Raw genomic sequence first — 280,997 nt, forward strand, 5'->3', positions numbered from 1 at the left:
AGGAGAGATGATCGGAGCCAGGAGGGAGCTCCTGGAACCATACGGTCCAGTCACGGTATAAAAGAGGTCGGGGGTTCTGTCCAAGGTCACAGAAGCAACTCCAGTGGCAGCCCAGGCGGTGAGTGGGATTGAGGGGCTTGGAAGTCAGGTGCCTGGACAGGCACCGCAGCTGCATCCTGACCCCACGTGCTCTTCTGGAGGCTACCCAACTTCACCTTGGGAGTTTTCTCACCAGTAAGCGGGGCAGCGACAGCATCTACCTCTTCGATATGACAGCATCTGTAAAGCCTCGGGTGCAGGGCCTCCAGAGCCTCTAGCCTGTCAGCTATTTCCTCTGCCACCACGTCCCCTCGTTGACAGCGGCACTGGTTGAAAGGGAGAGAGCACGGGCCCAGCGGACAGGCAGAGGGAAAGCCCAGCCTGAGGCCGGATGGGCTGGAGGAGAACAGGCCACCTGGGCTGGCCTTCCAGTTATTTCTCCAGATGAGTCGACCCGAGTGCACCGAGGTTAAGCGGCAGCCGAGGCCACACACACCCGGGGCCGGGAGGTGGCTTGCAGGGAGGGGATGCTATCTCAGGGCTCCATCACCTGCTCCGGCCTGGCCCAGCTTCCCAGCCCACCGGGGAGAGCAGTCTGTAGTTGTGAACCCTGAAACTGCTGGGGGAGCAGGGAGCGTCCGGCCACGGGGTGTGGGGCTGGGGGCTGGCGTGGTCCTCAAGCCCCCCCTGGCCCCAGGTCCCCAGACTTCAAAGCTGCCTGTACTCCTGCTCAGCGGGCCCTGCCCAGGCTGGGGTGGCGCCCAGGCCTGCAGACCCGTGCGTGGGTGTGTGTGCACGTGTGCGTGTGTGCACGTGTGCAGTGTACAGCATCTTCCCTCCACACCCAAGGTCCCTGGAGAGCCTGGTAGTCCCCACAGACTCACTGCAGCCCCCCGAGGAGAAGTAAGGAGACCCGCCCACCTGGCCTGAGAGGCAGGCTAGGCAGCCCCCATCCGGCAGGCACAGGGGCTCGGGCGGTCACAGCCTCAGCCGGTGTGACAGCTGGGGCGGCCCGGAGAAAGCCTGGGCTCAGCTCTGCGTGAGCCTCCTGCTGGCGCCCAGCGCTGCCCCACCCACTCGCGGGAACCCAGAGGACGCGGAGGGCAGGAACTGGGGCTGCCGCCCGCCCGGGGCCCACCTCTCCTCCCAAAGCCACCCTTCCCGGCAGCGGCTGGGCCGACCCAGCTGCCTCTACGGGCCTCGTGGCTGCCACCTCTGGCCAGGTGCCACCCTTCTCCCCCTGCCCTGCCAGGCGAGCCCTGGGAAAGGAAGGAGACCAGGGAGGACACGCTCCCACACCCGCCGCCAGAGACACCACACCGCCGCCCCCAGGCGCGCAGGCTGGGCGACGACGCAGTGATTCTGTGAGGAGGGCTCCAGCCGAGCCCTGGCCACCACAGGGGCTTCTCCCTTCACAAACCGAGGGGCTACGGCTCCCCTCTTCCCCGCCAGAAAGCCGACAACACACGGAACCACCAGAAACAGCTTCTTTATTCAAGCCCGAATATGTAGCCGCCCCACCTCTCCAGCACGCCAGGCCCTCCCTCCACCCCCAGCTTCACCCTGTGCCCCCGTGCATCACCCTCCCCCGCCCCGTGCCCCCGCCCAGAAACGGCCCTCCTCCAGCGGGCTCTGCCTGGGCTCAGGGACCTCGGGCCCGGACGTCTGTTTCAGTTTCTGAACTTGCCCACCAGTGGTTTCGAGGGCCAGGCCCCCAGGCCCTGCTGGTCCAGGAGGAGAGACAGCTGCTGGCGAGCCTCCTGGTAGGGCCCAGCCTAGGGCGGGAGATGAGACGGTAGAGAGAGGATGCCTGCTGGGGGTGCAGGAGAAAGGGGGGCTGCGGGGCAGGGAAGCGGCTGACCTTGGCTGCCTCATAGGTCTTCAAGGCCAGGAGGTGGGACTTCCCGAGAGCACGGGCAGTCTGGCGGAAGGCCCGGAGAAAGGCAGCCTTGCAGAGGCGGGACGGAGGCCCCAGGGCAGCGCTGGGGATGGAGAGAAAGGGACCGAAGTTCGGGGGAGGGCAAGGAAGGACAAAACTAACAGGCCCGCTCCACGCCCCTCACACCACCTCCACGCCGTGACAATCCGGGGGGGTCACGGGGTGGGTCACATTACCGGTAAGAGGCTGGCGGCTAGATGCTCCCTCTTTCCCCACGGGCAGGGGGCCGGGGACCCCCACCGCCAGGCGCCCCTCCCGCCGCCCCCGGGCCCCGCTCACTCGGCCTTCACACGCCCGGTGGCCACATCCACCACCTCGACGTCAGGGTCCCCCAGGCTCCAGTTGAGGCTCAGGCCCTGGCAGGTGTTGGAGGGGGGGTCGGAGGGGGCCACTGAGGGCCCCTCAAACAGGTGCAGCGTGGTCCGGGTGTAGGGGGGCGGCAGGCACGGCCCCAAGGCCCTGTCGAGGCCGGGCCGGGCGTGGATGACCCTGCCCAGAGCCGGGGTGTTCTGGCAGGGGTCGGCTGTGGGGGCAGAAGGCCCAGGACGAGGCCTGAGTCTCCGCCACGCTCCCCGCCCTGCCCCAGCCTGCCTCAGCCCTCCCGCCCTCGGGCCTCACCCAGGACCAGGCTGCTGGCGTAGACGGGGGGCAGGAAGTGGGCCAGCAGCGCACCGCCCAGCCCCAGTACGGCCCAGCGTGCCAGCTTGTCGCTGGCCGAGAGGCAGCCCACGTGGGTGTCGCGGAGCGCAGGGGCCACGTAGCAGACGGGCTTCAGCCGCCCCTGGATGTGGGCCTGCAGGCGGAGCAGGCGGCTGTGCGGGAGGCCGCCCTCCGAGGCTGGCGGGAGGCTGCAGAGGACGTGGGGCTCAGGGCTGCTCTCCCCACCCGCGCCCACACGGCCCTCCCTGGGCGCGCCACGTACCAGATGTCGTGGGCAGCTCCCTTGGGGGTGTTGCTGACGTACAGGTGCAGGAAGATCCGGGGCTTGAGGGCGAAGGGGGGCCCGGACCCCGGCTGGGCGACCACCACAGACCGCTCCTTGCCCTTGGGGCCCCCCTGCGTGGCCAGCAGGAGCTGCCGGAACAGGAACCTGGGGGCGGAGGGAGCGGCAGCTGGGGCGGCCCGGCCCGCCCGGGGCGGCCGCAGAGGGTGCCCCCGACCCCTCACCTCAGCAGGGCCCGGCGGGCCACCACCAGCCCGTGGCAGTCGTGGAGCTGTCGGCCCGAGAAGTCCAGCCACCTGGCACAGCTGCCACCGCCGGTGCCCAGCGCCACCAGCTGGTAGATCTCTTTGGCGTGGCCCTGGGCGCCCGGGACCTCTGCGGGGAAGGGGGCAGAGATGACTAGACTGAAGCGAGAGGCCCAGGGGCCTTCCGAGGTGAGGGGCAGGGCCAGCCCTACCTCTCTCCAGGATGACTGCGGCCACAGTCCCCTTGCAGGCCCAGTACTGCGAGCTCGCGTCCACCAGGCGGTCAAAGCCGGCGCTGACCACGGCTGCGCAGCGCTGCTCGTGGGTCAGGATGTTCTCTGCGGGTGAGGGAGAGGGCGGAGGTGGGGGGCCCACAGGCCACGCCCCTCCCGTGCCAGGGGTCAGGTCAATGGGGGCCCACCTACCGATGCTCAGGGGGGCGAGTGGAGGCCGGCTGGCGGTCTTTGGGGTCTCTGGAAGACAGACAAGGGGCGGGCTGCCGTAGGTGCTGGGGTCTGCCCTCCTGTCCTGTGCCCTTCAGGAATCCAAGAAGTCCCACTGGCAAGCGGTGTATGTGTGTGTGTGGGGGCGTCATCCTCCAGAAGCCGAAAGTTCCTGGGCTGCCCCCAGCAGTCCCTGTCCCCAGGGACTGCTAACGTCCTTCAAAGGACGTTAGGGCCGGGGTCAGCTCACACGGCCCCCCCCCCAGCTCCCTGCGGGCCGGGTCCTGATGCCCAGATGGTCTCCGCAGCGACTCACCCCTCCCCACACACATGCACCCGCCCCCGCCGGGGCTCAGGGCCCTGGGTCACCTGCCCCTGTACCTGGGCTCTCCAGCCGACGCTGGATGTAGTGGAGGGCAGACAGAGCTGCCTGCTGCTTGGCCTCTGGCTTATTGTAGGCGGTGCCCGCAGGGCAGACCACCCCATCCAGCTCCACGGACACAGAGAAGGGCAAGCAGGGGTCTGGGGAAGGAGGGGCTGAGAAGTAGCACCATGCACCTTATCCTCATCATGGGCCCTTTCTAGAAGAGCCATGACACCTGCCAGTGAGGATGACAAGGAGACAGGCCTGCTGACCTCCACCCAGGCCATGCCCACTCACAATCCTCACTAGCCCCTCTGAAATAGGTCCCTATGACCCCACTTTACAGAGGGAGCACACAAAGGGCAGGTAGTGTGCCCATGTGGTGCCAGGACCCACATCCAGGGCTACACTGTTCCCAGGATGAAGGTCCCCTGTCTTTCCCCAAACACATAGCTCTATTTGTTTTCTACATTTGAAAGGGTCATCTTCCAAACACTACCACTTCAGGTGTTACTTATGACACAACAGAGACAGATGAAAATCCTAGAACTGGGATCACTTGGTCAAAGGGCATAAATTTATTTCCGTTCGCGGTATTTACTGGCACCTGCTGCTAAACTGGTTGCCCAAAGGTCTCCCTTTTAGAAGAGAACCCACATTTCAGTACCCCTCCCTAGCACGGAGATTCACCTACTTTAAAAGGGCATCAAAAATGCCAACTAGTAGATGCAGAAGGAAGGCTAGCATCAGGAATCCACGGCAGCCAGCGGGGTGACAATTAAATCTGGCAACAATCATCAAAGGATGCTAGAACCACGAGGGGACGGTGTTCTGGGGAACAGGATAGTCACACCACCTGGAGATGCCCCCCTCGGATGACTGATGACGCACCCAGGGGGAAGTGAAGACACCTGGCAGACGCCACCCTAGTCAGGCCCTCCCAGCTGACATCCCAGGGGCAGGACAAACAGATCTCAGGTCTGCTGGTGGGATGCACAGCCAGGGGCACAAGGTTTCTACAGGCGCTCCTGCTGGTTACGCATCACCTGAACCCAATCCTGAGGAAACAGACCCAAGTGAATGGAATTTCTACAGAACAACCGGCCCTTACTTTTCAAAGACATCAATGTCCTGAAGCCAGAGACACTCCGAGGAATTGTTTCAGATGAAAGGAGATTAAAGAGGTGTAAGAGCTAATGTGATAGGTCATGCTGGCTTGGGAAAGAATGCCCATTATTGTGACCAGTGGCAAAATTTGAATGTGAATGGTAATTAGCTAATAGGATCATACCAATGTTCAACTTCCAGAATTCGATCATTGTACTGCAATTATATAAGCCGATGTCCTTGTTCTTAGGAAATACATACTGAAGTGTTTAAGGAGCAGTAAATCAGTGTTCAGATTGTGCACGACAAATTAATGTGGATATTTATATATAAATATATACAAGGGAGGGAGAGAGAGAGACGTACACAAAGTAAGTGTGGCAAATGTGAACTGCAGAATCTGGGTGAAGAGTTTAGGGGAGCTCTTTTATACTATTCTTTGAAATTTTACCAAAATAAAAAATAAAAATGACTGAAAATATGCCTACGCATGTAAACAGTGGAAAGGGGGACCTTAGGCAGAAGGGAGGGGCAATATTACCCAGTGGTTCAGCACAGGCTCTGAAAGCAGACTGCCCCCTCTCGGCTACGGCCTCTCTGGCCTCAGTCTCCCCATGTGTGAAGTGGTGGTAACGGTATTGTGCTCCCTCGAGGAATACTTGTGAGGACTCGATGAGTTACTGTCTGAAGGCCTTCAAACAACACCTGGCCCATCATCCAGAACTCATGAATGTTAGCTAGCATCATTGCTGTTGAATCGATTGCCTTATTTCTGTATTCCTGATGCTCTGGCATTTGGGGATTTGATCCTGGAGAGACCGACCCTCCCAGGGCTAGCTAATTCCTCGACATAGCAAATGAGTCCCCTGCAAGCACGCCCTTTCATATAGAAACCAATGAATCCAGAGCTCACACCCCAACCACCAAACTCTCACACAAGCCAATGCTCCCCATACCCTAAATCACCCCCCAGGTCAGGTACTAGACAACTAGAAACCAACCCCTAACCCCTAAACTTACTGTCTTGCCTTCCTCAGTTCTAAACTTACTCTGCATTCCTACCCTGCCTCAACCATTCTGTCCCAAGAAAACCCCAATAAAGGCTCTGGGTTGTGCTCTCCCCTCTCCTCTACCTCCTGACCACCCCCATCCTTTCCCACATGGTCCGGCATGGCAAGCCGTGCCTCCTGTTTCTAGGGATCTGTACTTTTTCCTTCACGGCAATCATTCTCACGTCTGCTGTCTTACCATACCTGATTAAAACAAATCCCGGGTAGATTTTTAATACATTATCTCTTTTTGAGCTGTTCTGTTGGGGTTCTCCTAGGAGGTTTTACAAATGCTCCCAAAAGCTTAAGGGATGATTCTCTTGCTGCCTCATGAGAAGCAGGGAATGTGCTGGCTTAAAGTTGGGAACCTGAATTTAGGACCTGGTGTATTGCTCTTGGGGAGGGCAGGGGGAGGATTGTAATGATTACATCTCTTTGCAGTGTTGCCATCATCAAGCTGTGTTTGATAATGTCTTTGACTTTGGGGCTGGCCCTCACTCAGGTATCTCCTCTCCAGTGCTGGCATGGCAACTCTAACTGTATGTAACTGGCCCTCAAAAAAGCCTGCTGAAAGGCTGGGGTAGCTTGAGGCAGGTCCTTTAACCAACCCAAGCTTCAGATGTGGCCATGACCTGCCAGTTAGAAATCTGATATACCTGGTGCTCCTGGCACCACGCTGCTCACAGCAGGGCCTACCCTCGGGCACCAGGCTCAGGCCCAACTCACAGATCTCCTGCTTCATTTGGGGTCGGCCCAGGGCACACAGCCCGTCCCAGCCTCCTGGGCCTCACCTGCTGTTTGGTCCTCTCGGAAGATCAGGGACACTCCCAGACTGGCCGCGCACTGAGTAAGCAAGGCCACAGCCTGGCCCGGTGGCGGGTCTTTGAGCTGCAGGCCCAGCTGTCTGGCCGCCGTCGGGAATTCCCCGGCGGGCCCTGCGGACGGAAAGGAGACCTTCGGGGACCCCCCCATCCTTCCCCTCGAGTCTTCCCGTGCCCGGGCTGCCCCCAGTTCCCGGGCATGGGCCCCCACCCCAGGCCCACCATGCCCCGTCGCCGAGGCCTGGAGCTGCCCGCCCTGCTCGGCGTCGTCCAAGTTGGGAGCGGGCGCGGTCTCCCAGGGGTCTTGGCCCAGGCTGGCCGAAGGCCTCCTGGGGCTGGGCCCGGGGCTGATCTGCAATGACGCCGCCAGGCGGGGCTTCCTGCGGGCACCGGTGTCCGCGCCCAGGGCTGCGCTGGCCTGTGAAGCCATGGCCGGATGCGAGGACCCGAGAGGACAGTGGGCACGTTCTCACGCCACCCGCGCCCTTTTACACGCGAGAGCGAGCTCGCGCGTGGGGAGCACGTGGCATGACAGACAGCGCATGGAGAGCTCCGCCTCCTACCTCGCTCCTAGCCAATGAGAGCCCATAAAGCTGTGGCCGACAGTGTGCCCAGCCAATGGGAAGGCCAGTCTCCCAGACCGTTGGATGTGGACTGAGTGGCCACCTGGCCAACATCCTACCTCCGGGGGGCGGGGCTTCAGGTGTGAGGTGGGGATCGGGCACTGGGCACTCCCATTAGCTTCTTCTCTGCCCTTGCCTGGTATTGGGGAGGCAGAGACCAGGGGAGGGGTCTGGGGACCCAAGTCGAGCACCTCACCCCTGCTCCCATCCTAGGATGCCTCCCAAATCACGCCACGTCATGCCAGGGTGCCCCCAGCTGCTTAATTGAGCTGGGCGGGGGCGGAGGGGCAGGGGGAGGCGGAAAGTCGGTCCTCTTTCGATAAATGAAGGTGTTTGCAATTGCAGCAGCCCCACAGAATCTTTAGGACCTACATTTAAAAACTGTTCGCCGTAGGCCTTCCTGAAACCAACTGTAAGTGCTCCATGTGTGTTCTAGCTAAAATTACTCATTTGGTACTGTCCACCCATCCACCCCCCCCCCCGATTTTTTTTTTTTTTTTCCAGAAGGGATTTTGGATTGGTTCCTAAAAATATCGCAAGACAACAATTCGTTAAGATGAGGGACTAGGGATGAAGGAGAGAAAACAAAAATAAAATGAAGTTAGGGATGAAGACAAGTTACACATGGCCTGCTACGATGCAACACAGTTGCTTGAAGGGGTTGGAAATTTTAACAGTCTTGGAGCCAGTGAATGGGAAAACGTGACCAATTATTCAGTTTACTGTCTGTAAGCTTTGTCACTCTTTCTGCTGCTGCTGGTTGCTACCTTTGGGTCTGAGAACACTAGCCAGGATTGGGGCAGTGTGAATACGGAGGCATAGGAGGAGCAGTTGGTAGAACCAGTAACATTTGACTTGGGAAGAGCAGCTGCGGGGAGCGGCATAGATTCAAACTCCCAAACGTTTCAAGAATTGGCATCAGGAATTATGGGGGTTTTTTCCTGTGTAGCCCAGAGAGCAGAATTATACCTAGTAGAGGGACAGCATAGCAGGTGTTCAGTAGTGGAATGATGGCTACACAAATCCACAAAGACTTCACCAGAGTCACCGAACCCAGAAACGTCACCAGCAGGAAACTGCACAAACAAATGGTGATATATTCAGACAATAGACTATTACTCAGTAATAATTTTTTTTTTTAAATAAACAAGCTACTTTTGTGCTCACAATCACATATGTGTGTTGAGTGAAAGAAGCCAGACTAAAAAGACTATCTTTCACATGATGCTATTTATATAAAGTTCTGGAGCTGGCAAAATTAATCTGTGGTGATGAGTCAGAATCATGGTAATTTCTTCAAGGAGGTATTGACTGGCAAGTGGCACCAGGGAATTTTCTGGAGTGATGGAAATGTTCTCTGTCTTGATCTGGGTGGTGGTTATGTGGGTTTATATGTATGTAAGAACTTGATGAGTCTACACTTAAGACTTGTACACTTTACTGCATGTTAAGTATATATCAGTAACAAGAGGAAAACTGACAGCTTGTTTATAGAAAGGAAAGAAGGAAGGAGGAAATGGAATTGGCCTCCCCGAGCAGAAGCTGGATGGGTGATGTAAATAGTGATGTGGGAGGCAAAGTAATGGTACCCCCAAGATGTCCACATCCTGATCGCCTCAGCCTATGACTATGTTACATCATATGGCAAGGGGAAATTACGGTTGCAGATGGAATTAAGGCTTCTAATCAGCTGAGTTTAAGAGAGGGAGATTATCTTGGATTATCTGGGTGGGCCCAATGTAATCACAAGGGTCCTTAAACCAGAAAGAGACCGAAGAGTCAAAATCAGGGAGATGGCCTTGTGAGAAAGATTCAACTGGCCATTGCTGCCTTTGAAGACGGAAGGGGGCCATGAGCCAAGGTATGTAGGCAGCTTTCAGAGCTGAAAAAGGCAAAAAAAAAAGTCTCCCCCCAGCCTTCAGAAAGAAACACGGCCCTACTGACACCCTGATTTTAGCCCAATGAGACCCACTTCAGGCTTCTTACCTCCAGAACTGTATGATGTTTTGTTGTCTAAAGCCACTAAGTTTGTGGTAATTTGTTACAACAGCAATAGGAAACTAGTATGAAAGGCCTTCAATTTTTTTGGCATACATACCCCTAAAATAATTTTGAAAGACTATGTATCCCCCAATTATTTAGTCACACGGAGTTACGAAAGGTGCAATTTCTAGTTTATTATATATTGTAATCATCTTTCCAATATGTTTTCACCAAAACCATGGAGATGCAGACTTAGCTTATTCCATTTATGAAAAACACTCTCCAAATGATTTAATCGTCAAAGCTTACTCTCATAGACAAAGCACTCAGCTAAAATGGAATTACTTCTCATCAGAAACAGTCTGACTTAGCTTTTTCTTTTTTTTAAAATAAATTTATTTATTTTATTTATTTACTTTTGGCTGCATTGGGTCTTTATTGCTGCACACGGGCCCTCCCCAGCTGCGGCAAGCGGGGGCCACCCCTCGCCGCGGCGTGCGGGCTTCTCACTGCGGTGGCCTCTCCAGTTGCGGAGCACAGGCTCCAGGCGCATGGGCTTCAGTAGCTGTGGCACGCGGGCTCAGCAGTTGTACTCACGGGCTCTAGAGCGCAGGCTCAGCAGCTGTAGCAACGGGCTTAGTTGCTCCGTGGCATGTGGGATCTTCCCGGACCAGGGCTCGAACCCTTGTCCCCTGAATTGGCAGACGGATTCTCAACCACTGCGCCACCAGGGAAGTCCTAGCTTTTTCAATTTAAGTAAATGTATTGATACTTTCGCAGAAGAGCCATCTCATTCATGCCCTCTTCCATTGATTCAAATATGCATGAAGCATCTTCTAGCTGTTTGGGATACATCAGTGACCAACACAGACAGAAGAATCCCTGCCCTCATAGATGGACTTCTGGATTCTGTTTCTAAGGTAGCTGAGAAGGCTGACCTAGAGGTTGAAGTCTCAGTAACATCAGGTGTCACAGCCAGCAGTTTTCTTCCTTTTTCCTTTTCTTTTTTAAAAAACTTCTTTACTGAAGTATAACATACACGCAGAAAAGTGCACAGACCATTCAGTGAATTTTCACACATGGCACAGAGCCATGTAACCAGCACTCAGATGAACAAACATAATACTGTCAGCCCCTGGGACTTCCCCCGCGGTCCAGTGGTGAAGACTCCGCTTCTACTACAGGAGGCATGGGTTCGATCCCTGGTTGGGGAACTAAGATCCCGCATGCCACGCAGCCAAAAATAATAATAACAATAATAAAAATAATAAAGAATTGAAAAAATATAATATATACACGGCCCCTCTCCTGAACTCTTCCATCACTACTTCTTACTGAGCCTGCTTTTCTTAGTCTTTCAGGAACTTTCTCCTGCAGGGACTCTGCTTTTTGGAATAGCCCCCTTGTTCAGCACTCATCTCAGTCAACACTCCACAGAGGAGAAAAAAGCTGGAACCGTCCGAAGCCAAGCACCTCCCAGATAAAATCTATATGGATGGAAGCCAAGAATTTGGAAATTGACTGTTTAAAGTAGTGGTTCTCAAAGTGTGGTGCCCGGACCAGCAGAATCAGCCTCACTGGAAACTCATTAGAAATGCAAATTTTGGGGGGGGGAGGGTGGGACGAATTGGGAGATTAGGTTTGACATAAATACACTACCATGTGTAAAACAGATAGCTAGTGGGAACCTGCTGTATAGCACGGGGAGCGCAGGTCGGTGCTCTGTGACGACCTAGATGGGTGGGATGGGGGTGGGGGTGGGAGGGAGGTCCAAGAGGGAGAGGATATAGGTACACATATAGCTGATTCACTTCACTGTACAGGAGAAACTAACACAATATTGTAAAGCAATTTTACTCCAATTAAAAAAAAATTAAAATAAGTAATATGTGGAATTCTAAAAAAAAAAAGAAGCAGCATAAAGTTTGTAAGGAGAAAGTTTTTTTCTGGGACTAAATTCTAAGAGGAATTCATTTAAATTAATAAAAAGTTGAATAAAAAAAAAAGAAATGCAAATTCTTGGATCACATCCCAGACCTACTGAACCAGAAAACGCTGGGGGTGTGGTCCAGCAAATGCTTATAACAAGCCCTCCAGGGGATTCTGATGCACGCTCAGGTCTGAAAACTACTGGGCTGGATAAGGGTAATGTTTATGATCGCACAGTAGGTCTTAAAGCTTGGCCCCCAGACAAGCAGTATCAGCGTCACCTGGGAACTCAGGAATACAAATTATCAGGTCCCACCCCGGACTCACTGAATCAGAAACTCTGTTTTAACACACCCTCCAGTTGATGCTGATGCATGCTAGAATTTGGGAACCAGTGCCTAAAGCTGTATTTGCCTGACTACTGGGAAAGCCTCATGCATTCCCAGCAGTACCTGTACTCCTATTTGGAAAGCCTGCTTCACAGGATATAAAGACAGTCAGTAGGATTCCTACTGACTAATAAAGTGCCTGGCTTATAGTAGGTGCTCAGTGTTTGTTGAGTGAATTAATGCAACAATCCTGTAAAGTAGGAAGTTAGTTAAGCAGAGGTGAGGTTCGCACGCCCGTCAACCTGGACTTCACTATTGGGATTTGAAGGCATTTGATTTCTACTGCCCACAGCGCCGCCTGCACTCGCATTCCCCCTCCGCCCGGGAGGCGGCGCTCTGGAGCGCCCGTGAGGCCAGGCTGCGAGGCGGGACTTCCTGCTTTCCAGGGAGCACTTCCGGCCCAGCCCAAGAGACGGGTGAACGCCGTTGTGGGGCGGTCCTGTCGAGGGCGACGGAGCTAGGTTGCCACTCTCGGGCTACCTCGTGGCACGAGGGTCAGGCGAGCGTCACGCGGAGGTTCGTTTCCCAGACGAGCACGGCACGGCCGGGGCCACGTAAGTGCGCGCGCCGCCCGGACGGGACAGAGGCAGGTCCCTCTGCTCAAGTCCACGGGCCCCAAGCTTTGTGGCTTTGGGACAAGTCGCCCAGGCTTTACAAAGTGGGTTATTGGCAGCCGCTGGCTCATGGAGTGGGGAGCGTCCCACCGATGTAAAGCGTGGTAGCAACAGCTGTCTGGCACACGGCGCTTGATGCGAGACCTCTGCTGTTGTTGTTGGGTTGAAATTCTGGGGCCTGGAGGTGGAGTGGGAAGAGGTGGATAGGGAGGGAGTGGGCGAGTAGATGTCTGAGGGGAAGGGCCGCCCGGATCCCCTCTCCCATCCCATTGCAGGCGCACTTTTTGTCGTGCCCGGCCTGGCATGAATGCAGACCCGACTGACTCTGCAGGCTTGGCGGTCTAAACGGGCCGGGAGAGCCCAGGGCGAGGGCGGGAAGTCGAGACTGTCTTGTCTCAGGGCTTCTCTGAGGTCGTGGGCTCCACCAGCGCCTTCAGCCTGCCTGCGTTTGTTTGAGGCTGTTTGGTTCCTTTTTCCTCTCCTTCATTCATTCTTGGATTTGTTCCTTCAGTTTTTGTTTTTTTAAAAAATTTTAAATTTATTCATTTATTTAATTTTTGGTTGCGTTGGGTCTTCGCTGCTGCGCGCGGGATTTTCTCTAGTTGTGGCGAGCGGGGGCTGCTCTTCGTTGCGGTGCGTGGGCTTCTCATTGCGGTGGCTTCTCTTGCTGCGGAGCACGGGCTCTAGGCGCGCGGGTTTCAGTAGTTGTGGCGCACGGGCTTCAGTAGTTGTGGCTCACGGGCTCTAGAGCACGGGCTCAGTAGTTGTGGCCCACGGGCTTAGTTACTCCATGGCATGTGGGATCTTCCTGGACCAGGGCTCGAACCCGTGTCCCCTGCATTGGCAGGCGGACGCTTAACCACTGCGCCACCAGGGAAGCCCTGTTCCTTCAGTTTTTATGTACTGATTGTTACCACGTAGTAAGTACCAAGGCACTGGGGATAAAGTCTCTTCCCCATGGGGACTCTTAGAGCAGTTTGGAATTAAATAGCTTTACCTTTAAATGTCTAATCACACATTGCAATGTGTGCTCTGGAGGAGGGATGCAGGGTGTTGTGGGATAGGATTGGGAGAACTGGGAGAGGCTTCCTGACTGAAAATCTGAAGGATGAGGAGGATTTTGTAGGTGGGTAGGAAGGGCAATGGTGTTCCTTTTAAGTGGAGAGATAGTGTGAAAGGGTCCTGCAGTGAAAAGATGCATTCCCGCCACTGTCCTCTCCTGCTACGGAAGAGAATGACAGCAACAGCCAGATGCCAGGAACTCAGAAATGAATCAGATACAGTTCCTGCCCCTGGAGAGCAGTCTCGAAGAAGAAATAAGGCTGTACCCATAAACCACAATTAGAATGAGGCTGACACGTGCCCTAAGAAACACACATTCATTCAGTTGGCAAGTATTTACCGGCATTTACTGTGTGGTGGGCACTTTGCCAGGTGCCGAGGGTACATGGATGTCCGGAGGTTACAAACTGAATGGATACAATGCAGCTGCAGTTCCGAGGGGGAAGGTTTTTGCTTATTGAGACTCTAAGGCTGGTGTTTGCTTCTGGATGCATGGGAGAGTAGTGGTTCAGAACTTGGATTTTGAATCAGGGCAGGGATCAGGCTGTTGGCCTCCGACAAGTTGCTCTTTCCCGAGCCTCAGTTTCCTGAACTCCATAATTGGGGCAGAAGAATAAAACACGTAGTGCCGTGTCTGGCAGATGCTGGCGTTCAGTAAGTGAGCACTGCTCTTATTTTTGCAGGTAATAAAAAAGAGGGATGATATGGCTGTTTATTCTTCTGGAGCACTTTGTACTTACCAAAGCCCTTTGACATAAGTTTATTATTATTCAACACACAGTCAGTTCCTTTTTTTGGAAGGTACTGTACTTGACAGTGGGAAGGCAGACAGATAAGACTCGTCTCTGGCTTTGGGGAACTTGAGTTTGTCTTGGGAGCGCAGCGTAGAGTGTGGGGTGTGTAGTCTATGAACGTGTAATTATAATGTAATACATAAGAGCATGCTGGAAGCAGACCCCTCGCCACCTGTCTGACTTCGGCCCGTCACTCACCTCCTAGTTCGTTCCATGGCTGCCCAGTTGTTTCTCCCACACTTCCTGCCCCAGAACTTCTGCACTTGCTGTACCCTCTTCCCAGCGGCCTTGTCATTAGCTCAGGGTATGCTGAGCGCCACCTTCTTACCGATGCTAAGACCACACCCCTCGGCCACCGCCGTCCCCTCCCTCCTGGCTGGTTGGTTGGTTTTAACGTAGCACTTATTACTGTCAGGCATTAGGCGACATAGTCATTTGTTCTTTGTTATCTGCTTCCCCAAAGAAATTGTTCTCCTCTTAGGGCACTCTTCACCCTCCCAGGAACCCTGGAAGTGGCTGTCAGGTTCAGGTCTCTGAGCAAGGCCAGGGTGGCTCCTGTTTTCCAGGATGGACTTCCCCAGCTCCCTCCCACCCTCGTTGTTTACGACTGGCCCCCTTGGTCTGAGCGATGTCCCTGACGTGTCCTTCATGTGCAGCTGGAGAGACGCGCTGACCCTGCCGGAGTCCCTGCCCCAAGGTCCTGAGGTGAGGATGGCAGGGAGAGCCTTGGTGGCTGCAGGGTGGGTGCCCTCCCTTGGCCCCCCTATCCTAGCATTTACACCAGTTGGCAGGAGTGCAGGGTGGGATGGCATTGGCACAAATCTGCTAAGACACAGGCTGAGCCAGAATCCCCTCCTTTGGGGACCTGGGATGCCCTGCCAACCGCAGAGGATTTACTGAGTGGGAGCTGTTGGCCCCCGTCTTTCCTTCCTCTATTTGTTCAACAGATACTCACTGAACAGCCCCTACTATGTGCCAGGTGCCTTACCAGGCCCTGGGAATCCAGAGTGAGTAAGTCAGATGCGCTCCCTGCCCCATGGAACAGAGTTAGGTTGAGTGAGAATAGACAGTGAATAGACCAAAGGATAAAATCATTACAAAGTGAGAACAGCTCTGAGCGAAACCGAAAGGATGCCGAAACCGTACAGTAGGGGTGAGGTGCGGAGGGGAGGGGAGATCTCCTGGGACACGAAGGACGCCGGCTCTTTCCCCGGAAGCCTAAGACATCTGGCTGCCACTTGGAGACAGGCTGGCTAAGGATTACGCCAGGCAGAGGCAAGTGGGCGAGAAATTTAAAAGAGACACTGGCGTTGGGCGGGAGGGGCTCCCTTGACAAGGAAGGGCTTACATCAGACCCGCCCCTTCGGGAGCCTCGCTCCTTCGTCCCCAGGTGTGGAGCTGAGCTGTCTCAGGCCAGCCCCGCAGTGGGATGGAGCAGCCTGTGGGCGTCCCAAGTAAGTGACCACAAGGTCTCCTGAGTGTAAGTGAGGCTCAAAGGCCAGGGGCTCCTGCGAGAGTCTGTGCAGCCTGGAGGTCGAGAGCACAGACTGAAGTCAGACTGCCTGGGTTCACATCCCAGCCCTTCACTTTAGTGGCTGCTGCCTGGGACAAGGGACGGCCTCGCTGTGCCTCCATTTTCTTCATCGTTAAAGTGACGATGACCGTCGTACCAGTTTGGCCAGTGCCTTGGGAGGATTGAATGAGTTAATAAAAGACAAGAGAGGGTGGCAGCGCCTGGCCCAGTGCACACTCACTGTTCTGTTGTGGCCACGGTTGTGTTTCCTCAGAACGCGGCACCGCACGTGGCCAAGGGCCTGCTCTGGGAGCCGGACACCCCCGGGCCGCTGCCCTTGCTGCCTCCTGGTCCCGGTAAGGATCCCGGCCTTGGGGCCCCCTCCCAAGCTGCTCCCCGCCGCTCCTCTCCCCCAGCTCCCGCGCGAGGCCTTTCCTCTCCCTGCTGATTCTGCCCTACAGGGCCCTTGGCACCTCCAGGCACCTAGGACACCTGGTTCCATTTCCGGGCCCTTCTGCAGCCTCACTCTTCCCTCAGATCCCTGGGACCCCGGCGTGACTGCCCAGGATCTGCTTTTCCGGGGAGGTTACCAGTTCCGTAGACAGCCCCAAGCCGTGCTGGACGTTACTGAGCAGGTAAGCGGCCCCACGGTGGACAGTGCCACGTGGCCGGGGCTGTGCCTAGTGACCTGGCCTCCTTTCCTCCTGCAGCTCAGCCGGTTCTTGTGGGACCATGGGGACATAGCCTTTGCACCCCTGGGGAAGCTGATGCTGGAGAATTTCAAACTGGAGGGAGCACGGGTGAGTAACCCCTGGCCAGCCGGGAGAGGGGGCTCCCCACTTCCCGTCGGGGTAAGCCCTAGGGCGTGTGAGCTTGACGAGGCCTTTCCACACAGGGCCGCTCTAAGAAGAAGACAGTGGTCAGCGTGAAGAGGCTACTCCAGGACCTCGGTGGACACCAGCCCTGGGGGCAAGTGGCTAGTGAGACAGGACAGGATGGGTATGCCTAGCTGGTGGTGGGGCTGTGGAGGGAACCAGGGCCTGGATGCTGGTTTCCATCAGATTGCTTCCACACGCCCCGTGCAGTCATGAGCCACGCTGCCCCATGCAGAACTCCCAGCTGCACTAGCGCGTAAGGGAGAAGAGAGTGGAAGCTCATGCGCTACAGGCACGGCTGCATCCAGGTGTCCGGGTGTTGATAGGGCTCTACCCCTTCATTTTCTCACCCTCTTGCCTCTGCTTGGCTTAATTCCTAGACAGACTGTTTCCAAGTGGCAGCAAGGTGGTTTATGATTCCAGGGAAAGGGCTAGTGTCCTTCCTGAGGCGCCAGCAGAAGTCCCGGGAACGGTGTGGTCGGCTTGGCTGGGCTTGGGTATCATGCCCATCGTGAGCCGATCCCTGTGGCCGGGCGATGGCGGACTCCACGTGGCCAGGCCTGGATCATGTGACTGCAGCACAGGAATAGGGTGGGCTGGTTTCCCAGAGGAAGAAGTTCTAGGGTGATGAAGAATGTGTCTGCTACACCTGGCCTCCCTCGGGATGGGACGCAGCCCTCCTCCCCATCAGCCACAGCCTGACCCTCCTCCTCCCGCCCCCAGCTGTCCCTGGGCTTACCTCAGCCACCGCCAGCGCCGGTTCTCCATCCTTGGGGGCCCGATCCTCAGCACGTCGGTGGCGAGCCTCCTGGGGGAGCTGCTGCATGAGGAGCTGGCCCTGCGGTGGGAGCAGCTGCTCCTGGATGACGCCTTCACTGGGGGTGCGCTGGCCTGGGTGCCCGGCAGGACGCCCAGGGCTGGGCAGCTGGTCTACCCTGCAGGAGGCGCCCTGGACAGGCTGTGTATCCTCCCTCGCTGGGCATGCTCTAGGGACAGGTGGGAAGTTGGGAGCCTTGAGTGGCCATAACGCATGAACTTATCCTTAGCGAGATGCCCAGACTTCCAGAAGGTCAGCCTGACCCCAGGCAGTGAGCCCCGGGTTCTCGGAGGCCCTGGCCATATCCGGCTCCGGGGACCTGTCCGGCAGGTGGTGACCCGCACCGTGCAGGGAGAAGGTAAGGCCCATAGACGCCTCCCCCCTCCACTCACTGACCTGTTGCCTGACTCTGACCCTGACCCTGATCCTCTCCATCCCTCAGCTCTGCTGGCTGTCCGCTCTGACTACCACTGTGCCTTGTGGAAGGTCAGTAAGCAGGGGCAGCCGGCCCCTCTCCAGGTGTTGCAGGTCGAGAAGGGGGCCACAGGGATCAGCCTCAGGTGAGGGGCTCACTGAGGCTGGTCTGTGTGGAGATGGGCATGGGAGAAGGGGGTGGCCTGCATTCATCACGTGTGTGCCCTGTAGCCCTCACCTGCCTGGAGAGCTGGCCATCTGCAGCCGTTCCGGAGCCATCTGTCTGTGGACTCCCCAGGACGGGTAACGCCCCTTCCCCATAAAAACCCTCCACCCCAACCAACGGCTCCCGCAGAACCCGGCCCATGTCCTGGACCCCAGGCCAGGTCACCCCAGTCTCCCCCCATCAGCCGGTCTCCCCACCATGGCTGGCCTGTCTCCCCAAGGCTGCGGCAAATCTACAAGGACCCCGAGACCCTTGTGTTCCGGGACCCCTCTCCCTGGCGTTGGGCAGACTTCACCGCCCACCCTCGAGTGCTGACTGTGGGTGATCGCACCGGAGTGAAGATGGTGGACACTCAGGTGAGGGGGCAGAGCAGGTCCATGGCGGGGATGGGGTGGGGGGCCTCCCCCGAGAGGGCGTGATGAGCTGCAGGGCCAGCGAGCCCCGGGCCAGCTGCAGCAGGTGGCACCACAGATGGCGAACTGTGGGCTGGCTGACCTGGCCGTGTCCCCCAGGGCCCGCCGGGCTGTGGTCTGCTGCTTTTTCGTGGAGGGGCAGAAGCATCGTGCCAGAAAGGGGAGCGGGTCCTGCTCACCCAGTACCTGGGGGAGTGTGGCCCCGAGTGTCTGCACCCCACGCTGCACCTCATCTGCACCCAGGTGAGCGACACCTTCCCCTCCTCTCCGTCCTGCACCGTCTCAGGCGGTCACTGGAGACGGTCCTGGACAGCTGCTGGGGAAGGGGGAAGGGCGTGGGCGTGGGGGGCAGTGGCCAGAGCTGGACAGTCCCCCCGTGTCCGGAAGGGGAGAGGAGGTCTGGCTCCACCCCGCCCCCTCAGGACCCTGGGTGTTAGTGGGTGTGTCTCGGGTGTATGTGCCAGGGTCAGGTGAGGTTGGGGGAGGCTGGGTGAAAGCCTCTCTCAAGAGCCCTTCTCCCAGCAAGGCCATCAGGACAGGGGACGGTGCCACCTGCTCGGGGGTGCCTCCTGTGCGGGGCTGGGCAGCTGAAGCTGGAGAGGCGGTCAGGGCCGGTCCCGGAGTGCTGAGACTTACCCTGAGAGCCACATGGGGCCCCGGAGGGGGCCACCCAGGGGGACCTGTCCCGTCCCTCTCTCCCATGCCTCAGTCACGTCCCCTCTGTTTTCTTCCTGGGCCCCCAGTTCTCGCTGTACCTGGTGGATGAGCGCCTCCCCTTGGTGCCCCTGCTGAAGTGGAACCACGGCCTCCCCTCCGCGCCCCTGCTGGCCCGGCTGCTGCCCCCGCCCCGCACAGGCCTCCCGCGGCCGCTGCTCCTGGCGGGCCAGGGTGGGGAGCTGCAGCTGCTGCACATCGCAGGTGAGGGGCGGTGCGGGCAGGAGGCGGGCAGGAGGGTGGGCGGGGCCGGGCCTGGGCAGGGCCTCAGCTGTCTGTCCCTCCTCCAGGAGAGGGGGCCTCCACGCCCCGGCTGGCAGGGCCGCCCCAGTCTCTCCCTTCCAGGAGCGACTCCCTCTCTGCCTTCCCCCTGCTGGAGCCCAAGAGTCAGTGGCGGCTGCAGGAACGTCTGAAAGCACCAGCCATAGGTGCGCTGGGGCAGGGGAGTGGGTTTGAGGAGCCGCACCTGCACCAGGCTGTGGGGTCACGGTCCTTCCACCTCCAGGTCTGGCCACCGCCATCCCACCCTCCGCTTCCACACCGGTGCTGTCGCTCTTCCAACTTTCGGCGGCTGGAGACGTCTTCCACCAGCACCTCCACCTCCAGGGAGAGGCCGGTCCTGACTCTCCTGCCCCCACGGCTTCCTGGACCCCCCAGGCCACTGCCTCCTGCAGCCGGTGGCTGAAGGCCCTGCTGGAGGTGCCCCTGGCTCCCCCCGTGTGGGCTGCACCCACCTTCTCCCACCGCCGCCTGCTGGGCTGCTTTGAGCCTCAAAAGGCAGAGGGCAAAGCGCCAGAGGGTCTTCGCATGGCCATGGCCAAAGGGCGTCTCCTGCAGCCGAGGGACCTGGGCTTGCTCCCCACGGAAGAGCGGGCCCCCGCCCCCGAGCCAGGCCCCGAGGACGAGCTCAGCGAGCGTTTGGAGGCAGCCTGGGAGGGCCAGGCGGCGGCCTGGTGGGAGAGGCGGCGGGGCAGCGGCTCGGGGCCCGGCAAACAGCCCAAGCGGCACAAGCGCCGGACTCAACTGTCCAGCACCTTCTCCTCACTCAGCGGCCGCTTAGACCTCTCAGACGCCACCAGCCCCCCTCCCAGCCCAGAGCGGACACTCCCCGAAGCCAGGCCTCAGCCCCCAGTGACCCCGCCCTCCCAGGAGTCCACCCAGGAGCTGTGGGCCCGGGGCGTCCCCTCGGAGCGGCAGCAGACCCTCCGGGACTACATGGCTGAGCTGCCGCTCCGAGGGGATGCCCCGGGGGCTGCCTCTGTGCCTTCCTCCCAGACCTCCAGCGTCCGGGCCACCCCCTCCCGGCAGCGGGCAGCCGTCCGCTCCGGCTCTCAGCCACACTGGAAGAAGCCCCGCATGGGCTTCTGACGCCCAGGGAAGCTGCCCCCCACCTCCAGGGAGCCCTTTGTCCTGCATAAGCTGTGCCTTTTGTGGTTGAAACGGGCCAGGGTGCAGACCTTCCTGCTTTCCGAAGGCCTTCGTGACTGCGGGAGACATTCAGAAGCGATTTGAGTCCACGTTGGAGGAAGGAGCACAAGGTAGTCGTTTCTCCTGTAGCTCGTGCTCCCGGGGGCACGTTGAGAAGTCCTGGGAGCCCCGTCCTGAAGGTCAGTGTCGCCGGGATCCCCTCTAGCCGACAGTGTCGTGCCGGAAAGCGGGGGCTCCAGGCGGCCGAGGGCTCCGCCACGCACGGGCCCCCGGGGACGTGGCGGTGACGGTGAAGTGAGCTGCCCAGCCTGCCGGTGCTCCACTGCTGGGTGTTAGGTGTGGGTGTGTGAAGCGGTTTCTAGCACCATCTAACGTTTTGTAGAGGGAGGCACTTTGGACCCACGTTTAGGGGTTGAATAAACTTGTCAGCTGAGCCTGGTTTTGAACGATCAAGTTTCTCAGGCTGGGCTGCGTCCCCTTACTTGGCTTTCGACATTCAGCGCGTCAGGTTCGCGTCCTCCGCAGCTCTGTGGCTCCGGTGAAGAGTCTGCCCTCTTGCAGGGAGAACACCCCCTGGGAATGACACAGGGCCCTGGGGCGGGACCTAGGTTTCTGATCACATGTGAAGAGAGGAATGGTCCTTGTCTCGGGTACCTGATGAAGTGAATCACGTGTGACTCACCGGACATCAAATAATCCAATAACATGGGGACTTGCGTGGGTGCTAGAATGTTTACAGTGCTCAAGGGAGACATTTACAGTTACGTGGTTTATTCTGCAAATAACCAGGGGTTGTGTTAGGCTTTGAGAGCAGGGAGCACAGTGCCATCCATGTCCGGGGCCCTGCACGCCCTCAGTAACTGCAACTCTTTGAAGGGAAGAGGAGCCCAGCCAAGGGGGTGACCTGCCCCTGCTGGGGGGTCAGGCCAGGGCCTGTCCCTGTTAGTCCAAGAGCAGAGGGGCTGCCTTGGGCTCGGTCCCGGCCAAATTCGATGTCGGCCCAGTCTTCTCTGGCCTTGGGCTCCGGGCACTCCTCAGGCTCCGTCTCAGACTGGACTTCATCCTTTTCAGGGCTGTTTCCTAAAGAGCCAGGAAATGGGTAACTCGGTGTTCTTGGGAAGTGCGGCCAGCCCTCATCCCTTCCCGCATGCGGGCCTTGGGGCAGCCACGCAAGCTGGTGTTCAGCAAGAAGCCTGGCTGCCATCCAGTGTGGATTACAGCGGGAGTTGTCTGCGTTCAACAGCTCCCCGAGTTGGATACCCGGAGGCACAAAGCTGAACACAGAGCTACCCCCAGTGCGCTTATGACCAGCAAGCACTAGCCAGCTTCCCCCAAAGTGCCTCTCCCTGGTCATGGGCACAGGCCCCAGCGCCAGGCCGGCGGGCATGTCAGGGTGTGGCTTTACCGGTCCCACCCAGCCGGGCACTGTGGGCGCCGTCCCCGCCTGCTGAAGCTCCCTTCCCGGCCAGCACCATCTCACAGTCATTCATCCTGGTCCTGGGCCTTCATGTGGAAGACCCACACCCTCCAGCCAGCTGTCACCCTCGTTTTGTCCCATATTCCCAGCTGCGGTATCACCGGTCCCCTCCTTCCCTCAGCAGCCTTGGTCTGGAAGGGCCAAGGATGGGGAAGGTCGGGGAGGGGGTCGGTCTGGCAGCTCCTTGGCCCTGGCCGATGACTTAGGAACATGCTGTAGCGATCTCTGTGGTCTCTGGAGAGGTCGTGAGTGACCCCCTCTGAGAACTCGGGTATTCCTAGGGCAAAGGCCCAGGTGGCCACCCACTCTGGGTTTGGGTGGTCCACAGTCCATTTCCCCCTGAGAAGCTTTTGGCCCCTGTAGCCTTGAAAGTTGGGTGACACTACCTGGAGGGGAGGCCAGAAGCAGGTCCCCATCCCTGTCCTCGCTGCACGGGGCTGGCGCGGCTTCCCTTTCGCAGGCTGGGGGCCAGGGTGGTCGCCCTGAAGGCTCATCGTCGTCCAGCTCCTGGATCAGTGGGCGAGGGGCCTTGGTGTCTCTCCTGTGGGTGTCCAAGTCCCTCTCTGCTGCTGCTTTAAATATGCCTGTAAAGGGCGTCTCCGTCTCAGCCTTCCTGGAGGTGTCCTTGGAGACTGCGAATATATTGGAAAGGGTGTCCGTGGATGCGTTTTCCAGCACTGGGAGTGAGGTGTAGTCTAGTTCAGGGTCACTGTCGTCACTTAGGCTCGAGATGGCTGTAATCTTTGGAAAGCACATCTTCTGCTAAAAGAGAAAAGATGTATTTGAACATTTCTGTTTTCACAATAGTCTCTAAAATGCACAATGCTAATTCGGCTTTTTTATTCCATCACACTGTGGGCCCGAGGGAGCACAGCACTCGCTGCTTGAAAATCCGGCCTCAGGATGGACACTCCTTGGCAGCCGTCTGTGAGCCCTGGAGACCACGGTGAGCCCTGCAGCCAGGTCTCCACGCCCTCCGGCCCTCGTCAGGTCTCTGTGTGGCACGGCCCCCGCCCACTCTGTTCCTGCTGCACCAACACCCTCCTGGGCCCCCGAACGGTTCGGCTGAGCCTGGGCTTCTGACGGGCTCCGCCTTCGCCCGGCCACCCAGTCGTGCTTGGCGGTCAGGCCCCCACGGAACTGTGGTCTCCTGTGTCTGTGTCCCTCCTTCGATGACGAGCTCCTGCCCTGAGATTACACCTTAGGCTTCCCTCTCCTTGGGGCCCCCGGGGCTGGCCCACACTGGCTCTCAGTACCGCCAGAGGGAGGAGGGTCGGGTCACCTTGGGAGAGGTCCCCATAGGGTCTTCTATGCCCTCCTCCCTCCCTTCCCCTGCCCGTGTGTCGCTGTGGTACAGACATTCACTAGATGAACATACGGATACATCAAAAGGATAGAAAAAATGTTCAGATAATTATGTACAGAACATGATTATTAAAAATCAGTGATAAAAGATCTGTTCCAAAACACCGAAGCGGCTAGTCGTGAAGCCTCAGCGCGGGGAGCAACAGCAAACAGCCGCATTTCCTTGGGTGGGGCGAGAAGGCTTCAAGCACCAAGCACAAAGGGCATGCAGCTTCCCGAGATACCTGGTCAGTGACGGGGCTGGAAGGGAAGGTGGGACGGGGGGGATGTGTGAGAGGTCACCTTGTGCTGGTCTCCCGGAGATCTGCCCGCATCCACGTCTTCCAAGTCAGGCAGGTCCTGGAAGAGAAAACGACCCCCGTCAGCAGAAGGGCACGCTCCCAACGCCCGGTCCACGGGCCAGACGCGGCCGCACAGCCAGCCAAGCCTGCGCTACGTGCTCCGAGTGTGGGGGGGCCCGCAGAGTGACCCAGGCCACTCAGGCCACGTGCACGCTCGAAACACACGCAGAGGCAACACCAGGTACCTGGATCTGATCGGTGAAAGAGATTTGCAAGGTGTGACATGTTTCAAAAACGTCCACCTCTTTCTCCTCTTCACTTTGGTGTTACTCACCCAGTTCATCTGGGGGGAAACGTACCTCCTACACACAAATTTGTCTTAGGACTCTATGTGGCATAAAACGAGTCTATTTTGGACCTCCCCCAAAGTAGGGGGGCTTTTCTGTTTTGTGCTGTGTTTGGGGGTATCTTCATCTACAGCACCCCGTCCAGCGTGTGAGGCAGGCACAGTGTGTGGTTAGATGCATGGGCTCTGGAGCCACACTGCCTGCGTTGCTACTTCTGCTCCATCGTTGCCTGGCTGTGTAGCCTTGGGCAAGTTGCTTAACCTCTCTGTTTCTCCATTTCCTCATCTGTAAAATGGGGATGACAATGCTACCTATGTCTTAGAGTTATTGGAAGGGTTAAATCAATCGATAACAAGATGTGTTTAAAATAGTGCCGGACAAAGAGGAAGAACAGTCAGTACTAGCTTAGTGTTGGGGTCCTGTATACGGTCAGTTATCAAATGTTAGGGAAGAATTGCCCACTTTTGTTTTGTCATATGTATATGCAGGCCCAGAAAACCAGAAACCCACTCTGAATATTGGCTGTACTCAGTTGAACACTTATTGAGCCACGTGAAATTGTGAGGTTGGGAATGAAACACCCGTGTAGGAGTTTATGGAAGCAGCGGGCGGGGGCAGGCGAAGCTGTGCACACGGCTTGAACGGAAGGAGCTCACTCGTGGGCAGAGAGGCGGGCCGTCCTCCGGGCGAGCAGGGTGTGAGGCTACAGGTGGGGGGCACCGGCCCCCACCCCTCGCCCCACCAAAGCACCGTTCCCGGGGGTCATGGCAAAGTGTGTACGTCCCCGGAGACCCATTCCTGTGGGCACAGCACGTCAGACTGTTATCAGAGCGGAAGGGCTTCAGGGAGGAGGGCCATGCTCCGGGCCGTGATCAGTCCCAAGGTCAGGCGGCCCCTCACTGAACAAGCCCCAGGGGACGGGCCGCTGGACAGTCAGGCCAGGGTGCAGGAGCAGCGAGAAGCCAGGAAGACGGGCAGCTGTCCACAGAGGATGAGGCTCTGACGATCAAGTGCAGCTTTCACAACAGTTCTGTATACGGCCAGCCACACAGAGCTGCTTTCAGTGTAGCTTCTTTGGGGAAAACACGTCAAGAGTTTTGTAGACGTAGTTCAAGGGGACTCATCTGGGCCATCACTTCTCAGTCTTAAAGGTGCACGGGCACGGACCCCCCTGGGGGAGGGCTTATTAACTGCAGGTTCTGAGCAGTGGGTCTGGGATGGGGCCTGGGGTTCTGCCTCCTAAGCAGCCCTCAGGGGAGACCATGCCTGCTGGCCCAAGGGCCACACTCTGGGCAGCGAGGATTTGGAAGTTTTGTGTCTGATCTGATACCGGCTGTACCGCAGGTACTTCTCTGCAGATGCACCAATTACGTACGTCGATGAAGAGCTTCTCCTTCGTCTCCAGTCTGATGGCTTCCAAATCTTCAGCTCCACAGAGCTCTGTACCTGATGCACTTTCAGTGGCCACAGTCTGGGGAGCTGATTCTAAGGAACAACAAAGAGTTATATTAATCTTGGAGTTAGTTTCATACACGGTGGACAGACAGGCAAACCCGAGGTTAAGGCGATTCCAAGAGGAAGGACAAAACCCTCGGGTCTGAAAGCCTCCAGCCCCTGTGACAGGAGCTGCAAGAATCCCAGGTTAGGACAAGATTATGTCTGAAAGGAAAGGGAGACAGCTGCCCCCTTTCTGGAGCTTGGAGATGGAAGCACCAGCCAGGAATCCGTGAAGAATACACAGGAACCTTGGAAAAGGCATGATTGATGGGCCAGGAGATGAAGAAAGAAAGGCCGTGGTGCCAAAGGCCAAGTTTCATAGCCCCTCCTGCTGCACGAGCGTCAGGGAGACCTGTGAAGTCACCGCAGGGTTGCCTGTGGAACGTGGAGTCCAGACAGGGCTTGTCTTCCTCCCCCAGGCCCCTCCTATCCTGCCCTCTGCTACCTCTCCAGTCTCCATGATTAGAGATGAATGGCCCCGCTCTGCTCACAACACGCTGGTCTGCCGTCCACCCTGAGGACTGGCTGTGCCCAGTTTGACTCAAGAGCCACATTGGGGCACCCGTTTAGAATGAAACAAGGAGGACTTCCCTGGTGGCGCAGTGGTTAAGAATCCACCTGCCACTGTAGGGGACATGGGTTCAATCCCTGGTCCGGGAAGATCCCACATGTCGCAGAGCAGCTAAGCCCGTGCGCCACAACTACTGACCCTGCTCTCTAGAGCCTGCGAGCCGCAGCTACTGAGCCTGCGTGCCACAACTACTGAAGCCCGCGCGCCTAGAGCCCGTGCTCTGCAACAAGAGAAGCCACCGCAATGAGAAGCCCACGCACTGCAATGAAGAGTAGCCCTCGCTTGCTGCAACTAGGGAAAGCCCGCGCGCAGCAACAAAGACCCAAAGCAGCCAAAAATAAATAAATAAAATAGGCAAAGTAGATAAATAGATGTTTAAAAAAAGAATGATATAAGGAAGTGGGCAGGGGCTTCCGGGGCTGCTGTGGACGATCCCAGGCCCACCTCCCAGGCCCGGTTTGTCGTGGTCTCTTCCACTTGGCTGTGCCCGTGGCTTTGCAGCTTCTAATTACGACAGCAGTCTGCTTCCCCTCCAACCAGCCCTTCTCCCGGACCCCTGTGTCCTGCTCGTGGCACTGTGGCGTCCAGCTTCCCAGCCAGCAGAAGCTTCTAGTGCAGGCAGCTGCCAAGTCCCTTTGTTTCCTAAAACCTACCTGCTTAGGCTTTGTGTGCCGGGAAAAGGCGAGGCAGGAAAGAGACTACAGTTGTTGGGCGTGTTCCTTACGTTGCCTCATGCGATCCACGGCAGAGACTGTTCCCACTTCGCAGGGGCTGGAACGGGCTCCGAGAGGTTTTGTGGCTTGCCTGAGGTGTCTCCGCTGGTTAAGGGGCTGGACTTGGGTCTGACCTCAGGGTGTCTGTCTAGAAAATTCGCTGCCTCGCCTGTTCACAGAGTGTTTTAGTGAAACGCGTGTGTCATCCTCTGTAATGTTTTGGTGACCACTGGAAGGAAGCTAAGGCTCCTCTAGACAGAGTGTCATCAGATAGAGGTGGGACACGTGTGTCTCCGTGACGGTATGCGCTCACATCACGTTTCCCCTGGTCCTGATATTTAGACTCAACATCGGGATGGGGAGCTATTCAAGCCTCCGAGCCCTGACTCGGTCCCCAGGCAGCCTTCCCTGGTTCCTGACTCCATGATGAGAGAGGATGAGCCCAGGAAACGCAGCAGAGCTGCTCGTACCGTTTATCTCCTAATTTCCTGCATCCTTCACTAGGCCTCGTGACTTGTAAGGAAAGACTGTGCGCCATGCAAGAAAGGTAAATGGAAAAGTGATTTTTTTTAAACAGATGGCTTTTATATTTAGATTTGCTTTTCTTGGGGTTGAGTAACTTGCGTGGAAGAGGGACCTCCCTGTTCTGACAGCCAAGCTCCCCTCTTGGGACTCAGGACACCCAGAGGGTTTAGCTCAGTAGGGAGGGGCCTATGGGGGAGGGGTGGGCAGCAAAGGCCCTGGGGGCTTAAAAGCAGAGAGGATGGCAGTGAATCGAGGTAGAGACCAGCTTAGTCTCTGCAGGCAGATCTGGCTTCAGTTCTGCCCCCACTATCACTTGCTGTGTGACGTGGAGCAGGTTACTTCACCTCTCTGAGCCCCAGTTGCCAACTCAGTAACATGGGTTAATGGTGAGAGCACCTGATCGTGGGATTTTGGGGAGGCTAAGCTGGAAGTCATGGCCTTGGCTGACATGTTCGATAAACATCTGGCTGTGCCTCCCTCTTCCGACCTGCCACAGGTTGCCAGCTCCTTGTTAAATGTGCCCTTCGTTCAGGAAGGCAATTGATGGTTTCACTCACAGAAAACTGCTTCTAGGCTAGATGCGGTTTCAAGGCAAAAAACACTGGAGGGGGAGTGAGGATGCAGGCAAAACCTTGTATCTGGATTTCAGAATACACGTGCCAACACCTGCATCAGTAGTTCAGAGGATGCTCTTTCCCCTGTGTGTTTAATACATGATTAGTGCCCCTTTTAAATAATAAAATCTATAACATCGCCATCTGTGGGAAGCTTGAGGGAAAACGTGACCCTTGTCTAGTAGAAATTCTCTCCCAGAAACCAAGGAGTGACCAGGTCTTGGAGGGTCTACAATCCCATCCAGCAAAGTGGTGCCAGGAGCCATAGAAAGCAGGGCTTCAGTGCCTCCCAAGGGAAATTAAATCGAGACAAGTCATGCTTCTCATAGATGCATTCCAGCCGCACGCAGTCTCACGGCAAAGTCAGAAGAGGAGCTGCGGCAGCCACCTGACAAGTGTGAGTGGGGCATCAGAGGGATGCGCGGGGCATGTCCCCCTCCCCGGGAGCCTATTCTCTCTGTGACTATGGCTGTTTAGATCCCACACACTTTCCTGCTCCTTCCCTGCTCTCCGCCCACTGCTCCTGCCTCACTTGCTGGAACCCCTGGGGACTTCTTGAGCTCCAGCATCCCTGATGGGGGCCAGGGCCATGGATGTCAGCACAGTCACAGGTCACCTCACTCCCTACACCACCCCTCCTTCCTAAGGTGCGTTTCTATTTCCCACAGACATCTTGTTAAAGACTCTAGGCTACAAGATAAATTTTTCAGATGTTACTGAACAAAACGGGGGTGGGTAGTAAATCCCAGTGAATAATGGAGCACTGATTGATTGGGGGTATGGAGTAGCCAGTAAGGTTTTGAAAAGAATAATTAAAATAGAGCTCAGTTGAGTTAATCTTTGAGGATAGTCTGCCCTGCCATTATCTTCAGCTGGAAAGATAATTCACCCATCTCTGGTGCCCTGGGGTGTGGCCTTGGCCCCCTCGGCAGTCTAGAGACTAGGATTACTTGGAGGTCTCTCCCAGACATTGGGGGCCAGACCAGCTGACCTCCCCAGATAGACCTCAAATCCTGCTCAGGCTGGGAACAGAAGGTTCGGGTCTCCCAGGGCTGCACAGACACAGCAGTAATGGGCAGTGTCCAGGGCCGAGTCCTGGGTTTATCTGTTAGTCAGCAGGACCCCAGGAACTTGGGAGAACCTGCCAGTGGGCTTCCCTTCTAGATCAGCATCATCCACTGTGGTAGCTATGGCCGTGTACCTGCAATGTGGCCAGTACTCCTGAGGGGCAGGATTTTAAATTTTATTTAATTGTATCTACTTTTAATTCGTTTCAATTGAAAAAAATGAAGCAACCCAAAACAACGTGCTTCTTTTCATAGAGCTGCATTTCACCTTAACCATTCAAAAGTGAGCATGTGAATTGAGATGTGCTATAAGTGGCATATACAGGCTGGATTTTGAAGACTTAGTGTCAAAAGAGGGAAAGTATCTCATGAATAATTTTATGATGATATAAATTATTATATTTTAGATGTACTGGGTTAGATAAAATACACTGTTAGCGTCTCACCCATTTCTTTGCACCCTGTTGAAGCTGATAACTAGAAATGCAGTCCTGGCTCCCCTTGGGGTTCTAGATAACTCGCAGACTCAGCAGTCAGAAGTGGAAACCCGAGGCCCCCAGATGGGTGCTGGCCCAGCGACACCCCTGTTGTTTGCAACCACCTACCTTCCCAGGCAGCTCCGGGGCTCGGTGGCAGGGCCTCGGCAGGGCGCGCCCCTCCTGGCTCCCTGTCAGCATCCACAGGCAGCTCCTCCGGGAGACTCGACTTTTCTGACTTTTCTGGGAATAGCTCGTCCTTGGCCTCGAAGCTCTCCTTGACAGACAGCTCCGTCTTCTGCCACCTTTCTCTGTCCTCTGCAGGCGCTTCCTCCCCTTCCACACTGGCGCCCAGGTCCCCGGCACTGTCTGGCGTGAGCACCTCCCCTGCGCGGAAGTCCACAGTGAGCTGGGAACGTCCTGGGAGGACAAGGGGGACCTGCGGCGAACTGCCGGGATGGTCATCAGAGCGCTGTTTAGGTGCTAAATACACAGGCTGAAAGTCCACCGGGCGATGCCTAGCGCATGCACTGCCGGCACAGGACACAGCCACCAGAAAGCTGTGCAGGGGGCTCTTAGGAGACGCAGGCTGAGGTATTTGGGGTTAAGGGCCATGATGTCTGCCTTTGCTTTCAAATGGCTCAGCAGAACAGGAAAGACTGTGTGCGTGTGTGCCTGTGTGTGCCAAAATATGAACCACCTTCCGATCTAAACAGACAATTCAGCTGTTCATTTTAGCTATTCTTTAAGCTTTTCTTAAAACTTGAAAAATATCAAAAGTAAAAGTTGGGAAAAGGGAAATAAAACCACGCTACAGGGGAACGTCTATTTTATGGGACTATTATGCTGATTCAAAAGAGTAGGCAAAAAGCAATATAGCTATGCCAGGGGCTTCCCTGGTGGCACAGTGGTTAAGAATCCGCCTGCCAATGCAGGGGACACAGGTTCGAGCCCTGGTCTGGGAAGATCCCACATGCCGCGGAGCAACAAAGCCCGTGCGCCACAGCTACTGAGCCTGCGCTCTAGAGCCTGCGAGCCACAACTCCTGAGCCCACGCACCACAACTACTGAGCCTGCGTGCCTAGAGCCCGTGCTCCACTACAAGAGAAGCCACCGCAACGAGAAGCCAGTGCACTGCAAAGAAGAGTAGCCCCCGCTCACCGCAACTAGAGAAAGCCTGCGTGCAGCAATGAAGACCCAATGTGGCCAAAAATAAATACATTAAATAAATAAATTTATATGTATAAAAAAGAAAGCAATATAGCTATGCCATTTTTTTCTATTAAAAAAAATACATATGTGTTACATGCATGGGGAAAAGCCAGGAAATACCCGCACTGAATATTGAGCGGTTCTTGCTATGATACTGTTATTACTCTTGCCTTTCTATGTTTTCTATGTGTAGCGTATTCATATTTTGTAATTAGGTGAAAAACACTAAATGTCATTTAAAAGCACACATAGAGACTCTGGCTCTTCTACTGGGTGTAAGAGGAAGAAGGGGGTTCCTACTTAATAAGGTGCCCTGAGCACCGTCCTTGCATGAGGTCAAGGGCAGGTGGATCCGCAGGTACATGAATGAATGGTCCCCACCCCCCACCCCCAGTCCCCGAGATGAAAGACTGTGAATTCAACAGCCCAGATTTTTAATCTAAACGGAGCTTGGGGTCCTCCTTGTGTCTCAAGCATGCACCTTGCTCTTGGCTTGCTTTCTGCCGTTTCCTCTCCTCAGCCCGGCGCTTGATTGCGGCTAAGGCCTCAATGCTGTCTGTGATCTTCTTCCGCTCTCTGCTCTCCCACTGCTGTCTCTCCTCCTTCTCAGCTGTGTACCCTCCTCGTGCCCAGGCCTCTGCACAAGCTCTGTTTAGGAGTATTAAAAACAAAAAACAAAGAAACAAGAACACCCCAGAAATCGGGGAGGTTTGAATTGTCACAGGTTCGAAGTAGATCCAAAACATATACTATCTGACCAAACTTGCTCATTTTCCCCAAAATCAAACTAAAGGCACAGGACATATGACTGCAAGGATACATATTAACACATGCACGTTTTAATCTTTAAAGTCTAATGGTTTGCAAAGCCTTCCAGATACGAGGCCAAGAGCACAAGTGACAAAAGAAAAAAATAGAGAAATTGGACTCCACCAAAATTAAAAATGTGTGTCATGCAAAGAATACCATAAATAAAAGACAACCCACAGAATGGGTATGCAAATCATATACCCGATCAGGGGGTTGTATCTAGGATATATAAAGACCTATTGCAACTCATTAATACAAAGATGACTTAAAAATGGGAAGAGGTTAAAAGAATGAGAAGACAAACTGCACTGGGAGAAAATATTTGCAAGAAAGATAACTGAAAAACGGTTTGTATCCAAAACATACAAAGAACTATTAAAACTCAAAAATGAAAAAACACATTTTAAAAAGTGGGCAAAAGAACTGGACACCTCACCAAAGAAGATAGGCAGGTGGCAAACAAGCTCCTCATCACAGGACGTCAGGAAAGTGCAAATTAAACCAATGAGATGCCACTTGACACTCAATAGAACGGCTAAAATCCAGAACACTGACAACACCAAATGCCGGGAAGGATGTGCAGCGACAGGAACGCTCCTTCATTGCTGGTGGGAATGCAAAATGGCGCAGCCCCTTGGAAGACAGCTTGGCAATTACAAAGCAAACATAATCTTACATATAATCCAGCAATCGTGCTCCTAAGTATTTACTCAAATGAGTTGAAAACAAATGTCCACACACAAAACCCTGCACACGAACACTGATAGCATCACTGTTCACGACAGCCAAAAAGTGGAAGCAACCCAAATGTCCATCAACTGACAGATAAAGAAAGTGTGGGCTGAGATAGCCTCATCCACCAGAGGGCGGACAGCAGAAGCAAAAAGAACTACATTTCTGCAGCCTGTGGAATGAAAACCACATTCACAGAAAGATAGACGAGATGAAAAGGCAGAGGGCTATGTACCAGATGAAGGAACAAGATAAAACCCCAGAAAAACAACTAAATGAAGTAGAGATAGGCAACCTTCCAGAAAAAGAATTCAGAAAAATGATAGTGAAGATGATCCAGGACCTCAGAAAAAGAATGGAGGCAAAGATCAAGAAGATGCAAGAAATGTTTAACAAAGACCTAGAAGAATTAAAGAACAAATACCTAGAATAATTAAAGAACAAACAAAGATGAACAATACAATAACTGAAATGAAAAATAGAGTAGAAGGAATGAATAGCAGAATAACTGAGGCAGAAGAACGGATAAGTGACCTGGAAGACAGAATGGTGGAATTCACTGTCACAGAACACAATAAAGAAAAAAGAATGAAATGAAGACAGCCTAAGAGACCTCTGGGACAACATTAAACACACCAACATTCACATTATAGGGGTCCCAGAAGGAGAAGAGAGAGAGAAAGGACCCAAGAAAATATCTGAAGAGATTATAGTGGAAAACATCCCTAACATGGGAAAGGAAATAGCCACCCAAGTCCAGGAAGTACAGAGTCCCAGGCAGGATAAACCCAAGGAGAAACATAATGAGACACACAGTAATCAAACTGACAAAAATTAAAGATAAAGAAAAATTATTAAAAGCAACAAGGGAAAAATGACAATTAACATACAAGGGAACTCCCATAAGGTTAACAGCTGATTTCTCAGCAGAAACTCTACAAGCCAGAAGGGAGTGGCATGATATACTTAAAGTGATGAAAGGGAAGAACGTACAACCAAGATTACTCTACCCAGCAAGGATCTCATTCAGATTCAATGGTGAAATCAAAAGCTTTACAGACAAGCAAAAGCTAAGAGAATTCAGCCCCACCGAACCAGCTCTACAACAAATGCTAAAGGAACTTCTCTAAGTGGGAAACACAAGAGGAGAAAAGGACCTACAAAAACAAACCCAAAACAATTAAGAAAATGGGAATAGGAACATACATATCGATAATTACCTTAAACGTGAATGGATTACATGCTCCAACCAAAAGACACAGGCTTGCTGAATGGATACAAAAACAAGACCCATCTATATGCTGTCTACAAGAGACCCACTTTAGACCTAGGGACACATACAGACTGAAAGTGAGGGGATGGAAAAAGATATTCCATGCAAATGGAAATCAAAAGAAGGCTGGAGTAGCAATACTCATTTCAGATAAAATAGACTTTAAAATAAAGAATGTTACAAGAGACAAGGCAGGACACTATATAGTGATCAAGGGATCAACGCAAGAAGAAGATATAACAATTATAAATATATATGCACCCAACATAGGAGCACCTCAATACATAAGGCAACTGCTAACAGCTTTAAAAGAGGAAATCGACATTAACACACTAATAGTGGGGGACTTTAACACCTCACTTACACCAATGGACAGATCATCCTGACAGAAAATTAATAAGGAAACACAAGCTTTAAAAGACACAATAGACCAGATAGGTTTAATTGACATTTACAGGACATTCCATTGGGAAACAGCAGATTACACTTTCTTCTCAAATGCACACGGAACATTCTCCAGGATAGATCAAACCTTGGGTCACAAATCAAGCCTCAGTAAATTTAAGAAAATTGAAATCATATCAAGCATCTTTTCTGACCACAATGCTATGAGATTAGAAATGAATCACAGGGAAAAAAATGTAAAAAACGCAAACACATAGAGGCTAAACAATACGTTACTAAATAACCAAGAGACCACTGAAGAAATCAAAGAGGAAATCAAAAATACCTACAAACAAATGACAATGAAAACACGATGATCCAAAACCTATGGGATGCAGCAAAAGCAGTTCTAAGAGGGAAGTTTATAGCTATACAAGCCTACCTCAAGAAACAAGAAAAATCTCATATAAACAATCTAACCTTACACCTAAAGGAACTAGAGAAAGAAGAACAAACAAAACCCATAGTTACTAGAAGGAAAGAAATCATAAAGATCAGAGCAGAAATAAATGAAATAGAAACAAAGAAAACAATAGCAGGGAGGGAGGGGCAAGATGGCGGAAGAGTAAGACGCGGAGATCACCTTCCTCCCCACAGATACATGAGAAATACATCTACACGTGGAACTGCTCCTACAGAACACCCACTGAACGCTGGCAGAAGACGTCAGACCTCCCAAAAGGCAAGAAAATCCCCACGTACTTGGGTAGGGCAAAAGAAAAAAGAAATAACAGAGACAAAAGAATAGGGACGGGACCTGCACCAGTGGGAGGGAGCTGTGAAGGAGGAAAGGTTTCCACACACTAGGAAGCCCCTTCGTGGGCAGAGACTGCGGGTAGCAGAGGGGGGAAGCTTCGGAGCCACGGAGGAGAGCGCACCCACATTGGTGCGGAGGGCAAAGCGGAGATTCCCGCACAGAGGAGCGGTGCCGACCAGCACTCACCAGCCCGAGAGGCTTGTCTGCTCAGCCGCCGGGGCGGGCGGGGCCTGGGAGCTGGGGCTCGGGCTTCGGTGCTAGCCGGGAGGGAGTCCGGGAAGAAGACTGCAGCTGCCAAAGAGGCAAGAGAATTTTTCTTGCCTCTTTGTTTCGCGGCGCGCAAGGAGAGGGGATTCAGAGCGCCGCCTAAACGAGCTCCAGAGACGGGCGCGAGCCGCGGCTATCAGCGCGGATCCCACAGCAACAGGGACGCAGAGGGAAAAACGGAGAGATTCCCGCACAGAGGCTCGGCGCCGAGCAGCACTCACCAGCCCGAGAGGCTTGTCTGCTCACCCGCCGGGGCGGGCGGGGGCTGGGAGCTGAGGCGCGGGCTTCGGTCGGATCCCAGGGAGAGGACTGGGGTTGGCTGCGTGAACACAGCCTGAAGGGTCTAGCGCACCACAACTAGCCGGGAGGGTGCACGAGAAAAGGTCTGCAGCTGCCGAAGAGGCAGGAGACTTTTTCTTGCCTCTTTGTTTCGCGGCGTGCAAGGAGAGGGGATTCAGAGCGCCACTTAAACGAACTCCAGAGACGGGCGCGAGCCGCGGCTATCAGCGCGGACCCCAGAGACGGGCATGAGACGCTAAGGCTGCTGCTGCCGCCACCAAACAGCCTGTGGGCGAGCACAGGTCATTCTCCACACCGCCCCTCCCGGGAGCCTGTGCAGCCCGCCACGGCCAGGCTCCCGTAATCCGGGGACAACTTCCCCGGGAGAGCGCACGGCGCGCCTCAGGCTGCTGCAACGTCACGCCGGCTTCTGCCGCCGCAGGCTCGCCCCGCCTCCTCCGTACCGCTCCCTCCCCCCGGCCTGACTGAGCCAGAGCCCCCGAATCAGCTGCTCCTTTAACCCCGTTCTGTCTGGGCGGGGAACAGACGCCCTCAGGGGACCAACATGCAGAGGCGGGTCCAAATCCAAAGCTGAACCCCGGGAGCTGTACGAACAAAGAAGAGAAAGGGAAATCTCTCCCAGCAGCCTCAGAAGCAGCGGATTAAAGCTCCACAAACAACTTGATGTGCCTGCATCTGTTGAATACCTGAATAGACAACGAATCATCCTAAATTTAGGAGATGGACTTTAGGAGCAGGATATATTAACTTTTCCCCTTTTCCTTTTTTTTGTGAGTGTAGATGTGTATGCTTCTGGGTGAGATTTTGTCTGTATAGCTTTGCTCTCACCGTTAGTCCTAGGGTTAGGTCCGTCCGTTTTTTTTTTTTTTTTTTGGCTTAAAAAATTTTTTTTTCCCTAATAAATGTTTTCTTAATAATTTTTTCCTTATTTTCTATTTTTAAAAAAATTTTTAATAAGTTTTTTCATATTTTTTATTTTAAAAAATTAAAAAATTTTTTTTCTTAATAAATTTTTTCTAAATAATTTTTTTCTTATTTTTAGTATAAAAAATTAATAAATCTATTTTTAAAAATTAAAAAAATTTTTTTTTCTTAATAAATTTACTCTTAATAATTTTTTTTCTTATTTTTTATTATAATTGCTTTATTTTATTTTATTTTATCCTCTTTTTTTCTTTCTTTCCATTTTTTCTCCCTTTTATTCTGAGCCGTGTGGATGAAAGGCTCTTGGTGCTCCAGCCAGGCATCAGGGCTGTGCCTCTGAGGTGGGAGAGCCAACTTCAGGACACTGGTCCACAAGAGACCTCCCAGCTTCACTCAACGACCAGCAAGCTACAGTGCTGGACACCCTATGCCAAACAACTAGCAAGAGAGGAACACAGCCCCATCCATTAACAGAGAGGCTGCCTAAAATCATAATAAGGCCACAGACACCCCAAAACACACCACCAAACGTGGACGAACCCACCAGAAAGACAACATCCAGCCTCATCCACCAGAACACAGGCACTAGTTCCCTCCACCAGGAAACCTACGCAACCCACTGAACCAACCTTAGCCACTGGGGACAGATACCAAAAACAACAGGAACTACGAACCTGCAGCCTGTGAAAAGGAGACCCCAAACACAGTAAGATAAGCAAAATGAGAAGACAGAAAAACACACAGCAGATGAAGGAGCAGGGTCAAAACACACCAGACCTAACAAATGAAGAGGAAATAGGTAGTCTACCTGAAAAAGAATTCAGAATAATGATAGTAAGGATGATCCAAAGTCTTGGAAATAGAATAGACAAAATGCAAGAAACATTTAACAAGGACGTAGAAGAACTAAAGAGGAATCAAGAAACGATGACAAGCACAATAAATGAAATTAAAAATACTCTAGATGGGATCAATAGCAGAATAACTGAGGCAGAAGAACGGATAAGTGACCTGGAAGATAAAATGGTGGAAATAACTACTGCAGACCAGAATAAAGAAAAAAGAATGAAAAGAACTGAGGACAGTCTCAGAGACCTCTGGGACAACATTAAACGCACCAACATTCGAATTATAGGGGTCCCAGAAGAAGAAGAGAAAAAGAAAGGGACTGAGAAAATATTTGAAGAGATTATAGTTGAAAACTTCCCTAATATGGGAAAGGAAATAGTTAATCAAGTCCTGGAAGCACAGAGAGTCCCATACAGGATAAATCCAAGGAGAAACACACCAAGACACATATTAATCAAACTATCAAAAATTAAATATAAAGAAAACATATTAAAAGCAACAAGGGAAAAACAACAGATAACACACAAGGGCATCCCCATAAGGTTAACAGCTGATCTTTCAGCAGAAACGCTGCAAGCCAGAAGGGAGTGGCAGGATATACTTAAAGTGATGAAGGAGAAAAACCTACAACCAAGATTACTCTACCCAGCAAGGATCTCATTCAGATTTGATGGAGAAATTAAAACCTTTACAGACAAGCAAAAGCTGAGAGAGTTCAGCACCACCAAACCAGCTTTACAACAAATGCTAAAGGAACTTCTCTAGGCAAGAAACACAAGAGAAGGAAAACACCTACAATAACAAACCCAAAACATTTAAGAAAATGGGAATAGGAACATACATATCGATAATTACCTTAAATGTAAATGGATTAAATGCTCCCACCAAAAGACACAGACTGGCTGAATGGATACAAAAACAAGACCCATATATATGCTGTCTACAAGAGACCCACTTCAGACCTAGAGACACATACAGACTGAAAGTGAGGGGATGGAAAAAGATATTCCATGCAAATGGAAATCAAAAGAAAGCTGGAGTAGCAATTCTCATATCAGACAAAATAGACTTTAAAATAAAGACAATTACAAGAGACAAAGACGGACACTATATAATGATCAAGGGATCGATCCAAGAGGAAGGTATAACAATTGTAAATATTTATGCACCCAACATAGGAGCACCTCAATACATAAGGCAAATACTAACAGCCATAAAAGGGGAAATCGACAGTAACACAATCATAGTAGGGGACTTTAACACCCCACTTTCACCAATGGACAGATCATCCAAAATGAAAATAAATAAGGAAACACAAGCTTTAAATGATACATTAAACAAGAGGGACTTAATTGATATTTATAGGACATTCCACCCAAAAACAACAGAATACACATTTTTCTCAAGTGCTCATGGAACATTCTCCAGGATAGATCATATCTTGGGTCACAAATCAAGCCTTGGTAAATTTAAAAAAATTGAAATCGTATCAAGTATCTTTTCCGACCACAACGCTATGAGACTAGATATCAATTACAGGAAAAGATCTGTAAAAAATACAAACACATGGAGGCTACACAATACACTACTTAATAACGAAGTGATCACTGAAGAAATCAAAGGGGAAATCAAAAAATACCTAGAAACAAATGACAATGGAGACACGACGATCCAAAACCTATGGGATGCAGCAAAAGCAGTTCTAAGAGGGAAGTTTATAGCAATACAAGCCTACATCAAGAAACAGGAAACATCTCGAATAAACAACCTAACCTTGCACCTAAAGCAATTAGAGAAAGAAGAACAAAAAAACCCCAAAGCTAGCAGAAGGAAAGAAATCATAAAGATCAGATCAGAAATAAATGAAAAAGAAATGAAGGAAACAATAGCAAAAATCAATGAAACTAAAAGCTGGTTCTTTGAGAAGATAAACAAAATTGATAAACCATTAGCCAGACTCATCAAGAGAAAAAAGGAGAAGACTCAAATTAATAGAATTAGAAATGAAAAAGGAGAAGTAACCACTGACACTGCAGAAATACAAACGATCATAAGAGATTACTACAAGCAACTCTATGCTAATAAAATGGACAACCTGGAAGAAATGGACAGATTCTTAGAAATGCACAACCTGCCGAGACTGAACCAGGAAGAAATAGAAAATATGAACAGACCAATCACAAGCACTGAAATTGAAACTGTGATTAAAAATCTTCCAACACACAAAAGCCCAGGACCAGATGGCTTCACAGGCGAATTCTATCAAACATTTAGAGAAGAGCTAACACCTATCCTTCTCAAACTCTTCCAAAATATTGCAGAGGGAGGAACACTCCCCAACTCATTCTACGAGGCCACCATCACCCTGATACCAAAACCAGGCAAAGATGTCACAAAGAAAGAAAACTACAGGCCAATATCACTGATGAACATAGATGCAAAAATCCTCAACAAAATACTAGCAAACAGAATCCAACAGCACATTAAAAGGATCATACACCATGATCAAGTGGGGTTTATTCCAGGAATGCAAGGATTCTTCAATATACGCAAATCAATCAACGTGATACATCATATTAACAAATTGAAGGAGAAAAACCATATGATCATCTCAATAGATGCAGAGAAAGCTTTCGACAAAATTCAACACCCATTTATGATAAAAGTCCTGCAGAAAGTAGGCATAGAGGGAACTTTCCTCAACATAATAAAGGCCGTATATGACAAACCCACAGCCAACATTGTCCTCAATGGTGAAAAACTGAAACCATTTCCACTAAGATCAGGAACAAGACAAGGTTGCCCACTCTCACCACTATTATTCAACATAGTTTTGGAAGTGTTAGCCACAGCAATCAGAGACGAAAAAGAAATAAAAGGAATCCAAATCGGAAAAGAAGAAGTAAAGCTGTCACTGTTTGCAGATGACATGATACTATACATAGAGAATCCTAAAGATGCTACCAGAAAACTACTAGAGCTAATCAATGAATTTGGTAAAGTAGCAGGATACAAAATTAATGCACAGAAATCTCTTGCATTCCTGTATACTAATGATGAAAAATCTGAAAGTGAAATTAAGAAAACACTCCCGTTTACCATTGCAACAAAAAGAATAAAATACCTAGGAATAAACCTACCTAAGGAGACAAAAGACCTGTATGCAGAAAATTATAGGACACTGATGAAAGAAATTAAAGATGATACAAACAGATGGAGAGATATACCATGTTCTTGGATTGGAAGAATAAACATTGTGAAAATGACTCTGCTACCCAAAGCAATCTACAGATTCAATGCAATCCCTATCAAACTACCACTGGCATTTTTCACAGAACTAGAACAAAAAATTTCACAATTTGTATGGAAACACAAAAGACCCCGAATAGCCAAAGCAATCTTGAGAACGAAAAATGGAGCTGGAGGAATCAGGCTCCCTGACTTCAGACTATATTACAAAGCTACAGTAATCAAGACAGTTTGGTACTGGCACAAAAACAGAAATATAGATCAATGGAACAGGATAGAAAGCCCAGAGATAAGCCCACACACATATGGTCACCTTATCTTTGATAAAGGAGGCAAGCATATACAGTGGAGAAAAGACAGCCTCTTCAATAAGTGGTGCTGGGAAAATTGGACAGGTACATGTAAAAGTATGAAATTAGAACACTCCCTAACACCATACACAAAAATAAACTCAAAATGGATTAAAGACCTAAGTGTAAGGCCAGACACTATCAAACTCTTAGAGGAAAACATAGGCAGAACACTGTATGACATAAGTCACAGCAAGATCCTTTTTGACCCAGGTCCTAGAGAAATGGAAATAAAAACACAAATAAACAAATGGGACCTAATGAAACTTAAAAGCTTTTGCACAGCAAAGGAAACCATAAACAAGACCAAAAGACAACCCTCAGAATGGGAGAAAATATTTGCAAATGAAGCAACGGACAAAGGATTAATCTCCAAGATTTACAAGCAGCTCATGCAGCTCAATAACAAAAAAACAAACAACCCAATCCAAAAATGGGCAGAAGACCTAAATAGACATTTCTCCAAAGAAGAGATACAGATTGCCAACAGACACATGAAAGAATGCTCAACATCATTAATCATTAGAGAAATGCAAATCAAAACTACAATGAGGTATCATCTCACACCGGTCAGAATGGCCATCATCAAAAAATCTAGAAACAATAAATGCTGGAGAGGGTGTGGAGAAAAGGGAACACTCTTGCACTGTTGGTGGGAATGTAAATTGATACAGCCACTATGGAGAACAGTATGGAGGTTCCTTAAAAAACTAAAAATAGAACTACCATATGACCCAGCAATCCCACTACTGGGCATATACCCTGAGAAAACCATAATTCAGAAAGAGTCATGTACCAAAATATTCATTGCAGCTCTGTTTACAATAGCCAGGACATGGAAGCAACCTAGGTGTCCATCATCGGATGAATGGATAAAGAAGATGTGGCACATATATACAATGGAATATTACTCAGCCATAAAAAGAAATGAAATGGAGGTGTTTGTAATGAGGTGGATGGAGTTAGAGTCTGTCATACAGAGTGAAGTAAGTCAGAAAGAGAAAAACAAATACAGTATGCTAACACATATATATGGAATCTAAGGGAAAAAAAAAAAAAAAAAAAAGAGGTCATGAAGAACCTAGTGGCAAGATGGGAATAAAGACACAGACCTACTAGAGAATGGACTTGAGGATATGGGGAGGGGGAGGGGTGAGATGTGACAGGGTGAGAGAGTGTCATGGACATATATACACTACCAAATGTAAAATAGATAACTAGTGGGAAGCAGCCGCATAGCACAGGGAGATCAGCTCGGTGCTTTGTGACCACCTAGAGGGGTGGGATAGGGAGGGTGGGAGGGAGGGAGATGCAAGAGGGAAGAGATATGGCAACATATGTATATGTGTAACTGATTCACTTTGTTGTAAAGCAGAAGCTAGCACACCATTGTAAAGCAATTATACTTCAATAAAGATGTTTAAAAAAAAATAAAAAATAAAAAAAATAAAAAAAATAAAAAAAATAAAAAAAAAAGAAAACAATAGCAAAGATCAATGAAACTAAAAGCTGGTTCTTTGAGAAGATAAACAAAATTGATAAACCATTAGCCAGACTCATCAGGAAAAAGGAGAGGACTCAAATCAATAAAATCAGAAATGAAAAAGGAGAAGTTACAACAGACACCACAGAAATACAAAGCATCCTAAGAGACTACTACAAGCAACTGTATGCCAATAAAATGGACAACCTGGAAGAAATGGACAAATTCTTAGAAAGGTATAACCTTCCAAGACTGAACCAGGAAGAAATAGAAAATATGAACAGACCAATCACAAGTAATGAAATTGAAACTGTGATTAAAAATCTTCCAGCAAACAAAAGTCCAGGACCAGATGGCTTCACAGGTGAATTCTATCAAACATTTAGAGAAGAGCTAACACCCATCCTTCTCAAACTCTTCCAAAAAATTGCAGAGGAAGGAACACTCCCAAACTCATTCTATGAGGCCACCATCACCCTGATACCAAAACCAGACAAAGATACTACAAAAAAAGAAAATTGCAGACCAATATCACTGATGAATATAGATGCAAAAATCCTCAACAAAATACTAGCAAACAGAATCCAACAACACATTAAAAGGATCACACACCACGATCAAGTGGGATTTATCCCAGGGATGCAAGGATTCTTCAGTATATGCAAATCAATCAATGTGATACACCATATTAACAAATTGAAGAAGAAAAACCATATGATCATCTCAATAGATGCAGAAAAAGCTTTTGACAAAATTCAACACCCATTTATGATAAAAACTCTCCAGAAAGTGGGCACAGAGGGAACCTACCTCAACATAATAAAGGCCATATACGACAAACCCACAGCAAACATCATTCTCAATGGTGAAAAACAAAGCATTTCCTCTAAGATCAGGAAGAAGACAAGGATGTCCACTCTCACCACTATTATTCAACATAGTTTTGGAAGTCCTAGCCACGGCAATCAGAGAAGAAAAAGAAAAGGAATACAAATTGGAAAAGAAGTAAAACTGTCACTGTTTTCAGATGACATGATACTATACATAGAGAATCCTAAAGATGCCACCAGAAAACTACTAGAGCTAATCAATGAATTTGGTAAAGTTGCAGGATACAAAATTAATGCACAGAAATCTCTTGCATTCCTGTACACTAATGATGAAAAATCTGAAAGAGAAACTAAGGAAACACTCCCATTTACCACTGCAACAAAAAGAATAAAATACCTAGGAATAAACCTACCTAGGGAGACCAAAGCCCTGTATGCAGAAAACTATAAGACACTGATGAAAGAAATTAAAGATGATACCAACAGATGGAGAGATATACCATGTTCTTGGATTGGAAGAATCAATATTGTGAAAATGACTATACTACCCAAAGCAATCTACAGATTGAATGAAATCCCTATCAAATTACCAATGGCATTTTTTACAGAACTACAACAAAAAATCTTAAAATTTGTATGGAGACACAAAAGACCCCAAATAGCCAAAGCAGTCGTGAGGGAAAAAAACGGAGCTGGAGGAATCAGACTCCCTGACTTCAGACTATACTACAAAGCTACAGTAATCAAGACGATATGGTACTGGCACAAAAACAGAAACACAGATCAATGGAACAAGATAGAAAGCCCAGAGATAAACCCACGCACCTATGGTCAACTAATCTATGAAAAAGGAGGCAAGGATATACAATGGAGAAAAGACAGTCTCTTCAATAAGTGGTGCTGAGAAAACTGGACAGCTACATGCAAAAGAATGAAATTAGAACACTCCCTAACACCATACACAAAAATAAACTCAAAATGGATTCGAGACCTAAATGTAAGATTGGACACTGTAAAACTCTTAGAGGAAAACATAGGAAGAACACTCTTTGACATAAATCAAAGCAAGATCTTTTTTGATCCACCTCCTAGAGTAATGGAAATAAAAACAAAAATAAACAAATGGGACCTAATGAAACTTAAAAGCTTATGCACAGCAAAGGAAACCATAAACAAGATGAAAAGACAACCCTCAGAATGGGAGAAAACATTTGCAAACGAATCAACGGACAAAGGATTAATCTCCAAAATATATAAGCAGCTCATGCAGCTCAATATTAAAAAAACAAACCACCCAATCCAAAAATGGGCAGAAGACCTTAATAGACATTTCTCCAAAGAAGACATACAGATGGCCAAGAAGCACATGAAAAGCTGCTCAACATCACTACTTATTAGAGAAATGCAAATCAAAACTACAATGAGGTATCACCTCACACCAGTTAGAATGGGCTTCATCAGAAAATCTACAAGCAACAAATGCTGGAGAGGGTGTGGAGAAAAGGGAACCCTCTTGCACTGTTGGTGGGAATGTAAACTGATACAGCCACTATGGAGAACAGTATGGAGTTTCCTTAAAAAACTAAAAATAGAATTACCATATGATCCAGCAATCCCACTACTGGGCATATACCCAGAGAAAACCACAATTCAAAAAGACACATGCACCCCAATGTTCATTGCAGCACTATTTACAATAGCCAGGTTATGGAAGCAACCTAAATGCCCATTGACAGATGAATGGATAAAGAAGTTGTGGTACATATATACAGTGGAATATGACTCAGCCATAAAAAGGAACGAAATTGGGTCATTTGTTGAGACGTGGATGGAGCTAGAGGCTGTCATACGGAGTGAAGTCAGTCAGAAAGAGAAAAACAAATATCGTGTATTAATGCATATATGTGGAATCTAGAAAAACGGTACAGATGAACCGGTTTGCAAGGCAGAAATAGAGACACAGATGTAGAGAACAAACATATGGACACCAAGGGGGGAAAGCCAGGGGGTGGTGGTGGTGTGATGAATTGGGAGATTGGGATTGACATATACACACTAATATGTATAAAATGGATAACTAATAAGAGCCTGCTGTATAAAAAAACAAAAACAAAAAAAAATGTGGGCTTTCCAAATGGAATATTATTTCACAGCATTATTTTGGAAGTATTTACTGACACAGGCTGCAATGTGGGTGAACCTTTAAAATATGCTCAGTGAAAGAAGCCATTCACAAAAGACCACATATCGTATGATTCCATTTATAGGAAATGCCCAGAATAGGCAAATCCAGAGAGATAGAAAGTAGATTTGTGGTTGCCAGGGGCTGGCAGAGTGGGGTTGGGGAGTGACTGCTAATAAGTAAGGGTTACTTTTTGGGGTGATAAAAATATTCTAAAATTGATTGTGGGGTGTGGTTGGACAACTCTATGAACATACTAAAAAACCACTGAATTGTACACTTGAAATGGGTGAACTGTTCTAGGGGCTGGGGATACAGCAGGTAACATAAGAGATGACATCGCTTGGTCTGTTAGAGCTGCCCTTTTATGGGGAAACAAGTATGTCAGAGGCAGATATGTCTTGAGAAATCAGGCTGAAGAGACAGCAGGTGGAAGTGGCAAAGGTGCTACTTAGATAGGTGGTCAGTCATGGAGATCTTCAGAAGATGACAGGTGAGCAGACACCTGCAGACACCTGTGAAGAGCATCCCAGGTGGAGAGAACGTCAAGGGCCCAGTGTGGAACAGCTAGAGAGTGCTGGAATGAGGCTTCAAGCCCAGGTGAACCCAACTCCTGAAGAGAAGTCATGCTGCACCGTCCAGGGCGGGGGTCTCCCTGCTGAGGGCCCAGCTCAGGTCCCTGTTTACACTTTCCTGCTGGGCGGCACTGCCGCAGTGTGGGGACTCACAATCCTCTGGGACAGCCGCTCCCGCTGGTTCCCTCCTCCTACCAGCTGGTACCTGCTTAAGTCCCACGTGATACTAACAGATACTCACAAGGACCCCACGGTCGGTATTGTCCCCACTTTCCGGATGAGGAACCTGAAGCTGGGGAGGTTGGCGCTCAGCCACGGGCACAGGACCCGCAGCTGCAGAGCTGGGCTTGGAGGTCCACCCGCAGGCCCTGCCCGCCCGCCGTCCCCCTGAACACCCAGGGCTCGGTGCTGGGGAAACGGATGCGTCTCGGCCCGACTGCCCAGAAGCAGGGATCCCGGTTCTCTTACCTGGTCCAAGTGGAGGCTCCCCCTTCCGATTGAAATCTGTGTTAGTTTGACTAAAATTTGTGAGTTCAAAAACATACTACCAGCTACATTTCTTTTTAAGTGTTGGAAAATTCAGATTTGCACTTCCCTTCAGGCCATCCCAGTTACTGAGGTTTTATTCTAAGCTGGAATGAATGAATAGTGGCCTCAATCAAAAAGTAAATTAAGGGAATTTCCTGGAAGTCCAGTGGTTAGGACTCTGTGCTTTCACTGCCGAGGGCGAGGGTTTGATCTCTGGTCGGGGAACTAAGATCCCACAAGCCACGAGGTGCGGCCAAAAAGAAAAAAAAGGTAAATTAAAAACCCAGATAAAAGCAGTGATGATACACATGGCAGTCCCGGGTTCAATATTCTTGATATGCAAAGAGCTCTTATGAATCAGTAAGAAAAAGCATCCCCACAAAAGGAAACTGGGAAGAAATCATGAATGCAATACTCATAGAGAAGGAAACATAAATGCCCGACAAAGGTAGTAAAAATGACCAACTTCATCAGTTACCCAAAAATGCAAATTTAAAACGAGGTACTGGGACTTCCCTGGTGGCGCAGTGGTTAAGAATCTGCCTGCCAATGCAGGGGACACGGGTTCGAGCCCTGGACCGGGAAGATCCCACGTGCCGCGGAGCAAGTAAGCCCACGCGCCGCAACTACTGAGCCTGCGCTCTAGAGCCCGCGAGCCACAACTACTGAGCCCATATGCCACAACTACTGAAGCCCTTGTGCCCTAGAGCCCGTGCTCTGTAACAAGAGAAGACACTGCAATGAGAAGCCCGCACATCACAATGAAGAGTAGCCCCTGCTCACCGCAACTAGAGAAAGCCTGCGCGCAGCAACAAAGACCCAATGCAGCCAAAAAATAAATAAATAAATGAATAAAAATTAAATAAATAAAATGAGGTACCACCTTCACTCATCAATTGGCCTGGCAAAGGTTTTTGTTTTTTTTTTTTTTTTTTACATGGCTGTGTCTGGGGAAGTTATAAGTTGATACAAACATTCTAGAAAACAATTAGAAAATATTTAAAAACACCTTTTAAAAGTCTCAAACCACAGTCTTTAATCCAATAATACAACTCAGGGTTCCATCCTAAGGAAATAACCGGCCACGAGATCAGAGACTTATATAGAAGGATAATTATCAAAGGATTATGAAAAATCTATGAATAAGTGCTCAGAAACAGGGAATTTCCTATTATAAACAATCATGTAAGCCATTAAACCTATTTCACTGGAATATTTAATGATGTGTGGAAATGCTCAAAAATCAGAAATTTTTAAAAGTTTAATATGGAGCATGCTCAACTATTACCTATTAAGTATGATCAAAAGGCTTTTCGTTTCCTTACCTGTCCTTTGGAAAAACTGGTCTATCATCCAGGTATGTTAAACGTTTTAGTCGAACAGTGACTGTCCTTCGATAATTAGGGATGTTCCTAATCACTGGGTTTCCCATCAAATTCAGTACACGCTGGAAGCACACAGGCAGAACCACATTAATTACTGAAAAATGGATGCGATTAAAACAGTTAATATGTGCAGTGTTCTGAAAATAAATAAACAGGGAGTGTTGACATCAAATCATGAAGACGGTATCAGAGAAGGCAGAGGCTTTCTTTGTTTCTGTGCCACCAGAACTGTCCCGAGAATTGGGCAGCCCTTTCTTCTATTACACTTGAACTTCAGATCCTAACTCTCATCGTCCTTCCAGAACAATACTGGAAAACACTTCCTGAGGCCTTTACCCAAGGGCAGTGACTGCATTCGTTTTGCTCGCCCAATCTCTTTTACTGAAATTAATCTCCGGTTGATCATTTTCTGTCCTTCCCAGCCAGGACCCATTTTAAGAAAATGTACACAGCAGCTAGACAGATAAGAAGTGGTGACTGAGGGGATAGGATGCAAAGTGCCTGCTTATCTACTGCCAGGCTTACAGGTCTCCTGGACGTCAAGTTGGGACCAGGAAAGGGAAAGTGACACAGCAGTGCCAGTGCGCCGTCCCCCCCCTCCTCTTTAGATACTGTCACCTCCCCTCCTGCCGATGAAACTCAAGAAGGTGAATGGTCAAGGTGACATGTGGGTGAAACATTTAACATCGGTTTCCCTGAACTGGTGAAATGTTTTTCATATCTAAAGTGATTTTTCTTGTTCAGGAAAATAAATATACTGGTTCAAGTGACCTGTTCTGTGGGGCTGAGTGGGGGGAGCAATGTGCCCCAGGGGCAGGGACTAAAGGGCCGCGTGTGTATGGAGAATGTAAAAGCCATCACAAAACAACCATGAGGCAGACTGTTCTTGTTATGGGTTGAACTGCGTCCCCCCAGCAAACTCATATGCTGAAGTCCTAACCCCCAGCGCCTCAGAATGTGACTGTATTTGGAGACAGGGTCTTTGAAGAGGTGATGAAGATTAAATGATGTCATTAGGGTGGGGCATGATCCAATAGGTCCTTGTAAGAAGAGGAGATTAGGACACAGACACACACACCGAGAAGGCCATATGAGGACCCAGGGAGAAGACAGCTGTCTACATGCCAAGGAGAGAGGCCTCAGGAGACATCAACCCTGCTGACACCTTGATCTCGGACTTCTAGCCTCCAGAATCATGAGAAAATAAATTTCTGTTGTTTAAGCCACTCAGTCTGGTACTTTGTTATGGCAGCCAGGCCAAAAAAAGGTATTATAATACAGCTTTATATTATCACCATATACTGGTGATAATATAAATTCTAAATTAGTCTTTGGTGACAGTCTCCTCTACAGATTGTTCTTGAACTATGATTTGCTTACTGTTTTTCTTTAAATGGACTCACTTTTTCCTTCTTATCCATACCCTAAGCAGTAAACAGTGAACTCATGTTTTTTGTGTGCTATTTGGAATATTTTTTCCTAGTTCACATGACAACACATATACACTAAAAAGCAAGGAAATCGTCAAAGGCTGCTGGAGTTGAGTCCAAAGGACACAGGAGCTGCCTGGAGGGGTTGCCACAGGCCAGAAGATGGGACCATTCAATCACCCCAAATTAAAATGACAGCAAGGGTTAAGTCATATCAAATACTCTATCTGTAAATCTTTGTGTTCACGATGATAACGTGAACCTTTAGAGGTTCAACCTCATTGTCACCTTTAGAGGTTCCTACGTTCTTGACTCATTTCTCTGAAAAGGAATACATAAAAAGAAAAAAAACCAACAAGCATTTATCCTAGCTTTTTCTTTCTTTTTTAAAAAATATTTATTTATTTATTTGGTTGCACTGGGTCTTAGTTGTGGCAGGTGGGCTCCTTAGCTGCGGCTCACGGGCTCCTTAGTTGCAGCTCACTGACCCCTTAGCTGTGGCATGTGAACTCTTAGTTGCGGCATGCATGTGGGATCCAGTTCCCTGACCAGGGATCGAACCCAGGCCCCCTGCATTGGGAGCGTGGCGTCTTACCCACGGCGCCACCAGGGAAGTCCCTATCCTAGCCTTTTCTATATGCACTTTATATTAGGGAGGCATGAATTGATGAGCAAAACTGCTCTTTGTGGAAGCATTCTAGCTAATAGGTGCAGAAGGAATAAGAGACTTAGAATATGGTCACTGTGTGACCCCTAATGAAATCACACATGGAGGCAACGTGCATCGGGAGCTGCGGAAATGATCAGGGGAAGGGTTGACGAGGGACTTCATGAAGGCTGGATCTGATTGACAGCAGCCAAACCCACGAATCAAGCTTAAAGTTACAAAAAGAGAGGCAACCAGACTTACAGGTGCCCTGACTGATGCAACAGCAAACCTCAAAGTTATATTCTGAGCCTGGATGTGATCAGGTCTCTGGCTCCACCATCATTTTACAAGAGATACTGGGGACAGCAGAACATGTTAAACCACACCATGAGGATGCAGTCAACTGAATCCAGGATGTGGCTGACAACCAGAGGAGGAACCCAGTTTCCTCAACAGATTTATGGTGGGGGTGGTGTGTGTGTGGGAAAACAGCCAAGGGGAGACTGTGATAGATCAAGAGATTTGAGAGATGCATAATCCAAATACGATGTGTGGATCTGGTTTGGATTTGCAAAACCCAACAGTCAAAGCACATTTTTGAGACAAATGGGGAACACTGAATATGGACTGGTTATTAACTGTCATTCTGATAATATTTTAGATATAATAATAATATTGTGATGATGCTTTTAAAAAGTCCTTATCTGTCAAGAATACACACTGAAATATTTGTGGGTGAAACGATACGGCAGCTGGCATTTAAAACACTGCAGCTAAAAATACAGAGAGGGAAAAAAAAGTGTGATGGGTGTTAAGAAAGCAGGGAGAAAGGAAGGGGGAAGGGAGGGAGGGGAAAGAGAAAAGAGATTTGCTGTCTACAGAACACAAGATAACGCAAGCTGTGTGCGTGTGTGTGTTTTACCAAGTCGGGCATGCTCTCGAGAATGCTCAGGATCTCTGGGTCACTCAGCTTGTTGTGGGAAAGGTCAAGGACACAGAGTTTCAAACACTCCTTGAGATGCTGAACGTCTTCCACGGTCTCTAAGTGGTTGTGGGCCATCTGGAGCGTGTTGAGGACGGGCAGGCAGGCTGGAAGGGGAGGTCGGCAGAAGTAAGCGACACGGGTGGAAAAGAATGTTACGAACCTCCGCTAGGAAACGGTGGTGGACGCGGGGGCCTAGAGAACGCCCCCCCCAACCCCGCCCCGCCACGGCAGGCCTTCTTACAGAGGTTTTCAACGGTCTTGATGTAATTGTTGCTGATATTGAGAGCATCCAGTTTCTGCAGAGGTTCTAGGTTCTCGATCTTATGGAGCAAGTTCACTTGCAAGAAGAGGCATCGCAGTTCCGTTTGGGCCTCTAGGTTCTCGATTTTCTGTATTCCATTGCACTCCAGCCAGAGACAACGCAGCCCTGTGTACTCTTCCAAGTTCTCGATGCGGTCAAAGCCTAGTGGGGAGGAAGGGGGAGTTGGTTAAGCTTCTACACACTCAGAGGCACAGGGGTCACCCTCTTTTTTGCCTATCTGCCCAGCATCCACACGTCCTTCCTCAGTTACACCACTGCCTCTTTGGAGGGACATCCCTGCCCTGATACTACCCCATGGCTCTCTGCAGGGAGCTGGTCACGCTTAGCCGAGTGGAGCCAACCTTCATGAATCCTGGGGAGCTTTGCTGGCTCCATTGGGAAGCGGTAACTTTCTGCTAGAATTGCCAGCCTGGTAGGGCGGAGCCTAACACTGAAGCAGCCACCTTCCCTTCTCGCCTGGGAGTGGGGGGAAGTGAGGGGTGAGCTGTCTGAAATGAATAAGCACAAGGGAAAGCAGGGCCAAGGAAAGGGGAGAAACAGCCTCGTGAAGATACGCGGTGAGCACCAGGGTCCAGCTGTACCTGAAGCCGGTCCAAACTTCGGGTCTGGTTTTACGGTAGTTTTCAGTTTTATGAGCCACATTTAAGGTGAGGAAAACAAACATTTTTGTTTCCTTGAGTGACTCATTATACATTTGTAATTCACAGTGCACCTGCTATTACCAAAACTTTTTCAAAGTCATTTGTTTTGTTGCCTGAAAAGTTTTAACCAAAAGTTTTTATTAAAAAAGGGTAATAGCAACGGTGAGGCAGAACCACCCAGCTAAGTCATTCCCAGATTCCTGACCCTCAGAGACAGTATCAAATAATGATAATTTTTTAAGTTGGTAAGTTTGGGGATAATTTGTTAGGCAGCAGTAGATAATATAGGCATCTCTCTCTCCTAATTCTTCTACCTCTCTGATTCTTTCTACTTGGTCTAACCCACTGGGTCTTCTTCTTCTTCCCACCTCTTAAATATTGGTCCTCTGGGGTCTGCCCTCCTAAGTCATCTTATCACTGTTACACCTAGACATTGGGTGGAGGATTTTGGAGGGGGCAACGTGGAGGTGAGGAGACCAGTTAGGGGTCGTTCCACACCTTTAAAGTAGTTGTGCTGCTGGAGCTCTCCGTGAATCTCCCTGGCACAGCGTGAACCTTCTCACAGTGGCCGCCCTATCCCCCAAGACACCAAAAGCATCTTTACCATATCCGTCTCTGTATCTTCAGCACTTGCCGGGCACACAGAAGGCTCTCAGTAAACATTTACTGAACAAATGAACATAAAGATGGTCTGATGAAGCAGGGTGGCCATCCCAAATTCAGCACAAGGTTGGGAGTTATCACTGCTTCCTCATTGCTAGAATAGCCCTGTCTATGAACCTGAACTTAAGTTTATGTGTGATACTGGACACCGACACAGTCCTTCACAACGTAACCCTCCCAAGCCCGAAGTATTTACAAGTAGCTACTGGTTCGAAAATGTATGAGTCCTTTAGCAAATATAAATAAAAGATACGAATGTGTTTCCCTTGAACCCATATTAACTCCAGTCACGTAAGACATTTTCTTCAACGAAATATTATTGCTTTTCCATGCATCTCCACTAAACTCTGAAATTTCTACTTAAATATAAGTTAAGAACACCAGATGATCCCTGCGAGTAATTCTTAACACCACTAGAGTCTTTCCACCTGACATGAGGTAGCTCCTCCACCAGACCCTTACCTTTATAGTGTAAATACAGCGTATCATTCAGTGCTGGGGTAATATAAAGCTTGTGCTTCTTGCACAGTTTTTGCAGAAAATTTTTAGTCATTCTGTTGAATGAAAATCATGAACAAGAAATTTATTTCAATTTGTCAGCTGTAAAATATATCCCATAAATTCTCTGCCACACCCATTCCGTCCACAAATTCCACAATATTCTATATGCCCGATGACTTTGTTCATAGCTTTCAAGGCCTCATCCAATATTGTGACTTTCAGCCTTCTCAAAAACTGCAAAGTGTGTTCTAATAGGAATACCTTTGTGTCATCAAGAACTACTCGTGTTTCTCTCTCTCCAGGTCCAGCATTAACGTTGTATAGATCGTGGTTAGTTATGCCACAGAGCAACGCCATCCTGACTCTGAGACTAATCCTCAGACATGGGGCCGACTATTTAATCTCTATGAGCCTCAATTTCCTTATCTGGACAAAGGGGTGATTATAACATCCACCTTATTGGGTAAAAGCGTGCTGTGAGTGGCAAGAGCACACCCACATACCTGGGGCCACGACCTTCTTTGTCATCTCTTTGGTGTGCTAAGCGACCATCTGACCAGCTATCACCACTGTGTTTCTGCCCGCTGAGGTAGGAAGTGTCCGGAGGACCCACGCATGTTTCCTTAGGATCATTAATTTCTGTAAAATAAGAGATTGGTTCTATAGAGATCGAGAAATGTATAAAAAAGTCCCCCAATTTCAACTTGATGAATAACTGTCCGCTTTTAGCATGGCACCGGTACTCTTTAAATGTATCACAGTGATTTTTAAAGCACTGATAAGGACTATGAAAATTTCACTTCTAGGCAGATCTTTGATACAACCTCTTGTACAGCTGGACACGGAGACGTGTGCAAAGATATTCACTTCTGCGTTACTTGTAACAGCCAAAACCTATTAACAATGCAAATGTTCATCCATAGGGACTGGTTAAATAAAGCAACAGATTACTATTCTGCCTTGGAATAGAATGCACTGGAGCTATGTCAATCAATATGGATAATTCGCAGAAACACATATGGAGTGAAAAAAGCAAGTTTCGTAATAAGCACAGGATATCATTTACATAAATCAAACCCACACAAACCTATGCTATGCATTGTTTAAGGACACATTTTAGATAGATAGATAGATAGCTAGGGAGAGAGACAGACGAGATTGAAAGAACCCACACAAAATTCTGGAGGCGGGGAGAAGGTAATGGGACTAGGAATAGAGGTGGGGTAGGGCAAAAAACGTCAAACTTATCTGAAATGTTTTATTTCTTTAAAAAAAGACTTCAGGTACATATGATTAAAATGCTAATCATTTTCAATTCTTGGTGGCGATACATGGGTGTTTGTTGTAATGTTCTCTGTTCTTTTTAAAAAGTTCTCAAAAGAGGAGGGAGGACCAAGATAGAGGTAGGGGATTAAGAAATATAAACTACCATCTATAAAATAAGCTACAAGGATGTATTGTACAGCATAGGGAATACAGCCAATATTTTATAGTAACTGTAAATGGAATATAATCTATAAAAATTTTGAATCATTATGTTGTACACCTAAACTAATATAACATTATAAGTCAACTATACTTCAATTTTTAAAAAAGCTCTCAAAAAACACACAAGAAGAAACAAAAATGATGGGAATATCTTTGGTAGAAAGAAGATGAACACGTTCAAATGCACTTATTTTTTTTTAAAGGTCAATCAAAATTGGCTGATTCAAATGCACTTAATCTTAAGGGCTGTTTGCTCCTGCTCTCTGGGTGTCCCTGTGGACTACCGAATGAGATTCAACACTCCGTGTGTGGGACTGTATCTTATAATTTCCCATTTCCCACTGCATACAATGCCCAGCCACAAGAGACACCAGATAAAGGTTTGTGGAAGAAAGACTAGGTGCTCAATATACATAATAATTGATTGGTTATATTAATAACAAGAACTACCATTTATTACTGGCCCAATGTATGCCAGACACTCAAATTACAACTATCTCGCTTGCAAAACAGGAGACTGCCCTATAGAGAGCTTAAGCTCTGGGCAAACAGCCATAAAGCCGGCAAGTTGCAGAGGGGTAGTGTGAACCCCGCAGGAGTGGCTTCAAACCTGTGTCTGTGCACAGAGCAACATGGCTTCCCTACAGCAACTCTTACAGGGCTTGCCTGGACAGTCAATGCTCAAGATATATTTGTTGGCTGGGTTCAAAAAATGAGACACAAATCAAGTAGTTTCTTTACCAGTCCCTAAAAAGTTTCCCTTACAGTCCAAGCCAAGCAGGAGCGGAGGCTGTTTTCTAAGCCCATTCCGGAAAACTTTGGTGAGGAGTCACCTCAGAAGCACCAGCTCGTCATTCACTCTGTCTACCATAGATCAGGCACTGGACCGGCCACTGCCAGTTCAATCAGGATGTCCTGCCCTGACATAGCTTGCCGTCTAGAGGGGGAGAGAGCCTTTGATCTTACATGGTGCCGGCAATAAAGGGAAACATTCAAAACATTAAAAAGTTGGGCGGTGGGGAGAATGGTGTGTTCAGTGAGGGCTTGGGCTCTGGAGTCAGACTGTCCAGGCGTGAGTCTGTTCTGTAGTTGACTGGCTGAGGGTAATCTGTTTGGAGCAAGTTCTATAACCTCTTTAAGTTCCAGGTTCCTCATCTGTATGAAACCGGGAGAGGAGTGCCTACAGCAGAGGGTGTATGGCTCGAAGGCAGTGAGCGCACGGCACGCATCGTTTAGTAAGTGTGGGCCGCCATTATTATTATTATTATTACTGCTGGCTGTGAAGACTAGGTGTGCGGTGCTGGGCGCAGCCCGTCACCCCCCTCGCCTCCCTGGGGCGGCTGTCGGCACCTTCCTTGCGGCCCCCTTGGCCTGCGTTCCTGTGGTCACCCGCCGACTCCTCCACGGCTGGCTCCAAGCCCGGCTCCCGCGCGCAGTCCTGCTCCGTTCCCCCGTCCGCCACGGGCTCCGAGGCCTCGCGGTGCATGTTTATTCCGGAAACACTGAACACCCCGTAGCAGTGGGGAAGCCCGGTTGTGTGGGATCACTACGTCCTCCAGCCCGCCAGGCCACTCTGCGTCTGCGTCTGCGTCTTCGTCGTTGGCAGCCCTACGCTTCCCTGGTCCCCACGGCAACCGCTGCGCACGCGCACTCGGGACGCCGGGGGGCGGGTCCCGTAACGGCCCCGCCCCCAGCGCGTGCGCGGGTCACGTGGGGGCGCGGCCCGCGGTAGCTGCGGCGGCGGTGACGGGGGCGGTGGCCGAGCGTCTTTGGTGGGACCGGCTCCGAGAGACTGCGTCGCCTCTGCAGGTACCGCGCCCCCCACGCCGGGCCCTGGGACCCGGACCCTCCTGGTCTCCCTCGGTGCCCACTGGGACTTTGGCCCGGCCCCTCCTTCTGCGCCCCACCACGCCCCCCTGGACTAGTGCCCTCAGCGCCGAGACATCCAGGCCTCCCGGACCCTTTCGTCCCTCCCTTCCCTCGGACCCCGCCCCCAGCGTCCTTCCTTCCAGAGTGTCCCCCCAGAGCGCCCCTTCCACAGCTCCGTCCCGGCGTTGCACCCACACAGGACTCCCTTTTCTGGGCCCGCCCCTCCCCCAGGACCCGGCTGACCTGGGGCCCCAGCCACCCCGAGCGCGGGCCCCACTCTTTCCCAGACCTGACCCAGGTGCTCCGCACGAGGCTCTGAAGATCACCCCTTTGTGCTTCTTTATTGTCGTTTCCAAAGGACTTGGTCTGAGTGGGATTCGTTGTCGTCGTCTTTGTTCTGAAGTAGAAGTAATTCAGAATAAGGGCGCTCTTGGAGAAAGGGCCCCACCAGTTCCCCAGCGGCGGTCGTTTGTTCGGCCCTGCCCGGTGCTGGAGGGGAAGGGTTCCGGAGACCAGTGAGGCTGTCTCTTGTTCCAAAGGAACGTGCAGCCCAGACACAGACCGGCGCTTGAAGCCAAGCCCAGCGGCCCTCTCGGTGATGCTAGCAGGATGCCTGCCTGGGGGTCTTACAGTGGGCGTCACCAGCCAGGGCTCAGGACTTTGGTAGACCTTGATCTGAATTCCCACAGCCCAATTCTTCACTTTACCTCGGTAAGCCTCAGTTTCTCCGTCTGTAAACTGGGAACGATTAAAACTCTGCCTCGTAAGGTTGATGAGAGGGCAAGTCCGATGATAGGAATAAAGCACTTAGCGGAGTCTTTTGCATAAAGCCAGCTCTCCGTTTTAACCCTGAGCACTGCAAATAGACAGGCGCTAACGTTGAACACTGAATTATAGTGGCTAATAGCCAAGGTTTATGGAGCAGTTATGTTCTGGGCTCTGTTCTGAGTGCTTTTTGCATATGATCTACTTTAATTCTCATTATGATCTTAGGCAGGAACTATTAGCCCCATGTTTACCGGTGATGTAAGGAAAGCTCAGGTGAAGTAATGTCACCTTCACCCAAGACACACAGCTCTTATATGGGGAGAGTGGATTCGAATCCAGGATGTCTATTTTCAGAGTCTGTGGTTATAATCACTACAGTAATGTTCCAGGGGCATAGAGTTCAACAAATTGGTATTTTTTAGCAGATTCTTTCTTTTTGAGATAAAATTCACATAACATAAAATTCACCATTTTAGTCATTTAAACATGTACTGCTCATAGCAGCATATTCACGGTGTACAGTCCTCACCACTATTTAATTCCAGAACATTCTTATCATCCCCCAAAGAAATCCCACCCCATTAGCAGTCGCTCCCCATTTCCCACTCCCCCTGTCCTGTGGCAGCCCTAATCTACTTTCTGTCTCTGGATTTGCCTTTTCTGGACATTTCATATACATAGAATCCTATGATGTGTCGCCTTTTGTGTCTGGCTTCTTTCGCTCAGCATACTGTTCTCAAGGTTTGTCCATGGCGTAGCATGTATCCACACTTCATTCTTTTTATTGCTGAATAATGTTCCATTATGTGGATAGACCACATTTTGTTTATCCATTCCTCTGTTGTTGGACATTTGGGTTGTTTCCACTTTTTAGCTAGTGAATTATGCTGCTATGAACACAACTGTACAAGTTTTTGTGTGAGCCTAAGTCTTCGGTTATCTTGGGTCTATATGTAGGAGTAGATGCTATTATTATTTTAATTCCCACTGCACAAAGGGAGACCTGAAGCTTAGGGTTATCGGATCTTGGATGAGAACTCCCGTGCTCTGCTCTTTCCATGCAATTCAGGGTAGTGGTATACTGCAACTTGGCAAAGGAAGGTAAGGAAATTCCAAAGAGTCATGGTACACCAAAAATAACTTCGTCAAAGTGCTGATGCAAAGTTTGAGAAGCTTCTCAAGTTTTCTCTCCCCGAGAGGGAAGTTTAAACTTTGAACACAAAGCATTATTTTCTTCTATTTACTAAATAAACATCATATACTTAGCACCATGCCAGGTGCTGAGGAGGAATAGTAAAGATGGATGTGATCCCAGCCTCACACCATCACAAGGCTGTGGGAGGATTAAAGAATTAAATCTGAAAAACAAAACTGTAAAAAAAATTTTGGAAAATAATATGGGAAAATATCTTTATGATTTGGGACTAGGATGGAATTTCTGAAATAAAACATGACAAGCCCAAACCATGCAGGGAACAGATAGATAAATTTGACTACATTAATATTAAGACATTCAGTTCATCAAAAGCACTATAAAAAGACAAAGCATACAGAGAACTAGTATGTACAATATGGAAAGAATTCCTATAACTCTGAAAGAAAAAGAAGACAACACGTCAAAAGCTAGGAACAGGCATTTCATAGATGAGAAGACACAAACAGCACATAAACATCCAAAGAGTGCCAGTCAACCTTATTAGTAGTCAGGAAATGCCAATGAAAACCATGGTGAGATCCCATTTCACAGCCAGCCTTTGGCAGGAGGTGAACTGCTGGATGTTGCCAGCCATCGAGAGGAGGCAGCATGAGCTCACACTTGCTGCTGGTGGGCGTGTAAATTGGTGCAGCCGCTTTGGCAGCTTCTCGTTGTACGCGTGGATGCCCTGTGGCCCAGCAGTTCGACTCAGGCCTATCCCTTCGAGAAACTCTTGTACACGTGCCCAGGAGACATGCACGAGAAGGTTCATGGCAGTGCCGTTCATAATTGTAAAGTCAAAACCACCGAGAACAACCCATCAGCAATAGCATGGTTATGTGAATTGTGTGTCTGTACCGTGAGGCAGCGCGGCAGTGAGAGTATATGGCCTACAGCTGCGGAGGCGTGGGTGAGTCTCAAAAACAACGCTGAGTGAAAGAAACAAGTCACCAAAGGATACTTGGAGTTTGTATTCCTTTATGTAAAGGTCAGAACCAGGGAAAACGGAATATTTCAGAATCCATGCTGCAGTAATAGTACAACTGTTAAAAAAAAAAAAAGAAGCAAGGGAATATTACATCAGAATTTAGGAGATTGATTACCCCCCCCACCCCGGGTGGCAGAAGGGGATGTGACCAGGGAGGAAGCATCGGGGCTTCTAAGACTCTGCTTTGTGAAGTAGGGTGTCTGTGTGGGTGTTTTGTTCATTACTCTTTGAACTGTGCATAATAGGTTTTACAACTTTTGTGTACATTTTCCAATTTTCTTAAATTACAGAAAAATTAGTTTTAGATCTGTTTCCTGCCCTCAAGAGGCCTTTGTTCTAGTTGAGGAACCAAGATAGAGTCCAGATACTGCCCTGCTCTGCATTCTGTTTAAGTGTTTAAGTGTCACGTGGGGGAGAGAGACGGAGGGGAACTCATGCTGGTGGGTGTGGAGACCTGGGAAGGGAAGGGAAGAGGGGCGTGGGCCTCCCGTCCATCGGTCCATCCCCAGGGCTGGTGTGTCGTGGTGCTTTGTCAGCGAGTCCTGGGACTGAGCTGGGGAGAAGGGGTGGGACTTGAGCTGGTCTTGTGAGGAGAGACAGGACGGGAGTGCTGAGAGCAAGGGTCTGAGTGAAGTAAGATTTCTATTAAAAAAAAGTTTAAAGTCCTAACCCTGCAGCCTTACTGAAAAGTTGGACAGTGCCGGCTGTTGACAAGGGTGGTGAGGACCACCTCAGCCAGTCGAAGATCTGAGGAGCCTCTGAGGATACTTTCTGGTTCCTGAACACACTGGAAGATTTTGGTTTGAGGGATGTTTCAGGGTTTGCAACTTGTCTCTATACTGTCTTAAAAACTAGACTGACAGTCTGTCTGTCCCTCCATCTTAATTTCCTATGACTGCTGTAACAAATTGCTACAAGCTCAGTGGCTTAAAACAAGACATAGTTATTCTCTTACAGTTCTGGAGGTCAGAAGTCTCATGTCAGTCCCACTGGACTAAAGCCGGGGTGTCAGCACGGTTGTGTCACTTGGGGAGGCCCTGGGGAGAATCCGTATCCTGGCCTTTGCCAGATTCTGGAGGTGCCTGCCTTCCTTGACCTGTGACCCCTCTCTGCATCTTCAATCCAGTAGCCTCTGGTCTTTAAATCTCCCTGGCACTCTGTGACCTCTGCTTCTTGGTCACAGCTCCTTCTCTGACTCTGACCCTTCTGCCTCCGTCTAATAAGGACACGTGTGATCACATTGGACCCACCTGGATAATGCAGGATCATCTCCCCATCTCAAGATCCTTAATCTTCAAAGTCCCCTTGCTACATGAGGTGACATATTTACGAGGTTTGAGGATTAGGATGTGGGCATATTGGAGGGCCATTATCTACCGACCCCACTACCTTTTGTTTGGTGGTGTTTTAATTGTCTTTTTTCCATCATACTTGCTTTATTTTCTTTGAAAACATTTTGGACAATCTGTCTTATGTTCTTGTAGCATCACCCCCAGGTAGCATTCATTTGGATAGCCTGGGGATGCCTGTGTTTCAGCCAAGACACTTCTCCCAGAGCTCTTTGATTCCCGAAGGGTTTTGTATTAGGTCTGATCGTCTTTTTCACGGTGAAGTTGAGTCAGCTAAACTGTAGGTCAGGATAATGTTACAGGCACAGCAGCCATGCTTTGAAGACGTGACTTTGCTTCTTGGAGTCTTGACCATAGTTTTCCCATGATGCCTTCATAGTTGTGATGTTACCTCAAAGGGGTTTTTTTAGGCTTTTTTGGAGCAGTTTTGGGTTTATAATAAAATCGATAGGAAGGTACGGAGACCCCATATGCCGCCTACTCCTGCACGTGCAGAGCCTCCCCTGTATCAGCATCCCTCACCAGAGTGGTGCCGTTTCTACTGAGGGTGAGTCATAATCACTGACACGTCATAATCACTCAAATTCTGTAGTTTACCTAAGGGTCCTTTAGCCCTGATGAATATTGCCCTGGAGAAGTAGAAAATGCCTAGAAGACAGTAGGGAATTGCACTGCTTTTCCTATTTCGGGGACAGTTCTGACTGTTTGCCTCTGTTGTTCGCTGATGTTTTAGTTTCCGTAGAGGCAAGAAAACAAAGCTTTATAATAACTTATACAGGTAGGGTGTAGAGGGACCAGGATTTTACTGTGTTTCAGTGTTGCTTTCTAAGTAATGGATTTCTCTAAGTTTTAGACTAGTACCTATGCACAGAACAATGAACTAGTCAAACCCCCAAAGCAAGTTAAAAGCAGCCTGCTGGGCTTCCCTGGTGGCGCAGTGGTTGAGAATCTGCCTGCCAATGCAGGGGACATGGGTTCGAGCCCTGGTCTGGGAAGATCCCACATGCCGCGGAGCAACTAGGCCCGTGAGCCACAACTACTGAGCCTGCGTGTCTGGAGCCTGCGCTCCGCAACAAGAGAGGCCGCGATAGTGAGAGGCCCGCGCACCGCGATGAAGAGTGGCCCCCGCTTGCTGCAACTAGAGGAAGCCCTCGCACAGCAACGAAGACCCAACACAGCCAAAAATAAATTAAAAAAAAAAAAAAAAAAAAAAAAGCAGCCTGCTATCTGTGCGTACCTTGGTAGCCTTCTCGACCTAAATGTGTAGTAAACCCCTTTAAAACTGCTTCCATGAGCTTTCCTAGAACTGAATGGGGGGGAGTCCTGATTTCTTCTTCCACTAGAAAGACATTATTTTCCATCAGCTACTTACGGATGAGGAGAGGATTAAGAGGATGTCGGGTGTGTAGAATTTCCAATCCTTTGCCATTTATGGTCCATCGAGGTGCGAGCAAATGGGTGAAAATGTCTGACGTGTCTGAGGAGCGGCAGGGAGTCGGTCACAAAGCCGCGTGCTCTCCGTCTGGCTTTACTTCGTCCCCGTCTGGATGGACCAGGGCTCAGGCCGCCTGACTTCCTGCCCGCGAGGCCACTGCCCCTCCACCGCGGCCAGCTGCCTTCTGCGCTAAACCTGATGAGCTCCAGCCTTTGGCCCAACGTTTCTGTGTGGCGTAAAGGCATCTCACAGCCTGGGCTCCCCTCCCGGCCCCGTTTCCACCCCTGGGTGCGCATCCCGCGCTGTGAGCTCGTTGCTGTTGTCACCATTTCCTGGCAGGCCGGGCTGTGCCTCCTCTCTGCCCAGGCACGTCTCGCCCCCGCCCTCCTCCCTGGGGAATCGCTCTGTTGAGAGACCCAGCACGGGTCCTCGGCGTCCGACACTTACTGCTTTCTTCATTGCTGTCCTAGTAGTTTGGCTTTCCACGTAGACTTTCCTACAGCCTAGTGACCGTGTGTGTTTAGGCTTCTTGGCTGCATCGTTTATTATTCATAACTAAATTGGCGTTTTAATTTATCAGTCTTTTGTGAGTTTGGTTGGCGTGAGTCAGGTCTGTCCACGTTGAGCTGCCTCTGGGCAACGATGAGATGCATCTCAGACCTAGAATACCGTCAGCCCTCTGATGATCCGCGATTAAAAAAAAGAATCCAGCAATGATAATCAACGTGTAAGGTAGCTGTCTGTGACGGAATTGCAATTTAAAATATCGTGACGGTCCCCCCGACTGGTGGTGCAGGGGATCCAGTGGGTGGAGTTGAGAAGCGGGGTTGGAGGCCCTGGCACCGCTGATCTCTGCTCCCCTCCGATGCCTGCACATCTCCTGCTGGGCCTGCGCAGGATGGCCCCGGGGGCCTTGCCCACGAGGGGTTTCTTTCTGTAAAGGATCGCAGGTGTTGGTTTGGTGGTCCCCTCCCCGCGGGAGGGGACTGAGAGCTGAGCTAGGCTGGGTGGTGCGATCTCATGCAGCAGCTGATCTGGGAGCTCCTGCTCCGTCCGCGCCAGGGCTTGTGTGAGGCGCTGGAGGAGTGTGTGTGGGGAGATCTGGTCCCCCAGGGAACGCAGCCTTGGGTGGGGGGTTTCAAGACCGAAACAGGCGCCAGGCGGTGTCTAGGGTGGAGGGAGAGGGGAGAGGTGGCCCTGGCATTTCCTTCCACCTCCTCATCCTTAAGCCCCCGGCCCCAGGCAGGCTGGAAGGGGCCATCCCTCCCTGCTGCTGCCGCCAGCCCAGGACCCACGTGCTCAGGTGGGCAGCCCGGATCTGCCGGGAGTGTGGAACAGGTGCTGCGGCCGAGTGGAGGGTCTAGTGCTCTGTGGCTGGAGCGCAGCACAGTGGATTGCAGAGAGAAGGATGAGGCCCGGGGAAGCCCAGCAGATGCCCAGGGCGGGTCGGGGGCAGGGTGTCTGCTCGCCGTCCTGGGTCTCCCTCCAAGCGGTCTGGACAGATTTTGTCCTGTGTGACGAAATGTTCCTTAAGGAACAAGGTGCGGGAGCCGGGATGCCTCCCAGCCCAGCCTTCCACCAGACGGGCACTGGTGGCGCCTGCCTTCTTCCCAGACCAGGTGATGCGTCTCTGCCTGTGCAGGGAATCACGGCACGGGAGTTGTTCCGTTTCCTTAACTTTTTGTTTTTTTTAAATTTTATTTATTTATTTATTTATTTACCCATGGCTGTATTGGGTCTTCGTTTCTTTGCGAGGGCTTTCTCTCTAGTTGTGGCAAGTGGGGGCCACTCTTCATCGCGGTGCGCGGGCCTCTCACCATCGCGGCCTCTCTTGTTGCAGAGCACAGGCTCCAGACGCGCAGGCTCAGCAATTGTGGCTCACGGGCCCAGCTGCTCCGCGGCACGTGGGATCTTCCCAGACCAGGGCTCAAACCCGTGTCCCCTGCATTGGCAGGCAGATTCTCAACCACTGCGCCACCAGGGAAGCCCCTTCCTTAACTTTTAAAACGCTTTGGTCGTAGTTTTATATAAACTTATCCCAGCTGAGCTGTGAAGGAGAGGCATTTGTTTCCTGTTGGTTTTTGTTCACGGCTTGTCCTGAAGAGAAGACAGAGCAGTGTATTCCTGAAGGCCCAGGGCTGGCAGAGGAGGTAAGAGGAAACCACGGGTACTTAATGACTTGAGCAGAAAAATCGGGGAACTCGGTCTCAGTCAGGCTTCTTTTGCTGAAGTTTTTCCTTCTGAGATGTTCAATTCTTGAAAAAAATGGTGTTTGAGAGGGTCGAAGTTCCCTTTACACAGCTTCCCCTTGGGGTGAGGTCATTCCCTGAGGCATACCTGACCTTTTTAGCTGGAACCCTATTACAGACACTCCTGCAATTCATTTTCCCACAAGTATTTCTTTGGCTGTGATCCATTAGTCCTTGATATGTGGTTTTCAATTTTTCATTGAAAACACTGTTTTAACATTTTAGATGTACGCCCACCTGTTATTTTGAAGAATAGATTTAATGTTCCAAGTATCTAGTTTTTTTGGTCATAGTTTTGTTATTTCGAATTTTATCACATTTTGTTTGAAAAGTACTGGTGCATACAAGTATTATGTTTCACATTTGCTTTCTTCATGGCCTAGTATTTGATTAATTATGACAAAAGGCACATGTCCACTTTAAAAAATTACTTCAGGAACTCCTAACTTAGGATGGTTGGACTTGGATTCTCAGTTTTTATGTTCTTCCTTGTAAGAAGCTAATGTTTTGGTTTTTTCTCTGGGAATCTTGAATTGGCACCATTCGGGGACGGCAGCCAATGTGAGCGCTCAGTGCCCGGCAGGGGCCTCTCCAGCCAGCACCTGCCTCCTCAGGATGTGGCTGTGTACTGAGATGGGGCAGCAGGGGGGACCCTTGGAGAGGGTGACACGTCACTGCCTCATCGCTAGCATCCGGAAGCTGTGAGAGGCGCTCACGCGCAGCAGAAAAGGGGTGAACACATTTGAGGTGGATGGCCGTGACTGTGAACGTCTTTCCAGAGGATTTGGAGCAGCGCCCAGAGTGTACTGCCTTAGTGGGGCGGACTGACCCGAAAAAGAAAAGCGTCTTCAGCCCAGACTGCACTGATCTTGATAGTTCATGTTTTAGGGAATCTCAGCCAGTGAGGTCCATGAAGAAGCATTACCCCAGGGGAGCATGTAATTGTTGTTATCTTGTTAAGTAATTGGTTTGTGTGCTTAACAAAGTTTATAATGTTTTCTTTTCTTGACCAATTTTGGCATCCTTATCGTAGGAGGTAAGTTTCTCTGAACAGAACCCCAAAGTGTACAGCACTTTACTTACTGGAAATAAGGTGGCCCCTTCAGTCATTTCCTGTATTGCTATTTGAGAAGGATGTTTCTTTAACTTACTTAGTGCCACACCAGCTTAGAGTTACGGTAGGAGTGGAAATTTTAACGTTTGAGGGGTTATATCCTCATTGTGAGGCATTTAGGAATCCTACTGCCTATTTCTTTCAGTTTTCTGTCGTATTTCTTTAGTATGTTTTGTTGGTTTGTAATTTGGACTGCACACTCGTGTACATACTCAACACACAGATATATATAGATACATACATATTTATATTCAGTAGTTTTTTCGTTATTTTATGTGCCTGTTACCACAGTGTGGTATCATTCTTACAGTGTGTTCCATTCCAGGGGTTAATTTGTTTTCTCCACTACGCAAACCTTGGTTGAGCTCAAACTGCATCGCGGTGGAGCGGGAAGGAATTCACTTATTCTTCCTTAAGCTTATGCCAATTTTTGCTGCTATTGTCGGGGATTTTTCTTAGTTTCAGGATTTAGTTTTTTCCTATTCTAATGCAGTTTCTATGAAAGGGGCCACTTCCAGAAGTTTTACATAAATGTTTGTTTGGCTGAAATCTATTTTCTTTTATTAATATGTAATAAATGCTGTATCCTTGTGTTTGTGCATATCTGAGCTCCCTGTAATTTAATTGTGGTCTGTGCTGATCTTTTGGATGTTTGACCCTCACTGGATAGCACACAGTTGGCTCAGGCCTCAGTGGCTCCCCGGGTCTAGTCCAGGATGAAGTTCATCAGCCTTGGTCGTGCCCGGCCTTTCTCTGCCTTTCTGAGCACAGGCATACAGACACCAGTTCGTATGGCATTTAAAGTTGTTTTGTTAAATGTTCGTCTCTTCTTCTAGGTAGTTATTTACTTCATCTTTGAGTCCTTAGCGTCTGTCACGGTACCTGGCACATAATAGGTGCATCGCGATGCTTGCTGTGTGAATACTTACAAGAATTGAATTGGGCTTTTCTTTCCCCAGACGTTAAGGGGCCAGGCAAAGGTAATGGTGTGCCAGTGACATCAGCAAGATGGAGCATGCTTACGCACTATCATTTGAGAAAACCATTTCTTCAAGTTTGGGGAGTATCTCTTTTTAAATATACATTTATGAATATTATTTATACATAATCTAATTTATGTTTATTTGATGTTAAAGTTTATTAGAGCTTAGTTTTGTCTCAGATGGGTTGTAAGGTCTTTGAGGCCAAGGCCCTGTCTTAATATTGCCTCTGTTTCTTCTACTTTGTCTCTCCAGGGATAGTAGGCCCTCTGCGCTTGCCGGTTTTGAATAAATATAATTTCAGTAAAAGAAAGAAACATACCTCTCAGCTGTTATGTGAATTAAAAGGTCTGTGTCTGTCAGTGTGCTGGACCAGGAGCTTTTTTTGGCATAGGGCATATTGTGTTCATCTCCGTAGCCTGGAGCAGTGCCTGGATCTTAGTAGGAATTTGGTAACTCTTGATAACTATGTTGACTAATCTTCTTGGAGGGAAAGAACTTTATAAGCTACAGATGTTAAATAATGAGATCATAAATTGTCTGGATCCATGGGCTACGTGCATCTGAACAGTTACTGTTATTTGAATGCAAAATTGTTAAGCTCTGATGTCCTCAGATGCCTTTCTTCCCCCGCACTGTGTGTGTTCCTTTAACTTACTAAGCAAAGGCCACCTCTCTCTCGCTGCCCTCCCTTGCAGGCTGCCATGGCTGCCGTCGACAGCTTCTACCTCTTGTACAGGGAAATCGCCAGGTCCTGCAACTGCTACATGGAAGCCCTCGCCTTGGTTGGAGCCTGGTACACGGCCAGAAAAAGCATCACCGTCATCTGTGACTTTTACAGCCTGATCAGGCTGCATTTCATCCCGCGCCTGGTGAGCAGAGCAGACCTGATCAAGCAGTACGGAAGATGGGCAGTCGTGAGTGGTAAGAGATGAGTTTTCAGTTCTTGCCTAATCTAAAAATGAAATCATCTTTCCTGTTTAATCTGTGTTTTAAGTTGGATGCATCATTCCTGGAGTTACTGAATTTGATGTAATGTTTTCATGGGATAAAAAAATAAGACTTACTCTGTTATGATTATGTGCGCATTTCTTACCGCCCTCGTCTTGGAAGAATTTCCCTGTGATTTCTGTGCTGCTTATTCTGCCCCCTCCTGTTGCCAGCCCTGCTCCAGCCCCCCCTTCCTACCCTTTGCTTTTCCTTCTTGCTCTCTGTTTTGAAAGTGTCCTTACAAACTGGTACCACTTTCAGAAACACTTCCCTTATTTTAAATTGCATTTTAATTTACCATTGTTTCCCAGGAAAGTACCTCCTGGCACTCGTTGAAGCCAGATGGGAGCTTGAAAACAGTTTCCCACTGTGTCTCACGGTCAACTTGGTGAATGTAACACAACTCTTCCTCTGCCTGTCAGAGTGTCTGGGCGAGTATTTGACTAGCTTGTGTCCTGGATTTGACCTTGTGCTTGACTGACCACTTGCAGAACTTGGTTTATTTCTAGTGTGTATCCTTCTCTGATTAAACCCGGACACAGGGTATTTAAAGTCCATTTTAAAGGTCACACTGAGAAACGAGTTTGCTCACTTTTCCCGGCTTGTACTGTAGGCGCAACAGATGGGATTGGAAGGGCCTACGCAGAGGAGTTGGCCAGCCGTGGGCTCAGCATCGTCCTGATCAGTCGGAACCAAGAGAAGCTGCAGACGGTCGCTAAAGACATAGCCGACGCCTACCAAGTGGAGACTGACGTCATTGTCGCGGACTTCAGCAACGGCCGCGAGATCTACGGCCTGATTCAGGAAGCCCTGAAGGACAGAGACATTGGCATCCTGGTGAACAACGTGGGCGTGTTCTACCCCTACCCACAGTACTTCACGCAGGTCTCGGAGGACACGCTCTGGGACATCGTCAACGTGAACATTGCCGCCGCCAGTCTGATGGTCCACATAGTGTTACCCGGGATGGTGGAGAGGAAGAAAGGGGCCATCGTCACCATCTCCTCCGGCTCCTGCTGCAAACCAACCCCCCAGCTGGCGGCGTTTTCCGCGTCTAAGGTAATGCGTTCCCAGTTGGAAAGTGAAATCATCATGCAGGAGAACGTTTATCACGATGGTTTGGTCCAGTTTGTTGAGCTCTTTGTCAGCAGCTCATGTATGCTTATGCTGTATATTTTTTCCCTGAAATGACCATTAAGTCTTTTTTTCCTCCTGAATTTCTTCCGAGTTCCTGAAAAATTAAGTCTTTTCCCCTCCTGTTTTAACAGGCTTACTTAGACCACTTCAGCAGAGCATTGCAGTATGAATATGCTTCCAAAGGAATCTTCGTACAGAGTCTAATCCCGTTCTACGTAGCTACCAACGTGTCCACCCCTGGCAGCTTTCTGCACAAGTGCCCGTGGTTGGTGCCTTCGCCACAAGTGTACGCCCATCATGCTGTTTCTACCCTTGGCATTTCAAAAAGGACCACAGGATACTGGTCCCATTCCATCCAGGTAACAGTGTGCGCTCAGCTCTTGTAATTAGGTTAATGCATCCTAAACCTTTTTTGGATGATACACGGGAATCTGATTGAAGAGTGATGCTGAAAGATGAGGATTGTAAATCCTGATTCTCAAACCTTAGAGTGCTCCTGTTTAAGGATCCAGCTCACGTTCTTTGAGTTCTTTTCCATCTTCTGCATTCCCATTTGTTTCTTACCTTTTTAAGTCCCGCCTGTCCCAGTCTCTGGGGAACGCATGGCATTTGTATTTTAAGTGCTGTGCACTTTTCCGACAAGCTGGATGTGTACCCTCGCTGTGGACGTCCTCCCCTCGGCTCATTGTTCCCAAGTCCTACTGAGCCGGGTCCCCGCGGGGGCCACGCTGTGTCACATTGGTCAGGAGAAGGCCTGGACACACGGGTCAGGATCCCCGAAGGCGCCCAGAGCCTTGCAGAACCCAAACGCCCCCCCGGCTTTTCCTCAGTTCCCAGTGCCTGGAGACTTGGCACCCCTTTCCTGTTACTGCTATTATCTCAGCAGGCCGATGAGTCAGCCTCCGGAGTTGATCCGTCAGTACCCAGAGGATGAAATTCTCTTCTTTTCCATTAGCTCTTTCCCTCCCACTGCCCAGGGTACTGAAACCTCCCTGGGACAAGCCAGTGAGTCTCTCCTGCCCCTCCTTAGGAAACGGGCAGAATCTGTCTTGATGCTGGTCCCCCTGTAGTAGGCAAGTGGTCATGAGAGGAGATTTAAAACAAACAGATTTTTAGATGCTGCTTCCATCTCCACTCAGTAAATACTGAAAATAAAATGCCCTTTGGAGGGGGATCCGATTACCTAGCCTATGTCAGGCGCCCCCATGTTTCAATGTGACCCTCCTTACAGAGTCCTCCTAAGGGACCGTATATTGCCTTCTTTCATCTCCTTGGATTTAGAGCCTTCTGCTTTAGGACAGTGGCCCCAAGGAGGAATATTTGGGTATTTTTTCCCATGAAATCCTGACTCTTTAAAGAGGTCCAAAGAGACCTTGGTCATTTTCACAGGTAGTTACTTATGGCTCCAGGCCAAACACGGGACCCCTGTCTCCAAGGTGGCTAAGCTGAAGCTTCCGTGGAACCTGCTGGGAACAGCTGCAACTCTGGGACCCTCACCCCACAGTTCATCGTGCTGGGACCCCCTTCTTGTTCACTGTGGTTCCTGGAATAGCAGAGTGACCTGGGTCTGTTTCTTAAGGAGGATGTGGAGTGACCTGTATTACTACACCTCTGGTCAAGGCTAGAACATCAGCACCTGCCAGGGGCCCGTCCATCTCCCCTCCTTCACACACAAGGTGTTAAACTTTCGCTCAGTCTCGGACAGATCCGTCAGTGTTGCGCAGGGCTTCTCCACCTGGGCACTAATGGCGTAGAGGTTGGCTCATTCCTTGTTGTGGGACCTTCCTGTGCACTGTACGATGTTCACAGCGTCCTGGACCTCTGCCCAGTAGATGCCAGTAGCACCACCACCCCACTTGTGACAGCTAATACTGTTTCTGGACCTTGCCGAATGTCCCCTGGGGGGAACGTGGCCCTGGAGACCCCCTGGAGCAGAGCAGCATCAGTGGACGTCCTCCCTGTGTCCCCGAGCCTTCCTCGTCGCACCTCAAGACGCTCTCTCAGGGTCCTGGTGTTTTGGACTCAGTGCTTTTGTTTAACTTAGCACCACTCTGCCCCTCAATCCCCAGTTTTCTCACGCAGTACTAAGCACGTATGCAGTTTTCTCTTTCACCTGCCTTTTATTCCTGGGCTGATTTGTAATTCTTATCCACATTCCATGCTATTCATGTCACGTTAAGTAAAGATGAAATCGTATCACTGCACGTAGGTCTGTCCCGCCTCATTAGAGAAAGGGGGCGGGTGGGCGGTGATCACATTTCTGTTCCCTAGAGAGTCTAGCATAGGGTCTTATACAGAAGTAGGTGCTCAGTGCAGTAGCACCTAAGGTTTTTTCCTTTTTTGTATTTAATGGGGTTGGTGATGTTTGTTGGTTTAAATGATTGCTGATCTGTGCATTTTGTTGTCGATGACTTTGGGTTCTAACCTTACAATCTTTTTCTCTTTCATTTTTAGTTTCTTTTTGCACAGTATATGCCTGAATGGCTCTGGGTGTGGGGAGCAAATATTCTCAATCGTTCCCTACGTAAGGAGGCCTTATCCTGCAAAGCGTGAAGCTGGCTGATGGTTGGGAAGTGTTGCCAACTTGGGGAACCTGCAGCATTCTACATTTGGAAGAACACATGTAATTTATCTTCTGCATTTTCTTTCATTACCGATCATTTAGCATACTGTTGACTCATCATTTGCAAAACAAACATAACGCTTTTAAGAATGCTGTGGAAAAGCCTCAAGGGCCACTTGGATGGCACAGAGTAAATAACGACCACCACACAAGAACTGATGAGGAAACCTAAATTTTGATGCTTTTTTTTTTTTTAAAGCTGTTCAAAAGTTGTGTGATTTATGTTGTTCTAAGAGCTACTAGCAATCTGATATTGAAATATGATATGACTTGTCAGCTCTTACAATTTCACGTGTTGTTTCTTAAGGGAAATTATTTCAGTAGATGGATTATAGTATTGGTTTTCAAATGTTCATCAGGAAAAACTATTTAAAAGTGTTATTTTCTAGGTAAGATTGCTGGTATAATTAGTGGAAATCTGTATTATATTGTGTAACTCTAGTTGTTTGGCTGTCTGTGTACGAAATGCTGCTCTTCAACTGCTATTTCGTTAGAGAACCATATATGTATGTATGTTGTGTGCATCTAGGCAACTTTATTTATGGGTAAGTTACTTTAAAAAAGATTTCTCGTCAAGATGGCTTAATGTGGAACCTTAAGGGTATTAAAATTCTAGATTTTTCCTTTTCATACTAAACAAGGCTACCCAATTTTGTGCTATAGATTTGCCAAGTATAATATTACTTACGACATTCTGTTTTTTTTAATCTACTAAGGAATTAATTCATTCCTAGATTTGGACATGTAATAATTGACCCTCAGTCATCTTCTGATTTATAATTACTGTGGATAAGTAATGATTTCTCAGCCTATGACCCATTTTATAACAAATTTAGCCCTTTAGAGCTTGTTATACCTCGTTGTCAAACACTTTTCTATGTAACATTATTCCATTCCAGTGGCATTATTGGTGTAAACATCAAATATTTATAGAATAGTAGTTAAAATATGGACAGATTATGTGTGTGTGATATGACATATTGTACCTGTTGAAATAAGTTAGAAGCTCATTCTTGGTTCGTGTAATGGATTTATGCGTTATAGTGAATACATTTATTGGTATGAAGATAATTATGCACAACCCACCACAATATGGGTTTGCACTGAAACCTACTGTGAAGTCTTTTTGGTTCAGGTCCTATAAAGCCAAGCATTTTTGAGAACCACATACGTAGTGCTTTGACAATTGTAAATCACTATACGAATATGACCGTATGTGCAAATTTGAAATTCACAGTTTAATATTGCAACATTGATTCAGAAACCGGTAAATTGAAATCAGGACTTTTATGAAATTGCTTTCTCCTGAGATAATATTCCATTACGAGTAGGCCTAAGCATGCTTTTATGTTATGCCCACAATTTTGTCAGTGACATTGCCTTAGTATTCCCAGATCTGACTTGGACTCAAGATCAGAAGTTAAGTTCAGAGCTCTTCTACTTACAAATCAGGCCTTCATCACATAAGAGGAAGAACTTCAGGTGTGAAAATTTACACACTAGTGATACTACGTAGAACTGACCGTTCTACGATACTACGTAGAACTGACCGTTTTGCTTCCAAGTTGGCTTGGAAGCCTTTATTTTGTCATATTTGGCATTTCCCCACCTGACAATTTATGGTCATTAAGACTAGAGAAAATTTGACGTCATGCCACAGTGACTTGAACTTTAATTGACATATAATAAGAAGCAGCAACTTAATGTAAAAATACCGTATTTATATCTAAGGTGTTATGTGGTACAGCAGTGTCTTATATTTATAGATTAGGTGTTGGGTCATTGTTATATGATGAGACTAAGTAAACCATGTCAGTGATGTTTTAAAGTTCTCTCCTTGGCATGACATATGTAAATATGCTGATTGGTGCAAAGTTCATGAAAGATCAAAACCAAGAATCTTCCTTAGGTTTTACCTTTCCCAGAGTTCATTTGAGAGTCATAATCGGACCACTGTAGATGGGGTTTCTTATTAAGAATGTGGGAAATAAGAACCTTTGAAACAATCTGTGGCCTGGAAACTTAACAATAAAAGCAGTTGCTTCTGCTTCCTTTGGAAGAGGTTTTGCTCCATATGTTTGTAAATTGGTTGTTTGGAAAGAGAGATACATTTTTTTTTCCCCGTAGGAACAATTATTTAAAAGTTACAAAAAATTAATCTCTGAACACCTGTGATAGTAACTCATTAAAAGCTGGTAAGAAAATTGTGCGTAACCACGTGTCTCATAAATCTTTTTTTTTTTTTTTTTTTGTAGCCATGCGTTAGCCACTTTAATATAAAATGTGATCAAAAGTCAAAATACAAGAGTTCAAAAGGCATAGAAAAACCAAGAAGTTTCAATTTTATTACAAGTTTTAAATTCTGGGAATAGTTTTAAAAACAAAAAAACTTATATGCTAATTTCAGCCCAGGGCTAATTTTTTTACAGCCGAACTAAGAATTACTACAAGGGAACATCAATGCAACAAACAAGTAAAATTTGCAAACCCAAGTCACAAACTTGCTAACAAAGTTAATTAATCATGGTAATGGACAGCACCAAAGAGCAACTGATGCCTCAGTTAAATTTGAAAGAAACACTGCCTTCTCAAGGGCAGAGAAACATGCAAACAATTCTGCTTCAAGAAATTTGCATAGAAATAGAAAATGCTAGAGCCTTTACCACAAATGAAATTACGAAGCCTCAACATGTTAAATTCAACCCAAGGAGCACCAAATGTTAAATTGGAGCCAAGGTATGATTCAAAACATTTAATTTCCAGCTATGCAACTAGCAAGATCACAAGAATTTCAGGTGTGGAAAGGCACCCTAGGCAAGCTCTTGAAAGACATGAATTTGATACAACGTAATCTTAAGACAATGCAGATATTCCTGTAAAATTTAACTTTTAGAGGGCACCATAAGGCATCAGGGTCTCTTCTCAAAGTCACTCTTGATATTGTCAGCAACAATCACATCTTTATGATCTCATTAATGACCTTTCACAGATCTCTAGCCTCTACACATAAGGCAGAACCCCCAATATCGTGGGAAGCCCTTTCAGTCTGGCCCTGCTTAATGTGTTTGTAGAATGACTTTTAAGCCCAGCCGTGGCCTAAATGGTGTGAAAGGGACTACTCCCTGGGCATCTCAACACTTCTCTTCACCCTGTCTCCCACGCCCCTCTCTTTCACACCTGCCCCCGTGGTAAGACTCCAGAACTCTGGGATTCTGATCTTGACCCCAGGGAACCTCACCGACACCCACCTTTGGAAGCTCCACTATTCCTCATCTCCAGCTCCCCCTGGTGGGGTTCAAAGTGACAGTTTGGTGCAAAGACTTGTAGAAACAATGATTATTTACAAATTCGTATTTTGTAGACCTTCCTTTCCTTAATTGAACACCTGCGACTTTTACCGTGGCTCTCCAGACCCTTTCCTGAGGGGTAGTAGAATATGCGAAGCAACAGGACATTTTATTTCTGCGGGAAGAAAAAGGATTAACATACATAGTAACCGTGTGCGTCAAGAGTAATTTGTAATCAGAAAATGAAAAGACAAAATGCCCCAGAAGCCTGCATTTTATCGACACTGCCACTTTCCCAAAAAAAGAACCTCAGAAACAAGTCACTGGATCTGCTTTCAGTGAATCAGGAGTTCCCACATTTGTATTCCTCAATCTTTGAGAAAAGTACCAGATGAAACTGACCCACCCCTTTTTGGGTAAAATAGTAACTGACTGAACTCACATCTCCAGCCCTCATTCACCTGTTCAATGTCAAACAGTAGTCAGTTCCCTCGAAGGAGACTTACCCATTTTGGTATTTCTACCAAAAGAATTGAAATTTTCAAGCAGAAAAAAAGTTTAATTACAAGTAAGTGAGTGGCAGCCCAAGTGAAGCCCTTTTACTATGATTTTCAATTTTCTGTTCAATCCACACTGCAGAGATACAAGGAAAGCCACCATTTTGTTTCCTAAATTTTATTTAAGAATTCATACAAAATACTCCAGGTAACTGAGTTTCAATCCTCATCTTCCTCCTCTTCTTCATCTTGATTAATCTGGAAGTAACGTAATTCGTAACTTTCTTTGCTGTTAGCAACTACGCGTAACCAATCACAGAGATGATTCTTCTTCAAATATTTTTTGGTGAGATATTTCAAATATGCCAACAAAGCAATCTTCACAAAGATGTGAAGATCTCAGTTCAATTCTACCCACTTTCCCTTTTGGAAAAAGGCACCTCGGAAGTTACAGTGATCTTGCTTTTGCTTCTTTCGATTGTTACAACACCTCCTCCGAGATTCCCAGCTTTTCCATTCACTTTGATTCTTTCCTGAAGAAACTGCTCAAAATTGGCCGCATCCATGATTCCATCTTCTACAGGATGGGTACAGTCAAGAGTAAACTTCAGGACCTGCTTCTTTTTTTTGCCCCCCTTCACCACAAGCTTTTTCACTGGCGCCATCGCTGCAGCGGAGGCAGAAAAGCTCATAAATCTTTTGAAACTACAGAGTTGATTTCTTGCTCTCATTCTCTTGATAGGTTGAATAAGATGAAAGCTGATTTTGATCACTGACATCGGCGATGTGGAAGTCACTGGTGGTTTTGTCATGATCCATTTTCATCGAGTGGTGGGGATGAAAGTGGTGGGGATGAAAAGTAGTGGGTTCAAGAAAGAGTGGGAAGAAAAAGGGAGTCAGTGAGCAGAGACAGCTCTTTGGAGGAGTCCGTTTTGCTTTAACCTCAGTTACTTAAAATCTTGGCACATTTGGGAACTGGAGGGTTAAGTGGTGTCCTCAGTGTTGACATTGTTTGCCCTCGGAAACTAGTCTTTCTGTGTCTCTGTCTCAGTATTGGCTCAGGCCGTTACTCTTTAAAATAGCACTCAGTGTTAATAAAGATTTACCTTCCCATGGAATTGTGAATGCTTCATTATATACATGAAGGGTTAGTTTAGGAAGTTATTAGAACCTGGAGTGGTGGAAAACCGGTAGACCAGGATTCTGGGGCTCTCAGCCTTCCTTGGTCAATTTCCAGGCCACCTCCAGTCATGCCCCAGGCCACCTCCTGTCATGCCCCAGGCCCCCTGCAGTTTCTAGGATTCTCAGGAGCTGGCAGCAGTCTCTCTTCCCCGGCTTCCGACTTCACTATCATGTGACAAGGATGTTTGCAGTTCATCAGCCTACCTCTGTTCCTAACAGTTGGGCTTTGTATTCAATGGCATAGTGACCTAAAGGGCTGTTAAAAGAACCCTGAGTAGAACAACACAGTTAAGTTTAAGATCAGGTACCTTACGTGGTGGCAGCAGGGAGTGCTTAATTTTGAGGATTTGCAAGAATTCTCTGAAAGTTCCTAACATTGATGCGATCTGGGGCGGGGCAGGGGTGGGGGGAGAACTTAATCAGGTGTGGGTTGATCTAGTGTAACCACCACATTTATTGAATGTGTGTCAAGCTCTGTATGTGTATGTTTCATTTAACCCTCATCCTATTAGGTAGGTATTCATATCTCTTTTTTGGATGAGGAAGGTGAGGTACAAAAGAGCTGAGGTACAACTTGCCGAAGATCACAAAGCCAGTAGGGGATTCTGTATTTAGCCACTATATCAAATCAGTTTGGTTAAATATTCTTAAAGGGAAGATGCAGTGCTGTGGTTTCTAATATTGGGGCCATGCAGTATCTTCATGGTGCCGTGGAAAGTTCAAACAAGATGCAAGCAGTTTTGTCTCACTATATAGCACATCATTTGTCATCAGCATTACGTAAAACAGGCTTTCAGTCCCCCAGTTGTGTCCAATGTCAAGTGTGGACCAGCTCAACATTTAGACACAAAACAGCCCGTGATCTCAATCACCCAGACATTTTGGGGGGGGGGCACTTCTACAGTTCAACACATTAATCCTTGTTTCTTCAAAAGGGGTAGCCGCTTGGCGTCCGTGCTCCAGGCGAGGCCGCGAGGGGTTAGGAGTGGAGCGGACCGGACTTGGGGCAGGGGTCTCGCCGGTCAGGGTGGGAGTCAGGGGAGGACTCGCATCCTCACGCCCTGAGCAAGCACTTCACCCGCCCGCGTCCCAGCTGCCGCGCGGGTAAAACGGGTAGCGGTTTGCAGGGGGCGCGCGCTGAACCCGGCTCTCGCTCCGGACACCTAAAGGCCCCAGGAGGAGAGCGCTGGAGTAGAAGCTTTCAGGGGCCGTTTCGCCACAGCTGTCCTCTGCAGGACCGAGCCCGGCCCGGGCCAGTGCAGGTTCCATGAGCTCCTGCCCTAACTCCCTACGCATCCCTCGCCGGCCCATTCCAACAGTCCTTTCCCCGGACTCCGACCCGGTCCCGCCCCAGGGCCGCAAACTTCGCGAGACCTTCGTCTGTCCTCCCGGCCGGGGCCCCGCGGCCCCCGGCGCCCAGAGCGCGCACGCAGGGCACGCACGGCCGGCGGGGCCGGCGCTCCAGGCCGTCTATCTCCCCGCCCGGATCGCGCAGTATCGCGAGCGTTGGGAGTAAACACCCCGCATGGAGAGCCGAGGCGTGTTCGCCGCGGAGGCGCCGTTATCCCGGGCCGGGCGGACCCGAGCGTGAGGCCGCCGCAGGTACGTCAGGCGGCCCGCTCCCCGGAGCCGCCGCCTCTCCGGACCCGCGCGGCCGCCCGCGCTCTCCGGCGTGCCCGGCGTGCTCGAGGCCCCGAGGGCGGGGGTCTGCGCTGGCGGGGGCGGCGGGCGGTGGCGGGGCCTCGTTGCGACCCGGGAACCGCGGGGCGCCGACTGGGCGGTGCGAGGGCGACGGTGCGGGGCGCGGGGAGGACGGGCGGCTTGACGCTTCGGTGCACTGCATGCCTGCCCGTGGGAGCCTCGCGGTCCCCTCCGCTCGCCCCAGACCGGCCCGGCTCCCGGCTGGTGTCCCCGCCTGGCCCTCTCTGCGTGTTGACACGCTTCGGTAGCTTACTCCATTTCACCGTTTTCTTTATCTGAAATACACTTTAACGGAGTCAAACCATATGCCTGGCCCTGGCCCTGGCCCTGGCCCTCCGCCTCCGAACAGACCGCAATTCTCGGTCTGCTCCCAGAGGGAGCTGGTATCAGATCTTAAGGGACCTCGGTTCTCTGCCCCGTCTCGGTCTGTACGCACTGCTCCACTGATTTTTCAAAAATGCGGGGTAAGAAGCTTGTCGGCAAGTTCGGTCCGGGAGGCTCTGGTTGACTCTCAGAACCAGAATGCCTTTCAGACCTGTAGGATCTTAAAATCTTGCCTTGCCCTGTCCTGAATGTGCTGCCTGAGACTGTTATACACCGTCTACATATGTTCATTAAGATGTGTACCCCTTGGTTGGGTTAGAGCTCCTGAGACTTTTGGCCTGTTTGCCTATGCAGATTAAGTTAAATATTTACAAGTTACTTTAGATTCTGAAGGACACTTCCAAGTGTCCTTTGAGAGTGGCTTAAGATTTGAGTTGAACTGGAGAATTTCGTTTCCTGTGGCCCTTTAGTCTTGATTGTGCTGGTAAGTAGCGCTGTCACTTCAAGGTCTCAGTTTGCCAGAGTATAAAAATGAGGGGTTTGGAGAACAGTGACTCTTCCCAACCTTTAATCTGCAGCACCCATTTTATATATATATTTTTTAACGTGAGAGCTTTGTTAAGGTAAAGTTACATACCATAAAATTCACCTGCTTTAAGTGTACTTATTCAGTATTTGTTGGTAGTTGTTGTTTTAGTAAATTTGCAGAGTTCTGCAACCACCATAACCCAGTTTAAGATGACATCCCCAAAAGATGGCTGGTGCCCATCTGCAGTCACTGGCTATTTCTAACCCCAGCTCCAGGCAACCACTAATCTGTTTTCTGTCTCCTTAGATTTGTCTTTTCTGAATATTTCGTGTATTCAGGTGAGATCGTATGTGGCCATTGTGTCTGGCTTCTTTTGTTTCGCATACTCTTTTCAAAGTTCATGTACATTGTACCCTGTATCAGTAAGTCATTCCTTTTTTTTTAATTGAAGTAGAGTTGATTTACAATGTTGTATTAGTTTCAGGTGCATAGCAGAGTGATTCATTTATACATATATATATTCTTTTTCAGATTCTTTTCCATTACAGGTTATTCCAAGATATTGAATATAGTTCCCTGTGCTATACAATGGGTCCTTGTTTATCTATTTTATATATAGTAGAGTGTATCTGATAATCCTAAACTCCTAGTTTGTGCCTTCCCCCAATACTTCATTCCTTCTTATGGCCCAGTAATATCCCAGTGTATGGATATAACACATTTTGTTTATCCATTCATGCAGGACACTTTTTTTGGGGGTGGGGTGGGGCTGTGTGGCATGTGGGATCTTAGTTCCCCGACCAGGGATCTTACCTGAGCCCCATGCAGTGGAAGCGCGAAGTCTTAACCACTGGATGGCCAGGGCAGTCCCCTGGACACTTTTCTCAAATAAAATGTTACGTTTCCATGTATGATGCAGATGGCCAGAGCCCTTTTTGTTAGAGGTGGCGGCAGGAGTGGCGGGTGGGACCCTTGCCCATAAGCTGTCTCCATTGTGCTCCCGAAGTATCCCTTATATCCCTTATATTATAAGGCTTATAGTTATAATTGATTATAAGGCTTATAATCAAGAGTTGGTTGCGTCTATAAATAAAGAAATTCTAGTTCAGTGCTTGCGGAGCCTTAGAAGCACCTAGGGTCCTATGGGATCAAGCAAGCTCTCTTCTGAAGAGTCAGGGGGTTTTAGCGTTCCCTTCCCATCCACGTGTTGTTTGACTGCATTTTCTGTCGGTCTGGTGGTAGATAGTTCTTGCCCCGCCTGCTGCCTCTTTCATTTGTGTGGCAGCCACAGTAAGTGCTACAGATAATGAGAGGCCGCGGGCCTGGGCAGACTACACATGGCTCCTAGCGTAGTGCTTTAAGTGGAGCTGGGGTGGGCGTGTATTTGCATCTGCCCCCTGACACCAGGGGAGAGTTAAGGTACTGGTTATATTTTGGAAAAACTTGGCAACTCCAGCCCTCGGTGACTTGAAATATTAAGAACGGGAGGCTGGACCTTGGTTTCTCAGTGTTTGGCCTGAGTCAGGTTAGGGAGACTGATTTCCTCCTCCCTGTGGCCTAATCGGTTTTGACACGCTGAGAAATCTGTTAACTTGGTTTATTAATATTGAGAATGTCTTTTTGCTTAAGAAAATGAGTTTAAAGTAAAATGAGGAAAGTACTAGCCTTATATGGGGCTGGCCAGTACTGGATGGCTGAAGGGTCAAGAGAATAAGGAGACAGGAGCCACATCTGAGAAAGAATAGGCAATAAAAACAGTGTAGACCATGGTCCTTAACTTTGGCACTCTTGACTCTTGGGGCTGAATTACTTGTGTTTTTTCCCCCTACAAAACCTGCTAATGGACAGAATGTGCCAGAATGAATGGTTCAGTCAGGCTTAAGAATACACCTTTGTTTTAAGATAGTGTGGTCTGGCATCTCTTAAATGTTAGCCTGCTAAACAATGGTAATACAGTCAAGTATGCAGTTAGTTACGAAAGTGGTATTTTTACAGTCAAATTTTAATTGAACTGAGTGGTATCCTTCCATGGCCTAAAGAGTTCAATTTTCTCTGCATCTGTTTCAGTAAAGGGTCATTAAAAAGCAAGGCACATCTTCATAATTAGATGACTATCAGGTGATACAAGTCATTTCCTCTCATCTGAATTGTGTTCTTTAATTATTTGCGAAGAAATCATTTTGGAGGTACTTTAGCTATACCTAGCATCATAATCCTAGTGATACTCTTTTATAATGCAAAGTAGAAGATTCGCAGAGCTGTAAGGAATGTTAGCTGTCACTTGCCCAAGTAATACATCTCCTCTACCTTGTCTCCCTTTTATACACGTCTCATTAAATATTATTCCTGGCATTGTATTTTTTGAGCTGTTTATTTTACATTTAGTATTTAATGCCAAATATTTTTTGATTGTACCTTTATTGGAGGCATAATTATACTTACTTATGGAAAATCCATAATTTTGTAAATACCATCTTTTAGGGTGTACCTTTGTATGGAAAGATAACCAGGTCTTCTACAGTGAGAATTTATAGAAATTCAATCCGGTAAACACTTAGTGGATCCAGTAACAGCCCTAACCAGGCCCTATGAGTAAGTGATATTACAGATGATAAACCTGTTAGAATGTACTAGCTAAAAGCATAGCCTTAAGCTAGAAGGTAGACACAGAGAGATTTTTGAAAACAATTCCTAGGAAATAGATCCCTTTTAAGCTCTGCTATATGTACAAATAAAATTACATTTTTAACGTATTTTGACTTTGTGCCACTGTCTTACCAGAAAATTGGTTTTTCTATAAAATTTATTTTGAAAGATTTATTAAAGTATTTAAATAATATGTTTTATCTAATTTAAAAGTGTAACATGTGCTCTTTGTGAAAAGGTATGAATAGAATTAAGAAAATTACTACCTGTAATTCATAATATCGAAAGGTAATAGAATCATTGGTACCATTTTGGTGGATATTTTTTCATGTTCTTTTTTCTTTGTGCATATAGATACATATTTAAACATCAAGATTTGGATCACACTGTACATGAACTGTTTTACTTAATATTTCATTAACATTTCCCCCATATTCTTTGGGAAATATATGAGTTTCCTATGGCTGCTGTATCAAATTTCTATAAACTTGGTGGCTTAAAACAACACAGATTTATTCTCTTGCAGTTCTGGAGGTCGGTAGTCTGAAGTCAGTCTCACGGGGCTGAAGTCAAGGTGTCAGCTTCATTCTTTCTGGAAGTTCCAGGGAAGAATGTGTTTCCTTCCCTTTTCCAGCCTCCAGAGGCACCTGCATTCTTTGGCTCCTGACCTCCTCCTATATCACTTCAGCCTCATGTTTCCATCATCAGTTCCCTGCCTCCCTCTTATAAAGACTCTTGTAATTACATTGGACCCACCTGGATCATCCAGGACACTAGACGTCCTTAGTTTAGTTACACCTGCAAAGTCCCTTTGGCCATATAAAGTAACATTTATAGGTTCTGGGGATGAGAATGTGGACATCTTTGGGGGACCATTATTCAGCCTTCCAAAGGAGCATAGTTTGAAATTGCTGCATTGCATTCCATAGTATGGGTGAACTAATTATTTAGCTAGTCCCCTATTGCATTTAGGTGGTCTCTAATTTTTCCCAGTTAAAATCCTTGGACGTAAATTATTGTATGCTTTCAGGTTTATACTTCTGTGGATTTTAGGAAAGCAGGGTAACCTGCCTCTTAAGAGTGTGGCCTCTGGAGCCAGACCACCCAAGTTCCCAGCCCAGCTTCCCCACTTACTGGCGGGGTGACTCCAGGCAAGGTGCTGAGCCACCCTGGGCCTCAGTTTTCTCATCTGAAAATGGGGGGATGGGTAGGAACAGGTTGTCGTGGAACTAAGTGAGTTAACACATGCACACTACTAGGATAACGCCTGCCGCGTGATAAATGCTCAGTAAGTGTTAGTTGTTGTTATTACTGAAGTTATCAGACTAAAAGTTTTTTACGTCCATGTATTGGCAAATTACTCTAAAAGGTCATAAGAGTTTTTTACATTCACTAGCAACCTATGAGAGTACTCATTGTATTGGGTTGAATTCTTAAACATGATTTTATTTTATACTCAATTTTTGTCTCAATTTTTGTCAAAATGTTACTTGATTTTTATAATGTAGATTATAGAGACACGGGGGTTAATTTTAGCAGCTGTTTACTATCTCAATTCCGTAATTCCTTAGAATGAGAAATACTTTTAATTTCTCTTTGACCAGCTCAGTCCATCTCTCGGTGTGTTCAGGTATCATTCTGTGTGACAGGTGATGGGTGTGAACCTAATTGACAAGGTCCATGGTCTGGTTGTGCACACGTGGGTCTGTGCAGACTGAGTCTCACAGAAGAGGCTTAAAGTTGCCCCCACTCCTCCACCACATTTTCTTTTTTTAAATTATTTTATTTATTTATTTATTTATGGCTGTGTTGGGTCTTCGTTGCTGCACGCAGGCTTTCTCTAGTTGCGGCGAGCGGGGGCTACTCTTTGTTGCCGTGCGCGGGCTTCTCATTGCGGTGGCTTCTCTTGTTGCGGAGCATAGGCTCTAGGCGTGCGGGCTTCAGTAGTTGTGGCACGTGGACTTCAGTAGTTGTGGCTCGCGGGCTCTAGAGCGCAGGCTCAGTAGTTGTGGTACTTAGTTGGGCTTAGTTGCTCCGCGGCATGTGGGATCTTCCTAGACCAGGGCTTGAACCCGTGTCCCCTGCATTGGCAGGCGGATTGTTAATCACTGTGCCACCAGGGAAGTCCTCCACCACATTTTCAAATTCATACTCCCACCCTCCTGAGGGCAGCCCTAGCAACTTAGACTAAATGTAGGACCTTTTTTTTTTTTTGCATATTTTGGAAACCATTCAACCTGCCAGAAAGGGTCCAAGAACAATACAAGCCCTTTTTTCCCCTCTGAACCATTTGAAAGTAAGTTGCAGACCTGATGTCCATTATCCCTGGATACTTTAGTGGGCATTTCCTGCAAGCAAGGACCTTTTTATGCAGTCACAGCACAGCCTTCAAAATCCAGAAGTTAGTCTTGATACGCCACTGCTAGCTAATCACAGGTTGGCCCCATTCAGGTTTTGCCAGTTGTTCATTCCAGTAATGTACTTACAGTAAAGGGATCCAGTTCAGAGTCTTGAGTTGCAGTTAGTGGTCACGTCTCTTGAGTCACCTTCAATCTCAGCCATTCCTTGACTTTCATTACCTCAGTACTTATGGAAATTCTATGTGAGTTGTTTTGAAAAATGTCCCTCGATTTGGGTCCTGATGTTTCCTTAGGATCTGATTCAGGTTGTGCGTCTTTGGCAGGAGCCCCTCAGGTGATGCCAGGCTCTTCCAGTGCGTCTGCCTGGCGGACCTGGGTCCATTTGTCCCATCGCTGGTTAACTTGATGAAGTGTCTCCATCAGTAGGGTTACCCTGTTTCCTTTCGTAAATCAGGATTTTGCTGGGAGGCATTCTGAGACCACGTAAATAACTTATTCCTCTTCACAGTTTAAGTTTATTTTACGTGTATATGGTACAGTGGACTCATGTTTTCCTGTTTTATTCAGTGGGTCAGGATCTGTCACTTTCATTATTTACTTTGATGCTCAGATTGTCCCATGCTGGCCTCTGTGTCCCTTTGACACGTGCCCACCATTCTTTGAGCTTTTCCTTACTTTCTGGCACAAGAAGATGTTCCAGACTCATCTCTGTTTACCCTGCCCAGCCTGGAACTAGCTCTCTCTCCAAGGAGCCTGGTTTCTTTTAATGGAGAATAGTTATTTAGAAAACCAGTTCTGGGTTCCCTCCTGTTGGGATATCACTGCCCCCGTGTCCTTTCAGCAGACAGAGCTAGGAAATACATGTATGTGTGTTTGTGTGAATGTATTTTTCTGCATCTGTCTGTATATTGAAAACCTTGAGTTCACACCAGTACTTCGAGTTTTATTCTGACCCTGCATGGTTCATTCCAGTTTTCCCCGTTCATATTTGAGACTTCCTTCTCTGTCAGTGAGAAATCTGCCTCCCATTATCCACAAAATATTTATTTGATCAAATCAGTGTCCCTTTGTCCCTGCCGGCGCCTCACGCAGGCGCTGACACCCCTCGCCAGGGCCTCTCCCCCCGCAGCCTCCATCACTGCACGCCAGGCCGCTGCAGCGCTCCCACCAACGCCTCCTTCTTGTCCTCGGCCCATTCGTTTTATAAGAAGTGTTTTCTTTTCCTGTTGTGTCTGTGCTCACCTTACGCCTGTTGCTGCGTATGTGTTTGCCACTAGATGCTGAGCCTGCCTTGGGGACACACTCTCCAGGTCTGCACTGTGGAGTGAGAGCAGGAGGGCGCCGTTGTGGACACGGTTGAGGGGTGCCTTCAGAGCCCTGTGGAGGAGTCAGGGGAGCCGTAGCTTTAAACAAACAGGCCAAGGGCGCAGAGGTCGGTAGACGGTGGCCGGTCTTCCCTCCCCAGTGCCCACGCCATCACTCACCAGCCTGTAGATCCCCCATGGCGTTTTTCTTTTCCTCAGTGCAAATTTATGTTTTGACGCTCTCTCTTTCTGGGATTGGGAAACCGTAGAAACCTCCATATCTGTTGTCACTCTTTAAAAGGAGTGTCTTCCTAGAACCCAGATTTTAGTTCACCTTTAAAGAACAGAAGCAGGTCAACCAGATCCAGAGAGGGAGTGTCTCCTTGTTCCTGTCCTTCCCAGCCCTCTCGTTCCTCCCCCTCCATGGGAATTTTCCTCGTGAGGGTGTCTTCTTTCCAGCCCCTGTGGTTTGGAGACTTCGCTAGTGTGGCCCTTTGGTGAGAGGTTCAGTGACCTTTCAATTACTAAACCAGTGACTGCTGTGCATTATGGAAATTTTTCCCCTAATTTGGGGGTTTTGACCTCCCTCTTCCCCTCTGCCCTGAGCCGTGGGCCCTCCCAGCTCTCACGCTCACCCGAGAGGACTCAGGTCCTGCCCGTGCTTCCTGAGCCGGCTTTTCCTGCAGCCGCCGCCATCCCGTTTGGGGCAGACGCCCTGGGTGTTGGGCCGGAGGCCTTGGCGCTGTCCTTGCCTCCGCACGTGCACGCCCCACATCTGGTCGTCAGCAGGGTCTGTCCGCTCTGCCTTCACCTCCCCTGCCCCTCCCTGGCCCAAGCCACCCTCTTCACAGGGGCCTTCCAGGGGTCCCCCGCTTCCGCCTGGGTCCGCTCCACGCGGAGGCTGGAGCGAGCCGGCCGGCGAGGCTCCTTGGCTCCGCTCACGCTCTCCCTGCCCGTTCAGCGCTAGGGCACGGGCCTCTCATCTCCCCTTCCGAGGTCCCCTTCCCTGGCCCCTGGCCTCTGGCCTCTGCTTCTCCTGACACACGCCAGGTGTGTCCTTGCTCGGGCTCCTGCCCTCGTCTCCCCAGCGCCCGCGGCACCCTTCCCCAGGTGGCTTGGCGAGTGCCCCGCTTCCATCGGGTCTTCACTCAAAAGTCCCCTTCCAGAAACTTCTGCAGCACTCTCTCTCAGCTTCACCCCTCCCCCTGACTTGTCGCATCCCCCTTCTTTCTTTTTTCTGCTTTCAAAATACAGGATTTATCACCAGCTAAATGCCACATCTTCTCCTCATCGCTTGTGTTACCTGGCTCCCCCTGAAAGGGCCTCTCCGCGAGGCAGAGATTTCGGTTGTCCTGTGCTCACTGCTCTGCGGGGCCGCGGGAGCAGTGCCTGGCTCTGGGGCCCCCGGGGAAAAGGGTCGGACGAGGGAACCGAGCCGCTGGGCCCCCGCCCCCCGGCCCCCGCGGGGTTCTAGTTCCGCACGGCGCTCCGCTGGCTCTGAGCGGCTGTGCTTCCGCTTGTCCGCTGGCCCTGCTGCTCAGCGCCCGCCCTGCCACCCTCTCCAGCCTGGCACCGATGACTGGCCGCTCCTACGCGCACCGTGCATTTCCTCGCGGGGATGTAGCTCTGCTCAGGATGCCCCGCTTCTCCTTCTGTATTGCCACGCTTCCAGCTCTGCCGGGGTAGAGTCGGCCAGAGCCAGCTGCCAGCCACCTCTCCGGAAGGCTCCTCCTTCCGTCCCGCGTCCCCGGCGCTGGCCCTGTGCCTCTCCTTTGCTGTCGTCCTTTCCTGCGCTTGGCTTAGCCGTTGGTGTTTGTGCTTGGCCTCCTTGCAGGATCCCACCTGGAGCGCTGCGTCCCTCACCTACTAACAACACGTGTTTCCTCTGTAACTCCTGGCAATGTCTGCAACTTGGTTAGCACTTCATAAATTTGTATGATGTAGTGAGTAAATTAAGGTAGCCTGTCTTACGGTCGTACAGTGTCCTGTTTTCCAAAGACCTAAGAAGTTTCCTGTTTCTATTTGGAAGAGAACTGATTAGGCATTTTAAAATTTCAGAATCCCTAACCTTTTCTTTCCATTTCTCTTTCTTTTAAAGTCAGGCTCCTGCCTCAGCTGTAAGAGAACATCATCCATCTCCCCCCCAGGCTGATTGTAAGTTCACTGTCTTTACCTGTGTGTGAATTATTTTGGAACAGGTTTAATTGAAGTTGATCTAACCCAACGTGTTAGGTCTAATATTTGCTCACTAGTATGGATCACTAATATTTGTGTTACATCCAGTCCAAATGTGTCATAGATTCTTTAGCATTCTGTTTTTATTTAATTTTTTAAATTGCCTTAATTGAGACCCATTTAAATCTTTTCACTGTAAGTTCATTTCCTATTAACATAAGAGCTCTTATCACCAGTGATTAGCTTTCTCATCTTTGACCCGTAATACTATAATTAGGTCAGCTATATGCTTCAGATAGTTGTATCCTGTGATACTGCTGCAGGTATCAAGTATGAACAAAAACTTGGGCCTCACTCCCAAGCGGCTTGCTATAAAATAGGTTGGAGTGACTGTTGGTGTCCCCTGTTGCTTTTCTTCTGTCTTTCTGTTCTGGTCTTTGTTTTGAATTTCTTTGTTTATATGACTGGCATTCTCATTGTTCTTCATGTTGCTATGGAAATAACTTTTAATATTTCATTTCTATCTGATTAACTCAGTTCCACCAACCTTGGTCTCCAGTTGCAGAGATAGGCCTGCTTTTCAGGATCATTTGTTATTATAACAATTAATGTCCTAATTATTGAACTTCAAAGATTGTTTAGATACTCTTAACCCCTTACTTTTCTTTTCCTTTAATAAATTTATTTATTTTATTTGTTTATTTTTGGCTGCGTTGGCTCTTTGTTGCTGCGCACGGGCTACTCTTCGTTGCGGTGCGCGGGCTTCTCATTGCGGTGGCTTCTCTTGTTGCGGAGCGTGGGCTCTAGGCACGTGGGTTGCAGTGGTTGTGGCACGTGGGCTCAGTCGTTGTGGCTCGCGGGCTCTAGAGCGCAGACTCAGTAGTTGTGGCGAACGGGCTTAGCTGCTCTGCGGCATGTGGGATCTTCCTGGACCAGGGCTTGAACCCGTGTCCCCTGCATTGGCAGGCAGATTCTTAACCACTGCGCCCCCAGGGAAGCCCAAACCCTTACTTTTCTTTATCAGTGCTTTCCTGTTTATAGACGCACACGTGCATAGCTCCAGAAGCCGCAGACTCCTTGTTGCTCTCAGGTAGCAGTTTCTGCCGGAAGAATGGGTTTAACACCTTGACACCCCTCTCTTGAAAGGGGGCTAACTCCTTGTCCTACGTGTTTTCTTTTTAGAAATAAGTAGCGACGGAAGGCCTGTCTGTCTCACTGGTCTGGCTTCCCCCTGCTGGATTATTTATGTTTCTGGTGTGAGCTGTGCAACGGATTTTTCTGGGCGTGCTGCAGCCTGTGTTGTTGTTTTATCACTGCTCTCTTCTTCATTGTGAAGAATTATGATCTTCCTGACCATTCAGATATTTTGAAAGGTATTCGTGCTCACGTGCAGTTTAATACCCAGCAGTTTTCTTTGGCAACAGCTTTTACCTCACAGACTGTCCTCTCATGTCACTTCCAGCGAAGAGGTAATTTGATTTTATGACATATTCAGCAGGTTGAAAATCTTTAAGTTGAGGCTTCAGGTAAAATACACTTAGTGACAATAAAAACTCTTCTGTGCTCTCTTCATAGAATTGGCATAAAGTATTTCAAAACCTGAAGAGGCATAGTTTGAGTAATTTTAGACCATTTATGTCGTCTCTTAAAGAAGGTGGTAAGTACATGACTTGCATGGAAATTAGTTTGCTCTTAGGTGTTAATTCTACAGCAGAAAGTAAGGGTGTATACCAAGCTTTTGCCTGAAAAATTGGTGAAATTTATGGGGAATTAAAGTGCTGACTGGGGAAATGCCCTGGAGATGAAGAGCTGCAAATGATAGGAAAATACGGCATCTGACATAGAGGCGTAGTAAGGACCACAGGCGAAGGGTCATGGCTCCTCCTCCTCCGTGTGCTAGGGTGCTCAGGGCCACTGTGCCTAATATTCCTGGGGTTATTTGTCATCCTCATTTTTCTCATTTATTTTATCCTATTTTATTTTTGAAGCTGTCTTAAAACTTTTTTCCCCCTGGAAGAACTGAGGAGTAACTAAATAAAAGTGAAATAATAAGATGTTCCATGGTTTTATTTTGTCTTGTAGCTGGTGTGTCTTTTTGACCCTCTTATCTAAATTGCAGGGATCACTAACCCTCCCCGGCTCTGTCGGTGCGCTGCTGATGTCTCTGTGCGCTTGCTTTGTTTTGTAGGCTGGCTCACGGAGTGATCACTCATCCCCGTTGGACTTTGGTTCTGTGGTGCAGATGGAGCGTAGGACTCAGGTGTCTGGGCCAGAGTGAGCGAAGCCTGAGGCCCAAGATGGAGAAGAAACGAAGAAAGAAATGAAAGCCTCTTTTCAGGCCAAACCACAAAAGGCCATGAAATTTAACTTCTATTTACCTTGGACAAGACTATAAAATGGCTGATCAGTAATGTTTCAGCTTTTAGCTGAAACAAAAATTAACTTATAATCAAGGAAGAAAAAAGTGCGATTTGAATTTATGCGATTTTATGACCATATTCACTCATGACCATGAAGCTTGTCCACATCTGGCTGCTTCTGCTGGTGGTTTTTCTCTGTGGGAAGAAACATCTGGGTGACAGACTGGAAAAGAAATCTTTTGAAAAGGCCCCATGCCCTGGCTGTTCCCACCTGACCTTGAAGGTGGAGTTCTCCTCAACAGTTGTGGAATATGGTAATGATATTATTTTAAAGGTTAGGGACTTCCTCCCACCCCCAATGCGGTTTTTTTCAGATTTATTGTAAACTTTAGCTTTTGCCAAAAACAATAAATTTCGAATGGGCTGAGTGCGTAGTGTTTGGATGTTAATTCTGCTGAAGTTTGTTTTTCCAGTATAATTAGCTTATATGAAGCAAGGAAATTGACATTCTGAATTATTTCCCTAAAACTGGATTCCATGGAACAGATGTCATTGTAGCTGGTGAGGGTGGGGACTTTGGAGGGGCTGAAAGTTTATGTGACCAGTTGTGGATAACTAAGCAATTAGTCTTATATAATCTGCTCTACATTTTGTTACTGTTTTCAGTCAAACAAAACTGAGCCTTCGCTTCTCTGAATTCCTTCTTCCTGTTTGAAAAACTTGCATGCATTTCTCTGCCATACACTCAAATTTCTGTGAATGTTTGGTTTTTGAAAAATAGCTCAGGTACCTGATTCTAAGTGATGTGTCCTGTGATCAGTGGGGTTCATCCACATCGTTTTAACTCAAAGCTCTGGAAACTGCCATCCAGGGTGTTTAAACTAGTCTGTTTGTTTACTCCTCTTTCTACTAGGTTTTATGATATGTAAGTTTTCTTTTACCAGGGAAGTTTTAGATTAAGTATAATCTTATGTCATAATATAGGTACGTAAAATTCTCACTTTTATTTTGTGGTCATTGATTGCAGAGTATATCGTGGCTTTCAATGGGTACTTTACAGCCAAAGCTAGAAATTCCTTTATTTCAAGCGCCCTGAAGAGCAGTGCAGTCGACAACTGGAGAATTATACCTCGAAACAATCCATCCAGTGACTACCCTAGTGATTTTGAGGTGATTCAGATAAAAGAAAAACAGAAAGCGGGGCTGCTAACACTTGAAGATCATCCAAACATCAAACGGGTAACACCCCAACGGAAAGTCTTTCGCTCCCTCAAGTATACGGAGTGTGAGTACTGTGGCCTTGGGCTGGTCTGTATCCGTTTCTGCTGCGCTGGGAATAGAGGGAGGATGTGCGTATTCACACGTGGCAGAATTTGAAAAGCAGTACAGTGAATATTCCTGTCCCTCCATCCAGTTTCGTCAGTCGTGAACATTTTCCTGGCAGGAATTTAAAAAACCAAAAAGAGACTTCGTGCTTCTGATAGAAACAAATAATGAAAGTTTGCAGTAGAGGGTGATAGTGATCTTTGTCGTGTGGGAAGTGATTTTCACCAGGTTCCTCTCAAAGCGTCCGGGCTTTGAGGCCCTGATGCCCCTTCACACTCTGAAACGAAGACGGTGTCTTTGAGTCTCCTTTTTATTTGCATTTTGCTTCTTTCAGCGCATGTTTTTATTTTTGAAGGCATCTTGCAAAACACCTCTTCCTTGGGTTTCATTTTGCTTTTCTCAGACCCTCGCGACCGCGCACCATCGCGCTTCCGCTGGGCTTGTTTAAGCTGGGAAGCCGGGCAGGTGCAGGGACGGAAGGAATTTGCTGAGTCCCTTTCAGCCCCAGGGCTTACTCTCCTATAGTCCTTACAACTCGGGCCCGTGGAGATAAGTTTATCCTCAGATAACAAGTTGCATATTATTGCATAATATTTTCCAAAGCAAATGTATTACCAAAGGAAAGGGTTTTTTTCCCCCATTTGACAAACTGGGGCAACAAATTGCTAGTTCCATTACCGTTTATTGTCATTTCTTTCATTAGATGGAAAAAGAAATACAATTTTGCTTTTCTTTTTTTGTCTGTCATATACTAGGCCTGAGAGCCTCTGAGGTTTCAAAAAACACCCAGGGGACAAGCCTGACTAATTTGCATGCTGTGACAGCCAGTTCGAGCGTCAGCTGTGGAATTCAGGTGTCTGTCTTTGCAGAGCTCTCTCTGCTAGCCCACGTTTCGTGGTGCTTTTTCTCTTTGAAAAGCAATAACCTCAGAGCAATCCAGGAAGATGAAAGCAAACCAAAACTTGTACAGTTAGCCAAATATGTAAATTGCGCCTTTTTTATTTTTTAATCTTATCTTAAAGAGCTGCAGAATATTTCAGGAAACATGGAAGGGCTGATTTTAGGACAGGAAGCGTAGGGGCTCATGGTTAGGGTTCCCTTCTGTATCCTCTCCACCACGGTTGTCAGACGCTGTGCTCGACAGCCCGTAAGGAAATAGTATGTATCTCCCTCTTGTTATAGCCCTGACCTTCTGTGGTAAGCAACTCAAAGATTCTTTAAGCTTCAGCGCTTCTCATCCAGAAAATGGAGATAATACTACCTACCTCAGAGTTCTTACAAAGGTAAAAGGAAGTAGTGCGTGTGAAGAGAGCTTAGCAGATTTCTTAGGCTGTTGTGAGCAGACATTAAACATTCATTTTTTTGGGAATTCCCTGGCGGTCCAGTGGCTAGGACTCCGTACTTTCACTGCTGGGGCTCGGGTTCAATCCCTGGTCGGGGCACTAAGATCCCGAATACCACGTGGCACAGCCAAAAAAAAAAAAAAAAGTTCATTTTTTCTGTGGCTCTGTTGTTCGAAGGTTTTGCTTTATTTTGGGTTGGAATCTGTCACACTCTGGATCCCATCCCGGGTCTCTCCATGGGCCATAAGACAGAGCTAACCTGAGTTCCACAAGACAGCACTGCAGGGTATTTCAAGGCTATCCTGGTGTCCCCCTTAACAGTTCCTTCTCTCCAGGATAATAAAAATACCCAGTTCCTTCAGGGGTTACTAATACGACCTGGCGTCAAGTCCCCTTCTTCGAACACTTCCTGTTTTCCCTTAACGAGTGAAGCCAGAGTTGAATGCAGTCCTTTGGTTGCAGCCCAGTCTGCTGAAGGGAGAGCACAGCAGACCCGTCCTTTGTTCGAATACTGTCCTTCAATTAGTGCCCAGGCTGTTGACTGAAGGAACAGAATCAACGTGGGAGGTTCAGTATAGAATAATTTCAGTTGCACTGTGCAAATAATTACTTAATGGAATTGACATGACTGTATATTTTTCCCGGTCCCTGTACTTTCATGGGTGTAGCCTGGTGAGACCAGAAGGAAAGCTAAAGTAATTGGCTTTAGAAGCAGAACCTCAGTGGTATTACAGATTTGCCCTTTAGAAATGGATTTGAAATATGGTTTTTTCTTCATTATAGCATGGTTTTTGAAAGGTAAAGGGACAGCCCTTGTGGTATTTCTTCTACTTTTTTCTTCCACTAAAAAAAAAAAAAAAAAAAAAAGTATTTACAGATAGTAAAATCCATGCTTTTTAGTGCACAGTTTGGCAAGTCTTGGTAAAAGTGTGCAGTCAGGTGCCCACCAGCAAAATGAAGATACAAAACAGTTCCATCAGCCCCAGCAATCCCCCGAGTCCTCTGTTTTGCTGTTTGAAGGGTGACGTTCTAGCAGATACGCACGCTGAGGACGTTGAGCGGGTCACAGTAGGAGAAGGCCAGAGCGAGGTGTCCTGGGATCACACGGCTTTTTCCTGCCCCAGGGATCACACTGTAAACGGTGAAGCTTCACCATCGCTTAGTGGACATTTTCTTACGCTCCGCCCTCCCCGCCCAGCACACACACACTTGTGGTTCAGTGGGAATAAGTGGCTGATGAAAAACCAGGCATTTCTTCAGTTTTAGTATCACAGTTGACTTGATTTCTTCAGAAGTGATTATCTTATCAGTCTTTCCCTGCCTTACATTGGTTAGAAAATTCCAGGTAAAGAACTGTTTGGGAATAACGTGATGGCTAAATGATATCCTCTGACTCTAACCGCACGGAGAAGCTCCTTCTAGCAGAGGGGAGAGAATATCGCCCCCCTGCAGAAGGGATTTCAGAAGGGAGTCATTGCACTGGGGGAGTGACTGTTTCCCTGACAGGTACGTGTCCCCTGCCTTTCTGATCTTTCTGTCCCGTGGCTGCAGCTGACCCCGCCGCCGCGCCCTGCAACGAGACCCGCTGGAGCCAGAAGTGGCAGTCGTCCCGCCCCCTGCGCAGGGCCAGCCTCTCCCTGGGCTCGGGTTTCTGGCACGCCACCGGGAGACACTCGAGTAGACGGCTGCTCAGGGCCATCCCGCGCCAGGTCGCCCAGACGCTGCAGGCCGACGTGCTGTGGCAGATGGGCTACACAGGTGGGCCTTTCAGCCCGGGGCGGCCTCCCCTCCAGGGCCTCACGGGTCTGTCCTTCTGCGGGTTGAGCTGGACACCCCTCGTCTCTGGCTCCTGTTGTGCTGGGCATCTGTTTCTGTGGCTTTTCTAATTCTTCAGTCCTGTTCACTTTTTGTGTCTTATTTTCCTGTACTGTTTCTGAGGTTACAAGGAGTAGATTGTGGAGTGTTTCTTTCCTGTTGACACATGTGAACAGACACGGCACTGCCCCTGCCAGAGCTGACTGGCAGTCCAGCAGAGTTCTGTAATTTCCCAGGCAACGAGGTCAAATCCAGAGATAGTTACCTTGATTTGGGCAGTCTCGTGAAATAGAGCATATCCCTCCTGTGTGGTGCCCTGTGTGCAGCATGGCTAAGTGATTGACTGTCGAGGTTGTTACCTTTTGTTTCGGAACAGGAAACAATAGTAACGACCACATCCTGGGAAATACAACTCACAACCCGTCAGATTTTTTTTCTTGCTGATACATCATGGCAGAAAATTCCTGTTTTAACTAATGTGGAGGTTTGGACCCTAGGTATCAGCCCATGTCTCTGGCTCCTCATACATCACAGTTTGTCTCAGTGTCTTTCCATTTCTCCTTGCCTTAGAGACCCTTACCTTAGAGAACCAAAGACCTTCCCTTACCGTGCCTCAGACTTAACACCCGGGGGGCTGACATTTTATTAAATTATTGTCTCTTCTTGGTTTATCTTTTTAGGGGGAAAACGTCACAAAACAGAAATTCTCTAATCATCAGAAAAGCATTTTTCATTCCCCCCAAACCAGCTGGTTTCCAGTATTGTGTCTGCATTTTTAAAAAGTAAACAATACACTTTGTTGGTTATCTCAGTGTAATTGATTATTTAACGTAGTATTGATACATAAATACAACCCTTATACCAAAAAGACATTACCTTTGTTACTTCTGTTAGCCTTTCAGTGAGTATCTTGTATTTTTTTCTACGTGTTTTCTAGAATTCCCTTATCTCACAGCATGAGTCATGTTTCCCATCGGAATAGATGGCTTTTGGCCAGTATCTGAAGTAGACTTGTTATCATAGAAAAGTGTGTAATCCAGTGGTTTTCCTTAGAGTGTGGTTTTCCCTGCGTGTGGTGGGCAGCCCCTCTCTGCAGAGTCGCTGTCGTTAGCGGCACTGAGTCCTTGTCGGGAGTAGAAACGGCCCCGCCCTCCCGTAAGTGAGTGCTTTGTGGTGCCCTTCGCCCCACGGGCCTCTCTAAGGAGATGAGGAGATGGAGACTTGGAGAAAATGGCCCAGAGGGGAAAATCAGTCATTGGTGGAGGATCGGGAGAGGTGGTTCCACCCCTGAGAGCTGGTGACGTTGAGGGGCGTCCAGAGGGACTTTCTGTGTGGCCTCAGGTCTTATTAGTGGCAGGTGATGGTACTCCCCTGCTGTCCCCTCCTCTCCTTAGCACCTGGCCTGCTGTGTGCCCTCTGGGCAGGCTTTGGCCCTGGATCACCTGTCATTCTCTCTGGGTCCCAAAGAGGGATGTATTTCATAAACGGTGATTTCTCAAACACGATTGTGCTTTCTTTTTGGAATAAGGTGCTAACGTAAGGGTTGCCGTTTTTGACACCGGGCTGAGTGAGAAGCATCCCCACTTCAAAAACGTGAAGGAGAGAACCAACTGGACCAACGAGCGAACCCTGGACGACGGTGGGTGGCCGATGTCCTGAGAGCCTGAGGGGGTGTTTTCTGGTCACAGGCGGGCCTTGCATCACTCCCATCCTCCGTTTTGTCAGCTGAGAGGGTATTTTTCTGTGTAAATGCTTAAACAGTCCGTGTACAACAGCTATTCAGACAGACCCAAGTTGTTTTGTGCCTGTTGGCAGAAGCTTTTCAGAGTAGGTCGGGAGGTGAGTGAGGAGAGAGGGACGCCTGGTGGAGGGAAGCCTCCTTGTTGGGGGGAGAGCCGGAGCGGCTGGACCCAGAGGTGGGGCTGGCGAGGCCTGGGCTCTGAGTGGAGGCACCGGAGAGGTGCTGGGGAGTCTGTGTCTCGGGCTCGGACAATGAGCTCGTTTGAAATGCTGCATCTTGGCACACGTTGTACCAGCTGTGTTTCGTGCCTTTCTCCTTTTGGACAACAGGGCTGGGCCACGGCACGTTCGTGGCAGGTGTGATAGCCAGCATGCGGGAATGCCAGGGATTTGCTCCAGATGCGGAACTTCATATTTTCAGGGTCTTTACCAACAACCAGGTAGGTGTTTTGAGGACCCCTGAAACGTAAAGGGTTGATATTAAAATGTGAAAAGTCAGAACTCTAGAAAACGTGCTGGTTGAAGAGCAGCACACGTCTGCGGCTGGCGTCCCCCGTGTGCCGTGCTGTCCCTCGCGTCCCTCCGCGGGGCGGCTTTGCCCTGCTCCCAGCGCCCCCTCCGTCGGCCTCACTGGAACCCCGAGGACCCTGCTCCAAGGGGATGCCTCGACCTCCCGTTTCTCCTGTCCCGCGGCCGGCCCAGGGTTCCTGCCCACCACGTCTCGCCACACTTCTTGTGCTTGAGAGAACAGCCCCGTGTTTGCGTGTTTGCTGCCCCTGCTGGACGGACCGCCTTGAGGGCAGCCTCTGTGCCCAGCACCCAGTGTCGTGTTGGGTAACGTGGATTTAGAAGCTTGTTCCCTCGCTCTGCATTTGGAAATGTTACTGAAAAGAGGGAGGGTCCTAGTATTTATTAACTGTTAAAATTTAATTTTTGCATGGGTAATACATAGTTCAAAAACATCAAAAGGCAGCACAGGGATACTTATCCCAACCCTGTCCCCGTCCGACAGGTTCTCACCTTACTTCCCCGTGTTCCCTATGTGATAGTTTCTTTTTTTCTCATACCCACTCCTCCTCCTAGAATTTCTTTTGCATATTCAAGCAAATATAAATATATTGTTTTATTTTTAAAACCCTTTAAAAAACATAATTCTTAATCATTATGTGGATTCTTTTTCCACTGTAAGTTTTTTTTTTTTAACATTTTGTATTTATTCACATATTTTCAATTTCCAGTGCTCTTTATTTCTACCTGTAGATCTAAGTTTCCATACCACGTAATTTCCTTTCAGCATGAAGAGATGCTTTTAGTATTGCTTGTAATGCAGTCTAGTAGCTATGATTTCTCCCAGCTTTAGTTATCTGAAAATATCTTTATTTCATCTTTATTCTCAAAAAACTATTTTCACTGAATATAGAATTCTGGATTGAAAGTCTTTTCATTCCCTCCAGTGCTTATTTTATTGTTTTCTGTCTATTGTTTTCTACTCTAAGTTTAATTTTGTATCTTATAAAACACGTGAATGGCGATATGCAAAGTAATTTAACTTTTGTAAGGAAACTATGAGAGAAATAATAACTATCAGAAATAATTCTGTGAAATAACTTTCATTGATACCATTTATTCTTCAGTCTATTTAGGAATAAAGAATATTAGACAAATACATCAAACTATTTAGAAACACTTAACTGAATAGATGTGTCTTAGCACAAGTCCTTTTATAAGAGGGGCAGCTAGAAGTTTGAGGTCTTCCCTGGGCAGGCAGGCTGTAAGGTCAGGAAGGCGCTGGACGTGAGACCGGGCGGGACAGGACCCTGGGAACCTTGCCTCTCCCCAGAGTCCAGCCCCAAGGATTGGAAGCTCTGGGTGTAGTAGTTTACATCGCAGAGCATTTGTTGTTCTTGGGATCTGTTTCTGAAGTTCAAGTGAATACTTCATGCTGCTGAGAATCTAGCATTTGGAGACTTCCACTGAAACACCTAAAGGACTGTTTTAAAAATGGGCCAGGTCTCCTACACGTCCTGGTTCCTGGACGCTTTCAACTACGCCATCCTGAAGAAGATCGACGTGCTGAACCTGAGCATCGGGGGCCCCGACTTCATGGACCACCCGTTCGTCGACAAGGTTGGTCCTGCCACTGTGCGGAGGACGAGGCGTTTGGTGACGACTCCTGCTCTGCCTCGCGCCCCGCGTTGCTTCGTGTCTAGTGTGCTGGTGGCTAGTCACCCACATGGTGACCGCTCTGTGAGGACGTGAGCCGTGGTGACTTGTGTGGGAAGCAGCACAGGGCGCTGTGTTGCTTTCTCTCACCTGAGCACACGGCCCGTCTTTTCTGGGCGTGCCTGGAAAGCCCGGGTCTGCTCTGTGCGCGTGGATCTGTGTCCTGGAGTCTGTCGTCTCTGGACATTCTGACTGCCAGCCATACCACGTCTGTACTGGCCTGGTGTTGCGCTTTCAGGGGGATCCCTTCTTTTTTAGTTCTGTTTTTGGAAGTTGTGGTTATTTTTGAACAATTATATGTTGATTGTTTAAAAGTGGTGTACTTTCATAAATAAATGCCTGTTAATTTTGTAGGTGTGGGAATTAACGGCTAACAACGTCATCATGGTTTCTGCTATTGGCAATGATGGGCCTCTTTATGGGTAAGTACCCCTGATAGAATAACCTTAGAGGTATTTTTTTCCTTGAAATAACTGAAAACCTGTTGTTTGTCTCTGTATCTTGCTATACCTGTTTATACCTGTCTAAAACTTTGTATTGTGGATATTTTCAACACATACAAAAAAGACTTTGTAATGAATCTCATGTGCCCACTCACTCCAGCAGTTGCCAACTCAAGGCCGATTTTGTTTTTGTTTAATATTTTTTTTTTTTACCTTTGCTGGAAATAGCAATTTGGAGGCCTAAAGTTTTTATTCCACTCTTTTTACCCCCAAAATCAATCGGGAAAGTAAATCTGTTAGAAATAAATGGATTCTACCGTATTTATTGAGGCCCACTGTGCACAACGCACAGGGGTAAAGAGGTAAGTAAGTTGAGGTGCCTGCCTTTTTAGGAAAAATAAGGTACAGATACAGTGAGACTAATATGAGGAGAAAGTGCAGGGTGGCATAACAGACACAGTGTTTGGGGGACTGAGGAGAAGGATCAGATAGGGAGGGACCAGAGAACAGTGTCACAGAAATGTCCCTTTGTGCCGGGTTATGGTGTATTAAAGTGGCTTGAAATGCGGAACATCAGTCACTGAATCACAGGCAGTAGTAAGCTTTTGTCTGGTTAGTGATCCCAATTTTCTTTCTGCTTACAGCTCCAGATTTTATTTTGTAGATAATATATATAAATAACCTCTCGTGCTGAAACACTTCTGCGGTGGGATGTCTGTCACTCCCCTTTACCAGGCTCCCGGGACGTGTGAGGTTCAGTGCCGTGGCAGAGGGCTTAAAGTAACTGCAGGGGAAGGAGAGAACATACAGAGTCTGCCTCGGCGTGCCCTGATCCAGAAGGAGAGCCGCCTGGCATGGCTGTTTGCTCGTGCCTTCAGGAGCACACGCTCTGTCTTCAGGGACATCCTGGCCGTGCTGCTGGGGCAGAGCAGGCCGTCTTGAGCGCTGACTGAGCTCATCCAGGGTGGGGATTAGGCTGGACTCTGTGAAATTAATGATTCTATAGGTCAAAACCCATACACATTCGCAGTCATGGTTCCAACCTAAGAGCTGTTCTGTCAGCGATCCCATCTCCTTGTAGGGCTCCAAGGTTAGGGATCTGGCTGGGTCCTCAGTTGTGTATGTTGTGACTCACAGGCGTAAGTGGCGTAAACACGTCCCAACTATAGTTCTGCCACGAAAAGCAACAGTTGCTTCGTAATTTCACCCAGTTTCCATGTCTTCTCTTTCTAACGCTTCTCCATTTGTCCCTCCCCACACTTCTGATGTCCCCGCTCCAGGCCAGCCCTCGGCAGCTCAGCATCCCCAGGTTATCTGTCAGTTCCCCAGCCCACCCTCCTGCCTCCAGTCTTCCCCAGCCCAGCTCTCCCTGCACGGGGAACGTGGGGTGGCGGGGAGGGTGCAGGGATGGAGCCAGGCAAGTTTGATCTGCCCTTGGGCTGTGGGGCCTTTGCTTCTCTGAGCCCTGGCCCACTCGCCTGGCTCTGGAGGGCACGAGACCCGCCCGGGTTGGTGGCTATGAGGATGAAATGAGACAGCCAAGGGAAAGCACCACGAACACTGAGCCTCTGCCTCTGTGAGTGGTAGCTGTTCTTTTCTCTTCCTTTTTTCTGTGTTTCTGTTGTTAAAACATAGTCTAGCAGTTTCTTTAACTAAGGATCTACAGTGGATCATTATTGCCTGATCAGATCTAAACTTTTCTCCTTGGTTTTCAAGGTCTTCAGTAGTCTAGCCTGGAGTTGGCAAACGTTTTCTGTAAAAGATCAGATAGTAACTAGTTGAGTCTTTGTGGGCCACATGGTATGTTGCACCTACTCGCCTGCCCTTGTAGTGTGAAGGCAGCATGGACGTGTAGACGAATGGGCGTGGCTGTGTCCCGGTAACACCTTATGTATGAGAACAGGGGGCCTGGTTCTGCAGCCGTAGCCTCATTTCCCACCCCCCGTGCACGTCTTCCTCCAAGCGGGCTCCTCCTCGGGTCTCCCTGGGGAAACCGTGTTTCTCTCGCTCTCCATCACCTGATCCTGCTGCTGACCACCCCCCCCCTCCCCCAAGCTTGCCTTTCTTTCCGTTCACACCAGCTCTTCCACATGCCGTCCTGACTGCTTTGCACACACTGGTCACTCTTCTGAAATCCTGTGACTTCTGTGGGCAGCCACACGTGAGGGCTTCTAATCAAAGAGCTGCTTGTGCTTGGTATGTCAGGGGGATCTCGGGAGAGGAAGCCCCGGTGTCAGACGCGTGTCTGCCCACAGAGCCTCACAGCATCTGGTAGCTGCTGGGTAGGCTGGGGGTGACACGCGGTCACCGTGGCACAGCCTGAACGGGTGTGGCTTACTGCTGGGCCTCGGGTAGGGCTGGTCAGGTGACAGTAATGCACTTGAAGAGCCCGCTTATTTATCGGAGGCGTGGCGCTGCCCGACACGTCCCCACGGGTACCCCTTCTGGGAGCTCTCTGGGGTCCGGCACCCTTGATGCTTAGATTTCATGGTGCCAGGGAGTCTGCAGCTACACTTCCCCCTTTTCAGCACCAACAAAGATTTTCTGATGCTTTCCCCTGATTTTAAGGGTGTAAAGTATAGGGATTGGCAGGTAGAGGCAGGGTGGGAAGGTGGTGTTTTTTGGTTTCAACTTCAGTGGGAAATTCTGCCAGTGACTTCTGTTCTAATCTCTGCTCTTTGAAGTCATAGAAATTTGTAAACTTTTATTGTCAGCCAATTAACAAATCACTCTTGGTGCTTCTGAACAACCAGCTGGTAGCATGGTGGTGGTGGGTAAGCTAAGGAGGTGATGCTAGGGTCGACTCCGTGTGGTTTAAACAGTAGTATCTTGCTGCTAATATCGCTTCAGCTGCTCGGAATCAGTTGTGGTTCAGGAGTTCATTTTGTGGTGGTGGAGCGGAAATAGATAAAGCTTGGAAGTGCAGTTCCATAACTGGTTGTTTTATACTTTCAAATAGTTCATCTTGACTTCCATCTTGACTCTGTAGTTTAAACGTTTGTGTCATTGCGGATCTAGTGCCCTTGAAGTGCTGGGGAGAACCGCATGCTTTTTCACGCGCATCTGTGTCTTCCCGCTGAGGAGCCCAGGGTTACGGAGAGCTGAGTGGTCCCCACGGTTCCCTTGAGGAAGGGGGACACCTGCCCGAGACCAGGGGAGAACTTTCACTTTCTGACGGTGGCAGGTGCACGTGTGTGGCTGCAGTTCCTTCCCAGAGGAGCCGGGGACCGAGCTGGGGGGGCTGCCCTCGCAGCAGTTGGGAGGTGGTGTACAGACGTGTACGCAGGTGACGGTTCTGGTAGTGGTCAGTCTTGGGAAGCTCGGAGGAAGGGGGCTCCTGCACGCCTGGCAGTAGTGAGGGGAGAAGAGAGTGTTGGGCCGGAGGGCGATAAGTTGACAGGAGAGAGGAAGAGCAGGAGAGGGCGTCCCACGTGTGAGGAGACCACTGAGCCGGCAGAGGTGGCAGCGACGGGCCCGCCCCTCACAGCCGCACGTGCCTCGCCACGGAAGAGCCTGCCGCGGTCTCCGACCGTTCTGGGGGTGCTTGCCCTTGTTTGAATCTTTCATTTAGAGTGGTTCCTCTCCCCCGCCTTTTGTGTCTTTTTCTTGCCTCGATGCAGCACTCTGAATAACCCTGCTGACCAGATGGATGTGATCGGAGTGGGCGGCATTGACTTTGAGGACAACATCGCGCGCTTCTCGTCGCGGGGAATGACCACCTGGGTAGGCGCTGCTCCTTTAGTCCGGCGTGCCCGCGGGAGCCGCGTGTGCGGGCCTCGGGGCTGCCCGTGAGCACGGAGAGAAAAGCAGCCTGGAGGCAGCCGCCACGAGGACGCGCTCTGGCGCCTTCCGTGTCTGCCGTGTCCCCGTGGCCCGACGGGCAGCTGCCGGTTCTCACTGTGTTTCCCGGCTCCACTTCTTTTTAACTTGTTTCTGAGGAACTCGTCATTTAGGTCAGCTGGATTCATGTGCACTGGTCCTGACTGGTAGGGGGAGGGCCGGCAGTCCTCCGTGCTGGGTGGGGTGATTTTTTTTGGCCTTGGGAAGCAGGAGAAGCCAGTGAGCACGGCTTAATTTCAGCTCCGCTGACATGGGAATGATTGCATTTAGCTGGACAAAATTGAAATGACTCTGGCAAGGTAATTAGTTCAGCTGCGTGAGCTTTAATTATGCGGCCGACTCCTCCTCCCGTCTGAGCGGAGCTGGGGTCGCCGGTGCTCCCTCGGGCGGCACCTGGGGACCCTAACCTGCCCTCGGCGTCCCCCTGCTGCTCCAGGCCCCCCGCCATGTCCTTGGCCTTTATCGAGGCCTGTGTTTTGACGGCATTTTGAGAAGCGTTCCTGACTAATGTGTGGAGCTGCAGTGAAGACGCCTTTGCTCAGCGTCCCACACGGGAGGATCCAGGGTCCATTTATGCTCGATTGCCGGGAAGGATTTTTGCACTTCAAATTGGTGTACTTCTTTGTTACAGAATATAACTCCTGTTGTAATTCTCAGTTTGCCCCAGTTTCTGGGAAGCTTAAGAGAGTTCTCAGTTAAACTCTTATCCCAGGTTACTTGTACGGTTATGTACTCACTGTTCTAAGTCATTCTTTCCCCTCTGGTGACAGATTGAAATATCCAGTCATACCACGTACTTTTTCCTTGTAAAGGAAAATGTTTCTTTTTTTCCCCTAATTTTTAATTTTAATTTTCTGATTTTTCTAGCATATTTTTAATTTTTAAATTATCTAGAAATAGTTTCCAGTTTTCAGCCTTGCATGTTAGCAAAATTTAAAATATTCACTTTTAAAATGCTTTATGGCATTACTGTCATGCTGGTCATTACAAAACGCACCAAAAATAATTTTATTTTGTATACTGTCATTTAAGCTTCTTCTGAACTGCAGTGAATTTCAGATGAAAACCAGCATCGTACTAAGGTTACAGTGTGTTTAGCTGACTCACGTTTCTCTTCTGGTTTTATTCACTCATAACTGCACGTGGCCGTGTGCCAGTGTGTGTGCCGTGGTAGAGACCACACTGGTTTTGCTTACAGGAGCTGCCAGGAGGCTATGGCCGCATGAAGCCTGACATTGTCACCTACGGCGCTGGAGTGAGGGGCTCCGGCGTGAAAGGCGGGTGCCGGGCGCTCTCGGGGACCAGCGTGGCTTCCCCAGTGGTGGCGGGCGCTGTCACCTTGCTGGTGAGGTGAGTGTGGCTCGGCTGGGAGGAGGTGGCGTCAGGGGACCAGGAGCTGAGTCTCGCTTGTCACCAGCTTGGCTGGATGTAGAGCACATCCCGGGGCCTCACCCCGTATCTACAGAAGAGGCAGGAGTCCGTTCTTTCTTAGATGGTTCTTGTGGGCGTTAATGAGCCCGTCAAGCCTCCTGCTGTCAGAGGAGTGAAGAGGGGGGGCCGTTGTGTCTTCCGTGCCCAGCCCAGCGGCTTCTCTACGTACAGGTGTTTTCAGTGGGGAGGAAGCCTTTGCTTTCCTCATCTCCCTGCAGCAGGTAAAATGCCTCTGTGGTGGGTCAGGAGTGCTTTCATGGTGTGAGAAGGAGCTCATAACAGATGCCGAGCGGCAGAGAAGCACTTCTTCGTTTCCAGCCTCAGAGCCCAGCGAGGAGCCAGAGCCTGCGCCTGGTCTTGCGCTGTCGGCGGGAGGGGGGTTGTCAATCTGTGGCTGAGCTGTGAGCAATTCTTTTTTTCTGCCAGTAAGACTTGATGCCGCTTTCCTCCTCTCACTTCTCCTTAAGTCAGATTTCCCATCTAGACCTATTAGAAAAGGTCCAGCTACACTCCACGACCACCCGTCATCGTAGAAAAATATTTAGCAGCTTAGTAGAGTCAGTTTTTCCTTACTGTTTACTGGATTTTCTCCCCTGCATTTAGGGGCTTAAAATTTACTTGTACTTATAATACGTAGATACACAAAAATGCGTGTTTTAATGCTGGTGTTCTAAAGCAAGTGAGAATGTCTGGGCGCCGCTGCCCGAGTCCAGCTGCGTTCCGATGATGAACCCTCTACCAGGCCTGACCCACCAGGGTGACGCGTCACACACAGGCCTCCAAACAAAACAAGCACATGGACGCAGCGGGCCTCGCTCCGAGGCCGGGCCTCTTGGCCACGCTGCATCGAGTCCCCGCAGGACCCACCTCCATCCTTCCCTTCTCCCGGCCGGGCTGCATCCATGTGTCCGGAGCCTGTAACTCCTAGCTGTTCTTGTCTCCTGCAACCTCCGAGGTCGACCGTTAAGTTAGTGGAAGATGTGTTTTCCTGGTCGATTTAGTAAAAACGGGCGCTAGCCCAAGAGTCCATGTCCTCACAAGCCACGCGGAACGCCGATGAGTGGTCAGTCCCTAGGCAGGTGCAGAGACGAGCACGTTCGTTCGCATCTTGCATGAGTTTTACCGAGGAAGCTCCTGTTAGATACAGATCGAGATGGGAGGTCACATGACTGCGCACGTACAGGGTAGGGATAGTCTGGTTTTCATTCTGTTGCTGAGAGAAAATGAGCAAATATGGTATTTGCCCCCAGCACAGTCCAGAGACGGGAGCTGGTGAATCCGGCCAGCATGAAGCAGGCCCTGATTGCAGCAGCCCGGAGGCTGCCCGGCGTGAATATGTTTGAACAAGGCCACGGCAAGCTGGACCTCCTCAGAGCCTACCAGGTCCTCAGCAGCTACAAGCCACAGGCCAGGTCGGTGTGCTTTCCTCTTGAACAGGCCTTTCTTCTCTGCACTGGGCTCCTCGGCACAGAGTAGTAGCCTCCAGATGGAACCAGCCCCCATCACACCGTGCTCGGGGGCCTCAGGGAGAGCTCTGCGGTGCTGCTTCTGGGGCGCTGCCGACGGGATTGCTCCCCACTTCCTCATGTTCTGCTGTTTGTAACGTCAGGAGTCTAAGGTAGTGATTTCCTATTTCTTTTTCTTTGTAAAACTTTCCTTTGAAATAATCTTAGGTTTACAGACATCTGCAGAAATGGTATGGACATTCTCATATACCCTCTCCTCGGCTTCGCCTCAGGCCAGCACCTCGGTAGTCCGTGAGTCCTCTGCTAGAGCTGACAGGTGCACCCTGATGCTGTGCTGGGGTTAGTCTGCAGACGGATGCGCAGTGGCCGGCTCCCCTCGTGTTCCTTGGTCCAGGGTCCAGGCCCCGCGTTGCGTGCAGTTGCCATGTCTCCCTGGTCTCCCCGGACCCCTGACAGTTCATCTGTCTTGTCATTCATGACTCTCAGTCCTCTGATGCTTTCTCGTGATTAGTGAGGTTCTGTATTTTTGGCAAGAATTCTTTTTCACTTTTTATTTTGAAATGATTTTAGATTTACAACAAAGTTTTAAAAATTGGTGCACGAGGACTCACAAACCCTTCACTAGCTTTCCCTGACGTTAGCAACTTACATAACCATAGTAGAAGTCTCAGGGCCTGGAAGTTGACACTGATACGTTACCATCTACTAACCTGCAGACTGTATTTGGATTTCACCCAGATTTTTCCCACCCCTGTCCTTGGCCTGGTCCAGGATCCAGGCCAGCATCCGCGTTGCATTCAGTCGTCGCGTGTCCTTGGTCTCCTCCAGTTGGGACAGTTGGCTCAGTGTCCTTCCTTTTATTCTGGGTGGTGCTCACCTGCATCATGAAGTTTAGGTGATGTGTCAGGCTGGACCCTCCAGGAAGCAGATGCCAACGTGGACTTAGACGGCCAAGAGACCTCCTGGGGGAGGGGGCCTATGAAGGATGAAGGGGGCGAGGAGGGAGGAGTGGGAGGAGGACCCTCACACCCAGCACAGGTCTGAAACCTTTCCACATCACGGAGATTCCCTGAGCCACAATCGCCTGTTAGAGGCACCTGTGTCCCGCAGGGCGGGGCCTACCCTGGTGCCCTCTGCGCTCAGTCCTTGGCACAGATGTAGTGGAGGGTCCACCGGTGTCCGTCAGCTGGGCTCCGCAGCAGGAGATCTGGTGCTGGGGGTGGCTCTGCCAGGCGTCCACTGCAGTGACTGTCCCTTTGTGACTGCGAAGTGTCTTGTGGGGACGCCCTTGAAGATGATCTTGTTTCTTATAGCACAGGGAGCTCTACTCAGTGCTCTGTGGTGACCTAAATGGGAAGGAAATCCAAAAAAGGGGGGATGTATGTATACGTATAGCTGATTCACTTTGCTGTGCAGTAGAAACTAACACAACATTGTAAAGCAGCTATGCTCCAATAAAAATTAAAAAAAAAAACAGATGATCTTGTTTCTTAACATACTTTCCATCACTAAGTTTAGCGTCCTTTGATGGTTTCTCCCTGTAACAGTTCTTACTGTAGAGGTTGTCCCATGGTGACTTTCTGTTTCTCTCATTCCCTTCTGCATTTATTGAATGAAATTCTGCTGTAAGGAAGAGCTGTCCTCCTCTCTTATTTATTCAGTTATATCAGCGTGGACACATAGGTACCTGTTTTACTCTGTGGGTTATAATCCATTCGTGTCGTCGTTTATTTTATTGCTCATGTTGTCCCAGGTTTGGCTCTCTAGGGCTCCCGCTGGTTGGCTCCCGTGTCTTTTCAGCATGTCTCCATCAGTTGGGGGGCACTTTCTCACTTCTTGGCAGCATTTCCGTGCCCAGTGTCGGTATCAGTTCTTTGCCCGAGCAGCCCTGGTCCTTTAATTGGAGAGTGGGTTTAGAAACGGACACCTGGGCACCAGGTGTGCGCTTGGCAGCTGTGCTCATAGTGGTTTCTAGGCCCTTTCAGCAGACAGAGCTGGAGAGTGTCTGTACACACACACACCTGTACCTGTTTCTGTGTCTGTCCGTGCAGTCATCTGTCTCCTGATCCCAGCTAACACCACGGCCCTCATCTGGAGTCTTCCTTCTTGCTGGTCATCCTTCTCCAGCAGCCGGAAACCTGGCTGCCACTCGCCGCGACGTGCATCTGTTCAGTCCTAGCGCACCTGTGGACAAGTTGTAGAACTGCTAGCTCGAACCATGCTGAAAACAGGTGTACTGACTAGAGGACTGTGTTTGTGTGTAGTTCTTTCTATCTGTAGCTTTATAGCGTGTAGTCTGCTGCTTGCCAAAGTGATTTAGGTTAATACCTTCCTCCCCACCACACCCCTTTCAGTCTGGTTTTGCCATTTATTTTCAATGCAGTTGAGTTCGTTTGTTAGCATTTCTGTTTCTTTTCGGATTCCCCCCACATCCTGGTTGATTTCAACTAGTTACGTATCGGGTTGTGGCTCTAAGGTTGGAGCTGCACACAGAGTGCACCTGGCCACGTGTTGCTCCCATCATCCCTTCTGTGCCACTCCCCCTGCCCTTCCCTCCACCCCCATAGGTAACAACGCCATTAGTTTTTGCCTTATCCTTGCATTTCTTTTTTCACACACGAGCAGATACATACCTACCATCTGATATCCCCTTTCTTACGTGAAGGACAGCATTACTATAAGTATTCTCTTGTACTTTTTTCACTTAACAGTATCCTGGAAATCACTTTGTGTCGGTTCACAGACATCTTTCTCCTCCGTTTTTTTTTACAGCTCCGTAGTGTAGATACCTTTGTTTATGCAAGCACATATCTACATATGGGCATTGAAACTGTTTCCAGTATTTTGTAATTTTAAGCTGCTTGTGCCTGTGCATTTTAGTTTTGTTGGAAGTGTGTCTCCAGGGAAGATTCCTAGAAGTGGGGTTGCTGGGTCCAAGCTGAGAACAGAGGGCGCTCTGCCAGGTCTCTCCCTTCCCCTCCAGGAGGGCTGTGCCGTGGGAGCTTGCCTGTCTGCCCGGAGCCTCACCCGCAGTGTCCGGCCACGCTCTACCTTCTGCCAATCTGACACGTGAGAAGTGCTATCTCAGTGTTGTTCTAATTTGCCTTTCTCAGGTTATGAGTGAGTTTGAACACTTTGTCTAGAGTTAAGAGCTGTTTTTATATCTTTCTTGTGAAGTGTCTGTTCATTTCTTTCACCCATTTTTCTTTTCTGGGGTTTTTGTCCCTCGGTTTTTACGCGTTCTTATGTTAGGGTGAGTAACCCTTCATTGCAAGTATTTCTCCCAGTTTGTTGGTTGCCTTTTGACTTTGTGAAAGTGTTTTTGGCCATGTGGTTTTTTTCTTTTTGAACAGCCATATTTGTTAGTCTGTCGTTGCTGTCGCCCCTGGATTTTGAGGCACAGAAAGACTTTCCCTGCACTGAGGTTAAGGAGTGACTCACCAACGTTTTCTTCTAATGCTTGTTGGCTTTCTTTTATTTACTTGAAAGTATCTGATCCATTTGGAGTTTATTCTTGTGTATGGTCTGAGGTGGGGATCTTAATTTTATCTTTTGCCGAATGGCCACCCATTTGTCCCCTCTCCAGTTATTTAAAAGTCCATTTTTGCCCCAGTGCCTTGAGACTGAGTCCTAGGTCTGCTCTGGGGCTGGTCACATACTCGTTCTCCGCCAGCCGCAGCCACCAGATTCCAGGCTCGCAGAGGGCAGAGGTGATGCCCACGCATCCCGCCGTGCTGCCGGCAAGGCAGGTTGGCCAGGAGGCCTCCCCAGCACAGGGCGTGTTCTGGAGCCAAGTTCCCGGACCTCAGCCGAGGGCAGCCCTGGAGGCAGGCCCTCCCGAGGCTCAGGCCCACCCCGTTGATGCTTTCCAATGCCGTCTACTGTAACACTGGATTTTTTGTTTCAGTTTGAGCCCCAGCTACATCGATCTGACCGAGTGTCCCTACATGTGGCCCTACTGCTCCCAGCCCATCTACTACGGAGGGATGCCGACGATCGTCAACGTCACCATCCTCAACGGCATGGGTGTCACAGGAAGAATCGTAGACAAGGTGAGACTGCCCTCCAGCCAGCGGTGAACTTAGACGTGGCCCAGATTTACTCCTGCAGTTAAAAGGGACAGGTCCTTCTCCTGTCCGGGTGCCGGGGGATTGGAAGTAGTGGTTTGTTCTCCCCTGAGTGCTTTATATATGTCAGGGATATAGTAATGAGGCCAGTTTGCTACTCTTTTACTTTGGCATCTTGAGTTTGACTCTTGAATCAGTTAATTGCATTTGAGTCTTCATTTTTACAGTTTCCTGCCTATAATTAAAGGCTCACTTATAATTATTTTATTGTTTAATGAGGACACACGGGCCTTCATGTTTAGAAGGCATGGTCTTTATTTGAATTTTGTGTTTTTAATTTGTTTTACACTTAGTATATAAACATTGTCACAAAAATAAAGGATCGGGAAAAAGAACAGAAAAACCACTTCAGCCCCACACCCTAATAGAGCCACTATTTGAAAAAAAAGTTCAAATCATATTTTCTAACAAATTACTGTAGTTGTTTAAATAGGTGTATTTAAATTGATTCAATGCCCACCAACACTGACTGTATTCATCCTTGCTTTTTCATTTCCGAGTCCCTCATTTCATCTGTTTCTTGACTGCAGGATTTCACTTTTCATGAAGCTATCACAGAAAGTACATTTCTTATGATTTTGTGAGATTAATAAAGTCAGTTGCCTGAAGGAAAAAAAAGAATCTTTTCCAGCCCTTATCTGAAATAGATATTTTTAGTTATCTTTGTGTGGTAGACAAAAAGTTAGTCTTTTTTTTTTTTTCAGTTCTCACGTTATAAACATTTTTAAATGTTACTATATATAAGCACCGATGTTCTTTCTAATGGTTGTTTAATACTATGTAGAATTGTTGAATCGTAACGTGCTTACTATTTCTTCTTGCTTGAACAGTTAGGTGGTTTTCAACTGTGACCATCTCACTGAATATCTTTGTATATATGGTTTTCTTTTGTTCTGAATTATTTTCTTAACATAAACTCCCTGGATTAGAATCCCAAGTGAGAGGGCATGAACATTATTAATGGCTCTTGGTACGTAATACCAGATTCTTTTCAAAAGAGGTGCATCAGCTCAGATTGCCACCGATGGTGTACAGAGGGGTAGTGTCTCTGCTCTGGTGGTACGTCCTTTTTTTCCCAGTTGCATGAGGTTTTAAAATATTGAGATAAAATTCACATGCCATAAAATGCACCCTTTTGAGTTGTGCAGTTCAGTGGTTATTAGTATATTCACAAGTAGTGATGCAACCATCATACTGGATAATTCCAGAACATTTTCATCACTTGAAGGAGAAACCCCTGTTAACACTTCCCATTCCCCTTCCCCCAGGCCCTGGCATTTCCTAATCCCCTTCTGTCTCCGTGGAGTTACCTTTTCTGGACATTTCCTATAAATGGAGTGGTATGTTACGTGGGCTTCGTGACTGGCCTCTTTCACTGAGCGTAATGTCTTTAAAGAGGCTCATCTGCATTGCAGTGTGTATAGGGCTTCACTCCTTTTCATGGCTGAATAGTGGTTCATTGTATGGATAGACCCCGCTTTGTCAGTCGGTGGACATTTGGTTTGTTTCTCCGTGGTTCATCTTTTAACTTTAAGTCTACAGGGGGGTAGTCGGTACCTTGTTTAATGATTTGTAAGGTGCGTATCTGCATGTTGGTTTACTGATTGTATTTCCTCTTGTGTGCATTCGTGTTTCATTTCCTTGGCCCATTTTTCACTAGAATTTAGGTTGTCCCTATCAATCCGAACAAGATCTTCATTTCATAGAGAGATTAGCCACCGTTGTGTGTCATGCAAAAAGATTGCCCAGATTATTGTTTTCTTGTCTCTTTAATATTAGAGGTGGTTTAAAAACTTGGGCGGTGGTGGGGGGCAGTTCTGTAAAAGTTTCACTTTTTCATGTAGTTGAATTTTCATCTTTTGTGAGTTCTTCTGTTTCAAAAATTAGAAGCTTATCCCTCCAGAAGTATAAGAAAAATCTCAATTTTATTTTCTACTCACTTTCCTCTTATGCTTGTTAAATATTTAATGTTTTCATCTGTGTTGAGTTAGCTTGATATGTGTTACAGGCGACGGATAAAAGTTAATTTTCTGCTCTATTGTTAACCAGTGGTCTGAAAAGCACTTGTTAAAAATCCCGGTCCTTTCTCATTGTTCGTGATGCTATGCCCTACGAATATTTTCCTTCTTTCTCACAGTTCTTTTTAACATGCTGACTCGCCAGGGGGGAGGATGTCGCGCTCTGGCTTGCGAGGGAAGTGAGTGGTTTAGGTTAGCTTGAACCGTTGGTTCGTTGTGAGAGCTGATGTACGTCTCCCGTCTCGTGCTGTGCTTTCGCCTTCCCTCAAGCCTGAGAGGCGGGCGGGCGGTCCCCTTCTCGGCCGGCGCGTCCCCTGGGCGCCGTGCGCACTCCGCCAGCCCCGTCGCTGGCCCAGGCCCTGACTGCTGACAGTGTGCAGCCGTGTCGTTTTATTATTTTATTCCTTTCAAGTCATGTGATTCGTTAAGCGTACAGCCAGTTGAGATCTAACCCCAAACCTGGGACTGTTCTTTTCTGTAAGTTCTCTGCAGATACAAGCTCTCCGTCAAACCGTGTGTGTCCGCACCCCCCGCCTCCTTGTAAGCTTGCGGGAAGCTTGTCTTTAAAGGTGGAGTTGGTCAGCGGCCGTGTCCCTAGGCTCCTCCGGTGGGAGACGGCCTGGCGCTGCCCAGCGGCCTTGGGCACGGGCTGCTTGGTGCCGGCTGAGCGGGGGGTGACCGGGACGGAGCTTCTCACCCGAGCCTCTGCCTCTTTCCTCCCGCAGCCCGAGTGGCAGCCCTACTTACCGCAGAACGGAGACAGCATCGAGGTGGCTTTCTCTTACTCCTCAGTGCTGTGGCCTTGGTCGGGCTACCTGGCCATTTCCATCTCCGTCACCAAGCAGGCCGCCTCCTGGGAAGGCGTCGCGCAGGGGCACGTCACGGTCACCGTGGCTTCCCCGGCAGAGGTGGACGTACGTGCACGCGGGGGGCTCGTGGGGAAGGGGAGGCGGGCCGAGCGCCGGGCGCTGGGGTGTGAGGCGCCGTCCCCGGGGGTGCCGGCCCGGCGAGCAGTGGGGTCCCAGCCCGCTTGGTGAACGGGGCGTGTGGGTGGGCTGCTCTGTGCCACATTTCAGGCTTAAGATGATTGTAAAAAGTAGGGCTAATGCTATGCAGTCTAGTCGTTTTTAGGAACCAGGTGCCTTAAATTTGAATTCTGAAACCCTTAAAAGAAGAATTGGAATGGAATTAATTATGATACACGAATGTCCTCTCCTACCGTTGTTGTGAGAAATTCTTGTGTTCTGTTTGGGTTAAATTGATAAATAGAAGTGAGGTTTCCAACCTGAAAACCTGAAAGTTTCTTCTGAGCCAAAGGGACGTTTCAAATTTCTGTTATTTTTTTCAGTCAAACAGTGGTGCAGAACAGACTTCAACAGTGAAGCTCCCAATTAAGGTGAAGATAATCCCCGCTCCTCCTCGAAGCAAGCGGGTTCTCTGGGACCAGTACCACAACCTGCGCTACCCGCCCGGCTACTTCCCCAGGGACAACCTGAGGATGAAGAACGACCCTTTGGACTGGTGAGTGGCCGCCAGACCTGGCCCGTCCCCGCCACTGCCCCCGTCCTTCCTCGGCGGGGCTGGGACAGGAGGACAGGTGATCAGTGGCAGTGATGTGAGGTCACCCGTGTGTGACCACCCTGGTTCACTCCCAGCATGTCTGCGTCGCCATGCTGAACTTGTCCAGTGCAGGTGGTTGCTGGCCTTTTACGCCCATGCCACCGCTAGAGTGATGCTTCAGTGCCCTTTACGAAACATTTCTTTGGCCACCCCTTCTCGTCATCTTATCTCCTTCGTGCTTGTGCCGCGCAGGTGATTTCCTGTTATCACCCACTTTATATGCAGCCCGGAGAGAGCTGGCCTGAAAGGCTGACTTTCGTGCCAGTGGACTGGCTCCCAGGCCTCTGTGGGCGGTGGAGCTGCTCCTTCAGAAAGGCGCCCTGTGGCCACGTGGCTTTTATTCCGAGTAAGGACTGTTGGTTTTAGTGCCGGGCTTCCTGTGTTTCAGGAATGGCGACCACATCCACACCAACTTCAGGGACATGTACCAGCACTTGAGAAGCATGGGCTACTTCGTCGAAGTCCTCGGCTCCCCCTTCACGTGCTTTGACGCTAATCAGTACGGTGAGGGACACGAGGTGCTGGCCCGGCGGTTCCGCTCAGCTGGGGAAGGGTGGAGGCAGGTTAGGGTCTCCCGCTGCCAGTGGCGGCCAGGACCAGAGAGAGTGGCCCGCGTTCCTGACGTTCAGCTGAAATGAGAAGCTCTCAGAATCACTGGGGACAAGGACATTTGTACACTTCTGTTATATTATTTTTTTTAATTAAAAGAAACTCTAGCACAGAATTTTGCTTCTCTTCGGGTGAGTGAATATCCTTCACACAGAGCACCACCCGTGAAACAGGCCGCAGCTGGCTGGTGTCCGCGTGCTGTTGGGCCCTGATCCTTTCTTTTCACCCCCTTCTAAAGCGGAGCAGGGCACAGACCAGAGTACGAGCAGCCGGTCACCGGAGCTGTCGAGGCCAGCGCAGCGCCGTGTTCCCGCAGCGGCGCGGTCCTGCGGGGCGGCGGCCGTGCTCACCCCGGCGCTCTCTCCCGCAGGAACGTTGCTCATGGTGGATAGCGAGGAGGAGTACTTCCCCGAGGAGGCGGCCAAGCTCCGGAGGGACGTGGACAGCGGCCTCTCGCTCATCGTCTTCGGCGACTGGTACAACACGTCCGTGATGAGGAAGGTCAAGTTTTACGACGAGAACACGAGGTACTGATACGAATTGCTATTTGCATGAGAAATCTGACTTTCTGGGAATTAAATTCCCCCCAGCAAAGACGTAAAGTGATCGTTTGGCCTGTCGGTGGTCTTTTCGGCCGTCCGGTTCCGACGCCTGGTGAGGGCAAGCTCTCTCTTCGTTGGCGGACATGTTCTTGAAAGTTGCTTGTGAAGGAAGTAAACTGCTCATTGACCCAAGTTCTGACTGAAAGGGTTCCTTGTCCTTGTTGATCTTAGATACTTCGGCTTTAAATTTCTGTTAAGTTCTTTTCCGATCTCCCACCTCTCCTTTACCGAATCTGTATACATTTAAATGCACCAAGAAAACAGTTATTTTTAAAGAAACCTTCTAGTAGATTGGATATCGATGAAGAATTCCCAGCGTGTTATGAATATCTCATCCTTATGATGTATGTTCTTTCTTTAGAGTCTGTGGCTTGAACTTCGTAAGCTTCTTTCTTCCTTTACTGATCCTCTCAAGGTCTAGGCTCTCTGTGCAGTGCGTTTATGTTAAATGTGGTGCGTTTCATGAAATAAATTGAGCTTTGATTTATTCTGCACACCGGCAGGAGCGTTTACGTTGTAATGTTAGTCAAGCCCAGGCAGTTAGGCTCGATTTTAGCTGAAACCTAGTGTGGAGGGACTGGACTCCGGTGGGAGAAGTCGGCTTTGTGACAGAAATATCAAGCGTTTGTGGGACGCTTTAATCCTTCATTAAGTCCCTGTCACTTTCACAGGCAGTGGTGGATGCCGGACACCGGAGGAGCCAACATCCCAGCCCTGAATGAGCTGCTGTCGGTCTGGAACATGGGATTCAGCGATGGCCTGTACGAGGGGGACTTTACCTTGGCAAACCATGACAGTAAGGTTTTGTGTTTGTTTTTAGTAGGGCTCATCATTCCCAGAGATAGGCAAGCAGAAGCCGTGCGTCTTTGAAGTCTAAGTTTCAGAGACAGAGAGTGATGTGATATCACCTAAGTAAGCAGGGTCTGTGGAGAGAACTGTTCAGTGTCTTCACAAAGGACACCTGTAACACTGGGTGTTAACCCTAGTTTTTGTCCAGATTTTTAAAATGAAAATACTTCCTGCGAGCATTCCAAACTCTGGTATCACCTATAAGGTTCTTTGTGTCCTGTATGTTCCCAAATAGGTCATACCCCCCAGGCCCCTGATAATGTATAAATTCTGTTTATGAAGTAATTGCATCTCTCATTTAAGAAGTCCCCCCACCCCCTTTCATTTTGGTGGCTAGTTTCTAAAACAATGTCTTGAACGTTATTGTCACTAACTCTGCTCATCCTGACTTAGGTTGTCCCCAAGTCTGACAGCTCCAACTCCTAAAATCTACCCAGAAACCTTAGATTAATAGAATAATTCAGCTTGAATTTTGAGGTAATTCCCTGCAGTTTGTGCGACCAGGCAGTAACAGCAGCTCCTCTCTTAAGCTTAGAAACAGCTTTAGAAAGTACATAATGTCTACAGATTGCATCTGCGGTAAGTGAGTAGCTGCTGATGAAAGCATTCACTGTTTCTAGGTTCTAACTTTGAACGACTGTTTTCTAGTGTATTACGCGTCGGGGTGCAGCATTGCTAAATTTCCAGAAGATGGCATAGTGATAACACAGACATTTAAGGACCAAGGTAAGGAATGCTATTCGTATACTTTCTGGGTTCCCTTTTTCTTTCTTTCAAATTTTTTAATCACAGTTTTATTACATGTAATTCACCTACCATAACATTCACCCTTTTAAAGTGTGCAGGTCAGTGATTTTTAGTGTTTTCACAAGTTGTGCGGTCATCACCACCATCTAATTCCAGAACATTTTCATCACCAGAAAAGAAACCCCGTACCCATTAGCAGTTTGGATTTTTAAAAAATTCTTTGCAGTATGTGTATGGTACTTCAGGTGAGACGTCTTGTGTAATATGTTCTGGGGGATACAAAGAAAGATAAGACAGTCTCTTGCTACTAATTGGAATGTGTGTGTAGTGACCACTGCAAAATAAGTTGACTTTCCTACAGGAGAAGAGGGGCTTTTGAATATTTGTAGGGTTTTTTTTTTAAGACTATCTTCAAAGTTGCTTGAAATTTTTATTACTATCTATGAATTGTTCTGCTCTGTGATTTCCAGATGACTAAAATTTTAGAAAAATGTTGACTGTGCTTTGAACTTCTTAACTGTGTAAACATAAAGAATATTACAGTCATCTCCTAAAATTCCCTGAAGAATTAGAAGGGAAGAAAGGTCTTTACTTTCAGTTTTGCCTTTTTACTACAGACAGCCATCACCTAGGAAGGCAAACGATGCCATGTCCCCTGGCATCAGTACCTGTGACACTGCTGAGCGCGCTGAGCAAACCGGGGTGCGGGAGGAGCGGGGTGCCCCGGGCTGCCTCTGCCCTTCCCGAAGGCGGCAGCCGCCCCCGTCCTGCCCAGGGTGGTCTTCCCCCAGCCCCGCCCTCCAGAGCCAGGGTTCCGCACCATGTGTCCCTCTCACCTGTACGAGGCTGTGAGAGAGTATTCCATGACCAATGTGATGGGCTCACGGAAACTTACAGGCTGGATCCATTTCCTCGTGCAAGTTGATATTTTCTATTTCAGAATGGAAGGCCCCCTTCCTTGTGAAGTTTGTCATTTTCTGTAACTGGAAGTCGGGGACAGTTTCCCTAGTTGAAAATGACAAGAACTCAGGATTTCTCACTCATCGGTTTGTGTCTGCAAGGTAGAATTTACTTCTGTGTTGCCTGGAAGGGGCTCTTTCCTTCCAGTCAGGGCAGAGTCAGTCAGTAAGTAGTTCTGTGTTCATAAGGGTATATTTTAACTTTGAGAACGTAAATGATCCTGTCTTCCCAGTCCCCTGGCACAATTTACCGTGGGTTAGTAATTCTTTCTGAGATCCGTTGCTCACAGGGCAGTGTTGCTTCTGGAAACTCCCCTGGGGTGAAGGCCGGGGTCTCCTTGTCAACTTGTTGCCATCTGGTAGCTCCTTTTTTTTGGGGGGGAGAGGAATCAAAAGTAGGTTTAAGGGTGCATACTTTATTTTGGTGTTCTGCTAGTCTGAAAATAAAAATTAATTACCTGGGAATCCTTTTAAAGGGACTTTTTATTTCCAAACAGGCTTTAAGTTGAGTAATCTTTTGGGTACAAAATAGGAATTTGAAAATCTGGGTTATGCTGGATCAAAAAGGACCCTATTGTCAGAAACAAAACTCTGTCAAACCACGAGGCAATGCTGTGTGCACTTTCCCCACTTCATCTGTTTTACTGCCGTGTCTCTCCCTCCCAACAAAGAAAATCTTGTTTTCCCTTCCACTCAGTTCCTAGTGGGATTATACGTAGAGAGCAGGAAGCGCTGCATTTTTAGAGCCACAGACATTTTAGATGTGACCAGCGCAGTCGATGCCGGATCCTGGTGCAGACGTGTGTCGTCTCCAGTGTGTGGGATGCGTTTGCTTCAGGGGTGGAGACTTTGATTATGTGATGGTGTCACCAGCAGTTGCTGCCTTGGCATCTGTGCACTGTTGGCTTCTTGATGTGGTCAACGTTGTAAATTGTGTTGTCTGGGCAGAGGTGAGAAGTCTCTGCTGTTGGAACGTTTGTACTGTATTTATGAGATTCATGTAACAAATACCTTAAATCTAAACTAAAACTATGTGGGCGTATGTTGTAAAAATTAGTTCTGGTTGTCCTAGCTTTCAGTTATTAAGCATGAGGCCTGGGCACCAGTGTGTATAACTGTGTCCATAGAGGTTCCTGTGTGTTGAGCCGGAGCTGCCCCTGTGTGTGTGTGGTCCGAAGACATAAGCCTCTCAGCATAATAAGAAGAGACAAAAATTTGGGTTTGGCAGATAAAAAGGGAGAAGCAACGCCTCTAGGACTGTGAATACTATGTACCACCATTTCAAGTGAAAATGGAAAAGGAGAGTTACGGGAATATACGTATACACATACGTGAATTTTGCTACAGCCCAAATTAGTGGCACTTTATATGTTGTTTTCTTATCCTAAAAGTTGGCACTGTTGTGATTATTAGATTTTGCTGTGGGTTTTTTTTTGCACGGGGGTCATATAGACTAAATGTCAAGGTAAGGGGCAACTGGAAAATTGTTCATTCCTCCACAGAACTTCTCACTGCTGCTTCTGTTGTGTCGTTTCAGGATTGGAGGTCTTAAAGCAGGAAACAGCGGTTGTTGAAAACGTCCCCATTTTGGGGCTGTATCAGATCCCGGCTGAGGGTGGAGGCCGGATCGTGCTGTACGGAGACTCCAATTGCTTGGATGACAGTCACCGGCAGAAGGGTGAGAAGTGCTGGCGCGGCCGCAGCGGGTGGGCCTTGGTCGCTTTGAGGTTCCTGCCTCTTCTCCCCCTTGTCCCTGGACAGGCACCCATGAGATGCTGGTAAATAGAGGCTGCTCAGGTGAGCCAGGTGCTTGGGATGTTTTGATAGGTATCTCGGGCTGGGCGTGTTTAATAAGCAAAGCAAAAGCGCGCTCGCAGGCTGCGCTGCCTTCCCCTCCACACTCGTGCTGAGGCCAGCGGAGGTCCCCCGTGTTTTGGTGGGGAGGCCAGTTTACCCGGTCTCTGCCCTCCCCGGCATCCCTCTCTGGAGGCTGTGTCCCTGGCACTGCTGTGCAGGCCCCCTCTCAGGTCTGACCCACCCTCTTCCAGCACTTGGCCCTCATCCCAGACTTGGGAGTTTCGGCCCTTGTGAGGGGTGCTTGGTATCATCGCTGGGTGTGAGGTGGGGGCAGAGAGGGGCAGCTGGTCCTTAGCGCCCCTCCTCTTCCTCGGCATCTCTCGATGCACCTTCAGATCTGGGGGTTTGAGCTTGGCCAAAGACTTTCATTTTTCTCATTTTGTAAAGGAGGCATGGACGGGTGCAAGTGTTCCGTCTCTTTGCTGGTGAGATGATGACCAGACCAGGACCAGAACCTAGTCTTTAAGGTCCCTGAGGACGGGGGGCAGGAGGGGCTGGGGGAGTCGTGTCTTCATGTGCAGGCAGTGACCAGGCTTCACAGGAGGGGCCGAGACGGCTTGAGCGTGAGCTGGGCGTCTGCGCTGTGTCCGTCCCCCTCTCTCTCTCCCTCTCTCTTTCTGTGATGTGAAGGTTAAGTGACTACGTTCCTAGCATTTCACATAAATCCATAGAACGATTTTTTTAAAAAAATCAAAAGTGAAGGTTAAAGTCATAGTTGAAAGAAGATTAATGTTTTATTTCTACAGAGATTGTCTTTTAAGACCTGAGATCTCTGGTGAGTCTTTGTTAAAACTGTAAATACCTGAGAGACTGTCCTGGTCCTTACATTTCCCGTGTCCGCCTGGAGGAGCTTTTGGGGCCGGGAGCGCTTGACTGGGTGCTCCGTCGGGAGACAAGTGCGTCCTGCTGTCCCCTCTCTGTGACCCTCATCCCGTCTGCGCTGGTGTTGAGGGGATGCGGGGCGGTGGCAGCTGGTGAGCAGCGATCCCAGGTTTAAAGTCAGTGCAGCTCCTCATCTCCTGATAGGAAGGATCTGTCCGTGTGGCCCTGTGATGGAGGCTGTTGAGTGCAGCCCAGCACCTAGACTCCCTGGGATGACCCCCCCAAAATAACTGACCATTTTCAGCTTTCCTACTTTGTGGTCGGGGCCCACTGACTCAGGGCGGCCCAGACTGCTAGACTTTGTACTTGCGTTGACCTTGAACCCACCTCCCTGTGGCGTGCACCCGGTGGTCCTGGCTCTACCCTCACCTGAAAATCTAGATCCCTCCCCCAGGACAGCCTGCGGGTGTTGGCGGGAGCTTTGGTGCCCGGTTCTCCCCTCCTCTCTCGCGGACCCCTGATCTCCGGGCGGTTCTGCTCTCTGTGGTGGCACGTGGTCCCACCGTCCCTGCAGGAGCCCCTTCCGTCCTTGTCGTGAGGAACCCAGAACCGAGGGGCGCCTGGGGGCTGGGAGTGAGGCCTGCGTGGGCTGCCGATGACCTTGAAGGACGCGAGTGTCCCACGAACAGGGCTGTACTGGGACCCGACCTTCTGCCGTCCCGTTTCCCCCTTGTTCGGGGGCCAGCTTTGATTTTCCTGTAGAGGTCGCTGTAAACAGATCTAGTTGCTAAGCAGCCTGTTGCTGAACCCGCAGACTGCTTCTGGCTCCTGGATGCGCTCCTGCAGTTCACGTCGTACGGGGTGACGCCCCCCAGCCTCAGCCACTCGGGGGCTCGGCAGCGCCCCCCCAGCGGAGCGCACTCGGTGGCTCCGGAGAGGATGGAAGGTGAGTGGCCGCGGGGGTGCCCGCCCCCGCCCGTGTCGTCCCGTGAGACGGGCTCCCACGAGACGGGCTCTTGGGAGGAGCGGCCGGCAGTTCTGAGCGCTCTCTAGGTACCAGGCGCCAGGCCGGGGCTGCTCACAGGGATTACTCTCTAAGCCCTCTCGGGACCCTTGAAAATAGGTACTTCTTTCCGGTTCACAGAAGAGACAGGGCCCCAGGTCGCCTGGCGGGTGACGGCCCCGTGGCCGCGCAGCCCGAGCCCCCTCCTCCCAGGCTGTCCCTGGATGCTCGGTGCGAGCCACGGTGCGGTTCTGAACTTCCCAGTAGCCGCGTTTAAGGACTAAAAAGAAACAGGTTAAGTTCATTGTGATAAAACTCTTTAGCCCCATTCACCAGAGCGCTGTTATTTAAACATGTGACAACCCACCCTCTCAGTCGCTCAGTAGCCGCATGTGGGCAGTGGCTGCAGTAAGGGACGGCACAGATATGAGAAGCAAAAAGAATTTTGAATTTTGAAAATGCAGATTTTCTTTTTGGCCTGAGCATTAAATATTTGAAAAGAGAAAGCTGTTTCCACGAAGTGTATCTACAGGTTAGACTCCTCGAGTATAGCCTCGTGCGTGTAATTACGGTCAGTGAGGCGGCCCGGCCGCTGCCATGTGTACAGCGTGGCCACTTTAGAGGGAACGGCTGTCCTGATCTATTCGCTCACGCTCGGCAGCAGCCAGGCCTCGCCCCTGCGCACCTGGCAGACGGGCGAGAAGCGCGTGTAGTGGGCCTGACGGCCGGGACGCAGACAGACAACTAATGAAGCCTTGTTCTCCCCCTGCATCTTCTTAACAACGATGGCCCGGGTGTCGGCATGGGTGCTGCCCAGGGAACCACCTGCACCGGTACTCCAAGGTCCTTGAGGCCCGGCTGGGAGGCCCTGAGCCCCGGGCGCTGCCGGCCTGTCCGCACCTGTCGTGGGCCAAGCCGCAGCCTTTGAATGAGACGGCTCCCAGGTTGGTGACACTGTGCTTTTCACTCCTTCTGCTGGGTTTATGATTCATTGCCTTTTTTTTTTTTTTTTTTAATAAGAGGGAACGGAATTTTACTGACATCATTATCGAATAATCAAGTCTAGCTTGTCATTTTGTGATGGTTTTTTAAATTAGTGAACTCCCGTATTGACCTTTAGAGTTATGCACCCTGGTGGTATCCTGCATAAAAAGTGCTTTGGGTAATTAGCCTCCTGTTAGGTTTGGTTGGTTCTTGGTTAAAAAGCTTGTGATCTGACAGTGATGTCCCCTTGAAGGGAAGCTCTGGCTCCTTTAGTTCGAGGTTCGGGAGTTGAGCGCTCCCCATGTGTGGTGTTGATTCTGGGATACAGACAGGGTCTTTCTGTGTCCCACCCGGGGGCAGAGACTTCAGGAGTAGATCTGGGTTCTGGCCTGTCGCCGGGCCCGGAGTTGCGTCTGTGCCCTCACCCTGGGCTGAGTGTCGTCCCTGGTAAAGGGACCTCTTACCATGACAGGCGCACACGCTGTTGATCTGCCTGCTTCTCCATCTGTCAAGCTCAACCTCTTCATTTCTGTCGTTTCCTTTCAGAAGCCAAAAATTGAGTGACCCCTGCTGTTTCTCTGTTCGGGCAGAAGAGCCAGCTCAGGCCGCTGGTTCCAGGTTTTCTCTAGATCAGTCCCTCTCCCTGTTTCTCTCCTGGGCATGCCTGGCCCCAGCAGGACAATTTCCTGCTCTGGTGAGGAGATTTGAGGTCCTGGTACGGTGACGCAGGGGCGCGTGTTCTGGGCCTGGCTGTGGGAGCAGTCCCACCCCCTTGGCTCCTGCTCCCCTGAGCGACGCTGCGAGCAGCTGTTTCCCCTCACGGGCAGCACGCCTCACGCACGCGGCAGATTCCCCTCGGGGGGGGGCCCCTGCCTTCTCTCCCCCACCAGCCTGCCCACTTTGTGTGGGTCTCCGTGTGTACAGGTGTCGGGGTGTGTGTGGCAGGGCACGGGGGGCCACTGTCTACATTGTGAGCCACGAAGAGGGGGCTGCCTGCAAGAGGCCCCGAAGCTTCCTGTGCTTTACTGTCGTCTGAACAGAGCACTGAGCGCGCCACTCACTCAGTGAGTGATGAACACGTCATCTTCAGAACATGCTCGATGGGAAGCAGAATTGTAGATTGATCACGCGCTCTACTCGTCGGCACTTCTGGTCCTGAAACTTTAATTACTGAGTACTTTTCCATTTCAGTTGCCATGCCATCGTTTAAAAGTTTCTGATAAGATTCCATTTTTACATCTCATTTATTTATAACCTGTCATCATCCTAGTATTCAAACCAGACTTGAACTCCAGCTGTGGTCGGCAGTTCACGCCCAGTGGGCAGTGGCTGTTGGCAAAGGTCCCTGAAACCCAGTTACTCTCCACAGCGCTGCTCAGGACTCTGAGAACAGATAACAGTATCCTTGGCATCTGCGCTTCCACATCGAACGACGCCTCAAGTCCCAGCCTGGCCCGTCGAGGGTGCTGATGCTGTGCAGCTCCTAGAATTTGACTTTCACTGTCGCTCCCAAGACTTCCTTCTTAATACACCCACCAGGCTTCACCTTTATCTCACACCTCACCTCTTGGTGAAAATTGTTCTCCGTTCTCATCGACCTAGATCTAGATCTAGATTCTGAATCTCTGAAGCGATGCGAGACAGTGTCAGAGAGCCCTGGAAAGACTCAGGGTCCGTCAGCCCAGTGCTGAGTGCAGGCATCCACTCCGTTCCTGAAACCAGGACTCATTTCCCGGTGTCGTTCCTGGGCGTCAGGCATCCGTACCCAGAGCAGTTGCAGGAATGTCAGACCTGTAAGGAGCCCCTGGGTGAGGCTAACCTTCTGTCCTCCCATCGGGACGTTGTGAAATTCTCAGATGATAACGTGGTGCACTGTCACCCCGTCTGCTCAACGAGAAGGGGCCACTGCCAGGTAATTAAATTCCAGAACAGGAAAGGATCGTGAGAAGTAACATACAGCCCCATGTATATTCACCTGCAGGGTTATAAAGCTTAAATGTCATTGATTCTGTAACTTAGCATTGTCAGTTTAATTTTCAGACTGATTAAACCTGAAAAGTAAACTTAAATTATATAAAATAGAACAGGTTATAATACTCGGCGTTTTCCGAGCAGTTGCCCAGTTGGACGGGCAAGATAGCAGCTTATCTGTTTCCTGCCTGGAAAACCTCTTTACAGAGCCAGTGTCTGTCGGCTTCCTGCTGACCTTCATCCTGATTGCTGATAGAACTGAACTCTTTGCTCTCTCTTGGCCAACGTGAGAGATGGGCCAGCAATTTCCAAATGAATGAGAAGTGGAAAAATGGCGAATTCATAATTTGCAAGCATATTTTATTCTTTTCCCTGATTTTAGCCACAGCAGTCTTCAGATTTTCCATTCGCACTCTTTGCTCTAATCTCTGTGTCTTCCCAGGCTGCTCTTGGCAGTATACCAGCCTCTCTTCCTCAGTTACAAGTTGTATTGGCCTGAACAAGTTCTTCTTCAGATCTTAGAATTAGTGATATGAATAACGGTGCCATCGTAGCAAGTCCAGTACATTCTGCAAAGCACATGTGTTTCCTTTCTTCATCATTGTGGCCCTGCAGGCTAGGCAGATGCTCATTCCTTTATTCCCGTGGTTTCTGTCCGCGCCTCAGTTACTTGTGTGTCTGCCTTGTTCTGCCTCCTGAGAGTGGTGTCCTTGAGGACCAAGGTGACGGCTGGCCCCTGGCACCAGGCCTGCCCCCTTTGCCGCCGTGGTTTGCATCCGTCAGAGAGCAGTGCCCACGGCTCTCCTGCCTTGCGGTGGAGACTGCGCACCTTCCAGCCGGGCCGTGTCCACTCGCCTGCATCCGCCGGCTCCTTTCAGAGGTTACGTGTAGTTTTCTCTCCTTCTGCCGGGTGACGTTTCTGGTTTAGGCCAAGGCAAGCTCGAGTTGCTGGTGGTGTAAACCCTCTAGAACTGATCTTGTGTGTACGGACTTTACTTGACGTTCTTGTCTTGGGGCCTGGAAGTGCGCTTCCAGTTGTCCACAGTTGTGTTTAGGTAGACGTAGATGGGACATCATTTCACGATAATGTTTAAATCACTTTCTATTTCTCAGGGATTGGCTCAGCTTCCTTGGGCTGGTACAGTTGCTTATTTGTATTTTGTTTGAATCCGTTTTCCTGAAGTAATCTTTGGAAACACCAGAAGCTACTCTCCATCGACCTGGACAAGGTGGTGGTACCCAGCTTCCGACCAAATCGCCCTCAAGTGAGGCCCTTGTCTCCGGGAGAGAGTGGAGCCTGGGACATTCCTGGAGGTCAGTTCTTCGGCGTTTTACTATTGGGCTGAATCATACTATGGTTTGTTCAAAAGAGCCTCCCTCCGTCTCCCAGGAGGTGGGCCAGGCCGTTCGTGTCTCTGCCTTCCTGGGACCACGGGGGTCCTGGCTTTCTTCGTGGTACAAATCAACAAGGCCAAAAGCAGACCTAAAGGATTAACATGTTGTCGTCTCGTAGAAAATCCTACTTGAATTTTCAAATTAGAATTTCTTTTATGATGTCCGTCTGTCACAGCATGGCCCCTGAACCCTCAACCCAGACGTCTTCACCGATTCTCTGCCCCGGCCCCCCTAGGATGGGACTTCCCTGAGCTGAGATTCTCAGTTAAATGTGGGGTGTCCCTCACCCCAAGTGACATCAAATGGTCCCCCCCACCCGCCAGATAATGGCTTTGGCCTCACCGGACTGTCGGGGACAGGTTGTCCTTTATCTGGGATGATTGGACCAAGTCATTCCAGCAGAGTGTGGGCTCCTCTTCTGTTCCAGAAAGCCCTGTGCTCTTGCACGAGTTTACAGCTCCCCAGGGGCACTTCTCCTGGTGTTAGGAATTGGCCAGGAACTCCAGGGATCAGGAAGGGGTACCCTGGCCCACGTGGTCCAACCCTGGGGAATTTGTGTGCTGATGTCAAGCTCCTGAGGGCCTTGCCTGCAGGTCCCGGGGTGCACTGATGAAGGTTAGTTCTGGAACCCCAGCGTCACTCAGTTACAGAGCCGTGCGACAGCACAAACCCAGGTTCCTCCGATGGCCACTCTCAGTTCCCGACCACGTGTCCCATCTGCGGGAGGCCTTCCCAGCGGCGGGAGCGTGGCCGGCCGTCCTCACCTTCCCGCCAGGCCGCCTCCCTCTTCCCCCCGTCCAGCTAGTGTAACACCAGCGCCTAGACTTGTCTGTCTTCCGTGGTTTTCATGAAAACAGAGATAGGGCGCCCCCGTTGCAGATTATCCACGGCAGCAGAAGGGCCACGCTGGCTTCTGAGGGAGCACAGGTGGGGAGGCAGGGTGGAGACCTCACACCCCACCCCCTGCCCCAGGAAGCCCTCCTCTGAGAGTTTGGACGCACTTCTCTGTCATTCTTTCTCTGGGTCACTACGAGCCCAGCTCGTCTCGTAGGCACAGAGGCCGCAGCCGTGTGGACTGACCGTCCCCCGCTGTCCTCCTGCAGGGATCATGCCTGGCCGCTACAACCAGGAGGTGGGCCAGACCATTCCCGTCTTCGCCTTCCTGGGAGCCATGGTGGTCCTGGCCTTCTTCGTGGTGCAGATCAACAAGGCCAAGAGCAGGCCAAAGCGGAGGAAGCCCAGGGTGAAGCGCCCACAGCTCGTGCAGCAGGTTCACCCGCCAAAGGCCCCCTCGGTGTGACGTCCGCCCGGCTGCCTGTGAGCGCCGGGGAGCGCCTTCGAGGGTGGCCGCGGCGGGCGGGCGGAGCCGTGGGCTCCCGGGGCCCCCTGCTCGAAACGCTCTGAGAGCTTGTGCTGAGCGGGCCTCCCCCCGCGAGGAGCGCAGGCTCGCGGTGTGTCGTGCGGGGCGCGGGGCCGCCGGAGGGCCCCGCAGGGCAGCCTGGAGTCAGACCTCGCCGGCCGCCCGTGCACCAAAGACTCGGACAACTTCTAAAGGCTGTCGGGGAGGAAACGGCTCTGACCAAGCTAGACGTGCTCCATAAAGGCTATTTTCTATATTTATTGTTGGGGAAAAGTCACTTTAAAGACTTGTGCTGTATGGAAGCAAAGCTATTTTTTTTGTCAACGGAACGCAGTTTTTTACTATTACATCATGAGGAATAACACAGATGCCATGATCTCCTTTTTGATGAGAGGACAGACTGAGATTTTGAAAGAAACTTGCACAAATCTGTGAAACATAGCCCTTCGCTTTATTTTTATAAGTATCAACTGCCATCGTGTTTTGTAATTTGGGTCTTGATTTCACCATTGTTGGTGAAGAAAATTTTCAATAAATACGCATTACCTGTATGAAGCTAAAAAGTGTGTAATGGGCTCTTGCCCACCTGTGCATTTCTCTTTGATGACAACCTGGAATGGGTTCTGAGTCAGCCTGTTAAATATTTTTTTGAGGTGTAATTCACGTCCTACAAAATTGTGTTTAAAAGTGTACAGTTCAGTGGTTTTGAGTATATTCCAAGGTTGTGCAACCATCACCACTATAATTCCAGAACATTTTCATCGCCTCCAAAAGAAACCTCCTACCCAGCAGCCAGTCAGCCTCTATTCCCTCCTCCCACAGCCCCAGGCAACCACTGATTTGCTGTCTCTGTGAATTTGCCTAATCTGAACATTTCATAAAAGGGGCGTCGTATAATACATGGCCGTGGCGGACTGGCTGCTCTCACGGAGGGCGTCTTAGTGGTTCATCCGTGTTGTAGCTGTCTCCGTACTTCACTCCTTTCTGGACCTGAATGACACTCTGTCGGATGGATAGGTCTTATTTTGTTTATCCTCACTTGATGGACCACTGAGCTGTTTCCACTTTTTGTCTGTTGTGAATAGTGTTGCTTTGAGCATGCATGTACCATTTCTAATGTGGACATAAGTTTTCATTTCTGTTGGGTTGGCACCGAGGAGTAAAATCCTATAGTTTTATGCTTCACTTTTTGAGGAACCGCCAAACTCTTTTTCCAAAGCTGCTTCACCGTTTTACATTCCCACCAACAGTGTATGAGGGTCCCGGCTTCTCCACATTCTCACCAACAGTTACTGTTACCCATCTTTCTGACGACAGCCCTCTAGTGGGTGTGAAGTGACATCTCATTGTGGTTTGATTTGCATTTCCCTAGAGATAATGATGTTGAGCATCTTTTCATGTGTTCATTGGGCATTTTTATGTCTTCTTTGGAGAAATGTCCATTTCGATCCTTTGCCCATTTTTTAATTGAGTTGTCTTTTTATTGACTTGTAAGAGTTCTTCGATATCTTCCAGATGAAAGTCCCTCATGAGATACATGACTTGCAAATAGTTTCTTTCATTCTGTCTGTTGTCTTTTCACTTTCCTGATGGTATCCTTACAAGCATAAGAGTTTTTCATTTTGATGAAGTCCTTTTTATGTATCAGGGGCCATTTCTGAGAAAGAAACCATTGCCTAACCCAAGGCAGCCTGTTAACTTTTAACCCCTGCCTGTACAGTGTTTTCTGTCCTCCAAGTGGCCAAACATCAGCTTTCAGATCATAGGTGAGGACAGACCGGAAAGGGCGGAGGTCCTGTGGGATCGGGGTGCTGGTGAGGTCCTGGGAAGAGAAAGGCCCAGTCCGAGGGATGAGGGAGGAGCTGCCAACGCCCAACTCTCCCTGCCGCGTGTCACCCTTGGCAGGTCACAGTGGTGACCTGGCAGCTTTTAACCGCATTCCGTGGCTGCTGTTGCTTCGAGGACTTAGAGGAATTGCTGAGGGCCCCGCAGAGCTCTCCCCATCCCCAGCAGCCCTTACAATGTCAGCGTTTACAGGCTCACGGTGGTGTGTTGTCCTCAGAGACGGGCTGTAGACCTAAGCATGGTTTCAACATCTCAGAATGAGGGACTTGTGCCTCTGGTCTTCCTGCCTGCCCTCCACAGGTGTGGACGGCTCACCACCTGCCCCCAGCACTGTGAAAGCTGGGGTCCTGTAGGCCAGTCAGGTCCAGGGAGTGAGGACATGACCCTAGTGAGACAGCAGGTCTCGGGGGGCTGGGACTCACCGCAGCGCTCAGGCCACATCTTGGGGATGGCACATGTTTTGATCTTTAAAGAGAAGCCTACAATCTGGAGAATGAAATCTCCCAGTGTTTCTTTTTTTTTTTCTTCTTTTAAATATCTTTATTGGAGTATAATCACTTTACAATGTTGTGTTAGTTACTGCTGTACAACAAAGTGAGTCAGCTGTACGTATACATATATCCCCATATCCCCTCCCTCTTGAGCCTCCCTCCCACCCTCCCTATCCCACCCCCCTAGGTAATCACAAAGCACTGAGCTGATCTCCCTGTGCTATGCAGCTGCTTCCCACTAGCTAGCTGTTTTACATTTGGTAGTGTATATATCTCCATGCCACTCTCTCACTTCGTCCCAGCTTCCCCTTCCCCCGTGTCCTCAAGTCCATTGTCTACGTCTGCGTCTTTATTCCTGCCCTGTCACTAGGTTCATCAGTACCGTTTTTTTAGATTCCATATATGTGCGTTAGCATACGGTATTTGTTTTTCTCTTTTTGACTTGCTTCACTCTTTATGACAGACTCTAGGTCCGTCCACCTCACTACAGATAACTCAGTTTCGTTCCTTTTTATGGCTGAGTAATATTCCGTTGTATATATGTGCTACATCTTCTTTATCCATTCATCTGTTGATGGACACTTAGGTTGCTTCCTTGTCCTGGCTATTGTAAATAGTGCTGCAGTGAACATTGTGGTACATGTATTTTTTTGAATTATGGTTTTCTCAGGGTATATGTCTAGTAGTGGGATTGCTGGGTCATATGGTAGTTCTATTTTTGGTTTTTTAAGGAACCTCCATACTGTTCTCCATAGTGGCTGTATCAATTTACATTCCCACCAGCAGTACAGGAGGGTTCCCTTTTCTCCACACCCTCACCAGCATTCATTGTTTGTAGATTTTTTGATGATGGCCATTCTGACTGGTGTGAGGTGATACCTTATTGTGGTTTTAATTTGCGTTTGTCTAATGATTAGTGATGTTGAGCATCTTTTCCTGTGTTTGTCGGCCGTCTGTTTGTCTACTTTGGAGAAATGTCTATTTAGGTCTTCAGCCCATTTTTGGATTGGGTTGTTTGTTTTTTTGATATTGAGCTGAATGAGCTGCTTGTATATTTTGGGGATTAATCCTTTGTCAGTTGCTTCTTTTGCACATATTTTCTTCCATTCTGAGGGTTGTCTTTTCGTCTTGTTTATGGTTTCCTTTACCGCGCAAAAGCTTTTGAGTTTCATTATGTCCTATTTGTTTATTTTATTTATTTATTTATTTTTATTTTTTTTAATTGAAGGCAAGCTTTTTTTTTTTTTTTTTTTTAATTTTATTTATTTATGGCTGTGTTGGGTCCTCGTTTCTGTGTGAGGGCTTTCTCTAGTTGTGGCAAGCGGGGGCCACTCTTCATCGCGGTGCACGGGCCTCTCACTATCATGGCCTCTCTTGTTGCGGAGCACAAACTCCAGACGTGCAGGCTCAGTAATTGTGGCTCACAGGCCCAGTTGCTCCGCGGCATGTGGGATCTTCCCAGACCAGGGCTCGAACCCGTGTCCCCTGCATTGGCAGGCAGACTCTCAACCACTGCGCCACCAGGGAAGCCCCTATTTGTTTATTTTTAATTTTATTTCCATTACTCTAGGAGGTGGATCAAAAAGGATCTTGCTGTGATTTATGTCATAGAGTGTTCTGCCTATGTTTTCCTCTAAGAGTTTTATACTGTCAGGCTTTAACATTTAGGCCTTTAATCCATTTTGAGTTTATTTTTGTGTATGGTGTTAGGGAGTGTTCTAATTTCATTCTTTTACATGTAGCTGTCCAGTTTTCCCAGCACCACTTATTGAAGAGGCTGTCTTTTCTCCATTGTATATTCTTGCCTTCTTTATCAAAAATAAGGTGACCATATGTGCGTGGGTTTATCTCTGGGCTTTCTGTCCTGTTCCACTGATCTATATTTCTGTTTTTGTGCCAGTACCGTACTGTCTTGATTACTGTAGCTTTGTAGTATAGTCTGAAGTCAGGGAGCCTGATTCCTCCAGCTCCGGTTTTCTTTCTCAAGATTGCTTTGGCTATTCAGGGTCTTTTGTGTTTCCATACAAATTGTAAAATTTTTTGTTCTAGTTCTGTAAAAAAATGCCATTGGTAATTTGATAGGGATTGCGTTGAATCTGTAGATCGCTTTGAGTAGTATAGTCATTTTCACAATATTGATTCTTCCAATCCAAGAACATGGTATGTCTTCATCTGTTTATATTGTCTTTGATTTTCTTCATCAGTGTCTTATAGTTTTCTGCATACAGGGCTTTTGCCTCCTTAGGTAGGTTTGTTTATTCCTAGGTATTTTATTCTTTTTGTTGCAGTGGTAAATGGGAGTTTCCTTAATTTCTCTTTCTGATTTTTCGTTGTTAGTATATAGGAATGCAAGAGATTTCTGTGCATTAATTTTGTATCTTGCTACTTTACCAAATTCATTGATTAGCTCTCGTAGTTTTCTGGTGGCATCTTTAGGATTTTCTATGTATAGTATCATGTCATCTGCAAATAGTGATGTTTTTACTTCTTCTTTTCCAATTTGGATTCATTTCTTTTTCTTCTCTGATTGCTGTGGCTAAAATTTCCAAAACTATGTTGAATAATAGTGGTGAGAGTGGGCACCCTTGTCTTGTTCCTGATCTTAGAGGAAATGCTTTTAGGTTTTCACCATTGAGAACGATGTTGGCTGTGGGTTTGCCATATATGGCTTTTATTATGTTGAGTTGGGTTCCCTCTATGTCCACTTTCTAGAGAGTTTTTATCATAAATAGGTGTTGAATTTTGTCAAAAGCTTTTTCTGCATCTATTGAGATTATCCTTCAGTTTGTTAATATGGTGTATCACATTGATTGATTTGCGTATATTGAAGAATCCTTGCATTCCTGGAATAAACCCCACTTGATCATGGTGTATGATCCTTTTAATGTGCTGTTGGATTCTGTTTGCTAGTATTTTGTTGAGGATTTTTGCATCTATGTTCATCAGTGATATTGGCCTGTAGTTTTCTTTTTTTGTGACACCTTTGTCTGGTTTTGGTTGCAGGGTGAGGCCTCGTAGAATGAGTTTGGGAGTGTTCCTCCCTCTGCCGTATTTTGGAAGAGTTTGAGAAGGATAGGTGTTAGCTCTTCTCTAAATGTTTGATAGAATTCGCCTGTGAAGCCATCTGGTCCTGGGCTTTTGTTTGTTGGAAGACTTTAAATAACAGTTTCAATTTTAGTGCTTGTGATTGGTCTGTTCATGTTTTCTATTTCTTCCTGGTTCAGTCTTGGGAGGTTGTACTTTGCTAAGAATTTATCCATTTCTTCCAGGTTGTCCATTTTACTGGCATATAGTTGCTTGTAGTAATCTCTCATGATCCTTTGTATTTCTGCAGTGTCAGTTGTTACTTCTTTTTCATTTCTAATTCTGTTGATTTGAGTCTTCTCCCTTTTTTTCCTGATGAGTCTGGCTAATGGTTTATCAATTTTGTTTATCTTCTCAAAGAACCAGCTTTTAGTTTTATTGATTTTTGCTACCCTTTCCTTCATTTCTTTTTCATTTATTTCTGATCTGATCTTTATGACTTCTTTCCTTCTGCTAACCTTGGGGTTTTTTTGTTCTTCTTTCTCTCATTGCTTTAGGTGTAAGATTAGGTTGTTTATTTGAGATTTTTCTTGTTTCTTGAGGTGGGATTGTATTACTATAAACTTCCCTCTTAGAACTGCTTTTGCTGCATCCCATAGGTTTTGGGTCATCGTGTTTTCAGTGTCATTTGTTAGTAGGTATTTTTTCATTTCCTCTTTGATTTCTTCAGTGATCTCTTGCTTGTTTAGTAGCATATTGTATAGCCTCCATGTGTTTGTGTTTTTTACGTTTTTTTCCCTGTAATTGATTTCTAGTCTCATAGCCTTGTGCTTGGAAAAGATGCTTGATAAGAATTCAGTTTTCTTAAATTTACTGAGGCTTGATTTGTGACCCAAGATGTGACCTATCCTAGAGAATGTTCCATGTGTGCTTGAGAAGAAAGTGTATTCTGTTGGTTTTGGATGGAATGTCCTATAAATATCAGTTAAGTCCATCTGGGCTAATGTGTCATTTAAAGCTTGTCTTTCCTTATTTATTTTCTGTTTGGATGATCTGTCCATTGGTGTAAGTGGGGTGTTAAAGTCTCCTACTATTATTGTGTTACTGTCAATTTCCCCTTTTATGGCTGTTAGCATTTGCCTTGTATATTGAGGTGCTCCTATGTTGGGTGCATAGATATTTACAATTGTTATATCTTCTTCTTGGATTGATCCCTTGATCATTATATAATGTCCTTCCTTGTCTCTTGTAGTAGCCTTTATTTTAAAGTCTATTTTATCTGACATGAGTATTGCTACTCCAGGTTTCTTTTGATTTCCATTTGCATGGAATATCTTTCTCCATCCCCTCACTTTCAGTCTGTATGTGTCCCTAGGTCTGAGGTGGGTCTCTTGTAGACAGCATATATATGGGTCTTGTTTTTGTATCCATTCGGTCAGTCTGTGTCTTTTGGTTGGGGCATCTCCCAGTTTTAATGTTGGCAAATGATTGAATTAGAGAAATTGTTTGTCAACCAGAGAGTTTCTCCAGCTCCATCGTAAGGCCATCCTAACGCTGCAGCCGTGTGGTTGTGAAATGAAGTTCTAGACCTCAAAGCATTGAGCTGGGCACCTGGTCTCCACATCTCCACATTGGCTGCAGGCGTTGGGTTCGCCTCTTTGGGGACTTGGATACCTTGTGCCCTAAGGATGGAGCTTGGACCTGGGGTCTCCTGTTCCCACTTGCTGGGAGGATCCCTCGCCCAGCCTTCGAGGTCTGCATCTACACGTGTTACTTGCTTTGGGGACCAGCTCTCCTGCTCCCGTCCCTTCCCCGTGCTGAGGCTGGTCACTGCCCCACTTGTTCTCCAGAGACCAGCTTCCCCTTTAGCTGGTGGAGCCCCTGGCCCAGCCTCGAGTGCTCTTACAGCAGCCTCGGTGCACACGTGTGTCCTCTGGATGTGGGCATTTGTAGGGTCATGTAGTTGGGACAGGACGAGGACAGAGATGGACAAGTATGGACGCCCAGGCCACACGCTGAGGCCAGGTCGACAACACAGGAGAGTTGTTAAGGTACCGAGAGCTGTAGGGCCCTGTGGTTCCTGCCGCTCCAGAGGGAACCCTGCATGGGGGTCATATACAGGTGACGGTCAGCAGCAGCCCAGCGTGAAGGGAGCATCAGAGCAGCACCGAAGGCACAGGACCTGCCTGCCGTGAACAGCTCGGTCACAGATGTGTGGATCCTTTCCTGTCTGCCAGCCAGAATGGTACCATTGGGAGCTGCATGCCTTGGGACAGAGTCAGGGAGGAGGGGGGTGGTGAAGGAGCAGTGAGACTGAGCTTGAGAGAGGGCTTCAGTGAGGCGAGCGTACGCAGAAAGGGCATCAGCTCTCCGGAGGACCAGTCGACGGGGTCTGCTGTGTGCTGCCCTGTCCAAGAAGGGAGGTCTTGTCGGGTGTTGCGGTGGGATACCCAGGTCCACCTGGGGGGAACATTCCAGAGAGGGTGTCACCATCCAGGGCCCTGGCTGTAGACTCAGACCGCCTGGGGTCCATCCAGTTCCCACCTGGCCAGTTGCTGTCCATGGGCCTTCTCTGATATCGTACAGCCCTGGGCCGGATGCAGAGCCAGTGCTCAGTTATGTCACCTGTCCCAGTGGTGGGTCCCTTCGCGGTGACAGATGTGCCTAAGGCCTACTCACTGCTTTGAAGATTCCTTTTCATGCCCTGGCGTGAGCTCTCATTGTTCTAGGGAACAGCTCTATTTCCTTTAAAAACCAAAAACAGGAGGAGCCACCCCAGCACAACCACAGGTAGGCCTGGGAGTCCTCGGGGGCCCTGGGGTCCCCGAGGGGCCAGGCATGGAGGTTGGGCCCCAGGGCTGGTCCCTAACCGTGCTCATCTAGCCAGGCAGCACCCTGACTGCGTGGAGATGGGCCAGAAATAAGGGCAGCAGGGCACCTGCAGCTGCCCACCCTTAGCCCCGCCCTGTGTCGGCAGATGGGTCTAGCTAGGGTCTTCCCTGCACGTGCACTTAGCCCTCCGGTGCCCGGGAGTGAGGACCCTGAGGACCTCCCACCAGAACAGGTCTGTGCTCGGTGAACCTGCCCTGGAACAACCGTGCTACCTCTGCTGGGCGCACCGCTGGCCTGGTGTTGGCAAGGTCTGCGTGCACTGTGGGATCTGGGGGTCTCAGCGGTCCCGTGATGCTCCCACCACCATTTCTCAGATGAGAAAACCGAGGTGGGACCAGCGTTCCAGCCCAGGTCTGGCCTGGGCCTGAGCTCTGAGCCCCCGATGCCAGACTGCTACCCCTTTTCTTATGGTGGGAAGGATGCCCACTTGCTGGTAATAATGGGGGTGCTACTTAGGTTCACTGGCTACAAAATGAAGTGAGTTAAGGACTGTCATATGTAGAGTAAGTAGAAGTTTTCAGAGAAAAAAAACTTCTGATTTTTTTTTTTTTTTTTTTAACGGTGGTGCCGTTAAGAGGATATTAACACGCAGAATGTTGGTTTAATTTGCTGGTGACATGAGGGCAGAGCAGGTGAGTGTCGTAAACATAGATTCCTGGGCCTTGCTGTAGACTTACTAAATCATATGCTCCTTGGGAAGAACCTAGAAACCTGTTTTAGAAGCTCCCCAAGGTAAACAGAATGACCATACAACCCAGCTATTCCACTCCTAGGTGTAGACCCAAAGGAACTGAAAACAGGTGTTCAAACAAAAACTTGTACGTGAAAGTTCATAGCCGCGTTAGTCACAGTAGCCAAAAGGTGGAAACTACCCAAGTGCCCATCAAATGGATGAATGGATGACAGCAGGCGGACCGTCCGGACAGTGGGATGCTAGTCAGCCCTAAAGGGAACAAAGCGCTGATCACGCTGTAGCGTGGAGGGACCTCGCAGACGTTACACTCATGGTGTAGGGTTCCATCTGGGTGAAGTGTCCCGAACAGGCAAATCCAGAGACAGGAGGCAGGTTAGTGTTGCTTCGGGCTGGGGGAGGGGAGCATGGGGAGTGACCGCTAGTGGGGACGTGTTGGGGTGTTGAAAATGTTCTGGAACTAAGCAGTGGTGACAGTTGCACAGCATTGTGAGTGCATGCAATGACACTGAACTGTACACTTTGGCTAAAATGGTGAATTTCATGTAATTTTACCAGAAAACCCCACACAAATCTCCCCAGAGGATTTTTGTGAACAGGCCAGGTGGGAGCCCCCAGCTCGGAGACGGGGAGAGGCTCTCTGGCCCCCCAGACCACACGTCAACATGGATGTGGGGGTCAGGATCCAGGTGACGAAGACCCTGCAGGGCTGGGCGCCCACCCGCTGCCCTGTGACTCAGCCTCCAGTCTGGCCGCTGACGCCTCCCGGGTGCCTCTTCCTTTGGGTGCAGTGGGTGTAGGAGGGTCAGCGTTAAGACTGTTTGAAGATGCTCCCGTTCACTTCCCACTCCAAGGTGCAGCTTTCTTTTCCTTCACCCAGAGTGGGACTCCGGATCATGACTCAGGGCACCAGCCCTTCAAAAGAGGGAGGGGACAGCAAGGCCTGTGCCCTTGGGCTGTGTGTCACCTGGAGGCCCCCAACCTCTGCTCTGCTGCTGAGAAAAGACCCCTGCTGTTGAGCTTGGGGGTCGGGGGTGGGGGACGCCATGGGCCTCCAGCCTCTCAGAGGTGCCTGACCACCAGAACTCGGGATGCTGGGTCTGTCCGTTTCCTGCTGCCACTATAACCAGTTACCAGGAAGCAGTGGCCAGAAACAGCACATTTATTCCCTGCAGTTCTGGAGGTTGGAAGTCCAAAATCAGTCTCGTGGGGCTAAACTCAGGGCTGGTTCCCTCTGGAGGCTCCAGGCAAGAAGTGATTGCCAGGCCTTCTCCAGCTTCTGGAGGCGCCCGCACCCCTTGGCTGGGGGCCCCTCCGCCACCCGCAGTGCACACCCCTCCACCCTCTGCTTCTGTCCGCACGTCTCTGCCCTCTGACCCCGCTGTGTCCCTGTTCTCGGGACGCTGTGATGGTGATGAGGGCTCACCCAGACCACCCAGGATACTCGCCCCGTCTCAAGGTCTGGACGTGCTCTCATCTGCAGAGTCCCTTTGGCCAGGTGACACAGCCGTAAGTTCTGGGACGAGGGTGAGGACATCTTTGGGAGCCGCCAGCCAGCCCACCGACCACACTGGGTTCCTGTCCCCGCGCTGGCGCCGTTTCCCGCAGAGGTTAACTGTCGCCCTGAGAAGTCCACGAGCTCCTGTATCTGCAGACCTGAGGCTTCATTCCTTCAGTGTCTGGTTCACTCCACCTTTCATTTATTAAGCCGCCTTGTGAGGGCCAAGCCAGGGCACAAAGCTGAAGAAAAGACGAAGCAATCCCTGCTTGACCTTGTCCTAGGCAAAACCCCTAAAAGTTCTGAATGTTAACCATGTGTGTCGTTCTGTGCGCCCCCTGAGGGAATATCTTGCAGATTCAGTTAACAGTCTTTGGCCTGTGGCTGCCTTGACAGCTGGCACACAGGTGGTATTTGCTTATTGGGATCAAAATATGAAACTAGAAACAAGAAAATACTCTCAGGAGTGCCAGCTAGTTTCATCCCTCAAGCCCTTGTTGGATCTCCACCCCGTCTCAGCAGGCGGTAGCTGGCGCCGTCCTCTGCTGTGTGCTTCCGGATTCCCGTGCCTATTCCCCATCACCTTTGCCCGCCTCCCCTCCCTGCCCAGGCTGCCCAGGCTGCCCAGGCCTCAGAGCACTGTGCCTCTTCCCTCCTGATCCCACAGATGCCCCGAGGCCCTGGCCTCCGCTGAGGCGGACTTGAGGTTTGCGCACTTGCCCGCCCTCCCAGTCACACGCACACTCCCTTGCTTCTGAGGGCCAAGCCGGGGCCCAAAGCTGCGGCTGAGGGGGGGCTGTGAGCCCAGGCACACAGGGCTGACCTCCTCCTCCTCACGGCACGTGAACACCTCTTGGGGAGCTTTATAGAAAACCTGGTGCCTGGCCCGTCCAGACCAGCTTCATCCGAAGCTCTGAGGGTGGGCCTGGCGCCGGCAGTTTGAAGGGTCCCTCGGGTGTTGTGCAGCCCAGGTTCACAGCATTGTCCTAGAAGCTCAGAAGCAGGCAGAGGTAAAAACGCAGACATATACAGATGATGGGATTTGCCCCGTGCGTATTTCAACAGCAGTAACCCTCTTCTCACTGGGTCCTCCTAAGGGCCCTGCGGGGCAGACAGGGGCTGTTACCACCATTTCGCAGGGGACCCCAGTGAGGCCTGGATCTCAGTCCTAGGCACTCTGGTTGCTGAGACCACCCCACCCCCCGACCCCTGCCCTGGTCTGTCTTCCAGAACTTTCTAAAGGGTGAGACAAAGGTTTGCGGAAATGAGCTGAGGTCACTTTCTCCCTGAAGTTCCCAACCTGACAGGTGACTAGTACTCTGTGGAGGCGGAAAGGAGGGACCCTGGAACATCCCTTGACGGTGCTCCCCTGGGGGGCGACGCGGGGCCGTGTGCGGGGCGCTGGGCTGAGCCCCATGTGCCACCAGGGCTGCCCACCCACACAGATGGGGCCCCAAGGGGCACCTCTCCTCCCCGGGAAAGGTCACACAGCCCTGAGACTGGGCAGAGTGCAAATCAAAGCCCCTCAGAATTAAGAGGTTTTCCCCATTGAGTGGAATTTCACAGCCCAGTGGCCAATTTCTAAGTCATGCACGTTAATGGGCAGCTAATGAGGGACCCAGGCGGGACAGGGGGGTGCCCCGGGCGCCCAGAGCCGAGATTAAGGAGTACAAAGCCAGGCCGCTCTGAGGGCCCTTGATCTCCTTTCTCACTGCCTCGGGGTGGATGTGGGGGGAGAGAGCCATGTGAATTCCGGAGGGGTGCGCCCCAGCCCCTCACATCCTGCCGTCTGCTCACCCATTCATTCCCTCCCTTACGCGTCCGCTCCCATCGGGCACCATCAGGGACCGGGCGGGTGCAGGAGCCAGCGTGACACTGCTGGCTTTGAGATGACACACACGCGGGGCTGATTTCCGGCCCTGGCCCTGGCCAGCGCTCACGTTTTGAGCCTCTTTCCCCACCCGCGGGAGCCCTGCGCTCTACGGACTGCCCTCGGGTGACAGGGTGAGGACACCGAGGGTGACAGCCCTCGGGATTCAGAGTGAGGACGTGGGGAGCACTTGCTGCAAGTCCTGGGTCACGGTGAGCACCGCTCACGTGGTCGCAGCTGAACTGCAGCCCGCGACGCCGTCCAGCTCCGGGAGCCCGCAAAGTATAAACGGAGCCGCTGCAGCGAGGTGGCACGGTCAGGGGCTTGAGACCACACGAGCAAAGCCTTTGGTGCTGATCTCGACGGAGAAGGACTGATTGGGGGAGGCGTTGAACGTGTCTAACTTAACAGCAGCAGTTCTCAGGAAGGGGCCCCGGACCCCCTGAGTCAGAAACGCTGGTGACGGATCCCACACTCGGTGTTTTAACATGATCTCGGGGGGATTTGATCCTGGGCGCCAGGAATAAACAGGTTCACCTCTGAATTCAAGATCCGACCTTCACGGGGCTGCGTTTTCCGGGTTGGGACCGTTTCCAGGATTCTGCCATCCTAGCCGACTGTATCGGGTCGGAGAGGTGGTCTCAAAGTGTGGTCCGGGGACCAGCAGCATTCGCCTCCGCAGAGCTCGTGAGAAACGTGGCATCTCGGCTCCACCCAAGGTGGGACGAATCAGCATCTGCCTGTTAACAAGACCCCAGGTGATTCACGTGCTCGTTCGCCTGGGGAGCCTCTCCAGGAAGCACCTGCTGACGGCCTGGGCCTTTGCATGCGTGAGTCTACAGCCCCCCGAGGAGGGCACACGGACCCCCTTCTGCAGATGGGAAACTAGGCTCGGCGCCCCTAGCAGGTGACAGATGGGGGTAGGGGGCCTGGGAGGCATCCCGGGAGGAGGCGTTGGAGATGGTGAGATGGGCGCAGCCTCCCTGATCTCTCCCAGCTGAGCTCCCTCTAACCCTCGGGGCGGCCGGGAAGGCCCCGCCCCCGGGAGTCTTAAGACTCCCGTGCTCAGGCCAGCAGTCTCAGAAGCTACAAGTTCTTGGGACGGATGGGCCTGACCTCTTGCCCGTGTCCTCCTAGGTTCGGGGACGTGACCCCAGCACGTGCTCTCTAGGGCTCTCATAATTCATGACTCATTTGCCCACCCCGGTGGAGCTAAAGCCTTCCTCCCACCCCTCTGGGTCCTCTGAAGTGAGCCTGAGTCCCCGTCCCTGATGGCCCAGGACTGTCTGTCACCTTGAAGATTGGACTTGGTGGTAAGGACCAGGGGCTGGAGCCCCTTCGCTGTGGAAGTTGGCCTGGAGGTGGGTGGGTGGGTGAGAACAGCCATGGGGAGGAAGGAGTTGGGGATTTGGAAGAGAAACTGGGTGGGAGGGCAAGAGTGCCCATAAACAAGGTTGAAAGTTGGGGAGGCAGCGTTGGTTGAGGGGAAAGGCGTGAGGACCAGAAGTCATGGGGCAGGTGGTTGCATAACGCTTTGGAAAGGGGGAGCAGATGCTCGGGAAGAGGGGTATGGAGGCTGGGGTGGTCGAGACAGACGTCTTGGCTCTGGCTGGATCGAGGAGAGACGCAGCCCAGCTGGAGAAGGATACTGTGAACTGGGAAGACGGTGCCGGGACCACCCCCTCTCTCTGCCCCTCTGCTGCTTCTAGCCATGGAGGGACAGACCCCAGGAGACAGAGGCCTTTCGGAAAAGCCAGTCCCCACGGCCGCCCGCCCCAGTCTGTCCTCACTGGGCGCTGTCTTCATTCTCCTGAAGTCCGCGCTGGGCGCCGGTCTGCTCAACTTCCCATGGGCCTTCCACAAGGCGGGTGGGGTGGCCCCCGCTTTCCTAGTGGAGCTGGTAAGCCCCTGGGGAGCATTTTGGGGTGGGGGGGTTCTCCGGGGGCAGGTAGGAGCTTAATTTTATTTTTCTAGCTAGAGCCCTGGGCATTGCTTTTGCAGAGCTGCCTGTCTCCAAAATTACTCCTGTGGCTTTTGGTTTTCCATCCTGCTCAGCTCACGAAGGGAGAAGGGAATCCCCCTGTAGACCCCGGCGGAGAGCATCCTCTATGCGGCTGAGGGCCCTACAGCCAGGCAGGGTGTAGGGGGAGGGGGAGGTAGAGGCGCGGACCCTGCGGAGCGCTCAACACCTGTAGCCAATGAACCTGGCCTTTCAGCTGGGGAGGCGCTGTGTCCAAGCCACTGATTGACTTCTCTTGCCTCCCGGTCTCGGCTCCACAGCGAAAGCCCAAATCCCGTGGGCAGGTCAGGACGGAGGCCGCTGTGACGCCCCCAACCTGCACGGTGTCAGCGGTGTTTGGCCAGTTCTGCTGGCTGCGTGTGGAGCCTGAACTCTCTCCCTTCCCAGAAAGTTCCAGGGCCTGACCGTCCTCAGCGGAAAAAGAGCTGCTGATTAGCACAGCTTCATTTTATTAGCAGTCTTTTCCTTGAGCTGATAGGAATCAGGCATTTCGTGGTAAGCTCTTTGACGGGCATCATCTCAAATGCTTTTTTCTGGCAGCTGGCTGATAATGGCCCCATTGGTGGGCCCACGGGGCCTTTCTTGTCCTTCTGGAAGCTGCCAGATGCTGCCCTGTGCAGTGTCCGGTGTAACCCGTGCCACCCCCGTGCTGGCTGAGCGCCTGTCTGGCGCCGGGTGGCTGAGACAGTGTGGTCTCCGTCCTTGTGAAGCTTGTTCTAATAGGGAACTCAGACAAGATTCAAGAAGTCGAATGAGACAGTGTCAGATGGTGGGCAGCGTGACGAGTGGGATGACATCTATGGGAGCGGGAGGGGGGCAGAGAAGCCCCCTCCAAGGCGGCGCTGAGCCCCAGCTCGTTCAGGTGCACGTGACGGGCAACAGAGCGGTGTTGGGATGTGTGCGGCAGAGAGGCCGCGCTTTCGGAACAGGGAGCCCGACCTCTAGCCACAAAGGGTCAGCGATAGAGCGGATGGGGCCCGCGTGGGGGTCCGTGGTCAGGCACAGACGGACCAGTCCGAGGACGCCAGGCAGGGCTGAGGCAGGGACGTGGCGCGCCGCTCCCCAGGCTCCGTGCGGGGTCTCCCGGCACCTTTCGGGAGTACGGATGCTGACTGCCCAGGTTTGGGTGGGCCTGAGATCGTGCATCTCTGACAGGCTCCCGGGTAGCACGGATGCTGCTGGGGTGGCTTGTTGTTAGCACAGGATGGTCTAAAGATCCCATCTTGAGCAGGCAGACAGGCTTCAGGAGAGAGGACCCCAAATATGAATAAATGGAAACTCCCGACAAGGGAAGAAGTCAGTCTGGTAATCAGCAACTCCCCCATCATTTCCTGACTCTCCCCTCGTCTTAGCCAGTGAGACTTCTGCCCTGTCCCCAGTTACAAGGCCTCCCCTCGGACGGGAGGAATGTTTGAACATCCCTGCTACTGGGAGGTCAGTGGTGTGAGGTTTTAGGTCTCTAATGGCCCCATGAGCACTGGAGGGTTAATGAAATTAACGAACCTGCACCCTCCTTGGCTCCAAAGAGAGGCGTGCCTGGCGAGGGGCTGTAAGGGCTTTTTGCTGACTGGATGCTAAGAGGCTCAGGGACCGTCTTGAGGGTCAGCCACTCCTGCGTGGACAGCTCACTGTGTTAGCAGAGATGCACCTTCACTGGCAGAGGCTCAGCCTGACCCCCCACCCGCCTTCCCTTCCTTTCATCCCCAAATACCTACGAAGCACCTGCTATGTTCTGGGTGCTTTTCTGGGGCTAAATGGTAAGCAAAAAAGACACGATCCCAGTGTCCATGGAGCTCAGAGTCTGGTGGATGAGAGAGGCAAGGATCCTCACGCTGTATGCACAGTTGTGAGTATGTAGCCTCAGGCCCCTGGACCCGAGGACCACAACCTGGGCAGCGTAAAACAACAGAAGTGTATTCTCTCCCAGTCCTGGAGACCGCAAGTCCGAATCGAGGTGTCGGCAGGGTCCTTCCCGCCTCTCCAGCTCCTGGGGGCTCCAGGCATTCCTTGGCTTGTGGCCACGTCACTCCAATCTCTGCCCCATCGCCACATGGTTTTCTCTGTGTCTCCTCGTCTTCTGTCTCTTATTAGGACACTTATCATTGGATTTAAGGCCCACTTGGCTCATCCAGAATGACCTCATCTCAAGATCCTTAATTTCACCTGCAAAGACCCTTTTTCATTTAATTACGTGTTCATTATTTGCATCTGCAAAGATGGCTGCCAGTAAGTCCCTTTCACAGGTTCTGGAGATTGGGATGTAGACAAACCTTTTGGGGGATTCGACCCACCACGGGGAAAAAAGTGGGCCCACGAAAGGTGTGGTTCTGGCAGAAACGGAGGGTTGAGCCCACCTTGGGGGTGAAGTGTGGGGAGGCTTCCTGGAGGAGGTGACCTTGGAGAGGAGGGGGGAAGAGTAGGGGCTCCCCAGGTGAGGGACAGTGGTGGAGGTGGGGTGGTGGTGGTCCAGGCAGAGGAACCGGCACGGGCAGAGGTCGAGGGGCTGGAGGGAGCGTGCATGTTCCTCCAGTTAGATGTTCCCTTCAGCAGCCCTAGTTTTGGCTGCTGGCGTAAGAACGAGTCTGCTGTTCAGGGGCACGAACTGTGTCTGAAGACGGACGGCCATGCTGGCTCTCCCCGGGCTTCTTGGCTGAGCACCTCACAGCTCCTGCATTGTTCTCTTCCATAGAAATGTGGGAGGGGAGTTTCGCCGTGGAGACCAGGTCCAGCTTAGGCACAGGTAGCCGTCCATCCTGGAGAGGCTCAAAAACATTTAACTACGTGGGGCAAGTGGGTCTGAAATGCATCAGTTGAGGCGGGGCGGGGGGAAGGGGGGGTTGTCGAGTGGCGCAGATGATTCGGAAAGCAGTTTGTAAGAAATTGCCAGAGTTGAGCACACATCTCCCCTGACACCCAGGAATTCCACTCCTAGGTGTGTGTCCAGGAGAAGGAAACGTGGGTCCTCAGAATGACTTATTCTAGAATGCTCAGCTCTTCCTTCATAGTAGCCCAAAACGAAGAACAGCCCAGATGTCTGGCAACAGGGGACTGGATCAACCAATTGTGATTCTATCCACACAGTGAAATAGCACTTGGCAAAAATAGGAATAAATTTTACCGATGTGCCCGATAGGGCTGGCCCTCACAAACGTTACCACTCAGTGGAAAGCCAGATAAGAAAATGGATAAAAGCAGAAAAATTTTAGAGTGTTTTTTTTCTGGGCACGGGGACAGAAAGTGACTGGGAAGGGACAGGAGGGAACTTCGGGGACGTGGTAACATTTTGTGTCTTGGTAGGGGTTTAGGTTGCACATGTACGTTGGTTATACCCCTTCCAATGATATACTGATATACACTTAAGACTTTGTGCGTTTCACTGTGTAAATTTTATCTTACAAGGGAGAAGGACTGTAAACAAATATCAAGCTCTAATTAACGATATGCACACCCAAATCTTTAGGGGGAAGTATGCTAATTAATATCCACAACTTGCCTTGAAATGTACCCCCAAGTTTAGATGGACACATGGACGCATGGTAGAGGTGTGATAAAATAAGCAAAGTGACCTGCTCCTAGTAGAATCTAGGTAGTGGGTACATGGCGTTCATTGTAAAATTCTTCCAACTTTCCTAGATGTTTGAAAATTTTTCAGTGTTGGAAAAAATTCCAACAGAGCACTGGAGAGGGAGTCTGGAGAATAAGAATGACCATCATTTCTTGAGCAGTTACCACGTGCCAGGCACTGAGCTGAGTGAGTTACGTGCTTTGTTTAAAGCAAATGCATCACAACCCTCCAGTAAGGTAGATGGTATCATCCCCATTTCACAGATGGGAAAACAGAGGTTGATGGTGGGCCTCATGCCACAGAGCAGGTGAGTGGCAGAGTTGGAATTGAACCCAAGTATGCCTGCTTCCTAACCACCATGCTTTACGGCTCTTCACCTGCAACGCATGTGACCTTAGGAAAGTAATTTAAACTCTGGGTTTCTGATACCTCATTTGTCCAACTGGTGTGGAGTGGTGGGAACCCCAGATTCACAGACGTAGAGCCAGCGCGGCCTCTAGAATCCACCTGCTTTGCAGCTCTGGTTTCAAGGGAGGGGGCTGGTGGCTTGTCAGGTAGAGGCCCTAGGCTGTAGGCAGCCGTGGCCTCTGCAGGTGAGACCGGGAGGGAGTGGTATCAGCATCCTGGGGGGCGGTTGTGGGCACGCCTGGCCCCATGGTCCTGTTCTGCAGGTCTCCCTGGTCTTCCTGATCAGTGGGCTGGTCATCCTGGGCTATGCCGCCTCCGTCAGCGGCCAGGCCACCTACCAGGGCGTGGTCGGAGGGCTGTGTGGCCCCACCATCAGGAAGCTGTGCGAGGCCTGCTTCATCGTCAACCTGCTCATGATCTCCGTGGCCTTCCTCAGGGTGATCGGGGACCAGCTGGAGAAGTGTAAGTACCTGCCCTGGAGTCAGGGGCGACCCCGGGTGTGGAGCTCAGGTCTCCCGAGCTCCTGGTGGATGAACAGGATGTGGACGTCGGGCTCGGGCCCTTGGCAAGCAGCGGAGGCCGAGACCACTCCCAGCTCCTAACGTCGTGGCGAAGGGAGATGTAGGGTTAGTAATTACCACCACGGTGAGAGTCAAGGAGCTGGAGGGAGCTGTGCTGGGGTGTCCAGTGGGGACTCATTTTACAGACAGGGAGGTGGCACCAACTGCAAGGACACCCCTGTGAGAGAGAAGCAGTAACACCTTGAATTTGGGGACGTCGAAGACGCTCAGCCCCATGCTGCCTTGGCCTCTAGTCCCCCCACTAACAATTTCCCTCTAAGCACTTCTTTGGCTGCATCTGACCGATTTTGATATGTTCTGATTTCACTTTTATTCCGTTCAATCCTTTGCTAATTTTTGGTATGATTTCTTATTTGACTCATGGGATGTTTAGAATTGTGTGATTCAATTTCCAAGTATTTGGGAGTTTTCTAGATGCCTTTTTGGTTTCTTTTTAAAATTTTTTTATACAGCAGGTTCTTATTAGTCATCCATTTTATACACATCAGTGGACACATGTCAATCCCAACCTCCCAATTCATCCCACCACCACCACCACCCCCCGCCACTTTCCCCCCTTGGTGTCCATACGTTTGTTCTCTACATCTGTGTCTCTGTTTCTGCCCTGCAAACTGGTTCATCTGTACCATTTTTCTAGGTTCCACATATATGCGTTAGTATACGATATTTGTTTTTCTCTTTCTGACTTACTTCACTCTGTATGACAGTCTCTAGATCCATCCATGTCTCTACGTATGACCCAGTTTCGTTCCTTTTTATGGCTGAGTAATACTCCATTGTATATATGTGCCACATCTTCTTTATCCATTCGTCTGTCGATGGGCATTTAGGTTGCTTCCATGACCTGGTTATTGTAAATAGTGCTGCAATGAACATTGGGGTGCATGTGTCTTTTTGAATTATGGTTTTCCGTGGGTATACGCCCAGTAGTGGGATTGCTGGGTCATATGGTAATTCTATTTTTAGTTTTTTAAGGAACCTTCATACTGTTCTCCATAGTGGCTGTATCAATTTACATTCCCACCAACAGTGCAAGAGGGTTCCCTTTTCTCCACACCCTCTCCAGCATTTGTTGCTTGTAGATTTTCTGATGATACCCATTCTAACCAGTGTAAGGTGATACCTCATTGTAGTTTTGATTTGCATTTCTCTAATAATTAGTGATGTTGAGCAGCTTTTCATGTGCTTCTCGGCCATCCGTATGTCCTCTTTGGAGAAATGTCTATTTAGGTCTTCTGCCCATTTTTTGATTGGGTTGCTTGTTTTTTTGGTTTTGTTTTTTGTTTTTGTTTTTTTCATTTTGAATATGACTTTTATTCTCTTTCAGCAGGTACAAAACAAAGCAATAAAAATGATTATAAAAATAACTGATGAAGATAACTCAAAGGATAGGTATTATACACTTAGGCCATATTTGGTGGTTCTGAGAAGCTAGATGTCTAAATATTTATCAAACTAACTTCAAATGATTTTGAAGAGGTATTAGTTCAGAATTAATCTAAATCCTACTATTAGCTTTGGGCTTTGTTTGAACAAAATGAATATGAAATAATCAATTTGTTTAACATATAAAAGTGGTGTAAAAGGTAGACATTCTTCTCCAGTCATAAGCATAGGGCCATAGTTTTAGCTCTAGAGAACAGGATGGAAGTGGAGGAATTTACCTCTGTTCGAAGAAGTGAAATGTAACACCAAAAATTTCATGCGAAAATTCAAAAGGGAAAACATTAACTGATAATGTCATACATAATCATCAAGGTCCCTAGTACTTGGAGCATTAGGAATGCACCCACTCTTGTTTCAGGTGCTACCAGATTACTCATGTCTTAATTTTTCTCACTCTCTCACCTTCTTTCTCAGGTTGTCTCTACAGCAGGGAATTCCCTAAAATAGAGGGAAAAGTTTCCAAAAATTAAAACCTAGTCACCTATTGCTTTTGATTCTATTTATTGTGGTCATTGAGATACACACAACTGAATTACAAAAAGGCCTTTCAAAAATGTGTTGCTTATGCTTTAACTCAGCATTCAGCACCTCCAAAACCACTGAACAAAATAAACCACTGGGCAAAATATTTTTGTATGGCCCCTCTGTCTCTACGTATCCATTCCTGCTTACTTATCATTCCTGGAAGGAGCCATGTGTAAATTTTATTTCCTGACGTCTTTGGTCATGCCATTATCAGACTGCAATACCCTTTGAATTTCTCCCTCTCCTTGAGTCCTGTCCTCAACCAATATTGCTGTCAGTACAACGTTTTTAGCAATGGAAATAGTATTCACACCTCAAGACCAAGCACAAAAGATTGATTTCTCTCGAGTCTTCCTCAACCCATCCTACCTAATACCAAATTAATTGCTCCTTATCAATGCTTCCACTCCATTTTCTCATTTTATGAGATTTGTTTTATCTATATTTTAGTTTGGCCTCTTTGTTCTTGCCTTTCCTACCCAACGGTCAGGGCCTTGAAAGTAGTAGAACATTGTCATAGCTAAAAGCACAGACTCAATGGGTACATGCACTTCACTGAACACCTTTTATCTTACAAACTAAGGCATCTGGTGAGTTGTTTAACCTTTTTCGCCACCTTTATATTCTTGCGTGAATAATAGCCTCACAAAATAGTATTATGAGAATTAGATTAAATGACATATTACATTTAAGTATGATGCCCAAAAGAAATGTCCGAAAAAAATTTGCTAAAGTAAATGCTAGAAAAAATTTTAATTAGCTGAAAGTAATGGCCATATAACGAGTACATACTCATTTTGTGACTCGTTCATAAAACCCAGCATAGTGTCGTGCACATAATTCCACATCTGAGCCCCTATTAAATTGATATCTGTAACTGGTTTCTCTAAATTCTGAAAGCCAAGAGCAAATATCTTTCAACGACTATAGTACTCAGGAATTCTGAGGTTCAAAATTTTCTTGGGTTGATACACTTCTGTAAGTTACCTGCATGATTTTACGTTTCAGTTGCATAAACCGTGGTCTCTGCATAATATTGTTTTTTATGGATAAGTGAGTGAAACCCAGAGCATAAAGTCCCAGGTAGATAATAAAAGCAAGGGCTACACAGGAAAAATACATAAGAGTTTAATATTACATATCTCTCATTCTCCTTTGGTGCTAAGAGCACCTCTAATTTAAAGCTACCAGAAACAGAGAGTCTTTACAAACCACCTGGGTGTGAGAGACACAGTGAACCTGCACCCTGTGAAGGAGAGAATTTCGCCACATGTTCTCCGGGCTGCACAGAACCAGCTGCTTAGACCGGTGGATAATTTCACTGTAGCTGATTTGGCATGAATGCAAGGAAAACAAACTTCTTTAGTGGACTTGACTCTCAGGCTCATATCAATCTTGCAATAGTAAATTCTGATAATTTTACATTACTGTGTTGTAGTGAAGAACATGATTTATATATATATTAAGCACTGAAACCACCCTTTAGAAGAAAATCCTTTAAGATCTGAAGAGACCTGTGTAGGTTTTAATCTTGTGAGTTCTACTAACAAAGCAGTCAGAATTTTCCTTTTGTATATATTTTTATATTTATTCTCCTAGTCAACTCCAACTATTTTCTCTACATTCTTCTAAAATTAATGGTAATAGTAATAATAGTTAAGTACATTTTGGAGGACTACTATTTTCTCAGTGAAGGTTTAAGTATTGAGATTGAGGAGAAGCAGCTTGAATCACAGACAAGCGGAAAGTTTGAGCATCACAGAAAGACCCTAGAAATATCTTTTGAAATGTTTTCTGTAACAATTCCCGTCAAGCCAGGAGGGCTGGTGCTCTGTTACTAAGTGAACTGAGACGTGGGGACATTGGTGTCAAATTCGTTCTTTACCAAAGCTTTTTTTTAAATTAATTAATTTATTTTTGGTTGCATTGGGTCTTCGTTGCTGCGCGGGCTTCCTCTAGTTGCAGTGTGCAGGGGCTACTCTTCGTTGCAGTGTGCAGCCTTCTCATTGTGGTGGCTTCTCTTGTTGCGGAGCATGGGCTCTCGGCGTGCAGGCTTCAGTAGTTGTGGCATGCGGGCTCAGTAGTTGCGGCATGCGGGCTCAGTAGTTGTGGCATGCGGGCTCAGTAGCTGTGGCACACAGGCTTAGTTGCTCTGCGGCATGTGGGATCTTCCTGGGCCAGGGATTGAACCATGTCCCCTGCATTGGCAGGCGGATTCTTAACCACTGCGCCACCAGGGAAGTCCAGTGATACACCTCTAGTAGCAATCTTAATGCTTCATCTAGAATAAATATCACACGAGAGGAATATCCAGACGTTATTTTTATCTCCTTTCTCTAATTTAGATGATCGCTGCATTCAAGTCTTGCTGCGGTCGCCAGGCGCGGAGCCCGAGCCAGGAGCGTGGCTGGGGGCGGTGGGGCGGGGGCGCAGGGCGCCGCCAGGCACTCGGTCCGGAAAACTTGGGCAGAGCCTCCGCCACGGTCTCCGCCAGCGGCGCAAACAACACGTCCAGTTTGAACTTTCCAGCTCCAGGCCCGGCCGCTTGTTTTTTTTTTAATATTAAGCTGCATGAGCTGTTTATATATTTTGGAGATTAATCCTTTGTCCATTGATTCGTTTGCAAATATTTTTTCCCATTCTGAGGGTTGTCTTTTCGTCTTGTTTGTAGTTTCCTTTGCTTTGCAAAAGCTTTTAAGTTTCATTAGGTCCCATTTGTTTATTTTTGTTTTTATTTCCATTACTCTAGGAGGTGGATCAAAAAAGATCTTGCTGTGATTTGTGTCAAAGAGTGTTCTTCCTATGTTTTCCTCTAAGAGTTTTATAGTGTCCAGTCTTACATTTAGGTCTCGAATCCATTTTGAGTTTATTTTTGTGTATGGTGTTAGGGAGTGTTCTAATTTCATTCTTTTACATGTAGCTGTCCAGTTTTCCCAGCACCACTTATTGAAGAGACTGTCTTTTCTCCATTGTATATCCTTGCCTCCTTTGTCATAGATTAGTTGACCATAGGTGCGTGGGTTTATCTCTGGACTTTCTATCCTGTTCCATTGATCTACATCTCTGTTTTTGTGCCAGTACCATATTGTCTTGATTACTGTAGCTTTGTAGTATGGTCTGAAGTCAGGGAGTCTGATTCCTCCAGCTCCGTTTTTTTCCGTCAAGACTGCTTTAGCTATTCGGGGTCTTTTGTGTCTCCATACAAATTTTAAGATTTTTTGTTCTAGTTCCGTAAAAAATGCCATTGGTAATTTGATAGGGATTTCATTCAATCTGTAGATTGCTTTGGGTAGTATAGTCATTTTCACAATGTTGATTCTTCCAATCCAAGAACATGGTATATCTCTCCATCTGTTTGTATCATCTTTAATTTCTTTCATCAGTGTCTTATAGTTTTCTGCATACAGGGCTTTGGTCTCCCTAGGTAGGTTTATTCCTAGGTATTTTATTCTTTTTGTTGCAATGGTAAATGGGAGTGTTTCCTTAGTTTCTCTTTCAGATTTTTCATCATTAGTGTACAGGAATGCTAGAGATTTCTGTGCATTAATTTTGTATCCTGCAACTTTACCAAATTCATTGATTAGCTCTCGTAGTTTTCTGGTGGCATCTTTAGGATTCTCTATGTATAGTATCATGTCATCTGCAAACAGTGACAGTTTTACTTCTTCTTTTCCAATTTGTATTCCTTTTATTTCTTTTTCTTCTCTGATTGCCGTGGCTAGGACTTCCAAAACTAGGTTGAATAATAGTGGTGAGAGTGGACATCCTTGTCTTGTTCCTGATCTTAGAGGAAATGCTTTCAGTTTTTCACCATTGAGAATGGTGTTTGCTGTGGGTTTGTCATATATGGCCTTTATTATGTTGAGGTAGGTTCCCTCTATGCCCACTTTCTGGAGAGTTTTTATCATAAATGGGTGTTTAATTTTCTCAAAAGCTTTTTCTGCATCTATTGAAATGATCATATGGTTTTTCTTCTTCACTTTGTTAATATGGTGTATCACATTGATTGATTTGCGTATATTGAAGAATCCTTGCATCCCTGGGATAAATCCCACTTGATCATGGTGTATGATCCTTTTAATGTGTTGTTGGATTCTGTTTGCTAGTATTTTGTTGAGGATTTTTGCATCTATATTCATCAGTGATATTGGTCTGTAATTTTCTTTTTTTGTAGTATCTTTGTCTGGTTTTGGTATCAGGGTGATGGTGGCCTCATAGAATGAGTTTGGGAGTGTTCCTTCCTCTGCAGTTTTTTGGAAGAGTTTGAGAAGGATGGGTGTTAGCTCTTCTCTAAATGTTTGATAGAATTCACCTGTGAAGCCATCTGGTCCTGGACTTTTGTTTGTTGGAAGATTTTTAATCACAGTTTCAATTTCATGACTTGTGATTGGTCTGTTCATATTTTCTATTTCTTCCTGGTTCAGTCTTGGAAGGTTATACCTTTCGAAGAAATTTGTCCATTTCTTCCAGGTTGTCCATTTTATTGGCATAGAGTTGCTTGTAGTAGTCTCTTAGGATGCTTTGTATTTCTGTGGTGTCTGTTGTAACTTCTCCTTTTTCATTTCTAATTTTATTGATTTGCGTCCTCTCCCTCTTTATTGATGAGTCTGGCTAATGGTTTATCAATTTTGTTTATCTTCTCAAAGAACCAGCCAGCTTGTAGTTTTATTGATCTGTGCTATTGTTTTCTTTGTTTCCATTTCATTTATTTCTGCTCTGATCTTTATGATTTCTTTCCTTCTGCTAACTTTGGGTTTTGTTTGTTCTTCTTTCTCTAGTTCCTTCAGATGTAAGGTTAGATTGTTTATATGAGATATTTCTTGTTTCTTGAGGTAGGCTTGTATAGCTATAAAATTCCCTCTTAGAACTGCTTTTGCTGCATCCCATAGGTTTTGGATCGTCGTGTTTTCATTATCATTTGTCTCTAGGTATTTTTTTATTTCCTCTTTGATTTCTTCAGTGATCTCTCAGTTATTTAGTAACATATTGTTTAGCCTCCATGTGTTTGTGTTTTTTACATTTTTTTCTCTGTAATTGATTTCTAATCTCATAGCATTGTGGTCAGAAAAGATGCTTGATATGATTTCAATTTTCTTAAATTTACTGAGGCTTGATTTGTGACTCCAAGATGTGATCTATCCTGGAGAATGTTCCATGTGCACTTGAGAAGAAAGTGTAATCTGCAGTTTTCGGATGGAATGTCCTATAAATATCAATTAAATCTATCTGGTCCATTGTATCGTTTAAAGCTTGTGTTTCCTTATTAATTTTCTGTTTGGATGATCTGTCCAGTGGTGTAAGTGAGGTGTTAAAGTCCCCCACTATTATTGTGTTACTGTCGATTTCCTCTTTTATAGCTGTTAGCAGTTGCCTTATGTATTGAGGTGCTCCTATGTTGGGTGCATATATATTTATAATTGTTATATCTTTTTCTTGGATTGATCCCTTGATCATTATGTAGTGTCCTTCCTTGTCTCTTGTAACATTCTTTAGTTTAAAGTCTATTTTGTCTGATATGAGTATTGCTACTCCAGCTTTCTTTTGATTTCCATTTGCATGGAATATCTTTTTCCATCCCCTCACTTTCAGTCTGTATGTGTCCCTAGGTCTGAAGTGGGTCTCTTGTAGACAGCATATAGATGGGTCTTGTTTTTGTATCCATTCAGCAAGCCTGTGTCTTTTGGTTGGAGCATTTAATCCATTCATGTTTAAGGTAATTGTCGATATGTATGTTCCTATGACCATTTTCTTAATTGTTTTGGGTTTGTTTTTGTAGGTCCTTTTCTTCTCTTGTGTTTCCCACTTAGAGAAGTTCCTTTAGCATTTGTTGTAGAGCTGGTTCGGTGGGGCTGAATTCTCTTAGCTTTTGCTTGTCTGTAAAGCTTTTGATTTCACCATCGAATCTGAATGAGATCCTTGCTGGGTAGAGTAATCTTGGTTGTACGTTCTTCCCTTTCATCACTTTAAGTATATCATGCCACTCCCTTCTGGCTTGTAGAGTTTCTGCTGAGAAATCAGCTGTTAACCTTATGGGAGTTCCCTTGTATGTTATTTGTCGTTTTTCCCTTGCTGCTTTCAGCAATTTGTCTTTAATTTTTGCCAGTTTGATTACTGTGTGTCTCGGCGTGTTTCTCCTTGGATTTATCCTGCCTGGGACTCTCTGCACTTCCTAGACTTGGGTGGCTATTTCCTTTCCCATGTTAAGGAAGTTTTCGACTATAATCTCTTCAAATATTTTCTCAGGTCCTTTCTCTCTCTCTTCTCCTTCTGGGACCCCTATAATGCGAATGTTGTTGCGTTGAATGTTGTTGTGTTGAATGTTGTCCCAGAGGTCTCTTAGGCTGTCTTCATTTCTTTTCATTCTTTTTTCTTTGTTCTGCAGCAGTGAATTCCACCATTCTGTCTTCCAGGTCACTTATCCGTTCTTCTGCCTCAGTTATTCTGCTATTGATTCCTTCTAGTGTATTTTTCATTTCAGTTATTGTGTTGTTCATCTCTGTTTGCTCGTTCTTTAATTCTTCTAGATCTTTGTTAAACATTTCTTGTATCTTCTCGATCTTTGCCTCCATTCTTTTTCTGAGGTCCTGGATCATCTTCACTATCATTATTCTGAATTCTTTTTCTGGAAGGTTTCCTATCTCCACTTCATTTAGTTGCTTTTCTGGGGTTTTATCTTGTTTCTTCATCTGGTACATAGCCCTCTGCCTTTTCATCTTGTCTGTCTTTCTGTGAATGTCACCTTTTTGGTTTCTGCCTTAAATGCACCATGGTCAGAGAACACACCTGTATAATTTTGGCATTTGAGACTTACTCTGTGGCTCAGCATGTGGTCTGTCTTGGTGAGCTCTTAAAGGGTGTGTATTCTGTGGTTCTTTGATACAGTGTTCTAGAACTCTCCATTAGGTCAAGGTGATCCAGAGCTTTGATCAGATCTTCCATGACCTTGCAGATTTTTGTGGGAGTGGGGCAGTGGCGGAGTCTAGTTATTCTGTCAGGTTATGAGAGAGAGAGTGTTAACATCTCCAATTATGATTGCAGATTTGTCTATTTTTCCCTTTAATTCTATGAATTTTTTGCTGATGGTTTTTGCAGCTCTCTTATTAATAAGCACACACAGTGAATTGCCTTTTTATTATGAAATTTCCCTTTTTGTCTCTGTAATTCTTTGTGAATATACCTGTGAATATAGCCTCTCCAGCGTCCTTAAGATAAGTGTTTGCACAGAATTTCTTTTCCCACTCTTTTACTGTGAACCTTGGAATTTTAAAATGCACTTCTTGTAGACAGCATATGGTCGGGTCTTGCTTTTTTATCATCTTGACAGTCTCGGGTTTTAATTTGGCATATTTAGACTTCTACTTGGAATGTAATAATGACTGATATGGTTGCATCTCGGTCTACCATTTTACTGTTTGTTTTGTCTGTTCTGTCTCTTGAACCATGAAAAAAGGTCCCTGATGCAGGGATATGGAAATTAAAGGCTCCCATGTTGTGGGAAGCACTCTTATCCTCCACAAAAATCATAGTTGGTAGATCTGAACCTCCCGGAGGATAAATTGGCACAAAAATGCCCTGCCTGACGGTGGCAAGTAGAGGTCATGTCAGATTTCAGTTCTGGTCAACTGGTGGTGGTGCTCTGCTGAGATGAATTCTGAAGTGCTGCCATGTTGAGAAGGATTCTGAGGGCCTGACTTATTGGCAAAGATCTGAGGGGCTGCCGTGATGGGAAGGATTTTGATGGGCTGCCCTGTGAGAAGGATTCTAGGGGCTGCCGTGTTGAGGAGAATCTTAGGAGCTGCCTTTTTGAGGAGGATACTAGGGGCTGCCCTGTTGGGAAGCATCTTAGCAGCTACAGTGTTGAGAAGGATTCTGAGGGCCTGCCTTACTGAGAAGGATTCTGAGGGCCTGACTTCTTGGGAAGGATCTGAGGGCCCTCTCGTATTGGGAAGGATTCTGATGGGCTGCCACGAGGGAAGGGTTCTAGGGGCTGCCTTCTTTAGAAGAATCTTAGGGGCTGCCGTGTTGGGAAAGATTCTGAGAGGCTGCTGTATTGAGATGAGTTCTAAGGGCCTCTGTATTGACAAAAATGTTAGCAACTGCCGTTTGGGAAGGATTCTGAGGGGCTGCCATTTTGAGGAGGACTTGAGGGGCCACCGTGTGAGAACGATTCTAGGGGTTGCCACGCTGAGAAGAACTGCAGGAGCTGCCGCGTTGGGAAGTATTCCGAGGGCCTCTGTGTTGAGAAGAACCTTAGGGGCTACCGTGTTTTGGAGGATTCTCGGGCGCTGCTGTGTTGAGAAGGAACTGAGGGGCTGCTGTGTCAGAAAGATTCTGAGGGGCTGCTGTGTTTAGATCTTGAGGGTCTGCCATGTTGATAAGGGTTTCGAGAGGCTGCCGTTTCGTGAAGGATCTCAGATGCTACCATGTTGAGAAGGGTCTAAGGTGCTCTCTGGGTGAGAAGGATTCTGATGGGCTGCCATGTACGGAAGGATTCTGAGGGGCTGCTGTGTTGAGAAGGATCTGAGGCTCTGCAGTGTTCGGAAGGATTATGAGGAACTGTCTTGTTGAGAAGGATCTGAGGGGGCCGTGTTGAGAAGGATTCTGAGGGCTTGCAGTGTTCAGAAGGCTTCTGAAGAGTTGCCGTGTTGAGAGGGTTTCTGAGGTGCTGCCAAGTTGAAAATGCTTTTGAGAGGCTGCCTTGTTGAGAAGGTTCTGAGGAACTGTCTTGTTCAAAAGGAACTGAGGGGTGCCGTGTTAGAAGATTTTGAGCCGCTGCAGTGTTAGAGTGATTCTGAGGGGCTTTCATGTTGGGAAGGATTCTGAGGGCCTGCCGTGTTGAGGAGGATTTTGAGGTGCTGCCTTGTTGAGAAGGATTCTTCGTGGCTGCTGTGTCTGGAAGGACGTTAGGGGCTGCCATGATGAGCATTCTGGGGAGCTGCTGTGTTGAGGAGGACCTGAGGTGTAGCCCTGTTGAGAAATATTCTGAGTGGCTGTCATGTTGAGGCGGCTTTTGAGGGGCTGTCGTGTTGGGGAGCATCTGATGTGCTGCCGCGTTTAGAAGGATTCTGAGTCGTTTCTGTGTTGGAAAGGATCTGAGAGGCTGCCATGTTAGGAGGATTCTGAGGTGTTGATAAGATTCTGAGGGGCTGCCGTGTTGAAACTGATTTTGAGGGCTTCCCTGTTGAGAAGGATTCTGAGGGGGTGTCATGTGAGAAGGATTTTGAGGGCCTCCGTGTTGAGAAAATATGGGCCAGTATGTTGGGAAGAATCCTAGCAGCTGCAGTGTTGGGAAGGATTCTGGGTGGCTGCCATTATGGGGAGGATTTGAAGGGCTGCCGAGTTGCGAATGATACTGAGTTGCTGTCATGTTGCGAAGGATTCTAAGGGGCTTCCATGTTTAGAACAATCTTAGGGGCTGTCGTATTGAGAAGGATCTGAGGGCTGCTGTGCTACGAAGGATTCTGAGGGGCTGCCACCAAGGGCTGCTGGGTTGAGAAGGATTCTGAGGGGCTGCTGTGTTGAGAAGATTTTGGGCTCAGTTAGTGGATCACCTGGAGAGATTAGAGTATTGATTGGAGGCATGCCACCCCAGCTCTGGGTGGACTGACTGGTGGGAAGAGAGCATCGTGTGCGTGTTTCTGGTTAGATATTTAGGGATATGTCTTTCTGAAGGCAAGTCCAGGTTACATGGGCTGAAGGCTAATTGGAGGTTGGGGTTTTTGATGGAGTCGTTACATTCATCGGGTACAAATGACTATAAACGATGGTGCCGAGGACACCAAGGTATGGCCTGGAAAGTGAGGGCTCAGGAAGGAGCTGGGTGGCCCAGGTGGCAGAGGGGGGCTTTCCTGGCTTCAGGAGTCCAGATGGCTAAGAAGGGCTTGCCCCCCATCCCAGGCCACGTGGGGCCTGGGACTCACGGAGATCTCTGTGCACCTTTGGGTACGTGCATTCCCTTGGCCTCTCTGGCCAGGAAAGCCTGCCTTGCCTCCCTCAGGGTAGGTCTCTGTACCCTGAGCTCCATGTGGAGCTGTCCCGTTGCGTCACTCCAGTAGAAGCAAGCCATTGTGGTCAGTCCGTTGATTTCTTTTCATTGCTGGCTTTACGGAGCATGTGGGGAGAACAAGGAAGGGTTATGTTACAGCAGTGCCAGCAACCCTGAGTGGGCCGGGAACCAGCTCTCGGCACCTCCGCCCACGTGCTTCCGGCCTCAAGCCACCTTGCTCTCTCCCCTTGGCTCTCCCCTCTCCCCCATCTGTCTAGCCTCTTCTATCTGATAACTCCAAATTCTCCGTCTTACTGTGGTGGAATCAAAACGGGCCCAGACTTTTAGGTGTTCCTTCTCTTGAGAGGTTGATGGGGTCTGTGTCCCCTCCCCCTGAATCAGCGGGCTCCGTGACGGCTCGGCCTGGCAGAGGATGGCAGCTGGGACACTGCCAGTTCCAGGCCTGACCTTTAAGAGGATGGCACCTTCCGCCTTGGGCTCGGGACGCCCCAGCTGTCATGGACCAGGCCGCTGGACGGTCTGCAGGGAGGGCCCCGCGGAGCCCAGGCATCCCCACCAGGCACCCTGTGTGAGCGCAGCCATCGAGGACCCTCCAGCCCCGCCCCCTGCCAGATACCCCCAAGGGACCCCAGCCTATCTGGTGTTTAGCAGAAGCGGCCAGCTCAGCCCCGCCCTAATTCTCCTCTATCTAACAACGGGGTTGCCCTAGGCTGCTGTTTGGGGGACATGTATTCCAGGCCCCGACTTCACCGCACACACCCTTTGAGCTCTTGAGCAAACAAGGAGGATCTTTTACAAACAGGAGGGCCTGGGTCCCCCAAGGGCAGACCGTTGTGTCGTTTGCTGCCGATTCCAGCACTTAGAGCAGCGCCTGCCGGGCGGAAGGAACTCGGTGAAGGTCTGTTGAATGAATTCCTACCGCGTGTTCCCTCCGTCCTGGTGGCACGTGACAAGGTCCCCATCATGTTTGTCATCCCATCCCTTCAAACTCACGGGGGTGACTCAGTGCCCACGGCGAACCCACCCGAGGACCCGGAGCTGGGAACCCCATGGCCGTGGCTCTGCAGCTGGGGGAGGGCCCCGCGGGGCTCGCTGCCTCTCCTTCCCTCCCTCCCCCTAGTGTGTGACTTCCTCCTGCCCGGCGCCCCGCCAGCCCCGCAGCCCTGGTACGCCGACCAGCACTTCACCCTGACGCTGCTCTCCATGCTGGTCATCCTGCCCCTGTCCGCCCCGCGTGAGATCGGGTTCCAGAAGTACACAAGGTACAGGCTGCGGCCCCTTCCTGGCAGGGCGCTGGCTGGGGCTGGGTCCCCACCTCGGCGCGCGTTTAGTGGGTGGCTTCTGTCCGCCTGGGATAGGGGAGCTGCTAGCACGGGTCTTCCCCTTTGGAGAAGGGGAAAAAATATTTTTAATTACACAAGTCATACATGTGCCTGATAGAAAATACAGATAAACAAAAAAGAAAATTACCCGTAATGACAGGACCTGCAGCTGACATTTTGTTACTTAATGATTGCAGACTTTTTCTGCACACACGTGCGCATATGCTGGCACGGAGAGACACACACACACACACTTTTTTCCATTTTACAGTCTGAGGCTCTCCATGTACTTTTGTAAAAATTAAGTCTGGCAAAAGTCTTCACACAAGTGTGCCACCCGCCTTCCCCTGTCATGTAACGAAATGGAGCAGAGAAAGAGTGGGCAGGACCCCCTTGCCCCCCGGGCACCCCCAGCCCTTGCCAGCCTTGTCCGGGTCCTCCTTCCCCCCGTGCTGTGGCCCAGCGGGCAGTGTCCCGACTTAGATGCTGAATCCCAGCGGCTGTTGTTTGAGAGACGGGGGCGCCCGTAGCGATCACAGCCTCGCAGGTCTGACCTCGCTGGGCCTGAGCGCGGCCCTGTCCTGCCTGCCTGGAATGCACTTCCCGCTGTCCCCAATGTGCAGATAAGGAAATGGAGTCCAGACACTGGCCTGACACCTTGCCTGTGTGGGCAGAGCTGGCATTGAGACCCCGCTCCGTGTGGCTCCCCAGGCCCTGCCTCACCATAGAAGCCCCCTAACGCTGTGCTCCGTCCATGTGTTAGCATCCTAGGCACCCTGGCCGCCTGCTACCTGGCCCTGGTCATCGTGGCACAGTACTACCTCGGGCCCCAAGACCTCGCTCGTGAGCCCCGCCTGGCGTCGAGGTGAGTCTTGGGGGATGGCTTCCTGGGGCTGCTGTGAGGGCCGAGGGACGCTTCTCCCCCCGACCCCGCCCATGGTTTGCACAGAGCCCTGGCTCGTCCCGTGAAATCCTTCAAGTCTCTGATGCCGTAGAACTCAGCAAAACCTCTTTTCCTGGGACTTCCCCGGCGGTCCAGTGGTTAGGACTCTGTGCTTCCACTGCAGGGAGCGCTGGTTCAAGCCCTGGTCGGGGAACTAAGATCCCGCGTGCTGCACGGCGCGGCCAAAAAAAAAAGCTGCTTTCTTTCAGAACGACAGCGCTATCACTAGTGAGGACGGGGGACAGGCTAAGGGACACGGAAGCACTAGACACCCCACCAGCCTGGGGCTCCTAGGCTGTTGCAGACGCGTTCCCCGCAGCTTAGAGGCAGCAGAACCAGCCAGCAAGATGCAGGTGCAGGGGCAGAGGCCAGTGAGGCCCGACGAGCCTGAGCGAGGCCAAGAGTGGGAGTGGGCATAGGGGGGGTGTCCTCTAGGGATGCGGAGCTGCCGTGGGGACTTCAGTTTTGCACGGAAGCCATTGCAGGCTTTTGATCACAGCAGGGGCTTGAAATCAAATCGGCTGGAGGCAGGCCAGCTCCATGAGCCTGTGACCTGTGATGTCACCCGGGTCCTGGGCTCAGAAGGGCCCCGCACTTGGTTTAACGCCCTGCTGTCGCCATCCTGAAATGCTTCCACCGCTGTTGAACAAGGTGCCGGCATGTTCACTTTGCACTGGGTCCTGCAAATCGTGTGGACCCTTCTGGAGGATAGGTTGGAAGTGGAGCGGGAGAGAGAAGGGAGTCCGGGTGACTCTGAGCTTTGGCGATGCCGTTTCCTGGGCTGGATGGGACGGGGAGGGGTCGGGTGGGGATGTGTTAGGTTGGAGACGGCTGTGAGATACTAAATAAAGATGTCAGGGAGCTGGTCAGACTGTGCGCCTGGAGTCCAGAGAGGCCTGGGCTGGAGAGGGGAACGTCAGCCCAGAGATGGCATGTAAGTAAGGCCAGGAGCCCAGGTGAGAGATGTGAGCTGGTGGTCCTCCACCGGGCCCTGGGGGATCAGGGAGAGGGTGGCAAGTTAGGAGCGCGTGTTAGCTTCTTGGGGCTGCTCGTAGTAACAAGTGACCACAAACTGGGTGGCTGAAAGCAGCAGATATTTCTCCCCTGGTTCTGGAAGCTAAAAGTCCAAAATCAAGGTGTGGGCAAGGCTGCGCTCCCTCTGGAGGCTCTGGGGGAGGGTCCTTCCTGCCCCTCCCAGTGTCGGTGTTGCCGGCACTCTTTGGCCTTCCTTGGTCTGCAGATGCTTCGCTCCAGACTCGGCCCCCGTGGTCACACGGCCTCCTCCCTGTGTGTTTCCTCTTCCTGTAAGGACACCAGTTGTTGGGTTAACTCCCAGCCTACTTCATTATGACCTCATCTTCATTTAACCAATTACATCTACAAAGACCCTTTTTCCAAATAAGATTTCATTCTGAGGTTCACAGTGGCTATAAATCTAGGGGGACACTGTGCAACCCAGGACAGAGGATAATAGAATCTGGGTCTCAGAAGCCAGTGAGCAAAATTTCAAGAAGGTTGGGGTGATCGCCACCAAATGCCGCTTCTGGGTCACATGGGGCTGAGCCCTGGCGCCTGACTTGGCCACGGAGGCCGTTCTTGATGTGGCTGAGTTTCGTCAGGGCAGGAGGTGGGGTTGAAGGCCCAGGTGGATTGGGTTCAGGAGAGGAGGAAGGAGCCGGGAAAGAGCTCTTCTGAAGAGGGGAGAAGAGAAATGTGCAGGAGCCGGGGCACAGAGGCCACAGCACGGGTGGCCCACGGCACACCGACGGCATAATCCAGCAGTGAAGGAAAGCCGGTCGGAAGAGGGCCAGATCCACTGCTGATCTGTGGCCTTGAGTCTGCGGAGGGGAGGGTCCTGCTCTCTGGAAATGCAGCCTCCAAGGCTGGAGTTCGGGCAGTCTCCCCCACAGGAACAGGAGAGGACAGCACGTGAGGCCCAGAGGACACGGGCAGGCAGATGGAGCCGTGGGAGCGTGGGCGCTAAGAAGCTGGCCATCGGCTGACTGTGCTGTTGAGGAAAGTCCAGAAAGGCAGGGCTTGGCTGGGAGGCTCCGTGATCTGCGCCCAGAGTTAAGAGTCAGCCGGAGCGCAGCACAGAAGGGAGATACCACCGTGCGACTTTCCCCGTGGCTGCTGTGACACGTTACTGCCAAACGTGGTGACTTAAAACTACACAGATTTATTCTCTTATAGTTCTGATATCAGAAGTCCAGAATAGTTCTCACTGGGCTAAAATCAAGATGTCAGCAGGGCTGTGTTCCTTTTGGAAGCTCTAGATTGGAATCTGTTTCCTTGCCATTTCCAGCTCCTAGAAGCGCCCACATTCCTTGGCTCGGGGCCCCTTCCTCCATCTTCAAAGCCAGCAAGGTTCCATCTCTCTGACCCTGCTTCTCTGGTCACAGCTCCCTCTGACCATAGCTGGGGAAGGTTCTCTGACGGCAAGGATCCTTGGGCTGCATTGGGCCTAGATCATCCAGGGTTGTCTCTCACCTCAAAGTCCTGAGCTTCATCACATCTGCAGAGTTCCTTGTGTCGTGTAAGGTTCCCAGGATTAGGACATGGACCTCTTTGGGGCCCACTATTCTACCACAACCAGGAAACCCCGATTCTATAGCGGGTGCTGTTTATGCCCCCTCCACTACATGTCCCTAAAGGTGCTGGAGGCTGGTACCTAGAGCTGCTTATGAAAGGAAGCTGGAGGGCCACCATCTGGGGACCACTGAGAGGGCTTGACCTGAAGACTCTGCCCCGTGCACACCTCAGTTCTCTTGGGCAGCTTGGACAGAGGTCAAACCATCCTTGCCCCGTTGGGGTCTGTTTGATGGATGCTGCCTGTGCCCCCTACCACCCCAGCCCCTAAGCTCATTGGGAAAAGGCAGCCTCCAAGGGAGGCTGGGAGTCCCTCCTAGCCACGCCCTGCCCAAGCTGTGCCTGCATGGAGAATGTCAAGTTACCATATGTCAGCACAGATGTACTTAGAAAGTGCAGCTTTAACATGCAGCCTTTTCCAACCCCCCAAACTCGGCAGTGGACGTGGTTATTAAAGCCTGTCTTATAGTCACGCTTAGTTACATCTTGCTGGTATTGTTGAAAACTCATCTTCAAGTTGAAGGTTGTTTTGAGTTTAACTTTTTGTAACAAACACCCGTTCTCATCTCTTTACAGTCCTTCCTCCTGGACCTCCGTATTTAGTGTCTTTCCCACCATCTGCTTCGGATTTCAGGTAACCTTGGCGTCTGTGTTGAAGAGGGTGGCATTTGCAGGCTCTGGTGACCGCCTGCTCCCTCAGGAGAGTGTGGCCTCCCTGTCGGGAGAAGCTCAAGGACTTGTTCCAGGATGAGATGGGCTGTCTTTGGGGGACGTGCACGTGGTCGGCATCTGGGCTCAGTGAGCTGGAAACCGGCCCCGCCGACAGCCAGCAGCAGCACGTTTGTTTGTTGGGTCTGGGGTCGAGTGTGTGGGCCCGGGACCTGTCCCCTCCTTTGCACGGTCCTCACGGCCGAGTCGCCACGCCTGGGGACCTGGAGCGGCCCGCTTACGTAGAATGCCTTCGTGCAGGTGGATTCTGCCGCGGGGGCCTGGAGGCTTGCCGGCTAGGAGGGTGGGAATGTGTGTGGGAGTTGGCGGTACTGGGCAGAATATATAGACTTTGACAGAATGTCATGGAGTAAGGAATTCCGTGCGTGGAATCCAGTGGAGGGGCTTCCGCCGCAGCGCTGGGTGGGGCAGATTCAGAGATGCCCTTTTCCAGGCGCTGATGCCTGGGAGGAGTCTTGAGGAATGTGTGGGAGGTGGCCAGCTTGAAGGGGAGGGCGCTTCAGCTGGAGAGCCACGGAGGGGAGGGGTCCCAGGCTGGAGAGCTGCAAAGGGCTGGGCGGGGCTGGAGGGGCGGGGGTGGGGTTGGGCTTTGCTCCCAGCCTTCTGGTCTCTCCTGGGGTCTCGCAGTCTCCTAGCAGGTGGCAGCTGACTCCCTTCCTCCATTGTTTATTTTGGGAAAGATTTGCCTCTCTCCTAAAAACAACTACTTACCCACCACGACAACAACAAAACCGCCCCAAGTGAAATGCCGTTCGCGAGGGAAAGTGGCTCAGGGTTGGCGGTGTCTCAGCATCGTAGCCCGAGTGTCTTCTTCCTGTACTCATGAACCAGCTTCTCTTTGGGTTCGTCATCTTATATTTTCTTTGAGAACCACTTTTTGGGGAAAAGAAAAGTCCTGAAACATTTCCCTTTCTCTTTTTTATAAATGAGTCGCTGTATCGTTTCTGGGGCTTAGCAAGCCGCTTACAGAGTTTCTCACATTTCTTCCTGCACACCCAATATTTTGAGAGATGGAAAGCGATGATTTTGCTGTCAACCGTTTGGGTGTCGTTTAGCCAGTCCTCTCTCGGGTGCCCGAGCACCATATGGTGTAGCAGGCTCGCGCCGGGCGGGGGTGCGGGGTGCTTTCCAGATGCTTGTGAGGAGGTGCCCCCCTCACCTTTGCCTCGGCTCCCTCATCCGATTCTCCTAGCAACCGAGGCCTGGGCTGCAGTTTCCAGGGACACGGGATGCGGAGATGGGGGGAGTTGGGAAAGGATGCGGATTGCAGGGCGGGGGTGGGGCTGAAGGCTAGTTGCCGAGGCCGGGGATGGGGCTGCCAGGATCCAGCTTGGGGAGTCAGGGATCTGGGGGTGGAGAGACTAGATGCAGGTGAAGGTGGAAGGGAGCAGGGTGAGGAGTGGCGCAAGGCTGGAGGGGCTGCTGTGCGGGGAGGGGGCGGGCGGTCACCGGGCATCATCGGAAGCTCCGGTTCAAACACAGCCCTCCCCACACGCTTAGCAGCAGGGCACCCCGTCCAGCCTACGCAGAGTGGGAAGGAGAGGCCTGGGGGAGCACGGGTTGGGGGTGCAGGCTCTGCTCCCAGACACCCTGGCCACACGCGGTACTTCTCCCTGGTTTGTGTTTTTTTAATTGAAGTATGACTGATTTACAACATCGTGTTAGTTTCAGGTGTACAGCACAGCAATTCAGTTATATGTAGCTGAATATATATACATATTCGTTTTCAGATTTTTCTTCCTTTAGAGGTTATTACAAAATATTGAGTATAGTTCCCTGTGTTATACAGGAGGTCCTTGTTGGTTATCTGTTTTATCCATGGTAGTGTGTATATGTTAATTCCAACCTCCTAATTTATCCCTCCCCCCATCCCCCTTTCCCCTTTGGTGACCATAAGTTCGTTTTCTATGTTTGTGAGTCTTTTTCTGTTTTGGAAATAAGTTCATTTGTATCTTTTATTTTTTTTTTTTAGATTCCACATATAAATAGTGTCATGATATTTGTCTTTCTTTGTCTGGCTTACTTCATTTAGTATGATAATCTCTAGGTCCATCCATGTTGCTGCAAATGGCATTATTTCATTCTTTTTATGGCTGAGTAATATTCCATTGTATATATGTACCACATCTTCTTTATCCGTTCATCTGTCGATGGACATTTAGGTTGCTTCCATGTCTTGGCTATTGTAAATGGTGCTGTAATGAACATTGGGGTGCGTGTATCTTTTCGAATTATGGTTTTCTCTGGATATATGCCCAGGAGTGGGATTGTAGGATCATATGGTAACTCTGTTCTTAGTTTTTAAAGGAACCTCCATACTGTTCTCCATAGTGCCTGTACCAATTTACATTCCCACCAGCAGTGTAGGAGGGTTCCCTTTTCTCCACACCCTCTCCAGCACTTATTATTTGTAGACTTTTTGATGATGGCTATTCTGACTGGTGTGAGGTGGTACCTAACTGTTGTTTTGATTTGCATTTCTCTAATAATTAGTGATGTTGAGCATCTTTTCATGTGCCTATTGGTCCTCTGTGTGTCTTCTTTCCCCTTGTTGTTTTTAAATGGCTTTGAGATACAACTTACATGGCATACAACTCACCCCTCTAAAGTGTACAGTTCAGTGGTTTTTAGTATGTTCACAGAGTTGTGCAACCATCACCACCATCAATTTTACAACATTTTCATCACCTTCAAAAGAAACTTGTACTTATTACCAGTCACTCCCCATTCCCCTCTTGTTCCCCTCCTGCCCCTGGCAACCACAAATATTTCTGTCTCTCTGGATGTACCTGTTCTGGGCACTTCATATAAGTGGAATCATACAGTATATGGTTCTTTGTAGCTGGCTTCTTTCACTCGACGTGGTGTTTTGTTTTGTTTTGTTTTGTTTTTATATTTTTGGCTGCATTGGGTCTCCGTTGCTGCACGCGGGCTTTCTCTAGTTGCGGCGAGTGGGGGCTGCTCTTTGTTGTGGTGTGCGGGCTTCTCATTGTGGTGGCTTTTCTTGTTGCAGAACACGGGCTCTAGGCGCGCAGGCTTCAGTAGTTGTGGCGTGCAGGCTCAGTAGTTGTGGCTCGCGGGCTCTAGAGCGCAGGCTCAGTAGTTGCGCACGGGCTTAGTTGCTTCGGGGCATGTGGGATTTTCCCGGACCAGGGCTCGAACCCGTGTCCCCTGCATTGGCAGGCAGATTCTTAACCAATGCACCACCAGGGAAGTCCCACTCACCGTGGTGTTTTTGAGGATCATCCGTATGGTACACGTGTCAGGACTGCGTCCCTTTTCATGGCTGAATGATATTCCACTGTTTGGAGAGTCCACAGCTTGTTTTTCCATTCTTCAGCTGGTGGACGTTTGGACTGTTTCCACTTCTTGCCCACCACATGCTCCTCTGCCCTGCATCCCATCACTTAGTGAATAGTGAGCTTGCTATTGGCCAGTCACCGTCCTAGATGCTGTCCCAGCAGGGCAGCCCTGCCCTCAGAAGCTTTATTTCCCCGCATAAGACCAAGAGAAACACAACCCAGGAGTCTTAGGAGAAACAGGAAGAAGGGCAGGGCTCCATCCTGCAACCACCAAGCATCTTTTCCCCCATGTCTGGGTTCCGGAGTATAGGAGGTGGGAACGTTGATCCTGAGTTCCACTGCTTGTTGGTTGAGGGCCCCTGTGTGTGAGTGTGTGTGTGTGTGTGTGTGTGTGTGTGTGTGTGTGTGTAGGGGGGCAGTTTAAGCCCCCCACTGCCTGGCTGAGCCAGCCTGCAAGCCAGCAGGCTCATGTGAGGTTAGGGAGGTCCCTGAGGCTCACCTGTCCTGGAAGGTGTGTGAGAGCTTGCCCCAGGCTGGACACTGCCTCTGTGGCTGGAATCGGGAGGCCTGAGGCTGGTGTGCCCCAGCCCCTCACAGTGGGCACTCCATGAGGGTGGGGACTGTGTGAGGCTGGTTGATGGGTACCCCACACTCGCAACAGGGGGGACTGATACAAGGACCTGAGTGTGGAGTGCTGGGGTTGGGTGCATGGAGGCCTCGTGGCTGCAGGTGGGGCAAAGGGATGGATGATTGAGTAACCGCCAGAGTGCCCTTCACCCGTGGGCCAGGCTCTGTGCTGGGAATGAGGGAGGCAGGTGTGTGTGACACCACATACCTGACAGACGCTGAACCAGCAAACCCAGATGTGCTCACATGGGGGGCGTGAGAGCAGAACTCGGCCAGCTGGGGAGGAGGGCTTTCCTAAAGGATGAGTAGAAGCCCGCTGGACCAGGAGACGTCGCAGGCAGAGCACACAGCACGGGCAAAGGCCCTGAGGCAGCGAAGAGGGACAGTGGTGGGCTGAGCTCGGTGGGCGAGGGGAGCGGGGCTCTCGAGCCTGGGGAGTGGGCGGGCATGGACGGTCATCGTGTCGGCTTTGATCGGAAGTGAGTAAATGGACGTGGTGGTGGGAACCCTGCCCCGGGAGCCTGGGAGGATCCCAGAACCCATAGGGCACATCCAGATACAGCAGCGCCTCTCACCCCTGGCCGCTCATCAGGGTCTCCTGGGCTGCTGATAAAACACCGCTGCCCAGGACTGGCCCCAGATAAATAAAGTCCACATCACAGGTGGGCTCCTGGCATTGGCTACATCTGTTTTATATTTTTAAAAATTTGACCATGTGATACAGTATGTAGGAAGTATATAAATCATAAGTATGTGTACTCCCATGAAACCATCACCCCGATGGGGATATAGAACATCATCAGCACCCCTGGAATGCTCCCTCAGCACCAAGCCACCCCACTATTCTGCCCTCTGTCACCACAAATGGTAACTCTCAACTGAGGGTGATTTTGCCCCCTAGGGGACATTTGGCAATGTCTGCAGACATTTTTGATTGTCACAACTGGGGGGGATGCTCCTGGCATCTAGTGGGTCGAGGCCAGGGAATGTGGTCCGCATCCCACCATGCACAGGACAGTCCCCAAGCATCAGCAGTGCTGCGGTCGAGACCCCCGTCCTGGCTTGTTTGGCTTGTAACTTGAACTTCACGTACATGGAAACATCCTTCTTCTCTGGCGCCTTTTGCTCCACGTTACAGCTGCGGGGCTCTCTGTGTTGAGGTGTGCAGTTGTGTTCACCCCTTTTCAGTGCCGTGTAATATTCTACACATGAATATCTGACGACTTACTTCTACCTTCTGCTCTTGGTGGGCATTTGGGTTGTTACCCCCGTTTTGGGACACTGAGACTTTTTTTTTTTGTATTTTTAAAAATATTTATTTTATTTATTGATTTTTGGCTGTGTCTGGTCTTAGTTGCGACACTCGGGATCTTTGTTGTGGCGCACGGGCTTAGTTGCCCTGCAGCATGTGGGATCTTAGTTCCCTGACCAGGGATTGAACCCATGTCCCCTGCATTGGAAGGGGGATTCTTTACCACTGGACCACCAGGGAAGTCCCAAGACACTGAGACTTTTTAGATGGCACCAGGTGATTCTAGCGCCCAGCTGGCCCGACTCCCGTTGACCCCGCTGCTGCCTTGCAGTGTCACGAAGCTGCCGTGTCCATCTACTGCAGCATGCGCCACCAGAGCCTCGGGCACTGGGCCCTGGTCTCCGTGCTGTCCTTGCTGGCCTGCTGCCTTGTCTACTCGCTGACAGGTAAGGCCCGCGCGGGGTGCCCAGGACCTGGGTGCGGAGCAATAGGAGAGACCGGAATAATCATAAGTGTGTATAGAGACCCTACCGCGTCCTGGGTGCAGTGCTAAGTGGTTTGACTGCCTGTGCTTCTTTTGTCCCTAACGCCCCCAGGAGAGTCCACAGTTCATAGCGGCGGCCACTGAGGCCCAGAGGGTTGCCATGGCTCGTCCAGGGCCTCCCAGCTATAGATGAGGCAAAGCTGAGATGCAAACCCTGGCCCGTCTGTCTCCCAAGCCCCTGCTCTTCACCCCCCACGCCCCTGCCTGCCTGTCTGGTGGGATGGCGTCAGTGATGGCTGTCGGAGCATTATATCCAGGCAGTGGTTTACAGAACACGCTCTTGGATGCAGTGGGTTTCAGCATCCACAAACTGGCACAGGAGGGGCTTCAAAGGTGACAGAAGTGTGGCTCAGAGAGGGGCTGTGCCACATCCGAGGTCCCACGGCACGTCCGGTGCACAGCCCAGGGCCCGGGCTCAGGGTGACTTCTGGCCGCTTTCCTCCAGCCCAGCAGCCCTTTCTTTCGTCAGCCTATCAGAGTCTCTGATTCAGGGAGCTCTGGGGCTCCCACAGATGTGTCAGGGGCCTTGGACACTTGCTGGGTGACTTCTATCTAGCAGGGGAGGTCTCTCTCATTCTGTGGCCCCCTGAGTTGGACCCGGTGATTGAGAGTCTCCTTCAGATGGTCCAGGGCCAGCAGGATCATGGGACTGGAGAAAAACCAAAGCGAGCCACAGCTCTTGGTCAGCGATGGATGTCTCAGGACCGGGCAGGTGACGCGGAGGCCGAGAGGCAGTGCTGGGTTGTGGGGTGGGGACCTGACTTCTGCTGTAACGAGCTGTGTTATTCCAGACAGTTGTTGACACCTTGGGCCTTGATTTTCCCCATCAGGAAAATGGGCGCACGGACAGTTTCTTTGTCTAGGTGCTGTGAGGGTGGGGTGGAGAGGGCACGGAAAGCATCGTTCAGAGTGCTTCCAGCCAGTCCACACCCACGAGTGGGCGCCTTGTACGGGTGCCGGGAGCTGTTTGGAAGAAGGACAAGGGACAGCTTTGCCCAGCAGGAGTTTGAGCCAGAAGGAGCAGGATCCTGTAGGCTGAGGACAGGAAAGCCTTGGGAGATTCTAGAACTTTCTGTCAGCTCCTAGGGGAAACCTTAGCAGCGGTAGATTCGGGTGCTGTCTGCGTGTCGGAGTTGAGGTGGGGGGACAGCATTTTTCTAATCAGCTCTCCCGTGTTCCCCCCTTTACCCTTCACAGGCGTGTACGGCTTCCTGACCTTCGGGACAGACGTTTCTGCTGACATCCTGATGTCCTACCCAGGCAACGATGGGGTCATCATCGTCGCCCGGGTCCTCTTCGCTGTGTCCATCGTGACTGTCTACCCCATCGTGCTCTTCCTGGGGAGGTGAGGCCAGCTCATGGGACACGGTTCAGTGCGGAGCACAGCACCCGTCGAAAATTAGCACGTGCCGGGCGCCACGCCAGCCCATGTGGCGTGGGGACTGTCTTCACCTCTGTTTCCTAGAGGAGAAGACGGGGGCAGGGGAGTCAGGTGGTTTGGCCAGCGTCGCCCAGCTGGTGTCAGGACTGAAGCCTGGCCCCCTGGGCCCCGCCCTGTCGGCTACCCACGTGCGGCGGGGGTTCCCGGGGAGTGAGCCCTGCCGGTGTGCAGGGCAGTGGTGGGGGGCACTCTGGGGCACCCAGTGGTGGGCGAGTGCAGGGCTACAGCCCCCGGGAGCCCATGGGAGCCCATGGTGCGTGGCCTCCAGGTCGGTGATGCAGGATTTCTGGAGGAGGGGCTGCTGCTGGGCGTGTGGGCCCCAGGCCCTGGCCGAGCCCTTGGGGCCATGGGTCCGGATGTCGCTGACTGTCCTGTGGGTCACCGTGACGCTCGCCATGGCCCTGTTCCTGCCCGACCTCAGCGAGATCATCGGCATCATCGGCGGCGTCAGCTCCTTCTTCATCTTCATCTTCCCAGGTGAGGGCCCTGTGTGTGGGGGGTGGGAGCCCGCGTTGGAGGGATGGCTCCCAGCCCTGTCTACCGGGCCAGGCGTGGGCCGGGGCTTCGCACACCTTCCCTCATTTAACATCTCAATGGCCCTCGAAGGACGTACTCGGTGGGCGTGCTGTTATCAACCCAGCCTACAGATGGGAAGACCGAGGTCCTGAGGCCTCCTGGGTGGAATAGCTAGCGTGTAGCGGGGCTGAGTCAGCCTCACAGCCTCGTCCACCCTCCCGCTGCTGCCACTCACTGTAGGATTTTATTTAATGTTTTCAATTATATGAAACTCCTATGGTTCAAAGGTGCCCCACAAACATCTTCCTCCTTGTCCCCTAATCTGGGAGGCAAACACAGTTTCCATGATGGATGGATTCCTAGGAAACCTTCCCAATGTTAGTGAGTGATGATGTGAAATTGCAGTCAAATTGGCCTGAGGGTTATCCCGGCCTGGCAGACCCAGGGTGGCCAAGGATAGGGGCTCCCGGAGAAGGAGTGGCACTGCAGGGGCAGAAACCCCAGATCCTGCGGCCCCTGGCCCTGGGAAGCGCTCTCAGACATGAGTGGGGGGTCCGAGCGCCTCACCGCCTCCCTTGGCTTCCCCCCCACCGCCATCCACCATCTAGGGCGGATGGACTCAGTGATGCAGTGTCTTAAACACACAGTATGGGTTGGGTGTCCATGTCCTGGGTGGGGCCTTTTAGCTCTAGCCGTTTCCCGTGCTGGAAAGGACGGGCCAGGATAGGCTTGGCAGCGGGGAGACCCACAGGATCTTTAGGCAGAGCTGTCTGGCTTCAAATCCCAGTAGCACAATTAAAAAAGAAAAAAAAAAAATGACAGAAAGAAAAAAATAACAAAGGCAGCTGGCCGTTGTCAAAGGTGTCCCAGGGGTGAGGCCCCGAGTCTGGCCCTGACTCACTACCTCTCATGAGAGACGTGAGTGTGTGCTCTCGTTGTCGCTGGAGAGGCCAAGGTGTTAGGGGGTGTCGAGCGGGGACCCCATAGTGGCGCCATGAGCCACCATTCGGTGCCCCCTCTCCAGGGGCAGGGTGAGCCTGCGGGGCCACTTTGGGCAAAGGCCCTGCCGGCCTCTCAGGTCCCTGGGGACTGCTGGGTGTTGGCTGAGTCCTTGCGAGCTCGGGGCTGCTCTGGGTTCAATAACGAAGAGCTGGTGTGACCCCGTGTCTCCTCCGCAGGTCTGTGCCTCATTTGTGCCATCAGCGTGGAGCCTGTAGGACCCCGAGTTAAGTAAGTGTGTGCACGTGAGGGTGTCGACTCTAGCGTGTGCGGGGCTCAGCGGGAGGGGCGTGTGAAGGCTGCTCGCTGGCCGGGTCCTGCGTGTGAGGGAACTGCAGGCCAGGCCGGGAGGGGGGACTTGTCCACACGGCGAGGGGGCAGCTGAGCCGGGGCTCCATCCCAGGCCAGCACACCGCGCCCTGCTCAGTCCGTGCGCGGCCACCCTTCCACTCCGAGTGCTGTGGTCTCTGCTTGGAGCTTTATGTGGATTTGGGGTCTTCCCAGCGTCTGGAGGCCCGAGTCGTGCGTGCTTCCGCATCCTGCACTCAGACCCCAGGCAGGGTGGGTACAGGCTGGTCCTGTTGCCCCACAGATCCCTGAGTTCCGGAGGCCGTGGGCTCCCCCATGCACCAGGGCAACACATTCTGTTAACAGGACAGCAGGTCCTGGTTGGATGACGCCTCAGTGCTGGGCCCCACGCTCAGCCCCTTTACCCCTTCCTCTCCCTGCGATGCCGGGATATTTCCATCCCAAAGACGAGGAGACAGAAACCAACCCACAGGCAGGTGGCGAGTAAGGGCAGAGCTGGGGCTCAACTCTGGCCAACTGGACGCGGGGCCCCACGCTTACCCCCCTCCTTGCTCCACGTTGCTGGTTAGACAAGACAGTTTGGACCATCCCTTTTTTCAGCAGAGTACCCTCCACTGGGTCGGCCTGTGGTGTGACTTGGACCATGTACTCTGCCACCGAGGGGCCTAGTTGGACCCCACTGAGAAAGAGAGTGTGTGCACGGGTGATGGGCCAGAGCTCAGCCAGTGCCAGGGACCCGGGAGTCTGTGCAGATCTTGGTCCCATTTCACAGATGTGAAAATCGAGGCCAAGATGGCTAGAGAGGACACTGTAGTAGTTTTCTAGGGCTGCTCGTGGCTTAAATCAACAGAAATGTATTTTCTCCCAGTTCTGGAGGCCAGAAGTCCAAAATCATGGTGTCAGCAGGGCCACACTCCCTCTGCAAGCTCTTGGGGGGATTCCATTCTGTGCTATTTCCTGCTTCTGGCGGCTCCAGGTGGTCCTTGGCTTGTGGCCGCATCACTCCCATCCCTGCCTCTGTCCTCACACAGCCTCTCCCTTGTGTCTGTGTCTCAAGTCTCCCTCTGCTTCTGTCCTACAAGGACACCTGTCACTGGGCTTAGGGCCCACCCCCAATCCACGGTGATCTCATCTCCAGATCGTTAACTTCATCACATCCACAAAGACCCTATTTCCAAATGAGGTCGTGTTCACAGGTTCCAGGTGGATGTGAATTTGGGGGACCACCATTCAGCCCAGTACAGACGCTCTTATGTCACAGCAGCCGTGAACTTGGGGCCCACTTGCAGCCTCTCTTTCCCCTTCGTCCAGCCACATGGAGCCCAAGCTTGGTCTTCCCACAGTGGCAGGCCTGGCTGGGTTCCCTTCTGGGTTGAGAAGCATTTTTGTGGGCACCTCTAAAGCTGACTTGGGCTTAGCACCGGCCCCGGTTGCCTTGGGGCCCCCTACACGGTTCTTTCCCTGTAGCGCCATTTCAAGTCTTGCTGCTTCTGTGTGGTGCCTCAGTCCAAGTTCACAGCAGTTGTTACTGATGGGCTTTCAAGGTATTTTTAATCCTAGCGCCACTTTAGGGCTTTCTGATCCATCAAAGCTGCTCTGAGGAGCCAGCAGCCCCGTCACGTTCACCTCTCCCCCCTTTCAGGCAGGTGGGTGTTTATGGCACTGAGCTGCCGCTCTGCCACGCTGCGTAACTGGAGATGGTCTTTCCATGACAACGGATCCTTGTGGCCTTTGTTAATGGGCCAGAAATATCCCTGTCATTTTGTGGGAATCTTATTATCGTGGTTCTTGCCTCACTGTATGCACCGTCTCTCCTGGTTACGTTATGAAGCCTGTGGACGTGGTCTCGTGGCCACCAATTCCAGCCACCTCTGTCCCCTCCTCCATGGCCCCCCCAGCCGCTGTTCCCATCTGTGTGACCTAGGGCTTTCTTCTTCCTCACTTGGGGGGGCTTCAACCCCCTAAAGAAAAGAAGCAGAAGAGAAGGGAGTTTGAAACTAGTGTCTCCCTTCCCCCATTTCTTTGTCTTTGATAAAATATTGGGAAGGGACGAGGTTATGAAACAACAGATTGGGTGAGAGTTTGTTTTTTTTTTTCAATTGCATGGGTACTTTATTTCCTGTTGTCTCAGAAACCCATCCCTACAGGTAAGGGAGGGTAACCTGAATTTTTTCCAAATTGGTGACTCTACTAGGCTTCACATCATAAGTTTTCTACACGTGTTTGGCTCGTCTGTGCAAATCTCCAGAAAAGCACGTGTTGACGTGAGTTTGTTGACTTGGCAGGTGCTTCCTGGAGGCCTGGGGGGTGGTCTCCGTGCTCGTCGGCGCCTTCATCTTCGGGCAGAGCACGGTGGCGGCTGTCATCGAGCTGCTCTGAACGGCGGCCCACGCCCGAGCAGGACAGGGTCTCCACGGCTGCCCTGGTCCGGCTGCCTGCATCCAGTCGTGAGACCAATGTTATTTCATCATAAAGATGCTGGAGAAACTGATACGTTCTGCCTTCCCAGGCTGCTCATTTGGGCTTCTGCTGGTTCCCAGGGTTTCTGGTGCAGTGGTGAGGAGTTTCTTAGTGTCCTGGGGCTGCCCTGCAAATGACCACAGACTGGGGGCTTCTAGCAACAGCAGTGCATTCTCTCACAGTCTGGAGGCTAGAAGTCTGAGATCAAGGTGTGTGCTGGGCTGGCATGCTCCCTCTGCAGCTGTAGGGGGAGGGTCCCTCCTGCCTCTTCCAGCTTCTGATGGTTGCTGGCTATCCTTGGTTCTCCTTGGCTCGTGGCTGCCTGCCTCCAATTTCTGCCGCCTCCCTCACGTGGCCGTCTTCCCTATGTATCTGTCTAAATTTCCCTCTTATAGGGCTCACCCTAATTCAGTATGGCTTCATCTTAATTACTTAATTGGGATCTGCAAAGATCCTATTTCCAAATAAGGTCACATTCACAGTTTCCAGAGGTTAGGGCTTAAACTGTGTCCCCCAGAAAAATAAGTTAAACCCATAACTGGGAGGTAGGTGCTGAGGCCCAGAGAGCCCTGCTTTGGGGTGCTGGGATCAAAGACATGAGGCAAGGGCATTGCTCGGTGGGTGAGAGCCCAGAAGGCATTTGGGGCGGCATCCGTTGGGAATGGCAGTGCCACGGCACGGGGGAATGCCCAAGGAGATGCGTGCCCAGAGCTGGCCACACAGCCTGTGCTTGGCCTCTCTCCAGTGGGGGGGGACCCAAAGAGAGCCCCCACCCCTTCCACTGGCTGGACCTGAAGAGCCCGGAGGACAAGTGCGCTGTCTGCTCCATGGTTCCCTCCCCGATCCCGGGGTGAGGAGCCACGCCTGCAGCTGCGGCTGAGGGGGCAGGGATCTGCCCACGGCCGGGGAGGAGAGGAGGACGGGGCCAGGGGCTCCCGCGTCGCCGTGCTCCCCGGCACTGACCCTGCCCAGGGCCCGGCAACCCCTGGATGGAAGTTGCTGGATTCAGGCCGCTCTTCCTCTGCCCTGGGACATCTGCCGGAAGCCAGCAGTGCCAGAGCCTGCATGGGCTGACGTCCTTTAGACACCTCCCTCCAGGTAGGCAGCAGCCGGGCCTTGTTTGTTATCTCGTGTCACGTGTGTGTGAGGCGGGTGGTGATAGAACCGTTTTAGAGTTTGGTTTTTTTTTGCAGTTTAGCCACCTGTATTAATTTTTTTTTTGAGATGTAATTCACATACCACGTAGTCCACCCTTTGAAAGTGTACAATTCGGTGAGCATTAGATGTACAGAGGGGTGCAGCCATCACCAATATCCAATTCCCGTACACGTTTATCACCCCCAAAGGAATCCAGGACCCGTTAGCCTCGACTCCCTCTTCCTCCCTCTCTCCAGTTCCCCGTAACCATGGATCCGCTTTCTGTCTCTAGGGATTTGCCCATTCTGGACATTCCACATGAATGGACGCATACAATACGTGGCCTTTTGTGTCTGGTTCCTTTGACTTAGCGTAATGTTTTCAAACTCGCCCATTTTCCAGGTGAGGCAACTGAGGCTTGGGAAACTTACGGCCGCCTGTCCCGTGAGGTGCAGAGTTGGGTTGGGACTGATTTTGGGTTAAATTCCATCGTCCACTTTCTTTCCACTCCTAGGAGTGGCCAAGGGGGGTGGGAACTAGTTGACCCAGGGGGCGGGGATGGGGCCCCTGCCCCCCAGTGCCCTGGCTGTTGGCGGAGACTCTGACCCAGTGAGGGGGACACAGGACCCTTCTCCAAGTCCTCTCTGACCAGCCCCACCACGACCTGCCACACCCTGCAGTGGCCACAGCGTCCTCCTGGACAAGGGCCTCAGAACCGGCACATGTGCTGGGAGAATTGATTTCCTGGGGCATTTATCACCCCAGAGCTGGCAGTGGGTTTGGATGGTCAGAGACTTATCATTCACACCCTGTGTGCCTGGCACTGTGCTGCTGCCCAGGATGGCTGGGCTGTGATAGGACCCTTCATGGAGGGTCCTAGGTAAGAACAAAGCATGGCCGGTAAGGGTCGTGCCAAAACGAGAGGCAGTGTATGAAGTGGCTTTTGAGTTGGACTACTGGTTGTGAATACTCTCTGCCATTTGCTTTCTCAAGATTTGGAAAGTTCATGAACCTCCTCTAAGAATCAATCTCCCCACCAGCAAAACAGAGCAGCCTTATTGTGTATGAGGCAACGTGGGCTTACTGTGTGAGAACTAAAGGTGATCATGTACCCACAGCAGCTGGTGGGGGACCCAAGCAATGGTATTTTATTTCCAGAAAAGCTAGGTTGAGAGTATTAGGAGGTCAACACTGAGCTTCCTGGCAGCTAAGGGAAAAAGGGAAATATGAGGACCGTAGGGCTTATGCCAAAGCAGGAAAGCACATCAGGGAGGTGGTGGCCTGGCACTAATGCTAAGGAAAGATGAGGGTGGGGCTCTTGCAGGGGTGACAGGTATCACCCCTGGGTACGATCGTTTCCATCTCTCTGACAGGTAGAGGGGATTCTCATCGGACTAAGCCTCAGATCAGCCATGATCACGCCAGGATGTGATGCAAAGAAATGCAGGCTGGGATGCTGCCCTCTGATGTCTGAGCTCATGAGGCAGGTACGATCATCTCCTGGACTGACCTCCAGCACCAAGCGCCTCCCCCTGGTTTGGGATAGCAGCTGGAGGACAGAGGGGCTCAAGTGGCGTGCTTGAGATCAGGGTGGTAGCGCAGGGCCATGGGGATGAGCTGAGATAGACCCCCAGAGCCTGGCCTGTCACAGGATCCCGGTCAGTGGTGACATGTGTGCTTGAGTGCAGAGACCCTCCTGTCTCAAGCGACAGCTGTGATTGTGGCCTAGTAACATTCTGCAGTCGCGGTGACTCGTTCTCCTGCTCTGAGCAGCGTGGGCTACAGGGGGTCCGAGTGTCCTGGGGAAGTGCCCTTCCAGTGGCTCTAGGTGCCCCCAGGTGACGCACAGGGACAGCAGCCCAGCACCTGAGGGGTTGCCTGTGTCGCACACAGGAGGGCGGCCACATGCCTCCCGTGGAAGGCTTGCGTTTTGAACGGGACACGGCAAGGAACACAGATGCTGAACATCTGTTTGAGCAGGTGAGTTGTGATTTTTTTAAAAACGAGATTCATGTAACATAAAATTAACCGTTTTGAAGTGTACGCTGCAGGGGCTTTGGGTACCTCCACGGTGTCATACACCCACCTCCTCCATCGCTTCCCAAACGCCTTCCTTAGCAGTAAGTCCCCCAGCAACCTCTACTCTACTTTCCATTTCTATAGATTTAACTCTTCCAGACGTGTCGTATGAATGGGATCGTACCAATGTGGCCTTCTGTGACCGGCTTCTTTGGCTCAGCATAGGGTTTGTAAGGGTCGCCCAGGTTGTGGCCTGGGTCAGGACTTCATTCCTTTTTTATGGCTGAATCATGGTCCACTGCATGGATAGACCTGGGTTTGTCCATTCGTCCATGGGCATTTGTGATGTTTCTACCTTCTGGCTCGTGTGAATAAGCTGCTGTGAACATGTGGGCACAAGTGCTTGCTTGCTTAAATACCTCAATTCTTTTGGGCCTAGTATATACCCAGGAGGGGAATTTCTCGGTCACGTGGTAATTCCATCTTTAACTGTTGGGGGAACCTGACTCAGATCTGACCGTATTAACCTGGAGCCGTTCCTCTGCACCTGTCTCCGCTGTGTGCGAGGTGGTTAGAGCACAGGATTGGGGGCAGACAGCTGCTCTGGGTTTGGATGAAGCAGTGCCACTTGGCTGTGTGACCTCTGGTGAGCTGCTTGCCTTTCTGTGTCTCGGTTTCCCTACCTGCGGATCCCAGGATGACACAGGAAGCAGTGACGGCGCCTGCCAAGTGCCTGGCACTGGAGTGTAAAGTAAGTGGAGGCTCTTATCCCCTTTAGGGTTGATGTTTGTTCTCTTCAGAGCCTGTTCCACCCACTCAGAATCTGAGGAGGCGCTAAGTGCTCGTGGGTGCAGTCAGCTCCGAGCCTACAAGAGGGGAGAGCTGGGGCAGAGGGTGACGGGCCCAGAGGGCGGGCTTCCTCAGTTGCGCCTCCAAGAGCCTCCACCCCCTGAGAATATTATTTTTAAAACAGCTGAGCTGCTTGGAATGGTAGCAGCGTCAGGGTGGAGTGAGGTGACGCTGCCAGCAGGACCTCCTGCAATGGCCTTCTCGTGAGCCAGGCAGTTCCTAATCTTCAAAGGAGGGGTCTTGTCCCCACTTCACAGATGAGAAAACAGAGGCTGTGAGAGGCTGAGTACAAGGACACTCAGATGTTCGGCTGGGATGTGAATGTGCATTTTAGGCTTCCAACAAGCCCCCATGGTTTCACTGGGCACCACGGCCCTTTCCATCCTGCTTTAGGAAAGGGAGGCATGTCTCTCTCCTTGTCCCTTGAGACTTTTGTGTATTATGTCTCTCCTGCACCACGGCCAGGGAAATAGGGAGTTACAGAGATTCTAGCATCGGACTTGAAATAATAACCTTTAAGTCTAGGATCTTCTTTCTTGTTGGAACAGCACCTTTATGAGTGTGCAGTCAAGGATTGAGTGTGTCCAGGGAGGTCTGGCTTTTGCCCTCGGCTCTTAGGAGGTGATGACCTCTAGGACCTTGGAACGTCCTGACACGTGTATCATCTTTGTTTACCTGGGGCTACTTGGGAGCAGCTTGACCTCCACAGGGGCTGGAGGCTAAGGTCAGCCAGAGCCGACCCCCAGTGCAAACTCTGAAGGTGAGCTTCCCTGGTTGGCAGTTCCCTATGCGTAATGAATGTCACAGGGCAGCTCTGGGAGAACCAGGTGCTGTCTGTCTGCACGTGTCACTGGGAAGGGACACCCCTGAGCTTGGTCTCTCCGGGACCCTCCACCATGCTGAGTTCAGTCTGTATGCTTTTGCTGCCAGAATCCGTAACCACGAGTAGAACGGCTCGGCTGAGTTCTGAGAGTCCTTCTAGTGAATTACCGAGCCGAGGGGGGGGTTCTTGGGGACCCCCGAACTTTGCAACAGGCATGAACTTGTTTGTCAAGATGCATACATACCTCAGTCATCACTTCCATTTGACAGATAAGAAAGCTGAGGCGACTTGGCTCAGGTTTCAGGGGCCCCGAGCATCCTGACAGCTTCACTCGCCAGCTGTCATCAACTAGAAAACAAACACGCAGCCGTCCCCAACGCTAGTTTATTTGGTGCCTGTCCCGGGCAGCTGTTTGCCTAGCGGGGCACTGGCTACATGGGGTCTACTGCCGCCTGTGGGCTCGGCCCGGGCCTGGGGGGCACTACAGGGTCCCGGCTCCTACCAGGTGGAGGAGTGGCAACCAGGAGGCGAGAGAAGGGAGAGGCGGTGAGGGGCGAGCCCGGCCGAGGACGTGGGGACTGGTCAGGTGTGGCCATTCTCTGGGGGGTCCGAGGCTGCTCCCCGTCACCGCCGCCCTCTGGCTTCAGCAGGGCCCAGCAGCTCAGATGCTGCTCTGTCAACAAGCAGGGGCGGGCCAGGGCAGGGGTTCTCCTTCACTTCAAACAAACAGTAGGAAAAGACAGACAGCTCGCTCGTATACCACAGTTTTTAGGAAAGAGTGGACCTCCTCCATCAGCGGGAGCAGGGCAGCGGGCTCAGCCGCGGGGCCTCGGGCAGGGGGTCAGTCGCGGCCCCGGGTGCACCAGGCAGCTGGAGGGGAGGAGGGGAGACGCGTCAGGGGGCAGAGGCTGCAGCGGGCCCCCTCTCCCCTCAGGGCCTGCAGGCTGGCGCTCCTCCTGCTGGTGCCAACTCTGTGCCAGGGGCCGGGCCCTATGAAGGGCGCAGAGGTGCTTGTCCTGGGGGCAGAGCACCTGCCCAGGGAGGGAATGACAGTCTGGCTGGGAACGCGGGGTGGGGGGGGTCCCACAGCGAGGCCTGCCCTGGGGTGCTTTCTGGGCCCCTGGCACAGGCCTGCCCCATGCTGGGCTCAGGGCCCACCTGCCCAGGGCCCCAGCCTTTGGGCTCAGTGGAGGCCTGGCCTCCCTGCCTCTAGCACCCTGTCTTGTCTAGGACCCCCTCTGCTGGAGCACTCGCTGGTGGACTGCAGTTCCTGGCAGCTAAGGGAACAGAAGAGAGTCTGTGGTGGTTTGGGCCTCAGCTCAGCCGTTTCTGCCTGGCCCGTGGCATCCCCGCTCCCCCTGTAGCTGGTCCAGGCCCTCCCCCCCGGTACCTGGCACGGAGATCCGGGAGAGGGCCTCGGGCTGGCTCAGCGTGTCCACCTTGACGTGCCGGAATGCCTTGCACACGGGGCTCTGCAGGTGCCTGCAACCCAGGGGGACGCCCGTGAGCTCTCGGGGCCTGGTGGCCAAGCTCGGGGCTCAGAGCCATTGTGGGAAGGTAGGGCCGGGGCCCCCCGGGTGCTGGGGGCACAGCCTGGCTTTTGCCTCCCCATGAGCAACCTTCAATGAGAGAACTTTCTCTCTGGATTTTTATCCTTGGGCAGCAGTTTTGAAACAGGAGCAACCCTGGTCTCCGCTCCCAGGGCCCAGCCGAGCACGTTGAGGGGGTCAAGCTCCAGCCTGAGAAACACCGCCTCCAACTGGATTGAGGCCCAGCCTTCTGAGTGATGGATGCCGCTGGAACCCCGACTCATCAACCAAGGAAGGGCCTGGAAAGGGGGCCGGGGCAGGTCCCCTCCCCACATCCCACCACCTAACCCCCGGCCGAGGGCTGAAACTAGAGAACGTGCGTGGCCAGGCCTACATCTTCCACTCCTCCTCCGTCTCCCAGAACTCGTAGACCACGAAGGTGACGCCGTCCGCCAGCCTCACGGCAGCGATGCTGCAAGAGGAGAGGAGAGACCAGACTCAGTGGATGCAGCAGGCCGCCCGCCTGCCTGCTCCCCGCTGGGGTGCACACACAGCCCACAACCGAGCCCAGACAGAAGCAGCAGCCGGGGGCGGTGACAGGCCCAGAAGCCAGCCTGTCACCACCCCGAGGCTGCTCTCAGCAACACACTCCCTTTCTGATCAGGACCCCCGAACCCTCCAGGACCAGCCCCCTAGTCTGATCAGCTGAGTGCCCCTCTCTACCCTCTAGAGCAAGGCCTGGCCCTGTACAGTGGCCAGCATGGCTGTTGAATGAATGACAGTGAAACGTCTTTTTGAAAAAGGCTTTCTAGTCATTGAAAAACCTACCTTTAAAACTAAAAGCATCTTCCACCTGCCACGCTGTCCTTCATAATCATCCTTTCATTTAATCCTTAAAAGCAGGAGAGTCAGACGTGGCCCAAGCCCCTGAGCTGCCTTCCCTGGGTGAGCAGCAGGGCACTCACCCCGTTGCAGACAGGACTGAGACCCAGGCTGGGGGGGTGGAGCAAGGCGGGAGAGGGAGGCCCACCCGGGCAGAGGGAGGCCCGGCCTCCAAGATCACGCTACCACCCCATCTGGCCTCTCGGCCACCCTCCCGGTTCCTTCTCCTTTTCCCACACACTCGGTAGCACAGAACCCCAAGCATCCCTGAGAGAGGAGCATCCTGGCCCGGTGGTATCTGCTGCATAATTACAGGCAATTCCAGGTTGGGGCTGCAGGGAGGACGCCCTCCTGCGTGCTGCCTCCTCCCGCCCCTTCCCAGCCCCGGGCCCCCTTCTTCCACGCCTTCTCCCATAATGAGCACACAGCTCCCGTGGCTCCGGGTGACACCTGCATGCCCACCACTCCCCGGATCTCCCCACTTGTACATCGGCACCTCGAATGGCATCTAGAATTTAACATGGCCCAAAAGGCCTGTGCGACTCCCCGCACCCACGCGCCTGACCTTCTGCGGCTTCTCCAGCTCAGCCTGTGGCCCCGTCCTCCATCAAGTTTCTGAAGCTGAAGAATCTCAGACTCCGCCTTGCCTCCTCTTTCTACAGCCCCCCCACCCCATCCTGGCCATGGTCAAGTCCAGTCAGCCCCCCCTCCAAACCAGATCCCAGCTCTGCCCACATCGTGCCAAGGCCAGTGCCCTCTCCGGGTGACCGCAGGGCCTCTCCCTGGCTGCCAGCTGCATGCCTGTTGCCACCCCTTCTTACACAAGGGAGGCAAGACCGAGTCTCCCTCCTGCCTAAGCATCTCTCCCCCGTGGTCGCTGGTCCCCAGAACGAGCAGGGCCTGCCTGCCTCCCTGGCCATCTGACCCACCCACCCCTGGGTCACTCCGTTGAGCCACACCAGCTGCTTGCTTTCTCTCAAGCACGGCACCCTCACTGCCACGCCAGGTCTGGGCAGCAGCCTGTGCCGGGCCTCAGATTCTGCGGGTGGGGCTGCTCATCACTCAGCACACATGCAGCCGCTCCCCAAAGCCCCCCGTTCGCTGGCCTGCACGGCACCCCCCGCCAACCGGAACCATCTTTCTTCACCTGCCCTCTCCCAGCACCTGGGATTAACGTGCAGCAAGAGCGGCCGCCTGAGTCACGCTGTGCCCCCAGGCCTGGCGCACCTGCTTCACCGGGAAGCTGGTGGAGGCACATGTGCTCTTGAGGTAGGAAAAAAGCAACCGGGGAGGGAGAGACTCGAGGCAGGGAACAGGCACGGAGCCTACAGCTACTGTCCGCTGGGCACCGACGGGTGGGCCACAGACGGGAGACAGAGCCCGGCAGCTTGTGCCAACAGCCCTCTGGGACCACCCCCCGCGAGGATGCAGGCCTTGGCAGCAGGGACCAGAGGGTGAGGCCCCCGAGGGGCACCCACAGCAGCAACCGTGGCAGCTAACGCTGAGTGGGCGCTGGGTGCCAGGCACGGGCCTGTGCCCTCCACGGTCATTATTCCACTGACGCCTCCAACCCCACCAGGGAGCGGGTCTGGTCAGTGGTCCCACTTTACCACTGATGAGTAAGCTGAGGTCTGCGAGATGAAGTCACTTGGCACGTTTGCGCAGCAAGGAAGAGCCCGAGCTAGGACCTGAACCCAGCTCTTGGAACCACCCCGCTAGGGGGCTTCCCTGGGGTCCGATGTGTTCTCGGGGTGAGGCCGGTCCTGCCCTGTGCCTCCACCCCAGGCAGAGCTCCTGGCCACCACCCCGCCCCGCGGCTTACTCACTGGAAGCAGTTCCTGGCTCCGGCGGTGCCCCTCAGGTACTGACGCAGGGAGTCCAGGAACTCGGCCAGCTGCTCAGGGCACACGGCCATCTCCTGCCGGACCAGCTGCAGATGCTCCGGGGCCACAGGACCAGTGAGCCACCCTGCGGGCCCCCTGGCAGCCCGCTCCCCCCGGGACCCCGCCCAGCCCAGGAGCCCGCCTCCCCAGGACAGAACAACTTCTTCAGAATAAAACCGATCTACTCCCCCCACCCCCCACACACACTTTTCATTCTTACACATGGAAACTGGCGAAAAATGAGCTAAACTTAAGAAGCCAAATGCAGGAAGTAGTCCCACAAGTGCTGAAAACACAGACAGGGACATTTAAAGAGGCTCTAGAGAGACTGGAGCTGCCTGCAAGGCTTCGGGTCCAGGACACAACAAAATGAGAGACCAGCAAAATTGTTTCTGATTGAATCAGCATTGTGACGTCACCGTCCTGCTGAACACGTTGCTCCAGGCCCAACTGATCACAGCCCTGGAGCCTCTAAGAACGCTCCTGGGAGGGGAGGGTGGCCAAGTGCTGGGGCTGCATCTCCCCTTGTGGTGGTCCCAGGGTGGAGGTATCAGGGACACTGAGCCACCTGCATCTTGAGGCCTGGCTCAGGCAGGGATGGGGCCACAGGAGAGGGGTCCTCACCATGTTGGTGCCTTCTTCATCCGAGAGATGTTGCTGGAGGTCAAACCAAAGGGTCTGCAACAACAAAGCACGAAGAGATGCCGGAGACAGAGGCCACCTCTGTTAGGGAGGCTTCCAGGACCACCACAGTGACACCGGAGCACCCAGGGCCACCGAAGAGCTCCAGCCCCTCCACCCCACGGTTCCAGAGGCTCTGGAGTCCCCGAGCAGGTGGGAGCTCCCAAGGCCAGAGCTCAGCCCACCCTCCAGGCACAGTGCTGGCTCAGAGAGGAGCCAGGAAGCCAGGCTGGAAGACCAACCACAGGAAGTGGCACAGATCCCTTCTGGCCGTGGCATCTAGGGGGCGCTGGAGCCACAGAGGCCAAGCACGCCAAGTGCAGAGAACACGAAGGTGGCTCCACTGTGCTGAACCCAGGACGCTAGGGTTTTGTCACAACTTCCGCCGACAGCCTTGCTGGCAACAGGTTCCCTGACAACGTACACGTCACCCCCAGTCACAGCCCCTGGCGCCTCATGAATATAACGGTCTAAATGAGGTAGTCTGTGCTCGCTGGCCTTCCACCGACCCTGGGGGCTAAACCCTCTATACCAAATCTTATGTAACTTTCCAGACTCCCCGAGGTCGCGGCTGCCCTACTGTGAGCTCTAGGAAAGCAGGAAGCCCGTGCACTCTGCTCCTGACCACGTGCTTGTGTCTGTAATGGTGCCCAGCACCACTATTTCAGAGCAGAGAACCCAGAGGCCACAGAAGCTGGTCCAGGGTCAGAGTCTGAGTTTGAGGCCAGGCCTCTCTCCTGATGCACGGAATCATGATCCTTCTTCCTTTAACTTGCGCACCCCAATAAAGGCCACCTCTGTGCCCATCCCTGTCCAGCCTCCACGAGGACAGCCCGTGTCCCTGGCGCAATCCTGCACCCAGGTCCTTCTTCTCTACACAAGCACGTGAGTGAGGCGCATCAGCTAGCTGTTAAGGAAAACAGAGAGAGCGGCCGATGTGCAGGGCCATGACCCATGCAGTCACCACCTGGAAATTCTTAATAATGTTGGAACAAGGGGCCCCATAAATTACACAGCCGGTCCCAGAGAGGGTACTGACTTTCCGGGGACATAGGGTGTGGATGTAGGCGTTTGTAGGTGGCCAAGGTCTGCCTGGCAGGGCAAGTCTCTTTCCATGGTTTTAAAACCGTGTAGGTGGGCTCCTGGAGAGCAGGGGCTGCAACTGGTTCCCTAGGTTTCTCCTGGCCAGCTGGGCCCCGCGGCAGTGACGGTGAGGATGAGATAAAGATGAGGGGAGGGTGGGGGAGGGGCGGCGGCACCCACGTCTGCGCCCCCCGCCCCGTCTCCCTGCCTCGCCATCCCAGCGTTCCAGTAGCCCAGGCACAGCTAGGAGCGCTCAGGTTGCCACTTGGAGGGCGGGGCCCAGAGCAGGTCCCGGATTGGCCCCTGCTCGCAGCTCGGGCCAATCAGAGGCAATCAGAGGCAATCAGAGGCCGGGAAGAGGGCCCCGCCCCGTCTCCAGGACGCCCAGGTGCTCCTTGGTTTCCAGCCAGCCGGTTGTTAAGGCGACTGGGGCGCTAAAAATAAGCTTCAAAGAGCCTCCCCCTGGGGGCGCCCGCAGAGTTGTTATGACAACCGGGCCTCAGGGTCCCCGCCGAGCCTTTCCCACCGCTCCCACCCAGCAGCCGGCTTTAGCGCAGATGGCGGGTGGCGGGGGGTGGAGCGCGGAGATCCCACCTCAGCCTCAGACCTGCAGGTGGGATGGCCGCCTCCTCCCTCGGACTCCCCTCCAAGTCTCAGCCTCACGTCCTCCTGGGGAGCCCCACCCACTGCCCTCACGAATCCCTCAGAACTAACCCACAAACCCATCAAAGCACTATTTTTCTTTTGCCCTTTTGCAAAAGATATAAAAAAAATTCAGAGAAGTAGGAAAAATGTAAACTTGCCACTGCAACCCTACAGCCTGGAGATGCCTGCTATCTTGGTTTATGTTGATATACAGGTATGGTATGTGTATAGGTTCTGGCATCAGAATGTCTAATAATAACTGCTAAATAACATTGCTAATATTAAATGCTAACTATGCAGCAGGCTCTGTGCTGAGCCATTAAGACATCATTTTATTTAATCCTCACAATGACCCTGTGAGAGATGCCATTCTGATTATTTTCTCTACGGTTAGAGGAGGCCTCTGAGGCTCAGAGAGGGTAAGTCACTGGCCCAAGGTCACACAGCTGTTAAGTGGTATAGCCAGGATTCAAATACAGGCAGTCTGATACTGGAGCCTGTTGGTAAACCTTAAGGCAAATTATTTTCTTTCTTCCAATGAATGGTCATCGTTATGGGCTGAATTGTGTTCCCCCAAAACTCATATGTCGAAGTCCCAATCCCCAGTACCGCAAAACGTGACTATATTTGGAGACAGGACCTTCGAATAGGTGATTAAGTTAGAATAAGGTCACATGGGTGGGCTCTAATCCAATATGACTGGTGTCCTTATAAGAAGAGATCAGGACACAGACACACACAGACACAGGGAGAAGATGGCCGTCTACACGCCAACGAGAGAGGCCTCAGAAGAAACCAGCCCCGTCAACATCCTGATTTCAGATTTCTAGCCTTGATCCGTGAGAGAATAAATGCCTGGGTTTAAGCCCCGGTTCTGGCAGCCCTGCAAAGCTAACACAATCGTATCCTGAGTGCCTACCGAGCCATGAAATGTTCTCTGAAAACACGATTCCGCAAAGGCTGTGCCACTTTCCGTCACTTGTGGATGTGCCACGTCACATTTAAAAGACTTCACGCTGCCGGTCATTCTAATCTCTCCTGGGACGTCACCATCCCTCAGCCACCACCTTGCTGGGTCTAGGCTACCACCTGCCCAGACCACCCCGCCGCCTTAACGCCTCCTTGAAGCTCTGTCCCCTTGCTGCCCGTGACCCTGCCGACTACTTTCTGCTCCTTGAGATGCCCCTCCTGGCTGCCCGCCCACCCTCCACAGCTGCTCCTCTCGTCCGGTCCTATACAATGGACATGTTCCTGGCATCTACCCTTAGTCCGCACTCCACCTGGGGAATGTCCTTTACAAGGCTTCCTGACTTCTGTCTCGAGCTCTGGCCTCACTCTGCACTCCCTGGGGGCTGGGAGGGCGGAGAGTGGATGCAGGGACAGAGGTGAGGGCTCAGTGGGCTCACCTTGCTCTCCAGCCGTCCTATCAGCCCCGCCAACCTGCTGATCTGGGCTTCCAGGCCCTCCTCCTTGGAGTCTGAGGTGACTGGGAAAGAGGAACAGAGATGCTGATTGGGGGGGCAGGGCCAGGCCTAAGGTGGAGGGGAGTTCCCGGCCCTGCCCCGGGGCTGAGACCTGCCCCCAGCCCTCCCAGGCTCGGTCCCCATGGGAGGCCCAGGCCCCACGTGGACCACTCTCAGAATTCCCCCCAGGACCCCCCAGCCAGTGCCCCCCACTCTGGGCCACTGATCTCTCACCAAGCGGGAAGCTCTTCCCTTGCTCCACGGCCGTGAGCTTGTGGTTGTGGGCATAGAGGGGAGTGGAGCTCCCAGACCAGGTCTCCACCACGCTGTGGCTGGGTTTGCCGTGGTTCTGTCTGCAGAGGAGTGGGGAAACACACACTATGAGGGGGGCTGCAGGGCCCTGTCCGCTTGTGGCAGCTTTGACAAGCATTAAGCACCAACTGGGGGCTGAAACGTGCACAGAACTCACTCCGTGGAGCCCCGTCCCTGTGAAGCGAACATCGTGGCCTTTGTTTTACAGAGGGGGACACCAGGCCCACCGGCCAAGGCCACGCTGCAAGCGGGGCCGGGTTGGGATCTGAACTCAGATCCTTTCTAGGAACCCAGACCCTGTTCCCGGGAGGTTTAGTTCCAGGGCCGGGCGAGGCTGAGCCAGGCCCCCAGCCTCCCCGCAGCCCACAGCTGCCCCTCTCCCCGGCCCTGCCGGCCTCACTAGGAGCCGATTCAGCGTTCACTGCCCTCTGGGGTGGGGGCCTGGGTTGGCTAACAAGCCCCCTGTCCAAAAAAGGAAGCCCTAAGACACAGTCGAGAGCAGGCGTCTAAAAGGACAAAGATCCGTGATCCCGACCTCAGCCTGGCCCCATCCCGTCATGACACCACCCGCCACGCACACTACTGACGTGCACACACTCACACAGCCCCCGGCATCCCTGACATGCACACACAGCCCACCAAACACTGTGCCTGGCATGTAGTAGCGACTCAACAAATGCCCAAACCCCCATGTGCAAAAATGCTGGAAAACTCACCACAGACATAAAAATACACCCAGACGCACATATCCCCCCCCCCCACCGCCCTCCACACACACACACTCCTGTGTGCACGGCCAACACGCCTGGTCCCCAGGGCTGCCTTGGTAATATTCTGGAATTTGCCTCCTGTGAGCCTGAAAGCCCAGGAGCCTCTCCCTGTGCAGAGGGGCCACCCCTAAGGGAGGAGAAAGGCTGGCAGAGTCCTTGAGGTGTCAATTGTGGCGTCTCAACAGACTCAGACCATGAGTGGGAACAGTGGGAGTCCCCCAAGGGCGGCAGGGTCTGAACCAGTGGCTCGTGCCTGGGTCACGACGTCCCCAGGCCTGGGAAAGAGGATGCTCAGGGGACCTGGAGCTGAGAGCCGAAACAGCTGAGATTTGGGCGGTTTGAGGTGGCAGTGCCTGTGAAGCAGATGTGTCTCCCCATCGCGATGTGCCACCCCTGCCAACAACATCCCAAAGTAAGGTTCCAAAAAGGGGGCATGCAGGTGTAACGGCTGACACGTGACGGAACTGGCAAAGTGCAGGAAATCGGCTCTGAAAATCATGCAGCGGTCTTATCTGTTCTGCAGCAGGATAGAAACCGCAGGTTTTAAAATCAAGATAGTGATAAAAAAGAAAAAAAATGAAGAAAATCTACGTGACAACTTCCAGAGCTGAGGCTGTTAACCTTGGGAACCCTCAGAATCACAAGACTGATCAGCTATGCAGAGCCCTGGGCTCAGCTCCCAGGGACCCTAATCCAGCGGGCACAGCCGGAGCCCAGGAACCTGCATTGTGCATATCCTAGGTGACCGGGCTGCAGGTGCTCAGAGCAAAGGCATTTTGCGAACAGCATCGCTGAGCAACCTTTGCAATCATATCTGACTGGGACAAGCCCCCCACCAACCAAAAAAACACATATAAACCCCCATGCCCAGCAACCAACATCCTGCTGTGCCAGGTCTCTGCCTGGGAAACCGCGGCAGAGACTCAAGGCTCAGTAACGCTTGGGCATCTGGCAGCTGCCCCCGCCTGTTTCTATTTCTTTATTTCCCCTTTGCCCCGGGCACATCAGCTCTTCAGGGAAGAACAGGCACAGAGGAGTTGGCCGGAACTTGGGACAGCAAATGGGAGGGCTCGTGGCCCCCAGGGGCTGGCCCTGCCGAGCCGGAAGGAGACTGCTACTCTCCGGACCCCCATCTCACCGCCCCAACAGTGTCCCCCTGCAAAGAGGGGGGACCCCAGGTACTTTTCCACGGCTTCAAGGACCCACAAACAAGGCCTTAAATAACACTAACATTGGGAGAAAACCACTCCATTTCACTGCTCTTTCAATCTTTCTGAAGTCATGCTTTGATGCTCCTCTGTTTTCAACGCCCATCTATGATCTCACAGCCTCTCTTTTTGAACAAAGAGGGAGCAGGCCTCAGGGTCCAAGCTGACTGCAGGCACCAACAGCGCTTATTTTTACCATTTCTTCACTCACAGCATGTGATAACTTGTTTTCAAATGATGGTAATAGCCACCAGAGTTTCTTAAATTTATTCCCAGGTTTTAAAAAATGAGTCAAACAATAGAATAGTTTTAGCTAAACAACAATGTGAGCAATATGGAAATGTGGCCAAATTGATCAGAGTCTAGGAACTAGTCATAACTCTGTGAGGAGGTAGGTGTATAATCGTCCCCACTTAAAGAGTTGGGGAAGTGGAGGCAGAGGGGAGCGGCAGCTTGCCCAAGGTCACCCAGCCCCCAAGCACACGAATGTCCCCACCAAGCAGCAGGTCAGCACACACACGGCCCACTCCCACAGGCCCCCACAAGGTCCCATCAACGAACCGGATCTGGCTGGTCTGCTCTTCGATGGCCTCCACCGCGCTCTCCACCGAGCTCAGCAGGGACTGGATCTGATTGGCCGTCTCCTTCAGGAGGAAGCGTGTCACAAACTGGTCCACGTTGCTCCCACCCTCATACACCTGTGGCGGGAAGGGAAGGGGCACAGAGGGGAAAGGAGTTGGGGAGGGATCGTGGGTGGAGATCTGGTACAGGGGTGGGGGGACACCTGGGGTCAGTGTCTCTGCACTGGGATGGGGGTATCACAGGGCTCCAGCATGAAGGCAGGGGTATGGACTGTGCCTGTCACATAGCAAATACTCAGTATACAGAAGCTGCTATGATGATGATGATGATGATGATGATGATGGTGGTGGTGATGGTGATGGTGATGGTGATGATGATGATGAGAAAGATGGTGGTGGGTCACTTCTATTCAACATAGTATTGGATGTCCTAGCCCCAGCAATCAGATAAGAAAAAGAAATAAAAGGTATCCAAATTGGAAGGGAAGAGGTAAAGTTGTCACTATATGCAGATGACATGATACTATAAATAGAAAACCGTAAGGACTCCACAGAAAAACTACTAGATCTAATAAATGAATTCAGCAAAGTAGCAGGATACAAGATTAACATTCGGAAATCAGTTGCAATTCTTTACACTAACAATGAAACATCAGAAAGGGAATGCAAAAAAAAATACCTTTTAAAATCGCACCAAAAAAAAAAAAAGAAAAACCTAGGAATAAACCTGACCAAGGAGCTGAAAGACTTATATGCTGAGAAATATAAAACATTAATACAGGAAATTAAAGAGGATTCAAGGAAATGGAAAGATATCCCATGTTCTTGGATTGGAAGAATATTGTTAAAAATCACGAAACTACCCAAAGCAATCTACAGATTTAATGTGATTCCTATCAAATTACCCATGACATTTTTCACAGAACTAGGATAATCCAAAAAGTTATATGGAACCATAAAAGACCCAGAATTGCCAAAGCAATCCTGAGGGGGGGGAAAAAAAAGAAAGCAGGAGGCATAACTCTCCCAGAGTTCAGACAATACTACAAAGCTACAGTAATCAAAACAGTGTGGTACTGGTACAAAAACAGACACACAGATCAATGGAACAGAATAGATAGACCAGAAATAAACCCACACACCTATGGTCAATTAATCTTTGACAAAGGAGGCAAGAATATAAAATGGGAAAAAGACAGCCTCTTCAGCAAGTGGTGCTAGGAAAACTGGACAGCCACAGGTAAATCAATGAAATTAGAACACATCCTCACACCATGCACAAAAATAAGCTCAAAATGGCTTAAAGACTTAAACATAAGACATGGCACCATAAGACTCCTAGAAGAGAACATAGGCAAAACATTCTCTGACATAAACTGTATCAATGTTTTCTTAGGTCAGTCTCACAAAGCAATAGAAATAAAAACAAGAATAAACAAATGGGACCTAATCAAACTTACAAGCTTTTGCACAACAAAGGAAACCATAAAAAAAAAAAAAAACACAAAAAGACAACCTACAGAATGGGAAAAAATATTTGCAAATGATGCGACCGACAAGGGCATAATTTCCAAAATATACAAACAGCACACACAACTCAATAACAGAAAAACAAACAACCCAATCCAAAAATGGGCAGAGGATCTAAATAGACATTTCTCCAAAGAAGACATACAATGGCCAAAAGGCATATGAAAAAATGCTCAACATTGCTAACTATTAGAGAAATGCAAATCAAAACTACAATGAGGTACTACCTCACACCCATCAGAATAGCCATCATTAAAAAGTCTACAAATGACAAATGCTGGAGAGGCTGTGGATAAAAGGGAACCCTCCTACACTGTTGGTGGGAATGTAAGTTGGTGCAGCCACTATGGAAAACAGTATAGAGGTTCCTCAAAAAACTAAAAACAGAGTTACCATATGATCCAGCAATCCTACTCCTGGGCATATGTCCGGACAAAACTATAATTCAAAAAGATACATGCACCCCTATGTTCATAGCAGCACTATTCACAATAGCCAAGACATGGAAACTACCTAAATGTCCATAGACAGATGAATGGGTAAAGAAGATGTGGTATCTATATATACAATGGAATACTACTCAGCCATAAAAAAACCCCAAAATAATGCCATTTGCAGCAACATGGATGCAACTAGAGATTACCATACTAAATGAAGTAAGTCAGAAAGAGAAAGACAAATACCATATGATATCACTTATAAGTGGCATCTAAAGTATGGCACAAATGAACGTACCTACAAAACAGAAACAGACTCATGGATATAGAGAACAGACTGGTGGTTGCCAAGGGGGAGGGGGAGTGGGGGAGGGATAGATTGGGAGTTTGGGATTAGCAGATGCAAACTATTATATATAGAATCGATAAACAACAAGGTCCTACTATATATAGAACAGGGAACTATAGCCAACCTCCTGGGATAAACCATAATGGAAAATATTAAAAAAAAGAATGTATATATGTGTATAACTGAGTCACTTTGCTGTACAGAAGAAGTTAACACAACATTGTAAATCAACTATACTTCAATAAAAAAATAATAAAAAACAACTAAAGTATAAATAAAAAATGTAAAAAAAGATGGTGGTAGTGATGATGGTTATGAAGATGAAGAAGATGATGAGGAGGAGGAGGAGGATGGTGGTGGTGATGGTTAGATGGTGATGATGGTGATGATGGTGATGGTGGTGATGGTGGTGATGGTGGTGATGGTGGTGATGATGGTGAAGATGGTGGTGGTGGTGGTGGTGATGGTGAAGATGGTGGTGGTGATGGTTATGAAGAGGATGCTGATGATGATGGTGATGGTGGTGATGATGGTGGTGATGGTTATGAAGATGGTGGTGGTGTTCTTGATGTTGTTGTGGGCAGGGATAAAGTATTAGGGAAGAAGAATTCACAGCCTCCTTCCCTCCTTCCTCCTCCGAGGTGGATTCTTTGGACCAGGCATGGTGTCACACGCCTGTAGTCCCAGCTTCTGGGAGGCTGAGGCGGGAGGATCACTTGAGCCCAGGAGTTCCAGGCTGCAGTGCACTAGGCCCTAAGTTCGGCATCAACGTGGTGACCTCCCGAGAGCAAGGGACCACCAGGTTGCCTATGGAGGCATGAACCAGCCCAGGTCAGAAAAGAAGCGGGTCAGAACTGTGCTAAGTAAGCCCACACACCTGTGGTCAATTAATCTTCGACAAAGGAGGCAAGAATATACAATGGGGAAAAGTCTCTTCAGCAAGGGATACTGGGAAAGCTGGACAGCCGCAGGCAAATCAGTGAAGTTAGAACACACCCTAACACCATAAACAAGAATAAACTCAAAATGGCTTAAAGACCTAAACATAAGACATGACACCATAAAACTCCTGGAAGAGAACATAGGCAAGACATTCTCTGACTTAAAACATACCACTGTTTTCTTACGTCAGTCTCTCAAGGCAATAGAAGTAAAAGCAAAAGTAAACAAATGGGACCTAATCAAACTTATAAGCTTTTGCACGGCAAAGGAAACCATAAAAAAAAAAGAAAATAAAAGACACTACAGACTGGGAGAAAACATTTGCAAATGATGCGACCAACAAGGGCTTAATTTCCAAAATATACAAACAGCCCATACAACTCAGTAACAAAAAACCAAGCAACCCAATCGAAAAATGGGCAGAAGACCCAAATAGACATTTCTCCAAAGAAGACATACAGATGGCCAACAGGCACATGAAAAGATGCTCAACATCGATAACTATCAGGGAAATGCAAATCAAAACTACAATGAGGTACCACCTCACACCGGTCAGAATGGCCATCACTAAACAGTCTACAAACAACAAATGATGGAGAGGGTGTGGAGAAAAGGGAACCCTCCTCCTCTGTTGGTGGGAATGTAAGTTGGTTCAGCCACTATGGAAAACAGTATGGAGTTTCCTCAGAAAACTAAAAATAGAATTACCATATGATCCAGCAATCCTACTCCTGGGCATATATCTGGACAAAACTATAATTCAAAAAGACACATGCACCCCTATGTTCATAGCAGCCCTGTTTACAATAGCTAAGACATGGAAACAACCTGAATGTCCATCAACAGATGAATGGATAAAGAAGATGCGGTATATGTATATATACAATGGAATATTACTCCGCCAAAAAAGAACGAAATAATGCCATTTGCAGAGATTATCTAGAGTATCATACTAAGTGAAGTAAGTCAGAAAGACAAATACCACCGTATATCACTTATATGTGGAATCTAAAATATGACATAAATGATCTTATTTATGAAACAGAAACAAACAGACGTAGAAAACAGACTTGTGATTGCCAAGGGGGAGGGGGTTGGGGGAGGGATGCAGTGGGAGTTTGGGGTTAGCAGATGCAAACTATTATACATAGAATGGATAAACAACAAGGTCCCACTATATAGCACAGGGAACTATATCCAATCTCCTGGGATAAACCATAATGGAAAAGAATATGAAAAAGAATATATATATAACTGAATATATATATATATATATATATATATATATATATATAAAACTGAATCACTTTGCTGTACACCAGAAACAACTAACACAACACTGTAAATCAACTATATTTCAATAAAAACAAAACAAAAAACCCCCCAAAACCTGCCTTTGCTGATCAGTAGTGGCATCGTGCCTGGGAATAACCACAGCGCCCCAGCCTGGGCAGCACAGCGAGACCCCATCTCTCTCATTAAGGGAATTCTACATCTCCTAAGTGTTCTGTATGTCCCCTAAACAAACAATAAACTTTTGCCTTTAAAAATATAAAGGTGGGAACGAGAGGCAAGATGGCGGAAGAGTAAGACGCGGAGATCACCTTCCTTCCCACAGATACAGTAGAAATACATCTACACGTGGAACTGCTCCTACAGAACACCCACTGAACGCTGGCAGAAGACGTCAGACCTCCCAAAAGGCAAAAATAAAAAGGTGGATTCTTTCATGCTGCTACTCTGAGGAGTGACAGAAGAGAATCCAAAGCAGCCAGAGTAAACTGTCTCCCCAAAGAAAGTGCCTGAGACTCAGTCCCTAGAGGGAGGGGACGAGAGGGAAGTCTGGGGAGAAAGGGAGGTGGGGGGGCTTAGAGGCCGCGAGAAGAGGAACTCTGGGGCATAAGATGAAGAGGGTCTTCCACGGAGTTTGCTCTGTGATGTGAGACCATTTCCCCTTTTGTCAAGAGTCTGCAGCAGAGACACGGCTCAAGGTTCCTGGATCCCGTTGAGTTTCTTTTGGCTTCAGAAGACTTGAGTGGGAGGGAGAAGGCTCTGGCTTAGCCAGGTCACTCCAGGATGACAATGATCAAAATGACACTGTGCTGGGAAGCTGGTCCCTCAAGCCCTGTGCTGCTCTCTGGCCTCCTCTACCAAGACCCCACCCTCCTGAGCCACCTGCCCCGGCACCTTGGAATTCTGCCCAGTCCCCGGCCAGGCAAGGGCTCTCAAGGAAAGAAAATTAAACCATCCATCACTCTGACTTGGAATTAATTAGCAATAATTGCACAAGGGAACCACGGCTAGAGACAGAGAGACTGAGAAATGAAGGCCAGGGCGGGGAGCAGGGGAACACGGCTGGGGGTGGAGAGGGGCCGAGAGGAGAGGTGCACGCAGACGGGGAGGTGTGGAGGTGGGCTTCCTGCGCCACCCATCAGACCAGGCGCGCTGGCAGCAGGCCCCGACGGGGAAGGAGCCGAGGGCAGAAAGCATGCCAGGTTCCGGCAGCCTAATGCACTGCAGTGATCAATTATCCTTCCTAGCAGACAGCTGAACTCACATGCAATCCAGTGATCGATGGGCTCTGGACAAACAAATGACCCCAAAGAACAGGAAGACATAATGAGGTAAAAAAAACAAAACAAAAACTGAACAAAAAGAGAAAGGCTGCTAGAAGCCATCAAGCAGAAAAACGAGCTAAAGGGAGTATGTTAAAAGCACCCAGATAAGTGACTCAGGGTGCAGTCAGGGATCAATAAGAGTAACTGGTTAGTTGAATTAAAAAAAAAAGACAAAATTTTCAAAAGAGTAAAAATGCAGCTTGTACAGTTTTGTCCTCCACTACCACTGATGCCTCAGCCGAGAGGCCAGCTCCACAGATTTCAGAGGGAAAGAGTCAGAGCTGGGAATTCCACAATATGTGGACAAGTTATTCACATGCAGGATAACAGGGAAACCTTCAGAAATCTGCAGATCTCTGAAAGTTTATCAACTGAGAATGCCTAGGAATTTCTCCCAAATCTTATAGGGCTGAATCACAGAAAAATATTCTTGAATAGGGAAGTTGTGGGAAAAAAGTGAGGGTGATCACCCAAATGAAAATGAAGGTTACAGAGGTTAGGAAATAAAAACATTGATCACTAATAGTTAAATTTTAATCACATTGGATTAAGGGAATAAAGAGTGTCAAAGTATGGAAAAAGAGCCAATCATCTCAAAAATTGTTTCAATTTCACAAGAGGGAATAGAAATTGTTCTTTATTAGCCAGGTATAAAAACAGGATTAAGAGTGTTTAACAATGTATGTTTTAGAAGTCCCTAGTAAAATGAAAACTAGAATGTTTACCTTTGAAATCATAATCAATGTTATAAACAAAGCAGACTACCAAAAGGTAAAATGTCAAAAAAGACGAAAGATCATTAAAAAATGGGAAGCATATAAGATTATGACAGCAGCCAGGCCAGACAGATGATAACAATAAAGAAAATCAGCCTAAATTGCCCTACATAAAGACACAGTCCCAGATTTGACTAAATGAGGTCCATCTGGAGGCATATATAAAGCAAAAGAGCACCAAAGGATTTGCAAAGAAAAGCCTGTGCAAAGATTCTGCTACCAAATTTGATCGAATGATTAGGACAAGTTGCAATATCACGATCAAGGTAGAATTTAATGGGAAAGTATTACATAAGATTAAAAGGGTAAGAATAAATGACAGAAGGCATAATGCATTACACAGACATGACATTATTAAATCTTCGTGCAACGGGACAGGATATTGCTACAAGTACAGCTATGCGGGGTTAGATGAATATAACCACTTTATAAGGCAATTCTACTTTATATCAAGAGCCTTAGACTGCCCAGTAATTCTCTACTTTTGATGATCTATCCTTAAGAAATAATGCAAAATGTGGACAAATACTGATGTCCCAAGGTTACAGTGTTAATTGATAATAGCAAAAACCTGGAAATAATCTAACAGCCCCAAGAACAGAGGAAATAGTATGTAAATTTAAGTAAGAATATTTAAAATGATACTTCTAAACAGTTTTATTAACATGGGAAAGGTGTTTGTTAAAATGTTAGGTGAAAAGAGGCAGAAAATTTTTGTATACAGAATGATTTTAAGTGTATTAGAGAAATACCCAGAGAAAAAAAGGCTCAATGGTAATAAAGTGGTAACAGTGGTTAGAGATACTGGGAATTAGAAGTGATTTGAAATTTTTCTTTATATTTTTCTCTACTTCCTAAATTTTGAATATTGAATATGTACCATTTAGGTAACAAAAGTATTACAACAAGGTCTATAGGTGTCAAACAGCATGGCTAAATATACAGGAAGGAAATATTAGAATTTTAAAGATTAAATGTCAAAACACAATTTAGTGTGAGAAATTAGTTCACCAGTGTCCCACAGGACAGATAAATTAGAAATAATAAATGTCTATTGTAAAGGGCATTACTGGGAAAATGTGAAAGTCTTTAAAATGAGCAAAAAAGATTACTGGGTTCCTTGTCTAATACACCCTTCTAGGTTATCTAGGTCTTTCCTTGTTTGGGAGCTACTTTTAAAACTCTAGCACGTAGGACTTCCCTGGTGGTGCAGTGGTTAAGAATCCGCCTGCCAATGCAGGGGACAGGGGTTCAAGCCCTGGTCCAGGAAGATCCCACATGCCGCAGAGCAACTAAGCCTGTGCGCCACAACTACTGAGCCTGCACTTTAGAGCCCGCGAGCCACAACGACTGAGCCCACGCACCGCAACTACTGAAGCCCATGCACCGTGCTCTGCAACGAGGAGCCACCGCAATTAAGAGCAGCCCCCGCTCGCCGCAACTAGAGAAAGGCTGCGTGCAGCAATGAAGACCCCACGCAGCCAAAAAATAAATAAAATTTAAAAACAAAACAACAAAAAACTCTAGCATGTAAAAACTTGACAATAATGCAAATAATTCTCATCCACAGAAATGCATATGAATTTTGTCTGGCAGAATTCAACTGACTATTGTCCTGTGAACAGTGACCAATTTTGCATTTATTCACAGATTCATCTCAGAATTCCTGGTTGCCTATATACATGGCAAATGTTCTTTGAATTTTCCTTGGAGACAGTGTAACATCGTACTGATTCTCAAATTAAAGAGTTAAATAAAATCTTTCACATGTGTATACTTTATATTTGTACAAGAGACAACTTTACCTTTTTACAAAGTTGTCTTTTAACAACATATATTTCACAACAAAGAAGGAATAGCTATTTTCAGATTTTATACTCTGAAAGTATGATCCACATCTTCTTCCCAAGTATCCATGGGAGAATTATAAAAACAAAATAATATGGGACTTCCCCGGTGGCGCAGTGGATAAGATTCCATGCTCCCAACGCAGGGGGCTGGGTTTGAGCCCTGGTCAAGGAAGTAGATTCCACATGCATGCCGCAAGAGTTCGCATGCCACAACTAAGGAGCCCGTGAGCCACAACTAAGGAGCCTGCCTGCTGCAACTAAGACCCGGCACAACCAAATTAAAAAAAAAATTTTTTTTAAATCAAAATAATATGTAGTGAAGAAATCTCAAAAAAATTTTAAAAAGTAGAATACAAGCTACTGGTTATTTGGTTTTATCCTAATACCATGAAATGAGAAATGAGTGTGGACATAACAAACTATTAGAGAATATTGAGAGAGGAAATACTAATCCTATATACTAAAATCTATCATTGCAGTGAAAGTATCATTCAAAGGTAGATTTCTAATATTTCAAACTTTATTATCCAAAAAAATTTAAGCATTCCTTTTCACATATGAAAAAGTATAGCAACAACAATAAACCTAAGGAAATAGGTGGTAGGAAATAATAATGATAAAAACTATAAATACAGTAGATTCAGTCGTAGATACAGAATCAATATTGCCAAAATGACCATACTACCCAAGGCAATCTACAGATTCAATCCAATCCCTATCAGATTACCAATGGCATTTTTCACAGAACCAGGACAAAAAATTTCAAAATTTGTATGGAAACACAAAAGACCCCGAATAGCCAAAGCAGTCCTGAGAAAGAAAAACAGAGCTGGAGGAATCAGGCGCCTTGACTTCAGAATATATTACAAAGCTACAGTCATCAAAACAGTATGGTACTGGCACAAAAACAGAAATATAGATCAATGGAACAGGATAGAAAGCCCAGAAATAAACCCACTCACCTATGGTCAACTAATCTATGACAAAGGAGGCAAGAACATACAAATGGAGAAAAGACAGTCTCTTCAATAAGTGGTGCCAGGAAAACTGGACAGCAGTTTAAAAGAATGAAATTAGGACACTCTAACACCATACACAAAAATAAACTCAAAATGGATCAAAGACCTACATGTAAGGCCAGACACTATAAAACTCTTAGAGGAAAACATAGGCAGAACACTCTTTGACATAAATCGCAGCAATATCTTTTTTGATCCACCTCCTAGAGTAATGAAAGTAAAACCAAAAATAAACAAATGGGACCTAATCAAACTTAAAAGCTTCTGCACAGCAAAGGAAACTATAAACAAAATGAAAAGACAACCCACAAAATGGGAGAAAATATTTGCAAACAGTGCGACTGACAAGAAATTAAATGCTGAAATATATTAACAATTCATATAGCTCAATATCAAAAACAAACAAACAACCCAATCAAAACATGGGAAGAAGACCTAAACAGACATTTCTCCAAAGAAGACATCCAGATAGCTAAAAAGCACATGAAAAGATGCTCAACACTGCTAATTATTAGAGAAATGTAAATCAAAACTACAATGAGGTACCACCTCATACCAGTCAAAATGGCTGTCATCAAAAAAATCTACAAACAATAAATGCTGGAGAGGGTGTGGAGAAAAGGGAACCCTCCTACACTGTTGGTGGGAATGTAAATTGGTACAGCCACTATGGAGAACGGTATGGAGGTTTCTCAAAAAACTAAAAATAGAACTACCATATGACCCAGCAATCCCACTCCTGGGCATATACCTGGAGAAAACCATAATTCGAAAAGATACATGCATCCCAATGTTCACTGCAGTGCTATTTACAATAGCCAGGACATGGAAGCAACCTAAATGTCCATCAACAGAGGAATCGATAAAGAAGATGCGGTACATATATACAATGGAGTATTTCTCATCCTTAAAAAAAGAGCAAAATAATGCCATTTGAAGATTGTCATACTGAGTGAAATAAGTCAGACAGAGAAAGACAAACATCATATGATATCGCTTATATGTGGAATCTAAAAAAAGGGTACAAATGAACTTCTTTACAAAACAGAAACAGAGTCACAGATGTAGAAAACTAACTTATGGTTACCAGGGGGTAACGGGGGAGAGGGATACATTCGGAGACTGGGATTGACATGTACACACTTCTACATAGATAAATAATAAGGACCTACTGTATAGCACAGGGAACTCTACTCAATACTCTGTAATGGCCTATATGGGAAAAGAACCTAAAAAAGAGTGGATATATGTATAACTGATTCACTTTGCTGTACACCTGAAACTAACACAACATTGTAAATCAACTACACTCCAATAAAAATTAAAAAAAAAAGATACATGCACCCCCAATGTTCATTGCAGCACTATTTACAATAGCCAAGACATGGAAGCAACCTCAATGTCTACTGACAGAGGAATGCATAAAAAAGATGTGGTACATACATACAATGGAATATTACTCAGCCATAAAAAAAAAGAATGAAATAATGCCCTTTGCAGCAACATGGATGGACCTAGAGATTATCATACTAAGTGAAGCAAGCCAGACAGAGGACAAGTATCCTGATATCGCTTACACGTAGAATCTAACAGAAAAAAAAAGACACAAACGAACTTACTTCCAAAACAGAGGTTCATAGACACAGAAAACAAACTTATGGTTACCAAAGGGGAAAGGGGGGTGGGTGAAGGGATAAATTAGGAAGCTGGGATTAACATATACACACTACTATATATAAAACAGATAACCAACAAGGACCTACTGTATAGCACAGGGAATGCTACTCAATATTATCTAATAACCTATACGGGAAAAGGATCTGAAAAAGAATATATATATATATACATATAAAACTGAATTGTGCTGTACACCTGAATCTTACATGATACTGCAAATCAACTATACTTCAAAAGATTTTTTTTTAAAGGAAAGAAAAGAATTTAAAAAATAAATACAGGAGAAAACATACTGTATAAATTAAATTTAAATAAATGTGTCAGGGGCTCGTTTCTAGAAACAACTAATTAAAACAGGCAAAACTCTGTTAAATAGAAGTTTAAATGTAGCAAAATAGGACAAAATTTAAATCAAGACCTGAGCTGTAACAGCAGATGTTTTATTAAACGTAATCTGCATTATGTGCCTGTTTTGTTTCAATGTTTTAGAATTTTTTAAAAAAATCATAAGAACATACTATGCATAATCGATCATAAAACTGAACATGTCCATGGCAGTTTTGTTTAAAAATATACTAAAATGGACACCAAAAGTTTACCTAAAATTAGGATTGACTTTAAAATCACTATTATAATAATCCCCTCCTCCTGTTTAGTACCTCAACCCAAGCCTATGGATTAATTCTTTCTATTTTTGAATAGAAACATGATTCTAAGTTAAAGAAGCTGATTCACACACAGAAAGATATTCAAAACCACCTACAATTCACTCCCTATCACCCAATCTCAATTCCTGATAGAGACAGAGATAAAACACTCAGCTAGTGACAGGATTCAGCAACGTGGTAAAAGAATGTGCCAATTAGGGTTTATCACAGGAAGCTAAGGAGTGTTCAATAGGAGAGAATCTAATAATAGAATCCACCCCATCAATAGTTTAAGAAAAATCATATGATCCCTGAAAAAAAATACCAAAAGGGCATTTGAAAAAAATTCACTACCACCCCCTAAGGCAACATTTAACGAAGGGAACACAAAAATATTTTTTAACAGACTGAAGACTTTATTTCTAAAATAAGAGCTGGTATTAATATTATAATTAGTGACGAACTACTAGAGAGATGCATTTGAACATCAGGAGCAAAACAAGGATGTCTGACGTAGTGCCATTACAATGTTTGAGAATTCAGGGTAAACGCAACAGGACACAACAGAGAAATAGGAGGAACACATATCAGAAATGAAGACAGTAACTACACTAGTTAACAATGATACTATGACTGCATATCTACAAAAGCAAATGAGTCACCTTAAATCAATGGATGCAAGAGAAGTATTTGAAATAATCAATGAGCTGCACTTCTCCAAACAAAAACTTGTTAGAAAACATGCAAGAAACGCCAGTCACCATTGTGACAACCTATCATAGCATCACCACCATCACTAGGAAATCATGCAGCCTTTGGTACACTCCAACAGCAAAAATCCTGCAAACTGCTTTAGGTTGTACTGGTAGAGGTTAAAATCCTCTCCCTTTTACCATCACATCAAAAAGAATAAAATACCTAGGAATAAAACTACCTAAGGAGACAAAAGACCTGTATTCTGAAAACTGTAAGCCGCCGATGAAAGAAATCGAAGATGACACAAACAGATGCAAAGATATATCACGTTCTTGGATTGGAAGAATCAATATTGTCAAAGTGACTATACTATCCAAGGCAATCTACAGACTCAATGCAATCCCTATCAAATTAACAATGGCATTTTTCACAGAACTAGAACAAAAATTTTTAAATTTGTGTGGAAACACAAAAGACCCCGAATAGCCAAAGCAATCCTGAGAAAGAAAAACAGAGCTGGAGGAATCAGGCTCCTTGACTTCAGAATATACTACAACTACAGTCATCAAAACAGTATGGTAATGGCACAAAAACAGAAATATAGATCAATGGAACAGGATAGAAAGCCCAGAGATAAACCCACTCACCGATGGTCACCTAATCTATGACAAAGGAGGCAAGAATGTACAATGGAGAAAAGACAGTCTTTTCAATAAGTGGTGCTGGGGGCTTCCCTGGTGGCGCAGTGGTTGAGAATCCGCCTGCCAATGCAGGGGACACGGGTTCGAGCCCTGGTCTGGGAAGATCCCACATGCCGCAGAGCAACTAGGCCCGTGAGCCACAACTACTGAGCCTGCGCGTCTGGAGCCTGTGCTCCGCAACAAGAGAGGCCGCGACAGTGAGAGGCCCGCGCACCGCGATGAAGAGTGGCCCCCGCTTGCCGCAACTAGAGAAAGCCCTCGCACAGAAACGAAGACCCAACACAGCCAAAAATAAATAAATAAATAAATAAAAATATTTGTAATAAAAATAAAAAAATAAGTGGTGCTGGGAAAACTGGATAGCAGTTTAAAAGAATGATATTAGGACATTCTCTAACACCATACACAAAAAAAAGCTCAAAATGTATTAAAGATCTAAATGTAATACCAGATACTATAAAACTCTTAGAGGAAAACATAGGCAGAACACTCTTTGACATAAATTGCAGCAATATCTTTTTTTTTTTTTTTTTTAATAAATTTATTTATTTATTTATTTATGGCTGTGTTGGGTCTTCGTTGCTGCTCATGGGCTTTCTCTAGTTGCGGAGAGCAGGGGCTACTCTTCATTGCAGTGCACGGGCTTCTCATTGTGGTGGCTTCTCTTGTTGCAGAGCACGGGCTCTAGGCACGCAGCCTTCAGTAGTTGTGGCGCGCGGGCTCTAGAGCGCAGGCTCAGTATTTGTGGCGCATGGGCTTAGGTGCTCCGCGGCATGTGGGATCTTCCGGGACCAGGGCTCGAACCCGTGTCCCCTGCATTGGCAGGCGGATTCTTAACCACTGCGCCACCAGGGAAGTCCCAGCAATATCTTTTTTGATTCACCTCCTAGAGTAATGAAAATAAAACCAAAAATAAACAAATGGGACCTAATTAAACTTAAAAGCTTTTGCACAGCAAAGGAAACCATAAACAAAATGAAAAGACAACCCACAGAATGGGAGAAAATATTTGCAAACGAAGCGACTGACAAGGGCTTAACCTCCACAATATACAAATAGCTCATACAGCTCAATATCAAAAAAACCAAACAACCCAATCAAAAAATGGGCAGAGGATCAAAGTAGACACTTCTCCAAAGAAGATATACAGATGGCCAAAAAGCACATGAAAAGATGCTCAACATCGCTAATTATCAGAGAAATGCAAATCAAAGCTACAATCAGAGGGATTGGTGGCGCGGTGGTTAAGAACCTGCCTGCCAACGCAGGGGGCATGGGTTCGACCCCTGGTCTGGGAAGATCCCACATGCCACGGAGCAACTAAGCCCGTGTGCCACAACTACTGAGCCTGTGCTCTAGAGCCCGTGCTCCACAACAAGAGAAGCCCACACACCGCAACGAAGAGTAGCCCCCGCTCGTTGCAACTAGAGAAAGCCTGCGTGCAGCAACAAAGACCCAACACAGCCAAAAACAAAAACAAAACAAGCAAACAAAAAAAACTACAATGAGGTATCACCTCACACGGTCAGAATGGCCATCATCAAAAGGTCTACAGACAACAAATGCTGGAGAGGGTGTGGAGAAAAGGGAACCCTCTTGCACTGTTGGTGGGAATGTAAACTGATACAGCCACTATGGAGAACAGTATGGAGGTTCCTTAAAAAACTAAAAATAGAACTACCATACGACCCAGCAATCCCACTACTGGGCATATACCCTGAGAAAACCATAATTCAGAAAGAGTCATGTACCACAATGTTCATTGCAGCACTATGCCCATCGACAGATGAATGGATAAAGAAGATGTGGTACATATATACAATGGAATATTACTCAGCCATAAAAAAGAACAAAATAATGTCATTTGCAACAACATGGATGGACCTAGAGATTATCATACTAACTGAAGGCAGACAGAGAAAGACAAACATCATATGATACCGCTCATATGTGAAATCTAATTTTTAAAAAAATGATACAAATGAACTTATTTACAACACAGAAACAGACTCACAGATATCAAAATCAAACTTACGGCTACCAAAGAGGAAACATGGGGGGAAGTGATAAATTAGGAGGCTGGGATTAATATATACACACTATTATAAATAAAATGGATAACGAATAAGAACCTACTGCATAGCACCGGGAACACTACTCAATATTCTGTAACAACCTATATGGAGAAAGAATCTGAAAGATAATGGATATATATATATAACATTCACTTTGCTGTACACCTGAAACTAACACAACATTGTAAATCAAGTATACTCCAATAGAAATTTTTAAACAACCAAAAGAACACAATATTTTGAAGAGATTTAAAAAAGCCAGAAACAGATTGACAGATATTGACAAGAAACTTATGGTTACCAAAGGGGAAACGTGGGGAGGCAGGAGGGATAAATCAGGAGCTTGGGATTAACATACACACACTACTACATATAAGACAGATAACCAACAAGGACCTACTGTATAGCACAGAGCACTCTACTCAATCATCTGTGATAACCTATATGAGAAAAGAATCTGAAAAACAATGAATATATGTAAAACTGAATCACTTTGCTGTATACCTGAAACTAACACAGCATTGTAAGTCAACTATACTCCAATAAAATTTAAAAAATAAAATAAAATCGTCTCTTGATAGAGAATTGTGTCACATCTCTGAATAGTTATGCCCAAAGACCAAGAAACAAGTACGCGTTTTATTAATACGGAAGACAACATTGCTAGGCAGTGGCTCCATTCCCAGGTTTCAAAACTGAGGCTCAAGGCAGTGAGTTCAATCGCAAGGAGTCCCATGTGGGCATCCAGTGTGCCTCACTCAGCCGTGAGGAGCGGAGCTGGGGCTGACACACTGCGCAAGGGTTCCAGAGCTTGGGGGCTTTCCATGCTGCCTTCTAACCCCCTGCCCATCTTGATACTTTCAGAATATCAAATAGCGTCCAAGGATGAACAATGAAAGGGAATTAGTCTCACACAACGTTAAAATATACTTCAAACACCAAGACTCAAAACAGCATGACGCTAGGACACAAATGGAAATGTGGGTTTGTGGAGGTTCAAGATCAGGCCCAGCTGTTTTTGGATATATGGGAAGAAAGGGATTCTCCAACACCTGGTAGAGCAGGAACCGAGTAGCATCTGAACAAAACATACAGAACTGATCTTTCCTATGACTGGGCACACAATAGAGGCCTAATGATACTAATAGTCGCCTTTGCTCGGTGCCAGACCCTGTGCTAAGCAGCTTAGAGACCTTTTACTTTGTTCAGTCCTTGTAAGGACTCTATAAAGTGAATGCTCCCATTCCACAGATGGAGAAACTGAGGTTCAGAAAGAGAAGTGACTGGCTGGGGTCCTTCAGCCTGGTCTGGCTGACTTCATCAGCTAAGCTCCCTGGCCTCAACCAGCAGGTGGCGCTGGTCTTTCCAGAGCTCCCACAGCTCAGGTAGGCTGCACGCCCTCAGGCATTACGTGTCCATCACAGCGTGGCCCACTCCCTTCTACACGCCTTGGTCAGCTTGCTCCCATGCTGTGCTCCATACCTCCGGCCAGGTCCCTGACTCAGTTTCCCCTCCCATTTCAGCAGGAAGCTCTGGCTGTCTGGCCACGACCCTACAGGGTTCACCTTTCTGAGCCTCTGTTTCCATAGTTATGCAAGCTATGTTTCCATAGTTATGTCACTTATAGTTATGAGTGAGTGTCGCTACCCACAGGGTTGCTGGGGGGATTAAGTGAGCGTTTAATCCTGGCTGTCATAGATCCTCGGGAAATTCACGGTGACTCTTCTCCGTGGATACAGAGAAGGAACACACCCCACTGCTCTCCCCAGAAGCACCAGCCAGAGCAGGTGCAGACTCACAGGTGGGAAACGGAGCTGGGAGGCGGGCTGCTTACGCCCATCTGAGCTACAGTGACGCCCAGCCCACAACCTGCCCCATCTCCCTCCTTCTGCCCTCCTCCAGGGCATAAATGCCAACAAGGAGGTGACAGGCCTGCGGGCACAGACTCTGAAGCCACAGCCGAGCCCTCTCTCCAGGACACGCAAAGAGTCCTGCAGCTGGCTCCCTCCCAACACTCCTAATGGATCCACCGCCCAGCTCACGTCTCCTGGTCTGGACACGGCGTTCTCACCCCAGACACCCTCAGATTCCCGGTCAAGTTCAGATGCTCAAATCCACCTCCATCCCTCCCCGTCTGCAACCCTGCTGTAAAGGGCATGGCATCGTCAGGTGTGACACCTGTCCAAGGGCCCTGGAGTCCTCAGTGTGACTGCCACTCCCTTCCTAGGACTCCATCCCAGGACCAAGCCCAACCGTGGGAAAGGGCCTCACGCTCCGAACCAGACACGGCTAGACAGTGCCATTCACCAAGCCACTCCACTCACTGCACAGTTTCCCTCACCCTCTCTAGAAGCCCCAAGCAAAGCCCACTTCAGAGCCAGATTCGCCCAACACCTGTCATCACAAATCCAGGCACCCTTGCATGACCATGTCCTGGGGAAATGCAGACCCAAACCAGCACTCAAGCCCTGGCCCCCCGAAAGCCACCCGCACCCGCTGACCTCCTTGGTGTAGCCCATGGCCTTCAGGACAGAGTGATTCAAGGTCTCCAGGGAGGCCAGGACGTCCTCGTAGTCCCCCATGTGGTCCACAAAGTAATCTGGGGGAAGGGAAGGCAGGGGTCAAAGGTCATAGGAGGATCATGCCCCTCCCCCTGGGTCCTCCCACCAATCTCGTCTGTGCCCCTCATTCATTGCCTCTCCCCAGGCCCCTCCCCTCACAAAAAAACACACCCCACCCAAGCCTCGGTCCCTGCACAGCCAGCACCTACCACACAGCTCCTTGGTGTCCACATGGCTGCAGAGAGAGAATGAGAGGGACTCGGAGACTAGCCTGTGCCGTGCCTCCCGCCCTCCTTCCCTGCCTAGCGAGCACAGCCTAGTGCAGCTGGTAAAACACCTCCCGGGCCTCTTCTCTTTTCATCCTATGTGCTGGCACTGTGACCCCGGCTTTACAGATGCGGGAACAGCAGGTGAAGAATGCCGCCTCCTCCAGAGGGTTCCATGTCTGTGCGTCTGTCTGACCCCCTCACCATGCTCCCCACCCCTTTCCTCTCCCAAAGCCTGCCCATCACACATCAGCAGCAGATGGGGCTAAACCAGGGGCTGGCAAGCGGGAGGGGAATAGCCCATGGCTATTGCAGGCAGTCAACAAAACTCTCACGCGACGCACTGCCCCGGGCATCCCTGCCTGCTGGGTCCTGGGCTCTGCTGGGGGTGCGGGTTGCCCTCCTTGCTCTCACTGTAGGCCTGGGATCCTCCTATCCTTCCTCAGAGGAGGCCGAGCACGAGAAGGCCATCCATGCCGGGGAAGGCGCAGGCGGCAGCCTTGGAACGCAGACACGGCGGGGGCGGTGTGCTGGCGGCGGACGCCAAGCGACCTGAGCTTTGTGCAGGTCCTGATAACCTTCCCTTTCTGGGCCCCAGTTCCCTCACTGAGAGACGCCGGCCTACAGAGTGTGCCGGCTTCATCAAGAGGCTTCTGGGAAAAGGCTCTGCAAACTCTGTCTTGGAGGTTCCCCCAATCCGCATCACCTGGTGAAAAGTTCCGACAAGTCCTGCAGAAACGAAGCCTGCTTAATTGTGCTCAAAGTAGCATTTCACCGACCTTTCTGAGCCCTGTGAACGGTTTTGGGTAGAAAACCTGTTTAGCATCCCAAGGAGGGGATGTTTACAGCTCACACTCTGGGGAACGTTGGAAAGAAAACACCCAAAGGTCTTTAGAGGTCTGGCCTTTGCTAGTGGGAAGTCCGCCCGCCCGCACTCACATACGCTCTCCAGTGTCAAATCTGCTCCAAACAGCCCCGAGGAACTCAGGTGTGGAGTGGAGAAGGGGGCTTGGGCCTCCTCCTGCCTGGGGATCACTCAGAGAGGGCAAGGCTGGAGTTCAGGTTGGGAAGGGTCGGGTACGCGTGAGTAGAATGCGCACTTTGCACTCGATTTAGGGATTTAGAGTTTTAGGGCTGGGGCCGGAGTTTGGGATTGATTGAGACACAGGTTAGGGTTCCGGCTGGGTTGGAGAAAACGTGATTAGGTACAGGGTGAGAAGGGGAGCTCAGGTCAGAGTGAAGATCAGTTTGGTTTAAGACGGGATCCGGTGAGGATGAGGATCACAGAGCTCGTGTTGGGACCGGGGATAAGCACGAGGCGCTGGGGTCAGAACTAGGTCGAGGGGGCTCATCTCTCCCTTTCGTTATCCGGTGTATAGTCTGCAAATCTACGGTCTCTCCCAGCTTCGCCATGTGTGCTCAGAAAAGACAAACACTTGCCAACGCAGTATCAACCTATCCACTCCCCAGATCGCCCCGGCCAGTCGGGGCCAAACAGTTGGGACTTCTGGATTAGCTGGTTTGGGGACTTTGAGGTCTCCGTGCCTCCAGGGGAGTGGGCAGTGGAGACAGGCCACTGCGAGAGAAGGGAAACACTGCCTCCCGGCCCCAGCCCCCAGGACTTAGCTCACTTGGTATTGTCGGAGTCGATGGTGTGGAAGAGACCCTCCAGTTCTTTCTCATTGAGGACGCCATCTGCAAAGAAGAGCTGGAATTCCTCCAAGGATAACTTCCCGTCATCTGTGAGGAAGGGGTGGGGGGAGAGCAGCTGGTGTCTAACAGATGGGACATCCCCAGACCCAGACAATTCCCAAATCAACAGAGAAACTCCAGCCAGGTAATCCCCGTCTGCCCCGCTAATTTCCAAACTAGCAGATAAACCCCAGCTCAGATCATCCCTGCCGGTGCCGCTATTCCAAATTAACCAGCAAACTCCAGTTCACGGAGATCACAGACTCATCCAGCTAATTCCCAAACCAACAGACCAACACCATTTACAGATAATCCCCAAACCAGCAAATGCTGGGGCTCATTAAGCCCCACAGTCAACAAGTAGGTAGAGCACACCTGAGCCTGTCAGGCAACCTTCTCTCCCAGTCAGTCACCTGACCACCTGGAGGCAGTTTGATGACCACTCTCTTTTGGTTCCAGAAGCCCAGATAACCTCCGCACACTTTAATCATCTCCGCCTCAGCACCCAGGTCCTGATTCTGGGGAGGGAATGACCCCTCTCCACTCTGCCTTCACAGGGTCTGACGTGAGCCCGCTGCCAACGGTGGCACTCACCGGGCCACGGATGCAGCCCTGAGGATGCCAAACCCAAGGGGAGGTGGTGCCAGGCCTGGGGCTCTGGGGTGGGGCCCTCACAGCTGACATACCTGTCCCAACGCTTCCCTCCCCGTCTCACCTCTTCGGCCTCCACTTGCGGTTGCCCTGGGTACCAGCATCCGCTGGGGAAGTTCTCATGGGTTGGGGGCAGCCGGGTCCCTGAGAGAGGGGCTCCCAGCAGAACTCCAGCGACTCCCCAAGCTTCCAGCCTCCGCTCCTCCCACCTGGGCTCTCCCGCTCCCCCACCTCCCCATCCCATCCCGGAAGCCACAACCCCCTCCTCACTGATCTTAGACCGCTTCCTGCTCCTCCTTAAAGGGGCCGCATCTGTGGGAGACAGCGGAGGTCAGGGAAACAGGTGAGCCCCAGTCCCTCTCTGCAGACCCCCTTCATGACTTCCAGCAAGTCTGCAGTCAAAGCCCTCGAGAGCCCACATGGCACGTTGTGTGGATTAGAAAGAAACGTGCTTCCTGATGGGGGTGGTGGGGAGATGCAGTACAGCATCAGAGCACGTGAGGGGAGGGCCGTGCAGGCTGGATCTGAGGCCCTCAATTCTCTCAAGTAGCTGCCCTTGAGCAGGGCACAACCCGCCCAATCAGACACGGCAGACCTACTTGGACCCAGGCAGAAGCCACTCGTACATTTTAAAGGCTCTGGAGCTTCTATCTCTGCTGCCAACAGCTCTGCAGGGGCTCAAAGTAGGGCAACTTTGAGTAGGGAGAGGGAGATCCTCACGCCTTGCGCTGGGCTCCGCCCCGCCCGTGTTGAGAGGGGGAATATGGGAGAGCGGGCACGGGCTTGCACGTGGGGGGCTGGGGCAATGTCCAGCGTGCCTCCAACTTCCCGTCTCAGGTGCTCAGATTTGTTTTGTTTTCTCTTGTTTTCTCGGCCTTGCCCGCACAGCATGTGGGATCTCAGCTCCCCGACCAGGGATCGAACCTGTGCTCCCTGCTGTGGAAGCTCGGAATCCTAACCACTGGACCACCAGGGAATTCTCCCGGCTCATGTGTTAATGTCACAGACGGGAGAATGAATTTCTAACTTTCAAAACCCAGAGTCCCCCTAAAACAAAACAATCCCCCCATTCACACATAAAGACCCAGAAACCAACCATAAACAGTGCACGATACCAGCCGTGACATACATAAATGCTAAGTTATGGCTCTGTGTCTTCTGTGAAAGAGGACACTTTCCAGGTTTCCTTTAACAAGACTGATGATGACCCAGAAGCCAGGGAGCGGAACCAGGGCAGACACACAGGCTCTGTGTGTTCACGCATCTGGTCCTCACAACACCCCATGACATAGGTATACCATCACCTCCAGTTTACAGAGCAGAGAGGCACAGAGCAGTTATGGGACTTGCCCTGGTCCCTCAGCGGGAGGTCGAACCCAGGCCACCTGGCTCCTGAGTCCATGCTCCCAACCCAACCTGGGGCAGGGTCTTGTGTCAAGACCCCCAACCACAGGGCTAGACGGAAAAGCCGAAGCCAAGTCTGGACTCAGTGGAAGCGTGCTGTGATTGATTAGTCACGTCTGCCACGGGCACGGCACCATCCCCGCCACCATCTCCTTCTGCGCATCCAGGCACCGCCATGCAGTCTGCACTCAGGAGAACAGGCAGAGAGAGGCCCGCCAGGCCTCCTGAGCACAAAGCCTTCTCGGTGACATTTAGCTTGAAAGTCCCACCACAGCCCTACTGAACCCAGATCAGCTAATGAGGGAAGCAACATCTATCTGCCAGGGCCTCTGTCCAATTAGAGGAGCGAGAGGGCCTAGCACCTCCAGGACCCCCCGAGCGGGCCATTTGCAGGTGTCCTCACTAATTAGCATGAGCTCAGCCTCTGTTGCAGTGACCTTTCAAATGCCAGGAGTCCGCCAGTCTCCCTGTTCCCTGGAGGAAACGCAGTCTGGCACCCACCCTCCACCGGCCGCCACATCACCCTTCCAGGTCCTACACCCAAGGCTCCCCGGCAGGCACCCCACCCTCTGCCTCCCCGCGGGGGCCACACCCAGTCTCCAGCTCCACCTCCACCTCCACGAAGACGCCTCTGTCCTGGGAGCCACCAGGCCAGGCCAGGCCAGCCTGAGCCGAAACCCTTGTTCCTGTGATCCCAAAGACCGATTCCACTCCAACCCGTGGCCTGGGGCCGTGGCAGGCATCTTGCGTCCGTGGACAACTGGGGCAGAGCCAGCATCCATTCCCTGCCCACACGATGTCGGCAAACTGGGCTGGGCTCAATCAGAACCGCCCGCTCTGCTCCCCAGCTGAGAATCTGCGATCTTTGACTTGTCCTCTCTGAGCCTTGATTTTTGACACCTGTAGAAAAGGGGGGTGATGCTTCTTCTCCCACTAGGAGCCCAGGGAACGTCAAATGAGGAGGTCTATTAACGTCTTGGTGCCTAATAGATGCTCCACAGCTGCGGGCAGTCTCCACCAGATGGTGAACGCCCCGTGAAGCACGGGGTGAGAATCCAACACTTGTTGACAAACCAAGGCCCGTTTTCCAAAGCACTCAACGCTCATCATTTGGTGTGAGGGCTCGCTGGCTCCTTACAGCATGCCGAGACCCGAGCTTCACTCCACCCCCCATGACAGCCCCTCGAAGCGGGTACTAGTATGATTATCCCCACTTACAGATGGGGACACTGAGACCCTGCGAGTTTGGTGATTGGCCTGAGGTCACAGAGCTGGTAGGCGGCTGAGCCCTGGCAGCCCCTGCAGCAAAGCGGGGGCCCTACCTCCTTCTCACAGGCCCAGGAAGCTTCCTGGGAACCAGAATCACACCCCCCATTAACCCTGGTGACAACCCCCCACGGCCACTGGTGCTGGCCGGAAAGACTAAGGCCCCAGGGGCGCGAGTGGGCTTGGGCTCAGCCTCTGTGGGGACCGCAGGAGCAAAGTCGAGGGTCCCCGCAGCTGTGCTCAGGGGGCGGAAACACGGCCTCTGATGGGCTGGGGTGCAGGGGGGCGGGGGATGAGCAACGAGGATGAAACCCCATCTGTGCCTGAAGGGAGACCAGGGCGCCAGCCACACACCCACACAGACACACACACACTGCAAAGGTTCCTGCAGAGCTACCCACCAGGAAGACACACACACACAACTCCACACACACACACTTGGTACGTATAGCAACAGTCGGAGACGGCCATTCAACCCTCATGTGCGCACACAGTCTCAAAAGCATGAATGGTGACGCACAGCCAGACCCACACGGCTGCATCCCAGGGACACACACACCGCACTCCCACGGTGAATGAGTCCGTCACCTGTAAGCCAGCAGCTGTTTACTGAGGACCTACTGTGTGCCGGGCCCACGACAGGGACAAGCCCAAATCCTTCCCTGGAAGAACCTCGTCATCTGCTGAGGGGCGTGGCCAACACACGGTGATGACCTCAGGCCGTCTGCACATTAGAAGGTAGAGAGAGGCCCCCCAAACCCCCTTCTCTAGTCTCTGACGCTGTCCAGGCCGCGATGCCACGACGATTTCTCGAGTGCCACTCAAGTCCCCCCACCGTGTCCCTCTCCTTCCTCCATAGGGAATCACTCCATCTGATGGTCCTGTATCCCAAGAGGCCTGGGAGGGGCCACCGTCACACCCAGGGATGGTGGGTGAGAGAGGGAGACCCCTGGGCACTAGCTTCCAGCCCAGGGCTGTTCCCCAAGGTCTCATGCTCTACCCCCAACACAGTGCGGGGGCAGCTCAACGGTAACTCCCAGGGTCAGGAGGGAGGGGTGCTGGGGCCCAGGGGAGTGCTGCCATCTTGACCTCCAGCCACGCACAGAGAGGGCCTGGGACCTGAAGGCCCTGGGGGGGTGGGCAAGCGCCGGGCCATCTGTTCCCCACTCCTTCCCCAGCACGGGCCTTGATACTTAATTAGTATTTTCTCAATGGATGAATAAATCAACACTGAGCACTGCCTGCTTCTCTTTTAAAAAGTTCACCACCCATCTCCTCCCTGCATTTCCCCAACAGCCCAGGGAAGCAGACAGGTTACGTGTTATCATCCCACTTTACAGATGGCAAAACTGAGGCCTGGAGAGGGGCTGTGCCTTGGTTAAAGTCCATAGAGAGTTGCTTCCGGCCCAAGAATAATGACTATGGTATTTATACAAACGCTCTCTGTGGCCACTGTGAGGCTCAGGTGTGCCTCGGTAAACCTTGTTATCTTCTGGCCCCTGCCTTCCAGAAAGGTCCAGGGTGGAACATCTCCAGCAAGTCAGGAGAAGTGGAGTGTCCTGAATTCACTGGCCACGACAATGTGCTCACTTTGTTCGGGAAGCCGCGTGAAGTGGGGAAATCTGCTGGGGTCCGCAGCAGAGCTTCGACTGTCTTCATGCACCTGGGTGACCCCAGGCAAGTCACAGAACCTCTCTGGGCCACTACGGAGTTGACAGAATGGGGGCAACAGCACCAACTGTACCAGGTGGCTTTGAGGAGGAGGTGTGCCAGGGCCTGGGAAGGGCCTGCAGTGAGGCTAGGGGCTTCCTGGGCCCCCGCCTGGGTTGCTCTGGTCCAGCCCAGCTGCATGAGATTAAAGTACATCAAGCATTTACCACGGGCAAGGCATCACAGCATCACCAGCACCTGCTCTCTGAATCCGCACGGCTCCCCTACTAAGTAGGAACTATGGGGAGTGCCATTGTAAGATGGGGAAACTGAGGAACAGAGCAGAGCCAGGATTCAGAGTCCTGCACTCCCAACCAGAAAGAGTCAGGTCCTCATTCAGGGGACAGCCTGGGAGGGAAACTCACCATTTTTGTCCGCACGGCGGAAAATCTGCAGAGAAGAGAGGTCGAATCAGCGCTGGCCCGGAAGGGGCAGGCTCTGACCACCGCCCCCAACCCCAGGTGGCCCTGGGGAAGCTGGGCCCCCTTCTCCCTCCCTGGGGAGGACACCCTGGCTGGGATCCAGGGGTGGGAGGGTGTTTCAGGCAGAGGTCCTCCCGCTGCCTGCACGGAAGCAGCTGCCCACTCTCCCTTCTGTGCCGGCAGCCTGCCCACGGCCACGCTGACACACGCACACATGCGCGTGGACGTACGCTCACACCCATCACGTGCTTGCGTGTGTGCTTCCAGAGCTGTGGGTCTGTGGGCTGCACGCACTGTCGGACGCTCAGTCGCACACTCAGAATTCCTGTCCCATGGATGCAGCCACTCGTCTTATACCTTCCCCCTCCAGGACCCCTTGGGAGCCTGGTTTCCTCCAGGGAGGTTGGGTTAAGTCTGAACAGAGGTGTCTGCTAAGGGAACCTCGAGGCCTGATGACTGGATCAGCCAGGGCAGAACTGGATTATTTTGGGGGATGGGGGAGTGGGTAGGAGCAGGCTGCCAGGAGCTCAGAAATCTAGGTGCAGATGCAAGGTTCCGGCTGCCACGGGAAGGGGAAGGGGAAGGGGAAGGGGAAGGGGGGGAGGGGGGAGCCCAATCCCCTCCAGCCTCAGCTGAAACCAGGTAACTCCTCCTCCTGGTGTTTTTGAGACCTAGTAAGCCTTGCTGATGGAAGGAGGAGAGGGAGGCATGGCCCCTGTGGGTGACCGTCACACCTTCAAGGACAGAGCCCCCTAGCCCTCTCCCTCCAAGCAACGGGGCAGGCATCCATCATCAAGCACAGACCAAAGCAGCAGCTCAGGAAGGCTTCTCAAACATCTCCCCTTCCTTTAGCTGAACCCTGAGTCCTGGGCACGGGGCAGTAGCCACTGTGGCTGAGGCAGAAAAGGGAGCAGTTATCAGAACCCCAGCCCGAGCACCCCACACGCCTGCTCCTGACTGCAAGGTTCCCGGAGGCGGGGGTCCCACCTTCAGGTGCCCGTGCCGGCGTGAGCGTTAAACAAGTGGCTGACATGACCACGTGATGTGGCCCCCATGCCTGCTCATCACCCCATTTCACAGATGAGGAAATGGAGGCTCAGAGCCAGCTCACGGCCAGCATGCGAGGACTCCAGAGCCCACCTCCAGTCCTGTGAGGACCAGGAGAGGTCTGGACAGGTCTTCCCTGCAAGGGCGGCCCAGGACTTTCAGCTGTGAACGCTGCTGGGGCTTTGAGACGGTTCAGCTGTGCAAGTGCGTGTCGGGCTGTGTGTGAGCCTGTTTCGGGGGGCACTGAGCCACAGGCACTCACAGCACAGATCCCCCTTCCCTGCCCAGCCCTTTCCGCCCAGAGCCAGCTATGGGCTCCAGGAGGAAGGGGAGAGCGGAAATCCACGCTACCCCCACTCACAACGATGTGTGATATACACACACACACACACCCTCTCCCAGAACCCCACGATGCACAAGCGAGGCACCCCAGCCTGCGGTCACCCACCACACAGGACACCCTCACTGGGACATGCACACCCCACTGCCATGCTGCCCCTTGGGGGGGCAAAGCTCCCTCCACCTGCCCCCAGCACTCTACAGGGGATGTCCATCCTGTAGAATCTCCCTCCTACGGTGGGGAGTGGGTGGGAGGGCGAGGTGGGGCACTTTGGGCCCCGGAGAGGATGGATGGAGGTGAGGAGAGGGAGGGAGGGTGGGGAAGGGAATGACGGGGCTCAGAGTGGATGGGGGTCCCCAGAGGGGTCCAGGCTCAGGGAGGACGGGGGATGGCTCCGCCTCTGCTGACAGGAGAGGGGACTACAAAGGTGCGGAGGGGGCCTCACTTAAAGAGGTGGTGCCTGGGGGAAGGGCATTTAGGGTAGAGAATACAAGGGCTTAGGGTCTACAGCCAGGACAAGAAAGGAGGCCCCAGACCTAGGGGGTGTGCGTGTGTGCGTGTGTGTGTTGGGGGGAGGTGGTCTTAGAAAAGCAACGACTGGGGCAGGAATCGGGATGGAGAGGAGGAGGGGGCCGGAAGCGGTCAGAGGCTCCCGTCCCGGGAAGGGATGGGGGTAAAGGATGAAGTGCCGAGCTGGGAAAAAGATGAGGGTTTGGCCAGAACAAAAGTAGGGGGGCGGTGGCCGGGTCGAGGGGCTCCAGGCTCCCGGCTCTGAGAACGTGCAGATCCCCAGAAGTGGAGGGAGGGGACGGGAGGAAGGGGGTCGTCCCGGTCCAGGGACGAGACAGGATTCGCACGGAGACCCGCCGGGAGGTAGAGGGGCAGGGGGCCGCGCTCTGGGACGCGGAGGGGCCGGTGCGGGTCCTGCTCCGGGCCGCCGAGGGGGAGGGGCCGGGGGGTCCCTACCCAGGGAGAAGGGGGCCTCGCGGGTCCCGGCGGGGACGGAGGAGGGCGGCCTCGGGGTCGCCCCCGTGGGAGGAGGGGGCTCGGGGTCCCGGCCGGCGCGTACTCACGTCCAGGATGACCGCGGTGCCCCCGCGCGGCGAGGCGGGGCCCGGGCTGGGGCCGGGGTCCGCGGCGGGGACGGCGGGGGCCAGCGGCGCCCGGGGCTCGCCCATCCTGGCGCCCACCCAGCGCAGCAGCCCGCCCAGCGCCCGGCCCTGCGGCGGCGGCTCCCGGAGCAGCCTGTGCGCGCCGGCCCTGCACAGGCGCGCCGCCCGCTCGCACATCGCGCCGCGCCCGCCGCCGCCACCGCCCGGAAGCCCGCCGACCCCCGCCCGGCCCGCGGACCGCCCCCGCACGACCCCCTCCCCGGCGCCGCCCGCGCGCCCCGCCCTCCCTCCCTCCCTCTGCCCCCGCGGCCGTGGCCGCGAGGGGACGGGCCGGCGCCGGGGGACGGGAGTGGGGGGAGGGGGCCGCTCCGCCCGGACCCCGAGCCACGTGCCCCGTGGCCACAGCCCCCACCCCCCGCGGCCGGGCGCGGCGGCAGGGCGCTACCCAACAGGCGCGGGGTCCTGGGGGTCTGGCTGCGGGGGTGCGTCCCTGGGGGCTGCCCCCCCCTCCGAAAGTCTCCCGCTGCCCTCTCTCCGGAAGGTGCCCCGCCCCGCCTTGGCACCGCCGCAGGGGCCGGAGCGCGGTGCCCGGCGAGCCCGGAGCGCCCTCTGCCGGCTCCGGCTCCGGGTATCAGCGCCCACGCACGGGGGTCTCCCCCACCACTCCGCTGGTACCCACTCTTCCCTTCCTCCCGGTGCACGCCCGGTGAGACCTCACCCGCCCGTTAAACAACGCCCAGAACCAGTCTTCACCCCGGAACACCCTCTTCCCCTCACTCCCCGCATCCATCCACCCACCGACCCAAAGAATTAAACAAGCACCTGCTAGGTGCTAGGCCTGGTGCTGGCACTGGGTTCCAAGGACAGGGAAAACAGACGAGTTCCTTGGCCTCCTGGAGCTTACATCCAAGTGGGCGGAGCCAGATACTGGAATGATTACACGGATAAATGAACAATTAAAACTGAACTGTTATGAGGCAGTGGCACCTTGGGCCATGAGAGGGGAATTTGCCTTAAGGCCACGGAGGGGTATGTGTCAGAAGAGGCTTCCTACAGGAAATGATCCTTATGCTCTGAGAGTGGAAGGAAGACGAGTTAAGAGAGGAGGGGAAAGTGCCCTCTGCTAGAGACTATCCTGTGCAAAGGCCCTGTGGCAGGTGCAAGTGTGGGGAACATGCAGGACAGACTGAAAGGAGACAGTGTGGCTGGAGGGAGAGTGGGAGAGGGTGGGACTAGACTGGAGGGGTGGGCGGAGCAGGAAAGCCTCCCCAGCACCCATTCCTCAAACACAGCTGCTGTCTCCTTTGCTCTCACTCAGCTGCCCTTCCTCTTGGGGCACCATCCATTGACTCCCAAGCCCCCAGCCCAAGGACCTTCTCCCACTAGGCCCTGTGCTTCTCCCCCCGCCCCCACTCCCCAGTTCCCAGAGCAGGTCCTGGGCACCTGGCCCCCTCCCCAAGCACAGAGTCCTCAGACACAGGAGTGCAGGCAGGCGCTGGTTTTATTTGGCACCCGATTCTGGAAAGAGCAGGGCCTGGGGTCCTGCTGGCTCGGTGCTCAGCTGGCCCCGGTGCTCCCAGCTCACACCAGCAGCTTTCACCCCCAATTACAGGTCTGGGCCTACCCTGTCCTGTGGTCACTGTTTCCACCCTGGTCTGAGTCCTGGCAGCCTGGGTTTCTCACTCTTCACCTGAGAGGGCTGTTGCATGGGCTCGTGGCCGCTCCTGTCTCCTGCCAGGAGAGGCCCCCTTCCATCACTGGGGCATCTTGGGATGGCCTCTGCATCCAGCAGGGCCGTGGTGCTCTCCCCTCCTCTTTAGGGCCTGGGTGCAAGGATGCCAGGCCAGGTGCTAGGGCGGCTTCCTGGCCTCCTTCCTCAGCAGGGAGCTGGCCACAGCCAGGGCCCCGCCCTGCACAAACCTCACAAAGTTGTCCCCAGCCAGTGGCCCCACGGCGTACAGGCCCTCCTGGTGGATGCTCTGGTAGGTGAAGGGGTCCACGTCAATGGGGTTCCTCTTGGCGCTCAGTGGCTGGTTGGGGTCCATGGCGAGGTCAGCGCCTGCCCCCGGGAGGAAGGACAGATCAGGGTGGGAGCCGATGAGGACCAGCACCAGGGCAATGCCAAAGACCTTCTGGAGGCCCTGGGGGTCCCGGAACACAGCCTGGCGGTCCTCCTTGAAGAGCAGCAGCTGGTGCTTGGGGAGGCTCCGGTAGCCCTCGTAGGGGCGGGGCGACAGGATGGACTGCTCCCGCATCATCTGGTGCACCTTGTGGTACTCAGGGTACAGCATCTTGGGCAGCTGGTTGAACACCAGGCCGGGGTCGTCCACGGACCGGCGGAAGGCGTGGATCACAGGGATGTTGTAGTGGCGGGCGTAGAGGACCGCGTCGGCCGCCGACAGTCCCGCCCCGATGATGAGGACGGGGTCCGAGGCCGGGGACATGGTGCCTGCCCGCGTGGCTGCCTCCAGGGCCGACAGATCATGATGGACGAAGGGCAGGGCCTCCCCGGGGATGCCCAGCCGGGCTGGGCTGTCAGACGTGCCAGTGGCCAAGACCACGTTGCGGGCGCATAGGGAGAAGGGCTGCTGGCTCCGGTCCTCGGCGGTCACGAAGCCGTTCACCTGGAAGAGGGGGCTGGGGTCCCGGGTCCCGGGGCCGCTGGGCTCGGGCGTCCCCCGCTCCACGGCCGTGACCACGGCGCCAGACACGAAATTGTGGCTCAGGCCCTTCTTGATCACGTAGTCGCTGTAGTAGTGGGCGATGTCCCCGGCCGTGGCCCGGCTGTTGCGAAGACCTCTGCGGGGAAGGACGAGGGAGGGAGAGTGTCACAGAGCAGACTGTGGGGGAGTCAGGCCCTGGAGCTGGACGGTGGCTGCACCATCCAGACGTGTAGGACTTGGTTAAGCGGTTTAACCTCTCGGAGCCTCAGTCTCCTCTTCTGTAAAATGGAGCTGATAAGGGTGCCTCATTAGGGTGGGGTTCCAAGTGTGGCCTCCGGTGCCAGACGGCCTGGGTTCAAATCCTGGCTCTGCCACCAGTGAGCTCTGGGCCTGGAACCCTCGGCCTGGGCTCCTCCTTTGCAAAATGAGGATGACCGTGGTGACAGCACCCGTTCCCTGCCATTGTTGAGAGGGTTAGATAATACGAATGAAGAATTTAGAATAGATCCTGACAGGCAGTAAGTGACATGAGGTCGGCCACTACTGTTTCTTCAAATGACTAAATAATATTTTACATAAATGTGGTAGGATTCCGTTTTTATAAAGTTCAGAAACAGACAAAACTAATCTACAGAGTTCGAGGTCAAGCGAGTGGTTACCTCTTAGGAAGTGGGTGGTGGCTGGGAGGGGTCTGAGGGGGCTTCTGGGGATAGGGGATCTGTTTTCTGAGTCTGGGTGGCTGAAGCGCAGGTGTATCCACTTTGAGAAATTTCACCCACCTGTGGGCATATGAACTGTGTAGTTTTCTGTATGTCCCTGTATTTCAGTAAACAAGTTGGTTAAAGAATAACCCATGTAAAGCACTTAGCATAGTCCTTAGCCCACACAGTAGCAGCAGAGACTATTATTATGATATTACTATTATTGTTGTTGTTGTTATTTCTATCGCTATTATTGCAACCCTTTCCGGGGCCATGACTAGGGCCAGCGTTGCCAGTGGGTGACGCACAGACTTTGACATCATCTCAGCTCCTCCCTGTAGCTACCTGGGTGACCTTAGGTGAGTTACTTTCCCTGACTTGTGGACACATTGTTACGGATTAACTCACTTGAAGGGACTCCTCTGTGACACGCCTTCAATACAACCCATGATTGCAGTGAGCTCAGAGCACATCCCCTAAGGCCGCTCCAGCCAACCCAACTCATTAGCCTGCTCCTGAAACTGGAAGTCTGGAATCCATGCCTGTGGGCTGGTCGTTTCCCCTCCTCTGTTTTAGTAAAAATTGTTTTAAAGGACTGTCCTAAGAAGATGTTGCATCCGGGGTTCTTTATAATAATGGCGCATTGGAAAGAATGAAACCTCCATGACTGGGAAGTGGTTTAGGAACCGTGGCAGCACCACGAGGCGGGGAAGGCATCTGTTGTGGCTTTTGGCTCCAACGTCTAAGCACAAGGCTGGGTATGGAGGAATTACTCTGGAGATGCTCACCGTCTCTTGGGAGTACAAGTGGCCATGTGAAAGGATGGTTGCAAACACTGTGTAATGGCCCTGTGAAGTCCTCATGACATAATGTTACATTTTAAGAGTCCGATAGAAAAGGGTATGTCCACAAGTTAAATTTACGTTCCCATCTGTCTGTTAACACATCACTACACCAGCCTGGATGTCTTCCTATCAAATTTTCCGGGACAAAAAGTCTTTGCGTCCAAGGGACAGACAGTGAGCCCCGGAGGGGCGGAAACCGAGCTGCCAGAGAGGCCGACTGCCTCCTCGGTGGGGACAACAGGCCCCCTGTCACAGCCCCGAGGGCAGAGGAAATGTACAAGGGCGAGCCGGGGCTAGAATTTATCTATTCAGTAATTCTGCTGTCTCTCTGGGGTGGAGAGAAGTGTGCAGTGTGGTCATTATGGAGCAGGAAACCGGATGGGAAGAGAACCCCCCTGAGATGCGGCAGTGCTAGGTAGGGGTCAGTTGTTTTCCTTTTCTCAATTTTCAGTTTTCTATAGTATGACTATGTTTCTAATGCAGAAACATTTTTTTTAAAAAGTGCATCCTATTAGCTGACCTAGACAAAAAGAGACTGTTCCAGGCCAGGCTCAGAATAGTGGGAGGCCAGAGGAGGAGCCTGGGCCGGAGGCTCCGGGGCAGGGCGTGGGGGGCAGGGGCCAGCTGTCACCCTCGCCTTAGAGCCTGGGATGCTACAAGGAGGCCAGGTCGAGGTCGTGCGGCAGAAGCACTGGACAGGGAGTCCTAGGTGAACTCAGCTCTGCTGCTAGCTCCCCGTGTGGTCCTGGGCAAGTCCGTTCCCCAGCCGAGCCTCAGCTTCCCCCCCTGGAGTAAGAGGAAGGGCGGGCTAGCTGAGCCCCGAAGCCCTTTGGCTCCCAGTTCAATGTCGGGTCGGGCCCAGGTCTTCCCTGCCCACCTTGGGCTTCCCAGGGCAGCCTCACCTTCGCTTTCTGCACATCCAGTCCTTGACCTGCAGGTCCGGGAGCCCCATCCAATCACCTTGGCTCAGGGTCACCATGGAGCCTTCAATGGACTGGGAGGAAAGGAGACCAAAGTCCAGGCTTCTGCTGGCCCCCAATCCACTCAGGGCTGGAGGGCAGGGCAGGCGAGGGGTGGGGGGAGGGGGAGGGGGAGGTGAATAGGGAAAGGTGGGAAATGGAAGCGTCCTAACCCGAGTTAGGGAGGAGGAGGCGGAGGGACCCTCCCTCCGCCTCCCCCTCCCCCTCCCCCTGCCCAAGACTTCATGTAGATTTGGCTCAAGTCCCCTCACCCCGCCTGGGCCCCACTCACATGCCAGGCCCCCCCTGGCAGGTTCCGGCCCAGGACCAGGTGGGGGATGGCTCGCTCCTTCTGGTGCTTCCAGGTGAGGACAGACTCCACGTTGCCCCCAAAGTCTGTGTCTGGGCGCAGGAGGGCATCAAACAGCAGGGCCACAGGGCTTTGGCACCGGCCTTCAAGGCCTTCGGACAGGTAATCCAGGTCCTGGGCGGGGGGACACAAGTCAGAGGGCCCGCTGGAGGAAGGCCACCTGGTCCTGCCTTTCCACCCTAATATCAGGGTGTCAGATAAGCTTGGGAAATGCTGCCTCTCAAAAGGAGATTGTGCACATCAGCAAATTAAAGGCTCTGACAAGTCCCGCAGCTACCATTTACCCGTTTAATTTTGCCAAACCCAGTGTCTCTCAGATTTACTGGAGCAGGGACATTTTTCTCTGCATATTATAATGAGGGACAGTTGTCCTGTAGAACAGCGGTCCCCAACATTTTTGGCACCAGGGACCGGTTTCGTGGAAGGCAATTTTTCCACAGACGAGGGTGGGGTGGAGGGGGATGGTTTAGGCAGTAATGTGAGCGATGGGGAGCGATGGGGAGAGGCAGATGAAGCTTCTCTTCGCTTGCCTGCCGCTCACCTCCTGCTGTGTGGCCCAGGTTGGGCGGGGGTCCCCCGCGGGGGGGAACCCCTGCTGTAGAAGGCATTCTGAAAAATGCCTATCTAGACCCAATGCCAACTTACTTCCTCACCCACCAGCTTGACGCTGGGAGGGGCCCAGGAGGATGGATGCTGCCTGAAGTGGGGGGCGGACACTGAGTGGCCTCCTGGAAGGTGAGGGGCGTGGAGGGGAGATTGGTGAGCCCTCCTGAGCAGGGGCTGGTGGACCTGCAATGTCTAGGGCAGGGGTTCTCAGCTGTGGCACAACTGGCATTTGGGCTGGATAATTCTTTGTGGTGGGGCCTGTCCTGTGCATCATAGGATGTTTAACAGCATCCCTGGCCTCGACCCTCTACGCCTGTGGTGTCACCACTCTGGTCGTGACAGATGAAACTGTCTCCAGGTGGCCAAGTGTCCCCAGGGGGAGCAAAATCATCCCTGGGTTTAGAAGCACTGGTCTAGGGGAGGTGAGACAAGCTGATGTGGTATTTGTAAGTCTTCAAAGACAGCTGTGATTCCTCTTCCCCAGTTTCTGTGGCTGATTTTGTGGTCTCTCACACGTTTGGTCTTATGTCTCATAAATGCATCCTTTTGATTTTTGCCTGGGAGAGTTTCCCCGCAATGGGGGTGTCCCTCCCACCCGGAGCTCAAGCCCACCTGGTCCACGATGGAGACCCCCAGTGCCTCGGTGAGCTTCCTCTGCAGCACGGGGTGCGGGTGGATGGCATCTGGCTTCACGTAGGGGTTGTAGCCCGAGAGCAGGTAGGACAGGCAGATGCCCGAGGGACCATTGCCTGGGGAGAGAGGGCGGGGTCAGAGGGCCGCGCTTTTGAGCACGAGAGACCACCACCACCGAGGGCTTTGGTCTCGATCTGTCTCATTCATTGATTTGCTCTTCATGCATAAAAATAAAAATAGAACACTTATTAGCACTATACCACTTTAACAACAATGAAGTTGTGGAGATAACCGCTGACATTTACTGAGTGCTTACTATGTGCCAAGCTTTGCGTCAAGTGATTTTAATAACAACAAAATAATAAGAAACGGACAGCCGCTGCTGCTGTACCAGGCCCCTCCATAGCCCCGAGCGCACTGAGCCAGACACATACTACTTTTCCTCCTTTTCTACTTGAGGAAGCTGGGGCACAGAGAGGTTAACTGACTTGCCTGTGGTCACACAGCGGCATGACTGAGATCCTGAGATTACTGAGAACTGACAGTGGGGTCAGGTCGGTCAGAGGGATGTGTAAAATATTACAGCACAGATGGCTACGTGCTCTGGGGGTGATCTCGGGGGCCAAGGGTGCTCAGGGTGGGCGCTAAGCCACCTGTGGGGCTGGCTGCCCCCAGGTCTGGATGAATCGCACTGCTTATCAGAGGCACTTCTTGGGCAATTAACCTCATGACATCACTCCTATTCTTCTCTGTCTTTCCCCTGTCTTATGTTATGCTGTTCTCAGTCTTAACTCATATGGAGACAGCTATTCAGACAAACCCTATGAAATCGCCGAGGCTCAACTGTTTTTAACTTACAAAAATGGCCATTTCATGTGGTTCGACCTGCTGTTTGCCCGGAGGGAGGGGCCCTCTGTCCCCCATTTGTGCAGACCTGACGGCAGGACCACATGCTTCGGCTGTGTCCCCGTCACTCAGGCACCAGGCACAGGGAAAGCACAGGACGGGCACAGGCACAGAACCAGTCCCCCGACCCCCTGCCCCGCCCTTACTGTGCAACCTCTGCGGAGCATCCTGCCCTTGCCTCGAGGGTTCTTGGAAGGGTTACTCAGATGATGTTTTATAAATTGCTGAGCACAGCACTGGGCACAGAGTGACCGCTCCAGGCCCTGCCCGCGCTCCTGACCACTAACCCTTGGGGCTCAGTGCAGCCCCTCCCCCACCCTGGGTGGCACTCACCGATGATGACGACCGGGAGGGGCTCTGAGCCGCTGGCACCAAGGTGGTCCTTCCACCCGTTGCTCATGGCTGTGGCTCTCGGGGGGGCTCGGGGCTGGCAGCAACCTGGTGGCACAGGGGAGGAGGTGAGCCGGGGTGTCATGCAGTCACTTCCCAGCTGCAGGGTGACCTCCTGTGGCCCTCAGGATCAAGTCCAAGGTCCTCCCTGAGTCTTATCAGGATGACACTCCCCTCTCATACCTGCTATACTCTAAACAGGTTCAATTATGCAGGGCTCCCTCCCCCAGCCTGGTCACCGCCTCTCTGTGAGCCTCACTCCACACTCCCCATCTCATAAGGGGCAGTAACTGTCCTCGAAGCTTATTCAGCTTCCAGGAGGGCCCCTCTGCCCAACTGGGGGCAAGCCCTGCCCAGCACTTCTGTGACGGCCACAGCCCTCACCCCACAATCCAGCCCTCGGATCTTCAGTGGACCTGGCCCTGGAGAGGCACTTCTGAGCTGGCGACCTCTCTGGGTCTCAGTTTCCTCATCTGTAAAATGGGAATAATAATCGTCTCTACCCCATGGGGTTGTTGGAGGGGGGACACAGGTACTGTACGTGAAGCACCTGCCTCGAGAAAACGGGCCACCGGGAAGAGACCAGAGCTCACTGTCTCCTCCAGGGGCTGGGCTAGAACAGGTGGACATGCAGAAAGCACGGAAGCCTGAGCCCCTTGGTTTGGGGAGAAATGCATGCAAACCTGCTTGTCTCTGGAGCACCAGCGCCCCCTGCTGGCCACAAGCCCAAATCACTCAGAGAGACCCAAACCCCGTTCTTAGGGCTGCAGGTGCCTGAGGAGAGTCCAGACCCACCTTCTCCACATCCCCCCAACCGAGCTAACAGGGGCCCTGGCCTCACCCACTGTCCAGCAGCCCTGCTGTCCTGACCACCACAGGGCAACATGCACACGAGCGTGTGAGGAGCAGGCAGGCACTTAGCACTTTCTATGTCCCAGGTATTTGACATGTTTTTTCTCATGTCCTCCTCACACTGACCCTATGCAGAAAGCACTGTTGGTGCTATTATCCCACTTCACAGATGGGTAAACTGGGGCTCGGAGAAGTCGCACAAGTTGCTCAGTATCATGCAGCCGACTTTTAAATCCAGGGATAATGGTGCCGAGGCTTTGCCTGAATGCACCGTGCACGCTGCGTGGCCTGTCCCCAGGGAGACATGGGGCTGGTAGCAAGTAAAAGGGTGAATGGGGGGCACAGGGCCAGACCACCCAGAGCAGCCAGGGATGGGGGCCCGGCATCGCTGGCCTTCAGGATTCTTCCAGAAAAGACTGGAATCTGGATTTTTAATGTGAATTCTCTGATTTGGAAAAGTGGGCAACTAATTCACATTTTTTGAAAATCTTCAACAGGCTGGTGAAACACAACCGAGGCCAGCGTATGACCTCTGATGTGCGCAGAGTGACAGCAACACCAGTGTCCACTGCTGGGCAAGTCCCCAGCAGAGGGACGAGGGACAGCCGCCCAGACAGGCTGGTGGGAGGACCTGGGTGTCACTCCCACAGCAACAACAATGGACCTTCGCACAGCACTTCACAGTTTGCGAGGAGAGAAGCTTGCACCTGAGCCATAGCATCTGGGCCTCTCGGGCACCCTGAGAGGTGGGCGGCGTCACCGCCATCTGGCAGGTGAGGAAAGGGAGGCTCAGAGGGTGAAGGGTGTCTCCAGTGTCACACAGGGGGATGTGACATTTAAGGACCCCCTCCCCAGTGCCCTCAGGTCCCCTGAGAATGGCCTTCCTCACCTCAGCTGGGGCCTGGGCTGGGAAAGCCTCCTCCTCCCGTCTTGGTGAGCCCCGTGTTCCCCATCAGGGACCACGTGGCTCTCTTCACGCCTGGTTCCCTGCAGGGGCCCAGGCTGTCTGCCTGGGAGGAGGATTCTGGGGTGACACCACTGCCACTGCCAACAACGACACAGAATGACCAACATTTCCATACTTCCATGGAGTTAGCCAGGTGCCAGGCATGCTCTAAACACTTGATGCACATTAACTAACTTAATCCGTATTTAACTGCATTGTTATAAGGACTCTCGCAATCACTCTCGTGTTACAGACGGGGAAACTGAGGCCCAGCGAGCTTCTCACAGCCCTGTATGGTTTGCGAGGAGTTTGCCCCAGCTTGCGTAGGCCGAGCTGGGTTTGAGCCCAGGATGGCCTGTTCCAGAGCCTTCTCTGTGCCCCCTGAGCTGGAGTGACAGTGTGACAGTGTGTGACAGAGGCCCCTCCTACCCAGCTGAGTGTAGCACGGGTATCCATCCCTGCTCACCCTGCTGCTCTGTCCCAGCGCTGGTGTCGGGGGAGGGAGGCCAGGCGGCCAATGCTCGCAGCTGGGAGGGCACAGTTTCTCACTAACCACCGGCCGCTGGGTGTGCCTGGTGGCCCTGGGGAGGAGGGCTGTGGTTCCCAGAACTCTTCCTCCTGGTTACTTCAAACAGCCCCAGGGCCCTGCACTGCACGTCCTCACTGCCCCCAGGAATAGCAGCAACGGGACGCAGGTGATGTCCTTGCAAGACGCTCCTTCTGCATCGGCTCCTTTAACCCTCATGAGGCCCACTTTACAGACCGGAAAACTGAGGCTCAGGGAGGTGAGGCCATGCCCCCGAGGTCACAGAGCCAGTGGGTCATGAAACTAGTTTGTTCACCGAGGGCTCAGACCACCTGGACACCCCATAGCCCCCCACAATGGGTGCCAACCTGTCCCCAGCACCCACTGGGTGCCCACCCCGGGCCAAGTCCTTTACTTGAAGCTTCAGTAAAGGACTGAGGATCCCAGCCCCTTTGAATCCTCCCAGCGCCAGTAAGGAGGGTACTTGCAGAAGCCCCCGTTTACAGATGAGGAATCAGAACTGACTGCCCCCTTTTCACGCTTCCCAGAGGCAAAGGGGCCCCATTTACCACCAGAGCTTTTGGACTCCAAGTCCAGTGCTCGCTGCCAGAAGCTTCTGGATGCCACACACATGAGGTCACCACCCAGAGGCTGACCTGAGAGGTTACTTCCTGTGCAGCGATACAGCCCCAAGTCCTGAGACAAAGCTCTCAAAACCTCGGAAGAACGCATGCTGCCAACTTTCATTTGAAAGTTTAACTTCCCATTTCTTCTATGCTTTTTAGTTTTGTGGGGTTGGAACGGTCAGTTTTTAATGCAAACGTTTTGTTGGAGTCCCTCTGGTTGGAGATGGCAAATGTCCACTGAAAAAAGTTAACATTGAAAACTCATTCAAGTTCACAAGAGAAAAGAAGCCTAAAAGAAATGGGAATAACTGCACCTTCCAAGGTGCAATTATTTTCTCTTTCTTTCTTTGGAGTTTGCAGCATTGGAACTTCTAGGGTTATCAAAGCTTGAAACCACTCTGACTTGGGGCACCTGTATGGCTACATTTACTGAGTACCTGTGGTGGCTTTTTGCTCATTTCACTTTAATGACAACCCCCCACCCCCCTGCCCCGTGGGTTTTCTTATCCCGATTGCCCAGAGGAAAAAACTGGGGTCAGGAGGGAGCAGGTGTCTTTCCCAGGAATGTTGGAGATCCCGCCCCCGAGCCCAAATCCTGCCCCTTGATACCTGTCAGAGGCCGGGTGAGTGCCCTCTGAGGAAAACAGCATGACAACAGTGCCACCAAGAAAGTGCCAGCTGCCAGTCGCCAGGGTAACGCCTCAACGCCGGCGCGCACCCCGTGGCACCACCTCCCCCCGAGCCTCCCCCATCTGGAGCCCCAAGAGCTCCGAGGCTCCCCAGACCCTCTGGGACCCCTCATTCTCAGCACCCCCAACCCTCCTGGGAGAAGCCAGGTCCCCGGGACCCTGGGGCAGGAGCCGAGGGCAGATGCCTGGTACCTCTGTCCCCTGCAAGCAGGAGAGGCGGGGTCCCGGAGGGCAGCACCCAGTCTGCCTGTGTGACCCAGTGGCCTCGGGGCGCCGGGCAGCCTGCCCGGGCTGGCCACACCTCTCTTTCCCGCCCACAGCAGCATCACGTGGGCTGGGGTGTACTCCAAGCGGGCAGGGCAGCTGTCAGCTGAGGGTGCCAGGCACCTGGAGATGGGCACGGCCGGGAGGGGCGAGGGAGGACCCTGGGGTGGGGGGGATCATGCTGGTCCGGGGAGCCTGCGTGGCTCCAGGGCCCCGTGGCCACCCCTGCCTGGGAGGGACTAGCTTCTCCCACCGCCCCCCCATGCCTCGCCTGGGCCACTCACCTGATGGGCAGGGGTCGAGGACACTCGTGAGCCTGGCCTGGTCAGGCACCAGGAGAACCAGGGGTCACGGTGCCGGCCGAGGGAGCAGGACACCCATTACCCCGTGAGGATCCAAGAGGCTGTGGGAGGTCTGGAAGCGAGGGCATTTCACGAGTTGGGAGGAGGCGGGTGGTGGGCGGGGCCAGGAAAATCACTTTCATAAGCGTGAGTCAGCAGGGGCCCCTGGATGAATGAACTTGCACACTTGAGGGAGGGCGGTCACGTTGCCAGCTCCGGGGCACGGCCTTAAAGGGCCCCTACTCGGGGCGGGAGGGGGGGCGCGGGGGGCGGTCCATGGTGGGGTGGGGCCCGGTGGTGGCCAGGCTGAGCCAACCTGGCCTTTCCCCTTAGGGAGGCGGAGACAGTCCTGCCCAACGTACAGTCAAGGCGGCCCCTTTAAGTGGAGAAAGAAGTCCTGGTGCCCTCATTCCACCTGGTTCTACGTGGTGTCTTCCCGCTTCTCCCCTCCCTCTCCCTCCCTGCAATAAAAAGTCCTCTGGCACCAGCCGGTGCAGGCTGGGAACCCAGCTGTCACTTCCTGGGCAGGCTGCCTCAGTTTCCTCATCTGAGAATGGGGCTAAGTAATAACTCTCTCTCCTGGGTGGTCGTGGTGTTTCAGGGATGCCATTCTTGGTGACCGTGCCTAAAACATGGTTCATGTCTTCTTTTCTTCGTTATTTTTTCTCTTTAGCCTGTAGCATTGCGCGCCTCACATTTTGCCGATTCTTACTCATTTTATTATTTTATCGTCTCTCTGCCCAAACCGGGATGTGGGTTCTGAGTGGCAGGAAAGTGTATCTGTCTGCTCTATCTTGAGCGCTCAGCACATAGTAGGTGATCCAGAAGGAAGGACGGGAGGGCTTGAGAACAGTACTTGGCCCAGAGACCTCAGTGTATATTAGCTGTTATTTCATTACTGATGTGACTGTCAGCCCCGTCCTCCTCACTTGCCTGGGGACTTCCCTGCCAGCCCTGCCCCACCCTGTGGGCAGCCCCACTAGGGCTGGGACCAGGGTTAAGCAAGGAGGCACTCACCTTGCATACCAAATTTAAGGGGATGCCAAAAACACTCAGTGATCAAGAAAACAGTATTTTGATGCAATTGAAAAAAATAAAAATTAATGCCAAAAATCCAAGATAAACAAAAATGTTAAAATTTCAAACAAAGATCTGTAACCATGCCACGCCAAGCTGTACTGGAGCCTGATGCAAAAAGAAAAATCAGAATACCCATGCTGTCTGTATTTAAAACTTTGACATTTTGTTCATCCTGGATTTGAGGCGTTACTTTTGATTTTTAAAAATACTGCATGAACACACTATTGTGCCTTGATTATGGAGTGCTTTGCTGCCCCTTGCATTTTGTGCTCGAGGTGACACCTCTCTCCTAGTCCTGGCCCTGGTGGCCACAGGGGACAAGGGCCCTGCCGTGGAATATGCACAGAGGGGTGGCGGGGGACGGGGCGGGGGGGACCGGGTCTGACCGCTGGGCTCCTTTGGGCACAGGGGGCGGGGCCCAGGTGAAGGATGGCTCTGAAGATGCAGAGTGCTGCTGGGACCGGAAGAGAAGGGGGAGAAAGGAGAGAAAGAGAGGTTGAGGGGGGGAGGAGAGGGAAAGAGGGGTGCCCCACAGGGAGGGGCTGGTGACAAGCATTTGGGGGGCAGTGAGAGGAGCTGGGATGAGAAGGGAGACCCTGGGGGACCAGGCCCCACAAATCACGTGACTGGTCCAGGCAGGGCTGCACCCGGTGCATGGTGGGGTGGGTGACAGCTGGCTTCTGGGCTCAGCTCTACGGGCCGGATGAGCTTGGGTGAGACACTGCGCCCTCGGGGCCTCCCTTTACCCAGGAGAAATGGCACTCATAGTCCTTTCCTCCTGGGGTCCTCGGCAGCAGGGACCCTTGGCGTCATGTGACACAGTGTGACATAACATGCAGGAGGTGGCAGGAAGTCCATTGCTCCAGGCCTCAGCTCCCTGGCTGGCTTCTAGCTCTGCTGCACATGTGCTGTGTGACCTTGGGCCGGTGGCCCACCTCTCTGGGGCCCTGTTCCAGCGGGGTTTGTTACCAAAACTCCCTGACACCCTGGTGTGCACCCCACACACACCAGGACCTAGTCTGGGGTTTGCACACACCAGGAGCCGTTACGGCTGACGATGGAGCTGCCCCTGGATGTCCCTCTGGCACAGGCTGCATCTTTCCCCAGCAGCCCTGCCTGCCCACCCCCCCGCCCACTGTCTCCACTTCTCCATCCCAGGGCTCTGGTCTGCAGCCTCCCGGTGGTGGTTTTGGTGGGTGTGTAAACTGAGGCAGACAGACGCACTCCAGGGTCAGAGACTCCCACTCGGAGCATGGTGGGGCGGGGCGGGGCTGAGGCTCAGGGTCCGGAGGGAGAGCCTGGGAAGGAAGTGGGCTCCGGGCACCCCCATCTCTGGGTCTGGCCGGTCTTTCCTCCCAACCTGCCCCGCTGCCCCCACTGGCCCTGACCCCTTTTCCGGATTTTGAAAATTTGCTGATACGGGAGAACTGTGGGCGGGATATGGACTTTCTTCCCTGTCGCCTGTTTACCTGACAGCAGATTATCAGAAATAAAATGTGTTGAGTTGCTTCCAGAAAGCTCGACTAAGACAAAGACTGATAATGTCACAGGCAGACAAAGGGGCAAAGGTTAGAGGAGCCACAGAGAAAGAGCAAGAAGGGTCTTTGCAGGTTGACTCTTGGGGGACTGGCTCTCTTGGACTCCACTGGGTGCCCCGATTCCTTTAGACCTGCCCCGCCCCCTTCTCGGCCATGACTTTGAATATTAAGCGCCAGAAGTGTGAGCCGCCTCATTCTGATGTGCTATAAGTAGGGCTCAGATGCAGCAAATAAAAATATGGGCACCCAGGTAACTTCCGGAATTTCAGATAAACAAGAAATAAACTTTGAGTATGTCCCATGCAATATTTGGGATATACTTATGTTAAAAAAATTTTTTTCATTGTTTATGTGAAATTCAAAGCTACCTGGGCAGCCTGCACTTCATCTGGCAAATCTAGCCATAAGTGTAAAATATACGCTAGATTTCAAACTGTTAGTAAAAACGAAAAACAACTAAAAAAGAAAAGGCAAAATGGCTCAATAATTTTTATATGGATTCCAGGTTGAGATGAAAATCGTGAAAATATTTTGGACATCTTGGGTTAAGTGACATAGATTATTAAAATTAGCATCACCAGCCTCTTTGTTTAACGACACTTTTGGAAAACTCACAGTTACACACACAACTCTCATTTGGCTTCTGCGGGACGCTTGCACCAGCGGCTCGTGCAAACGGGGACGTTTTGGGACATTCCCGGGTTTAGCACCAAAAGCCCCGCCACGTCCCAGGAGCCCCTCAGTTCCAGGTGAACCAAGATGGCTGGTCACCCTGGGCCATTGCAAGCGGCTGGCGTCTCGCTTCTGAGCCTCACTTTCCCACTCCGTGCCCTGTAGCGCCACCATGGGGCTGGCAAGGGGGTAACCACTGGCCCGTGCAGCTGAGGGCAGGGGCCTGGCTCATGGGAGGAGCCCACACAGCAGCCTGTGCTTGGTGTGCAGCCCCCTGCCCCCCAGGCTCCCCCCAACCTCCCCTGCAGGTGCTCGGGAGCTGGGGAACCAGGGGAAGAGAGGGGAGGGGTAGCCTCAGGGTGCTTCCCTGGGGGTCCTGGTATTGAAACAGCCCTCACATCAAGCCCACCGTTCCTCCCTCCCTAAGAAACCCCAGGACGGGGACTTCCCTGGGGGCGCAGTGGTTAAGAATCTACCTGACAATGCAGGGGACATGGGTTCGAGCCCTGGTCCGGGAAGATCCCATATGCTGCGGAGCAACTAAGCCTGTGCGCCACAACTACTGAGCCTGAGCTCTAGAGCTCACGAGCCACAACTACTGAAGCCCGCGCGCCTAGAGCCCGTGCTCCGCAACAAAGACAAGCCACTGCAATAAGAAGCCCGCGCACGGCAACGAAGAGTGGCCCCTGCTCGCCGCAACTAGAGAAAGCCCCCGCGCAGCAACGAAGACCCAATGCAGCCAAAAATAAATAAATAAATAAATTAGAACAAAAATAAAAAATAAAAGAAATCCTAGAACGGTTCGAAGGGGCTGTTCTTGGCCTCTCCTCATCCCTCTCCTTTGGGACAGCTCCCATGGCTCTGCCACTTGCTGGGCACTTCCAGGCACTGGGCACTGTGGACACAAGGTTCTTTATACATAGCTGAGGCTCAGAGAGGCCAATATTGAGCCTGAGGTCACACAGCGTAGGTGGCAGAACTGGGGTTTGAACCCAGGGCTGCAACTGCAGAGCTTGGGCGCCTGCAAGAAAAAGGCTGACTATGAAGGAACTAAGGAAGGAAGACAGCCTGCTTCCTGTCTCAGACACAAAGGCACAGACCCCTGAACTCTCCCGGAGGGCCCCCTATCTCCATGGCCACCCCCTTTATGAGGCGTTCACACTGTAAGGTGTTTGGGGGATTGATACATTTGATCTGTTAACCAGTCCAGTGAGGAAGGCTCGGTGCTGTTATTCTCCCATTCTACAGTGAGGAAACTGAGGCCCTGAGAATGTGAGATGTAGCCCTGAGTCACGGCAGGCGGCAGAGCTGGGCCGTGACCAGGCTCTGCCCAGCACCCTGGCATGACTAGGCCAGGCCTGGCCAGTGCATGACAGGAGAGCTAATATTTGCCCTCGCCGGTTACAGAGCCTTGTCATCCACCGCATTCCATCGATTCTCCCGATAACCCACAGACGTGGGCAAATATTTTCAATAACAAGTTTCGTTTACAGATGAAGAAACCCGGAGGGACTTGCCCAAGGCCAGGGGCAATGAAGTGGGGAGAGGGGATTCAGAGTTGGGTCTGTCTGGTGGTAGAGCCTGTGCCTGCTGCCCCAGGACATCGGTGTGAGCTGCCAGGGCGCAGGGCAGGTTCACGCCCTGGATAGTCACCATAGATGCCCCGGGGGAGACGATGTCAAAGCTGGGGAAGCCCACATCCTGCCCCCGCATGGAGAGAACCAAGGAGGGCCCCGGGAAGGAGTGTCTGCACAGGGTTGAGGCTGGGGGTCTTCAGCTACATTCTCTGCTTCCTGATTGCCCCCTCTTTTCCTTAAAAACCAGGAGGAAAGTTTTGGCAGGAGAATGAATGTGTCTGCCCAACAGTCAGGGTGGACAGGGGTCCAGCCCAGGGTGTAAAAGGCTTCCACTTTGGAGTCAGACCAACCAGGATTCTGGCTCCATCACTTTCAGCTGTGTGATTTTGGGCAAGTGACTTAACCTCTCTGAGCTTCCGTTTCCTTATCTGTGAGCTGCAGACGGCACAGCAGTGCTTCTCATCCCTGCTGCAAGTCAGAATCACTTGGTGGAGGGGGTTTAAAGATACACTAACACCCAGGCCCCAGTCCCAGAGATTCTGACATCGCGGGGCTGGGATGCAGCCAGACACGGGAAGTACCACTGGTGATTTCCATGTGTGGCAGGGCTGGGAGCCTCTGTCCCTGCAGCTGCTGGGGGATGAGCTGAGATACAGCTGAGGAACCGCCTGGCCCGTGGAGATGCCCAATACATTGGACTCCCTTCCATCCTGGCGGCCCATCTTTTTGTAAACCACATTCTTTATGCTGTTGCAGGAACAGCCATGAGGTCTAAAAGAGAAACACGTCTTTGGAAGAGGCAGGCCACCAGGATGGCAGGGGCCAGCTGGTGACCCTGGTGGGGCCTCGACCAACCGGACAGACCTCGATGTCACCTTGCTCATTTACCGAGATTTGGTTTCCTCAACTTTGACTTTTGAACTTGATGGAGGACTTGACATTGACCCCCACGGCTTTTCATCTCATTCTTTCTATGCACAGGCATCCCCTGAGCCTAAATTCCAATCCTAAGGGAAAACCCGGAAGCAGAGACAAACCCCAGCCACGACAGACAAGGAGACACACACCAAGCATTGATATTTATAGCAAGAACTAAGCAACTTCCGTGCTGGCCACTGAGACCAGTCCAGCCAGCGGGAGCCAGTGCTCAGAGAGGACCATTCGGCAGCCTTTGGAAATGGCAGTTACAGAGCCAGGAGGCAATGTGGAAACTCTTTATGATAGAAACAAGGGAAGCAGACTACGTGGGCCTGAGGGCAGGAAGTGGAAAGGAATCAAGGAAAAAAAAAAAAAAAGAAGCTAGAATATTTGCCAGGGCCCAGGAATTGTAGATGGATTTACTTTTTGGTTTTTTTTGGCTGCGCCATGCGGCACGGAGGATCTTAGTTCCCCAACCAGGGATCAAACCCGTGCCCCCTGCAATGGAAGCATGGAGTCCTAACCACTGGACCACCAGGGAATTCCTGTAGATGGATTTTTAAAATTCGAATTTTCACTATCTTTGTATAATCAATAGTAATAATCCTAAGGAAAGGCAATTCGAGACGAGGATTTTCTGTTTCATTTTGTTCACTGATGTATGCCTTATGCAGGGCCTGGGACACAGTAGTCGCTCAATAAATACGAATTGAATGAGTGAATGAATCTTGCTGCTTTCACACTTTCCTGACAGATTCTTAAAAGATTTTGAGCACAAATGGCCCCCCTTGGCTTTATATCACAAGCATATAGATTGGCGTGCCTTCTGTATGTTTAAATCTTTGATGACAACTTTGCAGTGGCTTGAAGACAGAGCCCTGTGGTACGCCATTAGAGACCCTCCCACTAGTGGACACAGCTCTATCATTGGCAGAGGGGTGAGTGAAAAGGGTCCTGTCTGTGGAGTCAGAAACTCTGGGTTGTGTCTCTGGAACTTACTAGCTGTGTGTCCTTGGGCAAGTTAATTCACTTCTCTGAGCCTCCATCTCCTCGTCTATAAAATAGGGACACCTGTCCCTCAGGGTAGCTTGCTGCTTGGCACGTTGTGGGTTCTCAGCAAACTGTGGATACCGCCACCTGTGCTTCCCACCATCCAGACATTTTCACTCTGAGCAGAGAGTCATTTTCCAACCATCCAGCCCACAGTTCCACCCCTCCCCCACAAGTATCCTCTAGTGCAGTGGTTCTCAAAGTGTGGTCCCCAGACCAGCAGCACCGGGGAACTTATTAGAAATGCAGATTCTCAGGCCCCACCCTAGATTCACTAGATCAGAAATTCTGGGATGAGCCCCGCCGTCTGCATTGTCACAAGTCTTCTGCGTGATCCTGAGAACCACTGCCGTCCACACCATCCTCCGGACCTGTCTGCAGGCCCCACAAGACAAAGGAATGACCGTCATCTGACTCGACTGCTCCTGGAGAAGCCGTGCTGAGTCCTTGGGCCACTGCTTCTTTCTCCCTCCGGCTGGTAATCCATAAGCAATCTGTGACCTGGGGCCGGCGTGTGAGCACGTACCCCCTCGTCCCTCAGGAACCTGGGGCCCACCTGCTTGTCCCTGACCTGGAGGGTCCTGCCGTGTCCTGTGAGTCCTCTTAGGGCATGTCCCAGGCCCCTCAGCACGCGGAGCGGTGGTTTTGCCGAGGGCTGCGACCTGCCCTGACCTGCCCCTCCTCCAAGCTTCCGGGCCCTCCTAGCAGGTATGTGGCTCCTTCAAGTCCAAGTTCATTGTCCGGGCAGACAAGCAGTCCTCGGGAAGCCGCTGCTGTTGCCCTTTGGCCCAGGGGAGCCGCGGCATCACCTTCCTTTTTCCTTTTGCCCCACATGCTGCTAAAAAAAGCCCTGTTTGCTGTCCTTATTGGATTTCACATACCCTTCAGGCCTTGCCTTCCTGGGCGGTGGTGAGGTCAGGGCCTCAGTGACCTCATTCACCGTCCTGCGTCCTGCGTCCTGCGAGCTAGACCTTTCCCCAGGAACTGGACGGGCTGGGAGAACAGCCCCAGAGGCATTTCACACGTTTCTCTGCAGAGAGCACCTGCGAATTCCCGGGAAGAGGGCTGCGGGGCTCCGGGGTCTTGTGGTTGCCGGAAGCAGGGTTCCAGACTCCTGTCCTTCCTTACTGAGGCCCCATAAGAGACGCCTCCAGAGTCTCTTATAAACTGCAAATTAGACCCTGTACCTCCTCTGCGGCGCCACCTCCAGGGGCTCCTGGCTGTCCTCAGACCTGCCTGGCCTCAGGACCAGCAGACAGGCCCGGCAGGAACGGACCTGGAGGGGGTCCCACCTGCCCCGGCTCTCAGGGTCCCCCCGGCACCCAGCGCCCATGCTGTCTCCTGCCGGCTGCCCTGCTCTGCCCGCGATCCCCTGCCTCACTTTCCTCTGGTTCCGGGCAAACCTCTCTGGATCCAGCTCTCTGCTGTTCAAATGAGGCAGGGATAACCGGAGCTTGCATTTCCTGAGCCCTACAGGGCGCTGGGCTTATATACCAAGGGCTTATAACCCAGGAGGCTCCTGCCTTGCCCACCAGACCAGAGCCAACAAGCGCTTCATGCCCAAGTGTCCCGCGTCAGAGAGAAGACAGTACGGGGGAGCTTTGGAGGGAATGGGGGTGAGGGCGGTGAGGGTGATGGGGAGCCCCTTGGCAGTGGTAGCACTTCCGCTGAGGTGGCCTGGTCACCCAGGGAGTTGGTGGAGGAGGCCGAGGGAAGGCAGGGCAGAGACACTCCCAAGCAGAAGCCCTCCAGATCATCAACTGGACTGCTTTGTTTGAAGAACTAAAGGAAGGCAGGAAGGGTGCAGGGGAGCCGGAGGGGCCGGCCGGGGACAGGCCGTGCAGAGAAACAACCTGGACATTACCTGGGCTGCAGTGGGAGCCCCTGACCGGCCAGCAAAGCCCCAGAGAAGTGGGCAGGCTGTAGTGGCTACTTGGCGAGAAATGGCAGTGCCTTGGGCCAGGATGCTGGCGGTTTAGGCCGAGAATAGATGGGTGCTCGGTCCATTCTGGAGCCAGCATCAGCACGACTCGATGACAGGTTATACTTGGGGAGTGAGCGGTGCCGTCCTGCTAAATGTGGAACAGCTGACTGACTCCCTCCAAAGGAAAAGCCAGGATCGCCGTACCTGCCAATTCCTACAGCCAAAATAATCCCACCACGGCTGATCTGAAGCTACCAACTCGATGTGCAGAGTTGGGAAGAGACAAGCATAGTCCCGTGTGAGCCGACCCCAGGGGTCAAGAATACCAGCCATTCTCCTGGTTCGAGCAAGGCGACGGGTGCATCTTCACAGGGCCACTGACTCTGGGGACTTCCCTGGTGGCGCAGTGGTTAAGAATCCACCTGCCAATGCAGGGGACACGGGTTCGAGCCCTGGTCCGGGAAGATCCCACATGCCGCGGAGCAACTAAGCCCGTGCGCCACAGCTACTGAAGCCCGCGAGCCTAGAGCCCACGAGCCACAACTACTGAGCCCACGTGCGGCAACTACTGGAGCCCACGCGCCTAGAGCCCGTGCTCCGCAACAAGAGAAGCCACCGCAATGAGAAGCCCGCGCTCGCCGCAACAAGAGAAAGCCCGCGCGCAGCAATGAAGACCCAGTGCAGCCAAAAATAAATAAATAAATAAATTTATAAAAGGAAAAAAAAAGAATACCAGCCATTCTCCTGGTTTGAGCAATGCAATGGGTGCATCTTCACAGGGCCGCTGACTCTGGGGCCCCCTGGACCACAGGCAGACCCTGTGGGGATCTTGCAAAGCAGCTTAGAGGCCCCACTGGCTCGGCTGAGGTGACAGCGTGGCCTAGGGGAGGGAGGGAAAAGTGGCACCAGCAGCAGAGAGCGGGGCAACCAGAGAGAACAGAGAGGCTGGGATAAAAATGATAACGATAAAAGCTACGATCTATTACATCCTAACCAGACGCCAGGCTGGTGCTCAGTGCCTTGTGTACCATCAATGTGCACGTCCTTTTCCGAGGCAGGTCCCATCACCAGCCAGGTTTACAGAGGAGCAAATCAAGGCACAGCGAGGGGCCGAGCCAGGCAGCCTGACGGCGGCAACACCCCCTGCTGGCTACCTTCCCAACTGAGCCCAATTCCTTCTCCAAACACAGAGCCTTCCTTGGGAGTGGTTTTGTTTTCTGAAGAAATGAGGCCTGCTTGGTCTCCTTTGATACTAGCCTGAGTTGAGACCAAAATGAACCACAGCTGGTTTCTGGTTCCTCATGGTCATCACCTTCATCCTTATCCCCATCGTCTGTCATCTTCATCATCATGACAGCCATCACCTTCATCATCATCACCATCTTCATCTTCATTTTCATCATCTGCATCATCTTCATCTCTATCACCATCACCACCATCTTCATCATCACCACCATCATCATCTTCATCATCTCCATTACCATCAACATCGCCATCTTCATCATCACCATTTCATCCTCACCACCACCATCTTCACCATCACCACCATCTTCATCACCATCTTCATCATCATCATCATCTTCATCAGAAGCATCACTGGGTAGTGGGATAATAGGACTGTTCCTTACATGTAGTTCCAAGTTATCTGCCATGGCCGAGTACTGCCTTGAGGTACTGTGATTGGAGCTGGGTAAGGAGATGGCCGGGACAAGGGGGTGCCTGTCTGAATAGACGAGAGCCCCGCCTTGCTCACAGGGCTGCATCCAGCAGGACTTGACAGGCCCTGGGCTCTTTGGACTGATGGGGGAGCCAGCATGCTGGGCAGCCTGCCATCTGACCTCCACTGCTGCCTGCCCTCTGCAGCGCTGGGGTGCCGCCCCCAGGCACAGTCAAGTCCGGGCCGGGCCTTGGAGGCTCTGCGCGTTTGGTGCACGGTTTGGGGTGCAGGAGCAGCCTGACTGTGTGGGCTCGGGGAGGAGGGGGACTGAGGTGTCTGCTGCATGAGCAGGGGGCCCCAGACATCCTCGTCATGGGACGATTCCTGCACTACAGGCAATGACGCTTTGACAGTGGAATCGGAGGCATGGGGGCTAAATCATCATCAGGCTGGGCGTGGCTCTGCTCTCTTCACGAGTCTGGGCAAGGATGGGCTGGTCCACCTCTGGCCGTCAAGGACTCTGGACCTGACTCCAGGCCACTGTAGCCTTCTTCCTCCTTCTGGAATTCAGACTCCATCCTCTATTTGATGAGGGTGGGCAGATGCTGTCTCCCCAGCCAGGGGGCAGGAGCAGGTCATCCTCTGCTCTTGTGCCCTACTCCCCTGGGAACTCTGGGCCTCCTGAGAGCTGAGGCGCAGGGTCCCAGGCACCAGGACGTCGACACTCGGAGGGAGCTGCCCCATGAGCCCAACGCCTCGCTTCCCAGGTGGAGAAGCTGAGGTCCAGGAGGGGAAGTGGTGCCTCTAGGGCCACCATGCTGCTTCCCCCTAAAAAGGCCAGGACTCTGGGGAGGGGGCTCCACGCTCCCCCGCCCTTCAGGGACTCAGTCAGCAGGCGTCTATGCACCAGTGCTGTGCTAGGAGATGGGCACACGATGCTGGAGGAAGATGCAGGTCTCGCCCCCAAGGAGGTGACGACCCAGCGGGGAGATGAGCAGCTGAGCATGTGAGTGAACGTCCTGTCACCAGTCTGGCCATGTCAGGAGAGGCCCCAGGAGACAACTGGGCCAGGAGCAGAGCGTGGGAAGGACCCACTGGGCTAGGAAAGGTCTTCCAGGTGGGGGAAGTGGCAGGTGCAAAGGCCCTGAGGTTGGAAGGAGTCTTCTGAGAAACCAAAAGGGGGCGTGTGTCTGAGTGAGGGCATCAGCTGAGGCTGCAGGGGCTGACAGTAGCCAGGTCACGCACGGCCTGGTGGTTTTTCTCCCAGAAAACAAGGGGAAGACCTCAGATGAGGGTCACGGGATCAGACTCGCATTTTGAAAAGATCGTGGGGAGGATGAAGGCGAGTGTGGGAAGGAGACGCTGTGGCGTCTGTCCCAAGAAAGCATCAAGGTCACGGCCACTTTCTGTCCCCAGGAAGAAGCTCCACCTGGGTCGGGCCATATTCCAGACAGTGTGTGTGTGTGTGTGTGTGCGTGTGTGTGTTGTAGGGTATGAGATGCAGACAGGAGAGGTGGAAGTGCCAGTGGGTGGAACTTGCTGAGGGGTTAAAGGTCACAGGGCATGCGGGCATGGTCTGTCCTCCTTCCCGAGGATCCAGAGCTGCCCAGTGGGCTCTCCTCTCCCTGAGTCTGCGTGGTCTGTCCTGGGCAGGGGCAGCCACCACCCTGAATACCCTCTTCCTTCTCCTGGGACTGGCTTGTGTGGCTGCTCCTTCCACGTGTGCAGGGGGGGTTGGGTCTCTGGCTGGGGCCTTGGGCTGTGGAGAAACAGGTCGGGCTCCTGAAGCCACTGACATCAGTGGGCACCCCCTGTGCTAGCGCCTCTCCCAGGGATCTCATGGGGAGGACAGGAGCCCGGGTCCCGGCAGGATCTGGGTCCTGTGAGTCTCCTACCCTAATACCACCATGATTACACCCTGAATCTCCCCTCTTCCCTGGCAACCGTGGGATTGCATGTGTGTCTGCGAGCCCCCAACCCCCAAGACAGCTGTCCTGGTTCAGTCTTAGCATCCTCTACCCTACCCCAAGCTGCCCAGAGACCCCTCTCCCAGGGCCAAAACCAGGACAGATTACAGAATATGCAAGCCTGGAGCACAATGATAACGCAGGGCCCCTTGTTCCACAGTTAGTAAGAATATCAAGATAGGGAACCCTCCTGCACTGCTGGTGGGAATGTAAATTGCTACAGCCACTATGGAGAACAGTATGGAGGTTCCTCAAAAAACTGAGTTACCATATGATCCAGCAATCCCACTCCCGGGCATATATCCGGAAAGGACAAAAACTCTAATTTGAAAATATACATGCACCCCTGTGTTCACTGCAGAATTATTTACAATAGCCAAGACATGAAAGCAACCTAAGTGTCCATTGACAGATGAATGGATAAAGAAGATGTGGTACATATACACAATGGAATGTCACTCAGCCATAAGGAGAATGAAATAATGCCCTTTGCAGCAACATGGATAGACCTAGAGATTATCATACTAAGTGAAGTAAGTCAGACAGAGAAAGACAAATATCATATGATATCACTTACACGTGGAATCTAAAAAATGATACAACTGAACTTATTTACAAAACAGAAACAGATTCACAGGCATAGAAAACAAACTTACGGTTACCAATGGGGAAAGGGGAGGTGGGAAAAATTAGGAGTTTGGGATTAACAGATACACACTACTATATATACAATAAACAATGAGGACCTACTGTATAGCACAAGGAACTATACTTAATATCTTATAATAACGTATAACAGAAAGGAATCTGAAAAAGAGAGAATCACTTTGCTGTACACCTGAAACTAGCACAACATTGTAAATCAACCATACTTCAATTAAAAAAAAAAAAAATCAAGATGGCGATAGCAGAGCTTAAACCCAGCGAGGGCCCTTCTGAGCCCTGAATGCCTGTGAAGCGGCCCTGGTCCCATTTAGAGGTGCAGGAGTGGGGGCCTGCCAGCCAGTCATTTTCAGGGTAAGAGATGCCTCACAGCAAAAGAATTTACCAAGAGTCGGGCCCTGAGCTCTTTCTCTCATCCATTCACGCCACGATCAGGTTCTGAGCTCCTGCCAGACACCAGCGCCACAGAGGCCCCAAGACTGGAGGTTGGTCCTGACTGTGGCCTTGGACGAGCACCCCGCACCCAAGGTCTCCACGGCCCCTCCTCACCAGGCCTCCCAACACTCACCAGCCTGGGGCTCCTGGTGGGCTTCTCCCCGGCACACTCAGGTGCCTGCGACTCGATGGCTGAACGCACTGATCCCCGGGAGGGGGTCCCCAGAGCAAGGGGGCACAACATCCTGTCACTTCCCCACCATGCACAACCCCCCATCTGTCTGCTACCGAGGGCCTCCCCATCTCTCGCCTGCATTGTCCTGCAATGCACTAACCTGCATTGTCCCCGTGAGTTCTATGCAGTGGGTGTAACTCTTAACTTACACACAGTGCAGTGCACGCTTAAGTTTGCGGATGTGCACGCCCACGTGGCCACCACGCAGGCCACCATGCAGGACACGCGCGGCCCCCTGGAATGCCCGCTTCTCTGACTCTGGTCCCCACGCATTAGTGTTGTCGGCTCCCCATCTTGCCACCAACGGCATCGCACGGAATGTTCCCTCTCATGTCTGGATCTCTGGCCCTGGGTCCACTCACGCCGGTGCGTGGGTCGTGGGTCCCTGCGTTTAACCACTGGGCAGAGCCTCACCGTCTGCATCCTCCACAGCTTGTGTGTCTGTTTCCTGGACATTTGGTTGTTTCTAGCTTTTGCTCTGATGGTTCCAGAGCGAGGCTTTGCGGGGACACCGGCTTTCGTTTATTGGGGTGAATGCATAGAAGTGGAAACGCCGGGTCACAGGCAAGGCGAGTGTGTGAGGTTACCAGACACTGCACATGGCTCTCCAGAGGGACGCACCACCTTGGCTGGGCCCCTGCGGCCGCCGCCCAGCTGGCCCCTGCCCCCCGACACCAGGCAACTTCCTGCACGGGAAGCTGGCCACGCCATTCCCTCCCTTGCTTAGCAGTCAGCCCCTGCCTTGGGGTGGGGGGGTGGGCGGGGGTGGAGAAGTTCCAACTCGGCGGCATCGCCCGGCCCTCCACCACCGGCCCTGTTTATCTCCCCAGCCGTATATCCCTGGCTCTGTCCCACCTTGAACCTCACATTCCAGCCGTATCGAAGGCCCACAGTTCCCTGCACACACGTCATTTCTGTCCTTCTGCGTGGACTGTCTTTTCCGCCGGGAGCACACGTCCCTCCGTCGCCCTCCTGAGGGCGGCCGCTTGTCTTCTCAGATCTAACCGGAGCATCTTGGCGACCTGCCGACATCTCCCGGGCCCTGACCCGCATCCTTCGGCCCACTTCCACCTGCCTGCTCGAAGCCGCCTTGGCTGGGGCTCTTCTGAGCACGCCGGGTTTGCACCGTGGGAGGGATGCCACACAGTCAGGGCAGCCCCTTCCTCCCAGCTGCGTCGTCAGAGCCCAGCAGGATGCCCGGCACACAGGAGGCCTCGGTAAATGTGCAGTCAATGCTCAGCTTTGTACAGGAAAGCCCACACATCCAAAGCGTGCAGCCCCGTGTGACCACCACTCCGGGCAAGACATGCAACACGCCCAGCTCTCGCCTGACTCTTGTCCCCTGAGGTTAGTGTTGCCTGTTCTTGAACTTGACATAAAAGGAACCACGCAGAATGTTCTCTCTTGCGTTTGCCTTCCTTTGCTCGCTCCGGACTCCAGCCCTGAGAGGCACATTCCTTGGGCCTGAATCCTGCAGCCTCGGTGGCCGGCGACCTTGGCAGCCTCTGCCTGATTGATTTCCTCCCTCTCCCAAGATTTCTCTTCCCCTTCTGTCCTCAGCCCGGGTCGGGGCTTTGTCAGCAAGTCCCTGCTTCCTAAGCGGGAGAGGCGTTTTCTTCCTGTCATCAGCAAGTTATCTCTGAAATTCAGGGACCCAAGCTGTGGCACTGCCCTGGTCCCACGCGCATGGGGTCCCCGGGCAACCGTCCCTGTTTCCTGTGCCTCACTGCATCCCCTCTTTGAAACTACCTGGCGGTTTCATCACTGTAAGCTCTAGCCCGTGCACGTCACCTTGGTCCACCTGGCCACACCTCGGAGCTGAATTCTCAAGTGGGGTCCCAGAGCTTCAGCACCAATCACCTGGGAGCTCAGAGGTGCAAGTTCTCGGGCTCCACTCCAGACTCACTCTCTGGGAGAAACTCACTGCTTTCTTTCCTTTATTCTCATATTCACAGCACCTCTGACCCCAGATGTGTGGGTGTCTGCCCTCAGCGACTGAGTCTCAGACCCCAGCTGGGTGTCCTACAATTCAATTCAATTCTGCCGCCAACCAGAGATGGAACAGACCCCACAAGTTAGGGGTGCAATCCCACCAGGCTGCTACCCCACTTAGATGCCAGGCACAAGCAGTGGGTCCCCAGGCCACCCACACTTCTGTCCGCCTTGGCCACAAATCAGAGGTTCCCACGACCCCCTCCTTGGCTTCACTAATTTGCTAGAGGGAACCCGGGAAGACAGTTTACTTACTATTGTTGATTTATTACAAAGGGTATTTTAATGGATACACATGAACAGGCAGATGAAGAGAGACAGGGGAGGTCTGGAAGGCTCCTGAGCACAGGAGTTTCTGTCCCCTGTGGAGCTGGCGTGCGTCACCTCCCGGCATGGGGACACGTTCACTGACCTGGCAGCTCTCCAAGCCCCACACTTTAGGGATTTTTATGGAGGCTTCATCACGGAGGCACGATCGATTGTTAACTGACTCCCCGGCCCCTCTCCCCTCCCTGGACGAGGACGGTGGGGCTGAAAGCCCCAAGCTTCCCATCATGGTCCTGGTGACCAGCCCCATCCTGAAGCTGTCCCTGAGCCCACCCAGAGTCACCTCATTAGAACAAAAGATGCTCCCCTCACCCAGGAAATTCCAGGGGATTTGGAAGTTCTGTGTCCAGAAGTGGGGGTCAAAGATCAACCATTAGTATAAAACATGCTCCTAGCATTTCATCATGTAGGAAATGACAAAGGTTTTAGGAGCTCTGGCCGGGAAGCCAGGAATGAGGACCGAAATACGTATTTCTTATTATATCACGATATCATGCTCACTGAATCAGAAACTTGGGGGTGAGGCTTGGCAATCTGTGTTCCCACAAACCCTCTGGGGGTTCTGATGCAGCTCAAGTGTGAGAACCGCTGATTCCTGGCTTGTGAACATGTTGGTGATGAATTGATCAAAATGGGAACACAAATTCCCTGGAGTAGAAGTATGTTATCATTACCCTAAAAATTGCAAAGGGGTTCTGGAGCTCAGGGCTGACGTGGTCTGCTACGTCATCAGAGCACCAGCCCGAGCCTCCCTGGTCACAGACGCCTGCCCCACACAGAGGGTGATGTGGATCAGGTGTCTTTTGTCTCCCCAAGAGCAGGGGCCTGGCGTGCCAATTATCTGCCACTGGCTTCTCCCAGATCCATGCTCTCCCTTCTCTGTCCTGCTGTGAGCCCCGGGAGGCTGAGGCCCTAGCCAGCTGCTTCTGGTTGGATTTGATCAAAGGGAGAGGCAGGCAGGAGGCAGGAGGCAGGAGGTCAGAGGGCAGGAGGGGGGAGCAGTCAGGGCAAACGTTGCACAACCAGCTTCAGGGGGTGAACCAGCCCCAACTGGCAGTGTTTGCTAATTTCTGTGGTGCAAATGCTCCCACCGCGGTCAATTTCAAGTTACCCCCATGACAGCTCCGCCCGCAGAGTTGGGAAGAGATGTGCAGGAGTATTTCCAGATACATTCATGTAGGGAACCTCACGACCATAGCTCGTAGCAAAATGGAGCAAAGTCATTAGGGAGTGATGAATTTTGAGTAGATGTTGGCTTTGCTTTGAGTATAATTTATTAATTGTAAGTTCATATAATTTAATTCTCAATAATGGGAGTGCCTAACAACTGGTTCACGGAATTTCTGAAGGCTTGACAGTCGGCTCTCATAGGTGGGCAGGCCACTGGGCCGGGTGACACTTCTTCAGTCTGCCTGTCTGGAGCGCCCTCTGTGGCCTGGCTCCAGCCCTGTGATTCCTCCTCCTGGTCTGGCTCTCACCCGGCTCCAGGGATGCTCTCTCCCCTTGCCTCTTTAGCCCGGGGAGAACTCAATGTCTCTCCTTGTGCCCTGGCTGGGTGGCCCAAAGGTGGTGTCCTGGGGTTGGGGGACAATGAAGCAGAAGCCCATCCCTGCCTGAACCCCAGCTCACTTCCATTTCTGTCAGTTATCAACGTTCTGCATAGGATGTCAGTGGAAGAAATGATTCTGAGACCAGAGGTCAGAAACCCGGGGTGAGGGTGGTCGGGGGGCGGGGTACGGTGAGCTTCTGGAGGACAGAAAGGTACTCAGCAGAAGTGCCTGCATCCCTCGGGCATCGCGGGTGGGCGTGGCGGCGGGAACCCTCTCGGGAGGTGCTCTGGCCTCATCTGTCATGATGACAGTGCACATGGCCTTGACCCGGCAATGCCTCGGGAGGTATGTGTCTTAGAGGCAGACTCGCACCTGTGTGAAATGATGTTTGCCTTGAGTTATCCATTACAGCATTGTTTAGAAGAAAACGGGACACGGCGCAAGTGCCAATCGTCAAGAGACTCGTTAAATAGGTTCTGGCAGATTCTTACAGTAGAATATGTTACAGCCATTCTTTCTGGGATGACATGAAAGGTTCTCCACGACTGCGAGTGAAAACAGGACATCTGGATGGTGGGCAGACTTTGCTTCCATTTGTGCAGGAAAAGAAGGAAGGCAGGGAGGGGGATGGGAGGAGGGAGTGGTAAGAGGGGAAAGACAGGTCTGCTGCCTGGAAGGACACGCCAGCACCTGCAGCAGGTGTCTCTGGGTGGGGACCTGGCTGGCTGGGGACTGACTTCTCACTATAAACCCACTGGCACTTTCTGGATGTTGGGCCATTTTCCTGCACCATCTGGTCAATAAATAGATACAGTTCAAACAGGACTGAATACGGGCTCCTGAAACTTGATAGATGCCTCTTCCTGTTCATTCTCAACTCGGCCTCATCACCTTGGACCCCTGAACTCGAGTTAGGCCGGCCCCCCGACCCCCTGCTGGCTGACCAGGGTGGAGGCACCCAGCCAAGGCCCTCCAGGACCCCCGGCTTGGCAGGAAGGACCCTGCGGTGGTGACTTGTCTCTCCTCCAAGGGTTTCATGTCCATCCTGCCCTCTCTCTGCTCAGCTCCGTGGCTACACCCGCCTGAGAAGAGGGACGTGAGAGCTGGGCACAGAGTAATGCACCCACAGCCATGCCCAGGATTCGGGCGGGGAGGGGTGGGGACCATATCTGCCTTGTACACCCTGCAGCATCTGCGCCTGGCTCAGGGTAGGCTGGCAACTTCTCTGACTGCCTGACCGCTGGACAAGGACCCAGCTGCTCTCAGTTGAGGCGGTCCTTCCAGTGAAGGAAGCCTGATTCAGGCGTTTTTGCCTTCCTTTCTTGGAGGGAGGGTGGTTTCCACCCTGACGCATCTGATGGCCAGGTGTAGGGGGATGGCTTTACAGCAGCATTTCCCAAACTCACTGGCCACGCACCCTTTCTTCAAGGTGCAGTTTGCAGAACTAGTGTTCCCTGGAACACACTTTGGGAACCCTGGGTTAGACGGTTATATAAATAACCACTGTCACCCTTAGAGGCCTGGGCACTGGGGTTTTAAAAGATTCCCCAGGTGATTCCCACGTGCAGCCAGGGTTGAGAATCACCGCTCCAGAGCTAGGTTCAGTGGGTGGGGCCAGAGGACGGTCCTTTGTACTGAGATCCTGGGTCACATTAATAAGGGCATCATGGGCTTCCCTGGTGGCGCAGTGGTTGAGAATCTGCCTGCCAATGCAGGGGACACGGGTTCGAGTCCTGGTCCGGGAAGATCCCACATGCTGCGGAGCAACTAGGCCCGTGAGCCACAACTACTGAGCCTGCGTGTCTGGAGCCTGTGCTCCGCAACAAGAGAGGCCGCGACAGTGAGAGGCCCGCGCACCGCGATGAAGAGTGGCCCCCGCTCACTGCAACTAGAGAAAGCCCTCGCACAGAAACGAAGACCCAACACAGCCAAAAATAAATAAAATAAATAAATTTAAAAAAAAAAAAATTGAAGGCTTTAAAAAAAAAAAAAAATAAGGGCATCACCCACAGAATGTGGGAGGTGGCGGTCCTGCTTGATTCAGCACCGATCGATAATCAACCGGAAGGGAGAGGCTCTCTGAGGAAGTGACGTTTCCACTAAGCCCGGAAGGATGGGTGAGGAGCCTCCAGGCAGACAGGACAGCACTGACGAAGACCCTGGGGCTGGGAGGGCCTGGTGGGTGTGAGGGTGACAGTGGGATCAAGGGTGCCGAGTGCTGGGGGTGAAGAGAGGCGGTGATGGGGAGGAGGGTGGAGGCCCGACCACACAGAGCTCTGAGAGGCAGTGTGGTGAGGAACTTGCCTCAGGGGTGCTTCCCAGCTGTGTGGCCTGCGCCAAGTGACTTAACCACTCTGGACCTCAGTTTCCCCACAGGTAACATGAGGATAAAAATAGCAAGCGCTGCACAGGTTTGGGAACGGCCCTGAACGCTGAGAACTGTCCCTGACTCACGGGGAGCCCTGCAGAAAGGCTGGCCTCCGCCACCAGCCGCAGCATCACATCATCATTATTAATGGAGGTGCCCAGGAGGCAGAGCCAGCCTAGAAACCAGGCCACCGGGGGCCTGGGGTTCTGGGTCTTTTCCATTCCGGCTGCTCCCTCCCACCTCTCCCTGCGTACACACCCTCATGCGTAAGTGTCTGCGCTGGCAGGGGCGGGGGTCTGGATCCCTTCCAGGCCCCCCACGGGGAGCTTCTGTGTCTCTAACGCTGTGACCACATTCCTGGAGAGGAGGCTCGGCACCCCGCCCACCCCTGCAGGCCTGCCACCTCCTGCTCCGATGGGGCAACGGCTACCGGGTCACGGGGGCCTCGCTGGCGCTCTGAAGGCGGGAGAGCGACGTGCGTCCCTCCGTGCGATCCTCCTGGCTCTGGCCGGGACTGGGTGAGGCAGGGCCCTGGGCGGGGGCCTGACTCCGTGCCCCACCCTCTGGCTCCGGGCAGGCAGCGACCGGCAGAGGGAAGATGCAGCCAGGTGGAGAAGGGGGGACTCAAGAGGCAGGACCTGCCCGGCCACCTCGGCTCCCTGCACTGGGAAGCCCGCCCTGCCCGGGTGCCAGAGCCGGTTCCCCCTCTTCCTGCCAACCCCCTCCCCAGAGCTGCTCTTCCTTCCTTCCAGCTGCTCAGAGGCAACCTTTACACCCCGACCCAATCAGCAGATCCCACCCACTGTACCTGCAAATGTATTTGGACTTTGACCACTTGACACCACCCCAGCTGCTGCCACATCTGTGCCCTGTGTTGCTGCAAAGCCTTCTAACTAAACCGGCCCACTAGCACAGTCACATCAAACAAAGCTGGGGGGGAGGGGGGAGAGGGAGGGGGGAGAGGGAGGGGGCCCTAGCCTTGCGACGACTTCCCTCTCACCTGGGGTGTAAACTAGTCCTTTGCGACCCGGCATCACCTGTCTGATCTCCTCTCCCGCCTCTCTGCCTTCCTGGGCCTCCCCCAGGCTTGCTCCCACCATGGGGCCTTTGCACTTGCCGTTCCCTGGGCCTACGATGCTCTTTCCTCACACATCCACGTGACTTGTTCCTCCAATCCATTTGGGTCTCTGCTCATATGTCTTCTCAGTGGCCAGAGCACTCTGTATAAAACAGCAGCTCCTGGGACCTCCCTGGTGGTCCAGTGGTAAAGAATCTGCCCTACAATGCAGGGGACTTGGGTTCGATCCCTGGTCAGGGAACTAAGATCCCACATGCCGCGGGGCAACTAAGTCGGTGCGCCACAACTACTGAGCCTGCGCGCCTCAACTAGAGAGCCTGCGTGCTGCAAACTACAGAGCCCACAAGCCCTGGAGCCCGCGCGCCACAACAAGAGACGAGAAAACCCGCATGCCACAACTAGAGAGAAGCCCGCTCACCGCAATGAAAGATCCCGCGTGCCACAGCTAAGACCCGATGCAGCCAAAAATAAAATAAATAAATACATAATAAATAAATAAATCTTAAAAAAAAATAGTAGCTCCTACCCTCCTCACCCAGCTGCCTCTTGCCACACAGCACTACTTGCTCATTTGTTTGTCTGAATCCCCACACTGGGATGCCAGTTCCCAGAGGGCAGGGTGTTTTCTGTCCTGTTCCCTGGTGGATCACAAATGCCTAGGACAGGCCCTGGCACGTAGGTGTTACATAAATACCACTGCATGAATTGGGCCTACGAGCACGCCTTAAGCGAGGGACAATTGAGACCAGAGGCTCCTGGGTTCCTTCCTCTGGGGCCGACCTTTCTGTTCCTGGAGACATAACATCAGAGGGGTCAGCTCTTCCAGGGCACCTTCAAACCCCTGGCTCCCTGGGAGCGTCGACTGGCTTTCAGGTTTCTCATCTGTAAATGAGGGGGTCGGCCTGGGCTCCTCCCCTGGGACTTTCCATCTCAGACGTTCTGGACGCCTGTCCTTCCTGCCCCCCCCATCCGTTCTAATATCCAGGGGCTTGGGAGTGTGTAACAGGAATTGGCGGTCAAGGTGTAAGCTGAGCCACGTGAACTGCTACCAGGCAAACCCCATGTGTCTCCACGTCATTGTTTAGACGTCATCACATCGTGGGGAGAGGAGACTGGAGGAGTGGGTGGGTGGCCTCCCAGAAGATACATCCAAGTCCTAACCCCAGAAACTTACGAATGCGGCCAACTGAGAAAAAAGGGTCTTTGCAGATCAAAGTTAATCAAGTTAAGGAGGTTGAGATGAGATCATTTGGATTTAGTGTGGCCCTAAATCCAGTGACAATTGTCCCTGTCACAGAGAGGGATCTGACAGGGACAGGGAAGGCCATGTGACCGCAGAGGCAGGGCCTGGAGTGATACAGTCACAAGCCAAGGGAGGACGCTCCCGCAGAGCCGGTGGTGCGCTGCCCACGCCCTGATCCGGGGCTCTGACCCCGGGACCGTGAGAGAACACATTTCTGTTGTGTTAAGACGCCCAGTTTGTGGTCGTTTGTTACGGCTGCCCCAGAAACCTCCCACAGGAGGGACTGCAGGGGATTAAAGCCTGCAGGGAGGGCTGCTGAGGATTACCTTTCCCTCCAAGTTTCAGCTCCGGCCTTTCAGCTCGGTCCCGCCCGGCTGCGTCCTGCTCCCGGTCCTGGGATTGGGGTGGGGTGCATCGGGCAGGGAGCGTTCCGGGTACAGGACCACCTCCCCTGGGCCACGCCCGGGCAACGCCTGGGCGTGGTGTTTGCCCGAGGTGGAGCCCAGTGAGGCTGGGCACACAGGGCAGCCTGGCTCTGCCTGAGCTCAGCTGCCTGTGGCTGTGGCCTGGAAGCCCCAAGAGCTCTGCCGTCAGCCTTGGAGGCCAGCCATTTAAACCAGGAGAACAGATGGTGGGAGTGGTGTTCTACCACCCGCCCGGAGGATGGGGTTGGGGGGCACCATTTACAGACCACTCACCCCACCCCCGGGGGCTCAGCGCCTCACCTGCGTCACATCACGGGGCTTCTCGTCTTCCCCACCGGGAAGCTGTGGTTACAGGCATTTCACAGACGAGGAAACGGACGCTGCGCAACCTTCCCAAAGCGACCCCCGCAGAAAGTGGCAGGGCTGGGGTCAGGGCCCAGTGAGGCCGCAGCATCCCCTGCCCGGGGGGCGGGGGGAGGACTGGCTGGGGCCTTGGGCATCCCTGGGGGCTGCGGTTCCTCTGCAGGACTCGAGGGGGGCCTGCACCGTGAAGCACGCGGTCTCCTGGGGGAGCTGGTTCGCCAGAGACTCTGAGTCAGAGCGCCCGGGCCTGTCTCCACCAGCCTGACACAGGGCCAAGGTGGCGCCAGAAGCCTAGGAGGACAGAGGCAGGGAGGGAGGCCTGGCCACCCTCTCTCCCTCGGCCCCGGAGTGGCAGGGGCGTGGGCACACTGGCGAGGGCTGCTTCTTGCGGAGGGTCCACAGGAGTTGGTGGGGAGCTGGCGCTCTGAGGAGAGCCCGGCCTCTGGGCTGAGATGGGAGTGATGGTGGCCACTTACGTGGGCTGATGACAAGGGACGATGACGGGTTCTGGCACCTTCTGCACGGGGGCGTGGGGTGGGGGGAGTGTGCTAGGGCCTCCAGAGGGAGCTCCCGTCACCCTCGCAGGGGAGGGACCAGAGTTAGCCCATTTTACTGCTGGGGATACTGAGGCTCAGGGGTCACAGGGCTTTCCCCAGATCGCGTGACGGCAAGCACAGCCCTGGGGCTCCCGCCCAGGCCCCCTGACTCCACAGCCCACGGGGCCACAGGGCCTGGCCGCCACCTCTCTGGAGCTCCCCCTCTTCTCTGGCCCCTTCTCGCCGCAGGCCGCCTTCCCTACCTGGTGACAAGTAAGGCTGGGTTTGCAGGGCTGACAGGTGACCAGCGCTGGCTGGGGAGGAGTGGGCACAGTGGAGCTGGCCCTCCCCTGGGGGCACCCCGCCAACCTGGCTGTGGCATCAGGGGAGCAGGGGGACAGGAGGCCAGGCTGGCCTGTTTGTCGCATCACAAAGTCCTATCCTGGAGGGCGGGGGTCTGCGGGGGGGAAGCCTGGACAGCCTCTGCCCCAGGGTCCTGGCTGGGCCCCGCTCCTTCCCTCACAGCACCTCCACCAGAGCATCCTCGGCCTCAAGGGGGGCACCCTGAAAATGGGCACCTCTTGCCAAGGTGAGCCCGAGGCAAGGGGAGGTGGGCAAGAGGCCCCACAGTTGGGTGGTTCAGAACTCTGGTCTCGGGGGCAGACATCGCCACGGCCAGCCCACCGCCGCCCCGCATCCGTACCCCTCCCTCCCCCCGGCCTGAGTGAGCCAGAGCCCCCGAATCAGCTGCTCCTTTAACCCCGTCCTGTCTGAGGGAAGAACAGACCGCCTCAGGCAACCTACACGCAGAGGCGGGGCCAAATCCAAAGCTGAACCCCGGGAGCTGTACGAACAAAGAAGAGAAAGGGAAATCTCTCCCAGCAGCCTCAGGAGCAGTGGATTAAAGCTCCACAAACAACTTGATGTGTCTGCATCTGTGGAATACTTGAATAGACAACGAATCATCCCAAATTGAGGGGGTGGACTTTGGGAGCAAAGATATGTATATATTTTTCCCTTTTTCTCTTTTTGTGAGTGTGTATGTGTGTGACTTTGTCTGTATAGCTTTGCTTTTACCATTTGTCCTAGGGTTCTGTCTGTCCATTTTTTTTTTTTTTTACTTTTTAAAATTTTTTTCTTAACAATTATTTTTTACTTTTTATTTTAATAACTTTATTTTATTTTACTTTATTTTATTTTATTTTATCTCCTTCCTTCCCTCCTTCCTTCCTTCCTTCCTTCTTTCTTTCTATTTTTTCTCTGTTTTATTCTGAGCCGTGTGGATGAAAGGCTCTTGGTGCTCCAGCCAGGCGTCAGGCCTGTGCCTCTGAGGTGGGAGAGCCAAGTTCAGGACCCTGGTCCACAAGAGACCTCCCAGCTCCACGTAATATCAAACGGTGAAAATCTCCAGGAGATCTCCATCTCAACACCAAGACCCAGCTCCACTCAACAACCAGCAAGCTACAGTGCTGGACACCCTATGCCAAACAACTAGCAAGACAGGAACACAACCCCATCCATTAGCAGAGAGGCTGCCTAAAATCATAATAAGGACACAGACACCCCAAAACACACCACCAGACGTGGACCTGCCCACCAGAAAGACAAGATCCAGCCTCACCCACCAGAACACAGGCACTAGTCCCCTCCACCAGGAAGCCTACACAACCCACTGAACCAACCTTACCAACTGGGGACAGACACCAAAAACCACGGGAACTACGAACCTGCAGCCTGTGAAAAGGAGACCCCAAACACAGTAAGATAAGCAAAATGAGAAGACAGAGAAACACACAGCAGATGAAGGAGCAAGGCAAAAACCCACCAGACCAAACAAATGAAGAGGAAATAGGCAGTCTACCTGAAAAAGAATTCAGAATAATGATAGTAAAGATGATCCAAAATCTTGGAAATAGAATAGAGAAAATACAAGAAACATGTAACAAGGACCTAGAAGAACTAAAGAGCAAACAAACAGTGATGAACAACACAATACATGAAATTAAAAATTCTCTAGAAGGAATCAACAGCAGAATAACTGAGGCAGAAGAACGGATAAGTGACCTGGAAGATAAAATAGTGGAAATAACTACTGCAGAGCAGAATAAAGAAAAAAGAATGAAAAGAATTGAGGACAGTCTCAGAGACCTCGGGGACAACATTAAATGCACTAACATTCGAATTATAGGGGTCTCAGAAGAAGAAGAGAAAAAGAAAGGGACTGAGAAAATTTTTGAAGAGATTACAGTTGAAAACTTCCCCAATATGGGAAAGGAAATAGTTAATCACGTCCAGGAAGCACAGAGAGTCCCATACAGGATAAATCCAAGGAGAAACACGCCAAGACACATATTAATCAAACTACCAAAAATTAAATACAAAGAAAAAATATTAAAAGCAGCAAGGGAAAAACAACAAATAACACACAAGGGAATCCCCATAAGGTTAACAGCTGATCTTTCAGCAGAAACTCTGCAAGCCAGAAGGGAGTGTCAGGACATATTTAAAGTGATGAAGGAGAAAAACCTACAACCAAGATTATTCTACCCAGCAAGGATCTCATTCAGATTTGATGGAGAAATTAAAACCTTTACAGAGAAGCAAAAGCTAAGAGAATTCAGCACCACCAAACCAGCTTTACAACAAATGCTAAAGGAACTCCTCTAGGCAGGAAACACAACAGGAGGAAAAGACCTACAATAACAAACCCAAAACAATTAAGAAAATGGTAATAGGAATATACATATCGATAATTACCTTAAATGTAAATGGATTAAATGCTCCAACCAAAAGACATAGACTGGCTGAATGGATACAAAAACAAGACCCGTATATATGTTGTCTACAAGAGACCCACTTCAGACCTAGGGACACATACAGACTGAAAGTGAGGGGTTGGAAAAAGATATTCCATGCAAATGGAAATCAAAAGAAAGTTGGAGTAGCAATTCTCATATCAGACAAAGTAGACTTTAAAATAAAGACTATTACAAGAGACAAAGAAGGGCACTACATAATGATCAAGGGATCGATCCAAGAAGAAGATATAACAATTGTAAATATTTATGCACCCAACATAGGAGCACCTCAATACATAAGGCAAATACTAACAGCCATAAAAGGGGAAATCGACAGTAACACAATCATAGTAGGGGACTTTAACACCCCATTTTCACCAATGGACAGATCATCCAAAATGAAAATAAATAAGGAAACACAAGCCTTAAAAGATACATTAAACAAGATGGACTTAATTGATATTTATAGGACATTCCATCCAAAAACAACAGAATACACATTCTTCTCAAGTGCTCATGGTACATTCTCCAGGATAGATCATATCTTGGGTCACAAATCAAGCCTTGGTAAATTTAAGAAAATTGAAATCGTATCAAGTATCTTTTCTGACCACAACGCTATGAGACTAGATATCAATTACAGGAAAAAAATCTGTAAAATATACAAACACATGGAGGCTAAACAATACACTACTAAATAACCAAGAGATCACTGAAGAAATCAAAGAGGAAATCAAAAAATACCTAGAAACAAATGACAATGAAAACACGACGACCCAAAACCTATGGGATGCAGCAAAAGTAGTTCTAAGAGGGAAGTTTATAGCAATACAATCCTACCTTAAGAAACAAGAAACATCTCAAATAAACAACCTAACCTTACACCTAAAGCAATTAGAGAAAGAAGAACAAAAAAACCCCAGAGTCAGCAGACGGAAGGAAACCATAAAGATCAGATCAGAAATAAATGAAAAAGAAACGAAGGAAACAATAGCAAAGATCAATAAAACTAAAAGCTGGTTCTTTGAGAAGAAAAACAAAATTGATAAACCATTAGCCCGACTCATCAAGAAAAAAAGGGAGAAGACTCAAATCAATAGAATTAGAAATGAAAAAGGAGAAGTAACAACTGACACTGCAGAAATACAAAGGACCATGAGAGATTACTACAAGCAACTCTATGCCAATAAAATAGACAGCCTGGAAGAAATGGACAAATTCTTAGAAATGCACAACCTTCTGAGACTGAACCAGGAAGAAATAGAAAATATGAACAGACCAATCACAAGCACTGAAATTGAAATTGTGATTTAAAATCTTCCAACAAACAAAAGCCCAGGACCAGATGGCTTCACAGGCGAATTCTATCAAACATTTAGAGAAGAGCTAACACCTATCCTTCTCAAACTCTTCCAAAATATAGCAGAGGGAGGAACACTCCCCAACTCATTCTACGAGGCCACCATCACCCTGATACCAAAACCAGACAAAGATGTCACAAAGAAAGAAAACTACAGGCCAATATCACTGATGAACATAGATGCAAAAATCCTCAACAAAATACTAGCTAACAGAATCCAACAGCACATTAAAAGGATCATACACCATGATCAACTGGGGTTTATCCCAGGAATGCAAGGATTCTTCAATATATGCAAATCAATCAACGTGATACACCACATTAACAAATTGAAGGAGAAAAACCATATGATCATCTCAATAGATGCAGAGAAAGCTTTTAACAATATTCAACACCCATTTACAATAAAAAAAAAAACCCTCCAGAAAGTAGGCATAGAGGGAACTTTCCTCAATATAAGAAAAGCCATATATGACAAACCCATAGCCAACATCGTCCTCAACGGTGAAAAACTGAAACCATTTCCACTAAGATCAGGAACAAGACAAGGCTGCCCACTGTCACCACTATTATTCAACATAGTTTTGGAAGTTTTAGCCACAACAATCAGAGAAGAAAAAGAAATAAAAGGAATCCATATCGGAAAGGAAGAAGTAAAGCTGTCACTGTTTGCAGATGACACGATACTACTATACATAGAGAATCCTGAAGATGCTACCAGAAAACTACTAGAGCTAATCAATGAATTTGGTAAAGTAGCAGGATACAAAATTAATGCACAGAAATCTCTAGCATTCCTATACATTAATGATGAAAAATCTGAAAGTGAAATTAAGAAAGCACTCCCATTTACCACTGCAACAAAAAGAATAAAATATCTAGGAATAAACCTACCTAAGGAGACAAAAGACCTGTATGCAGAAAATTGTAAGACACTGATGAAAGAAATTAAAGATGATACAAATAGATGGAGAGATATACCATGTTCTTGGATTGGAAGAATCAACATTGTGAAAATGATTCCACTACCCAAAGCAATCTACAGATTCAATGCAATCCCTATCAAATTACCACTGGCATTTTTCACAGAACTAGAACAAAAAATTTCACAATTTGTATGGAAACACAAAAGACCCCGAATAGCCAAAGCAATCTTGAGAAAGAAAAACGGAGCTGGAGGAATCAGGCTCCCTGACTTCAGACTATACTAGAAAGCTACAGTAATCCAGACAGTATGGTACTGGTACAAAAACAGAAATATAGATCAATAGAACAGGTTAGAAAGCCCAGAGATAAACCCACGCACATATGGTCACCTTATCTTTGATAAAGGAGGCAAGAATATACAGTGGAGAAAAGACAGCCTCTTCAATAAGTGGTGCTGGGAAAATTGGACAGGTACATGTAAAAGTATGAAATTTGAACACTCCCTAACACCATACACAAAAATAAACTCAAAATGGATTAAAGACCTAAATGTAAGGCCAGACACTATAAAACTCTTAGAGGAAAACATAGGCAGAACACTCTATGACATAAATCACAGCAAGATCCTTTTTGACCCACCTCCTAGAGAAATGGAAATAAAAACAAATATAAACAAATGGGACCTAATGAAACTTAAAAGCTTTTGCACAGCAAAGGAAACCATAAACAAGACGAAAAGAAAACCCTCAGAATGGGAGAAAATATTTGCAAATGAAGCAACTGACAAAGGATTAATCTCCAAAATTTACAAGCAGCTCAATATCAAAAAAACAAACAACCCAATCCAAAAATGGGCAGAAGACCTAAATAGACATTTCTCCAAAGAAGATATACAGACTGCCAACAAACACATGAAAGAATGCTCAACATCATTAATCATTAGAGAAATGCAAATCAAAACTACAATGAGATATCATCTCACACCGGTCAGAATGGCCATCACCAAAAAATCTACAAACAATAAATGCTGGAGAGGGTGTGGAGAAAAGGGAACCCTCTTGCACTGTTGGTGGGAATGTAAATTGATACAGCCACTATGGAGAACAGTATGGAGGTTCCTTAAAAAACTAAAAATAGAACTACCATACGACCCAGCAATCCCACTACTGGGCATATACCCTGAGAAAACCATAATTCAGAAAGAGTCATGTACCAAAATATTCATTGCAGCTCTGTTTACAATAGCCAGGACATGGAAGCAACCTAGGTGTCCATCATCGGATGAATGGATGAAGAAGATGTGGCACATATATACAATGGAATATTACTCAGCCATAAAAGAAACGAAATTGAGTTATTTGTAGTGAGGTGGATGGACCTAGAGTCTGTCATACAGAGTGAAGTAAGTCAGAAAGAGAAAAACAAATACCATATGCTAACACATATATATGGAATCTAAGAAAAAAAAATGGTCGTGAAGAACCTAGGGGCAAGACGGGAATAAAGACACAGACCTACTAGAGAATGGACTTGAGGATATGGGGAGGGGGAAGGGTAAGCTGTGACAAAGTGAGAGAGGGGCATGGACATATATACACTACCAAAAGTAAAATAGATAGCTAGTGGGAAGCAGCCGCATAGCACAGGGAGATCAGCTTGGTGCTTTGTGACCACCTAGACGGGTGGGATAGGGAGGGTGGGAGGGAGGGAGATGCAAGAGGGAAGAGATATGGGAACATATGTATATGTATAACTGATTCACTTTGTTATAAAGCAGAAACTAACACACCATTGTAAAGCAATTATACTCCAATAAAGATGTTAAAAAAAAAAGTCTACACATAACAAATGCTGGAGAGGGTGTGAAGAAAAGGGAACCCTCTTACACTGTTGGTGGGAATGTAAATTGGTACAGCCACTATGGAGAACAGTATGGACATTCCTTAAAAAAACTAAAAGTAAAGCTACCATAAGATCCAGCAATCCCACTCCTGGGCATATGTCCAGACAAAACTGTAATTCAAAAAGATACATGTACCCCTATGTTCACAGCAGCACTATTCACAATAGCCAAGACGTGGAAACAACCGAAATGTCCATTGACAGAGGAATGGATAAAGAAGATGTGGTACATATACACAGTGGAATACTGCTCAGCCATAAAAAAAGAATGAAATAATGCCATTTGTAGCAACATGGATGGACCTAGAGATTATCATACTAAGTCAGAAAGAGAAAGACAAATACCATATGATATCACCTATATATGCAATCTCAAATATGACACAAATAAGCTTCTCTATGAAACAGAAATAGACTCACAGACCTGGAGAACAGATTTGTGGTTGCCAAGGGGGAGCGGGAACGGGGGAGGGATGGAAGAGTTTGGGATTAGCAGATGCAAACTACTATATAGAGAATGGATAAACAACAACATCCTACCGTATAGCACAGGGAACTATATTCAATATCCTGTGACAAACCATAATGGAAAAGAATGTATATACATGTATAACTGAAGACTTTGCTGTACAGCAGAAATTAACACAACATTGTAAGTCAACTATACTTCAATAAAAAAAAAAATTAATGAAAATAAACAAGCCCCCATCAGGGGCCAAGAAAAAAAATTTTTTACTGGCTTACATCTGTTTTATAAACTAAAATGGTTACACTTACTTATTGTAAATTCAGTAATGGCCCCATAGCTCATAAGTGATGACGCCAGGGTTAGAACCCGTATCTGGGTTCAAATAAATTAGGTCCTAACCTCTACTGTCACAGGTAGTCTTCGTGATGACAGAATCGAAGGGAAAAAAGTACTGTAAAGCTACAGTTTTTATGTGTCTGAAGGTCATCCATAGAACAAAGATGACAATACAGTTATGTTTGGGGGTTCCGTGGAGGGGACCGTGGGTTGGGATGGTCAGAAAGTACAGGCGTATCTAACTCATGAACTGTCCTGGCCTTCTGGGCGGCTACACTTGGTCCTGCCAAAATCCCTTGGATTACTGCCATCGGAAGGGAAGGGCCTGACAATTGAATGATGTGTCTTCCTTCTCACCTAAGCTCTTCTGACGCTCCAGTGCCCCCTCTGCTCTGAAGCGGCGCTGTGTCTGCTGGTGACAGCACAGCCAGCCAACCACCGGTGCTGGGCACAGCGGCCTTTTGATTCAAGGACATAAAGCAAGGGGCACGGAGAGTGTTCCTCTGGGCTCGACTGGTGTCACTGCAGGAGTGGAGGTTAAGGTTGGAGGGACAGAGGTGTCACGTGTTTGTTAATAAATTTCTCTCATGTGTGACATGTAAGACCCTCTAAAGCCCATGCCCCTGGCAGGCCCCCTCCTGCCTGGCTTCAGGCCAGGACTGATGAGTCCCATGGCTGTTTCAACACATGACCTTCCTCTTCAGAAGGTCAGCTATCAGCTGCTTCTTTGGAGGGTGGCGGCCTCGTGATCCTGAGGTCTTGGGTAAAAAACTTTCAGCAACAAGGCTGTTTTGAGAATTGCAGAAATTGGAACCGAAGGGTTTGGGATGTCCGGTGCTTATTTCAACAAGCTGACCCGTCTCTGTGGTTGCACAGAACCCAGAGAGAGCACTGAGTCATGCAGACAAAAAGCTGCAACTGGTCAGAGTTTAAGGCAGTTGTTGGTGTTGGCTGCAAATGAACAGATTTGGGGGCAAGCCTGGGTATTCGGAGGGCCTGATGAAGCTGAGATTACCTGGTGCCCCCAGCCCCCGTATGCTAGCGTTTGAGGCACCACATTTATGGATGGGCTCTTTCTGCTGCACATCTGAGAGCATCTCGCTGCCCGGCAGACACCATGCTGGCCTCACTCATCAAATATCTCACAGCCACAGAATGGCTGCCAACACCAGCATCCTTGCAGGGAGGTGACGTGCAGACCCGTGTGCAGATTTTTAAGCGAAAGCTTAATAAAGCGTTTGCAGAGCTCCGGAAGGCCCACAGAGCCTGGACAGTCCCCCAACATCAGGGCGCCAACCGCTGGCCACGTGGGGCTGGGGAGCTGCCCATCTCCTAGCCCCCGAGGGCAGCATCGCGGGCTGAAACGCCGGGTCCTGAGTTCTGCCTGCACGTGGCTTTCCTTCCGGCCCTCGTACTGACCGCTGGCCCCTCGAGAGCACATCTGCAGCAACTGCCATCGATAAGCCCAAGGGAAGAGCTCACTGTGTGTGTCCAGAGACAGAGTCCTTCAGAAGTTTCCCGAAGTGTGAGGTGCGCGAATCTGGAGGCTCTTGGACAAAGCCAGCACCTCATTGAATCTTTTTCCGATTCTCATTCTTCCAAAAGTCTTCTGAGGACTTTCTGGATCCTCAAGGGGAACGTCTGTATGTCTGTTTGGTGCTTTGTCCATCTTTCCCACTCCCTAACGTGCATCTCAGAAGGCAACCAAATTTATCTAGAATGTTGTAATACTGCTTTGTTTTTAATGTATTATTTTTACTCTTAACTTCTATTTATTGACAGGAAACGCTGAGTGTCTCTTTATGGCAGTGATATAAAAATCGCCCTGATGGTTACCAAACGTCTTAAGTTTGAGGCCACGGCCTCTACACTGAGCGGGAGGGATTTGTGGTCTGGGCTCTGTGCCTGAACCAGAAAGCCATGTCCTGAGTCAGCCTGCACGATGACCATCTGAGGGCCTGGGGAGGCGGTGCCCTGGGACATCTGCGGACACGCCTACTCTTGCTCCACTGGAGACGACCACCAGCTCCGGCTGGGGGCCCCCAAAAGCCTGCGGGGAAACTTGGCGAAAGCCAGCAGAGCAGCAGGCTTGGACAGCTCAGGTCGCTGCAGCGGTTCTGAGCGCTGTTAGCTCCTGTGAGAGGATGGGAAGCCTGCTGTGCGGGATCTGGGTGCAGGTTTCACACCCGCCCGGGGGCTGGGGTGGCGGGTGGGTTTGTTACTTGCTAAGTTGTGATTAAAGTCCCCAAGTTCGGGCTTCCCTGGTGGCGCAGTGGTTAAAAATCTGCCTGCCAATGCAGCGGACATGGGTTCGAGCCCTGGTCCGGGAAGACCCCACATGCCACGGAGCAACTAAGCCCATACGCCACAACTTCTGAGCCTGCGCTCTAGAGCCCGCGAGCCACAACTACTGAGCCCATGTGCCACAACTACTGAAGCCCGCGCATCTAGAGCCCGTGACCCACAACAAGAGAAGCCACCGCAGTGAGAAGTCCGCGCACCGCAACAAAGAGCAGCCCCCGCTCGCCACAACTAGAGAAAGCCCGCGCGCAGCAACGAAGACCCAACGCAGCCAAAAATAAGTAAATAAATAAATTTATATATATTAAAAAAAAAGGTCCCCAAGTTCAGGAAAGGAAGAGGCAACACCGCCATCTTGTGGCCAATAGTGTGCACAGCACCCGCGATGCCTGCTGATTGGGATCCAGGCTCAGAACCATTTTTAGCATCAGACAGGTTTCTGACCCTGCTGACAGTGGCAAAGGGGGATTTGTGGCCTCCTTGCCTCTCCAGCCATGGCAGGTCACCACCCACGGAGCCACCACACCTAAGAGCCTGCGTGCCGCAGACACCGTGCTGGGTTCCAGACCTACATCTCCCCTCAAATCCCCCCTCACAGCCCCAGGACTGGGCGCGAACACCAGCATTCCCTGCAGACCTGCCTTCACTGCCAGGCGGGGGACCTGGGGACACTGTGTAGCTCGGGAGAGGTGGAAGTGGGATTGCGGAGAGAAGCATGTCTTTTAACTTCCCTTTTTTGTGTTTAAAGGGAACTTGCCCTGTAGGTCTCAGGTCACACAGCAGGGCTGTAAGAGCAGCTCCCAGGCCCGTCCCTCTGGGCCTCAGTGTCTTCAGCTGTCAGTGGGGACAATGGCGCTCCTGTAACAGGCCCCCTCGGGGTCTTCAGACTGAATGCAAGTCATCACCCAGAACATGCCTGCACCCAACAGCCCTCCATCAAGGCAGCTGGGATTGTGCTTCCTGGGCAGGAACTGGATTTGGAGGAAGTGAGGTCTTGTGGGTTCCTGGGGTGGGTGGGTGGGATTGTGTCCTATTCCCACACAGCAGCCCCAGGGGGCAGGACTCTGTGGGGAGAGCCAGGGCAGGGGGCCAAGCCTGGCCAGAAAGACCCTGCCCGTAAGGGGCCGTGATGCGGGGCGCCCGGGGTGATTGTCGCTGTCAAAGCCAGGGGACCCTCTGCAGGTGGCTGAGTTGCGTTGTCGATACCCACGTGCGCGTCCTCGGGGGGCAGACCATAGAACTGGCGGTCCAAACTGGGACACTTCCGAGAGGGAAGGGACGCTCTCGTAACAATTATGCCAGGATAGGGGTACCTCGGACGCGGGTTGCCCCAGGCAAGCAAGGACGACGGTCACTCTTGTCATCAGGTGTGCAGGTGGCAAGTGAAGACGTGGATGGAGATGAGATTCTCTAGGGGAAAGAAGGGACTCCTGCGATCAGGCCTTGAGGGACCATCTGCCAAGACTTGAGGCTGGGGGGAGGAGGCAGCAGGACGGCCAGGAGCGCGGCCTCTCAGGGCGCCGATAGTGACGGGGAAGGGCACGTTCCCCAGCCCTGACTGCTGCCCGGAGGGCACCTGCTGGGTTTAGCCCTTCGGGGTGGCTGGGAGTGTCGCAGAGCTGGTGAGAGGTGGACCCCAGAGCGGGGTGAGGGGATGGAGCAAGTGCCCGTGGCAGTCCCCTCTGGAGCAGCGTGGAAAAGAGCCTCACCCCTCCCCCAGGAAAACAAGCGTTTGGAATATCTAAGGCAGCTCTCTGGTCTCCCTCCCTCCCTGCCAGAGTTATCAAGGAGCGACTGAATTTTGCCAGGATGCGCTGTCTAGTGCGCAGGAATGAGGGCTGCGTTTCTCCAGTGGATGGAAAATACGTACTGAGCCCCTGCTATGAGCCAGGTATGGCGGGAAGATTCACAGCAACGTACTTGAAACGGACAAGCCTGGGGGGGGGGGTTCCAGCCTTTGTCACCCATACACACCAGGCTCTGTGGTAGGTGGGCTATGGCCCGCCCCCGCCCCCCCTCCTCCTAGGAACCGTCCCCCTGACACTTGTCACCTATCATCGCCATGGGAACAGTGGACGCCAACCGCTCCACTCGACTGGTCCAGAGACAGAGTCACCTTCCAGCTGGACCCCTCGCGGGGCCCATCTCCCCGTCTCCAGACTGGGCCGATCATCTCTCCGCCCTGCGCACGGCTGAGGCCGGGTAACTAGCGGCGGGGCGACCCAGAGAGATGGTCTCTACAGCGGTGGGGCTGTGGGCAGACCCCTGGGCTGAAGCGGTTCTCCAGAAAGTGGCGAGGCCTTGGAGGAGAGCGGAGAGGGCAGCGGAGAAGATGCGGGGGCCCTGGGCAGGCAGCAGGCCTGCTCTGCTCTCCCGCGGCTCGCGGGGCCCTGCTGTCTCCGCCCACGTGCGCTCAGCGGCTCTGCCCTCGTCCGGTGGATTTTCTGAGCTGAGGTTCTCTGCCCTGTACTGGTTGGAGCGGGGCGTCCGTCCCTGAACCACTGGCAAATACCGACTGCTCAGATTTTAGAGAAGACACTGGATTTAAACCTTCCCAGCAGCCTCCCCCTTGCTGGAGTTTTAGTGTCACAACATCTCCATCCCTGGCCGTCTTGCCCGGCCGGGCTGCCCTCCCGACTCCATCCCCCTCACTCCTGCCACAGCGCTGGCCTCCTGCCCTGGGGCTCTGCTTGCGCCGTGAGGTTGGAAGGCAGGGCGGCGTGGACAGCGCTGGGCAGGCCTGGGCTCGGGCCCCAGCTCCAGCCTCAGCAGCTGCTCAGCCTTCCCAGAGCCTCAGTTTCCTCATCTGTAAATGACAATCACTCCCTCAGGCTTCGGAGTTGGGAGGTGCAGAGAACATCCGGCCCAGAGCAGAGATAAACGCTGCTTCTTCCTCCTTTTCTCGATGACTAAGCATTAGCTAGTCGAGAAGTCAGAAAGAGAAAAACAAATACCATATGCTAACACATATATATGGAATCTAAAAAAAAAAAATGGTCCTGAAGAACCTAGGGGCAGGACAGGAATAAAGACGCAGATGTAGAGAATGGACTTGAGGACACGGGGAGGGGGAAGGGTAAGCTGGGACGAAGTGAGAGAGTGGCATGGACATATATACACTACCAAATGTAAAACAGCTAGTGGGAAGCAGCCGCATAGCACAGGGAGATCAGCTCCGTGCTTTGTGACCACCTAGACGGGTGGGATGGGGGGGGGTGTGAGGGAGACGCAAGAGGGAGGAGATATGGGGATGTATGTACATGTATAGCTGATTCACTGTTATACAGCAGAAACTAACACACCAGTGTAAAGAAATTATACTCCAATAAAGATGTTAAAAAAAAATTAGCTAGTCGACAAATGCAAATGCAATCAGAAAAGAAGAAAAAAAAGAAAAAAAAAACAAGGACAAGAAAGAGACCTGGGGTCACTCTACCGATTTTGCTAAACTGCAAATAATGCAGCAGCTTTCTGTGGTGAATAGGAATCACGGAGTAGCTTTTGTTTCTATCCAAGAAGAGATCAAAATGGACTTTATATTCCAACGAATATAAAGCCACAAACAGAACACGGCCCTCTTGCAGAAGTGTTATGCCCCTAGATGACCGACAGAGGGCAGAGCTGTGCAACCCTCAGCTGCCCTAGATCTAGAGGGCAGAGACGGTCCAGCCCTCTGAGATGGAAGATGTGGTGGGTGGTGCAGAGGAGTAATGGGGGGGCAGGCATCAGAGTGACTCAAGCCAGCATGGGAGAGCCGGCTCAGGGCTTGCTGGACAAGGTAGCAGCTGGGAGAGCTCAGAGCTTGGGCCAAGCCACTGAACCTGGGGATCCTCGTCTGAAAGTGAGGTGCTGCTTAGCTGCCAGGGGCGGTGAGGACGCCTCAGTGCACAGAAGTTCCTGGGAATGAATTAGTGCACTTAGTCACCTTATAGAACAGAAGCCAGAAAACCATCACAACTCTTAATTTCCAAAGAGGGGGACGACAGATTCCGGAACCTACATCCGGGTGAGTGTGACGGTGGTCCCAGAGTCCAGATGTATAAACATCTGTAATAAAGACAACAGCTGGTGCCTTTTCAAAGCTTTATGCACTTCATCTCCTTGGAGCCTCTCAGCAGCCCCTGAGGTAGGTGCTGTGGTTACCCCCATTTAAAGATGGGAAAACGGGCAGGATGAGGGTAGGTGGTTTGCTCCAGGCCACCCAGCTGGGAAGTGGTGGGGTCGGGATTTGAACCCGACACTGGCTGGAGCCAAAGCTGGTGGCGTCAACCATTATGGCACCCACTGCCTTTCAGAACAAAACCCGCCCACGAACAAGTCAGAGCAGGTCAGCCCCAAGGTCACTTGCAGCCCTGGAAACGGAATTAATCTGAATTCCAGAACAGCCCAAGACTGTTGGACAACAGGCTGGAGAGATCTGGGATCTGTCTGAACCACAGACCCCAAAGCAATGAGAGAGGAGGAGAGCCGTGCACGGGAAAGGAGGGGAGAACAGCCACTCCACGGGTGGGGTCTGTAGGGTGTGGGCTGGGAACGCCAGGGGGAGCAGGCTCTGTGCTGGGGAGGGGCGGAGGGGGGCTGCAGCCTTGAACCCAGGGCGCTGTGGAAACTGACTACTAATGACAATCTACTGAGCTCTTACTGTGAGCCCACCATACTGCCAGGCACTTTACAGAGGAAGATCCGGTGGTCAGAGTGATGGCTTGAGAGCAAGTGGGATGGAAAACAGGTCTGGGAGACACTGTCCATGCTCGTGTTACTGCATCCCCCTTGCGATAATGCCCCCGGGCAGTGGGTTGTACTCTTCCGTAGGATGTAAATTCGCAACGTGAGGAGGGTCCGTGAGTAAACTTCTGTTGCCTCCAAACCCAGCTGCTGATTCTGACTCCTGCCTGGCTGCCATTGCCAGAAGGACAACATATGCACAACTGGGCACTCTGACCATCCCTCAGAGGAAGTGGGCGGCTGGGCTGTTTCAGCCATCTTCTGCCCTTCTAGGGCTTGTAGGGTAAGTGTGGGAAGTGAAGGGGGGTTCCCTGTAACACACATGAAGTGAGGGGGATTTCAGCCCAGTGCACTGCAATGGAAGCGTCATAAGCTTTCCCTTCAGTGATGTGGACTGAGGCACGGAGTCCTTATCCAGCCGTCTGTATCCATCAGCTCAGTCCGCTCCGGCTGCTGTAACAAAATACCACAGACTGGGTGGCTTAAAACAGCAGAAACCGGTTGCTGACAATTCTGGAGGCTGGAAATCTGAGACTGGGGGGCAGCACGGTTGGGTGAGGGCCCTCTTTCAGCTGCAGAATTCTCCTAGGGAGCTTCGTGAGGTCGTGAGTTATAAGGACACTAATGCCATTCAGGAGGGGTCCACCCTCACGACCTCATCACCTCCCAGAGGCCCCACCTCCTAATGCCATCACCTTTGGGGGTCAGGATTTCAACATGTAAATTTTGGTGGGACATAAACATTCAGAGCACGGCACCATCCATATCCACCCATCCATCCATCCATCATCCAGTCTTCACAGAACACCTAAATGTAACACATTATAAGAAATAAGGTTTGAAAAAAAAAAAGAAAGAAATAAGGTTTGATAAAAATGGAAAATTACTGATGGTTGTGGAAGCTGGGTGGTATGTACCTAGGGTCATTACACTATTTTCTCCACTTCTGTGTATTTTGTTTGAAGATTCCCATATAAGAGGCCGAACAGAGATAAGGCGTGCAGTGTGGGAATCAGGGGCTGCGGTCTCAGGGGCCGCCTGCCACACGGAAGCAGTTGGTGCCTTAACTTTTTCCAAGCTCCTGGCGGGCGGCGACTTCAGACCTGCAGAGCCCAGGGGCCTTCACCATCAGCTCAAAGCAAAACCGAGAAGGAGGGGGCTGCTTCCACCAGGATACAGAAAAGGCACAATTTCTAGCAGTGACCACGGTCATGTTGTTTGTTACCAGGCAACAAGTGACACGAAGAAGACGACAGAGGTGGTCCAGGGACGGGTCTGGAAGGTGAAAGGCAAGGAAGGTGGGGACCTGCTGCCTGACTCAACATCACACCCCCCTCCTCGTCCACAATCAGCAGCGCCTCTGCCATCACCTCTGTCCTCAGGCCACACGCTCCAGGCCCGCTTCACAGAGCATCAAACCTGCCAACGGGCTGGCTGGGGACCAAGGGCACGGCTAACGAGGTCTCGGACCTCAAAGACGACCACTATGCGATCGTGAATAACCACGTGTTTAATGCTCCACAGGACAAACTTGTTCTTTGCTACAAAATTCATCACGAACTTGAATCGCTGTAACTGTCAAGTCTATAATACAATTTAAGCCCCAGGCGACAAGAGCTCTCGTGTCCAATAATTTAGCTTAGTAAAGTTTGTGCAAAGTCACAAACCTTTTCATACGTTCACAATCTCCAGAATTTAACTAGTGAAGTGTAGCACAGCTCTCTACCCCTTTGCAATCAGCAGAGAGAAGCAGCTAAAACAATCATGGCTGAACCATGTTCTACGCTGAAAGGAATATCTGTTCTCACCTGGGCCACCTGCCCGGGTCCCGGAGCGGCTGACCCATCCACCTTGGGATGAGAGCCGGCAGAGGCTCCATGGTTTCTGAAGACCATCCCAGGGCAGGGAGCCAGGCCGAAGGCCATGACGGAATCTTCTGGAGAGAGCACAGCATCCCCATCCAGCCCACGTCCACCTGTACCCACCACTACCTCGCAGCGGTAACGCATCTTCCCTCGTGCAAAGCCCGGGCCCGGCCTTCCAGTGTGACCCCGCCACAGGCAAGATAGCACAGTTCAACTCTGGTTCACTCTAGAAGCTCCTTTGGGTACGTAACCCCATCCCCGACCCCTCCGGAAAATTATCCTTTTCCAAGCCGGGGACGCTGGCTTCAGCAAAGGTGACTTAGAGTTTGCTGTTCTTCTGAAACTGGGCCACCAGGCTGAGGACCTGCTCGGAAGCTTTGATGCTCTTGGAGCTGAGGTAGGTGGCCCTGTTGGTGGCCGTGTCCTCCAGGAAGTAGCGGTAATTGACCATGAGGCCACACGAGCCCGTGATGCCCTTGAGGCTGACGTCGGCCATCCAGTTGATGCGCCACATCACGGCCCCGTTCTGCAAGTGGAAGTTGGCCACGGGGTTCAGGGCGTAGCCCCGGTGCTTCTCCCCGTACAGGTACCAGGCGCAGAGCCGCATCAGGGGGGCCTGGAGCGCCCGGACCAGCTGCTCAGACTGGACCCACTCGCTGCTGCTGAGAAAGGTCTTGAGGGTCTCATTCACGGGACCGCCCGTGATCTCGGAGATTTCTTTACACTCGGAATCTGTCAACAGTTCGTTCCTCCCGTGATCCTTTGCTTCTGACTTCAGCAGCCCCAGAAGCCACTTGGTGAACCCGGGGATAGGGGACAGACTTGCAAACGTCCCCAGATGAGGAAACTCCTTCTGCAGGGCGTGGTTGGGGTGGGGAAAGGAAGGTGGAGAAAACACACACACACACACAATTCAGCAGGTGAGTCACGGATTCACAAACACCTCCTTTCTCGCTTATGTATCATTAACCTCCGTGTGCTGCTGTGGGGTTTACAAAGTGATATTTGATGCGCACGAATCTTCTTCTTTCAAGGAACAGTTATTAAGGATCTGATGTGTGTCAGGTCCTGGAGGCATCCTGAGTCCCCAGGACAAGCCTTTACTGTGGGGTCTCCATCTGCACCACTATCCACGCCGGCAAGTTGGGGGACCTGCCTGAAATCGGAGGGGTGGGCTGCTACGATGCGGGGTGCCGTCTTCTGACTACAGGTCTTGTCTTTCTAGCCCACCAGGCCCCTCCCATGGACTTTGCTGCCACCACAGAACCTGGTTTGGTGCTTGGCACACAAGTACCCAGTGACTGTTTGCTGTTTGTTGAATGAATAACTGATCGCCCAACTATAGCACAGTGGGTGCAGAGGATGGGATAGAAGGGGAGGCAACGGTTATGTCTCCACATCAGATAACACGGTTCAATCATTGTTGTTCAAATTACAGAGAGATCTCAATGATCACTTCAAAGAACCCAGTATTTTCCAATTAAAAATGTAATATATGCTCACTACAGAAAAATTTTTTTTTAATTTAGGACGGAAGCAAAGAAACCACCATACTCTCCAGGTTTGGCAGAGTATAACTCCTGGTCTTTCTCTAGGCAATTTTTGCAAGGGCGAGGCAGTTATTTTACATCCTGCTTTGTGGATTTATATCATGAGCGCTTTCTCATTATTGTCACTCAAAATTCAGAACCGTAACTTTATCGACAGAATAATATTAAAAGATAAGACGATCCCATGCCTTTCCTAACCCTGTTCTTTTCACTGGGCATTTAAGGTGCCTCTTTCATAAACCTCCACGAACACCTCTGTGTAGGAAGGGCTGCCCTTCTCTCCAGATTTCTCGGGTGACTTTCCGGCTCCCAGCCCAGTCGTGGAGAAGAGGTCAGCGGCAGGATGGCTCCTGGGCTGCCTGATTCAGAAACAGAATCTGCTGTATCACCCAGACCCCGGATTCTGCTCCTCCTCTGACTGCCTTTCTGACCCTCATACCAGCCCTGCTACCCGCCCGCCCTCGCCCCATTCATTAGCACCTTCAGCAAAGCAGCAGGAAATAAGAAGAAACTCAGAGTAATCAGATGTGCTTCTTATCGCCTCTGGGGAAAAAGTGGCAGGGAGTGATTCTAACGAAGCTGATACCCAACTGAATCCCAAGTTCTCAGACTTAAAACTATGAATTTAACACGAAGCACGCAAATATTTAAATTCCACCCTATCTGTCATTCTCTGAGGAAGAGCTTCTGCAGCAGCCGTCTGTGCTGAAACCACCAGAAGCAGAGAGCGCTGCTCTCACAGCCCATTAGTCATGACCTAATTATTTTACCTAAAAATTGGATTCTACACATTAGAGTTCACTCCAGCCCCTCATGAGATAGCTTTAAAAAGCCCAAACCCAGAGTGGACCTGAACATTTCTGTGTGTTTCCCAGGGCAACCAAGAAAAGGCAATTATAAAAAAAACCAAGTGCCGGTGCATTTACCCTCCAGCTGCCTGGTCGAACCTCGACGCTCCCTCCCGGGCCACGAGTGGGCGAGGGTGGGTAGGGAGGTTGGCACGGCCAGGACTGGACAGTGGGAGCAAAGGGGGCCCTGCTGGCGACTATGCCGGGACAGCGCGTGCCCATCAGGAGCCGCCCCGCCAGCCAGGGTGCAGGGTCCCCTGAAGAAGCCGCCGCCCCCAGGACGCATCTGGATTTGTGGCCCATGAGAAGCTAGCTTTGAGGGCCTTTTCCTCAGCACTGCTTCCATCCCCTGACGAGTCTCGGGGCTCCTAGGAAGCGCCAAGGGGCACCTGGCACTTTTCCACCCCTCCTGCTCGCTCCGGCCCAAAGCTTCACCCTGTCCCCAGAGATGAGGGCAGAACTGCTCGGCCACCCCAAGGCGGGGACACGGACAGCGGTGCGGCGGGATCAGGGTCGAGCCTCGCTCACCTGCAGCTCCTTCACCACCTGCTTGATGAGGAAGGTGCCCAGCTCCACGCCCTGCAGCCCCTGCTGGGTCAGGCTCAGCGAGTATAAGATGGCTGTGGTGACCTTGTCCCGCTCCTCTGTCTCCGACGTGGGACTCTCCTTCACTATGATGGTCTGGAAAACATAAAGGACACGGATGGGCAGCCGTGGATGCACCCGCCCCGCCCTCACCCCTCCCGGGGGCCCCTCAACCCAAGGCCCAGCCTCTGGAGGCAAGCACCCTGCGCTGAGACCTCTCTGGAGGCGGCGGTGGCCTTACAACTTCCCTGGCTGTTTGCTCAATGCTGTATCATTTCTATCACTTTGAAATTCTCCCACAAGCTTCGCCGAATCACAGCTGATGTCCCCTAGGTCTCTCTCAGGGGAGGTCTCTCTCTCTGTGCAATCTGCTGCCCTCCGACACCCCCAGACAGCACGCCAGCCCTCTGCCAAGGCCAAGGGCCCCACTTCCTGCGGCTCCTGTGCGCAGGCTGCCCGCTGCGTCCTGCAGGCCTCCCTCCTCCCCTCTGAACCCTAGTTGTTTACATTTCCCAGTAAGGCGGATGCAGTCCTACGTAAGTTTTCTTTCAGGAGATGTACCTTTTTATGCTTTTCCTATGTACCTTTTTGGTTTTGTGCCACGTCCTTATATTTCCACAGTGAAACCACACGCCCGCACAGACATGTACGAGAAGCGATCTAAGCATCAGCATGACTTGTACTGGGAAGTCCCTTAGCCAAGTCCGACTTGATCGGCTCTGAGATGTGAGTGCAGGGCGTTCTGAGTTTTAATACCCCGAGGGCCACTGGACAATAGTGGTGGAGACCTTGCAGTTGGCCTGGACACAGGCCCGCCGGCCTGCTTCTGAAGGACACGCTTGCGCTGCTCTAAACTCCTACCAGCTACCCTGGATGCCTGAAGTAGGGGAGTCGGGCCAGAGTCCAGGCTGAGGTCTGGAGCCCACAGACTTTCTTAAATTGCCAACGGGGTGCGTGGGTCTACGCGTAGCCCCCTGGGGAAAAACATCCTCAGCTCTCATCCCCTTCAGATGCTCGGAGGGTCTTTTCTGTGACTCCTGGGAAGCCATGAACTGTCGCCACAAGGAAAGTTGGGCGGATGGTGACGCAGAGGCCGTGACATCCGGGGCCCCGCCAGCCACTCCTGCACCTGCAGCTGACGGAGGGGGCTCTCCTCCCATCATTCCTCGTCCTCATCTTGTTAAATCGCCTCCTTTGTTTTTCAGGAAGTCTGTAGGTTATCTTGTGGTTCTGGACTCAAAAGTCTCCAGCAAATCTTTTTAAGTTTAAAAAAAAAAAAACCCCAAACAAACGAACCTTTCTTTGATTATATGAATGAGATATGCATAATGTCAAAGAGGCAAGAAATAAATGCATGAAGAAGAAATCACAAATCACTCCAGAACTGAACACCCAGTCCTAACGTTAACGTTTTGGGGAGCGCCTTTCCAGGTTGGTCTCACTGGCCCCAGGCAGGCACACACATAAATACACGTGCATACAAAACCACGGACACACGCAGTCTCTCATGTGTCTGTCCGGATGCGCGAGTCTCCTCACACGGAAGGCACCTGCCCTCAGGGCTGGGATCCCGGTCCCCCACCGTCCCCACTTCTTCCATCGTCCTGGGCAGATCTCTGCAGTCCCCTCCTAGCCTCAGAGTCGTCATGTCTAAAAATAAGCCTGAGTCACAAGGCGCTGTGAGCAGTCACACAGGAGGGCGCTCCGCGGGCAGACGGGGCAGAGCAAACTCTGTCGATGTAATTCATGCTACACAGAAGGTCACACCAGATAGGCCAGGCTGGAACCTGAACCTTCAGTCAATAGTAAGTCAAGGTTGACGTTCCATGTCAAAAATACAAAGCTAAATCCACACTTAAGCCCACACGTGGGAGCGCGGGGTCTGTGAGGACAGGCCAGACGCACACGCCATCGTTCCCTAGAGCATCCCCTCCCGGTGGACACTTTGGTTATCACTCCCACCTCCAGACCATGCTGCAGTGGACAACCGCCCAAACTCTCAGGTCTGAGCCTCTCCTGGGATAAATTCCCGAGGGTGTAAATTTCAGGTCAAAAGGAACACACGTTTTATATTTTAATAGTTATTACCAAACTGCCCCCAGGGAGGCCGTGATAACCTCTAGTGCGTGACAGTGCAGGCGCCTCCAAACAAGCATCGTGCGGGAACGTCTCCCTGCTGAAGAGCCCTCCGCCCTCCGATGCCAGGAGACGCCGCCCAGCGCCCACCTGAGATCTGCCATCACCTCTCAGCCTCCTAACAGGCCACTCCGACCCCGAAGCCGTAGTGACCCAGGTGTGCCCACTTCCCCTCACCGGACCTGCTCTGCAGCCCCAGCCCCTGCCCCCCGTGGGCCTGCGGACTGAGTGTTTCAGACACACACCAACGCCTCAAGAAGCCCAGCTTGCTCCGGGGGGGAACCACCACACCGGGCAGAGCGCTGGGCCCGCGTCAGGCACGCAGCACAGCCGACTTTCCAATTTCTCAATCAGCTGTCTTTTGAAACTACCCACAGGCACTTAGAGGCTGAAGAGTTGATCCCCGTGCCCCTGCACCTGTACCCCCTCCTCCATAACAGCCTGGACCACGTCTCAACCCAAGGGCCACACACCCTGGCAAAAGCTTGCCCCGTCCCATCACTGCCCACACACTGCCCGTCTCCACTCTGTGGCTGCAGATCTGGAGACTGTATCTAGCTAATGCAAAGATCCACAAAGGCCGAAAGGCAATTTATTTTCAAAAAGGGGAGAAAACTAAGTTAACAGAAAACTTAAGGCACCCTGGGCCGTCTGCCCTGTCCTGAATCGACCGCGCGCAGGTACCTGGATGCTGCTGGAGATCTCACTGGTCAGGGCCACGTGCAAAATGATCAGGGGCTCCCCCGGGGTCGAGCAGTGAGAGAAGAAGTAACACCTTCTGTAGGGCCCCACGCGCCGTTTCATGTCCGCCCAGTTTTTAACGGGATGCACAGCCTCAGACCTGACGAGAACGTTATGAAGGGGCAAGACAAAAGTACAATTCACAAGTTAAATAGCCGCGGGGCTGATTCCTACCCGTATTATTCACTCAAGTCAAAGCAATCCTTTAAATACAGCTTCAACGGACTCTGCAGGAAACTCAAAGATCACTTTAGCGTGAAACAGCGCTGACTGAGAGGCGCAACTGGTGACCGTTTTACACACAAAACTGTACTCTCATCCCCGCTCTTAAGACTCGTTTGCCAGGCCCCGGGGGAGCAGTTATGCGGCAGATTTCAACACAGAAACTTGACCAGACACCTGTCACCGGACATCCTACGTCTCTTGCTTCCTCTGAATCTCCGCAGTGTGAAGTCCGTGCTGCCTGAGGACACACATCGCCTGGCTGCTTCCATTTGCCCAGCGACCTCGGCCACCGCTGTTTTAACGTGCGACGTGGCAGCATGCCACTGTCGGCCAGCCTGCATTTTACTGTGTCCGGGGGAAGGTGGGAATCACGCACTATACTGTGAATTTGGAGATTTTATCCAAGGGAGACATTTTATCAGCTGGTTGAGACAGACGTTTTTTGAGGTACTAATGCCAGTGCTTGGTCCAGTGAACCCGGGCAGCTCTGAGCATGGGGTCGCTGGGGAGACGCGGGCCTGAGGGCTTTAAATATGAGGACGTGACCGAGACCCCAAGTGCAGGTTCACTGGCAGAAGGACCAGCTTCCACCTGTGCCCTTTCCTCCTCCGTGGTCTCGGCATCACCTGCTAGGGCAGCCACCTTCGTGGATCCTGTGTTTGGGTTTTATCAGGCTTGGAACAAAACGTACACGGGAATGGAGACTGGCTTTCAGCTGAAACGTAAGAAAAGCGGAAACGTCATAAATACTTACTCACTGATTTTCTGCAGCACTTCGCACGGTGAACGCCAGGTGACCTGCTCCAGGTTCAGGAACCCGGAAGAAAACCATTCCGAGAACATGCTTTTCAGCACCCCGTTCATTTCCTGAAATGGAGAGGGGGGAGCGCTGGCCTTCCGAGGGAAAGACGTCCAGCCCATCCCTGCATCCTGCCGGCACCGGGAATTCGACGCCGAAACCTGACTGATACAAACGAGGAGCGGGCAGGATGGGCCTGCCCTGAGGCAGCCCGGCTGGGCTCCGCTCTCGGCCACGACAGACCGAGCTCAGCTCCACTTCTTCCTTCCCTCCTTCCACCTGTAAGACACCTGGGCTCCATGTGAACTAAGTTGCCCAAATCAAATAATGTGCGCCGATGCATTCGCCGCCGTGAACACAGCTACACACGTGATGTTAAGCTGACGCTGAACGGCGTCTCGTGCAGGAAACTCCAACACCCTCTCGGGAACATTCTCTGGTTCACCAAAAACACCCTTTCTTGTTTCCCAAGAGAAACGAGCACTGGGTCCCGCGCCCCACATTTCGACAGCTCTAAGGTGTGTGTTTTCCTATTTTAACATCTTGGTGGTCAGGACGCCTTGTTCAAATGATGGCGGGTCACGGTTTAATCGGCAGCATTTTTTCCTCCCTGAGTGGGCCATAGAATAATAGTGTATTGGGCAATCCATGCATTTAGAATTGATGACATTATTCTAATTTCACTTACTTATATTTATTCTACTTCCAAAAATGATCTGAGTCAACTTTACCATCAGAGATACATTCGCACTGAAACTTTTCAAGCAAGAATAGAACAAGAGGTGAGTAAGGAGAGGAGAGGATGCAGGGGCAGAACCATCCCAGTTTAGTCTGTGGTGACTGCTGACCATGTAATAGTGGTAAGCTTTGTGACAGCCAGAGCGGAGGGGATGTCCAGGGCAAGAGACAAGGCTGTTGTTCCTCAATGGCTGCGTCCCTTTTCCCCAAATCAACAGAAGCTTCACTTTTCACCTGGGCACATGACTGTTCAGAATAAAGTTTGCACTGTCGCTAGGGGTAGTCATGTGACTGAGTTCTGGCTTCTCAGATGTAAGCAGAGGTATCCTGCAGCAGCTTCTGGGAAACTTGAAAGATGGCAGGAGCAGCAAAGGGCTGCTCTTTTTCTTTGTCTTTCCCAGTGCAGGGAAGAGATGTCCTTCCATCTTTTTCTTTGTCCTTCCCACTGCAGGTTGGAAGGCGATGTGATGGCTAGAGCTGGAGCAGCCATATTGGGCCATGAGGTAACTTTGGGGATGAGTTTTTCAGGGAAGAGCAACAAACAGAAGTCTGGGTCAACTGAGGGCACCGCAGGGCAGGATCAGCCCTGGGCTGCCTACCTCCAGACTTCTTCATGAAAGACAAACTTCTCTTATTCAAACCACTGTTGTTTTGAGTCTCTGTTATTTATAGATGAACTGCATACTAACAGATACACTGCATATTATTATTGAATAACAGCAAATATCTCAGTATGTCTGGTACAGAACTGACCTTATGAATTCCTGTATAAGAATCACAAAGACCATGATGGATAACACCTGTAAAACTGTACACAAGCTATAAAACTGTTATAGGGCCACTTCACATTTTAATCCCTGGTAAAAGGTCAAAGGACTCAGAACCTTGTCACTTGAGGATAAGCTGCAGGCATGGGGGTGGTGGCTCAGAAAGGGTTTCAGAATGAAGCGATGTCCATCTTTCAACATTGAAGGCCTAGGGCACGAAAGAGGCCCCATGGGGGCAAGGCGAGGGGGTAAGTCTAGCAGCAACGGGGGAAGGCACAGTCAGACTCCGTGTAAAGAAGAACTTCTGAGTAGCGAGGGCGGCCCACAGAGGTCCTCCTGGGAGACAGCGGCCCTCCCCACGGGAAGAGATGAGCACAGAGCGGGCAAGAACGCGGCGGAGATGGTTTAGAAAGGATTTCCACGTCGACAGGCGGCTGGACCAGATGACCTCTGTAATTCCTCGTAACTCTTTATCCCATGGTCTAGTCTCCTCTACTGGCCTCTCAGCTCTGTAAGGGCAGAGGTCATTTCTGATTTAGTCCTCTGGTTCTCAAAGCCATCAGTGGGGTCTTCCATGTGGAAGATGATTTAACAGATTGATGGCAAATGAAAAAGAGAAGACAAACTGGAAAACAGTGAGCAGGAACTAGCAGGAAGGGAGGAGAAGGGATGGCTCACCAGGCAACACAGAACGGCTCCTTATAAAACTGTATTTCCTGCACTGACTACAGGGGTTCTCAACCTTCCTGGGGTCCTCACACACTCTTGCATACGTGCTAAAAACTGGGGACACTCTCCCCAGAAAAATGCAAACACATTAATAAAACTCTGCACACAGTTTCCTGGGGTTCATGGACCCCTTTGAAACTCAGTTCCCAACCAGGTTCCCCAGGTTGGGAACCTCTGCACTGAAAGGTTAGGAACGGACCAGCCGAGTTCCACGTAGGATGTACATGGAACTCTATGGCATCTCTCTGACACGCACAATAGGAACAAGTTGGAAAAATCGACCTTCCGCATTCATACAGTATTAATTATGAAAGGAATGGTCTGGCTGATGGAAGCGCCTCTTCTACACGTCCCTTCGTTCTATTCTGGGCTACTGACAGCTATAAAGTGGGACACTGGACACGAGATCCGGGAATCTAGGTTAAAGGTTACACACCTCCACCGCCCAGCGCTAACAGGACCACAGCTGTTCAGGCTGGAATTAGGTGCCGAGGGCAGCAAGGCTACCGGATCTCAGACAGCAGGAGGGAAGAGGAATCGTGTATGCGTCATGCTCAGTGATTCAGAAATCATTTATCAGCGACCCAGGACTCGAAAATACAACTGCTGGGACAACGTTCCCATCTACAAATGAGTTCATCTCTTAGTGTGGCTAAGCGTAGAATTTAGTAGAACCACGAGGACCACCAGGTTAACTTCAAAACAGGACAAGACACCAGAGGAGGTTTACAACCAACCATGGTGCAGCTGGGTGCTGCAGTGGTGGCGTGGGGACCCTGCCTGACACGAGTTTGGTCCCTTCTCCAATGTTCCGCCCGGGCTTCTGTTAAGGTTCCCACAGCTCTCACCATCATTTCTACGTTCAAATCGCCCATCGTTTCCTAAATGTCAGCTCCCTTCTGCTGCCCACAAATATCTGACGGTGCCCAGACCCTCTCCCAGAATGGGCGTCCCCTTGGCTTCACTGGGGACTGTATCTGTAAGAGACTGAACTCTTCAACCCCAAAGGGCTTTTGGAAATAACTCTGCAGAAAAACAAAAAGCCTGTAAACTGCACACACAAGAAGCACGCGTCTGCCCGCACACCGTGTACCCCGCTCAGGAGCTGGACACACAACCGCAAGTTCACAGGGCGTCTCGCTGAGGAGGAGAGCAACTGACGGCTGGGCTGGATTCACACCTCAGAGCCCAAAGCCCTCACTTCCCCGCCTCGGCAAAGAACACGCAAACCCGGACTTATGGCCACACGTCCAGGCATCATAATAAGCCTCTCAACTCACTTGGAACTTCAACAGAGGAGAAGAGCATTTTTAACAAAAAGAACATGTGATCTTGTAAGCAAAGGGACCATTTCTTTTCCTGGTGTGATTAAGCTGCTTTGTGGGTTTGGTATTACCCACCCCTGCCCAACATTGGATGACTGATTTATTGTTCTATTTCCTAAGATTAAAACTCGGGGTGGGGGGCAGCGGTCCTGCGATCAGAGAATTCAAGGACATTGACAAGTCCCTTTTCTACAAATTCCTTAATTATGAAAACTAAAGTCCCTTTCTTGGGATAAATCCATTAAGATCAATTCACTTATTATAATCCAAGAAGTGCTACAAAGCGGCAT

The 280,997-nt window shown here is 50.8% G+C and overlaps 9 protein-coding genes across 16 annotated transcripts in view; 4 read left to right on the forward strand and 5 right to left on the reverse strand.

The window, feature by feature from the left end:
- Positions 1–1,709: 1,709 nt before the first annotated feature.
- On the reverse strand, positions 1,710–7,380 carry ADAD2 (adenosine deaminase domain containing 2). Its single transcript, XM_061172414.1, has 10 exons — positions 6,921–7,380; positions 3,991–4,131; positions 3,592–3,639; positions 3,379–3,504; positions 3,146–3,296; positions 2,901–3,068; positions 2,597–2,826; positions 2,258–2,501; positions 1,901–2,021; positions 1,710–1,814 (listed from the first exon to the last, which is right to left on the reverse strand). The coding sequence occupies exons 1-10, from the start codon at positions 7,378–7,380 to the stop codon at positions 1,710–1,712; spliced, it is 1,794 nt and encodes a 597-aa protein (XP_061028397.1).
- Positions 7,381–12,281: 4,901 nt separating this feature from the next.
- Positions 12,282–21,177, forward strand: TAF1C (TATA-box binding protein associated factor, RNA polymerase I subunit C). Of its 6 annotated transcripts, XM_061174590.1 has the most exons (15): positions 12,282–12,428; positions 14,826–15,049; positions 16,132–16,213; positions 16,395–16,492; positions 16,568–16,657; positions 16,753–16,826; positions 17,456–17,694; positions 17,791–17,907; positions 17,992–18,109; positions 18,195–18,266; positions 18,410–18,545; positions 18,702–18,845; positions 19,346–19,520; positions 19,607–19,744; positions 19,822–21,177. In XM_061174590.1, exons 2-15 carry the CDS (start codon positions 14,912–14,914, stop codon positions 20,682–20,684), a joined length of 2,484 nt encoding a protein of 827 aa, XP_061030573.1. In that variant the 5' UTR covers positions 12,282–12,428; positions 14,826–14,911; the 3' UTR covers positions 20,685–21,177. The 6 variants fall into 6 exon arrangements, with proteins under 6 accessions (XP_061030573.1, XP_061030572.1, XP_061030568.1 ...); XM_061174589.1 differs by having other exon boundaries at positions 16,395–16,657; XM_061174585.1 differs by having other exon boundaries at positions 17,791–18,109.
- A 337-nt stretch (positions 21,178–21,514) lies between these two features.
- Positions 21,515–56,101, reverse strand: DNAAF1 (dynein axonemal assembly factor 1). The gene is made up of 12 exons (XM_061174591.1): positions 55,857–56,101; positions 53,522–53,657; positions 52,980–53,071; positions 51,133–51,354; positions 50,829–50,995; positions 47,768–47,889; positions 31,371–31,537; positions 29,807–30,097; positions 25,590–25,699; positions 23,869–23,925; positions 22,608–22,983; positions 21,515–21,824 (listed from the first exon to the last, which is right to left on the reverse strand). The coding sequence occupies exons 1-12, from the start codon at positions 55,990–55,992 to the stop codon at positions 21,598–21,600; spliced, it is 2,103 nt and encodes a 700-aa protein (XP_061030574.1). The 5' UTR covers positions 55,993–56,101; the 3' UTR covers positions 21,515–21,597.
- A 149-nt stretch (positions 56,102–56,250) lies between these two features.
- Positions 56,251–71,939, forward strand: HSDL1 (hydroxysteroid dehydrogenase like 1). 2 transcript variants are annotated; one of them, XM_061173248.1, is made up of 5 exons: positions 56,251–56,315; positions 67,152–67,377; positions 68,057–68,502; positions 68,712–68,939; positions 71,035–71,939. In XM_061173248.1, the coding sequence occupies exons 2-5, from the start codon at positions 67,158–67,160 to the stop codon at positions 71,131–71,133; spliced, it is 993 nt and encodes a 330-aa protein (XP_061029231.1). In that variant the 5' UTR covers positions 56,251–56,315; positions 67,152–67,157; the 3' UTR covers positions 71,134–71,939. The 2 variants fall into 2 exon arrangements, with proteins under 2 accessions (XP_061029231.1, XP_061029232.1); XM_061173249.1 differs by having other exon boundaries at positions 56,298–56,315; positions 67,193–67,377.
- Positions 71,940–88,582: 16,643 nt separating this feature from the next.
- On the forward strand, positions 88,583–126,658 carry MBTPS1 (membrane bound transcription factor peptidase, site 1). The gene is made up of 24 exons (XM_061174535.1): positions 88,583–88,677; positions 88,784–88,865; positions 89,397–89,882; positions 90,596–90,853; positions 93,789–93,995; positions 95,581–95,691; positions 96,123–96,232; positions 97,803–97,919; positions 98,370–98,437; positions 102,079–102,181; positions 103,497–103,648; positions 104,980–105,141; positions 109,103–109,247; positions 112,066–112,254; positions 112,689–112,861; positions 113,349–113,464; positions 113,940–114,096; positions 114,843–114,967; positions 115,669–115,746; positions 118,264–118,404; positions 120,220–120,351; positions 121,226–121,352; positions 124,547–124,677; positions 125,862–126,658. Exons 3-24 carry the CDS (start codon positions 89,714–89,716, stop codon positions 126,056–126,058), a joined length of 3,168 nt encoding a protein of 1,055 aa, XP_061030518.1. The 5' UTR covers positions 88,583–88,677; positions 88,784–88,865; positions 89,397–89,713; the 3' UTR covers positions 126,059–126,658.
- A 13,482-nt stretch (positions 126,659–140,140) lies between these two features.
- Positions 140,141–173,932, forward strand: SLC38A8 (solute carrier family 38 member 8). Its single transcript, XM_061173989.1, has 10 exons — positions 140,141–140,329; positions 144,686–144,884; positions 158,101–158,242; positions 159,066–159,167; positions 162,411–162,468; positions 168,076–168,190; positions 169,486–169,633; positions 169,998–170,206; positions 171,424–171,475; positions 173,839–173,932. Exons 1-10 carry the CDS (start codon positions 140,141–140,143, stop codon positions 173,930–173,932), a joined length of 1,308 nt encoding a protein of 435 aa, XP_061029972.1.
- Positions 173,933–179,242: 5,310 nt separating this feature from the next.
- On the reverse strand, positions 179,243–217,843 carry NECAB2 (N-terminal EF-hand calcium binding protein 2). 2 transcript variants are annotated; one of them, XM_061173100.1, is made up of 13 exons: positions 217,628–217,843; positions 215,111–215,135; positions 209,654–209,762; positions 207,966–207,991; positions 207,697–207,794; positions 189,859–189,995; positions 187,242–187,360; positions 186,951–187,030; positions 183,760–183,813; positions 183,079–183,191; positions 180,765–180,842; positions 180,232–180,323; positions 179,243–179,711 (listed from the first exon to the last, which is right to left on the reverse strand). In XM_061173100.1, exons 1-13 carry the CDS (start codon positions 217,841–217,843, stop codon positions 179,683–179,685), a joined length of 1,176 nt encoding a protein of 391 aa, XP_061029083.1. In that variant the 3' UTR covers positions 179,243–179,682. The 2 variants fall into 2 exon arrangements, with proteins under 2 accessions (XP_061029083.1, XP_061029084.1); XM_061173101.1 differs by lacking the exons at positions 215,111–215,135; positions 217,628–217,843 and adding an exon at positions 212,379–212,545.
- Positions 217,844–219,166: 1,323 nt separating this feature from the next.
- On the reverse strand, positions 219,167–230,054 carry OSGIN1 (oxidative stress induced growth inhibitor 1). Its single transcript, XM_061173194.1, has 6 exons — positions 229,927–230,054; positions 225,683–225,787; positions 224,423–224,559; positions 223,127–223,318; positions 222,778–222,869; positions 219,167–220,465 (listed from the first exon to the last, which is right to left on the reverse strand). Exons 2-6 carry the CDS (start codon positions 225,747–225,749, stop codon positions 219,517–219,519), a joined length of 1,437 nt encoding a protein of 478 aa, XP_061029177.1. The 5' UTR covers positions 225,750–225,787; positions 229,927–230,054; the 3' UTR covers positions 219,167–219,516.
- A 39,854-nt stretch (positions 230,055–269,908) lies between these two features.
- Positions 269,909–280,997, reverse strand: part of MLYCD (malonyl-CoA decarboxylase) — a 16,219-nt gene continuing 5,130 nt past the window's right edge. The window contains exons 2-5 of the mRNA XM_061173398.1: positions 277,104–277,216; positions 276,068–276,224; positions 273,191–273,343; positions 269,909–271,117 (exon numbers count right to left, since the gene is read on the reverse strand). Of these exons, the coding sequence (XP_061029381.1) occupies positions 270,584–271,117; positions 273,191–273,343; positions 276,068–276,224; positions 277,104–277,216 (957 nt within the window). The 3' untranslated portion in view covers positions 269,909–270,583. The remainder of the gene's footprint in view (positions 271,118–273,190; positions 273,344–276,067; positions 276,225–277,103; positions 277,217–280,997) is intronic.

This window comes from Eubalaena glacialis, chromosome 18 (genome assembly GCF_028564815.1).
Source record: "Eubalaena glacialis isolate mEubGla1 chromosome 18, mEubGla1.1.hap2.+ XY, whole genome shotgun sequence".
Classification (NCBI taxonomy): domain Eukaryota; kingdom Metazoa; phylum Chordata; class Mammalia; order Artiodactyla; family Balaenidae; genus Eubalaena; species Eubalaena glacialis.

What these genes read in the sequence shown, in the direction of transcription:
- TAF1C (XM_061174585.1), top strand. Translation starts at nt 14,912, where the DNA reads ATGGACTTCCCCAGCTCCCTCCCACCCTCGTTGTTTACGACTGGCCCC. An exon ending in AGGCGCCCTGGACAGGCTGT is followed by an intron (nt 17,695 to 17,790) that starts GTATCCTCCCTC and finishes CGAGATGCCCAG; the next exon opens with ACTTCCAGAAGGTCAGCCTG. An exon ending in TGCACCTCATCTGCACCCAG is followed by an intron (nt 18,846 to 19,345) that starts GTGAGCGACACC and finishes CTGGGCCCCCAG; the next exon opens with TTCTCGCTGTACCTGGTGGA.
- SLC38A8 (XM_061173989.1), top strand. Translation starts at nt 140,141, where the DNA reads ATGGAGGGACAGACCCCAGGAGACAGAGGCCTTTCGGAAAAGCCAGTC. An exon ending in CCGCTTTCCTAGTGGAGCTG is followed by an intron (nt 140,330 to 144,685) that starts GTAAGCCCCTGG and finishes CCTGTTCTGCAG; the next exon opens with GTCTCCCTGGTCTTCCTGAT. An exon ending in CCTGTAGGACCCCGAGTTAA is followed by an intron (nt 171,476 to 173,838) that starts GTAAGTGTGTGC and finishes TTGACTTGGCAG; the next exon opens with GTGCTTCCTGGAGGCCTGGG.
- HSDL1 (XM_061173248.1), top strand. Translation starts at nt 67,158, where the DNA reads ATGGCTGCCGTCGACAGCTTCTACCTCTTGTACAGGGAAATCGCCAGG. An exon ending in AAGATGGGCAGTCGTGAGTG is followed by an intron (nt 67,378 to 68,056) that starts GTAAGAGATGAG and finishes CTTGTACTGTAG; the next exon opens with GCGCAACAGATGGGATTGGA. An exon ending in ACTGGTCCCATTCCATCCAG is followed by an intron (nt 68,940 to 71,034) that starts GTAACAGTGTGC and finishes TTTCATTTTTAG; the next exon opens with TTTCTTTTTGCACAGTATAT.
- NECAB2 (XM_061173100.1), bottom strand. Translation starts at nt 217,843, where the DNA reads ATGTGCGAGCGGGCGGCGCGCCTGTGCAGGGCCGGCGCGCACAGGCTG. An exon ending in GGACACCAAGGAGCTGTGTG is followed by an intron (nt 207,795 to 207,965) that starts GTAGGTGCTGGC and finishes CCCTTCCCCCAG; the next exon opens with ATTACTTTGTGGACCACATG. An exon ending in ATGAAGAAGGCACCAACATG is followed by an intron (nt 183,192 to 183,759) that starts GTGAGGACCCCT and finishes GTGGCCCCGGAG; the next exon opens with CATCTGCAGCTGGTCCGGCA.
- DNAAF1 (XM_061174591.1), bottom strand. Translation starts at nt 55,992, where the DNA reads ATGCACCGCGAGGCCTCGGAGCCCGTGGCGGACGGGGGAACGGAGCAG. An exon ending in AAAGAAGGTCGTGGCCCCAG is followed by an intron (nt 53,072 to 53,521) that starts GTATGTGGGTGT and finishes TTCATTCAACAG; the next exon opens with AATGACTAAAAATTTTCTGC. An exon ending in GCTGTATTTACACTATAAAG is followed by an intron (nt 51,355 to 52,979) that starts GTAAGGGTCTGG and finishes CCTCCCCACTAG; the next exon opens with GCTTTGACCGCATCGAGAAC.
- ADAD2 (XM_061172414.1), bottom strand. Translation starts at nt 7,380, where the DNA reads ATGGCTTCACAGGCCAGCGCAGCCCTGGGCGCGGACACCGGTGCCCGC. An exon ending in ACTCGCCCCCCTGAGCATCG is followed by an intron (nt 3,505 to 3,591) that starts GTAGGTGGGCCC and finishes CCTCACCCGCAG; the next exon opens with AGAACATCCTGACCCACGAG. An exon ending in AGACCTATGAGGCAGCCAAG is followed by an intron (nt 1,815 to 1,900) that starts GTCAGCCGCTTC and finishes CTCCCGCCCTAG; the next exon opens with GCTGGGCCCTACCAGGAGGC.
- OSGIN1 (XM_061173194.1), bottom strand. Translation starts at nt 225,749, where the DNA reads ATGAGCAACGGGTGGAAGGACCACCTTGGTGCCAGCGGCTCAGAGCCC. An exon ending in GGGTCTCCATCGTGGACCAG is followed by an intron (nt 223,319 to 224,422) that starts GTGGGCTTGAGC and finishes CCCCCCGCCCAG; the next exon opens with GACCTGGATTACCTGTCCGA. An exon ending in TGCCAGGGGGGGCCTGGCAT is followed by an intron (nt 222,870 to 223,126) that starts GTGAGTGGGGCC and finishes CTTTCCTCCCAG; the next exon opens with TCCATTGAAGGCTCCATGGT.
- MBTPS1 (XM_061174535.1), top strand. Translation starts at nt 89,714, where the DNA reads ATGACCATGAAGCTTGTCCACATCTGGCTGCTTCTGCTGGTGGTTTTT. An exon ending in AATGATGGGCCTCTTTATGG is followed by an intron (nt 98,438 to 102,078) that starts GTAAGTACCCCT and finishes GCCTCGATGCAG; the next exon opens with CACTCTGAATAACCCTGCTG. An exon ending in AGCCTGGGACATTCCTGGAG is followed by an intron (nt 124,678 to 125,861) that starts GTCAGTTCTTCG and finishes GTCCTCCTGCAG; the next exon opens with GGATCATGCCTGGCCGCTAC.